General features: G+C 38.7%; 14 protein-coding genes and 1 non-coding gene across 31 annotated transcripts; 8 read left to right on the top strand and 7 right to left on the bottom strand.

Moving 5' to 3' along the window:
• Positions 1–16,314: 16,314 nt before the first annotated feature.
• On the bottom strand, positions 16,315–74,385 carry grin2ca (glutamate receptor, ionotropic, N-methyl D-aspartate 2Ca). Its single transcript, XM_026917084.3, has 14 exons — positions 73,826–74,385; positions 73,361–73,594; positions 50,669–51,110; positions 42,069–42,670; positions 38,238–38,352; positions 32,667–32,878; positions 27,274–27,442; positions 25,430–25,583; positions 25,119–25,244; positions 23,122–23,351; positions 20,707–20,867; positions 20,434–20,621; positions 19,801–20,033; positions 16,315–18,606 (listed from the first exon to the last, which is right to left on the bottom strand). Exons 3-14 carry the CDS (start codon positions 51,092–51,094, stop codon positions 16,969–16,971), a joined length of 4,254 nt encoding a protein of 1,417 aa, XP_026772885.1. The 5' UTR covers positions 51,095–51,110; positions 73,361–73,594; positions 73,826–74,385; the 3' UTR covers positions 16,315–16,968.
• Positions 74,386–83,305: 8,920 nt separating this feature from the next.
• Positions 83,306–105,876, bottom strand: rfx1a (regulatory factor X, 1a (influences HLA class II expression)). Of its 6 annotated transcripts, none has more exons than XM_053239192.1 (18): positions 105,655–105,876; positions 104,005–104,341; positions 103,621–103,730; positions 101,356–101,451; positions 100,412–100,500; positions 98,941–99,364; positions 97,882–98,081; positions 96,892–97,011; positions 95,501–95,631; positions 94,662–94,780; positions 94,366–94,475; positions 93,948–94,099; positions 92,255–92,352; positions 91,855–92,004; positions 90,316–90,524; positions 89,112–89,265; positions 88,917–88,962; positions 83,306–87,487 (listed from the first exon to the last, which is right to left on the bottom strand). In XM_053239192.1, exons 2-18 carry the CDS (start codon positions 104,318–104,320, stop codon positions 87,336–87,338), a joined length of 2,676 nt encoding a protein of 891 aa, XP_053095167.1. In that variant the 5' UTR covers positions 104,321–104,341; positions 105,655–105,876; the 3' UTR covers positions 83,306–87,335. The 6 variants fall into 6 exon arrangements, with proteins under 6 accessions (XP_053095167.1, XP_026772484.1, XP_053095168.1 ...); XM_026916683.3 differs by having other exon boundaries at positions 83,307–87,490; positions 105,655–105,875; XM_053239193.1 differs by having other exon boundaries at positions 83,307–87,490; positions 97,882–98,063; positions 105,655–105,875.
• Positions 105,877–108,389: 2,513 nt separating this feature from the next.
• Positions 108,390–109,762, top strand: rln3a (relaxin 3a). The gene is made up of 2 exons (XM_026917039.3): positions 108,390–108,674; positions 109,211–109,762. The coding sequence occupies exons 1-2, from the start codon at positions 108,515–108,517 to the stop codon at positions 109,504–109,506; spliced, it is 456 nt and encodes a 151-aa protein (XP_026772840.2). The 5' UTR covers positions 108,390–108,514; the 3' UTR covers positions 109,507–109,762.
• Positions 109,763–110,242: 480 nt separating this feature from the next.
• On the top strand, positions 110,243–126,222 carry il12rb2l (interleukin 12 receptor, beta 2a, like). 2 transcript variants are annotated; one of them, XM_053239196.1, is made up of 16 exons: positions 110,248–110,373; positions 110,469–110,595; positions 111,756–112,052; positions 113,982–114,108; positions 116,602–116,756; positions 116,867–117,009; positions 117,163–117,313; positions 119,463–119,539; positions 119,685–120,009; positions 120,826–121,020; positions 121,842–121,943; positions 122,213–122,350; positions 122,912–123,052; positions 123,408–123,486; positions 123,724–123,808; positions 125,127–126,222. In XM_053239196.1, exons 2-16 carry the CDS (start codon positions 110,520–110,522, stop codon positions 125,457–125,459), a joined length of 2,424 nt encoding a protein of 807 aa, XP_053095171.1. In that variant the 5' UTR covers positions 110,248–110,373; positions 110,469–110,519; the 3' UTR covers positions 125,460–126,222. The 2 variants fall into 2 exon arrangements, with proteins under 2 accessions (XP_026772684.3, XP_053095171.1); XM_026916883.3 differs by having other exon boundaries at positions 110,243–110,595.
• An 848-nt stretch (positions 126,223–127,070) lies between these two features.
• smarca4a (SWI/SNF related, matrix associated, actin dependent regulator of chromatin, subfamily a, member 4a) lies at positions 127,071–145,460 on the top strand. 3 transcript variants are annotated; one of them, XM_053239285.1, is made up of 34 exons: positions 127,071–127,277; positions 131,245–131,507; positions 132,160–132,292; positions 132,792–133,256; positions 133,564–133,662; positions 133,857–134,112; positions 134,191–134,317; positions 134,564–134,737; positions 134,960–135,133; positions 135,217–135,384; positions 135,474–135,524; positions 135,889–136,019; positions 136,281–136,335; positions 136,614–136,726; positions 137,123–137,270; positions 137,365–137,528; positions 138,991–139,057; positions 139,161–139,271; positions 139,468–139,710; positions 139,896–140,009; positions 140,327–140,434; positions 140,522–140,608; positions 140,880–140,926; positions 141,033–141,199; positions 141,314–141,477; positions 141,633–141,860; positions 142,067–142,144; positions 142,312–142,530; positions 142,740–143,002; positions 143,266–143,371; positions 143,692–143,793; positions 143,926–144,058; positions 144,136–144,275; positions 144,650–145,460. In XM_053239285.1, exons 2-34 carry the CDS (start codon positions 131,286–131,288, stop codon positions 144,680–144,682), a joined length of 4,890 nt encoding a protein of 1,629 aa, XP_053095260.1. In that variant the 5' UTR covers positions 127,071–127,277; positions 131,245–131,285; the 3' UTR covers positions 144,683–145,460. The 3 variants fall into 3 exon arrangements, with proteins under 3 accessions (XP_053095260.1, XP_026772681.1, XP_026772679.1); XM_026916880.2 differs by having other exon boundaries at positions 131,240–131,507; positions 143,269–143,371; XM_026916878.3 differs by having other exon boundaries at positions 131,240–131,507.
• A 5,546-nt stretch (positions 145,461–151,006) lies between these two features.
• On the top strand, positions 151,007–164,138 carry ldlra (low density lipoprotein receptor a). Its single transcript, XM_026915997.3, has 18 exons — positions 151,007–151,272; positions 155,184–155,306; positions 155,434–155,556; positions 155,651–156,028; positions 156,160–156,282; positions 156,395–156,517; positions 156,609–156,728; positions 156,821–156,946; positions 157,049–157,220; positions 157,793–158,020; positions 158,118–158,236; positions 158,342–158,481; positions 159,776–159,917; positions 160,072–160,215; positions 160,339–160,551; positions 162,011–162,085; positions 162,198–162,361; positions 162,468–164,138. The coding sequence occupies exons 1-18, from the start codon at positions 151,215–151,217 to the stop codon at positions 162,498–162,500; spliced, it is 2,604 nt and encodes an 867-aa protein (XP_026771798.3). The 5' UTR covers positions 151,007–151,214; the 3' UTR covers positions 162,501–164,138.
• Positions 164,139–172,217: 8,079 nt separating this feature from the next.
• Positions 172,218–182,957, top strand: kri1 (KRI1 homolog). Its single transcript, XM_026917283.3, has 19 exons — positions 172,218–172,442; positions 172,937–173,013; positions 173,107–173,212; positions 173,314–173,416; positions 174,066–174,123; positions 174,208–174,257; positions 174,432–174,519; positions 174,659–174,736; positions 175,849–175,955; positions 176,547–176,679; positions 176,947–177,042; positions 177,309–177,479; positions 178,133–178,208; positions 178,290–178,405; positions 178,490–178,661; positions 179,847–179,977; positions 180,242–180,306; positions 180,403–180,498; positions 182,207–182,957. The coding sequence occupies exons 1-19, from the start codon at positions 172,367–172,369 to the stop codon at positions 182,712–182,714; spliced, it is 2,307 nt and encodes a 768-aa protein (XP_026773084.3). The 5' UTR covers positions 172,218–172,366; the 3' UTR covers positions 182,715–182,957.
• LOC113528652 (Z30 small nucleolar RNA) lies at positions 180,065–180,163 on the top strand. Its single transcript, XR_003402968.1, has one exon. It is a non-coding gene; the product is annotated as a Z30 small nucleolar RNA (small nucleolar RNA).
• A 1,620-nt stretch (positions 182,958–184,577) lies between the features above and the next one.
• On the top strand, positions 184,578–191,431 carry spc24 (SPC24 component of NDC80 kinetochore complex). Of its 3 annotated transcripts, XM_034309686.2 has the most exons (7): positions 184,647–184,664; positions 185,445–185,503; positions 185,909–186,108; positions 186,335–186,479; positions 186,881–186,985; positions 188,249–188,325; positions 190,304–191,431. In XM_034309686.2, exons 3-7 carry the CDS (start codon positions 185,934–185,936, stop codon positions 190,408–190,410), a joined length of 609 nt encoding a protein of 202 aa, XP_034165577.2. In that variant the 5' UTR covers positions 184,647–184,664; positions 185,445–185,503; positions 185,909–185,933; the 3' UTR covers positions 190,411–191,431. The 3 variants fall into 3 exon arrangements, with proteins under 3 accessions (XP_026772019.3, XP_026772020.3, XP_034165577.2); XM_026916218.3 differs by lacking the exon at positions 185,445–185,503 and having other exon boundaries at positions 184,578–184,664; XM_026916219.3 differs by lacking the exon at positions 185,445–185,503 and having other exon boundaries at positions 184,602–184,685.
• Positions 191,432–192,779: 1,348 nt separating this feature from the next.
• Positions 192,780–196,244, bottom strand: s1pr5a (sphingosine-1-phosphate receptor 5a). Its single transcript, XM_026917171.3, has 2 exons — positions 196,098–196,244; positions 192,780–195,154 (listed from the first exon to the last, which is right to left on the bottom strand). The coding sequence occupies exon 2, from the start codon at positions 194,940–194,942 to the stop codon at positions 193,731–193,733; it is 1,212 nt and encodes a 403-aa protein (XP_026772972.2). The 5' UTR covers positions 194,943–195,154; positions 196,098–196,244; the 3' UTR covers positions 192,780–193,730.
• Positions 196,245–234,616: 38,372 nt separating this feature from the next.
• Positions 234,617–236,306, top strand: foxd7 (forkhead box D7). The gene has a single exon (XM_026916973.3). The coding sequence runs from the start codon at positions 234,947–234,949 to the stop codon at positions 235,901–235,903; it is 957 nt and encodes a 318-aa protein (XP_026772774.1). The 5' UTR covers positions 234,617–234,946; the 3' UTR covers positions 235,904–236,306.
• Positions 236,307–258,384: 22,078 nt separating this feature from the next.
• On the bottom strand, positions 258,385–264,101 carry si:dkeyp-69e1.8 (uncharacterized protein LOC100001340 homolog). Of its 2 annotated transcripts, XM_026916500.3 has the most exons (4): positions 263,840–264,101; positions 263,310–263,397; positions 261,008–261,174; positions 258,385–260,260 (listed from the first exon to the last, which is right to left on the bottom strand). In XM_026916500.3, the coding sequence occupies exons 2-4, from the start codon at positions 263,386–263,388 to the stop codon at positions 259,424–259,426; spliced, it is 1,083 nt and encodes a 360-aa protein (XP_026772301.1). In that variant the 5' UTR covers positions 263,389–263,397; positions 263,840–264,101; the 3' UTR covers positions 258,385–259,423. The 2 variants fall into 2 exon arrangements, with proteins under 2 accessions (XP_026772301.1, XP_053094995.1); XM_053239020.1 differs by lacking the exon at positions 263,840–264,101 and having other exon boundaries at positions 263,310–263,703.
• A 202-nt stretch (positions 264,102–264,303) lies between these two features.
• hmgxb4a (HMG box domain containing 4a) lies at positions 264,304–273,647 on the bottom strand. 5 transcript variants are annotated; one of them, XM_026916497.3, is made up of 13 exons: positions 273,541–273,647; positions 272,395–272,470; positions 272,150–272,289; positions 271,511–271,589; positions 270,738–271,391; positions 270,248–270,481; positions 269,947–270,122; positions 268,632–268,713; positions 268,332–268,396; positions 268,093–268,192; positions 267,726–267,886; positions 265,697–265,819; positions 264,304–265,390 (listed from the first exon to the last, which is right to left on the bottom strand). In XM_026916497.3, the coding sequence occupies exons 2-13, from the start codon at positions 272,429–272,431 to the stop codon at positions 265,346–265,348; spliced, it is 1,896 nt and encodes a 631-aa protein (XP_026772298.2). In that variant the 5' UTR covers positions 272,432–272,470; positions 273,541–273,647; the 3' UTR covers positions 264,304–265,345. The 5 variants fall into 5 exon arrangements, with proteins under 5 accessions (XP_026772298.2, XP_026772299.2, XP_026772300.2 ...); XM_026916498.3 differs by having other exon boundaries at positions 272,180–272,289; XM_026916499.3 differs by having other exon boundaries at positions 272,267–272,289.
• A 116-nt stretch (positions 273,648–273,763) lies between these two features.
• On the bottom strand, positions 273,764–278,366 carry ankrd54 (ankyrin repeat domain 54). Its single transcript, XM_026916026.3, has 8 exons — positions 277,692–278,366; positions 277,417–277,464; positions 277,233–277,331; positions 277,015–277,086; positions 276,214–276,261; positions 275,943–276,067; positions 274,677–274,784; positions 273,764–274,111 (listed from the first exon to the last, which is right to left on the bottom strand). The coding sequence occupies exons 1-8, from the start codon at positions 278,023–278,025 to the stop codon at positions 274,037–274,039; spliced, it is 909 nt and encodes a 302-aa protein (XP_026771827.1). The 5' UTR covers positions 278,026–278,366; the 3' UTR covers positions 273,764–274,036.
• Positions 278,367–278,739: 373 nt separating this feature from the next.
• foxred2 (FAD-dependent oxidoreductase domain containing 2) lies at positions 278,740–287,923 on the bottom strand. 2 transcript variants are annotated; one of them, XM_034310072.2, is made up of 10 exons: positions 287,673–287,923; positions 286,557–286,776; positions 285,948–286,259; positions 285,116–285,367; positions 284,423–284,749; positions 283,276–283,442; positions 282,865–283,030; positions 282,531–282,757; positions 279,662–279,832; positions 278,740–279,324 (listed from the first exon to the last, which is right to left on the bottom strand). In XM_034310072.2, the coding sequence occupies exons 2-10, from the start codon at positions 286,769–286,771 to the stop codon at positions 279,092–279,094; spliced, it is 2,070 nt and encodes a 689-aa protein (XP_034165963.2). In that variant the 5' UTR covers positions 286,772–286,776; positions 287,673–287,923; the 3' UTR covers positions 278,740–279,091. The 2 variants fall into 2 exon arrangements, with proteins under 2 accessions (XP_034165963.2, XP_026772492.3); XM_026916691.3 differs by having other exon boundaries at positions 287,779–287,923.
• Positions 287,924–288,358: the final 435 nt, after the last annotated feature.

Below are 288,358 nucleotides of genomic sequence, written 5' to 3'. Positions count from 1 at the left end.
TCAATTCCAGTAAATCAATAAGGCCTTGTGTGAGACTGTGGTGCTGTGGATTGATTTTTCAGAATGTATATTTCTATATAAACAGCTTAGTTTTTCAATTGGCAGGCTATAAACAAGTCCACCAAAATTTTATGAAATATATTTTGCACTAATAGTATTTAAGGTATTAAATACATTAAGGTATTTATTAATAGATGTAGTGGATATAAAATACTGTGAAAAGCTGTTTGGCCAGATGATAGTGTTGAGCATATAGACAGTAAATCCTTTAATAGTAAAGGAACTCAGCCTGTCTGCTCCAGCATATGTGAGTTTTATTTCCCAGATCTATACACCAATAAAATTCTTATCTGTTTCATAGTGGCTCTTTTAACATGCACATATACACCATGCATCCCATTTCAAGCAAACGTGCTTCTTCTATTTGCATAAACCAAACGGTAAGGCAGCTCTCTATCTGGGTTACTTTATCTTCATTTCCTCCAGGGTATTTTTTTTGTTTCCTCTGCTCCTAGCTCCCTACTGTCTTGGGGAACTTGTCTAACCCAGAGATGCATTATTCCTTACACATCTCTCTCATCCTCTTTATTCTAGATTAAATTTTTTCTCCTGGCTGGTTGTCCTTCTCTTTTTCCTCTCGTCTGTGTTTTTACGCAGGAGCCTATAGTCTAGCGTGGCTGGGGAGCGGCTGTACAAGGCCTGTTCATTTCTTAATCAAAGCAAGAGATGTTATTAGTGAGGAGAGGGAGGTGCAACCTGGCTTACCCCAGGGTAATCAATTTGCAGTGGCAGATGCTCAGTGGGGGAAAAATCTGCAGGCTGCACAACAGCTGCTCGCTTTCTGCCTACCACTCAGCCTGTTTTCTTTACCTTCATCAGTCAGTTGCTCTTTGAACTGGAGTCACCTGAACTATTTGCTTTTCCAATTAGAAGTCAAACACTTCCGGATGTGGTCGTGTACCAATGTCTGAAGATCGCTTCCAACTGCATCTCTTGTGCTCCATCACTGCGAGTATTTATTGTCTGTTAATTGAAATTGTTCCAGTTGAGTAATGAATAAGCTGCCAGCTATAACAGGAATATTTAGACCGCAAAGAAAGCCATTTTCTTTTCATTTCTTTCCCCCTCTCTGGCTCTGGCACAGGTCTGGCATGTGGTTTACGCAGACTGTGTTCCATGGCACCAGCAGCCATCAAGAAAAGGCAGATGGTGCGATCTTGGCAGCTGGACAAAAAAAAGTTTTCCGCAACAAGAGCGTGATGAATAGTAACTAAATTAGTCAGTTTGTAGATAAATAGAGAGCAGATGAGCAGAATGGCAAAAAGCATGAAATGTACAGATTGAACAAAGATGAAAAATAAAAGGATATCCATGTTGGACAAGGGGTACGATGGCTGGGGAATGAGGTGATATCCTTTTCTGTGCCCCTGGATGTTGAGCAGCTGCTGCCTGACTCTCTACGCCAAACTCTTTTTTTACTGACCCACCTACAGACAATATGTTCACAATCTGGCAATCTATATGTCCATCTATATGTCCATATATATATCTTAGCTTGTCTTTCTGGAAATCTCTTATTATATTGGAATGGCAGACTACTGTTTCAGTTTTACTTGTCAAGTGCAGCACAGGACTTTGAAGGATGGCAGGTAGTTTGCCCATCCATTCTGTTTAAAGAGCTAGCCTCCTGAAGTGGCCATTAAACTGGATAGGAGAGAGAGAGAGAGAGAGAGAGAGAGAGAGAGAGAGCGAGAGAGCACAGGAGCAGTGCACTTACCCAGAAAGGAGAAGGCAGGAGAAGGCAACTAGAACAGATTGCTTCCATGTTGATCAAGTTTTGTCTGTTAGAAATTGTAAAAGAACAGGATGTCTCTTCCTGCTTTTCTGTGCTATGCTGTGATTGGGTATTGTGTGAATCTACGAATAGAAGAAAAGGAGGCTGGTGGAATATAAAATGAGCTTTTACTTGAAGTTTACTTGAAGTTCACAAAATGGAAACATTCAGTTCTAATCTCATGCTTGAGTGAAAAAGGAGGAACTTTGATACAACAAGCTGAAATAAGTTCAAAACAGAGTAATATGTAAACTGTAATGAACTGTCCATTGCTACCAAACAGCTTTTAGTACACACTAAAGCATGACATACAACATAATGTTTCACTGGTGTCTTCAGTTCATACCAAGGTCATTTATGTACAGGTGGATTTATATCAGGACAGTTAGAGTTATGCCCACTTATGATGCTTATAGAAAAATGACAGCAGGCCTGTGTTATTAATCTAAACTGAGACAGATGCTATCAGGGAGTGAACGTAGTGAAGCAAGGAGCGAGGGAGTCTCAGTTCTCATGAAGGTCTTGCTGGAAATGGCCAGATTGAAGTGGACGGGAGATTTTGATCTGACCATTTCCCAGCAATAGGGAAGAATTTTAATGTCTCCATTAAAATGATCTCTACTGGGTTGAGACAGCCACAAGGACTCCTAAAACACACACACACACACACACACACTCTCTTTTTATACTCATGCCTTTATTAGCTTATTTTCAGCCGAGCATACATGCATAGGGAGATCAGAAATCAGAGACTTAAAACAATTTGTCCCACAAATAGTGAGAAAATAGTGGGATAATTGTGGAGTTTTATTTCCTGCTCTTTTCTGTCTCAGAGCAGGGAGATTAATGTGTGTCCTCTAGACCAGAGTGGGCCACTTCCTGAAGGAGTACAGCACCTTTCTCACGCCTCTCTGCAGTAGGCAGAGGCTCAAGCACCACGTAATTAGAGAGACCCTGATATCTCAAAGCTCATTTACAGAGCATCAGAGTGATAATACTACTTTCCTCACCAAGAGAAAGAAAGAGACATGGCTTGATTCATTCTTTCATTGGATTAAACACTACATTTCTGTGATGAAGTAAAAAAAAACCACCTTATTGATATATAGGATATACAGTCTTCAAATCATTGCTGGGAGTTTTAAGATAAGATAAGATGAGATAATATATACATACAAGATAATATATACATGTATACAACCACATGTTTGAGTGTTGACAATAAAATGTAGCACAGTACTGACTTTATGTTTGTCCAAATGTGCAAATTGCATAGTGATAGATGTAACAGTTACATTGTTTAATGCTGTGATGCCAGAAGCTCCGCATGATGGTTTATAGGTTCATTAACAGAAGCCACTGGATATGGTTTCATTTTTCAGTCCCAAAATCACACTGTGACCCCCATATGCATTTGTCCTGATACCCTAACATGCCATGTGAGCTTTATGATGTGGAACCAGGGCTGTATGTATCCCACTAGATTAATACGGCCATTTCTCCTGAGCTAGTCACTGGCCGGATTTGGCCTTGTGTGAGAAATCAATGGCAAAAATGATCAGGAGTCAACCATCTGCAGTGTGTGTGTGGTGTGTGTGTAGGGGGGCATCGAGCAAGGCAATGTGCTGTGAACACAGAAGAGGCTCATTAACTGTGGTGTGAAAAACAATATGTGTATCAACACTGCTGAGAGATCTTACACAAAGAGAAAGAGAAAGACAGAGAATGTCTGTGTGTGCACGTATGGGAACATGCATTTGTGCAACTCTGTGTCTGTGCTTGTTGTGTTGGCACTTTCCATATGATACACCCATTATTTGATGCATAATGAGAATTAGCTTCAATGCACTTAATAGTGAAAATTCTTTTTTTTATCTGACACTATAATTAGCGGTAAGGGGAATAAATGAATCTTGTACGTGAAGGTCAGTGTGTGTGTCAGTGCATCAGTGGTGTCTCTGTCCTTTTCTATTTCATACATGACACACACGAAACTGATAAAAAAATAGTCACACTGGTCGCAATGATTAAGATAGCAGTTTAAAGAACATGATCAACCATGAGCAAATTGTTGAAAATTTAATTAGTGTCCATGGATTTAGATTTAGAGTTATGTTTTTTCATTACTGTCTGAGTTTCATCAGTGAAATCTGAAATGTTTTCTATAAAGAAATGTGTTCTATATGTGTTCTATAAAGTACATTATACCACAGCACTACTGAATGCTCAACACATTCTGATTGGCTAGAAGGTGTTGATTAATTTTCTATCATGGAATGGCTCTGACAAGTTCCAGCTGCCAAGTTTATATTAAACTTTCTTTAATGTTATCATTTCTGTAGTAACAGAAGGGACTTGTATGGCGGATGCGTCCACATAAATGGATTAAAAAAATATTGATATGACGTTTTCTGTGAGGAGGCATTTATTTGGGATTTTTGGAACGAGTCTCCAGTGTCAGTGCTTTTTAAAAGGAAACAACTGTTTATAGCTGCTGTAATGTAAGTGATAACAGGTACTAAATTCTTTTGCTGATATTCCACGACATTAAAGGTAACTATAAATAAGTATGTGTTGTTCTTTAATAAATAATTTTTTTGCAAATTGTTGTAAGAGAAATAAAATATATCAAGAAGTATTATTAAGCCCTGTTATTTTCCCAGAACAGCACGTCCTACTTTATTTTATTCCTTACTTAATATTGAAGCCTGCTGTTAACAATCGCACGATAGCTCTTGGATCATTCAGTATACACTATATGGCCAAAAGTTTGTGGACATCTGACCATAACATTCATACAGCACGTGCTTGTTTAAACATCCCATTCCAGATTTAGTCCCAATTTGCTGTTATCCTCCACTCCTCTGGGAAGGCTTTCCACTGCATTTTGGAGCGTGGCTGTGGGGATTTGCCCATTGAGCCACAAGAGCATTAGTGAGGTCAGGTGCTGATGTTGGGTGAGGAGGCCTGGGGTGCAGTCACTGTTCCAGTTTATCCCAAAGGTGTTCAGTGGGGTTGAGGTCAGGGCTCTGTGCAGGCCACTCATGTTCTACCACTCCAACAATGGCAAAATTTGTCTTCACGTGATAATGACAGTGTGCACATGGGCACTGTCATGCTGGAACAGGTTTGCGCCCCTTAGTTCCAGTGAAGGGAAATTGTAATGTTATAGCCTAGAGAGACATTCTATACAGTTGTGTGCTTCCAAATTTGTGGCACCAGTTTGGGGAAGAACCACATACGGGTGTCGTGGTCAGGTGCCTGCAAACTTTTGGCTATATAGTGTACATTTATCTTCAAAATCAAATTAATAGTAATATATAATAATAATCACATATTTTGCATATATTATCAGGTTTAGAAGTACTTTACTTGCATAGCTGATGAAGGACCTTTGTCCAAAATGTCCTGTTTCTCTGGATACAGTATTATTGAGTTATATTATTATTATTACTCAATATTATTATTGACTAAATGACATTTTGGACATGTGTTTATTTTTGTTCTGCAAATAGATCCCAAAGAAGCTGCACACACTTTAAAGCACATTGGCTAGCTGACTAGTTAGCTCACATTGATCTGTACTTTCCCATTAAAGGTGCTTCTGGTAAAATTGGCATTCCTTCTTCCTTTTCACATTCATATTTTAAGTCAAAAGTTATATTCCTGAAAAGCTGATGATGTCACTAACACTACTGTAGTAAAGGTTTCTAACTAGGAAGTGGAATTTTATATGGTGAGCGCAGACAAGTGGACTGATACACACAGTGAAACGACCCAGTGCAGTTGCATTAAATATAAGCACTCTTGGAATGACCAATCAAATTAGTGGACTGAAACTAACTGTTGTATAATAAAAATTTTCAAATGTGTAGTGCACAATTTGAGGGCCAGGAACAAAAGGACAAAATGACATTTTGGACAAAAGCTGTGCAAGTGTTGGAGGTGAAATGAGTTGATATTCAAAATGGCTGATGATGGGGTCCAAAGTTCTGAGCATGCAGATGAACTCTTTTTCCCTTAGTCTCTATGTCTCCAGTGTACATCTCACTGCATCTTCTGCAGGAGAGACAATAAACTCCTATGGTGATACATGAGGAGTGATGGGTGACAAAAACTGATCCTTCAGGGCCTGTGATTTTAGAGTGCAATTACAGTGCTGTTAGATTCTAGTCCATCAAGTCAGAGAGCAGAAGATTATTCTTTGAAAACTCTCAGACATTTATTTAAGTATGAACATGTGCAGTGGTCTCTCCATCCCACCCTGGCACACAGCAGGAGGGAGAGAATTTAGGTCTTCCTTTGGTTTGACCTTGTCTCCATCCTGCTAATGAGACAGAGAACAGCTCTCAGGAAGGACCAAATGGTGTGTGTGTGTGTGTGTGTGTGTGTGTGTGTCCTGGAGGTAGATAGATTGATAGGAATGTAGTTTCTGACTTTACACTCCAGCCCAGTATCATCACACAGCACCATGCTCACATACACTCATACTCACACATCACAGAAGCAGTACTGCTTCCTATAACTGTTGTCTAATGGCTTCCAACAATCTCTATTAAAAAAAGCTGATCTGATCCACTGTGATGACAAAAACATGGCAAGTAGATTTTAGATTAGATTTTCTTTGGATATATACAACAAATCAATCAGTAATTTCATTCATCTTCTGTAGCTCTTTTTAAACCTTCCTTTGGAAAAGCCCATGGATCTCAGTGCAATAATTTCATTAATTCTCCCTGTCACTGTCCCTGCAGATACTACACAGAGCAGTGTGGCCCCTGCTGGGACTGTGGAAACAAGTGCTTATTTTCCCTCTGATGAGATACAGAGGAGGTAAACATAATAGTTATTATGCGCTGCACAGTGAATTATCATGGCCTTTTGGCATGAGGAATGGGGCCGATTGGATTTGGAACAGGCTTCTGTCGGCCTTCCTCCAGTCCTATGAATCATCAGCCCCCATTAGATGTGAGGCTACATTGGGTCTGTGTTTCGATCATTTTAATGGCTCTAATCAACTGGTAACATTTTGAGTTATAAATAAATGGGAAGAGTTTAATGTCCATATTTTTATATTAGCTCAGGTGAAAGCCATACCTCCCTCTGTAATGCAGGTGTGTGAATAAGGACCTCACAGGACCCTATGCTTCACTCACTTTGCTTCTCTTTTCTGTCTATTCAAATCCTTTTATTCTCTCTTTCTCCACCTGCTCCAGTGATGGCATCCAGAGCCCTATCCTCAAGGTGAATCTTAACATCTGGGTAAATTTATGGAGTGTGAGATAATTTATTCAGTGCAGTGATGTGCCCAGAATGCCCGTGTAGTTTCAGGATTCTGTGGTGGATAATATCAAGCTCTATGTGTGACTGCACTCAATGGACCCTGGCATAAATGTTTGCAAGAGAAGATGGGATCATCAGGAGCCTCTCAGATCCAACTCATTTAGATGACAGCTTCCTACCACCACACAGGTTAATTGATGAAACTGCTGGATAATTGGTAGGAGGCCATTCCAGCGAAGGGTAATGATGGAGCAATTTATCCGGTCAAAAAGTCCATTTGGTGTACCTTTGGAAAGATCAGCCTGATTAGTAGGTTATATGGAGGTCATCAGCATAAATCATCTAACTTCTTATTTCAGATGTTTCTCAGATGACAAGAATTTGAGAAGCTTAAATAGAGTATATATTTATCATCTTGGATTCATGGTGTTGCCAGACTTTACTGTTGCCTGTTCATCACTGCTCCTTCTTTTCTATTTCAGTGCTTTTCTTTCATGACTTTAAATGCCCATGTTGAGCTGTAAACAGGCGATTGAGATCTTCTTCCTCAGGGGACTTTAGCCCATCTGCAGTCCAGCAATAATGGATGAGCAGAATCAGATGCCATCATGGCTCACAATCTGCCGCCACCACAGCACCTCCACCCTCTCCGGCTTTAATGCCCTTGTGCCACACGCTGTTCCACATGCTGATGGGCTGCCCCAGATGTCAAGGCATCTGCCTGCAAGTCCAGAGCCATGCTTGTGCCCAGGAAGAAGCCAGAGCCTGCGGTCTGGTATGCTATTAAAGCCAAAAAAAGGCAGACATTGTAAAGCCATAGCTGCTCCTCTACAACAGCTCTGGGGATTTGTTCCATATGAAAGCTGCGATGGGTGTTTTTAATTATATTTCATTCATGACGCAAGCCAGACTGAGGTGCTGGGTTTTGGCCGATTGAAACTTTGTCTTTGGTGTGCATCAGCCTTAGAGTAGACTTAGAGGCTTAGATTATGAGTATATGAAAGACAATTTTAAAGACACCCCCAGAGCAGCCTCAAATTGTATGTGTTTTTGCTTTCTGGATGTAATAATAGCATATTTTAGCCATTTACAGCCATTTGGGCCTTTATTAGTGTTTTATATGCTTCATGATTGCTAAATACAGGAAGAGATTAATTGTTTTGTGTAATTTTTTTGTTCAAACTGTGCAATCAAACAACTCTTCTGGGGTTTGTAAAAGTTTGAGAAATTGTCCACACCAAAGCCAAACAAGCACAAGCTTACTGTGAGTGCCCATTTGTTAGTACAGCTGGAACTTTCTGTAGTGAAATCTAATCTTCATTTATCATATATTTGATCAATATTCAACCTTTAGTTGTCATCTTTTACCATTTTTACTGAGTCTGTGTGTTGAAAAACACTTTGTCAAAAAAAAAAAAAAACCCACCTGAGGCCATTAAGCAGCTCAAAACCAGGACTTGCATCAGGGCACTAAAAACCATAATTCATATAGATTTATGTATTTATCATTTCCTGGGCAAAACATTTATCTCTAATATGTCAAGTGTATAATAATCCTGGAGTCCTGGAGCATCTTCAGAGTCCATTTTCTTGGTGTGTCATCATCCCTTTATAGCACTAGCAGAATTTAGAATTCTTGCCAAGTGGGAGACCTGGATCCGATTCCCAAATAATTCAGTTATTAATCTCACCTTCAGCTTGTTGACCTTCAGCCCAACCCACTCTCTTCTGAGACACCATCAGAGTGAAGACTAATGAATCTGATCCATTATGGCCTAGTTATCATATGCTCACGCTCTCCCATGCACTCACACTTTGCTTATCCAGGCTTATTTAATTCTTCATACCAGCACCCACATTTATCTTGCTGCTACACAATTTTGTATGTTGTGTCTCAAAAACTGACATTGGACAGCATATATCAAAGCATGGAGATAGCAGAGAGGCATTGGAGGATGGATTATCACACGAGTGTCTGACTTCTTGCTTTCCTTCCACTTGCTGATAGTATTTTCTCTTTGAAGTGAGGAAATAAATCATGGGAAGTCAGAGGAGAAATTTGGTCCAGTAATGAGACAACACTTGTGGAAATGAACTGCACAAAACTCCACTAGGAAAATTGTTCTTCTTCAGCATATTGTCTGTATGAACAGTTTGAAAGTGTTACTGTTTAAACTTCTGGAATGGACAGAATCTCCACTTTCTTTGTTACTTCCTCTCTCTGTGTCCACCAGCAATGCCAGCACTAGGAGAGTTCAAGGATTTGCCCCATTTAAACCTGGCTGAGTCAGATCTATGTGATGACTCTGCGCCTTCTTGGAGGGCTGAACGATCGGGGCAGCGCAGGTGTTTGCAGTGTCCAGGCTGTTTGACGCAATGTCCCATCATACATCATTGTGAGTGACTGTGATTGAATAAACTGCCCTTGGGGTTAATCAGTCCATTCAGCTGCCCTTCAGCCTGCAGACCTCTGCACCTTCCTCCTCTTCCTCTTCACAGCAGTCCAGGACCAGAGCTCAAGCCGCTCCAGCCCTTTGTCAGGGGATGAGAGACTGAGTGCCATAGCAAACAAACACACGCACACACAAACACAGAGAGAGAGAGAGAGGGAGAGAGAGAGAGAGAGAGAGAGAGAGAGTGAAAGGTAAGGATGTAACAGTATGCTCCTCAACTGTGTACCCTCCATGCTTCACCAGTTATCTAAACCCATTCACCATGCCTTTGCTTCACACATGGACTACTTCAAATTGGAGGGTCAACACTTTTCTCAGCTCTCTGTGGCTAGCCTGTACTGTACATCAAAAGGACAGTTCTTTCAGCATACAGCATTCATTTTCTACACAGGATTTGGTGAAGTGCATGAGGAAATTTTCTTCATTGTATCATATTAGTGAAACAAGTCTTACGTGTAATGTATTGGTTTCATTTTTCCATAGAGTGAGAGGAAATAAGTATTCAGACACTATTGTTTTGGTTATTTAATATACTTCCAGTGCATATATCCACTTCAAATTTACAAACATAATGTCTTTTGAATTTGTACTTAGAAGTATGAACAAAAAAGTATCCATAAACATGAACAAGAGATACAGTGAGGTCCAAAAGTCTGAGACCACATTGAAAATCTGGGTTTTTTTTTTTTTTCATTTAAAATTGGAAATAAACAAAAGGTTTTAGAATTTTGAAATTTTTAAAACAAAGATATCAATATCTTGAATATTTAATATTGTAGTATTTCTAGGTCCTTATTTAATTGTAAAGCAAATGTAACTGCTTTATACAAAAGGTCAGATTTTCCTTGTGCCTAAACTATTGAATTCTTTTGACGCATGTGTTCAGATGACACAATGATGCATTTGATCTAAAATGGATCAATAGTTTTTGCACAAACTTGTGGAGCCTATGCCAACTCGAGTGCACACTGTCTTTAAACCAAAAAGGGGACATACTAAGAAACTCTGAGATTCATTTAAATATATCAAAGACTCACTCATACTTTTCACTCAAGTCGTTGTCTATAATATAATTCTTAATGAAAACTGTTGTATTGAATTAGAGAAAAGAATGCAAAATAGAAGAATTTTCACTAGTGGTCTCAGACTTTTGGACCCCACTGTATGTCTAAAAAGCAGAATTGATAGGTGTATTCAGACACTATATTAAAATATATGTAAATATTGCATAAAAAATAAAGTTCTAGATATAAATGCTTCATGGGCAAATTGTACCTGGTGTCATTATTAAAGACATTGCTATTGATTGGGAACAAGTAGCAATCATGTTGAAGGTGAAGGAGTTCTCAGGGAAAGCATTATTAAACAACACTCAAATGGAAAAAGCTACAGAGCCATAGCCATAGCAAAGACATTAAACATCTCTGTCACAATTGGTTCGATAATATCCAGGAGGAAAGTTCCTGGAATCTCTGGACAGGTACACCACCCAAGATTTCACAACCCATTCTCAGATAAATGATAAGGAAAGTAAGAGAGAAGCTAGCAGTCACTCAAAAGGAGGTGCATGACAACTTGAAAGCAGCGGGAATAACATTTACACTGAAAACAACAAGCACTAAACTGCACCGCAATCATCTCTGTTCCTACACCCCATGCAGAATTCCTCTGCTACAAAAGAAGCACACAAATGCACAACTAAAATTTGCACACAAGCATTTACACAAATCAAAACTCTTTTTGAACAATATACAATGGTCATATGAAACAAAAATACTCTTTGGCAATAATTCAGCTCATCATGTTTGGAGAAACTAGGGATGTGTATATGATCCCAAGAAAATTATACCCACAGTGAAGTATGGAGGTGGGAGCATGATGATATGGGGCTGTTTCTCTGTACACATCATCAAAGGAAATATGAATTTAATGATGGATTGGGACATATTAGAAACATTGTGAGTCCATCAGTGGGACCCTTATAACCTTGGGGAATTAAAGACTTGGGGAAATAATTTGCCTAGAGGAACGGGCCAAAATTGAACCACAATGCTGCAAAAAGCTAATTACTTCTTACTTTGTAGACATCTCAACCCTATAATTGCCAACACCAGCTTTGCAACAAAGTACTAATATTGGTCATTTGTGGTGTCCAAATACAATTTTCCCTATCAATTTAGTTTTTTTTTTTTTTTTTTAAAAATCTTTGTTTATGCTTATGTATGCATACTTTTTTGTTCATATTTATATGTTTAAATTCAAAAGACATTTTATGTGTAAATTAAAAAGTGGATATATGCATGGGAAATATATTAAAAAATAAAAACAAATGTATCCGACTACTTATTTCCCCTTACTGTAGCCCTGCAGGTGCTTAAAAGAATATAAAGTATATGTGTCCAAAACTTGCCAGTATATGGTTAGTCTTATGGTCATAACTGATACTGTATATAACTGCAATCTCATGTTTAACAGGATCTGAAAGTGAAATTCTTTCATGCAGCTCACTGACTGTGAATATTAATGCATGCAACACTATTCTGAGTGAATCAAGAGTAAAATGGTATTCATAAAATATTTCCCCTGGGTCATTTATAATCTCAGCCTACATTTCAGTTAAAATATTGGATGGAAATTTTGCAGGTATTGTTTTTTTTATACCTCAACTTTATCAAAAGGAAGTAGGAAGCAAGAGAATGAAGGAGTAGCCATCATTAATTAGAGTGTGAAATGAATGAAATTGGTTTGGAGCTGCATGTGGCACAGCCGTTTTTAAGATTCCATTTTAGGATTTGATTAACTGGGAAGTTCTCACACTTCTTAAGAGCCAAAGGCATTTATCCCTCTTTATTCTTTTGGAAATCATATTTTCAGAAATTATGGCATGGCTCTACAATCACTCATGTCTCACGGACACTATGCAGAGCTCACAACATTCTGAGCAGGAGATAAGATGGTAATTCTCTATGCGTCCATTGTCATTTGAAGACCTTTTGGAATATTGATCTGGGTTTTGTACCATATGTCTGGTCCATTGCCAAATGGTCAGGATGGTATCAAAAGATGCAGCAGGGACTGAATACATCTTCTTCATTGATGATATGTAGAAGAATATTTGGAGGGACAGGAGGAATGACAAGATAAACCTAAAGACCATGAAAGACCATGTGTGAGGATTTGCTTTAAAAAAAAAAAAAGAAGAAGAAGAAAAAGTAGAATCATTGAATATTTCAGTAAGTAAAATGCAGTAGCAGTGCAGTCATTGCTGCTCCTTTAAATTTTCTAGCACAGGGAAAGTCTTTGAGGTAGACTTGTGCTTTGTCGATGATGAATATGTGAATTACACTTCCCATAATTCCCTGTACCTCAATGAACTACAAACTATGTCACATGATCACTCACATGATCAATACCCAGACTTCTGGGTGTACTCACCTGTTCACAATCAACACACTCATTAATAATCCAGACTCACTCACAGAAGTTACACTGTCTTGCTTTTGCATGTGGTAGAGCTAATCTAATCTAATCTAATCTAATCTAGTCTCTTCTGGTTTGTTTGCCCTGATTTTTCTAATAAAACCTGCAATCGCTTCTAACCTACCTGTTGTACCAGCTGTGTTGTTATAGAACACTATACAGACATTTGGAAAAATGCAAAATATTTACTTTTGGCTCATGTGAGGCAGCACACAGTCAAATGCAATAAAGCTGAGTGGTCCTCCCTCCACATATTGCAACCTTAACCACGGAGATCTTCTCCCTTGGTGTTCTGTTCAGAATTTTTTTTCCCACATTCCTTGCCATCTACCAACTTAAGACCTGTGGTTAAGCATGCTAACATAGTGGAGTGGGTCTCCCTTCTTATACTGCACAGTCAGTTTTCCTCCATCTACTGCTCATTCTCCCTACAGGACTGGGTCAGTGTTCTGTTCAGAGTTTTTGACACTTCCTGCCATCTACCTGACTAGCAGACCTGTATCTAGCATGGCTAGGATTGTTCAAGTGTTATTTCCCCCACCATAATACACCCTGCTAAGTTAGCTGGTTTAGCTAATACACATCTTCTGCATTAAGTTACTAATAAGCCATGCTGCAAGACTCACTCAGGCAGCCACTGTCAGAACCCACTGGAGGTGAAGATGAGCACCAACTATGCGTTCACTGTTGCTGATACAGCATACAGGTTTAGATCTTGATTCAGAGATGAATCTGACCAAAGCATCACAGCTCAGTGCTCAGGCCCTGCCAATTTCATACCCCAACAAAATACCGATGCTCTAATCTGATCCAAGGTTTTCCTTCTTGGACAGAGGCTAGATCAGAAAGGTAAATTATTTATGTGTTCCACTGTTGGTCTGTGTGTTGGTCTGTGTGGATGACATGTGTTGATCTGTGTGGACAACATTCTGATTGTCAGATACATCAATCACCAGGGCAGCACAAGGTCGGCTGGCTCTCTCCTCCTTGCAACTCACCTAATGACACTGCAAAGTGGTGCAGAGGATGCACAGTCAAGACATCGCATACTCCCAGGTGAGTGACGTCTACACCCAGAAGTAGTGTCCCAGATCTGACCAAGGTTTATGTAGGCACAGTTGGACCCTTTCATCAATGCAGGATCAACTCTTTGTCAACTATGGTTCTCCCTGGCAGAGTCAGAAAGCCTGCTGGGACAAGCCTGGCCTCACCATGCTGTACAGGCAAGTCTCCGTCTATGCTAAAGGTGTATGTGGCGGCCACTGCATGTGTATGTGGATGGCGTCTCACTTAGGGTTCATAAACATATTACAACAGAAACATATTATTTCTCAAAACTTTTCTGAGTAAGGTTTGAGGAAAAGATGGCTATATGACATCTTCAAAGATTGAGTTGAGCAGTGTGTGAGTGGTAGAAAAATCACTTATCATACAGAGTAAGCCCAGCTTAAGCAATGCAATATTTAATCACATTACCATACAGTATAATAATTACTCACTCACTTCAGGTAACTGTTTTATCCTGGTCAGGCTCATGGTGGATCTGGAGCCTATCCCAGGAAGGGATGCCAGTCCATTTATCTTATCCAATCCACCCATTGGCATTTTTTGAGGGGTGGGAGGAAACCAAAGAACCCCCACGCGGAGACAGGGAACATGAACAGAAACTCCACACAGACAGTAACCCAAGCTCAGGATCAAACCACAGACCCTGGCACTAAGAGGTGGCAACATTACGCTGTGCCACCATGCTGCCCAATACAATAATCAAATAATGCATATTTTCTGAAATCATAACCTGTTATTTTGTACAAATCCATACAACTGTTCTATTTTCATGCATGTCAGACCAAGAATTTTAGTAACTGTCAACGAAAAGAAAAAATGCAATTCCAGTAGGCAAGAAATTGACCATCTATTCTAAAAATTTGCCAGATAATACATAATGTTATTCTTGTAAATGTACACTATATGGCCAAAAGTTTGTGGACACCTGACCTTGATACCATATGTGCTTGCTGAACATCCCACTCCAAAGGCATGGCATTAATATGGAGTTTGCCTTTGCTGCCATAATAGCCTCCACTCTTCTGGGAAGGATTTTCACTAGATTTTGGAATGTGGAATGTTGGGCAAGGAGGCCTGGTATACCGTCTGCATTCCAATTCATCCCACAGGTGTTCAGTGGGATTGAGGTCAGGGCTCTGTGCAGGCCACTTGACTGCTTCCAAACTAACCTTGCAAACCATGACTTCATGGAACTTTTTTTGCACTCAGGGACACTGTCATACTGTAACAGGTTTTGGCTAAGCCCCTGAGTCCCAGTAAAGGGAAACTGTAATACTACAGCATACAAAGACACTCTAGACAATCACATATCTCCAAGTTTGTGGCAAAAGTTTGGGGAAGATCCACACATGGATGTGGTCACGTACTTTTGGCCATATAGTGTATTAATTTTTTTGTGTTTCAATATTGTTTTATAATCTGTTAGAAATCATGACAATATATATTTTTGTGCTTTATTCATTTACAGTAGTTTGGGTTGTTTAAACTGTTGTATGTAGGTTATAGCTTCCTGATATTTGGTGGGGAAAAAAAAACAATTAAAAAAAAGGAGTAGGTGGAATTAATGAATTACTAATAAAGTCTCATTTCAGAAATTCTTTTACATTATATGTAGCAATAACCTTGATACTATAGCTAATGCCAAGGAGGAGGCCAATTTGGAGTCCACATATCTGCCTCCCCTTGACTTTTAAACGGATATACATATTCTGCTGGCTCTGTCTGAGGGTTGATGTATGGCTGTTTATCATCATATGCCCTCTCCATGTGATATTGTATCTGCATGCAGTGAATCATTTATCAGGAAAAGGATCACCTGCTTCAGCATCAATATTACTGTCAAAACAGAAAGATTGCTGTTTGCATGTAACAGCTTCATGGTAAGACACAGTTTGTCTTAATAGTAAAATCTCAGAAAGAAATTTTTACTAGCAACGTAAAAATCTGTAACCACTATCGAGCTGGAGGCTAATATTTTTAACTATGTGGAGTTTGATTTTGATAATATAAGTAAAGGAACATTATTTTTGTTACATCTGACTGATTTAAATTGACCTCACCAAGGTTATGCTGTGCATGTATTGTGTGTAGATACGTAATGATTTTAGAGAACAGGTATATTTTATTTATTGCTTGTCTATTATCTTGATTATCTTATAACACATTTGATCATTTAACAGATGACAACAGAGCCCATTCCAAAAGGCTCTTAAAGCCACCAGTCATTTATTAAACAGTGAAACAATTGTGGAAATACAGACGGAAAAATCAGTTGCAGTTCACCAGTCTTAAAATCTAAGTTACATCACTGGAGCAAATAAAAAGCCCCAAACAGACGGCTTTCTGCAAACTTACAAAAAATTGTTGGAAGACCTTTTTGTAGTGGTTGATTTATAAAATTTTGCAATGCCTTGCAGTTGACTCCAAAACTGTGGAATGCTGATCTGCCCAAAAATCAAAGTTAAAGGAAGATTAATTCAACCCTTGTGGACTACCCCTTGCAACCTGTTACATCTGTTTGTAGAGAATGACCGTACTTATGCAACTGCATTTAAAAATCTTTTTTTTTTTTTAATAATAATGTATAGGCTCAGTTTTAATATATAAGAATTCAATTATTCAATATTATGTTTACTTCTTTTAGTATTTTAAAGTATACTGATGTCCCAGCAGTAATCACATAATTGTGCCCTTACTCCCCTTTCTGCTGCCTTGCATATTATTGCACTGGGAATATCATTTCCAGTCCACTTCCACCTTCAGCACAGCTTTTATTTTTGCAAGATTTAAAGCCTGGAAGTTCTGGAAGTTCACACATTTCTTCCTCTAAGTTTATAATGGAACAGCCTTTTAGACTTCAGACTCCAGACTAGACACTCTGCCCCAGGGCTTTGGCACATAGGGACTGTTATGCCTCCGCGCCACCAAAACCTGTCTGCGGTCCCTGTTCTTAGATGAGGCTGGTAAACTGTGCAGTGGCTGTAGAGGAGGTTCACGTGAGCATCCAACACCCTCGTAGCCTCTAAAAGCAGTGTTTTCATACATCACAGGCCTACCACCTATCCGGGTTACCAGGGCAGCATCATTCGTGCAGTGGTTGATGCAGGGGAACATGTGACACATGTCTTTGGAGTGATCATAGAAATGTGCAGGCCCCTGTGCCAGTGGACCCATGTATACTGGCAAGTCAGTGTATGAGTTCAGGTAGGTGGAGTAATGTCTGTGCACAACTGTTGAAGAGGACCGCCGCAAAGCTGCTGCATTCTGCAGAATTGCCTCACGATACGAGGGAAGGCGGGTAGAATGAGAGTATTTGAGTTTCTGTGGCTTGTAGGGGTAGGATCCCATGTGAGCTGGATCAAGATAGGCAGGCTCAGCTGGCATATTGTAGCAAAAGTTGTTACTAGCACTGGCATACATCTTTGAAGGCTTGGGATTAGCTACCACTACACGAGGGAAGAGGTCAGGCATGTTGATTCGACTGGTAGAAGTTGCAGAGGTGGAAGGCTTCTCATCTAGATGCCGCATCCTGTCACCGCCCCATGTGGCCCTGAGGAAAGAGGCGCGACGGTTCAGTTTCTCCTTTCCCAGCAGAGGGACATCATCCATATCTGGCTCCAAGTATGGTTTCATGCAGGAGTCGCAGCTGCCACTGGGCCTTTGGTAGTGGCTTCCCATGCAGGGTGAAGTATGGGCATGGTTTTCCAGGAGCTGATTAGCTCTAAGCTCAGCCAGGCAAGAGGTTGGTTCATCATAATCATTCCTGCGCCGAGGTTCTGGTGATGGCGCCACATAGCTGTGGGACCTCTTCTTGCGGCCCAGTCCTTCAGTGTACAGTTTCCGGCTCTCAGGAGGTTTTTGGTGTTCCACATAGATGTCAGGGACATGGAACTCACGGTAAGGGAGAAAGGAGGAGGCCATTTGATGGCAGCCCTGGCTGTCCATAAATAGCCTAGCGCTGTGGTGTGGCTTTGGGGCTGTGGGAGGTGGGGGGTCCCTCATAGCAATATGGGGACTGCTCAGACTGGAAATAGGTAGGGTCCGTTCATATATATGATGGTGACTTGTCCGTGCGGGAAGAGTGTATCGTAATGGGGTAGGCCTTGTCACTACCCGAGGTTTCTCTATCAAAGTGGCACTGTCTCCATAATGCAGGGGGAAAGTGGGAGTCAGTGCCCTCTGGGTGTAAGGTGTATGGTTGTTGGTGACACTGGAGATGTAGGGCAAACGGCCATGACTGGAATCAGTGCTAATCAGACGGGTCTGAAAACTAGGTTTTGAAGCTTCTGGAGCTCGGCGGCTCCAATTCTCAATAGTCTTAGTGGCATTGTCCAAGGAGTTCTCCACTCTGGCAGAGGATACAATATCCTTGGCTGTCTTAAGCATCTTCAGCATGTTGGCCTGGGTGTAACTGCTAGTGACATCTGGGCTCTGTATACTTCCATTTTGGTCTGTATCCTCCACACCATTGAAGCAGCTGTAGATACCCTACAAGAGAAACAACAGAGAAAAAGATACAACAAAGAAAGAAAAGAGATGTTTTTACAGTTTTCTAGTGAGCAAGACTTAAAACATGCATAAAATAAGTATTGCCACTAACTTATGAAATTATAGCTCCTGTGCTAATATATTTACTTTTATTATGTCAAAATTCAAGTATTAGGTCAATGTAAACATGCAGAATAGATTTTCACATCATGAGTCAAGTCACATGCAAAAATGTTCCCTACTGTTTATTGGCATTTTAGTTTGCACTGAAAGCTTACGTGCATTATCAGCATTTAAAATGAGCCAGAAGCTGACCATGCATTTGTGGTATTATTCTTCTCCTATTTTATTCTACTTAATAGATTTTCCTTTCAAACTGGATCTTACCCCGGGATTCTTAAACTAACATCACGTCCGTCAGTATATCCAGATTTCATAATGAGCCTATTAATATTAAATTTTCAAAATGGAACAAAGTACCTATGCAGGGTAGCCTAAAGGAAATGAACATTGAGAAACATTTCAGATTTTTCATTTTAATCAAACATTATTTAGATTGTCCTTGATTTTTTTATGGTTATGTGACTGACCATTGTGCTGATTTTTACAGAAGCAGCTAAACTCTGGGATTCTGGACTGATGCTGATATTGAGTATTTGTTATGTACTTATCTGCTGAAGCCAACATGCAAATATGAGAGAAATTTGGGATTCACCTTGATTGGCATATTTGTTTGTATAACTTTTTAGTTTTGCAGACTAACTATTAAAACAATCAAATTAAATCATGATTGCATTTGACTGGATAACTGATCCTTAAATTGGCAGGCCATAGCCTTAAAAACTAACCCTTCCTCTACTTCCTGGTAATATTCTAACTGCTGACTGAAGTTCTGAATAATCTAAAGCCTTCATAGGTTCATTTATTACATAATGTAACTTCTCTAAACTTGAGAACTATTTATAAGAAACAACATTTATTTCCAAAAAAAACTTGTTTTTTTTTTTTTGTTTTTTTTTTTTTTCTCCAGTAATTATTGCAGCATTGTGTGAGTTCAAGGATTTCAAGGATTTGCAGCAAGCATGTGTTGTATCTTCTGAAATTGTCATAATGTTGGAAACTAGATTCTAGCACTAGAAACAAACATTTAAACATTAACAAAGAAGTTACAACCCAAATAGATTAAGCACTTACCCTACTGATTGCCAGTAAGAAGTCGAGGCGTTCAGACTTGCGCACAGAGTGGCGTAGTTTCCAGTAGAGCAGGTGCTCCCAAGCAAACACCAGCAGACTGAGGCCCATGGCCACCAGCAACATGTAGAACACTCCAGCCATGTTGTCAATGTCCAGCTTAGAGCTCATCACTTCTTTCTTCTCATTGCGGCAGATTCCAGTCAGCCACACTGTCTGCAGCTTCTGAGTATCACCTTAACACAAAATACACCTCTGTCAGGAAATACTAGACACTAGAACAAGGAATAAGAGGTTAAAAAAAAAAGCTCAGTGAGTCGTCAACTAAGCATATAATTGTAGCGTATTCAATTTATTGCTATGAAAATTTCCTTGGCTTATGGTCCACAACTGTTACACTAAAAGAATTCACTGAATGAAATATTCAGTACTTTATACACACTGTATTTACAATAACAGTGTACTTTGTTTTTGTGTTAAAAGAAATTGCAAACATTAGTCAGCAGACTATGATGTATGCAGACTATGACTTGTAATGGCTTGGCACTACCGCTGCTTGTAAAAGAGTCAAACTTAGAGGTTATGCCACTGTCTGCAACTTCTTTGCAAACTGCTCAGAAAATTTTATGAGGATACCATCAGCGAGGAACTGGAGGAGGGCAAGGTCAATGGGCCGTTTCCAGCGGGACTCCTTCTGTAAGGCAATGCCGTAGCCTGTAGTTGCAAAAACCTTCCCACTGCCAATGGTCACCAGTTTACAGCCCTCATCTTTACCAGCCATGTAGTTCAGCACGGCGGCATCATAAATAAAGGCATCAAGTTTGCTGTTTAGAACAAAGATTAAAAATTAAATGAAGAAACTAACAGCAAATTATAAGTTAGTGTTTGGAGAAGAGAGTCAAACTGTACCCAGTTTTGAGGCTGTTCAGGGCATCTTCCACACCCTTCTGGTTGTACTTGACCATGTGGGAGTGCATCTCAGGATAGTTGCTCCTTATATTCCTCTCTGTGCTGCCGTTAGGCACTGTACCGAAGCGAAATGGTGGATACTGCTCCTGTGGCTTCTGGAACTGTGTCAGGCAAGATGTCACAAAATTATCAAAGAGGGGCAAATGTAAGTTTAATTTGAAAGTTAATTGGCTTTAAATCCCACGATAGCCCCAGTATAATGGTTCTGTTCAAGGAAGCTGTTAGAGGAAAATTGATTTTTTGTAGTCTGAGCTGAATTTCTTTATGTGGATTATTTTAAAATATAGTCTTTGTCTTTAGTCTGAGAATCCAAGGATTCTCAGGACTTAATATGTGAAGTGTGAATCTACGTCATGAGAACTGAAATGGACTTAATGTGAAAAACATTAGAGATTAGAAAAAGTAGTGATAAACATCAGCCTCAAGGCATTTGATCTCTAATTAGTCAGCTAAGGTTACGCACTCAATAATCTCCCTTCTTGTTAATTTCAACTTCCAAATCTCTGATTAGTTGTACAATGAACTGATATTTCCACTGTCACAGAGCCATGGTTCCAAGACATTTCAATATTACTTTCTCCTTTTCAACTCCATTTAATAAATAGTGTAATATCATTTCTTCTCCTTTGCTTTTGCGCAGTTCCTACACTCATTAAAACATGGCAGTAAAGTAACACCAAGCAGTATTATCACTGAAATAATCCGAAGCATGAAAAATGTTGTGGTTGAGGATTGCCATGTATGTATGAGTGGAAGAGAAGTTTAACCTTAGTAGATAAAATTTGAGCAGAAGTTAAGGATAGCAGTGTCAACAAGTGTCACTCTTCATGTCTACAGGATTTAGAAGGCGCTGTGTGGGGCTGATCTAGTATTTTCACTTATGTTTCCATTGTGCATGACCAGCATGAGGATTGGTGTTACTTGAACAAATCTTATGAAGCTCTGTGAATGACAAAGCAGCAGAGGAAATGTGTAAAAGCCCTTGCTAGAGACGAGAGAGCCAGTCAGTGTCATTGCTCCCTCTAGGGCATTGTGCCTGTAAGCCTGTTTTGAATGTATAATGATATGCATAAAACATATCATTTCAGATATTATGTTTTTGAAGGATATGAAGTGGTCTTGTCCCAAATATTCCAATATTTTCATATTCATGTAGCCATGTAATGTAAAGTAGCTTGGAACCACATACAATTTCAAGGTGCTCCACTAAGCTGCGATGCTCCATGCACGTTTATGTGTCTAAACTATAAGGTAATGAGATACAAAATGCAAATGAAACAAACAGCCCTTGGCTGCCTTTTAATGTTGGCTCACAATACAAGCCAGTATATACAATATGCCAGAACAAATGTTGTCCAGAAGTAAACAAGTTACTAGTTTGAAATGATTTGATATTTAATCATTTTCTCTCAACCTACATGGTGGCCTTGAGCCATTTATTTTTAAGGTCATGCTCACAGGTATAGCTCATGTCCAAATACCTATCATTGTACCAATCAAATCACTTTAGTTATAGTAAAGGTCTTTGTAAAACTCAAATCTTTTAGCTATCTCCTTGGTTGCACTACACAAAATGTTCAGATACTGTTTTTAATATTCAGAATGCATAGTGAAACAAATAACATTTGCATTTTCATCACCACATATTACTACTACTGATAAAGTGTGCTTTATAAAAATAATTTTTAAATTTATATCATTGCTGGATTTAATTGAAATTTTTACTGAGAATGAATATCATTAGGGTCACTTTATGTTCCTGTGCTCATTTATATGTGAGATTTTGCACATTTAATAACTGCAATTGAATTAAATTGAATTGAATTAATCATCTCTCTTTTGGGCTAAATATTATTTCACTGAGGATAGAAGGACAATTTTCTCTCTCTGGCTAACGGGAATGTAATTCAGTAGAGAAATGCAGATGGAATTATAATGAAGATTGTTGTTTTTCTTTTGAAATGTCCTTAATTGTCAGATAGGTTCATGTTCTCCTTTGAAAGAGTTCTTATTGTTGGAGTGCCAAAGGCAAACAGTCTCAAATTTGATATGGTCCGTGATCTGCTTTTTTATTGTCAGTAATTTAGGGTCTGTAAACAATCATGCAGTTTTTAATCAAATTGTATACCCCCTCCTTTGCAGGATGTCATACATGATTTATATGCAAACATATAAATATTTTATTTTCAATCATGTAGTAATTTCATAGCTTGTGATGACGTTTTCACATCCTGAAAATGAGGCACATTTAATTACAAAATACTCAGTATCATAAAACATGTACTTTCACATCACAGGTTGTCCATGGTGTCTCTAAAACCAGTTAATAAAAAAAACAGCAGCATCATTACTTACCTTTTTGTCGCTCAGTCCAGAAACAGTGTCAATGTACTGCTCCTGGATCATGAATGCTGCCAGGTTGGCCGTGTAACTGGCCAGGAAGATGACAGCAAAGAAGGCCCATACCAGCACCATGATCTTACTTGTGGTGCCCTTTGGGTTCTCAATCGGCACAGAATTGTTGAAGACAATCCCCCAAAGCAGCCACACCGACTTCCCAATGGTAAAGGTTGGCCCACCAGGATCTAAAATGGATATTACTTTTTTAGGTTTCCATACTTGTTATTGTAGAGCTTTAAAAACTGATCAGTCCTACAGAGTATATTTATTTTGCTCCATAAAATTTCTGTTGCTGCATGCTAAATATAAATTACAAGCAACTTTCCATTGAAAACTGTATGCTCTCTATCCTTATATGAAAGTATAGTTAATGTGTAAAAATCTTATTCAGTTCAAAGTGGAATTACCTAGCCAAAAATGTACTCAAGTGCAAGTAAAAAGTAAATGTTTTTACCTGATGAAATTAAGTTATATTTGCTGATTATATGAATGAAGTAAAATATGTAAATAACAAATATTTAACATTAGCTTGCTACCAAGCCAGTTACATTAGCTCCTGGAATTGGTGATAGTATAATTTGTCATTAGAAAAGAAAACAGGCTAAAATTTAAATATAGCCAGTTAATGTTAGCAAATTAGCAAAACTTACCTAAACTGATTTTTCTAGGTAGATGAAGCAGAGACATTTTATACATGTATCTACTCCAGCATACTGAAACATTTAACTGAGGTAGGCCCTGGGCTGCTCATCATCAGATTCACCACTGCAGTGTGGTGGCTTAACCATCATCAGACGAGCACAGATAGCTATAACATTAACTACATTGTGCAGCACAAGAAGGTCAATGCAGATGATGAATTGGTATGATTCTTGGTCATTTGTTTTACACTGATGAACTTGATTGGATGCTAAACTGATCCCATTCGACTAATGTACAGAGTACAGTCATCGGCTACTGAAGAAGAAGAGACCTTCATGATTTGTAAATGTCTGAACAAAAATGTAAGGAGTAAAAAGTGAAGTATAAGTTTGCCAAAATAATGCTATAAGTAACAAAGTACAGTTGCTCAAGTATTTTCCACCCATACTGTAATCAAAGTCAACAGCTAAGAGCTGAGCTAAGGTTAACGTATCTAGCTAATAGCTACCCTCTGCTAACAACATCTAATACATTCTAATAGTTAGCCAGCAAAGTTAGCTAGCGAACTACTCTGAAAAGCTGTCAAAATTTTATTTAGGAATTAAATTTTTCATAAGGATTTTTGACCCCTTCAAACTAATTTATTAAGCAGCGATTTTTATGGCAATATATTGCTACAATGTGTCATTACTATAACCAAATGTTACAGTATTACTGGTGTAAGTATTAATTAAAGTAACTCTGCTACTAATGAGATACTGTAATAAATACTGTAAATCTACAGGGTCACTTTTATAGTCTTTTCCTGCTACATAGTTAATGTAAACTAGCAAGTTCTGTCAGATTTATACTCCTCACAGCTCATAACTACATGCCTTTCCTTTAAATTACTGAGTAATTTGTAGTAGTTATGGAATAATATGCTTTAAGATGAATAACTGAATGATAAACAGGGACTTGGAGTTATATGCTACATTTTAAACCATCATAAGATCACTGATCATTACTAATTTCATCTTTCTTAGTCCTCTGTGGCAATTTCATAATTGTCACAGAGGACTAAGTCAGTAGAGCACTAAATGATCTCCATTGAATTTCAAGTATTCTCTGACAAAAGATAAATCTAAACCATTAATCAAAGATCTCTGAAGTTGAAACAAGTTCCTGCAAAAGCAAATATCTTTTAAACCAGGTCATGATGAAACCAAACGTTTCATCAGATCAGTCATTTCAGATTTATCAGGCTGCATTAGTTTGGGACTATCTTGTACATTTGTCCTCATTTCTGCTATCAGGCCTGCTCCACTTACCTTTCGCACTGACCAGGCTACGGTTGTACCCTACAGGGCTGAAGTACTCAAACACAAACACAGTCACGGCCACCACTGTCAGGCACATCACAAACATCATCACCCACACAGCAGGGCTGTAGGGCTCTGTCACAGAGTAGGAGAACAAAAAGTGTCTAATCATGAGACTAGAGGAAATCTGTAGGGCAATTATTTACTATTTGTTCACTAGTGATGTGATTATAAAGATGTCAGCTTCCAATTTTACAGATAACTGAAGGCACATAATAGTATAACATGCCCAAAAACAATGAATAATACAAGATGTATACCCAAAAAGGCTGATGGAGACACAGTTCCATTGCTCCTGGCCACCATCACACTGATCCCCGTCTCCACAAACGGCACAGAGAAGTCAATGATCTCAGAACGCTCCTCGTTTATAGTGAGAGACCCAATGGCCATGTCTGCCCTCTTATAGACCACCTTAAAGAAACAGAAAAAACACATTTTTAAATCTAAAAAAGAACTTTAGGCTTAAACTCTACATTCAACAAAACAGATGGCTAAATGTTATTTCTATGCTTGCTTTAAGCCATTCTTCTAATAAATTGCTATGGCATTTGGTGCAGTGACAGGTCAGATCACTCCCACATGATTTCTTTTCATCACCTAAAGCAGTTGGATATGGAGAGGAAATAAAAATATATATAATTCAATAGTTTAACCCATCACACACTAGACTTTCGAGTTTCTGTTTTCTGTGTGTGTATTATGGAAGATTGACTGTGATGTATAATTTGATATTAGATACAATACAACACCCCATAACACTTATTATTTCTGTCCTTGTGTAAGAAGCCGCACCACTTACAGTATAGTGCTCATTCGGCATTTGGTGAGTGTCCAGACAGAAAAGCTTGGGCCTGTACCACTTTCTGTAATAACTTTGATTATCTCAGAAAACTCAGTTTAGTTTGTGGGAAACTAAATTGGCCCCAATCCAAATAGGCCAGGTTAAGAAAATCAATGTAATAGGTAATAACACCTACAGATAATCTATCTGTCTGCCTGCCTCCCTGCCTGCCTGCCTTCTTTCTTTCTTTCTTTCGCTAACTCAAGACAGAGTTTTTCAGTTTAGTCTAGATCCACATATAGGATGATAGAAAAGGAAGACTTAGAAAGCAGATCATATTTTGACACTGATACAATTTGCTGTGAATTTTAAAGTATTATAATGTACCAGTGCAGTAAGGACTAGAAAAAAATGGTCTAATATGATTATATGCAAGTGAGAAGGAGAAAAATATTCAAATAAACATCTAATACTAGTCAGATATGTTATGAATAGACTGAGCTTGAAAAAAAAAAAAAACGTATCCACCACCTTTGGCTGGCGCTTTCATCCAGAGCATCTTACTATTGAGACTACTGATGCTGGTGCTAACTGATGCTAAATACAACTGAGCAGTTGAGGGTTAAGGGTCATGCTCATGGACCCTTATGGTAGCTTGGTGATGCTGGGATCTGAGCTCTCAAACTTCTGATGTGTAGTTCAAAGCCTTAGTCTTTGATTCATAATTTCTTTCACATTAATTGGCCACAAAACCAGATTTTTTTAAATTATCTGCACGAAATTATGAAATTGTGAACCATGAGATAAAATAAGGTCATGAAATCATATTTAATATGCATGATACTTTTTCATGCTCTCTATTTTGTATCTCCTATTGATCAATTGTGTTCATATTCATTTGTGAGAGTTTGTGGTATTGTACCAAGCAGTAATCTCCTGTGGTTATAGCTCTGTTTAAACAAGTGTACTAATAATTTTACTGAAGTAATTAACATGCCCTTGTAGCCCTTGAGAGAAGTATTGCCTTTAATTAGGGGGAAAAACAACAACAAAGCATAACAAAGGCAAACCACTGTACATATAATGTAGCTGAAAGTTGCAGTTCTTGCTGGTCACGTCCACACAGTTTTAGTCTAAATTTAACAGGCTGGTCCTGGTCCACTGCTGTACTATGTGTCCTCAAGTGGGAACAAATAGAAAGTTTACAGTTTAAAAGTGCAATTTAAATGCGTTATTTAAAGTTGGTGTAAACCCCCTGGACCAAGTGATTCGAACACTGAAACACATGAGCAGAGCTGCACAGCCTAAATGCTATCATACCTCTCCAATCATGCCATTCCAAACGCCTCGGACGAGCTTGCCATGTTTGCCATTGGTGACTAGATAGAGGTCATAGGAGAACTTGATGTTACGGGAAAGTTTCTTTAGGATGTCGATGCAAAAGCCTTTACAGCACAGTTTGGTGTAGGGCTCAGTATCTCCAATGATCCTGTAGGTATAAGAACAGACATTACTGCCTGCTGATTTATAAAAATATAGAAACAATAGCAGAGTTTCTGATTTAATTTAGTGTTTCAAACAGGTCAACCAGAAAATGAGACAACTTTTTCTACCATCATTCACAAATGCTAGTCAGTTTGCACATGCTGGTTTCGTAATTTGTCATTTTATGCTTGCAGCTTTGTCATAACTGCTGGGGAACAAGTGAAAAAAGGACATTTTAGTGTATAAACGGGAGAAAAACTCTGGCTGTGTCTCATTAACAACACATCATTTTCTAGACTGGCTTCATGTTTTGTTGATTGTGAATCATTAGTGCAAGACAGATAGATGTTATCAATCAAATACACATTCTAGATATGAGGGCTGAATAATAAGAGACTCAATAAATCCAATCAGATGGCCTGGTAATGTCAGTGTGTGTTATTTGGAAAGGGATGGAGAATAGCATCATGCCCAATACTGTGATGGTGCAATTTCCAGTACAGTTATAGCTCAGTTTTGGCTGCATTTCTCTCTCCAACCTTCAAGTCCACACACACACACACACACACACACACACACAAATACCAGTGCCAGAAACGTAGTCAGCAGTACAGAGAAGGGGAAAGAGGAAGATCAAGCAAACGGAAAAAACTATGGTGAGATAGTGAAAGAGCACAAGAGGACAGGTGACGTCAGCAGTGGGCGGGTGGGTCCGGCTCGTCGCGGCAGGTCCTTGTGTTATGTCACAGCTATAACAGATGGAAGGACAGCCGGGTCTGGCTAAAACAAATCTGACGCAAACTAATCACTAGCAAACAAAGGAAGGAGAGCAACTCTGGATTTCTGCACTTGCTAATGGATGGCTAATACTCACTGTATAAGAGCTGCTGCCTCAGAGATTATATCCAAGTTTCTTTCTGTTTGCTCTTTTTCCCCTTCTATGCTGCTGATAGGCTACACATCAAACCACTGCAGCTGCTTCTGCTGTACTGTTTCCTCTCACAGGTGCCAGCACAGGTGTCAATCATATACCACACACATGCACAGGACCCACAATTTAAGTATTGTATAAATATTCTTTATGTATCTTGATACGTCTCATTTTTTATTTTTATTTCCTAGTATAATATCCACTTACTGCTTTTAAAACATAATACTGGAATCTGCATACATCATATATCATAATGTTTTTCTATTAGGTCTGTCAGAATGAATATCACTCATATTTATACGTATAACTCATATTTATATGTAAAAAAAAAACATTCAAAAGTTTAAGATTCCACATTATACCTTTATTCACCGAATGTAAATCTATCGAAGCTTGTTTCCTAACTTCCCGCTTAATCTCTTCATTACAGTTGACATAAACCTACATAAAATTTTAAAAGGCTTATGCCAACAGGTGTTAGCTGTCATAAAGACAGATTTTTTCAGTTCTAATGTCAAGTGACATAGATTTATCCACAGTGATATTTTCTTTTTGCTGATATTTTCAAATTTAATTTAGCCCATCTTCATGCAAGAATAATTCACATAAATTGCTCATTCTATGCTCGTTTAGTATTCCCATGTTATTTTATGTGATTAAACCAAGGGTTCTTGTACTTCTAGTGCTTGTGGTAGTATAACATTATAGGGTTTTTTATAAATTGAATACTAAGTTATTTAAGTATTTAATATTTGAAAGTTGCTTTAAAGGATTTAAACAGCCCTAACCTATAGAGTTTATTTTTCATGAGAGATATATGGTGCTGTTGACATTTTTTCAATTAAAAAAGCTATTTATGGATAATTACATAACATTTTGTGCACTGATGCAGAATCATGTAACAATGAACAGTGATGCATCAAAATGTCAATAATTTTTCTGTCTCTAGTCAGTACGTTCCCTTTTCTTTTCTCTCTTTGTTTTCCATATTTTAGTTGTGTTAATGTTCTCTCAGCCACTCTTGCTATAGCTCATTAGCAAATCAGTAGAGAAAAACAAATAGTCTTTTTCATTACAAGAGAAATAGAAACTATATGCCAGCGGGAAAAGGAATCATGTCGGTGGAAAAAATCATGAAATACTATACAAGAACTGTGTTGCTTTTCAACAGTAACATGCAGAAAACATACCACACTGAAAAAAGAAATTTTTTAACATAGTTCCTAGGTTCAAGACAGATATTAACACTTTTATCATGTTTTAGTAATAATTCTGAAAAACTTGTTGATGAAGGTCTCGACAGTCAGTGCAGCAGAAATGAAATAACAAAGTGCCAATAAGAAACTTTAAAGAGTGTTGCTTTTTATGGATGGCAAGTCCTTTCTTCACATCTCTGATTACAGCCACGCCCCTGATTACTGCTTAGGGATGTGATTAGACAGTGATTGCATTTCAGCGTGCCACTACTGCAGCATAGTGATGAAAGTGAAATGGAATAAAGTGGGGAATTACCTTCACTTCTGACATGAAGTCAGCGTTTACTCCTTAAAAAGCAATTTCTGTTGAGCAATGCATTGAAGGTTTTGCTTTTCAGTGTAGCATGTTGTCTACATGTCTGTGTTGCCTACAAATGAAAAGTTTGTGTATTGTATTTCATGTTTTTTCACTGGTGTGAGTGTTTTTCTCTCTGTCAGGGAATCTTCTAAAGAGAATCAGATACAGACTTTATACACAGTTGGCTTCAACAGAACAAGGCAAGTGAACAGCCTTGGCTTTGCATTTAAGACAGACAGAGACAGTGGGATAAGGATCAGCTCTAGAGGTTTAGTGTATGGATTACTGGGACGTGATGAGTAAAGTGTCTCCCAAAAGCAGGATTATGGGAGATCTAGCACTGAGATGGAGCAGCACTCAGATGGCACTGTGATGGCAAAAACACATCTATAGAACTTTAAATGAAGTCGCTAGCACAAGTTATACTTGACTGCCTACTGTTAGGGATTAGATATTATTGCTGGTTAGATTTGGACTGAAGATTTGTTGTGGCAAGTTTCAAGGGGAATATGTGAAGCATGTTCTACATCATACTCACATTCCCTAACTTCTTTTACTTAACTTTTCAGCTGATTTGCTTGACCTTGCCTGCAGGTGAGTGGCAGCATTGTGGTTCTGTATCTGGATCCTGGGGGAGAGGGTTCACCCTGGTGCTGGAGGTTAATTGGCTTCCAGAATAGATAGCAGATAATGAGAAGACAATGAGGTGGTGTGTGTGTGTGTGTGTGTGTGAGTGAGTGTGTGTGCAGACTTGGAGAGTTGGAGAGCAAGTGTTTTCAAATATGACACAAAGGAAAATCTGTGAGCTGTAGAGAAGCAAAACCAGAGCACTCTAATGACAAATCACCTTGTAACCTCTCTCTAAACTAATGAACCATACAACCGTAGTATGACAAAGAGGGGTTAAAGAGGTCGGCATAAACACATACACACACACACACACACACACACACACACACACATGAGTGCAAAAGATAACAAATAAACTGCTAGCTGCAAACAAGCCTCTCCCACTGATGATTCATGGTAAACACTCTGCTCCCCTGTCACACCACCTGGCAGCGTTCAGAGTTCAGCAATGATGCTTAACTCTGCTTCCAAAGGCATCTCAATGTGTTTACACACAATGTGTGTGAAAGTTTTCGCTCCAGCTCTAGGAGACCACAGACAAGGTGATTTCAGTCCCTGGCAGAAAGCCCTGAGAGATCCACTCTCTGCTCAGGCTGCACTTTAATCAACTCTGCAGATTGTCACTCCGCTCTGATCAGGCAGTGCTGTGAGTACAGTGAGCTCTCAGGAGACATCTGAGAGCTGTAAAGCACCACAAAGCTGTGAAAATAACTAAAGGAACAAATGGGGATACTTATTTAAGGAAGGACCTGGTAGTAAGGTCTGTAATGACTGACTTCACACTAGTGACTTCCAAAATTGAGGTACTTAGAGTCGCTTTTTGGGTTGTTTTTGCTAGATAAGTATAGAATAAGGTGAAAAAGACTGCTATGGAGTTGGCTTAAGTGCCATTGCAGTGTCTGGACTGGGAAAGACATTCAAGGATATACCTGATACAACTAGATAGAACTCTGGTTTCTCTTTAACATTAAGTAATGTGTAGCTGGAATAAGTGTGCACCATGCCCCAAGCCCTGGAATGATCAGTGTCAGCTATAATGTCAGTGTAAGGTTGATGATTTAGAAATAATTCAATGTAAATGCTTCAAAAATAAAAAAAAAAAAAATTCCTCAAATATATAGCCAATTCCTATTCTTTTTATCTCAAAGATGAGCTATTCTCCTCATTAGATTAATCTGAATTGGCTGAATTGTTTATGTTTATGAAACAAATAATCGACTAACATTGAATCTCCCAGGGTGTCTACTTCACACCAAAATGCGTAGATCTGTACCCAATATAACCTCTTGCCATCTGACCATCTGGCAGAGAGTAAATAAATAAATAAATAAATAAAATCTTCCATAAATTTAAGTGTTACTGATCTTTAATGCAAAGTTCCTGAGGAAACTCCTCAAGGCAAAAGTATGCTATCTAACTCTAGGCACAAGAATAACTCTGTCCTTTTTGCTGCTTATAATGTTCTATCTCCAAGATTTTCTAAATACAACTTCACCAGTCAGGACACCAGTCAAGTCCATCACAGCACAGGGATCTTTGTTAACAATCTTGCTACCAGATGATCTCACATTCACAAACCTAGGGTTTTGTCATTAAAAACACTATACACTTACTATAATGAAGCAGCCCAGGAAGCAGTTACTATTTCTAGTTCATCTGTAAATAGGAATTGCATCTGGATCTGTTAGAATCATGGAGTCAGGAAAAAAACAGTAGCACGTAATCTTAAATTAGATTAGAGTTTGCTAATACTGTATAACTCAGAAACTGTTACTCTTGTCATGTTACATTGAGCATGCTCTCTAATGACCACTCTGTAATGGCCACTAATGCTAATGACCACTACAGCTCACTCAATGTTAAAACTGAAGGCGATCAATATTACTAATTCTAAGATGTCCTTTTCCTCCAGAAGTAATTCATTCACAAATGAGATTATGCCTGAGATAGTCAACCTTCGTGTTTCGAGTTTTCTTTTGTTCAAAAGCTGCATGAGCTGGATGAGTATCGGATTAGCATGCATTTGGTTTACAACATTTTATCCACTAATCTTTAGACTGTTCACTCGAACCTGTAAGGGACTTAAAGAAGAGAGCAGTACACAGTTACTTACGCCTCCGTCTTGTTTGATTGGCGTCTGCAGGGCACAGTGTTGCTGAGGCAGGTGCCAGTGATGGGGTCTACTGCCTCCACTATCACAAATGGCCTCTCTTCAAGGGTGGCCACTGTTAGATGGCGGTTATCAGACACTGGCTCCAAGTACGTTCCATACCGAGGCCAAACGGGATATCGCATCTGCAGTATACCAGACTCATAATTTCCAACCTGGAGAACAGAGGAGAAAGACTGATCCATGTTAGAGACAGTAACTTAAATGATCCCATGCAAACCTGTATCAAAAGTCTAATGCTTTACTTAACGGTGGTGTTCATGACACCTACATAAACCCTTAATGACAACTAACATAACCTACATACACATTTATAAAGAGTTATTGCAGCAGGTGTTGCTCGACACTTTCCAGGCAAATGTAATTGCTGTTGTCTGTGCAGCTCAGTGTACTTGTACTACATCCGAGTCATAGTGTACACATACATAGTGGCAGAGAAAATATACAAAACTGTATCATTATCATGTCATGACTTTGCCATGAATGTTAATTTAAAAATGTGTAAATAGTCAGACTATACTCACTTCATTTGAGGGCCAGAAAGGAATAGATCCAACTCTGTCATTACCTAACCATAAGTATTCATATTCATAATCTAATAAGCAGAATTATGAAACTCTAGGGTCAGGTACATAATATAATAATTGCCACTGTCAAAACCTCCACTATATAACAATGCTATACAACAAAACTTAATGTCTAGTAATGTCACTCTGTGTTACCTGACTCAGGTTTTCAGTCAACGTGACATCAAAATTGATGAAAGCAGTCTTTATGAGACCACATGATACCCATTAAAAATAGAGTTAGGGTCATAAGTTTATATACGCCTTGCAGAATCTGCAAAATGTTAATAATTAAACAAAATAAGTGGGATCATAAAATTTAATTCTGTTTTTTATTTAGTACTGCCCTGAATAAGCTATTTCACATAGCAGATGATTACATGTGGTCCACTCATATCCACTCATTTTTATGATCCCACTTTTTTTTTTTAAATTATTAACATTTTACAGATTCTGCAAGGTGTATGTAAACTTATGACCCCTGTAACTGTAAAACTGAAAAACTGTAGCTTTTATAAATGTTTATGTGTTTTTGAAGTGCTTATATAGGTGCCCTTATGAAAGCTATCCTACACTGACACAAGTGTTAACCAATTTTCTAGGAATTCACACAAGCTGGTTGAAGGAAGCTGAAGGAAAAAGAGCAGGGTTAATAGTCGTACCTGTTTTTAAGTACATATGAACTCATTAGATTTCCTATGGATTTTACATGTTGCTATGTACAAAACTGGATCAGTGTGAACAAAAGCTGTCTGTCTGTAGCTCTGCAAATCACATCACATGCAACATCCCTGGATGGTTCAACTTTTTCCAAAATATATTCCCTTATTTAAAACATAATCAAATGTTTCATATAGCATTCTAGCTCCGAAGACCCATCTCTTTAACTCCGTCTGCTTCAATTATTCAGTGTTTACTCTTCAGCAGTTTGGTTTGCAGTGCTTACGTTTGAGCCTGCATGGATGGTTAATTACCTTTGACAAAGAAAATTAATGGAATGTCTTTGCAGTACATCCTTATCCTCATTTTTACTTTTTTTACATGCTCTTAGTATTGTTTACTTCCAAAATAACATTCGTACAGTACGTAATCAAGGCATTGAAATAAGACAGAGTCTTCCTGGTGTGACAGAAATTATGGAACATATTTGGACAATGGTTTCGCTAATTATTTTGAGGCTAATTAAACCATCTTTTTCTATAATTGTATTCATTATATTTTGCTGTGCTTGGTCGAGAACATAATAGCATACACTGATTTGGCTTAATGTCTTCATTAATATGTAAACCACTAGCCAGGGAAAACATGCAAGAAAAGCCTAGAGGATAAAAGTAATTAGGCAGAAACTAATCACAATTCTTTTGAGAAATGAGGACAGATATTTGAATGAATCTCATGCTTACATTTTGTTGTCTGTTAATAATATGGTTTATGAATGAACACAGGAAAACAGCAGGTTTTTAAGGTTTTATAGCACTGTAGTAGGTCATTATGCACCTGTGGACATAGAAAAAAAAAAGGTCCCACTGCAATTCCTGTTAACAACTAGCTGTCCTTAGATAACTTTAGTGTTAAAATTTCTGCTTGTGTAGAAATGAGTGCTCAGGAGCCTTAATCTTATCCAAAGGCACTCAGATGAAACAGATCTGCGCTCTGTGGCTTGTTAGCAACCAGACTGCTAGCAGAATTAAGCTGCTCAGGATTCCTAGGACAAAATTATCACAATTTCTGACTGACACACTTGTTATCTGTAGTCTGTAGAAAAGATGTGGGGAATACACAGAAGCAGGGGATTTGCAAGGCTCATGTACACTAGTCTGGTGCCTTTTGTGCTTGATATGTCAGAGAAAAGTCAAATTGAGTGACCCTTTGCCTAAGGGTATAGATATATATATATTGGAGAACAAACAAGATTTTTGCAGTGTTATCAAGCTCATTAAACTTTCTGTCAATCTGGCAGTAATTTTAAAAGACAAAACAGAGAAAAAGCACTTTTTTCTGTTAGTTTTAAACCACAATGCAGGATGTGAAGCTTAACCCAGGCTCAACTCCTGGTGCCTTATCCTTATCTGTCTGTCCCTCACTCTCTGTTTAATATTATCCCGCATGCCTAAGGTCAGTTTTCCGTCTTTTTGAAAAGAGGTCTTTCTGGAAGACGACAAGAACACCAATATGAAGAGCGAGTCATCGTCAGCTGTCAGCCAAAGAGCTTTTGAAAAGAGCGATCTGGTGATTTATCTGCCTAATAAATGACCTCTGCAGCACAACATGAGTGTAGAGTGAATAATCAGTCTGCAGCACAGCTTAGAGATGGATCTGCGCGAGCAATATCAAGGACTCAGCATCTCTCAAGAGAATGAGAGAGAAAATGAGTCAAGAGAATGGACTCTGCCCCAAGGGACACAATGGAGATGAAAACTGAGAAAGTCAGAAAAATGGAGTAGATCTCCTGGTTCAACTTAGTCCATTTTTCCAGAAGTTATTGCTTTTCATGCTACAAAAATTACTTTAGGAAGTTTCAGTATGACTAGAATGAATGTTAGCCTCTTATTAGTGTATAATAAAAAAATTTTTAAAAATTGGTGCGATTATTGGTCTAAATGAATAAGCATTCATTCCTCTATAGGGTTAATTCTAGTTCCAGCTTGATAGTGCAAATCATTTGAAAGCATAGAAGGTGTGCTGGATATTTTTGAGTAAATTGTTTGCAGCACTTTTCATAGATGACAGGAAATGGAGCCTGGAAGTCAGTTATACTTGGCAGAGTGACAGCAAGCAGAAACCCTGGTGAAAAATGTGGCTTAGACCCAAAATAAAACATTTGATGAACATCCTGTTCATCTTACATTTATCATAGCTCAGTGGTATTCGCTTTTGGTTATGCCTCTGTAAGAGAAATGATTTTATCAGTGTGCAAAATTTGATAAAATTTTGTCAGAGCTGGAGTCATCTATTACCATTTCAATAGACATTTCAAAATATCTCAGTTGAAAGCCTTTAAAAGGAGCCCTAGATTTTCTGCAACATGCCAGTCCATTTTATGACGTCTACATTTCCAGCAAATGGTATAAGCAGATGAGAAGCTTACAAGTCACAATCAGGAACTTCAGCATGAAGTGCAGGCTCAGCATTGTTTTCTGGTGAAATACAGCTCAAACTGTGAGAAGAACTATAAACATATATACCTTATATAATGTTATATATTTACACTTACTGAGCACTTTATTAGGAACACATGTACACCTACTCATTCATGCAATTATCTAATCAGCCAATCGTGTGGCAGCAGTGCAATGCATAAACAGGCCAGCAGCTTTGGGGAATTTCATATCAACTATCAGAATGGGGAAAAAATGTGATCTCAGTAATTTTGACCATGGCATGATTGTTGGTGCCAGACGGGCTGGTTTGAGTATTGAACTGATGATCTCCAGGGATTTTCATGCCCAACAGTCTCAGTTTACTCGGAATGGTGAATAGAGAATAGCCAGCCTGGTTCAAGCTAACAGAAAGGATACAGTAACTCAGATAACCACTCTACAATTGTGGTGAGCAGAAAATCATCTCAGAATGCACAACACACCAAACCTTGAGGTGGATGGGCTACAAAGGCAGAAGACCACATCAGGTTCCACTTCTGTCAGCCAAGAACAGAAAGCTGTGACTGCAGTTTGCACAGGCTCACCAAAACTGGAGAGATAAAGACTGGAAATACGTAGCCTAGTCTGATGAATCTTGATTTCTGCTGAGGCACGCAGAAGGTAGGGTCGGAATTTGGCACCAACAGCATGAATCCATAGACCCAACCTGCTTCAACAGTCCAGGCTGGTGGAGGTGGTGTAATGGTCTAGGGAAGGTTTTCTTGGCACACTTTGGGCCCATTAATACCAATTTAATTACCTATTTAAGTATTGTTGCTGACCATGTGCATCCCTTCATGGCAATGTTCAATCCCTTCATTCAGTGTTCTTCAGTGGCCTTCCCAGTCACCAGATCTGAATCCAATACAGCACCTTTGTGGTAGAACGGGAGATTCACAAAAATCTGCAGGAATTGCGTGATGCAATCATGTCAACATGGACCAGAATCTCAAAGGAATGTTTCCAAACATTTTATGGAATCCATACGACAAAGACTTGAGGCTGTTTTGAGAGCATAGAGAGACCCTACCCAGTATTAGTACAGTGTTCCTAATAAAGTGCTCTGTGAGTGTAAATGTAATGTCTCATTTTCATTTCTAACTTGTTTACTTTACTTTTACAAAATAGGCATAATATTGCATTATAAACACACACACACACAGGCTTTTATTTTTTATAGCAAGATTTAGACAGTTATGAATATTGAAGCTTAATCAACCAACTCACTCTAGCCAAAATGGCCTCTACAGTGGCCCTGAAAGATTATAGATGTTGTCAGGGGTGTGCAGACTTTTCACTCAAACAAACAACCCAATCAGAAACAGGCCAGATCTGAGTGCTGACTGACTCAGGCATCATATTATAAATCACACAGCTACATCTACAGACCTTTAAAACAACTATAGATCATGGCAAGAAATGTACCAATCTGTCTAAAGTGTCTGGAGGCAAACCTGGGGGTGGTCGATGCTCTGGTTCTGTGGTTGATGCTGAAATTATAACGTGTAGGCTATTTTATCACGTGTTGCTATTTTGAGTTGTCAAATTAATAAAATAATGCTTGATGTTTTTGTCTCAGTTCAGTGTGCTCTGGTGTAATGAAAATATGACCATAGTTTAAAGGATAAGCTGACCAAACACTCATTTGCTACTCTAACAGTTCACTCGTAGTTCATAATTTTGTGTTTTTGATTAAAATGATCCAGCGTCATCTGTGGAAAAAACACTTTCCATGAATTTACAGGGATTATACAATTAATTAATTAATATTTGTGTAATATTTATATATTTAATATTGCAAGTCTCACCTTGTCCCATTGCCTGTCCCGGTCCAGTGTGATGATAATCATGGAAGGGTTGACGAGATATCCATTACTGTTGAAGGAGAAGTCTGTGTGATCCCATGACACATTCAACATGTGCCTGTGAAAAGAAATCAGTAACATTTTGGTCTGTAATGGGATGAAGTTATGACTTACATTTTCAATGCTGCCACTAATATACCTGTGATAATGCAATAATATAAACCTATGAGTTTATCTTTGCAGCCAGCGCTATTGCAGAACCATGATTTATCAATTTATCAGCACTGTCTGACTAATCAGATTCAAGAATTCAACAGCCTTGTGGTATTACGGCACACAGATAGTGCTTCTGAGAACCCTTTGGAATAAAAAAAAAATAGAAATGGGATACCCTACACTCTTGTTCAAGGTTCAAGGTAAAAACCATAGTGAGTTAGTGTTAGTTCTTCAACATAAGGTCTAATACAGCAATAAATCCAATAATTCCAGTAAAGGTCTTTCACTCTTTGAAAAATAGCATCCTAAAAATAATTTGCATTAAATAAAGTGTTCCTTGTTTTTCCCTATGTGGAACCATAAAACACGAGGTTTCATTGTGAAAAAGGTTAAATATGTAGAACCACTTTAGAGAGCTCGAACAAATTACCATCCAAAGCATGGTGCAACAATACAAGCACCTCTAGAATGCTACAGCATGTTAGCTAGCTGTAGCAGCAAACAGGCCTGCATTGGTTACTTTAGATTGTGGCTGTTAGGCCACAATCCAAGCGAGAAAAAAAGAATCGTTCTTCCATCCTTCCCTCATGCCTGATTATCTTTTGTCATGAGACATGTGAGAGAAACAACATATTCTGAGAATGACCATAGATGAATAACTTCTGTTTTACTCTTTCAGAAACCAATGATATACCAATGATTAATCCCACCAAATAACCCTTCCAAATAGAAACTCTTTAGAAAGTTAGGACCATTAATCCTCCAATACATAAAACCAGTGTTAGATTACACAGTTAGGTTCCCACAAAAATGTAATGGGAAAGTAGTGTAATGGGAAATTTTTTGTATTGTACCAAAGTGATATATTGTCACTGGTGTGGCTAAAACTCTTTCTATAACACAGGCAAAAGTGATGTTTTTGTTTTCATTCCAGTATTTTAGAAAACCTACTTCATATAGAAGAGAAGTTAACTTCAAAATGACTGAAGAAAAGGAAAAACTGTCAGCCATATTATTAACAGAAATTGTGTTGGCCAGCAGAGCACAGAGAAAATCTTCAAGAGGACACATGATGAGAGAGGGCAACACAACACTTCAGAGCACAATTACAAAACAACACTTTTGCTATTCATTTCCATTTTTACTTATTTTTCATCTTTTTATTTAGGATTTTTAACTTTAAATCTTTAAATGAATCAAGGCCAAAAATTTGTTACTGTGAAAACACCATTACAGTTAGGGCGGGATTTGAGGGATACTGGACAAGCTGCACGCGTACGCGCACACACACACACACACACACACACACACACACACACACTGACATCAGCCTGCTGGCTACAGTATGTATGCTTATGTGTCATCTGTGTGAAAAGCCAGTGTAATCTCAATCTGCTGTAAATTCATTAACAAGTGAATTGACTTAATCACAAGCTGACAATCACTGGGCTTAATTAAAATCGATTCAGCCCATGGCCTGTTGAAGAGGGTGAACATAATGCGATTGTACTGTAAGTTCATGCTCCAATTCCATTAAAGCATAGTAAACAAACAAATAAATAAATAAATAAACAAACAAACAAATAAAACCTCAGAATATCAGTCTCCAGGTCTTAATACTTCAATTTTGAGTCATCTAATAAAACAGTTTTATACAGGAAACTAATCACGTGAAAATGGAGCTTGGAAAAATCAAAAGAGTTGCATTAGAGCTTATTTTTTATGACTTCTATTTGTTTTTGAATACCATTTAAAATCACCTCTCTCAATGGATATTTTAAAGTTATTACATAGATTTTACTCTTGTGACAGGAATGAGTATTGATTATATATTAATTACAGTATTGAAGTGCAGTGGGAAAGTGGAACTCACTGACACCGTGGAGTAAAGCTACATGTGTTGTTCAATTTAGACTTATGTAGACTCATGTCACTGTGTGTTCAGTTTCCCTACAAACAATGACCTTGACTCATTCCAAACTCTACATTCTCTCAGTCTCTGCCCTGAAGTTCAGCTTCTCTCTGGCTTATTAAGATTTTTTTTTTTTTAGACCAAATAGGATTTGTGTTACCTGCCACAGATGCTAGATGCTGAACTAGCATGACATGGTATATCTTATCATTCACTATTTCTACTTCTAATCTCTGTAACACTTTACAGTACTGTTCCATAGTTATCAGATACTGTAGCTGTGGAGGGAAGAAACAGGAACGAATAGAGCCTCATTACCACTGAAGTTAGTACTTTTACCTACTATTACTCACTTAATAAGAAGAAGACTCAGTAATTACTGCTCAGTTAATAATGAACTGCTCCACACATACTTACTGAGTAATTAAATACTATTCCTTGGTAGTTAATAGTAGTAACTTAAGTGTTAATGAAGAGCTATCCGTTCATTCCTACTTATTCCCTCCATAGTTGCTTGTTAACTATGGAATGTTTTTTTTAAAGAGTTACAGCTTTATGAGCAGAAGGTATAGTACAGCTTTTGGCTTAAAGAGAGTTTAAATGAACATTCAAGCATTTTCTTAGCTCTTTCTACTGCATTGGTAGCATACAACATACAACAGTTGGTTGACTCAACTCATAAGGTTATCATTCATACCTTTTCTTACAACTTATGAAATAAAAAAAAAAATCAACCACAGTGCCCTCTTTTGTTCAAAATTTGGACAAATGTATTATTTCATCTGGCTGGTAGCATATGTGTGATTACCAGATCAAAAAAATAAATTTGATCTCGTAAGAATTTTGTTAGATTTCCTTGTACTTAGAAAAGAATGGAAGTTGTTGTGGCAGTGAATTTTATTAGTGAATTTCAAAGATTCCTTTTTGGAGGGCCACATTGTTGTCTGTGTTAATCACCAATGCAGATCCGATGCATTACATAGAAATTAGATGTTCCAAAACTCATTAACAAACCAAAAAAAATGCAACAGCACATTCAGAAATGCAACAGCAAAAACAAAAAGAGGGAGGGAGCGTGTGAAACACAACAAATTTGGAAACACAACATTAAAACCTAAAGCACATAGTATATTCAGAAACACAACTTCAAAACTAAAAATACAACCTAAAAGAATGCAATAGCAAAACCAAACACACATATCCAATCAATATTTACTCAAAACAGAAAAAGTAGGTGCTTAGTGAACATCACATGCTCATTGCTGATTGGATGATATGACTATAACAAAGGAAAAGAGTTGGACATTTTCAGGCTGTTATCTAGTTAACCTAGTGAAAACAATTGAATGTGAACTTACTTATATGTTATTATAATGATGAGTAATCCTTTCTTCTTTAAAGCAGGTTTGCACTGTTCACATACCCTTATTAATATCTCTTGGTTTTCCTGTACCCTTTCAGACTGGCGCACACTTTGGCCAATCATTAATATTGATGTGTTTCTGAATTTGCTGTTGTGTTTTCACAGTTGCCATATTTGTTTTTGATTTGCTGTAGTATTTTTGTTCTTGCATTTTCAGATTTTTTTTTTCATGTTTTTGGTTTGTTTATGTGTTTTGCACTTAAAGGCCACTAAAGCAAAATCCTCTATTTATCCTTTTCCCCTTATCACCTCCCTCGAGCAGTCCCTCCATCTCCTGACTCACCTGAAGAGTGTGTCATTGTTTTCTGACTGCACTGGACTGGACTGGCAGTCAGCATGTCCATCAGGAATAAAACCTCTGTGCTTGCGGAAGCTCTCCACCGCTTTCACTACAATTGCCACGCCGTCCCTCACCCTGTTCCTTAGACTCATCTTCCACCTGTCTGTGATGATGCTGATAAGGCCAACAGGGAAGCTGTCAGGTGGTGGCAGGTTGGGGTTGCCCACTGCCAGGCTGGGGATGATCCAAATATACCCAGGTCCAACCAGACCCACCTCTCTGGCCATGCTGAAGAGATACTGAGCCTCTTCAAATGAGCAGTAGACCAGCAGCACCTGAGCATCGATCTGCTGTAGCAGACGCCGTGCACGCAGGTCGTTCATGCTATCAGCTGACATGTCAAATGTCAGTACATTCTGTAGCTCCCACAGAAAGTAAGAGGTGTCTGTGAAGGAGCGGATGTAGTCCACAAAGGCCTCGTAACCAGGGTACTGGCTAGTCACCACTGCAAAACTGTCCCAGTTGTACTCCTCCATCACTTTAAACATGCCATTGATCTGCTGCTCAATGGAAGCACCCAGCTGCAGGAAATTGGAGCCATCATCCTGAAAAAAGAGATTTGAGTATCGTGAGTAAAGACCACATCAAACCATTAGGTTAGCCTAAAAAAATCATGGCAGAAAAATGCCAGTTATTGTATATATATGACTATCTCACACGTTCTCATGAACTGCATCAAGGTCTTGATTGGTTTTAGCCAAATGAAGAGAAACATTACTGTCTTCCATTACTATCCTGGTCCTGTTACATGTTTTACCTTTTAGTAACACTAGAAATATAAAATAATCCAGAAATAATACTACAATATAAAAAAAATACAAGTTATTTCAAAAGCTACTTGTAGAAAGCTGAATGGAGATATTTAACCCAGTCTTGTTTTCACCTCAGTTCCACATGACATGAGGTGATTTTCATTCACCTGAGATTACAGCTGAACTTCTACCATGTCACCATTTTCACAATGCTTCAAAGCATTACACATAATGCTGTTTTACTGTCATGGTCTGGTGTCCTTCAAAGAAAATGTTTGGAGCATTGTGAAAGTAGGCTAAGCCTGCTCATGTAACTGGAAATGAGAGATGTTCTGGTTTATTCCACCCGGTATGCAATGACCCCTTTCAATGCTCTAAAAATCACAAAGCTTTTCTCACTGACTGATCTTTGGCCTAAATATGAAACCCTTTAAGGACATATTAGAAGAGGGAGTTAAAATAGCAGTTGCATTGTATGTGTAGTCATGCTCAGTTACATTTCAATTATGTGAATTATTCTCTATAGTCTTTTAATATGATAATCCTTCATTTAAATAGGCAATACAAGATTTTAAACTGATTTTAAATTATAATATATAATATGTTTTAATTGTACAAGAAAACAGTATTATGGCATTATTGCATTATTTCCAGACTTATTGCTTTGAAGCCACAATATTACTGCATTATTGCTTTGATAATGTTTACAGTATTACAATGTGATACAGAACTTACAACTGCTTTGTAATTAGTTTTATAATTTTTTTTTTTAAATAGGGTGGCCTGGTGGTATAATGGGTAACATTGCTGCCTTACTATTCCAGGGTCCCCAGTTTGATCCTGAGCTTGAGTTAGTGTCTATGTGGAGTTATATGGTTTCCTACCATCTCACGAAAAAATTCCAGTAGGTGGATTGGCGACTATAAATTGCCCCTAGCTGGGAATGTGTGTGCATAGTGATGTCCCGCCCAGGTTGTATTCCCATCTCACACCCAGTGAAAGGCTTGGGATCCACAATGTTAACAAATGTATATATATATATATATATATATATATATATATATATATATATATATATATATATATATATATATATATGAAGATGAAGGTGTGGATGTCAGACCTCTATTTCCTTTACTCACAGGCTTTCCATGACAAATGGCTGTCCTAAAGACCTGAACTTGAAGTCTGAGTGAAATCCAATGAAGTGAAAATTCAACTGGAATAGGTCAATGCTCAGAGATAATAGAATATGCAAAGGGAAATTACTCTCTTCAAAGCATCAGAAAAGTTACAGTCTGCTGCAGTTTGGTCACAGTGAATACTGAGGAGAAAGAGTGAAGCTCAAATCTATTAAGTTCTCTCCATATGGAAATGCTAAAGAATGTGAACCAGAACAATAAGTGAAAATCGGGCAAACAAAGCTGAAGGGGCAATTCAGAAAATCATAAACCAAACTAAAAAAAAAAAAAACATAAACTGGGTCTAGGTGTTTTGGGTGAGTAGGGAGAAGCAATGTTGTATAACATTTTTTGGGTTGTATTACAGTATTAAATTTATACAATTTATATAAGTAACTATATTATGTTTGTATACACACATATACGTACTCACAAGAGGCAAAGTGTAGAGTGTTTGCATTATTAGGCAATGTCCTTTGCTTATAATGTTCTGCATTTACACTGCCCCATCTTCTTTGTTGACATCCCCAGTGCCTGCTTCTCAAAAATTATTACTATCATTGATTTATTCCCTGTCAGGGCAGCCAGTGGCATGAGTAATGCATCAATGCCTGGCAATACAGAATGTGCTTTGATTTCATTCTCATTTCAGACCAGCTCCCTTCTATGGACACTTGCTCTGATTAGATCCAATAGACAGAACATAGTTCTAATGTTTCAATGTGCTAATGTTCTAATGTTTCCTCACTAAACTGGATTGCAATCTACAACTAATAAAAACATATTTTTAAGAACACTGTCTGAAGCATCATATGTTGCATTCTCTTAAGAGACAACAGATGACTTTTCTTACTTTCCCTTCAGCTAAGCATGAGATTAAACCTGGCACTGATTGCATATTGTAATTGCCCTAATCTGCATAGTAATTGAGCAAAATATCCCCAGGATAAAATGGGTTTCTAGGCTAATTTTGCTCTGGTTCTATTTACCAGGCCAGGCCTGTGGTAATCACGGGATGGTCTAAGAAATGGCAATGTTGGCAGACTAGCATGGCCTACTGCTTGCCATCTAATCAGTTATTACCTGTGATATTTTTAAAGCAAACTGAAGCAGACAGTGTGAAGACACTGAAAACATGACTTTACAGCATTCTTAAAATAACATAAATAAGACGTGATACTAAATACAGCTTCACAGTGCTAATGCTGATTAATCTGCTATTGACTGAAGCAACACCTCAAGCATCCTTAATAGTTTCATCAGGAAGATTTTAGTGGTATTTTTTTTAATTAAGTAATTGATAAATTGCAATGTAATTTGATAATTTATTCTGAATTTCATTACTGCCTTTAACAGTAAAATACTATATCATTTCTTTACATAATTTTTTGTTACATACTATACAAGGGTGAGTCAAATGAAAACCTTTTTTTAAAAACATTTTTCTACATAATCTCCATTTCCTTTAATGCAAGTGTTCCAGCACTTAATGTGTCTGGATTCCTCTTAAAAAAACATTGACTCACACCTAATTTATGTCTCACTTTTAAGGTTTTCATTTGACTCACCCTCATACAATTTAGGGTTGAGAGTGTTTACAGTAAAATACTGGAAATTGCAATGCATACTGGGATTTTAAACCACAAGGACATTTTCTATACCTAACAGTCCATTTCAGTTAGGAACAGTACAAACAGTAAGACTCTGCTTGTGCATTCAAAAGTCTTTGTCAGTAAGTTATTGAAAATAATTAAAAATGCAAAATATAAATAGTATTGTTTTTTAATGTGGGGTTCACTTCAGGATTGCTCTTCAAAATCATGTAGCTAAGTTAGCTAGCTGTCTCTTAACAGTGTTGACATTAATTGATATTTTACGGAGTTAGCTAGCTCAGCAGGCAAACTTTTTTTCTGTTAGCTAGCTAATTATTATTTTTTAAGTATTATTATATGAGTATTTTTCTATACAGAAGGCATGTATATGCATCAATGTAAATAACATTAACAATGTAGTAGAGAGTTGCCCAGAGATTGTGAGTTCGAATCCTGACTATGCCATAGCCATCCATGCCTGGAAGCCAAGGGAGAAAAACTGTCCATGTTCTCTGAGTAGGAGGGATAGCATACTTTCTCTTCTCTGTCAATCACAGTGACACTAGGCAATCCTGGGCCTCTCTGAGCTCATGTAAGTGGCAGAGGACAGATATCACTTTCCTCTGAGTGTGTTACGCTGCCCTGTGATGCAGCATGAGCAGCAGTTTGAAAAGATTCAGCTGGCTGGTTTCACCTGGTTCAGAGGAAGCATGTGTTAGCCTTCACCCTTCACGGTTAGTAGCTGTGGTATGATAGGTAGCTCTGGCTGGTAGGTGGGAAACGGCCAAAAACAATTGAGGGTTGGGGGTGGGTTAAGAAATAGTAAATTAAAACAGTAATTAAAATTAATTACTATTTTAAATTAAATTAAAATAGTGCTCACTTTAGTTGATAAGTTAGAATGGGTGGAAAAAATTGTTTTGTTTTTGTAGACATATTCATGTCTATCCTATATGAGTGTGAATTTCTCTTTTGAAGACAATACAATCTGATTTAAAGCTTTTTCAATCACTGATGTCATGCAATACAATGTGATACAGAGTGCTTTAGTTTTGTGAAAAAAAATCACTTTTATGAATAAAAGGGAACGCCTACATTACTGGGACCGGCAAGCATAGAAGCCATGCCTTTGTCACAGGGACTGACAAGCGCAGAAGAGCAGAAAAGTTGGGCAAAGAAAGATAACAACAGAGAAAACGCAGTAATAAATGTCATTAATTTGACAATATTTATAACTATTATAAATAAATAATGAGCCCTGCGCAGGGGGTGAATCACAGCTGTGCCAGTATTCAGTATAACCACAATCCTGCTTGTGCAGTATTGCTTAAATTAAAAAAGGAGATATTGCACATATGCATTGATCAAACTGATTCATCCTATATTGATTCAGTGTTTAGTTGGTGTAGCCATATCATAAATATTCAGAGTGACATTCTAGAAAGGTGTGCTAAGATATAGTAGAATCAAGATGAGTCCACACAAGTACTATGAGGACAACTAAAGTGAATTAAATTCATTTATTGGTTCATGATGTACTTATTACTTACAATTTGCTAACTAAATTATACCAATTATAGTACTAAGAGAAATTTATTTATAAGCCAAGGTTACTGTTTGTCACAAATCAGGATCGTGTTTTCTCCTCTTCCCTTGGCAGGCTGGGCAGCAGGGTGGCACTCTCTGAGAAAGGGTATTTAATCAGCCTGAACTTGAGACAGCTGTCATGGTGCCATGAGGCTCTGCCATGGTAGGCATTAATGAGGGCTGTGCCACATAAGCTGTATCTTTGAACACCGACCTTGGATGCTCAAACACTTACAAGCTCTGTCCATCTCTGGCAGCTCAATACAGTGTAAACTGTGTGCCGTCAGCACAGCATGAGTGAAGTTGTATTTCGAAGGTTTGCCAGGTCAGTCATGTGATTCATTGTTTGAATAATTATGTAATTATTATGACAATCTTTTTAACTGTCAACTTTTTAAAAATCTGTAGACTTCTCAGGCAGTGGTGGAAAAACTCAGGTTAAAAAAATGTGACATTACACTATGCCTCTGCCCTGTGTGCGTGGAGTTTGCATGTTCTCCCCGTGCTTTGGAGGTTTCCTTCAGGTACTCCGGTTTCCTCCCCCACTCCAAAGACATGCATAGTAGGGTGATTGGCATCTCTAAATTGACCGTAGGTGAATAGCTGTGTGGCGTGTGTGTGACTGTGCCCTGCGATGGGTTGGCACCCTGTCCAGGGTGTCCCCCGCCTTGTGCCCTGAGTCGCCTGGGATAGGCTCCAAACTCTCCGCAACCCTGTTTAGGATAAGCGCTACAGAAAATGGCTGGATGGACATTCCCCTAAAGTAAACTTAGTCACCCCCTTTAATACTATGATCTGCTTCTATCTCACCAAAACTACTTTTTTTGTTATAACAAAATTACAAATTCAGTAGATTACAAACTCTGTTCTGCTGTCTCATTCAGTAATCCACTGTTCTTACTAGTGACAAGAGAAACATAGAGGGCATGTGGCACAGCTGGGATTGAAACCCAGACAGCGCTTCTACTGAGGGACTGGATACAGTAGCACAAGACAATTAGAGACAATGTTCCTTTACATAACGAAGTGATAAATTGTTTATTTATAATTTGTTATGAGTTCAACTATTGTGGCTGTAAAAAAAATTGGGTAATTATAAGGCAGATGACCTCAGGGAGGGATATTATACTGCAAATGACACTTCATGACCTCAGAGAGACCACACAGACGCCCAAATTCCCTTTCAAAGCTCCAAAATCCATTTAGCTGTTGGACAGGGGAGTAAACCTGAGTAACATATGGAGGAGAGTGGGGAGAATGTTATTACCCAAGCAGATGTTAGGATCTAATGAAGTTGTGGAGATCATAATGTCCACTTTCCTCTGACTCCCATGTCTGAATATATATCAGTTATTGTCCAAAAGATCAGTTGAATAATTCCTCTCACACTCTAAACCTTTTACAAACCTTTTACACCCATTTAAATCAGTCCAGCACAATATGTATTTGTATACCACATGAGGGATTAATAAAAGTTTATCTTATCTTATCTTATCTTATCTTATCTTATCTTATCTTATCTTATCTTAATCCTATTAAGTATATTTCTCTTCTCATAAAATTGAATAAAACTCTTTTTTCTTGTGCACACATTGTATTTAACTCAGTCCCTCCATTACGTTTTGAGTGGCAATTGCCATATTGCTAATATTACACTGTTCTTGGGTTGTTTTGACCTGAAAAAAATCTAAGACACAAAAATAATATCTGGACCTTAGATTAACAGATGGACCTGAAAAACATGCTACCTTTGTGTTTGCACATTCTCATCACAGCTATGGTTCTCGTCCTCCTTCACAATTATCAGTATGGAAGCCATAAAATACTGGGCTGTGTAGACTAGCCAGCATTTTCATTTTCTGCTCCATGTGGAGCTGGTAGAGTTGCTGTGTTTCACTCTGACTGCTTATGGTCCAGGGGGACATACATTACCACTCAGAGGAATGTAATCTGTGAGTGCACTTATTTTATTGTAATTAAAATCCGGCCCTGAAGCTGAGACCTGCAAGAAAGTCATAATTTTCCATCCTGTGGGGCTCTGAAGACAATTCCACATTGGGCTGTTTTACAAATGTCTCCTTTTTATTAGCACTTTTGACATTTAAAATGGATTGTTAGCTGGAGCACAATCACTTGACGCAGAGTAGTGCTTATGTGGGAAGGAAACTGAATGTATGTAGTACTATAAAGTATGAAGGGAGCTGAAGTTCTCATTTAGAGCTCCTCCATGGCCAAGTATTAATTTTCTTTTTTTGGCATTCCTATTACCTTCAGATGTTATGAGGCTATTCTCTTATATTCATGATGTAATTTGTTGTTCTTAATTTGTCCCCATATCTGAGTTATCTGACTGATGCAAATGATAGGATTACAGTCTTGCTGTTAGCATATGATGCACCTAATTTGTGTAAATTATTTACGCAGGTACACATAGTGAGAAACAGCCGAGAGCATTTATCTGTATCCATGTGAGTCCTTATCCCAGTGCCAAAAGTCACCAAAGATGGGCCAACCAACTGAGGATGTTAACGATAATGACAGTCATGACTCTGTTAATTATCATTCTAATTACCCCAGCAATGTGCAGGATGGACGGTTTTCTCAAATTGGACATTTTGCTTGCCTCACTGGGAGCCACAGACATCTCACTATATTATGTTTATATTCTGCTTGTACTAGGGATGTAACTGAGTATGAATACATTATTAGGAATGGACAGATAATTTCTTCTAAACAGATACAAATGCAGATACAAATATTTGGGTTTTTTGTTTTTTGAAAGCTTGCCAGAAAGTTTCATAATCTGGTTGAGGCTAGAGGTGTGTATCAGGACTGGGATGCCATGGGATGCAACAAAAAAAGTAAAAGGTAAACAGCCAGATATGAAATTTGTGGGATAAAGAATGTGCAGCATGAGCATGTGGCATGTGGCCTTAGTAACAGCATGGTCAGGGTCGTGGTGGTTTGATTTAGGATACTAGTTTGTTTATATTCTGGGAAATAGCACCAACTAAAGTTGATGGAATATATCACACACAGGTACATAACTGCACTCATTGGATTAAAAAAAAAACAGTTCCACATCTGTAGCTGTGAACTCAAATGATGTAGCTGAGGTTGAGGAACTGTCAGAGTCAGAATTCACAAAACATTCAGACCGTGCTGGCATTTCTACATCTTTTTTTCCCCATTGTTTTCCAGTGTTTCCAGGGGCTTAGTTTTTTATGTTTAATAATAAAACAACACAACAGTGTTTATTCTCAGCAGGTTTCCAGCTACAGTTTAAGCTACTTTTGAAATAACCTTTGCTACAGTGGCACCATGTGAACAGTGTAGCTTCTTTCTCAGAAATTTGACTTTACTAACCCATGGCAAATATACACAGCTGACACAGTACCAAATGTACAGTGGCATCAGCACCCAACTCTGACCTTGTATGGCAAGACGACAGCAGACCCCCCACTGATGCCTACGATGGGCACGGACGTCTGCGTCGAGATGAAGTCCAGGATCTGTGCCACAGCCTCAGAGCCAATGTTGTCCTCGAAGACCACACCATGCACGCGATTAGCAGCCAGCGTGTCACAGATGCGTGTCAACAGTGCCCGAGGATTGCTGTCATTCACCAACACTGTGATGGGGTTCACCTCCAGAGGCAGGTCCAGGAAGTTCTCCCGGCTCAGGCGCCCTTTAATCTCCACCTGATAGGCAGAGCCACTGAACACCACTGCTACATTCACAGTAGGGTCAGGCATCGTGAATGGCCGGCCCCAGCAGCAGTGCCAGGCACAGAGCAACAGCAACAACAGCAGTGGCGGCCACAGAGCATCGCTCAGGAGGCCTAGACGAACGCCCATCTCACTCGCCTACTGCCTGCAGGGAAAAGAAGCAGGAAACAAGGTGGGTAAGAGAGTTTTTGCTTCAGTGGGCACAATAAGATTTCTTACCAGGGACAGTGGCTGAAAAAATGGTTTAGTGGCTAGCTAATAAATTGCTGGCTAATTGGATAATTAGCATCATATACAAGGTCCCTTAAAAGAGTACAGAAATATGACCAATTTAGCATTCCAATTTTTAATTATTTAAAGATTTAGTATACAAAGTATTTGAAAGTTTATACGAACACAGACAGAGTTAGGTATCACACTCTATATATTCCTATATAAATCACAGAAGGTGAAAACAGTATTGCATCCTTAAGAAACAGAATCACTGGTAATATTATCATTTTATCATAAACTCTAACATTTCCAACATCTCATTGATATGTTGCTAGATTTTACAGTTCTTGTGCTACCCAGGATCCATATTAAATATACCATCTTCAACTCATATTTATGCAGAAATATTTGTTTAATCTCTTTTTTTTTTTTTTTTTGGTTCTAAGCCTCCAACACACAGGTTGAATACTAAATAGCTTCCTTTTTTTTTATAAGGTTTATAGCTTCCTACAGTGTTTACTATACTGTATAATCACTATATATCCACACCAGTACATATGATCATATAATTCATCATCATAAAATCATAAATAAAATTCACATAATATCTATTTTGTTATTTTTCAGGTTAACTTGTAAAGGTCAACCTTTTTAAAATATACTGAAATATAGTACATTGACTATAGAAATATAGAAGTAAAAAAAATTAAAAAAAAGTAAAATGTTTAATAAAATATTAAATGTAACAATATACTTGAATCATTCTATATATCAGGGGTTCTCAAACTTTTTGCTGTCATGAACCCATTGAACTGTAATGCCCCTTCAGTACAGATTTATTTATTAGAATTAACATATTCCAATTCCAATATTAGCCTGATTATTATTTAATAAATAATGAATATTCTGGATACTGATCAGAGCCATAAAGCTTTTTATTTCTGAACTATCCTCCAACAGAGGACAAGGGGAAAAGTCATTGATGTGTTATAATGTTTTTTTTTTTTTTTTTTTTAAAAAAACACTTTGTAACCTTAACCTTCTTTTGTTTAATAGTCGGTTTTACTGATCAACAACCTTTCCATCTCTGTTCTTCATGCAATGAGTATATGAGAGGCCATTAGTGGCTTGGAGAGGAGATATTTTTAGACAGGCACGTGCAGACTGGGGCATTCGCCCTGTGCCCTGTCGGTGGACAGCAGCTGCACTCACAGCCGTCACTCTGTAACAGCACAGCCCAACAGATGGTGGACACCGTGAAATAAAATCTCATTTTTTACTAAACAGAGAACATGGGGTTCTATGCCTCCTCTCCTTTTTTGTCTCAATTTTATAGGGCAGTCCGACTTAATCTTCCAAATGAAAAGGTCATGGGCTGTGTTATGGTGCCAAGAAATGTGGGTTGTCAAAATTATCCAGCTGTAGTACTCATCTCTTTTAAGGCTTCTATATGTGGTGCCTTGCATAGGTATTCACAACACTTTTCCATATTTTGTAGTGATACAACCATCATTTGTATTGTACACATGCTGTCTGCTTTATTATGAAAATCTGTACCCTTGCTCATCCACGCAAATACTGACACTGAAACTGGACAGTGGAGGATTGGAAAAGTCTGTGCCCACTATAGCCTCAGATTCCTGCTCTTGGCTGACAGGAGTGGAACCCATTGTGGTCTTCTGCTGTTGTAGCCCATCTGCCTCAAGGTTCAATGTGCTGTACATTCTGAGTTACTTTTCTGCTCACCACAGTTGTAAAGAGTGGTTATTTGAGCTACCATAGCCTTCCTGTCAGTTCGAACCTGAATGTGGTGATCTCCCCTGTCATCAAGGCGTTTCCACCCACAGAACAGTCACTCACTAGATGTTTTTTTTTTTTTTTTCGCACCATTCTGTGTAAACTCTAGATGCCATGGTCAAAGTCACTAAGATCACATTTTCCCCATTCTGATGTTTGATGTGTCCCTTAAAAATGTATAGAATATGACACACCTGTGACCTAGAAGAACCCATCCACCAAAAGTCAGTGACCGGGTAACGAGCATAAGTCAGACAAGCAACCTAGAGGCCAAGGGGATGAATACTTATGCAAGCCACAATAGTTTTCACCAAGGTTTTAACATTAATCTTACAGTGGATTCAGAAAGTATTCAGGCCCCTTCATTTTTTTCACATTTTGTAATGTCGCAGCCTTATGCTAAAATGCTATCAATTATTTTTTTTTCACATCAGTCTATACTCCATACCCCATAATGATAACGCAAAAACCAGATTGTGATAACTTTACAAATTTATTAACAAGAAAAAACTGAAATATCACACTGACATAAGTATTCAGACCCTTTGCTATGACACTTGAAATTTAGCTCAGGTGCATCCCATTTCTCTGGATCATCTTTGAGATGTTTCCACACTTTGACTGAAGTCCACCTGTGGCAAATTCAACTGATTGGACATGATTTGGAAAGGCACACACCTGTCTATATAAGATCTAACAGCTGAAAATGCATATCAGAGCAAAAAACAAACCATGTGGTCAAAGGAACTGCCTGCAGATCTCAGGATTGTGTCGAGGCATAGATCTGGGTGCAATTTCTGCTGCAATGAAGGTTCCTAAGTGCACAGTGGCCTCCATAATTCTTAAATGGAAGAAGTTTGGAACAACCAGGAATCTTCCTAGAGCTGGCCGCCTGGCCGAGTAGTGTTAGGACACTTTCTGGCTGGCTTATGCTAGATTGTTATGATAACTGACTGTAGCTCAGTGCAGAATTGACATGTCAGAGCGATAATTGTTGTGATATGACATTGCTTGCCAGAGAGGTATAATTCTGCTCATACATTTTTTATGAATACTTACGTCAGTGCCATGACATTGTGATGACAGTTATGAATATTTTCTCTGTCCCTAAATTAAAATGTGGTTGTTTTGACATTTGACATATCATCACCATTATGTTATTCTGAAATAGCAGAAGTGCATTGAGCTACAGTTATTATAGTTGAAATGTCAGCTCGAAATTAGCCCCTTAAGCATCTTGGCACAACTGTATGCCAACATACAGTAAATCTGCTACATGATTCAGATGTTATGTCAGCTTCACATCAAAGTGAATTAAAGCTGATACCTGTTCAATTAAGACTTAATAAATGTTTATGCAAGCTTATGTCAGGTTTTGTGTACAAGCACTGACTTTATCTAAATGTAACTGATATTTATTTATGATTGTTTTACATTACTTTTAACATTTCTAAAGGTGTACATTGCTCTAGCAATAAGTCATGTTTAGTTGCTTGACACTTTGCAGTTAACTCTAATATAATCTTTGTAAGAGTCATGGTGGTGCAACAGGCATTGCATGGCGATCCTGGGATCCAGTTACTCTCTGTATGTCGATTACATTTTTACTAATATCAAATCTGCTTTACAGAATTCTGGATGTAGACTTAGATCCCTAGCAAGCCAGAGGTGACTGAGGCAAGGAGCAACTCCTTGAGACAACTTGAGGAAGAAACCTCTAAAGGAACCAGGCTCAAAAGGGAATTCATCCTCTTCTGGGTGATAGTAGGATTATAAATCATTACTTTTTTACAACTGTGAAAGTTCTATAAAGTCAAATAATACTAAATATGTTGAAAGGATGTTCAGTATGAGCCTATTAGGAAAAGAAAGTCTTTATAATTATGGCAGCAGGAGATTGCTGGCTAATTGGATAATTAGCATCATGTACAGGAGACCTTGAACGAGTACAGCAATACAGCCAATTTTACTCTAAATTGCCCCTGGGTGTGAATGTGTGTGTGTGCATGGTGCCCTGCCACAGACTGGTGTTCCATCCAGGGTGTATTACCTCCTCGTGATGGGCTCGGAATAGACCGTGACCCTCACGAGGAAAAGCTTAAGATGAATGAATGAATCTTTATATAGGTTGACTTTGCAAACACTGTTAATCAAGAAAAGACATAAAATCCTTGAAAGGTTCAATGCCAAACAAATAGAGGGTTCATTTCTCCCTAGCTGGTGCCATGTGCCATACATTCTCCACACATTTAATCACGAGAGAAGAGGAGATTGGAGGAGGAATTCTGAAGGTTGACTATGTGAGCGTTTACAGTACTAATGAGAAGCGGAGAATTAAACAGATTGCCTGAAAGACTCATCAATGAATTAACTGAATACTTTGTCAATGTGGCTTATTTAATGTAAGATAAACAGAAATATGAGACATACAGCAAGAGAGATTACTTTTTTTATTATAATGTCGATTCCAAAGTATATGTATATATATATATATATATATATATATATATATATATATATATATATGTGTGTGTGTGTGTGTGTGTGTGTGTGTGTGTGTGTGTGTGTGTGTACCCTAGTGAAAAAAAAGTATACTTTATTGTATTTGTAATATATTTCCTGTTTCAATAGTACGTTGCAAATATACTAACAAAAATTGTACTAACTTTAAATATATAAAAAGTGTATTACCACCATGCTTTTATCTATTTTTACAATACAACTTTTAACACACTTTAAAATAATTGTAATTTAGTATATTTTCTAAAAATATATTTTACAAAAATATACTTGAATTGAAAGTTTTGTTTATTTTTTTAAAAGTGTATTTATTTGCACTTTATGTAAATATATTTTAGTATTATTTTTAACTGTGTGCTGAAAATGACCATTGTAACAATGCACTGAAAGTATACTTTCAAAGTACATTATTAAATAACCTGAAGTTGTAGTAAACTTTAAGTTAAATTTTGGAGTAATTTTTAAGTGGACTTCTTCATGCCTGCAATTCACTTCATTACTGCTTTCAGAAAGTAATAAAACATGTGATAAATGCGTTGAAAGCCCATTTAAAACATTTTTAAATAAAGTGTATGCACTGCACAAAAGGCTACTCTTGTAATTGTGATTTAAGTATTTTAATAAATTTATACAATGCCACAGAGAGGTCCAATGTATAAACATCAATCCATGACTAATTTTATACCAACAGCACACCATACGAACACAAGAAAATGTGTTCTACAGGAAAGTAACCTTTTATCGAATGTGTTTTTGAAATGTTTCAGATGAATTTTGGGCGAAATGAGCAATTAAATTAGCATTAGCCGATGCTATTTTGCTTAGCTCGCTATCAGTGCTGTGGCTGAAGCTTACGGAGTGCTAGCAGTTAGCCTACTAGCTAATCCGATAGACTTAATATTGTTCGGGGAACTTAGTTGGCTTGGTATTGCTAATTTCATAGAGCTAGCTATTTATAAAGGCAGCGTTGCAGTTTACACACTCGGTAGTTGATGTTTAACTGTTTGTGCTCTTGTCTGAGGGGATTCGTGCATTTTTTAAAGTTGCTATTCACACTTCTTGTTTTGACAGCGAGGCTGCGAATTAGCCATCATCTCAGTCTCCAGTTAGTTTAGCCTGTTAGCTAGCTAGCTAGTCGTGTGAGTGAGAGAGAGAGACGTTGCTAAAGTTCGGCGCTGTGCCTGGAGATGCCCGCGATGTTGGAAAAGTGTACGACGGAGATTTCAGGGAAAAGAAGAGGCAGAAACTCGATGAACAACCCGACAAAAAGTTTTACTTCCAACGGCAACAGTAACAGTTGTTGGTCAGTGATGAGGAGCAGGGTAAGTGACGGGTGGTAGCAGGCCCGGGTTGGCTAATCGGGAGCAGCGGGAGGATTCTCGGTGTTGTCATGCCACTGGGTTGAAATACAGATGTCTGTTATGGAAGTTACATGTTATTTATTGTAATGACCCTGACAAGAAGTGCATTCAGCATTGGCATATTTAAATATTAAATTAGCATATTTTTACTCAAAAATAATATATTTATGGTATATTGTTTGTGTGTTTTGAAGACACTCTTAATTAATTTGTAATGTACTTGTAAATCAAAAAAGTCCACTTTAATATCACTAATCAAGCATGCAATTATCTTACACAGGCATATACTTAAAGTGTACTAAGTATACTTGAAGTTGTTCCAATTTAGCACATAAAAGTACACTAAATACACTTAAAGTTATGCTTTACTACAATTTAATTACAGCTAAAAGATACTTAGCACAAAATTAGTTGTTCCAAAATAGCACAAGTTAACTAATCATTAACACACTTAAAGTATACTGACAACTAGTCTGGCTGCAAGTATACTTAGCATATTTTTTTTTTTCACTAGGGTATATATATATATACATATATATATATATATATATATATATATATATATATATATATATATATAATTTTTTATTTATTTAGTGTATCTAGTGCTTTTTAGTAATTGTAGATGGTTTTTAGTTACCAAAAAGTAATTGTGTCAGTTCAAAAAAGTTTGCTTAAATTGACAACCAGCCAAGAAATTGTAGCTGAAGAGATTTGACCTTTAACCAAATAAGTGAGGCTGGTACCAACCAACACTAATTGTCATACAGTATTCCTGACCCTTATAATCTTCTCCTGACTTTTAAATTGCACTCACACGCAACCATCTTAAATTTATGCTCCCTAGACATGTAATCCAGTCTACAAATCTGCATGTATCCAATTCCTCTCTCTCTCTCTCTCTCTCTCTCTCTCACTCCCACACCCTCAGAGCTTAAAACTGTGTCATTCTCCCTGCCTATCCCCAGTTTCTGTCAGTAGCAATTTTCAAATGCGTGACCTCTCTCTCTCTCTCTCTGTCTCTTTCTCTCCTGCTCTTGGCTCTTTTGCAGTACGGCTTGGCCTGAGAGCACACAACCCAGATTAGATCAAAGCAGGAGTCAAAGAACCAAGCTTGGCACCCAACAATCCACAAACTGCTCTCTCTGCCATGTCTGTCTCTCCTGCTCTAATATCAGTGCATATTTAGAAGTGAAAGATAAAGATCTTTTTTGCTCTCAAATTATGAGACAGGACAGGAACATTTTCTCCTTTCAGACAGATGAATCTCAATTGCAAAGAACTACAGAGTCAGGACTCTTCCTTAAGCTTGCTGGTTTACCACCCTCTAGTGGGAGAGTTGGAGAGGAGAAGCAGACAATATGAGAAATCTCAATAAATACAGGTCCTCAGCAAAGGTGTGTGAGGTTTTTCATAAACTGGAGATGCACGTGCAGGTTAACCAGCATATAAATGCAGCGTATAAAGTTCAAATAGTCAGTGAGCCACAGTGGAAAATGTAATGAAGTTTTATACTTAATTATCATACCAAGGCAAGTTTATTAAATTAATAATTCAGTAAAATATGGGTTACATAATAACAATATCAATGCAAATAACACTTAATCCTTAATCATTGCACTATTTTCTGGAAAGCAACAGTACAATTTTGTATCACCTACAGACTGTTACTCTATTTACAGTAACTAACCTACTACACCACATAGCTGTTTTTTTTTTTTTTCTTATACCTATTTTCCTTTTCCTCATAGTATCTTTCCTTAAGCTTGGCTAGCAGAAGGGTTTTTTTAACATTACAGTTTTAATAATGTTCAATCTGTCAGATTATCTGGGTCCATAAAAATTTTTGTTTTATAGATGTTCATACACTGTTGATGCACCATTTTTAGTTGTAGTTAACATTAACACAAATGTTTCCAGGGTTTTTTTTATGTATGACTGGGGCGTTGTGTGAGTGATATTCTAAGAGCATCTTGAAGCAAACTATTATTGCAGAGGCAACAATCATAAATTGATTATTATGGATTATAATTGATTACAAATTGATTATTATTGAAAAAGGCCACAGAACTGGTATGTAAAAAATAATTCAGATTTTTAAACTGATGTGTAAATAGGCTAGCTAAGATGATTAATAACCCAAATACTTAAAATAGTCCTTCTCTGCATCATTATCATTTGTGAATCAAGCCTACCCCAGATTCTGAACAAAGTTGGTTATATATTGATCAGAGGCTACTAAATTGAATCATATACAGTAGTATCGTAGCAAATTCAGCGATATCGTCAAGCTTCAAATTGTTGCCTTAAGAATTGAAATCGGATTATGTGGAAATTTGAGGTGTACACCCCTTCAGCATACAAACATTTATAAACCTTATGCTTCGGGTGTCCTCCCACGGCCCACAAAACATGCCAGCTGGTGGATTGTTGGTAGTGGGGCAATTTTGTAGCAATGTTATTTTTGTAAGATTAAACCCTAAACTTTTTAGAACCCATCAAATACTTTGACTGAGTATATTTCTCCAATAACTTTCTCTTCTAGCTGAATTGGGTTATTGTAAACTCTCTTCTCCTTTGAATCACTTTCTCACTGTTTTGACTTAATGCTCATATCACATTTCCAGCCACATCCACACATTTCCATCCACATCCACACATTTCAGATGTAATATCAATAAAAGAAAACACACACAAAAAAAAGAAATGCAATATCTCATCAAAGCAATAATCCACTACCTCAGAAACTCTACCTATATGTCTAACATCAAATGTATTAGTTTTATTGCACAAGAATTACATCATATTAAATAAAGTTTCTGGTACCTTTCTGCATTACCAAGCATCTCAGGTTCGTATAGGCGTTTAAAGCTCTATGCATTATGAATAATACAGAATATGGACAATATCTAGTACTTGGAAAATGTCATGGCTTTGCATGTTCAGAATAAATATACTATGCCCAAACTAAACTTAAGACTCTCATACAGGAGGATAAGACGTGAGATAATAATGTTTTTAATGCTAATTACATTTTCAATCATAGATTAGGCAAGCAGAGTTTAATAGCTGGGTCTGGTCATCCGTCCAGACGTAATGTGGACAGTAATAGAACGCCAAGATGGAATTTCTTGGCTTGGCATCTGAACAAAACATCCCAAAGCAGCATTATTATTGTCACATCCTATCACATCAGATCACCTCTATTTTTGAATCTACATTGTGGTTTGTGACACAGACAAATCTTTAAACCACAAGTTTTAAGTCTACTTGTCATCAGATCACCTCTGGCAGTAGGATCCAAGGGTCCAACTGTCCATCACTGCCACTGACAAACCAGTTCAGATATGTTCCTAAAGCACTATTCTACCAGAATTAATTTTACATGGGAACGCAGCATAAGTAAATATTAGCTGTGTGTCAAGAAACAGACAGATGGACACAAGTGCAGGTTTTCTGGTTTTATTAAAACCATTGGAAGAGACAAAGCAAAGAGCTAGGCAAGACTCATATACCTGAGGCAGGTGAATAGCATAAACTAGACAAAAGTAATCAGTAAACGTAAAGCAGGCTAGAGTTAAACACTAATCAAGACAGGCAGATAACAAAACTTTGAATCATCTGAGACACAATGATGGTGCAAGACTTTGCAAAGTAACACTGAGAATCCAAGTTATTTAAATTATTGCACAGGGGTAAGTGTCATTATTAATAAGGTGACTTTGAGTGTGGATAGGATCTTGACTGTGATGTTTTGGGCTGAGGATCATGAGAGTTGCAGACCTGGACATGAAACAATGTGTCTATGATATTAGCTCTAATCAAACCTGTCGTGCCAGTGACTTTTGTAAATTTTCATGTTCTAACTGCTGTAAAATGAATACAAATACATTATTTGGATACATTATGTGGATTGTACAGATAATTAGTTCTAAACAAATGCAAATATGAATAGCGTGCTCAGTATTTTTTGTTTGTTTGTTGTTTGGCGTGTAATTGAGACTAGAGGTATGCCTTGGGACTAAGAACCCTGCAGGATGGCACAAAAAAAGTCATGTGAGCGGGAGGTTTTTAGTTTCATGCAGGCAAGCAGTCATATTATGAAGATCTTGGGTCCAAGAAAGACCACATTCACTTACATGAACGTGAACGATGCATTTACAGCAGTGCATTTACAGAGTTCTTTCATCCTTAGTAACTGCCTGGTCAGGGTCACAGTGGTTTAAATTAGGGCACTAGTTTGTTTATATTTTGGGAAATAGAAGCAATAAAAAAAAAAAAAAACTCGTTGGTTTAAATCCATGTACAGTTGTGAATATTTGGAGCACTTGACAGATACAGATACAGGTAGTATGAAGTGAACTGTAGAACTCACAGGTTATATCAGTTTATCAGTTTGTTTTATCTTTTTTTATCACACACTAATTGGCACATTGGTAAATGCTGTATGTCTCAAGCATTCTTCAGAGGATGACTTCACTTGAACATCTTTTCAGCGCGCTCAGTACTGTTTGACTTTATGGCATGCAGCTGTGGATGAGTAATGACTCATAATCGCACTTGTGTCATCCAGAAGAGGATGGGTTCCCTTTCAAGTCTGTTTCCTCTCAAAGTTTCTTCCTCATGTCATCTCTAAACATTTTTCCTGGCCACTGTTGTTATTTCTGGTTTACTCATTAGGGATCTAAATCTATATCTGGATTTCTGTAAAGCTGCTTTGTGACAATGGCCATTGTAAAAAAAATTGCAATATAAATAAAATCAAATTGAAAATTGAATTTTCCTTTTTTTTTTTTTCTTAAATATGAACGTGCTCAAGGGAGCATTATACATTCTATCATTATACTTACTCACGGAAGCATTCATTTCTCCAGTCCAAATACTTCTACACCTCAAACGAAAATGAGACATAATGTTTCCGCCCTGGTCCAGTTTTATATTTCCTTCCTTATGGTTGGCAGCATGTTTTCTACTTATGTGTTACAGAAGTTACATTTTAAACATGAAGTGTTTTTATTATAATCACTCTGGTAACATCAGTAATCTCTTATCCCATTGGTGAAATGGTCATAAACTTTGCAAACTTCTTGTGTTAGCATAACCCCAGGGACATACAGTATATCTGTCTTTCCATCCCAGTCTGTGAGACTTCTGGAATGAGAGAGTACAGGTATACAAATATTTCAGTCATGGCTGTAGAGTTTGGTTTATGTGACAGTGATAGATTTGCTCTGTAATGATACCCAGCAAATAAGGCAGACAGATTTATGAAAGTCATTAGCATGTGTCACAATATTTGCACATATACTTTCAGTGATTTGATCAATAGCTTGAACATGATAGGCATACCAACCTTTAAATGATTAGCAGCTGATTAAGTGATCATGTTTAATGTTGCAGGTAATCAAGCATTTTTGTGTCTATAAAGAATGTGGCAGAATTTTTAGTTTAGGTTTATGAGCTATGATGGAATCAGATGTTTCCATGCATCTTTCTCACATGATGCTTGAGAATACTGTAAAGAAGGGTTTGTTTCATTAGAGTTCTGTTTCATCTCTTATATCTACTATGTTGTCCTGTTGTACAGTGAGTTTCTCTGAGCCAGAATGTATTGTCATTATCGTTTTTCTGCAATTTCAGTTTGGAGAGTTGAATTTTTCTTAACCTAGCATTAATGTTATTGAAAAGACAGTGATTCTAACACTGAATGGTAAACGAAATACACAATTTCCCAGTGGTAGAGAAGGCAATATTGTCTAACAGTAAATAATATATAGAAAGTATTATATTAACGGACTGTCCTGAAAAATCCAGCTTGGTCTGACCAACTACCAGCTACCAAAACAGAGGCCAAGCAGGTCAAACTGGTAGATGGGAACTACTAATAATTCAACATTAGAGATAAGTTGTTTTTAAGAAAATAACAAAGTGAGGCAATTCTCAATCATTTATCTATCAATTTCATCATAACATAGTTGGAAGATACCAGCTGGCAAAGAAGCGCAACCTGTGTTTTGGCAGCTGGTAGCTGATCAGACCAAGCTGGATTTTTATTAGAATTTTTCATTATAGAGTTGCTATATTGTCTTCTTTAATTACTGTAGAGGCATGCAGCAAGATTGGAATCCCACAGAACCCAACTAAAAACAACAGCAGAATGAATTTTTTTTTAATTTTCATTCAAGTGGGAGCGAACAGTCAAAGATGAAGCTTATGGGACAAAGAAAGACCCATAAGTTCTTGTAAACTCATTAACATAAGAACATATTAATGGTGCTTCTACAAATTACTGAAAATGGGTCTGAGTAATTATCTAAATGAGAGATATAATGAAGTGCAAACATGTTTTCTTTTTGTAATTATGGATTTTTGTGTGTAGATTAATGGTTGAAAAAGGAAATTTAATCCATTTTTTAAATTAAATCTCTAAAAAAAAATAAAATATGCAAAAAATATACTTTTTAGGAATGCTTTCCAAATCCAGTGTATATTTTGCTCACTCAGTGCTGTGTGATGAATTTACTGCTTTTCTCATTCATACATCATCAGTGCTTAACTCTGGGCAGGATCACTGTGGTCTAAATTACTAATTTTAATATTTTGAGAAATAGAACCAGCTAGGTTCATCAGAAAATACTGTAGGAAGGTGCAAAAAGAAATAACTGTAGAAGCAGGAAAGATTGGTCAAACTTTCTACAAGAGAGGGCGCGATTGGTCAAGAGTGTCTGCAGGAGCAGGCAGTAATGAGATTTAAAAAAAAAAAAAAAAAACAGTCTAGTGCACACTTCAAGATTACTGTATCATTATGTAAAACAATCATCTTAAAAGCTCTCTGTCTATTTCATACTAAGAGTATAATCCACACTAGTCATCCTGAATTTAATAAGAATTTCCATAGGCTATTGTAGCCTCTATTTAGGAGGCATCAGGTCCCATATTATTCATCTCTTCCCCCTAAACAGTTAATCTTTTTTTAATTCAAGTAAATTACTTTTATTTTGTAATCTCTTTTTCTGTGTGTGAAAGCTGACAAAAACAAATGGTGCAGCAGTAAAGAATCCACAACCTGTCCCCAGACTTCGAACCGTCTCTGGCACTTTAGCTTTAGCTGAACTTTTCATGGTACACTGTAAGCCAGAAGAACTTCGGCAAAAGGTTTGAACTACAGCCGAGGAGTTACGTGAATATGTTACACTTGTCAGCAAGCATCTAGATAGATCTTCTGTAATTTCTGACAGGTGATGCTGTGGTCTTTTCTAACATCAACCACAACATAAAACTGGCATCCATTCCACTGTTCACCTTTATGCAAGCTAACATTATCATTATTAGTCAACTATTTGCATTATCTCTAATTTTAGCCAGGAGAGAAAATGAACACGTGGTCAAAACAAGAGGCAGTAGTCTGATAAGTGTATAAATACAGCACCTTTTTTGTGTACACTGATTTGAGTTCACTCTAAAATAGTTTTACTCCTTTATCACAATCCTGTTACTTCCCTTCCAGACAGATTTACTAGTAATGAGCTTAACTATTCTGAATACAAAGGTCAGTGTGCAATTAAGTTATATGTGGATGTTAAATATATGGGCTATTCCAAATGGGGAAAAAAGGGGGGGGGGGGGGGTTAATTTGCTGATAATGGCCGCAAATGCAGAGAGAGAGAGAGCAAAGAAACAGTACCTGGTGAGAGGTAGTCTCTCACAACCTCCATGAACAGAATTTAAAACCCCATTGACCCCCTTTCCATTGCAGTGGAGTGCCAGTGTTGTTTGTTATAATTGGAGAAACTTCCCTTGTGGGTTTTTTTCTTTGGCTAACAATAATTGATTTCTAACCTAACATAGCAGCTAACATTTTCCTAAAGGAAAGAGAGGTGATCTTCTCTATGCAAGCATGCACACACAAACACACTTGAACCCTTTTGCATTCAGCTGCAGAAGTATTTCTATTTCCTCTTTGTTTTCACATCATACATTCTTATTGACAGCTGAGTCTCCCAAAGGGTTAAACTGTAGTTTTGTCCCAGGCTGTTACTCAGTCAAACCCAATTGCTGTGTTTGTTGTTGTTCTTTTTTTCATCACATGCGTAATGATACTGCTTAAAATGCACCATAAGACTAAAGTGTCTGTTTACTTCCTGGAAGATATCCAGTGCAATCACACTTTAAACAAATACAGAGATCATGCTTAATTTAGAGTAAATTTTACACATAATTTTCAAATCAAGATTCCAAACATAATAAGAGTACAATGCTTCACCTTGGCTTCATAGGCCTTTATCTAGAGTGACTTACAGAAGTGCCTTGAAGTCTCTATCAATAAATACATCCTGACACTGGTTCACTAGGTAACAGACGAAGAATACCATCAGTCTAAAAACCCTGTTGGGGAGGTAATATAGTAAGAGAAGCATACAGATAACATAAAAATTTTTTAAGTGCTAATTTAAGTATTTCAGGAAGAGGTAAATCTTTAGACATCGTTTGAAGACTGCCAGTGACTCAGCTGTTCGGACACCTGGGGGAAGTTCATTCCACGACCTAAGTGCCAGAAAAGAGAAAGGTCTTGATGCATGCCTTCCTTGAGATGGTGGGATTAGTCGAGCAGTGCTATAGGAGCGGAGAGGGCGTGGTGCAATGCGGGTGTGATAAGTGCTTTGAGGTAAGTGGGTGCTGGACGGTTTTTGGCTTTTAGGCAAGCATCAGTGTTTTAAATCTGATGCAGGCAGCTACAGGAAGCCAGTGGAGGGAACGTAGCAATGGGGTGGTGTGGGAGAACATAGGAAAGGTTGAAAATGTGTCGCACAGCTGCATTCTGGATCATTTGCAGAGGTCGACTGGCGCTCGGAGGCAGACCTGCCAGATGCATGTTGCAGTAGTCCAGTCTCGAAATAACAAGGGACTGAACAAGCTCCTGAGTGGCCTGTGTGGATAGAAATGGACAAATCCTTCTGATGTTGTAAAGGAGAAATCGGCATGAGCGTGTCAGTTTAGCAGTGTGAGAGGAAAAGGACAGTTGATTGTCCATGATTACCCCAAGGTTGCGTGCAGCGCCTGAAGGTGAGATCAGAGAGTTGTCCAGGGAGATCACAAGATCCTGGCATGGGGATGAATCACCTGGGATGAATAGCAGTTCAGTTTTGCTGGGATTAAGTTTCAGCTGATGAGCTGCCATGATGAGATGTCTGCCAGACATGCTGAGATCTGAGCAGAAATAGGAGTGTCTGAGAGAGGGAAGGAGAGGATGAGTTGAGTGTCATCCGCATAGCAGTGGTATGAAAACCCATGTGAGGATATGACCTCACCGAGAGATGGAGTATAGAGGGAGGACAGAAGAGAACCAAGTACTGAGCCTTGTGGGACACCAGTGGAGAGTCTGCATGGAGCAAATGTGGATCCCCTCCACGTCACCTGATAAGACCGACCTTCCAGGTAGGAAGTAAACCATTGCCATGCTATGCCATGAATTCCAAGACTCATGAGGGTGGACAAGAGAGTCTTGTGGTTGACTGTGTCAAACGCTGCTGAAAGGTAAAGGAGGATGAGGACTGATGACAGTTTGGCTGATCTAGCAGCATCTAGTAGCTTCTCAGTGACAGCTAAAAGGGCAGTCTCTGTGGAATGTGCCACTTTGAAGCAAGACTGGTTAGGATCTTGGAGGTTGTTCTGTAAGAGATAGAGAGACAGTTGATGGTAGGTAGTGCGTTCAAAGATTTTAGAAAGAAAAGAGAGAAGTGATAACGGTCAGTAGTTGTTGATGTCTGAGGGATCCAGAGTGGGTTTCTTCAGGATGGGAATAACTCTTGCTCTCTTGAATGCAGTTGGTACATGACCAGATATTATGGAGCCATTGATAATAGTAGCGATGAAGGGGAGGAGGTCTTGTGAGATGGTCTGGAGCATTGTGGAAGGGATTGGATCCAATTGCAGGATCTCTTCTGTTGCTAGATTAGAAAACTGTGCCAGTGAAGGAAATGGGGAATCCTGAGTAGGAGTTGGGGTAGGAGTGAAGGTCTGGCAGATTTTTTTCAATCTTCCCATCATGAAAGGTGGCATAGTCATCAGCAGTCAGGGAGGACAGAGCAGGAGGAGCTGGCGGGTTAAGTACTGAAGAAAGATGTTGTGGAGCTTGCAAGAATCTTGTGCAGAAGTTTCCAGCTTTTAGTTGTAGAAGGCAGTCTTAGCAGAAGTCACTTCAGATGAGAATTTGGACAGGAGAGCGCAGTAAGAGGCAAGATCTGTGTCAAGTTGTGATTTCTTCCACTTTCTCCCTGCTGTTCTTAATTCTCTCTGATTGCGGGGTAACACATCCGAAAGCCAAAAAACAGGGCAAGAAATCTTCCTAGTTCTTATGTAGTGCAATGTACAACCATCTTCTTTCCTGCAGCACAATGTCTTGCTGAACGACAGAAACTAATAACCGTTAATGATCATGTAAGTCTTGTTCAATATATGCAAAGTGATAATAAAATGTGCAGTTATGGCAGTCAGTAGGTGATTTATTAGAGTCTTAAAACTTACCATAAGAATAATATGTACCTGATCTATATACTATCTGAACCTGCTGATCTGTGTAAATAGTTAGAAGAAAATGTCTTATGACTTAATTAAATAAATACAGCATATACATAAGTATAGTAGCTGTAGGCATTCAAACCATTTACCTCTCATGTTTCGTTGATATTACTTTTAATTGCTCACTGTTCGCTGTAGAAAAATGTATTATTATTATTATTATTATTATTATTATTGTCTTAACCCTCCATTTTGCCACAAAGTAGAAGATCAGGTTCATAAACCTTTCATAAAGTGTCAAGCAGATACAGTGTCAAATATGTTTTAACTGATGCCTCCAGGGCCAGTAATTTAAGGGTTAAGTCTGATTTATCAGTTTATCAAGCCCAATTTTAAAGTGTAGGTGGCAAAAAGTGTATTGTGTGTGTGTGTGTGTGTGTGTGTGTGTGTGTGTGTGTGTGTGTAGCAGAGGATCAGCATAAGACCATGGTTAAGCTGTAGTTGTGGCACCCAGTACAGAATCCCTCCTCATCCAGATGACATCAAGCTTCACCATTTGTTTTACACACGCACACACACACACACACACATACACACACACACACACACATACACAGTCTCTTGGCAATCTGTATATTAACATAATACTTTACTATTTAATCTAGTTTATAGATGTCCTTGGCACCAGATTATTGTTTCTTTGCTGTGCATAGAATAAGCAACTGAGCTGCATCTCAAACTGTATACGGCAGTACGGAAGCAAGGACAGTGTGATTGAACAAACTGATTGACATTCAGGGAATGATGAGGTTGCAGTTTACCATTTCAAAACAAATTCTTGAAGCTGTACTGTTAATTTAGGTGGTATGCAGACAAAGCACATCACATTAGCTACATATTTACATGAACCCAGATTCCCATCACTTATAAGAAGCAACAGTGCCATATTTGCAAATTTGCCATATTGCCCTATCCACTATATAGTAGCATTTGTGTAAGAAAAAGAGCATGTTTACTGGAAATTGACTTAGAATGGAGATGGAATGGAATAGAAACTCTTTCAATAAAGTTTTTTTTTTTAAATAACTACACAACATGAATCAATACACGCATTGTACTCTGACTATAAAGGTCTTAACTGTTCTTGTGTAGTTTTATCCAAATTTCCAGAACTTGAGTTTGAGTTCTTTACACTTTCCTTTTTGTGGTTTTGTGGAGTTCAATTTGCAAATGTCTTTAAAAGACATGTTTTATGACTGCCCCAACAATTGCCTTATTCATTCATCATAAGTGATTTCTGAGTTTTCCATTCTTTTTTCAGTAAAAAAATTTCTCAAAATGATTGCTTCTGGTAATCACACAGATGTTACAGCTGAAGTAGATCGAGATAAGGTTGAAAAATGCTGATGTCTCATTACAAAGTTGCCCTCCTGCATTTATGCACTGAAAATGGAATAAATGTGTAAAAAAAAATTCTATTAAAATATTTATATTTCCATTTTTGATAATCTGTCTAAAAGTATACATGGAGCAACAGCCCCAAAAGTGTAGCTACCCCAAGATTTATGTTAAACAGCCTTACTTGAGTTTAATGTTTAGCCATAGTGTCAAATTATATAATGGCAAAAGAAAGCAGAGATACTTCACATTCTATTATTTTTTAAATTAATTTTATAATAATTTTATATCACAGCACTGGTGATCTCTTGGTTCTGACTGGTATAGCAGCACAATTCTGACAGCAGTGCCGGCTACAAACCACAGGTTTATATGAATGTGCTCATTCTAATATGTTATCATTTCTATAGTGAGATCTTACATAGGGGCTTGTCTTACATTCCACATGAACAGATTTTAAACACGTATAATTGTTGATATGGTGATGTTTTCTGTGACGAGATGTTTATTTAGCATCTTTGGAAGGAGTCTCCAATGTCAGCGTTTTGTAAAGGCTGTAACTTTAAGTTTTCAGACAGGGGAAAGTCTTCAGCAAGGAAATCCTTCTGGTTTGTGAATAACATGACAAGGTGTATTTTTTTTCAAAAATGACAAAGCAACTGAGGGACCAACTCAAGTGATAATTTGTTTTGTGGATGTTCCACAGCATTAAATGTAACTATAAATGGATAAAAAAGTACAATGTGTTGTTCTTTAATAAATAAAAATTATAATAGTTGGCAAGTTCCTGCAGATGGTAACAGCTTCACAGCACATTGTCGTTGATTATTTCTCTATAACAGCATGCCCTGTAGGGTTTTATTTCTATTGGCCATTTTTCTATCACGTCATCTGTCAGAGACTGAGCTAAGCTGCTTGTTCCTAATGCTTCCTCCCTACTTTTAAGCACTTTTATTAGGAATGGGAGGGAAATAGTTCTGTCTGGTCTTCTCTTTCTTTCCTGTTTTTTTGTCAGAGTTTTTCCTGTTTTCCTCAGTGGACAGAGCGGCAGACGTCGTGCACGTCGCTTGCCAGCCTGAATACAAATGGAGGCATGTGGGACATTCCAGTCTCCGCACACACGCAAAAGGCGTGAGCTCGAGAATTAGCGCGCGAAAAGAGACGGTTTGTTGGAGCTCCTGCTTATGACGCTCTCGCACATCACACTGGAGAGACTCGGATATTCTCGCCTCTGTGGAAAGTTGCTATTTTCCCCTGTTTCACACCAGCTGATGATCAGTCAAAGAAAGAGAGAAAGAGATTCATGACGGCTGTGGAGCTGCTCACATGAGAGCAGGTTCACTCTCATGACCTTGATGCCATCTTTATTGGAGGTGGCTGTTTAGCTCTGTTTGTGTGTGTGTGTGTGTGTAGTCTAAGGGCTGTCTACCAATCTTCATCTCATCTCTCAATAAATGTGTGTTTATTAGCCCCTACAGGCTAATTAAATGCTCTCGTTCCCTTTTTGTGTCTTCTATATGATTGGATTTACTATATAGAACATTTCCTTATATAGGTGTAATATTTATATTAGCTGATTGTGTATGGAAAGTGCTCTGTGCTGGGACAGTGGCTATAAAATGTTTAAGCTTTCATTAGGCGATGGGCTCTTAGTGGCAGCTCGCTGACAAAGCATCAGCTAGAGCTGTGATGCAGAGCTGGAGGTCATTTTGTGGGAAAACAAGGAGACGGCTCTGAGGTGAGCTGGAGAGGAGTAATATGTATCAGTCATTCATCTGGAAGTCAAACACTGGCATGACAGCTTTTATAGGCAAGACCTGGAGCTCTTATCTGAGTGGCCAGTAAAGACGGCGAATCTTTAAGTGGCTGTTTGTTGCCCTGTTTGTAGACAGCAACGGAATTTTTGTGCGGTCGTATTGATGTCTCTTTGGCTTCATCACAGGCTTAACTGCTTTTACTTCCACAGCTAGAACTGTAACTCTACCACAAAAGCAGTGTGCTTTGGGCCATTTTGAATCAATATTGTTCCCCACTGTGTGTGTGTGTGTGTGTGTGTGTGTGTGTGTGTGTGTTGGCACATATATTGTTGCATGGGTATTCACATTCAAGTTGCTGGCATGATTAAACTAACATCTGCTTTTAAATGTCTGCACTTGATTGCTTATTTCGTTTACTGATTTTATTCCTTCACAGAGTTAACTGAGTTTTGGTGCTTTACTCAGAGCTGTCACTCACAAAGTAGCTTCAGAAGTAAACCTGCACTCAGTACACCATCTTCAGGTGAGAAGTGGGCTCAAATGCACGTCACTTTGTCTGTCGAGCCATTATGAGAGTACGACAAATGGAATTTGAAGTGTACTTACATTTTCAGTTTTTTTAATAAAAACCGTTGTCAAAAAACAGTGTTTATACATGCATATAGTATTTTGATGAAAAAAATCCAGTGCACTCATTGTGGATGGGATGTGTAAAGTGTAAATATTAATTAAGAGGTAAATTATACAGTTTATTTGTATAATGTATGTAATATGTAATAATATACCATATATAGCAATAAAGTGTCTTGTCATAACAAGGATAGTAATACCTGACAGTTTTGACCTCGTGGGGACATTTGGCTGGTTCCCACAAGGAAAACAGCTTTTTATTCTTTTCTTTTCTTTTTTTCCTTTTTTTTTTACACTTTATTTTGTTTTTACAAAAGCGAGGTTAGATTTAGGTGTAGGCATGGCATTAATTAGCTCCATTTATAATTCTGTCAATGGAAGGTCCTCTGTAAGATAGTAAGAAAAGTGTGTGTGTGTGTGAATGTGCATGCATGCTCATCTGTAAGCACACATTTAGCTATGTGCATGCAAGAGCGAGAGAGTAGAAAGTGTTTTCTCCAATGCGTGTGTGTGTGTGTGTGTGTGAACCCTGCTGTGTGGTGCACCATTCTTTGCCATGTAGAGCCAGCATACCCTGGGCTCAATGCATCTGTTCCATCCACACACACTGGGATGGTCAGGCCTCTCTTTTTAACTCTTTGCTGTCATGCACCATCACATGCAACACACTCAAGGAGGCCAGAATCTTCATTTACCTCTTCACTGACATTTACACTCCACACACTCCCTCCACAATGAGTGTATTGGATCGCTTTTCATCTGAATGCCTTACTGATTTAGTGCTTTGCCACGTACTTTACAACACCATCTGTAATGAAGAGCCTGGCATTATGCTTTAACTGTTAATAGTTTTACAGGTCTGCTGATCCACACAATATGGCCTTTTTTTCACTAGATGCCTTTTGTTTGAGCTGCACTGGCCACTCTGCTGGCTCAAACACACGTTACAATGCACACACTGGGCTTGCCATATCAGAAAAGGTCCATTCTATGAAGATAAAAGAAGTCTAAAGTCATTTTCATCTAATAAATTGCATTTAGAGATGAGTTAATACATGAATACTAAGCAGGTAAGTAGACTTTAATGTAGGTGAGTAAGTAGGAAATAGTTTTGATCAGCCTCATGAGAAAATTTTTCCCTAAACTTTTCCTGCTTTGTCATTCATATGACCTTGGCTGATTTCAATGCCTACCGAAATAAACCTCAAATTTTAAATTGACACCTTGAAAGGATAAAATTTTGACTGTTATAACGTGAAGATCTTGAGCCGTAAAAGCCATAAAGTTTTGACCTCAAGGTCAAAGCAGATGTGACTTTTCAACTTTTATACATTTATATTTTATAACATTTTGTTGTAAAAATTCTGACATATATTCAGTGCCATGTATCTAACATTTATAAGATTAGCTCATTTTTTTTTGTTAGGTCAGCTAGAACATTACAATTCCAATATCATGAACTTCTTAGTTCAGTAGTGTGGTACATCATCCTTTCTTGCTGTCTTTCTCACCCCCAGTGTTGTTCCTCACCTTCTATCTTATCAGTCACCTCTTTTTTCTTTGTCTCATCCCCCATCATTTGTCCTGTTCTTATTAAAAGGCAATAAAATGCTTTCACCCATGGTGCACAGCCCCCTTAGGTAAAATGTGCTATCACATTCACAATGGGCCACGTCCTAAACGCATCGGGATGCATTCCCGCCTGTGTAATAAGTGGACCAGCGGTAATTACTGCAGCTTGTCAGCACTTCAGTGTCTACGGAGCTCGGCTCACTTCACTTTGCTTTTAGTCTCATTATAGCTACTTGTACTTTATTACAGCAGGTGTGCAAGGACAAATTGTCTCTTTTTGGCTACACGCCACTACATAAATATAGAGATAAATAAGGCCATATTATGTTACACATTTAAGAGATAAAGACAAATAGGAAACCCTTTACAGTCCCAGCAAGCGTCCTACCTGTGGATGAACTCCCTCTCACACATAGCACCTGTTTAACAAATACAGCAGGGCACTTTCACGCACGTGTACACCCACCTGAATGCATGGACCTTGTCACACATTGGTTTCACACACACAGAACACACCATCTAAAAATATACATGACAGCTTTGCACGCATTACAAACACTCACACACGCCCCAGCAGTAGTTAACTATTCACTCCACACATTCCAGCAGCATGAAAAGTGATCAGTTACCTGCAATGACAAACTGCATCCAGCCCAGGCTCCTGACAACACATTCCTCCTCTGTGACTCCAATGTCCCGTTTCTTTTTCTTTTTCTCTCACTCTCGCTCCCCACTCTGTCCCTCTGTACGGCTCACTCTCCGCTTCCCGCACTTGTTTGAGTCTATTTCAGAGTGGATGGAGGAGCCTGCTGTGTCGGTGGCATGGTTTCGAGCAGTTTGGCAGAAGGTCACATCATCTTGTTCTGTGAGGGGAGGGTGGGATGAGGAGGGAGGGGAGGGATGGGAGTGAGGGAGGGAGAGGAAAGGAAAGGAGCGGAGGGAGAGCGAGGAAAGATAGAGTAAATGAATACGTATATAGAAAGATGTCTAGACAGTTGAGTACTACATAGAGTGAGCATGTATGTTTATAATAACTGTGATAAGGATCCCAATAAAAATGAGCATAATGTGTAAAAGTCAAAGGATGTTCTCACCTTCCATCTGGCTCCATGTGAAGTCCAAAGAGGTGCAAAAATGGTCCAACATATAGATCGAAGAAACAGCAAATTCTTCCAAATGAAAAAGGAGCTCATGTGTAGTCCCTCAGGCGAACACCAGAAAAGAACCCTGAAGTATCTCTGGAAGATCCTGAACCTCGATTACCTGTTCTCCAGCTGTGTGTCCACTGTGCTCTTGTCATTAAGGACAAGCTGAAATTACTCCAGATGCAGACGGGGTATGGAGGCTGGCAGACAGATGGCACAGACCAGCGGGCAGGGCTGCGACCATTTGTGTTCTTGTTGCAGGTTGTAACTTCTAAGCTGCAGTGAGCTTTCCTCTTTTCTTCTCTCGGTAAAACTCTTGTTTTTTGTCTCTCTACCGGGATAATTGCGTAGGTTAGAGGTCGCTACAGTATCTACTAAACTGATGTTTGTTTGTAGAGAATACTTGTCCTTGTAGTGGTGAGTGATGTCTTGGCCCGCGGATTACTGTGTCCGGTTGTAATCCTGCGCCCTCTTCCACTACATGTCAGAGCAAGGGCTTGTGAGCTGTAATCATTATGTCGTAAGGATTTATCCTGCATGTCCCCTCCACCCCACCCCACCCCACTCCATCCTGCTCTGTTTCTCTCTCACTTATCCTGTTCTCTCTTTTCCCACCACGTCTCCCTCCCTCGCAAAGTCCCACACTGTGGTTCTTATATTTCTCAAGCTCACACACATTCAAGGCATTGCTTTTTTTAGGGTTATCTATCATTCTATCGATATATCTGCTTTCTTTCCTCCTTCTCTTCATTCATCCTTGAGAGATGCAACTCATCAACAGGTCCAGGAGATGATGCTGTTAGATATGGATGAATGCACACACACACATACACACATACATGCACACACTCAATGCTTAAAGCATTATGGTGATTAAATGTAAAGAGAAACAGTTTGAATGATTGTGAACATTTTAATTATCACCGTCGAAAAGGTCTAATTTAATTCAACGAGCTTCCCATATCTATTCCATACACACCGTAACTGATTCTCTTCATCCTGTGGATAGGACGCTTTGCACATGGCTAAATTTGTGCAGAGAGTAATGCATACAGCAAGTGAAAATGCTTACAGCTATTGATTACATGTCAGAGATTTGGGCTAAGGAAAAAAACAGGCTGGAGTAATGACACAAAGCAAAAGAACAATTTACTTTTTCGGGAAGAGCTATAAATATCAAGCCCTTGGCAAACGTACATCATCCATGGCCAAGTTTTTTCATGTGACAGGAGCATAAAACCACAAGGTTGTTATTCAAATTCATCACCGCGACGTTGTTTAAGACAAGCACCAGATGGAGAAATGAGCTTGCGCTTTATTGTCAGGGATGTCTCAGCGCTTTTAATTGAGTTGTGTGTAAATCATATTTTGGTACAACTGAGAATCTGTAGTTATATTAAAAATATATTGTGTATCCTATATTAACTTATGTTGACTTATAACTTTTAACTTCTGTTATGCTCTTAATTGCAGTCAGCCAGGCTGCTTTTCATGTTATTTCAGAGCTTAAATCCTTTCAGACCTTTCTTGGTTCTCCACAAAAACACACCTCAGAGAAGCATTTGAAAATAAACTGTTGAGAGGACTGTCACTGGGCAGGTTAATTGAACTCTTATCTGTTTTCTGTTCCCTTCTCTCGTTTTTGTGAGCTGAATATTTGAATATCTGTGTGCTGGGTTTTGACTCTTCAGGTGTGAAAGTGGTATGATGTCAGTACAAATGGGTGTCGAGAACTCGTGACAGCCTTTCCATTTAGCTGTTTTGCAGGTCTGACTTCTTTAAGGATGTGTTACGGATGTGCAGGTGATGCAGTTTTCGAAGGAAGCTTAATCACTTTATTAAGCTTGGTGCTATAATAAGGAGTACGGATGCCGTTTTCTATATCAGTAAATACACCAGAGACAAAGGATATTTAACATATTCGCCACGTCTCACCTCATATAAGAAAGAAAAGAGTTCATTATGTAGAATAACGTCAGAAAATGGTACTAATGAAATGCATGTGGTGCTGAGCTTCTGTGCAGTAACGCAGCACTAAGGGCTTCACTTTGCTCCGTCCTCCCATCACAGGGTAGATGTATTAAAAACCTGAGGGGCCTGCAAATGATTTCAACCCTCTGCTTCCCACACTACACACACACACACACGCACACGCACACACAAGCATGAACAATCGCTCACGAACCCATTTTCTCTTCTTCACACAATGACACATGCTCACATAAATAGCCTTCACCTCACACATATTCTCACACTTGAAAATGGTACTTATGAAAAATAATTTTCTGCAATATTACTCTGAAAGCAGAAGGAAATTAAGTAGATCTCCTTCTCCTGGACTTCTTATGTGGCCAAGAGTTTAATGATCGTCCAGGTACAGAAAAATAAAAACGACCGTGCCTCTCCCATGCAATGATTACTCTCCACCTGGCGTTCGTCTGGTTTATGAATCAGATATACGCTCCTGTGATTTTGTGGTTCTTTTTTGTCTGCAATGAAAAGTCATGATGTATGTGTGCCAAGTTCTGGACAGATGTTCTCAATGACCTCATCAGTGACCACAGTGATAAATATCTATTGTACTCATTTTCATTCTTCATCAGCAGGATTTGTGGAAATCAATAAAGGGCAGGATCAATGAGAGAAACAGACAAGGCTGGAATGTAGGAGGTAATTATGTGCTGGAAGACACGTGTGGAGTTATTTAAAGGAAAAATCCACCCTTGTTGTTGTTGTTCTTCTTCATCTCAAGTTAGGGGTCGCCACAGCGGATCATTGGTCTGCATATTTGATTTGGCGCAGTTTTTTTTTTTTTTTTTTTTTTTTTTTTTTACATCAGATGCCCTTCCTGATGCCCTCTCCAGTTTTATCCAGGCTTGGGACCAGCACTCGGAGTGCACTGTCGTGTGCAACCCCAGTGGCTGGGGTCAGTTCCCTGGCCAGGAATCGATCCCAGGCCGCGGTGGTGAGTGTGCCGAGGCCTAACCACTAGTCCTCCAGGGACCCATCAAAGGAGAAATCCACCTTTACACACATTAAATATGTCTTTATTGAAATATCTGCAAGGTGTTTAGTGATTTTGGTGCTAATTTGTTTGGTTGGCGATGAATTTCGTTATTCCTGTGAGAAGTTAGCAGTAATTAATTATTATTAATTAGTGGAGACAGCAAATGTTGGACTCAAAGTTCCAGAATGCATTGCAGCTATATGACGAATTTCTGCTGAGCTATGGCAGAAACTCGACTCATCTAGTTAGCAAACTACTAGTAGACAAACATGTTGTCATTGACGATTGTTTTAGCATGAAGGCTAAAGCTTTGGACTCAAAAGCAAGTTAACTCAAAAGCTTTTGCACAATGAATGGTCACGTATGGATTTATAAATATTGATATGCTAGTCAGTTCAGGGTGGATTTTTACCTTTAATACTGTGTTTAAAAAATGACTTTTTAACATTTCAATTAACAAAATTAACAACTAATCAGGAAATGATTATTTCCTTTCCATGGCAATGTTTTGGAATAGAGGACTTTAACAGGACCTATGTAATAAGGGTCCATAAAATAACATAATTTCATACACAGTTTAATCCATAAGGAATCTGTTATTTATGAAATTAATGCATTATGAAGATTTATAAATATGAACATGTGTTACCTTTTGCAATATAATCTGATTTCTATAGGGTTCTTATAATACACTCCTGGGCAAAATATTAAGCTTTTAATGGTCTTAACAACAAATCATTGGTCAGGAACTTAGCAAGAATTAAACAAATAGATAAAGTAACTTAGCATGGGATAGCTTTTCCCTTTGATTTCTTTAAATGTTTAAGCCTTGTGGGTAAAACTGTGGACAGCTTCTTACAGAAAGAAGAGTCAATGTTCTTCCATTCAGTGTTGATGGCTTCAAGCAGTTGATGAGTAGTTAAAATGTTTCCCAGTTAGTTTGTGTTTAATATGAGACCAAATATTCTCTATAGGGTTCAAATCTGGATTTTGACCAGGCCAAAACATGACCCTGATGGACTTGTGCTCAAGCCACTTTTTGGTGGTCTTCTGCAATATTCTCCTGTATTCCAAAACGTTAACTGACTTTTCACAGTGAAGCAGCTCACCAGTACCAGCAGCTGAAAAGGCTCCCCACACTATGACACCTCTTCCTCCATGCTTAACTGTGATAGAGATGCATTCACTATTGTGATAGAGATGCATTCACAGAGAAGACACCTCTCTGGAAAATCACCATGCAACTCAAATCGTGAGTCATCACTCCGCCCAACTCTGCTGAACCGCTCTGAATCAAACTTTCATATTCTGCCAAAAACTTCATTCTGTCTTTGATGTTTTTATGAGACAGCAACGGTTTTTTACACATCTTCTAGACATAACCTGCATTATAGAACCATTAGATAACCATTTTGGACCATTTTGCATTTTTTTTTTTTTTTTTTTTTTTGCCCAGGAGTGTAGGTCAAACATTATTGACTGTGATCTTCATTCAAATCTTGAAGGAAGTTCTTATGGTGGCCGCTGAGCTCCCATTGATAAGCAGTGGATTCCAGTAGGAATCCTAGGGGAGTTTTCCATAAGCGCAATTAGACTCAGTAAGTAAAACCTGAAATTGTTACATGTTTAATCTTCTGTTAAATGAGAGGAATGATTGCAGCTCAGTTGTGCAACAAATCCAGTAGCCTGGTTGGCTGATTAGTACATCCAAGTTCATGTTCTCAGCTTCTAATAATATCACACTGTATTTTCTATTGATCTGTGCTGTAATGCAAATTTCAGCCAAAATAACTGATGTTTGTGGGAAACTCATTCTTTGCTCTGGTCCAGTTAGCCTTTATTCAGTCTCTCAGGACGGGCATATCTGTCTCCAGAGAGTGCTACAGTAGATGTTGTCAGTCATCAGCGTTGATTACAGCCGTTAGCACGTCAGCAGTAGCTGCTGGTGACTCTTAGCAGATTAGCACTAGTGTTAGTGCAAGCCTTGCGGGAACAGGTGGACACGAGGCAGAGGAAGCCACACATTTCACGATGGCAAAGAGAGAGAGCAGCAGCATATGTTCCCTCTCCACGGTGCTTCACATGCCAAAAGGCCGGACAAGCACATCAAACAGATAGCTAAAAGGAACCGAGTGGAAATGAGAGGAGAAAACAGTAAACAGAGAGCAAAAATAAGAGTGTGACAAGAAGATGGCAGGGCTGGCATGTGTGCCGAGGTGTTGATGTCTGAATACACACTCTTCCCCATGTGTGGGCTGACATTATTTTCTAGTTCTTGTGACAGAAACTGGGGAAAGGAGGGAAAAAGGCCAAACTCTGCACTAGGCAGACCTCAGGGGAGCCGCCAAATATAGCCAGACGTCTCGGTGTATTGACCAACAGCATCTCAGCTTACGTCCTCAAGCCTGTCTTTTCATCCAACTTACTCCACCTCTTCCTCTTCTTCCCTCTCCCTCACTCTCTCTCTCTCTATTTCTCTAACATCCTGCTCTTCTTAGTCTTAAAAAGATCAAATGAAAGGTTATTGCTTAAACTGAGCAATGTGGAGTACTGTTCCATAACTTATCAGCGTAGTAATAGATTTGACTTTTAGACATTCTCTGTTAGGTCAGGTCAGGTACAATATATCCCCCCACCCGTATCACGTGTATTATGACACAGAGTGGCCCAATGACTATATTTAGCTCGCTGGGAACAGGCTACTGTTCCTGTTGGCAATTACAGGCAAAGAGGTTATTGCTTGATACCAGCTTTTTGCTGGAATGTTTAGATGAGCTAACATCATTTTAAAAAAAATCAATATTCCTCTGGAGAATTTTCTTTATCACTTGCACATGCTCTCACTTATAAGGCAATTTTTTAAAAGATGAATTCAATTTTGCAATGTTTTTTATTTGTCACTGGGTAAAAGCAAAAGTCTATAATCTCAGCTTAACATTATCTGAAAAGGATTGCCACACCACATAATCACTTGATCCCATGTCAGTAACCTCTTGGAGATGATTTTGGTCAATACAGATTATATCAGGTTATTAGGTTCACCCATCATATAGTGTATGTAAGTGCACATTATACATATAAAATTACTGTTAGCCTATCTGTTGATATGACATTTATCACCCCACCTCTACTCCTCCAGTTAATGGTAAATGTTACCACTGACCAGATATTATTTGGGTGGTTCCTCATTCTCAGAAGAGCAGTGAATGACACTTACATGGTAGTGTATGTGTGTCTGGTTCTGCTATGAGTGTATCAGGTACAGCACCATTGCTGGGCTTTTTAAACTGCTGGGTAGATAAACAGTCCACCTACCAAAAATCTTCAGCCAGCAGTGACCTGTCATCAGAAACTGATCACCGATGAAGGGTTGGGGATGATCAAACTGTGCAAGAAAAATATTGAGTGGACCAACAAGCTGGATGGGTCTAATAACGTGTCCAGCAAATGCACACAGTGTTTAAAAACCCCAACAATGCTGCAGCTCCTGATATATAGTATATAGCCACAAGTCTGTGGACATCTGACCATCACACCCATATGTGCTTGTTGAACATCCCATTTCTGATTTGGTCCCTCTTTGCTGTTATAATAACTCCACTCTTCTGGGAAGGCTTTCCACTAGATTTTGGCCATGAGGATTTGCTCATTCAGCCATAAGAGCATTAGTGAGGAATGGGTGGGAATTCCTGGGGCACAGTCGGCATTCCAATTCATCCCAAAGGTGTTCAGTGTGGTTGAGGTCAGGGCTCTGTGAAGGCCACCTGAGTTCTTCCATACCAATCTTGGTAAACCATGTCTTCATGGACCTTGCTTTGTGCACAGGGGCATTGTCATGCTGGAGCAGATTTTGGCCTTTTAATTTCAATGAAGGAAAATTGTAATGCTGCAGATTACAAAGACATGATATACAATTGTGTGCTTCCAACATTTTGGCATTCAGTTTGGGGAGTGCCCAAATATGGGTTTGATGGTCAGGTGTCCACATACATTTGGTAATATAGTGTAGTCACACACTACCGTATAGAGGTATGTGTAGCACCGGTTTTTAATCCCACTCCCACTCACTCTTGCGAACATGCTTGACCAATCCTTTACATTCCTGCAGTTATCTGCAGGTACCTAATATTTTCTTGTGAACTTAGTTGGTTCACTTTCCTAAAATATAAACACATTAGTAGGGCTGTACTCAAGACCACCATTGTGAAGTCCAAGACCAGGACGAGCCGAGATCAAATCAAGAGTCTTAAGAGGGTTAAGGCCAAGTCAAGCTCGAGTCCGAATGAAAGTGAAACCGAGTCAAGGTCGAAACTGAAAACAAATAAAGCAGTCACTATAGATGAACGAATGAGTGTCGTAAACACAAGACCCAAGCATCCAATACACTCCCATGTTAATGAGGGGAAGAATCTCTTTACCCTTTATGAGCAAATCTGGTTTGTTGTGTTTAATCATTTGCACAAAAAGGAGACTTGAATTGGGACACTTTTAGAACTGAATGCTGATAGCATGTTAGATTTTAGATCATGCTTTCAGAAATGAAAGAATGCATTATTTGAATTAGTGTCTTCATGTCACCAAGAAGTGTCGCACTTAATGAGAGTTCTTTTGATTATTTGCAAGATATACCATATATAAAAAGGAAGCCCTTTTGTCAATAGAATCATACAGCTAATAGAAAGATGGGTGTAAAACAAAAATAAATAAGACACAATATCTGTAAGAATGTTACAGAATATTTGAACAGATTTAGAAGTGTCAGAAGCTGAGCTGAGTTTATAAGTGTCATGAGAATGAATGACAGTCTTTTTATCTGTTTATGATGCATTTTGCTTGAGGGTAGGAACCATTTTAAATCATTTGATGGCTGGTGTTTGGACATGCAGCACTTCCTATCATGCCCAAGAGGAAGAGAAATTTACAGCTTGTGTGTGCTGCTACTGGGAGTGGTCATGTCAGGTCGACAGACAGCAGATCCGATTCGGAGGTTTCTTTTATTGTGTCATCCATGTGAATGTATGTGGATGGCAAAATGACCCATTTTATACTGATTCAGTCATGTGCTATTTCTGGTGTTTAAACTAGCCTCAGATCAGAACTAACAGGAATAACACTCCAAAAAAAAAAAAAAAAAAAGCAGAGATATCACGGGTACTCAAAACTCCTGTGATTACCCTATGTATACATCGGCATGCATCCCCCTTAAACTTTTCCACATTTTGTAGTGTGACAACCTGGAAATGAAATGGATTTAACTGGGATTATACATCATGTATATTCACAAAATAGCCCATAATACTGAAGTCAATATTGCATAAGTATTCACCCCTGTTGCTATGAAAACCCTAAATTGTTTCTGGTGCAACCAGTTGACATCAGAGGTCCCATAATTAGCTAAATGGAGTTTAGTGAAAGTGTCATGTGATCTCAGTGTAAATACACCTGCTCCTGGAAGACCAAAGAGCTATCCAAAAAGGCCAGGCTAAACACTGAACATCCGGTGTGCCCTTTCTAAAATCCAGAGTTTCTGGGCTATCTTATCTGTCAGATTCACCTGTTTGGAGCTCAGAGAAACACCTATGAGCTAAGATCTATATCAGATTTCAGTGTGTGTGTGTGTGTGTGTGTGTGTGTGTGTGTGTGTGTGTGTGTGTGTGGGTGGGTGGGTGTGGGTGTGTGTGTGTGTTTAGGCCTACAGACGTTTCTTCTGACATCAGACTACACAAAGCCACTAGGTGGCGCTTGTACATGTAAATAATGTAAAATGTTCTGTTTGGTCTGAAAAGTATGAAAAGTGCCTGATTCAGGCTTTAAAGAATATATCAGATTGACATTTTAGCTGATTTTCAGGGATAATTCTTTTGATAAAGAACATTTAAACAGTGCTTTTGACTTATGAATGCAGTCAGAGATAAAAAAAAAAAAAGTTGTAAGCCAGGCTTAAGAAACTGTCTGTTCATTTTATGCAAATCAGTAGTGCACTATAGATGCATGCTGATTTGATTGACAGCCATGTAGTTTCACCTCGAACAATGTCTTTCTTCTTGTCTTTCTATTTTATCTGCTTCAGCGTTCCCCACATCACACAAGCAGGGTTCCACCACCTTCAGAGACTTTGGATTGTCAGGCTTCCTTTCAACATTAGTGCTATACTGCCCTCTATAGCTGCCATGTGAACATCAGCCTTTACTGAAACACTAATTTCCTAGTGTATCAAATGTAGTTGATAAGCCAATAGATATTTTGTCCCAACTAACTCACTAACAAGCTAACAAGTTGAGGAAATACTCTAAAACAGCATAGGCAAGTATATTTGAGCTTCAGAGTTCATGGTTTTAGTTTAAACTTCTTCCATGGATAAGTTTTACTATTTTCGCTTTGGCGAAACGGTTTCCTACATTACCCACAATGCCGTTCGATTTCAATCTGAAGAGAGTGCAGCAGCGCTTTAGTCCTTTAGTCTGTCCGGCTCTCTCACCTCCTCCTCTGTAGACTCGGCCCAAACAGATCAGCTCCCAAAGCTTCAAATTTCATCTCATAGAAATTTCACTAACTAGCTGAGTCAAGTCTCTGCTGTAACTCAGTGCCACTGTGGCATCCAGCTGCTTTACAGTCACAAACTTGAAGTCCAGTGTCTCCACAACTTCTACAATTTCTCATTAATACGACACTGAATGCCTGTGGAAAATGAGAAAAGACCTTCTTTCACATTTGTTTTTAGGAGTTAACAGCAAAACCAGACCTTAAATCTTTATTTTTGACATGCCTGGAAACACATTTAATGTGTTTCCTTCAACAATTAAAAGCCAGTGTGATAGTAAATCAGGCAAGGGATCATTTTTGGTATGCAGTATGTATTATGATCATTAATGGTAATATGCTTACATTATTTGTTAGCTACATTAGCCTCGTAGCTACTGTGCAAAACTGAAGATGTAATCTTTCAACAACAAACCGTACACTGGCCGATCTGTGATTTGTGCTGAACTGTATGGAAGTTGTAAAAGCTACTGTATTTATCTGGTCTTTGTGAAAGAGTCTCTCTTTCTCTCTCTCTCTCTGTGTGTGTGTGTGTGTGGTGGGGGGTGAGAGAGACAGGAAAGGGTGTTATATGACACTTCCTATTGTGGTCCACAATTACAGACGGAAGCTACTTTGGATTAAAAAACGGCACAAGAGTCTGTGTGTGTGTCTGCAAAAAAATTCTAAAGATCACATGACTTTCTTCTTTTTTTTTTCAAATATTATCCTTACTCATCTAGTTTAGCCAGCCCTGTATAAAAGTGTTCAAATTTTCTTATATGCAAACATGTATACATACACTCACTAGTCACTTTATTAGGAACACCATAGTAATACTGGGTAGGACCTCAAGGTGTTGGAAACATTTCTTTGAGATTCTGGTCCATGTTGACATGAGTGCATCACATAATTACTGCAGATTTTGTCAGTTGCACCTTCATTCTGCAAACCTCCCATTCTACCACATCTCAAAAGTTCTCTATTGGGTTCAGGTCTGGTGAGTGGGGAGGACATTACTGAGCTCAATATCATGTTAATGGACCAGTTTGAAACGACTTTTGCTTTGTGACATGGTGCATCATCATGCTGGAAGTAGCTATTAGAAGATGGGTAAATTGTGGCCATGAAGAGATGCACATGGTCAGCAACAGCACTTAGGCCGTGGCATTCATGCCATGCTTGCCTGGTATTAAGCAGCCCAGTGTGTGCAAGGAAAACATTCCCCACACCATTACACCACCACCACCAGCCTGGACTGTTGACACAAGGTTGGATCGATGGATTCATGCTGTTGCTGCCCAAAACTGTACAGACTTTTGTGCATGAAAATCACAGGAGATCAGCAGTTTCTGAAATAATCAAACCAGCCTGTGATCAGTGAGTGTATACTTTCATATACTAGCATATACATTACATATTCTAGGTTCTGCATCAGGCTCAAACACCTGTCTGAGAATGACCTACCTACTGCATGCAGGCATGGCTGCTTGGTTTTCCGGTCTGTGTTTTTCAGCCATCTTTACAAAGAACCAGTGCAGTCTTCTCATTATTGACTTCCTTAAAAGATGTAAGAGGAAACCACAAAGGCTGCGGGCACATGGTTTCTTGAAACCACGTTCAGACAGGAACTCGTTTTTGAAATCAAGCACCTTCATGGACGACCCTATTTTTTTAAAAAAAACAGGAAGCAACATGTGCCATTAAGCTAGAGTGACAAAAGTGTCTGCCACCATTTCAGATCTCAAACACTGGTACACTTTCCAAAAGTATATTAGAGACAGAACAAAAGGCTGGACACATTCACGGTTTTAGAAATTCTTAATTTATTCATATCTTAAATTAAAAACATTTGAATTCCATTTGATTACTCCAAAGGCACAATCATCCTCATAGTTTAGAAGATTAATAAAACACTGTCACTCTTTTTTTTTAATCTTCTTTTTTTTCCTTTTTTTAAAATAAGAAACTGAAATGACCTTAAAAGGGAAATTCTTGCAGTTTATGAAAATGGCTATTGTACTGAAAGGCTCTTCAGAACAGCTTGTGATATGTCTTTTTGTCTTTGTATCAGAAGATCATGAGGGAAAGAAAAGTACATGCTGGTTTGTGTTTATCAGGATAAGTAAACACGAGTGCAGCCAATGTTGCTTCAGTATCTCGCAAAATATACAGTCTAATAAATAATGCTGGACATGTAGCTGAAGAAAACAGATCTGAGATGACGACTTGTAAGATCCCACAAAGAATGAGGGACAGATTCGAATTATCATAAAGCAGTTTTCATTACACCACAAGGACAGAATCAAAAAAGTGTTAAACGAGTTGCTGAGAGTTAGTAGGAAATCTCAGAAAGTAAAATCGAGGCATTAGGGGAAAAGAGCAATGCTTTTCTAAAACAACACTGCACTTCTCCATTCATCACTGCCTGCCCACTTTGCATTGAACAGATGTTATCACACCCTTTCTCTGAGTAAAACTGTGTAGGCAGTAGGGAATCAGAAACCAGAGTGAGTTGAATACACATACCAATATACCATTAAATGTGCACAAAACAGTGCAAATCACCAGTCTAACACAGAGAAGGGCTCCACTTTGTGACTCTAGTTAGACGACACAGATACTATCAATCCTATACCAAGTCTGGAATGGTACACCAAAACCAAACAACAAAAAAGTGCAAAAACAAAAGTGTAAAAAAGGAAAGAAAACATAAGGCAGGATTCAGAGAAAGGGACTGAAGAGAATTAAAATTAATGGGAACTCTCTTTAGGTTTTAAACTGAATCTTAACTTGGTATGTAACACACGTTAGTGTACAATAAAGGCAACAAGAATGACAAAAAAAAAAAAAAGAGAATGAATGCATGAAAATATCCACCAACAAAAACAACTATTATCATTTCTTAAGAACAACATACACACATATATACACGCACGCACTCGCACACAAAAATACCACGTTCACTCAGATCAGCGCGGCAGGAAGGCCCCAGTCCACCCACAAACACACAGACGACACACAGCGGGGCTGCCGCAGGAAATACACAGCACGCACACACACACGTGCACATACATGTTTACAGTCATTCTGCTGGCACCTAATTGCGCCCGTTTTTACCCTCACGGGCTGCAGGAGTCTGACAGACAGAAGCTCACGTGGCTCAGTGGCTCCAGTATGTCCACAAACATATTTCCAGTGTCTCATTGTTCATGCTTTTGCTGTTCTCTTTGACACAGCTCTGTGGGGCAGACGCAGTGCCAGCATGAAGGTGCAAAGAAAACTCATCTCCGCTGTGTTTGCAGGTCGTTGGACTGACTGACACACCCCTTTTCAGACTGAAGTGTGTTTGTTTACTATCAGTAAAATACATCTCTCTATCATGCCCCTGTAACATTAAAATCGTGCCAGCGATTGTGTCTTACTCCAGGAGGAATACTCCAGAGTTTTTCAGTCAGATATCTACACATCTGTAGCGTACGTGTGATTACATTTTGGCATGTTTTGCTGTACTGATAAAAGAACATAAACAACTTAAAACCCACTTATATTTGAGGTCTAAGGGTAGTTTATGGGGCAGTTGATAAATGCTTATACAACGTCATGAATTTTTCCTGCCCTGAGACTTCCTTTATAAGCAAGTAAACAAGTAAAGTATCTCTTCTTTTCTCAGTACAAGGAAATGTGCCAAGGACTGTGGTAAACACACACAAGCTACAGATTTAGTCGATAAAGATTGGTTTAAAAAACATTAAGTATTTCTTTAAAGGTGTGTGTGTGTGTGTGTGTGTGTTTGTGTGTGTTTCAGTGTATATGTGTGAGTAAGTATATGTGAATAGAGTTATGTGAACTGCAGCATGTAATCACTATGTTTACATAACAAAGTGTGTGTGTGTGTATGTGTGTGTGTGTGTGGTGGTGGAATGTGCGTTCTCAGTTCTCTGTGTTGCTGAAGAGCACTCTCTGGTCGGTTCGGGCGAGCTTAGCAGGCGGCTCCAGAGACTCCTCGCCAAGAGCGGCTCCGTCAGCAGGCAGAGCCAATTCCTGACACTCATCATCACTCTCCTCTTCCTCCTCATCCTCCTCTTCTGACAAACACACACAAAGGAATGGTTACAATCACAGACGTGACAGAGAAGAAGCTGGTAGGTGTGTGTATGTGTGTGTCTCTGTGTGTGTCTCTGTGTGTGTGTGTGTGTGTGTGTGTGTTTAGCACTTCAGTTTAACTCTGACATTACAAGACTGAAACTGGAGATTCTTAACTCCAGATAAAATTCTAAAAGGTGATCAGAAAAAATGCAAAGCAGCAGTAATTCCTAAAAGTCTCTTTTTTCAGTTTACGCAAGTTTGTTAAAGAGAGGACATGAATGAATCGGTTTCCCAACAAGAGAAACTTGTCAGTGTATGAGTATAAGATCAGATGCACAAAAAAGATGATCATTCTACAGAAAATTATTCATACGGAGAAATATTACGTGAAATCATTCAATTCTTACTTCTTTGCTGTCTCAGAAAAGGTGTTTATATGGAAAAAAAATACATATTAGGGGAGAAATTAAGTTAAAGAAAAAGTAAAATAAAAACATTATTGTTCCGAATAGTGATCTGCATTACAAAGTCCCAATAAAAGTAAAAAGACTCTCTTTGGCTCTTGAAGAATATTACTTTTTTTTTTCTTTTTTTTTACTCTCTTTATTTTAATTTTCTTCAAAAACACTAACATGGACAACATCACCAAAACAGTGACTACAGTACAAATAACTCATCACACATTCAGAGCTGTGACATTGTACATGTAACTTAGAACTAGATACTAACAATGTATAAGCTAGAAACCCCCCTCCCCCCATTATATCACGGTCATTATAGAAGGTTTCTTTAAATGTTCTACAGACAAATTATTTTGTACATGAGCGAGCAACAGAGCGAAAACACACAGTCTTTTCACCTGGTGAACAGCAACAACAAAACTGAGTGTGTAAGCAGACAATATCTTTGGCTAATATATTTAAACTTGTTTAGTCCTTCTGCAGGAACAGAGAAGAATATTACATTTTATTTGATTGCATATAATATTATATTTATTTAGTTAGTTATTATTAAGCTTTTTTTTTTATTTCTTTTTTATATTTTAATTAATTACTTATGTTTATTATTTTTATTTCTTATTTTATTATTTTGTGTATATTTAAAAGTTTATTTATTTTTCTCAAAAAAAAGTATTTTTTTGCTCACTTTCATGCTTAAAGTCCCTTTAAAAAAAACAAACAAGGGTTATAAGCTACCCAATCAGAACAGTGAATTTTTCTTCCACTAACTGGCAGTGAACAAACCTTTTGCCTTCACTGCAGGTGAGCATTACAAACTACCCTAGCACTAAGATTTACAACTTTTACATTTAAAAGATTAGTTTGTGTTCTGTGTGTGTGTGTTTGTGTGTGTGTGTGTGTGTGTGTGTGTGTGTGTGTGTCAGACAGAAAGAGAGATGGTAATAGTTCTAGCAAGGCAGATTACCTTTATCAGGATCCAGTGTGTTAAGACTGCGACCAAGGCTTGCAAACTAACAGTGAAAAGAACAAAAAAGAGGATCACTCTCAAAACCAAACTGTGATAACCTTTTGCAGCACTTGACATTTTTCCTTTACAGTAAACGTGATCACGCTTTCTCATATTGTGCACGATGACACATGTATGTGTGTGCGTGTGTACCTCTCCCATGACAGCGATAGGGGTCTCCCCTTTGGCCTGGGCCACTCTGTGCTCTATTAGGTAATACATGTACTCATCATACAGCAGGCGGATGAGATGAAAGGAGCCAAAACTGGCTGCACTGCGCAGTGTCAGATCTCTGATTACCATAGAACTGGGGAGGGAGAGAGAGAGAAAGGGAAAGAAAGAAAGAAAGAAAGAAATATGTTTTGTCAGGATATTCAACAAGTACAATATTATTATTATAGTAATATTACAACATTACTGTAATAGTATTGTTATGTTGTTACATTTTTTAACCCCTTAAACTCCCAGAAACCAATAAACAGCCATCATCCATTCCTTACTCTCATAACTACACAGAGACAGGTGACTAATCAAAGGCAAAATGATATCAGGGACAATTTACTGGCATGGTTTGTGGTCCAGAAGGTATATCCAGGGGGTCCCTGACTGTATTGCCTTTTTTTTTTTTTTCTTAATCATATGTCAGTGGTGGAGATTACGATCAACTAATATCAAGGTCATTATGGCTGTTATTTAGTTATCATAGTTTTAAGACTAATTGATTCATCAATTAAACTGAAAGGGAATCTAAAAATCAATAACTAAACACAAGTTTAAATATTAATTTTTACCTTTATTTTTAATAAAACCAGCAAGTGCTGTTAATACATCTGGATGTGTGGAAGGTTCAGGACTAAAAAACTAATAGGAAAAAAGCTAATAAGAAAGCTAATAAAAATTTAATATGAAGATAAATTAAAATGAAATCTGTGCTGTGATCATAATGGACTTCTTGGAATTCTTTTACTCTGGAAGGGGTCCAGAACGCTCCAACACACATCCACAATCATCATCAAAACACCAACTGAAGGAATATCTTTTGGAAGAATGCTGCTCCATCCCTCCACTACAGCTCAAGACAAAGAGCATTGTAGCTGTGCTGACAGATCATGTTGACCCAGCAGCTTATTAAAACACTATATGTGAGAGCTTAATCGAAGATGCAACCATCAGGAAAGCACAAAATATCAAATACAGCGTCATTATGGAGATTATGCACAAAAACCTAGAATGACTTTACTTTGAACATCTAGGTCAGTTTATCTTGATTATCATGATAAAACGTTAAATGAAATGTAAAATGAAAGTTCACACTAAACTCCTTCCTTTACAGCGAGGGAGCTGAAGGATGGCTGACCTGTAGAAGCTCCATCTGAGCAGAAAGAGTTTAGCAGCTTTGGGGAAGGCCGGGCTGGCCTGGTAGGGCTTTAGGACCTGGGAGACGACACCATCCAGCCAGGCAGCCCACTGCTCCAGTGAGTTCTGCTGCTGCAGGGTGAGCTTAAAGTCCTGCTCTAACCGCTGCACCACACGGTCCTCACACCGACACACCCAAGAGGCCTGCTCCTGCACAAAGAAAGAGACAGACAGAATGTGTGTGAAATTTGTGTTTGTTCAGAAATGACACGTATCGTAAAAGAGCATCTCAGGAAATACTCACAGGACCACACACATGGTGGCTTTAGTGCGTAAAAACCCTATAGTTTTATCACACTCATAAAGGCAAACTAGTCACTTGTCATGCTGTTTTCACACTTTCCCACACATGACGACAAGATATCAAACTATAGCTGCGTGCACAGTCCTTCTTAGCTCTGGAATACAAGAGATCAAGACACCTCACACAGCCACGGAAGTTACAAGGTGTTATCTATTAGATAATGATTAGTTAGTAGCACTCTCATGGCATACACACCACGCCAATATTTCTATGTTCGGTTCTCTTGCCATTTAAAAAGGTCCCTAAACTCCCAGGACCCAGCAGCAGATCCAGATTTACATTCCTCCCTCACCCCATCACTACACACCATTCCTATTTGATTTAGTGTAGCTAATGAATAATATGTTCATTGTAAACTGATATGTAAATGTTATGTGGGAAAACATAAAGGGAGGCAAGATATTAGTGCAGACAATGTGTTGCTGTCTAAAAACAACTCATTTTACAATATTAGATTATTTTATACCACAGCACTATTGGCTGCTCAATTCTGATTTTTCAAAAGTTGTTGATTCATTTTCTTTTAAATTACAGCACAGCTCACAGAGTAGCACTGGCTACAGGGTTCATAATAATGCTCATTCTAATAGATTATCATTTCTATGATAACAACTTGCTTAGGAACTTGTATCATGCATGAACAGATATAAAAAAAAGTGTGTAATTGTTGATACCGTGAAGCTTTCTGTGAGGAGACACTTATTTAGCCTTTTGGAAGGAGTCTCCAGTGTCAGTGCTTTGTAATAGTCAGGTAAAGTTTTCAGACACTGTGGTATAAGAGGAATAAAACACTGCAGGGTGTGCTGTCATTGGAAAATAATCAACTTCAGGGTGGAAACGGCATTAACAGCATCATTGATTATCTTCCTCTAACAGCATGTGTCAAGTGTTTTATTCTTCTGATGCCACATCCACTCCCTATCGTGTTTTATTCCTCACTTATCAACAAAATATGCATACTTTGTCTAAAGCATTTTATATTTTCCAGGTTATACAGAGTTTATGTATGTATATACACATACAGTAAATGGAAAATATGCTGCATTTCACACACTGTCAGTCCCACACCAAGTTTGAAACAGCCCACAGAACCCACTGATGCTTGCGCATCCACAGCCCACTGTGCACTCTATAGTCTCTTCTTTCACAGGGGCAAGTGAGGCCCCACACACAGACCTGCACGTTTGCAAAGTCGACTCGGTTGAGGTCGCTGAGCATCTGGTTGATCTGCGCAGTGTTCTGCAGCACAGCACGAGCAGCCTGGGCCAGGTGGTTCAGAGAGGTGTACCTGCGCAGCGTCTGTGCAAATGCATTCGCACATGTCACCTACAAACACAGAGAAGAAATCATCAGCACAGTGAAGGAAAAAAAAAAGTCAACGTCTTTCTGCTGGAGCTCAAAGAAGAGGAAAAGCAGCCATTGTCAAAAATACTTTCCCTTCAATCTTTGGGTTCTCATTAGTTTAGCCTCATTTAAGGTGTACACTGTATACCCATATGTCACGTGAAGTAACTTTAAAAGTCAGCTATCGACTGCTACAGGGTTAATTCTGTTTGTAAGTATACAGCCTTCTCACTTTGATGCGGACCATCTCCTCGGGAATGTTCATCATGGCGTTAGTCAGCCAGCTCTCCAGACTCTTGGCAAAGTTTCGGATGGCTTGAGTTAAGGCACCTGGACAGAGAAGATGTGGTATGTTGAAATCGTTATTCATGAGAAGTGGATTTAATGGTTTTGTTCAGTTTGTTCTCACAGAGCCTTGAGGAAAGTGTGTTTATGGGTTGCCCAGTGTAGGTCGATACAAAGGTTTTTTTTTTTTCACTTAACAAAAGCATTTAAACAAAGCTTTTTTTTCTTTTGTTTTGTGATTCATTACATCTGTAGGGTATGTTTGAGAACAAAGGCCAATAAGTCAATATCCCTGTAGTGAGAAAACAAAAGAAAACCAGTGTACGTAAAAGTTACACAATAGAAGTCTAAGGGCGGATGTTGGGGCAATCAGTGCACATTTGCCAGTAGGTGGTTGAGGTACTTTATGCTAAATACATATTCTGTAAACACTCTGATAAATTCTTTGGTCCACATTTTTGAAATTTAAACTCTAAATCTAAATGTCATTCTTTCAGAAATGGTACTGCTTCTTCAGAGAGATGAATTTGTGGCTATGAGTTAATGAAGCCCAAAGTGATCACGGATCACATGGATCCTACGGAATCTCAGGGAAAGCTTATTAATTTTTTAATACATTTGAAAGTTGGATAAAACCATCAGTAAGACTTTCTCTTAGTGCTCCATGTGGTCCATGATAATCGAACATTACAGGTGCAGTAAAGAGAGATGAAATAACACCGGAGTATTTTCAGTATTGTCAATACATTGATGTTACACAAGATAAAGTTTAATTATGTCTTATTTTTAAATCCATTGATACCTGCTACAGAAGCTGATATTATAAAGATTGATAAAAGGATGGACTATACTTGTGATGACAGTGTAATGCACTGATATTGTTTTTTCAGACCACGTATGAATACAAGCACCTGTTTTGTTTTTTTTTTTTGGTACTCGTCCATACTAATTCTGATACTGATGCCAAAATGAGTAAACCACTTCAAAAACAATCGGCCCTCATGGAAGAGTTTATGTAGCTCTGTTTATGTAGGTTGCTGCAGCATGTTGCTAGCAATGAACTCCTATTCACTGCTTAAGATGTTACAGTGTTTAAACATGAGGATGGCTGGCCTGAGCATGCAGAGCAGCATCAGTAAGCACGATCATTAAAAAATTACCGCGAGGTACACCTTGATTTAAGAGAAGTGTGGAGAGTAATGGAAAAGGAAGTGCGCATTTCTCAGTGTTCGCAGAACTGAAGTGTTCTTATACGTGACAGTTTCTCTTCAGTAATCATATATTACATCCAGATTGCTGTAGTTTTGTATCATCTGTTCATTAGTTGGCAACGTGGTATCATGTGGGAAGTGGTAGCTTAGTGGTTAAGATGCTGGACTCCTGATCGGAAGGTTGAGAGTTCAAATCCCAGCACCACCAGGCTGCCACTGCTGGGCCCTTGAGCAAGGCCCTTAACCCTCAACTGCTCAGTTGTATAAATAAGATAATTGTAAGTCGCTCTGGATAAGGGCGTATGCAAAATGCCGTAAATGTAAATGTGATATAAGACATTGGTATTGAAGCATTTCTATGAGTACAAGTACAATTAAATAAGTATAATATTGGACGAGCGAGAGGTGAGAGTTTAAAGGCTGACTCACTGGGTATGGGTCTCAGTACGTCTGGGATGAGGATCTCCACCAGGCCCTGGTACAGTGTGTTGTCACAGTCACGGCTCCAACGCAGCGCTGGCTCATACTTGCAAAGCAGCACCAGGCATGACTTAGGCAGCCGCTTCTCTGACTCATCATGACTTAAAAAAAGAACAAAGAACAAGCTGCTTCCACCAGTTTCCTCCTAAAGCCATATCCGGTAGTCCTCTCCTACAGATTCTTTCTTTGAGAATCTGGATTGTTTGGCTTTCTACAAGTCACAATGTGTTGGTAGACTGATACTTGCCCAATAAATGTGTGTACATTTCCACATTACTCACATCAGCCACAGGACTGCTTAAATTTGCCTATATGTTTCATCTTGCTTTAAAACATGATATGATGCATCAGTGTGTGTCATACTCACACAGCCAGCGTGGCCGTGTCTCCTGCCTGGCTCTCGCTAAACCTCCAGAACGTTTTCCACAGTGTCTCCACCAGTGTGAACTGCAGGTTCACCATGACGTCCAGGATGGCCTGAGGGAAAGCAGAAAGCAGCCCACTTACACACAACATCCACAGTCTGAACTGCTTATATTTCAAATACAATCAAGAAATAAAGATCAAATTTGTTATATAAAGACTTAAAGGGCTATAAATGGTTTCATCCGGGTTTCAATCAGATACAGACGCAGACTGGAGACAGACAGATTGCTGGGTTACCTCGCAGTGCTCTCTGTAGAGTAGCTGAAAGCTCTTAATGTGTTCCAGCTCAATGCCCTCTGGCAAAGGTTTGCCCTGCAAGTCAATTTCAGGGAACTCTGGGAGAGCACGGGATGCATCTACACACACAGGAACACAGGAAATCAATCAGAAAAACTCAGTTCACTTATTTCATTTGCCCTTAAGACATGTCCTTAAATTCCACACTGTTACATATTATTTCCTGCATTCTTTACCACTTTACAAATGTTTACAAAAGCGCTTTCATATTTGCATGGCTTGCAGTGGTACAAAGTCTTCAACGTTCCACTGGGCCTTTCCAAAGTGTAACTGAGTGTGTATACATGCATATTAATGACTATTTACTACTGTTTACTACTGCTGCTAATATACTAATACTGCTAATTGGATTAAAGCCAATAATCAGGTTATTCAGAACATGCACAGTATATAATTATAATATCATCTGATATCTTTGGTCTTCCTCTAGCTGGGCCTGTGCACAAACCTAACCACAGAGAGAAGAGCTGCTCCAGAAACAGTAAAGATTAAAGACTTCATTTAACTCTACACCTGCAAAATTTGCAGCAGAAAGGTTAAAATTTACATCACATCCTTTTTTCACTAGGATTGCAATGCAACTTTAGAAGGACATACTACTTGTGTTTTATAAAAAAAAAAAATCTGATTCTTGACTGACTTACAGTATGTACACGCACGTGCATGTAAACTCTTTGATCAAAGTATCTGAATTTTTTGCCAATAGATTATTATGTATTATTTTCTAAACCTGCTCATTAATGATGGCAAATCTGCACTGAATCTAGGTGCGTTCTTACCCAGGAATTGTTGGTACTGCTGCACCTGGGCACTGATGTCAGAAAGCCCTGAAGTCTGTTGCTGCTGCTGTTGTCCCGCCCCTGACGACATCCCGTTGGTCATTCCTTCCATCTTCTGTACTGGCTTCAACCTACAGGGGTATGACATCAGGGGTAATTGACTGATATAAATATAAGACAACCATAAGACAACTGTACACCAGCTGTGAGTGAGACCCTGTTCACACCATATTTTTAGTCTTGAGTATGACGACTGTACTGTGATAAGGTTTTTTCCCCCACATGCATTTACGCTTGAAATTTATGCTTGTTGTATTTTTATTATGCACATCAACGCATTATACTCATTTCCTGTATTGTTACTAATTTCAATTTGTTTTATGCAAAATGTGGATGCTGCATGAAAAATCAGTGAGGTGGCGTTTTTAATTTCCTCAAAAGGCACCGGTTTTAGCAGATACAGACCATGAGCCTTTGGTACTATATTGGGAGGGTTTATGGTTAATAAATGCAGCTTGGAGCATAAGTCGGATATATTTACATTTCTATAACATCTAATAAAAAAAATTTATCAGGCTTCCTGAAGTGTTTTAACTTCTCTGATTTAAATCTGTTTTAAATGCATCTTGGGTGCTTTTAAGCCTGTATATTTACTGGATAATCCAAGCAGGGGTATGGTTTGGCTGCTTAACAAAATCTATTCCATTATATTGGTAAAAAGCATGTTTTCATATAGCAGCAATCAGCAGCATTATATGACCACTCTAATTTATTCCAATTGACATTTGCTATGTTTTTGTTACAGTAATTACAGTTTTGCATGAAAAAGCTTTTTTTTTTTTTGTACTGGCTCTTGTTGAGTGTAAGAGCAGATGATTTGAAATGCCACCAGCCAATAATTTCATCACTCAATCAGGGTGGGTAGCGCGTCATACCAACCGAGGACTGCCTGCCACCAGAAGTCGCAATCTCTGGAATTATAACACAGTCTCTTCCATTACATATCTGGTTCACTTCCTGACTGTAAATATGTGAAGTCCTGCCAACCATTACAGTTGTGTATTTAGTTTCTGAGTCTTTGTTTATGCTAACGTTTGAACCTTTGCCAGCATTTTTGCTGTGTTCTTTGGATATCATGTTTTCTGTGTTTTCCTGTACTGTAATTACTGCATGGTTACCAACTTTGAACTGAAATGTGAAGGGAGGTTTTGTTTAGGTTTTTTTTTGTATGTTTGGATTTGAAGAGCCTCTGCACATGGATCTTATCTCACTCTCTCACTCTGAGTCTGATATCTTACACTCCATGAATCAAAGATTGCAACATCCAAGACCTGTATTTTCTTATGGACAATGTAGAGAATAAAAAATGTAGAGAATAGAGGATAGATTACCTCTGTTTTTGGGAGAAGGGCTGCTGCCTCATTGCCAGGTGTTGTTGGTCCTCCATTAGCCGGAGCAGAGAGGAGCTAGCTTTAATCCTCAGCCCATAGTAGTGATATTTTGAGTTCCCTCTAAACACAAAGCAGATACATATCTGCCTGTGCATACATGTCTATGGATGGGGTGTGAGTACTGGCTGTTTACATTTGGGGTCATAAGTTTACATACGCCTTGCAGAATCTGCAAAATGTTAATAATTTTTAAAAAATACGAAGGATCATAAAAATTGCATTTTGTTTTTATTTAGTTCTGCCCTGAATAAGCTATTTTACATAACACATGTTTACATATAGTCCACAAGACACAATAATAACTGCATTTACACAAATGAACCAGTTCAAAAGTTTACATACGCTTGATTCTTAATACTGTGTGTTGTTACCTGGATGATCAGTGACTGTTGTTATGTTTTGTGATAGTTGTTCATAACTCTCTTGTTTGTCCCGAGCAGTTAAACTGCCCACTGTTGCTTTTCTAGCATCTTCTGCATATTTGACCCCAGCAGTCAAATATGTAGCAACAGTGGCTTTCCAACAGTGGTTATATGCTGTTGAGAGCCATCTTTTGACACTTACACACAACTCATACACTTCTGGGACTCATACACAACTATTACAAAAGGTGCAAACATTCATTGATTCTCAAGAAGGCAACATGATACACACAGATGATCAGGTGAACAGGACGATCGGTGTAAATTGATATTTATCTTGTTTTTTGGGAAACAAACAAAAAAAAAAGTCTTTAAACAAAATAATAACTATTAACACCAATCATCCTGTTCAAAAGTTTACACCCCCCTGGCTCTTAATATAGTGTGTTGTCTTCTTGAGCATCAGTTATTAACAGTTATTAACATTAAATTATTAACATTTTACAGATTCTGCAAGGTGCATGTAAACTTATGACCCCAGCTGTATGTATCATCTATGTTTTCTTACCGAGTTCCCAGGCGCCTCGTCCTCAGGCCCATGAAGACGGAGCGGATGAGTTTTCCGAAGGAGGCAGCGTTGACGGGCTCCAGCTTCTGCTCCTGGCAGTGCAGCAGGTAGTGGCAGTAGAGCGTGGAGCGCGGCAGGCTCACACCCTCCGCCGTCTCATAATTATCCAACAACCACTGCACCTGAGGGCCAGAGGACAGCTGCAAGGATGAGACACACACACAGCCACACGCACACTCAGACAGAGAGCCCAGGGTTGACCTGACGCACACACGCAGACAAGGACAGGACACACACAGAGACACATTCGCATGCACTTTCCCACTCATGCATACACATGCTGACAGAGATATGTCAGAATGACATGACGTGAAACCCATGTGATCATATATGAATTCATATGCAGATTACAACCTTAATTCATACAGTAGCACCATCCCGTGCTGTCTATGTACACCAATGCAGTTACATGACATCACATACACACACACACATGCTTATCAGTCATATCTTTCAGCGTGCCGTCGCATACAATATGGGTATGCAACAACATGTAACCAATGGGATGCCTGTGGCTTTGTGTGGGTCTCCTAACAGCCATGTTTGAAGGCCTTTTGAGTGAATATGAATATCAAAGGTGATTCTCTTCTCTCATGCAAATTATGATATGAAACGTGATGAAGTTATGATTAAATTCTATAATTGAATTCGATGGACATGACAGCACAGTGAAAGAAGAAAATCTGTGCTAGTGCTGTTGTAGAATACATTTGAATTAATGACTATTCTATGCATTCAGATACTGTTTCTCTGTGGTAAACTTAACAGGTTTGATAACTGCAGTAAATTTTATATTCCATTGCACCTAATGGCAGAGGATCAGTGGCGACTTACTGACTCCCTCTGCTCTTTGACTGTGCTCTCTGATGCGTGAAAGGGAACGATGAACACATCATCGTTCTGTTACTGGAAAGGGTGAAGGTGGCGGAGTGAGTGACAGGTGTATTCGAGCGGTTGGGCTCCGCTCTTCTCCTTTGTGAATTTTTTCCGTGGTCATACCTTTTTGTCTGCAGACGGCACGCTATTCTCCTCTCCCTCGCTAATACTCACGGTGGCCGGGGAGACGCGAGCATTTTGTGAGTAACTCTGGCCGTTTCCACTGCTGCTGCTGCTGGTGCCTCCACCACTGCTGAGCATGTAGCCTCCCTGAATCACGTAGCTGCCACTGCTCCCGTTAGCCCCGCCTCCTCCATCCCCAGAGCCGTTAGTGGCCGTCCCTGACACTGCGATTACTGCTGTGGCTCCACCCCCTGTGCCAGGCGTGGCACTGGTCACAATTTGCCCTGTCCCTGTCACAAAGCCTGTATTTACAGGAGAGGCAGCCTGGGAGGCAGAGACACTGACACTGGTGCTTTCATAATACTGAGCACCACTGGTCTGAGTGTACAAGGGACTGTCGGTGTACACAAAACTGCCGGAACGTCTAAGGAGAGGTAAAAAAAAAAAAAAAATTATTATCCACAATGTTTTTTTCAAAATCTGCAATTTGTCAAATAAACTGCCCTATACAGCTCAAAACTGCCCTGTATAGCTTATTCCAGGTACCTTCACCTGAACCACATACAAGAAGCAGTTGTAAAGAAAGTTACAATTGTAAAGAAATCACTAAGCCTTGACCCCTCCATGCAACTGACCCAAACCCCTTTTGCTGAAAATATGTACGCCTCGTGAGTTGCCTTTTAAGGTCTGATTACTACTTGCACGTCTTCGTAACATAATCCCACGTAACATGAGCGTTTCCAGTAGAGGTCAGTTTTACAATGTTAACAAACTAGAACGTACAGAAAAACAGAGATCAGTAAAGATCTGGATGTAAGAGAGTTGAAGATATTTGGTAGCTACCTAGAACATAGGGCAGTGGTAGCCCAGTGGTTAAGACGTTGGCTTACTGATTGGAAGGTCATGAGTTCAATCCCCAGCCCCACCAAGCTGCCACCGCTGGGCCCTTGAGCAAGGCCCTTAACCCTCAACTGCTCAGTTGTATAAATGAGATAAATGTAAGTCACTCTGGATAAGGGCGTCTGCCAAATGCCATAAAAAAAAAATATGTATAACATGACCTAGAAATATGTCATTTTCTGTTGGCCTATTTTTCTAAAAAAAAAAATTTGCCAAAAGTTGCACGTGCTGCATGTTTTTTGCAGGTTTGCAAAAGAGTGGTAAAAATGATGCAGACAACCAACACATGTAACTGAACAGAGGTATAAATCAAAGAAAAAAGTGCCTGAGCTGAGCAGTGCTGTTCCAGCTGGGGGCGGAGCTAATTTCTGGGATAAAACAAAATGTAAGCAAAAGCCTGAAGTAAAGAAACTACCCTGCTACATGGCATTTTTGCCAATCAGGTTTTCTGTGATGTCTTTGAAATTAGACTATAGACCCTTTATTAGACCCTTTCATTTTTTTATTTTTTTGTCTTTGATACGGTGACAATTCGAAAGAAAGTGAGTGTACAGTCAGCCCTTAAACTTACATGGTGCTGGTAGTGTAGCTTGTGTCTCCTCCCTCCACGTACTGCACCTGGTTAGTGTACACATGCTGTACGGGTACCTGCTGCAGCTGCTGCACATCCAAATGTGTAGATGAGAACACATGCACACACACACACACACACACACACACACACACAGAAACATACACAATGACATTAGCACATCCTGGCCAAAATAAGAGCATTCTCACTTCCTTCCTTGCTAATTTTCTTCCTCTTTCTAAGCATTTTCAAAACTTCAGGTTATGAGAACATCCTTACCTCGAGACTCAAACTTCTTAACAATGACTACCACATGTACTAGGTTCAGAAAGACTACGACCTATGCATCTCTTCCTATGAAAGCCACCTACTTTAGGGTCAGAGGCCACCTCAAACAAGTAGGAGTGTGCGGTGTTTGTGGGGACATCAGCGTAGAGCAGCTGCTCTGGCTCCCAGCCCAGAGCAAGGACAGGAACTGAGAAGGCACATGAGGGCATAGCCACAGGCAGGTTCAGGGCTAAGATGGGGAACGGTGTGGTGTATTCCAGCATGCAGTCTGCTCTGCTGCTGACTGACAGAGCGTGAGCATCCTCACATATCCCTATATGTCTTTCCTCTATCTCTGCTACTTCTGCCTTGTTCTCCTTCCATTCATCTATCTCTCTCTGCCATTCCTCTCTCTGTATCTCTGTCTCCCTCATTCTCTGTCTCTGAGGACTCTGGAAGTAAACATGGCAGGATTACACATTTCTCTGCCTAAGCTCAGAGAACAGTTTAGACATGTACTGTAAAGGATCATGTGTTACTAATAAAATGCTGGACATTCTATAGGCATGTAGGAAAATATGTGAGGTTGGGTGTAGAAGTATGAACATTTTCTTAATCATGTGCTCATGAGTGAGAGCCAAAGGAAAAATGAGGCTTGTGCGTGAGAGAGAGATCACCTCCTGAGTCAAGTGTACAGGCTGTAGGCTGGTGACGCTCAATTGTGTGCCCTGTTCAGTCTTGGTAGGCTGAGATGTGGCTTGGACCACAGACCTCTGTGGGTAAAATACAGAGAAACTGAACTCTCTTGAGAAACAAACAAGCCTTCGCAGGGCTGTGAAGTGTGACAATATTGTCAAAAGGCAACACAGCCGAGCCAATGTGAAAAACATTACGCTCCATTTATCAAGCTGGATACTACCGCATTTATTCATAAACTGTTCACAAGAGCGTTTACACAGGAAATGTGGTATTGATGAAAATCCATTTAGTTCAGAAAAATGTTCATAGCTTCTGAGTGTAAATTATGTATAAGGAGACTCATTAATGTGAGCCTCGATTGATAGGCTTCAAATCATATAACTGACATGAGTTACTGCACTTTTATATATTTACCAAGTTTAAACAGAGTCTTTACTTCAATTACACTCATATTAAAAAAAAAAAAAAGCAAAATTAAGTATTTAAAAAAAAGCAGTCGAAAACAAATCCATAAATTAAGACAAATAAGACCAACCATTCCATTAGCACAACTTTTGCGTGCCGACACGCTGCAGTGGCTGAGCTGCATTACTGGAAGATTTACGCATACAGTTCTGAAGAGGTGGTCTTTTACTGTTTAGTTGTTAATTTGTTGTTCCAACGCTTTGTGTGATTTTATGGACCAAATGTAAATCAGCAATGCCACGAATGCACTTGATTAAGCACTGATCAACACATGCACGAGTACAAAGAAAAACAGCTTTTGTAAATCTGCCAGAAATTTTAATTCAGTTTGGCCCACAAAAACAATTCATTAAAATATTCATTAATGAGGCCCATTGTGTGCGTGTACATGTGTGTGTACACATTCAAATATTAGGTTGTTCATTATTGTGTCTAAATCACATTAATTACAGGATAAAGACTCAGAGATTCTATCAGCGCTGTTCATCATCTTGGACTCTGTAAATCGGGTGTTTCTATGACAACTCACATAGCAGATACACTGACCATTATAATACAGTCGGAGATATAATTATTCTCACCCTTAATAAAAAAGAAAAACTTAGCATAAAAAATAAATGAACACATGCAGTGAGTGATATTTTAGATTAAACATATGGAGAAGTTGTACAGCCTTATTAAAACATTCTTTAACATAAAATGTTTTGGCAAGTGGAATGATTTCTGTGGCCTTAATTATTTATCCTAAACAAGTTTATTATTCTTATTACACAGCTTCTCTAATAGGTTGATATAATCATTGGTTTAATAGTTGTCTAATAGTTCATTCTGATACTTGACAATCCTAAGAAACATCTTAAGTGTGCAATTCCGAATCTGTAATCTTTAGGTTCTTTTCTGCCCCATTGTGACCTGCTTGGTGAGATGTATAGACAAAATATTTTTTGCATCCACTGCCTGACATGTGTACGTCAGCAAACTACATTTGTTTATTTTGTGTTGAAAGCACTTTGGGTTCTGTGGTTATTTATATATACATACATTTATATATACATGTTTGTTGTTTATGCTGATATATATGTGTGTATGTATATATACGCCAAAGAAAAGAAAAGGTGCTATGAAACTAAGACTAAGAGTGAAATATATATTCTTTTGAATATGGTTTCCGATGTCCAGCACAATGTCTGAAAGAGTTTTGTTTGGAATAACTAAGAGGGAATGTTTTAAATAGGGTAAAGTCTTTAATTCTCAAACTGGCAAGCCAACTTTTCGACTAGCGGGATCCCAGGACTCGATTGTGTTGAGTTGCTTATAAAGTGAGTACACCTACAGTTGCACTAATGACCATAATTTCAGAAAAGACAAAGAAATGCAAATATATATATATATATATATATATATATATATATATATATATATATATAATGTTTTTTTAAACCAGGCTATATGATTATCTGACATTTGCTCTGTTTGAATTGTTAGAAAATAGAAATCCTGGACATAATAGTTTCCGTGTAAACTAATAGGAACCAAGTGAAAGAACTGTGTAAATGATGCTACATTCTGTAAAGAAGTGATGACTGATTTTTTTTTAAAGATGACACAGACCAGACACTTTGTGGTTTCGCATTGTGATGAACACAAAAATCTTTATCATTTTGATTTATTGTTTTTACTAAACGATTGAACATATAGCTAGAGCAAGCTGTGGTTCATATGGTTTCTTTCACTTTAACAGTGTGTGTGTGTGTGTGTGTGTGTGTGTGTGTGTTTACCTGCTGGGCTGACTGCACCTGCTGCACCACCTGAGTGGGAACTCCGGTCTGTACCACTGCAGGTGGGGGGCTGGAATCTGAAACCGAGTCGCTGGAATGGATGGAGCCCTCTGATGGAAGAGAGAAATAAAAAAGTGAGATGTGTCAGAAAACAGAAAGCTGGATAATCAAAAATGAGAGAAAGTTGACAGACTTCCATTAAAGGCTAGTCCACAATCATTGTACAAATATTAATATATTATTAGAAAAGATTTAACGTTGTTATAACACACAGTATCTATTGTTATAATATAGCTATAATATAACAGTAAGTACATCAGTATAAGTAGTCTATATCAGTATAGATTTTTTTCTGGTTTGGCCTAAGGCAGCACTACACCTCACCTGTAACCGTAACCACGATGTACTGCGGCGTGTTTTGGGCATTGCCGGACTGCGTGGGTGAATTCTGCATCTCAGCTGGGACATACTGAGTCTGTGTGGGCGGGGCCTGTGTGGGCGGGGTCTGCGCAGGAGGGGGAGTGACCTGGCCGGAGGTTGCCGATGCTGAGACAGAGGTCACGGTATTTTGCAGCTCCGACAGGTACTGCTGAGGCGCCGCGGTCGTGACAACGACAGGCTGGCCCGGTGTTACGGTTACAGCGCCCGCTGGAGGCTGGGAGGTCTGCTGCAGCTCCCCGACATAGGCTGGAGTCGCCATCGAGATCGCCTGGCTGAAACGCTACAAAAAATCACAGACAGCATCTCAAAACATGATCTCAAAATGGAATCAATAGTGAGAATCTCAACAAGTGAGCTCGGTACAGATTTAGATTCCTACTTGTGATGTTTTTGTATATTTTTGGTTCATTTTGACAGATACAGGAATTGGCACGATGGTGCAGCGGATAGAACTGCAGTCTCACAGCTCCAGGGTCCCGGGTTCAGTGTCCGTGGGTTTCCTCCGGGTTCTCCGGTTTCCTCCCACCTCCCGAAAGCACTGGCTGTGAGTGTGTGTGTGTGTGCATGGTGCCCGCTGGTGTACCCATGGTGTATTCCTGTCTCCTCAATATATCAGAAAATTCCTGCACTCAGGTCTTCCCCTAACAAGCATTACACAGAAGCCCTGCCCAAGGAGGAAGGAATATCAGGTAGAGGATTTGGTGTCCTGTTTACTAGTAATATGATCTCTTTGTGCTCGGGCTCTGAGCTTGCACTGCTGAGAAACTGAGGGACTGAAAGCATTTCTGAAAGCTTAATACCTCTCAGGAAAATGCCAGTTCCTTATTCTGCTATTTATAGTTTCACTGTCTCCATAGACACACTTTTTAGACAGCAAACACCTTGGCAACACCACTTCCCTTTATTAACTGAAGTGAACGTCTTTCATATGTATGTATATGTGTAATGGCTGTTTAATAGAGAGGACGTTTCTGAGGTGAAAGTGAAGTGAAACCGGCTCAGTGTAACCGTTTATGACAAGAGGACTGAACCTCAGCATTACTCAATGAACAGGAAATCACCTATTCGCGATACATGTGCGTTACAGCCTTCTCTTTATATAAGCACAGCATATATTTTAGATTTGTTATAACCTTTTTCCCTTTAGCCGGAAATAGTGGCTCCGGTGTAGCTATGCCAACGGCGTTTATTTGCCGCGGCTGGCTACCTAGCAACGCTCGCGAGCCAGTGAGAGTGAGCCGAGGTTGCTATCTCGCGCTGGCTAGCTAGACTCGCGTATCCTCGCTAACAACCCGCCATTTTGTACAATCAGTGTAGCGTTTGGCATCGCCATAACAACGAGCAGCTTGTACGAGGCCGACAGCAGTTACGCGTTGTGAGCGCAGTGTTGGTTCGCATCGCCGCTAGCCTGCGCTTGTGCCCTGCGCCGAGCACCTCTCGAGCCAATCACTTAGCAGGGCAGGTGCAAATAATGGCTACTGACACATTCTATCCAGTCTAGGTTTTTTTTAAAAAAAAAAAAAACAACCCTAATCGTTTCCCTGTCGTTCCTAATGTGATTTGGAATGCAAAAATTTAAAAAAAATGATTCACCTTTTAATCCGAGTGATTTTTCCACCGCTATGTTTGATTTTTAGCGTTTCAATGAATCGGGCTGTTGTTGTTGATTCTTGTTGCTGGGCTCTTGTCGCCAGGACTACCGTGGCTATGGCGCTTCGTCCTCACCCGGGCAACTGTTGCTACCCACCCGCTCACATCCCGCCCCCTTTGTCATCACTGATAGGTCCAAATGGCTCCACGACGCTGAAGTAGTGTCTCACTTATTGGTCCAGAGAAGCTGTCAGTCTTGTCTACAGCTCCTTATTTGTCCGAATTTGCCGTCGGTCATAGTTGTGAGCAGCCTTAAAGGCGCACGAGCGTGTAGCCGGTCTTGTTCTGTTCATTTAAAATGGCAGAAGGTGCGAAAATCGATATAGTGCAGAAATATTGGCATTTTGTCCTTAACAATTCCGGGTGAATGTTTAAACACAACGTGATATTAATCAGTGGTCTTCAGAATTCTTCTTCACAACTTGCATACAATGAGCAAACAGCCAACACAGCCTATCAACTGTTCATGAAATGCTGAGAGAAAAATAGATTTATTTCCCAAGAGAATAGAATTAACTAAATTTTTTTTTAAATACTTTAATTTGTGGGCCTAAAAATGCAGACTTTTTTGTCCTGCCCTTGCCCTGTTGTCTGTCCTACGCTAACAATGTGAGGATGTGCATATTTTGGTGATTGTCCCTGAAAATGTCATGCTGTTTGTTTTATTATCAACATGCTAATAACAAATTCAATTATTCCCTTGTCATTTGGGAAATTGGAGACCTTTGGCTATGTGTTTATAAAAAGATAGGCAAAATGCGTTATCGCCTTTTGAAAATGTCAAGCTCTCTGCATCTCGTGTGGCTCTCGACCTCGTCCCCTCCCGGCCTGTGACAGTCAGCCCTGCTCACCTCTCACACACTGCTGTGGTTCAGTGAGTAAGTGTAAAGAAAAAAAACACACACACATATACACACACACACATACACACAGCACAACTTGTAGGCCCGTAGGATTACTGTCGCAAGAATGTTACTAATATACTAAGAGGTTTGATTTCTCCACATTTGTTGTCATTATTATTTGCTTCAGGTTGCAGGTTTTTAAGAGAAGGTCTGTTTAATATTTGATATTTAGTGGTTGGTTGACTGTCAAGTACAGTGGCCTATAAGTGCAAAACACACTGACAAACTAAAAACACAACAGCAAACCAAAAACATAAAAAGAACACCAAAAATACACAACAATTTACAAACATAACAGCAAAATCAGATACACATCAGCAGTAACTCAAAACTGAAATAGTAGGTCCTTTCTGAGCATTGTTACTGACTGGCTACAGTACACAATGTTCTGACAGGGAGCTGGAGGATATAAGACAATAAGAGGAAATATGAATCAACTGATTGTTTTATTTATCAAGGGTATTAATATGATGAGTACTAAATATGCTGTCAGCTTTGCACAATATTAATTTGAGTATGTGAATGCAGGAAACCCGCCTAAAAGAAGCCGGATTATTCAGAAGAAAGAATTTCTCCTCACTATAATAAGTACCTTCGTATGACATCATTTTTGCTAGGCTAAGTAGATTACGGAGTGAAAAAGTGCAGTTCTTTTTCCTCGTTGTAGTCATATCCCATGTCCAACCAGCAACAAGCATGGGATGAATAAGGACCAATGCATTAGGTTTTCTGTTAAAGTTGGTGTATTTCTGAGTTTGCTGTTTTTTGGTTTGTTAATGCATTTTGCACTTACATGCCCCCATAATAATGTCCTGTTCTTTTTCAGACAGAAATTCAAACATGTTCCACTCCTATTTCAAATGAATCAGCATATTTACGTGCAGTTCTGAATTCCCAAAAGTTACCTTCTCCATCTTGCAAATTTTTTTTTTTTTTTCTTGTTTTAAACTTTATCAGCCTGATACCAGTAACTGGAAATGAGACTTTTTGGGTTAGTCATTTCTGATTGTAGATATCAGATCAAGATAAACCATATTTGCTTTTCAAAAGTTACTTTATTCTATATAACTACATAACTGGTATTACTATGTGTAACTGGCATTACTATGTTAGAATTTGTCTTTTTACATCATATTTCTCCACAAAGTTAGAGGCAAGAATATGAATTAAGCCATACATACGTATGCCTCTCAGTTGAATTTAGTAAGTATATTTCTTTCAAAACAATGTAGTTACATAGAATAAAGAATCTTATTGAAAATGACATTATAATTTAAAGGCAATAATGTCTGTTCATTATATTCTGTATTGCAACAGACTTGGTTGTTATTAATAATAATAATAATAATAATAATAATAATATAAAAGTTTATCTTATGATAACTCGAGTACCAGTGTGTCCAACCCAAAGTTTAAATGAAACCCATGCCACTGACATAAAATAATAAATTCGATGTGTCCAGTTTAAGTGTGTTGGAGAGCGAGTGTAGTAAAAAGCCACAGACAATGTTATACACATAGAAAACAAATGCCAAGTGCGTTTACACATATAAATGTCCTTGTTAATCTGTTGCAACAGATTCTCTTGTTTTTCATTTTGGGTGCTAGTTAATTATGCCTTTTCAGGTCACTGCTTTGTCTATGGAAAGGTCTCTGGTTTTGTATCATTGGGTTATCTGTGACTCTTCAGTCAGGTGGGTCTGTGTGACGAACACTGTGTGGGTGTGTGTGCACTTTTGTATCTGTCACACTCCTTTATAAAGGAGATCTGGGATTTAGGACAATCCAAAATCTCTTCGACCAAGCCAGAGCTACAACAGCCAGCATTAGAAGACGAGAAACTTATTGCCAACCTTCTACAGTTCTAACAGCCGTAGTTTTTCTCCAACTAATCCATTATGTGGAAAGCCACAGTGCTGGCTGTGTGTCTGCTACTGGCTGGAGTGAGGGCGTATGATGGACCCTCATATGGGGTGAAACTGTGTGGTCGTGAATTTATCCGCGCAGTCATCTTCACCTGCGGAGGCTCACGCTGGAGACGCTCCATCACAAGCACAGGTAAGATAACAGCCCAACACTTTACTATACATGCATCTGTATGTACAATATTACTAGTCGGAGAAGTAAGTTCAGCTCTCAGCTGTAGACCATTTCATTATTCTCAGCTATTCTCAGCTATACTGGCCATGAGGAGTTAACATCCTCTTTTATGAATTTTTCACTAAGGAATGTCTTCTATATACCAGTTCCATTTTTCCTGTGACATTTTGCTTCAACTAGGGTTACATCCTCTTTCATTTTGAATGATTATGCATAAGTGCAAGTGCTTGCACATTTGGATCTACTTGTATCCAATTTGACCACTCTAACACATCTGATAAACCTTAACTGGTGAACTGAAACAGATAACTTTAAGCTGGGAAATCAGTAGACTGTGCTTGACTGGAAGTGACGTGATCACTCCCCACACCTGGTGAATATCAGTTATAATCATCTAAGCAATGAGTAAAACTAGTATAACTGGCAAAGCCCTTCAGAGTAATGGTGAAATGAGCAAAAACTGGTGTTGATCCTAACTCATGCTTTGTCTACAGATGACCTGAGTGTAGACCCGTTTGGCTCAGACATCAGAGATGCTGCAGAAGGCTTGGTGCTGCCCTCTCACCCAAAGTTCTCCCTCCAGCATGACACTGAGCCCATCTCTTTCGAAATGGTGCAAGGAGGGCAGGAGGCCTCTGAGTTCAGTCGGCCTGCCCGCTCCATCATCTCAGATGAAGTACTGGAAGCCCTGCGCACCTCCAGCCGGAAGGGCCGGGATGTGGTAGTAGGACTGTCCAACGCCTGCTGCAAATGGGGCTGCAGCAAGAGCGAGATCAGCTCCCTCTGCTGAGTCCAGTCAAGCTAGCTCCTGTGTGTACGTGTTTGTGTGTGTGTATGTGTTTGGGCGTTCCTTCCTCTTTTGGGAATTTGATTGTCCGTTGTCTTGATCCCCCCTAGATTAACATTGTTCCACAAAATGTTTATCTTTCTCAGTTTAACAGTGAGCTTATGCTTGTCACCAAACAGGTTACAATTCATATTCAGTTGTATTTTATTATTTTTATTAAATAAAGTTAAGTCTTGAATAAAGACCATGTTGAATCATTTTCTAGAGCTATGTGAGCATTTTTCTGCATGTTTGAGTGCTGATATCCTCATGTTAGAACTAAACAAGCACAAACACGCAGGCACAAAACTATCAGCAGTCTTTTGCTTAATTCTCTCCAAGACTGCTGTTATTTCTAAATCTGACTTACTGGAGGTTGACACGAGTACACACGTCAATTTCTGTAACAGTGCAAGGCGGACCCACTGACGGAAAGCCAACAGATCTATGCGCAGAACTTGGTTTGGTCCAAATGTGAAGGGTTTCACGTCCTACACGTAATCTTTAAAAACAGTACTTGTCGCATTTGGATTAATTTCCTTCACTTTATGAGGTGAAATATTACACCAGAAAAGAGTCCTAATATGACAAATAATATAAAGCAGTCAAAATTGCTGGATATGATTCTAACAATGAGAGTAGACATACCCCGGAAATGTGTTCACATGGTACTGGCGAAAGTAAGCGCGTGTAAACATGCGTAGCCGTGAAGAGGGAGTTTGAGCAAGGTGGCGCTGGGAGCTCGGTCTTTACAAACTCGAGTCATTCATCTTACATGAGGAAACTTTTATTTTTTTTGTTTGTTTCCTTCGGGTTCACTGTTCACTTCGGGTACAATAAGACGTCATGTAATGTCCAGAATTTGGGACTAATGAGTTGAAGTGTATTAAGCGAGGTGGTTGTTCTGTTACTTTGTTGTACCTCAGGAGGAGCAGAGTGTCAGTAATGCTGGTTATGCCAGTATCATGCTGTGAGCGATGATGGCAGTATGGCAAAGTCGAGCCCTAATTTTACCTCTCCTTACACTGCACATCATATGGCTCTCTCCACACGGTGAGTGATAGTCCCAGTTTTCTTTAGTTTTTTGTTGTAATGTTGAAATAGTTGGAAATACTATGCCTAGCTGTGTTAGTGTGAGTAGAAGCTGGGTGTTTCCCAGGTTGCGTTCTGCTTACAAGCTGTCAGTGCTTACAAGAGTGTTACAGCTATTACTAATATTTCCTTACTTCACTACACTGTATAGACATAGTTCTCTACATGGCGTGTTATAATCATTTAATAACATAAAGACAGTCGAGATAGCAACTCCTAAACTTAATAATGAGTTATTAATGATCTATTACTCTTTAAAGCCCTATTAAATAGGTTAAAGTTTATGCCTGTCTTGATCATTTCCTAATCTAAAACAAGAATAACTTTACTTCTAGTCTTGTTTTTGAGTAATAAAACACAGTAATTGTCCCCATAAATAGCTATGAAAGTGTGTTTAATCTTTTTTTGCACTATAATGGGCTATAATGGGTATAAAGAATATTATGCTAATTATAAATAAATAGATAGTGCCATATTTATTCATGAGTGAAAATGTATGCTATGAGAATAAAGAATTAGGTGATTTATCATGTATTTTCAAGCTAATGTGCAAACTGGCAGTATAAAATGCTAGGGAGTTTTTTTTTTTTAGGGTTGAAACAGTATGCCAGTCCAGATCGTTGTGGTAAATTAAATGGTGACGCCTTGTCACAAATGAACCATGTGTTTGGGTGTGTTTGCCAGTTTGTTTGCCTATTTTTGTGAATTGTCAAGACCAAACTGTCCTATATGACAGTGTATGAAAAACAGGGGGGAAAAAAGGTTTACTCTGTTTTTTTGGGACCAGCAAGACAGCCCTGACTATGTGATATGGTTTTTATCAAAAAAAAGGCACAAAAACAAACAGGGCATTTGTATATTTCAAGAATGTGTAGGCTATGAGCCAACCAAAAACCACACATATGCACACGCAACACACACACACACACACACACACACACACACACACTCACGTACATATATATATATGTGTGTGTGTGTGTGTGTGTGTGTGTGTTGCGTGTGCGTATGTGTGGTTTTTGGTTGGCTCATAGCCTACACATTCTTGAAACAGCTTTATTGCAGACATTGCTGTTCTCATCCATTTGCTTTACATGTTCCTTCATTTGTTGCTCATCCAGCCTCATTTGGATTGGCCGTCAGGTGCTGGTGGCGTAGGGTTTCATCTGTCATCCACAATGTGTCTATCGAGTGCCAAGCAGATCCTCAAGGAGCCATGCTGGAGTGTGACTTGTGTCACCTGCACGTGCTTCCACTTAACCCAGCAGCGCACGTCTCACAGACTGAGTGCAGCCACATGAGTGTGAGCTTCAGCACGCTTATTGATGCGCATGAAATGCAGAAGGCAGAGTGCATGCTGCTCTGTCCAGGACACACACCAGGACACACACATTTGCCCTGTTTGGTACAGGAAGGCTGTGAGTATTGACACTACTTTAATGAGTTTATGGCACAAACTGATAGAAAGTGGCGATATTTTCGAGTAGGTGCACAATATATTGTTTTTACTTCCTGTTGCTTTTATGAAGTACACTAAAATAAAAAGCAGATTACTGAAACTTTAAATTTCCAGGCTATACAGACTCTCATAATAGTTTTATAAGCTATAGTCACATCCAGCTTGCACACGTAGGTAAGGTCAGTATGTTATATATGGCTTGTATACAATGCTGCTAGTGCCATATGTGGGCGAGTGATTAGCACAAATGCATCTGGAATAGTGTATGGGTTAGAGGACAGGAGGTGTATAGGTTACTATTTGTAATGAAATCTAGGATGTGCTGTTAAATAAGTAGGCCACGATAACCATAACAGTTTCTGATTTAGGCCACTCTAAGATCCCACACGGATTTATTTAACAGTAATGATTCTGTGTAAAGCTTGGCCCTACACACATTACCACTGCATGACAGGTTTGAACTCTCAGTTCTCATTCATTCTTTATCCTGGTCAGATGAAGAGAAATCTTTGGTCATCTCGATAGATTCAGACTATCAGACAGAAGGAACTGGCAATGCAGACTTCAGAATATGCCAGTGGGCAAAAAAAAAAAAAAACAGCTATATGTTATGTGTAAGGAATGAAACCCTTTACAATGTGCTGTACTATGTGACATTATAGGCAAATAATCATCAATGGGATTTAATTACCACCCTGGAATTTTAATGTTCATCTGCCTAACAAGTTAGTCGCTGTTATCACTTATGTTATAGCAGTTATAAACATCTGGTCCTCAGAAAGCTTCACCGTAGTGATGGTTATATATCTTTGTAAAGTCTGTTTATTGTTAAATTATGTGAGCATCTGGCGTACAAGTCCCTAAGAATGAATGTACTGAATGTGGTAGAATGAGTCAGTTATTTATAAATATGTGATTTGAATTACAGATAGAACTACTGTCAGATCTGCTGTTATAGGAAATTAACCAAACCTTCTGACCAATCAAATTTAAGAATTCAACAGTGCTGTGGGAAAAAGTGATTGTTATTACGTATCACGAGCCTATAAGCTCGCAGTTTCATTTTAGCACTTGTAGAAGAAACTTTTCTTTTTTTTTGTAATGTTGCAAGTTAAAACATTTACTCACAGTTACAAAGGACACTGTCAGCATTCTTCAGCAGTCTGTACAGCAGTTTCCTGGGTTTCAGTGTCGTTTCTAAAGAAAATGTAACATTTAATCAACTTTTTTTCTTTTCACTTTAACTTTTAAATTTCAACTTAACTTCAGAATATTTAATCTTCATGCATGATTGTTGTAAAACATTGTGTAGAACACACAGACTGACTCAAATTGCTTATCAGAATGTGTGTGGTATGTGGCTAGGCAGATGGGTGGAAATGCTCATATCAGTGTTACACAAAATATAGTACTGAGATAGAAGTGAAGGTAGGTAAAAAAGGAAAGACTCAGGTACAGAGGACATAGAGAACAGAACAAATGACTTGTAGAGAAAGAGAGAGAGAAGAATAGAAAATAGCATTACAAAACCTGTCAGCAGAATCTATATTCTGTAATACATTAGAAAATACTGAAGCTGTAGATGTATTTAAAAATGAACTTAGAGGGCTTCAGAGGTGGTTCAGAAGTGCAACTGTTGTTCATATGTACTGAGAACACATGCACTGTGGTGGACCTGTAGTTTGCACACATACCAGAACTTCCTGTCTGACTGTATTCTGCATGCCAGTGCAGTGTTATTTAACTTTCAGGTGGGGAGGGACTTTCTTTCTTTCTTTCTCTCTTTCTTTCTTTCTTTCTCTTTCTTTCTTTCTTTCTTCTTCCACTATTATTGGAACACGCCTGTTACTTACAGCATTCCCACCATTTCCTGTCTATTTTTTTGCAGATCCTCCTCCCACCTGCTTAATTCCATTTAATGATGAAGACAGGAACATCCATTGCCGCTGGACAGGATCACTTAACCCCTTGATCCCAACCAACTTCACCCTTCACTGGAGAAATGATGACTATGGGTACAATTCTACCATATTGTCATGTTATTACTTTTCTTGCCATTGTTTTAAATTGTAAAGCTATTACAAGGCAACAAGGATATACAGCACTAGACAAATAAAAAAATCTTAAATCTAAAATATGATTAGGAAGCTATTCATATTAGCAATAGAACTCATTAATAGATATTAATGAAACACAAGTTATGTTAAAATATATATTTATTACAGTTATTACAAAACTAAGAAACTTGTGCATGTTTAAGAAACTTGTCCACTGGCTAGAAAAAGAAAAAAAACTGCATAACATATTATTTTCCTTGTTTCCTAGCAGTGTGTGAAAATTTTGTTTTATCTCAAAAGTTTGATTTATCAACTCAAAGATCTGACTTATTATCTCAAAATATTGATCTCAAGATATCACAAGATATTTTTGATTTATTATCTTAACATGTTGATTTATTATCTAAAATTTCTGACTTATATAAAAATTTCTGGCTTATTATCTCACAATTTTGATTTATTCAACTTTTTGTTTCCAAATGTTGACATATCTCAAAATTCCAATTATTTTATGGCGAACTATGTCAGTTGTTTTCTAGTTATACCAAAATAAGAATTTATCTTCAATTTTAGAAGTTCCTAAATTCCAATCATTTATGAAGTTGTAAAATTATTATAAATTATTTGGTTTTCTAAAATCCAAGCAATAAGCCCCCAGAATCCGTGGTTTAGAGTGATGTTAGAACAGCTAAGGGCCGTTGTTAGGCACGACGCAGAGCGGGGTTTCATAAAATAAACACACAGCAACTAAAAAAACAATAATTTATTGATAACAAATAATCATTCTTCCACCAAGCAACATTCATCAGCATTTAGCAGAATGGTTGCCAAACAACACACAGAAGCAGCACCTCACTGTAATTATAAATGCTTTATAACTCAGTTATACTCCAGTCCAGTAGGTGGCGTTAGTGCACTTTTCAGCTTGATGTCAGCTGTGATATTGAAAGAGGAAGAGCTTCATTATAAGTTTGTGTACCACATTTGACCATGTAACAGAATGGGTAGAGTGAGCTAGTCAAAACAAAACAGTTGGCGTTGTAGTCTGGTTTATTATTGTATGTTACCACGCTGCCAATAATGTATAATGTAATGTATATTTAAAAGAAAAGACGGCTGTTGAATAATAGACGGTTTCTTAGTTGTTGTTTTTTTTTCCAGAAACTGGTATTATTAGCATAAAAAATGCAAAATGCAGCTCTTCAGTTTCTCTCTCATTAATTTCAGCATGTCTCCTTTCTTTTTTATCTTCTTTTTATCTATCCTGTCCATTTCTTTCAACCATTCATCCACGCTGAGCCCACCCAATAAACCAAAATTCACAAAAAATCTGACATCTTGAAACAGTAATACTGATGTAGTGAGCTCACAGGTGTGTGTTTAAAGAGTAATTTACAATGGCTTTGAACGCAGCTCATTAAATCATAATCAAGGACCGGAACTATCCATGTTATCAGGAAACCTTTGTGATTGGATAATAAGAGATAGCTCCAACCCTCTGATCCCATCTTCAGACGTTGATCATTTAGCTGGACCTTCCATTCACATAAGGAATGGGAGTGATGTAGCTAGTAGCTGGGTAGTGTGTAGAAAACACGCATGCTTTTATGTACAAGGAATAGCAGGTCTTGTATACTATAAATGGATAAGTTTACCAAATGATAAATAATTTGAACATCTGTGAACAGCTGGCAAACTAGTGAGCTAATTACCAACCTACAAAACTAGCTAATTAAGCTATCCTGCTAAACAGCTTTGAACTTCACACTAGTATTAAAAAGGGCACTTTATTTGCATAGACCTATCATCATATGTCAGATTTTGAGATAATAAATTTTTGAGCTAATATGTCTAAGCCAAGAAGCTAAGAAGATAATAAGTTGACATTTTAAGATAAGTCAAAATGTTGGAATGTTAACTCATTGAGATAATAAATCAGAATTTTGAAATAATAAGTAAAAATTATGAAATAATAAGCAGAAATTCTGGGATTACAGTCACGGGAAAAAGAAATTATAGGGTATACTTTTTTCTTTAGACCTGGTTTCTGACTGTTGGTTTACTTTTTGGGGAAAAAATGACTGCATATTGAAATCCATAGTCTGTTTTTTGTTGGGTTTTTTTGTCATATGAGATCATTTAAAGAAGTTGGTGAGGACCACCCAGTTGTTACTTAGGTGCTGATAACTGAAAACATAGAATTGAAGGAGGGTGTACTTTCTTTTTTCCATGACTGTATAAGTCAAACGTTTGAGATTGTAAGTTGACATTTTGGGATAATAAGTCAGAATTTTGAGATAATAAGTAAAAGGTTTTAGATAATAATGAGAAAATAAGTCACATCATATTTTTGGTGTTTGTCATATATGATGTAAAAGTTAAATATTGAAGTTGATCTTTTTGTAGTGTGTGTGGATATGTATGTCTTAACAGTGTGTATTTTTAATGCAGGTACAATGGCTCTAAAGACATAGGGGGGCGTGACAGTGTCATTATTCTACGGGCTGATTACCAAGCTCACGACTGCATTGAAATGTGGGTTTCTGCAACAAACACATTGGAGAAAATCAATTCAGAAACCCTCAAGACCAACACACACAGTATCAGTGAGTTCCTGTACACTAACATCTCAAACTCTGCTTTCACTTCCGAAACATTTTGCAGTTAATTTGCTTGGATTTTTTGCCTTTTACTTTTCTCTCTCTATCTTTTTCAGTCCAGCCACCGCCTCCATCCATCATCAGGCATACTTCTGAACCCTTGGAGATTTTTTGGAGTGTGTCTGATGAAATAGAACACTCCGAACAATGGCAGTGTAAGGTCCAATACAAGAAGCTGTGTGACCAGGACTGGACAGAGGTGAGACCAACGGGGGTCGGAGAAGAAAAGAGGAGGGGCCCGTTTTTAAATTGATGTGACTCCTGTAACTTTCATCCACATAAAAAAAACAAATTTTTATAGATTAATTTATTGTAATGTGTATGTGTCTGTGTGTGTTTGGTGGGGATGTAGGTTGAAGACACTTATGAAGTGAGCTTTATATTAGAAGATGCTGTGCCATTCACCACATACAAGTTCCGTGTTCGCTGTAGGCACGCTTCTGACGAGAGAGCGGTGATGAGTACCTGGAGCTCAGAGTTCACTGCTGAAACTCCTGCTGCAGGTCAGTTCTTAAAAACAAACAGCAACTAAAGAGAGAAAAGTTCTTCTGTAATATTCTTGCACATCTTCTTTTTTTTTTTTTTCTGAGAATGGGCAGGATGGAATATGATGGACTTCAGTCAACAATTCTTGTATTATGTAGAAAGTTCTGGGTTCTAAGTTTTATTGGTAGATTTAAGCTGGGTTTACACTGTACGATATTTGGCCTGATTTTGCATTCGCAGGCACAGTCGCACTCCGTAAAGGATGATCTTTGGTCAGGAGATGAGATTGGTGGTCCTAGGATGAATAATGTGCTATGCTCTCTGGTGGCTGATTTAGTGCCACTGCGACCAAAGTTCTGGCAGTGTCCGAAAATTTCGCTTAAAATCGCAGCTGCAGCACTTGTCTAAAATCTACCAATAGGAGGACGGCACGAATGATTACACGAAACACACGGGACAGCTACAAACATAGTAATGGCGAAACATAAACAAACATATGGGATTTAAAAGAAGAGCAGTTTTGTGAATTGTGGCGTCAGACAGAATGTCTCTATAATGTCCCATCACAGTTATATCATGACAGGACAAAAAAGGGACGTGATATGGAAAGAAATAGAGGATGAATTATAGTTTCAAGGTGTGTGGCTGGCTAATTAGCATGCAAATGCAATGTTCATAGAGTTTATTTACTATTATGACAATGTGAAACTATTTTTATGCTTTCTAGCTGAAGAGTTACAAACCTGTGCTGTGTCTCTGTGCACCCAGTATGGCAGAAGATAGTAGCCGTCGTTATCGTTTAATATGACTTGAAGAACATGTTATTGCATAGTCTGTTACAGAATTCTTAGTGGGATCATCTCGTACAGTGTGACAAGTAATAATCGTAAAAGACCGCTGGAATCGCACAGTGTAAAACCGGCTTTAGTCTCTTGTTGTAAGACTGTTATATCATAGCAAGACACTATGAGCCTGTGTTCACAAGGGCTTTTTGGCATCTGCCATATCTCTAATTGAGACCAATGAGGTTGAGAAAATCACAAATCACAGACTGGCTGATGGTGCTGGCATTTCTACCCCTGGATTTTTCTTTAATAGCTTCCTTTCTGTTTGTCAGATAAACATGTTCCGTGTTCATGTGCCCAAACTCAGGGTCCATTTTGGCTAGCTACAATTTCTGCTATCAATCCGTCTATGCATCCATCCGTCCACGTGTCTGTTCGAGATTCTCATTAGCATGATATGTCAAGAATGAGGGGTTGAATGTTTGTAGGATGTATATAGAATCATCATTGTAACCAACAGATGAACTGATTAGATTTTGAAATTGATTCAAACAGGATCAAGGTCACAGCGAGGTCAAATGTCTGAAATAGGATTTTTTTTTAATAGCTTCCTTCCTGTTTGTCATACAAAGGTGTTACTTAAGACCCAGGAACTCAAGACCCATTTTCATCGTTATCTATGATTTTTGTCATTCGTTCATTTTGTCCATTCGTCTGTCCATCCATCAGTGTATCTGTGCGCCTGTCAGAGAGTCTCATTAGTGCGATCATTAAACAAATAGAAATACAAAGTCAAAATCAACCTTATTGGCATGAAATATAGTTTCTCCAGGACACGGTGCAACATTTAACATGAAACAGTGTCAGGCGCAGGACTACAGCACCCATCAGCCACTGCACTCCACATGTTCACATCATGCACCATGTTTATGCGCAATGAGCACCACTATTTAAGTCATGTTTTTATAGCACTCCTTGTCTAGTGTCTGTTGTGAGTAGCTTTGTTGTATGTACAAATCCATGCCATGTTCATGTATATTCCGTGCCTGTCTAGTTTGTACTTGTTGCGTAGTCCTAGTCTTTGTTCACACGTGTTTACTGTTACTCTGCACTTGCATCCGTCTCCGATCTCTCCATGACAACCAGCAGCAGACAACAGTGTAAACAGTTAGACAATAGACTACACACAGCACTATACGGTAGACTACTACATACCAGTAATGCACAGGAAAGCAGTTTTCAAAGTGCAAATTGCTGTGTGGAAAGCAAAAACTTATTGTTACAAATTATTCACTATATTTATTTAAAGTGATATGCTCGAGAATAATTTGAACTTGACACGAGTGTTCTTTTGTAACCACTTTTTTTTTTTTTTTTTTAGCTCCAGTGGGAATGCTTGATGTTTGGAGTGACTGTGATTCTATGTCAGATGAATCCAACTGCACCATCCTATGGAAGGTATACTTCTACACCGAGCATGATCAGAGCCACCCAGCAGCATATTAATGCTCAATCACATGTCAGTACACTCATTTGTCTTTCAAAATCTCACTCTTTTGGTAACTCATCATTTTATCCTGTCTTTTATGTCTCTCTTGTCTAGGAGATGCCCAAGCAGCAGGCAAGAGGCAACATCAACAGCTATGTGGTGACCATGAAACTGAGCAATGGCTCTGTGTTGAACATAAATGGATCAGTGTACACGTCTGCTGAGACATGTGCGCAATGTGGGCTGGACATCATTACAAAAGAACCATCAAACTTGGTTTCACATGCTCAGCAGAGCTATCTGACATGTCGTCAGGAGCAAAGCTGTTTTCATTACTGCCATCTCAGCGTTCCAGTTAAGGAGGTGAAGGGCATTGGAGTGACCGCTAACACAGCAGGGGGCAAGTCAAGTCCAGCACTTGTGGCGTTACCCAGAACTGGTGAGTCACTGAGAATGGAGGAAATGTGAGGATAATAGTTTCCTCTGGTTTTGTTTATAGGAAGTAAGAGAGATTTTCAGTCAGTCAATAATCATTCTGTTTGCTCTGCAGTGCATTTAAAATCATCCAAAACTTTTTTTTTCTGTATTTATTAATGAATTGCTTGACTTGTTGGTTCCACAAAAAAGTAAGCAAAAAAGAAAACACAAATCAATGCCCTCATTTTACCCACATCAAAAAAAAAAAAAAAAAAAAAACAGATTAGGTAAATATGCAAATCAGCAACGCCCCCAACTCTTCACACATACACCACACAGATGTGCTAAACTGATGTTGGACTGCCTGCTTTTGCATATAGGAACCTGATAACACTTGCTTGTAATGTGTTAAATACTAATTCAGGTAACTAATAATGTGTCAAATGACAGCAGTGTTTTTTTTTTTTTTTTATCTTTGACCAAAGACCTGAACACATTCCATAAAGACGCCCATTATAAAGTTTAGAGTGATTCAACAGTCTGTCCTGCATTGTTTTTAAATATCTTCTATGTTTGTGATTGGGTGTGCTGATCTCATATACATTTCATTTACCCTTGTCCAATTTGGAGCATATATAATCATGGCACTTGACAAATAGATTGATATAAATCATTGGACACAGAGCATGTTCACAGATTTTCTGCTACACTGAGAAATTTTTGAATCACATCATACAGGAATGTGCATGTGTGCAGGAAACACACTAACTGGTGCCATATGTGATCTGGAGAGAGTATTGCACTGGAAATATTGATAGCATATCTATTGTTTTGGTAGGTTTGCTGCAACCAACTGTGGCGTTGGAGGTCAGAGCGAAGAGTCAGGAGCTAAATGTATCGTGGTCAGTGCTCCTTCCGTTCTCTGACAGTGTACAGGAATATGTGGTGCAGCACAAACCTGTAGGACTACCCTACACCCCATGCCTGAACTGGGTCAAGGTTCACAAAAACCAGACGTTTGTTATACTCAGAGGTAGGTGTTTGTGTGTAGGTAGGCAGTTTGCCATAATTGACAATTCTAGCACCGCGACATTCTCTACTTTTCTCAATGGCAGGAAATACGGCCTTTAAATAAACTCATATCTTTTTTGTGCACGGATATGACATGTCTGACACTGCAGCAGTGCCCAGGAATCAGTGTTTACCAGATTCTAATTACACTTCACTCCACTGATAACTGAAAATGTGGCTTGAAGATAATACAAGTGTGTGAAAATTGAAACAGTGTTCAAAATACGACTTACACAAAAATTTCATTATCTTCAATTTCTCAAACAAACAGAACCCATTACATAACAAACTTGCATGGACATAACGTTCCTATTCCTATAGTTACTACATAATGCATAATAGAATAAACTGCTTTCCCGTGAATAACTGAGCAATTGTCTTAGTGTCGGTGTGGAGTTTTGCATATTCTTTCTGTGCACCTGCTAGTTTCCTCCCACTTCTCTAAAACATGCCAATAAGTGGATTGTCTACACTAAATTGCCCCTAGGTATGAATGGGCACATGGTGCTCTCAGATAGACTGAGATAGATAGTGACTTTCTCACACTCTAGGTCACTTTACAATTCAGTTAAAAGCAACAGCCAGAAAAAGGAGATGAAATGAGGTAGAAAAATCTCTGAAAGGTTTTGGAGAATTTGGATTAATTGAGCTTTGTACTGCACATTATGCTTCATGATCCATCACATAGATCTTGTCTTCAGATGACCTGCTCAGATGTCAGAGTGATGATATAGCTCATGATATAGCTGATGCCTCACATTTAGCCTTTATCTCCATCTTCAGGTCAAATGTCAAACTACACAGCCTACAACGTATCTCTGTATGCTATTGTCAGCAACCGCAGCTGTTTACTCACGTCTGCCATTGCCTACACTGTTGAAGGAGGTATAATTTACTTAATAACACCACTTCACTCATGTTTTGCAAAATAATGTATGCTAAATTTGTTGATTTGCATCAGATATTAGTAGACTTTATTCACTTGTAACCCTCAAAATTGAGCTTATAATTGCAATCACTTTTGGAGTTATATTTATAGAGTTAAATATGCATTAAGCATTGGCACATGATTTCAGAATTAGGCATCACTGTAGTTCTGTACTCTGAAATTAGTCTGAAATTTTCCTGATCTCTCTTCTTCCTTTTTGCTGCAGTGCCTCCAAAAGTCACAGACTTTCAAGCTATACCTACCTCTCCGTTTAGTGTAAACCTGACATGGACACCTATTCCACTTAATAAGAGCCAAGGACATATCATGCAATACCTAGTGGGCTTCTGTAAAGATGTAGTTGGTGAGTACATAACTGTGCAAGGCCTAGTGATCCACATCAGGGATGGACAAATCAGGAACAAACCCTTTTTCATTCACAGTTGCTTGGTGGACAAGCAGGTTCAGCAGACTGTTGATATAACTTTTTTTTTTTTTCACTTTACTCATCTAACAACCAGACCACTTCCTGTTGACTTTCACAAAATAATATTTTTCATTTATTAAATAATACTTTTCATTTTAATTAAATACAACACCAATTGGTTTATATACGCACCAGAAACTTTAGTAGGAACACCGGTTCGTCTACTCATTCATGCAATTCCCTAATCAGCCAAGCGTTTTTTGCGATGATTTAACATTGGCATCTCATCTCATAATATTTCTCATAGAGACGTTGCTTATCTAGTTGTGAAGATGTCCATGAAATATCCATGTAACCAATAGTCATGTTTACATTGTGGCACATTGCTGATCTGCTTCTGACAAATTGTTAGTGTTTTCAAGGCTGGTAGGGTTGGAACAAGGAATGGTGGGCTTAATCATTTTGAGTAGTGGTTAAAGGTTTCTGTCTTCTACACAGTGTACAACGTGAGCAGCGATAAGAGCAGTTTCCAGATCTCTAATCTGAATCCTGATCAGCAGTATGAAGTGTGGATCAGAGCTAAGACTAGTGCTGGAGAGGGAGAGAACGCAACTGCCTCTTTCACCACAACTTCCTCTGGTATCTCTTCACCCATAACAGTCTCACTTTCTATTTCTATGTATTTGTGAATGATTCTAGTCAGAACTAATGTTCTAGTAGTTTTGTTACAAACTTCAATTCTGCAGCTTCGCTTTAATTAGTCTTTCCCCCAGGAAACTGTCTGAATTTGGTTATATTCAAATAGTCCGTCTTTGGACAGGTTTCTTTAGTCCTATCATTAATTTCTAAGGACACCAGTGTAACGGTTACTTCTACCTAAGCATCAGTCCATCTCACATATTTTCCCACTATACTAATCTTGTTTATGCTGCTGTAAATTCTGTGTAGTGGATGGGGAATAATGTGTAATCCCCTTATGTCTTTTGTTCTTCAGCTAACATTATCAAAATAGTGGTGGTCATAGTTGTGTTGGTTTTTATCACCCCTCTGGTCTTAATCATTTCAATTGTGTGGTAAGTATGAAATGTATTTGTTATATTATATATTATTTTAAATATTCTATAATAAATCTATCAAATAAATCTAAATGAATAAATCTATCAATCACCTTTTTAAAGATACCTGGATTATACATAGAGTTTATTGTTCCCCCACTTGTGTTTTTTTTTTTTTTTTTTTTTTTTGACGTGTAATGAGGTCCTGTGATATCAATGTAATATCTGAACAGATATCAACTTCCAATTTTTAAGGTATTTAAGGGCCAAGGTACCCGAATGGTTCTACAAAATTCCGGACCCCATCAACAGCAGTTCATTTAAACAGATGAGCAATCAGGTCAGAGTGAATATGAGTCTGTTAAAAGTATTGTGTGTACTGTACTGAAATGGGATGTACTGCTTGTATGACTGCTCTAACCCACCTGGATCAGCTCACAAAGAGCTTGGTAATTATTTGATTAATCAAATACACTATATGGCCAAACGTTTGTGGACACCTGAACTTTACTCCCATGTGTGAGCTGCCACAAAGTTGGCAGCACACAATTGTATAGGATGTCGTTGTATGCTGTAGCATTACAATTTCCCTTCACTGGAACTAAGAGGCTCAAACCTGTTCCAGCATGAATTCCACGAAGACATGGTTTGCCAAAGTTGGAGTGGAAGAACTCGAGTGTCCTGCACAGAGCCCTGACCTCAACCCCAGTGAACACCTTTGGGATGCACTGGAACACTGACTGCACCCCAGGCATTCTCGCCTGATATCAGTGGGTGACTTCACTAACGCTCTTATGGCTGAATGAGCACAAATCCCCACAGCCATGCTCCAAAATCTGGTGGAAAGCCTTCCTAGAAGAGTGGAGGTTATTACAACAGCAAAGGGAGACTAAATCTGGAATGGGATGTTCAACAAACACAAGGGTGTCATGGTCAGCTGTCTCCAAACTTTTGGCCATATAGTGTAAGACATATTAGAGCAGGGAATGTAGTAGTGCAGTGATTCTTCTAGAACATGCAGGGGATTGACAAATGATAAAATCATTAGCTAGTTAATGATTTTAAAGTTCCAGGTGCATATTTTGGTTGCCCGGAAACCTACAGGCTAACATTTAACCCCAAAATATATGCATTAATGCTGGCTAGTGAAAAAAAAAAAGCTTCCAGGAAGGGGAAGATTGTGTGTAGTCATAGTCCTCATCTTCTCTCCTGATAGCATCTTTGATGGATGTGTCTTTATTTTTTCTGTTGTCAGAATTGTATGAGTTTTCTTCTGTTATGCATTTTGCTCAGGTTCGTCACCACATTCCACATGTTGCAGATTCTAAAAAAAAAGATAGTCTTTCACCTGTACAAGTTAATTTATTATTAAACATACAGAGCAACTTGACCACGTTTAAGCATACACATAATGTAAAAATTGACATTTTTCTTTCTCGTACAGTTACTTTCATACCTCAAGTAAATTTAAGAGTTTATACTTTAGCTTGAGTGAATAATTTTGAAACTGTATTTCAGCTTTGGACAGTGTATTAATTTAGAAGAGGAATTTGGGTCCTTTTTACCAACTCTGCTTTTAAATAAAGTTCCTTTTAGTAGTATCCAGTACATCCCAACTAACGTGTGTGGGTGTGTGTGTGTGTGTGTGTGTGTTACAGTTCTGGCACTCATGGCCTGTTTCTTCAGCCTCCATGGAGTATGGTCTAACCATTTCTCAGGTGGAGGTAGTTCCTGAGCCAGAAGTTGATCATGAACCTGAGGTGGAGCAGCCAGAGGAGCACAGGGAACACAGGGAGAGCAGAGGAAAAGAGTTGCAAGGATTCGGGGGGTTGGAGCAGAACAATTCTGTACTACGTCATCAGAAAGAATACAGCCAAATGATTGACAGCAGTGATGAGGAGGGCAGACAAGATGAAGACGAGGAGTGGAATGAGGAGCCATTTCCTTCCGACTATGAGAAACATTTTTTGCCCTGCATTGTGGATGCATGATTCTTCTTTTGTGCCTGGAACAGAGCTTATTATGGCCTGTCATTTTTTGCTGCATATTTAAAATGTGTTATGGATACACATTTGGGTTATCTTGAATGTTAATACACTGCAAAATATTTTGTGACAATCATCAGGATAATCAGCTATAATCATGACAGCATCTGCCTCAGGTATGATCAATGTGCCACTTAGGTTATAAAGGATTGAACACAACCTCGTGCACGTTGATCGACTGTATTTACTGGAAGAAGGTGCGAACAGGCATATGACTTGTCAATTTTGCACATGAGTAGCTTTCAATATGGTAGTTTATCAGAAACAACCAATTGTGGATAAAACCTCATGTGGTTTTATATCACTTTATAGATGCCTGTGAAATGTGCAAAAAAAAATTCAGGCCAAAATATTGGATTAGGAGTACTTCATGGACCACTCTGTTACAAGCCAGCAAGTAACTTTTCAACTTAGATTATTCTCTGCTTCTGTGAGAGATTTGCAGCAACTTACAGACTGATTCTTACTGACTGCCAAAATCATGTGAGCTTTTTCCAGTGCAGTTTGTGATTGAAAGTTTTGCAAAACTTTTACAGTAATTTAATTACTGCATGACTGTCATAATTTGTATTTTATTTTATTTTATTTTTTTACAAATGAATGCATCTTTTTATCAATGCATAAATCTTTTTATTTTTCTAAAAATTATGCAGTTATACCTGAAAGTCATTTAACTTGTAATAAAAATGACAAAAATGTTTTTATAAGACTTTGTGGAAAGAATAATTTTTTTCATTTTTCTTTTCTTTTCTAATGATTTACAACCTTTGATCTAGTACATCAAACGAGGAGCATAAAAGTGTCATTTTTTCCATTCGTATTTTAAGCAAATTTAAGTGAGAAACTTTTATCAACTAGTTTAGGAATATTCAACAGAGGAAGCAGCAAGATTATGTAATCAAACAACACCGGCTAAACATATAGACAGACCAGAACACATATCATAACATTAGGAACAAGGCAGGGGAATTCACCCTGAGCAACATGCACTCTTTCACACCTAGGACATTTTAGCTTAGCTAATGCACCTACCTGCATGTTTCTGGACAGCAGGAGGAAACTCACACGAACACAAGGACAGTAAGGACAGTAGGCTTGAACCCAGGACCCTGGAGCAGTGAGACAGCAATGCCACTCAGATCAAAAAAATTAGTTTTATTATATGTCTAGAATTTCCATTCTGGATTTCTTATGCTCAAATTCAGATTTCACAAACACTCATGCAGATGAAAATTCCACTTTTGTAGAATTTATTTAGACACAACTTTGAAGTTAAGATGAATGCTTTTGAGAACTAAAAGCTCAGCGACAATTAATATAGCGTAATTAATTTATGATATGACTAAAAAGCATAAACAAGTGCACTACATTGTGTTCTCTCTTTTTTTCCGCAAAAGAAATATACTTCTTCAGTAGGTTCTTATATATGGAGCGCCCATCCCCCCCTCCTCCCCCTCCCCCTCCCCCCCCTCCCCCCTCCCCCTCCCCCAACGCGCTCGCGCAGCCTGCATTCCTGTCTGCAAGGCAGCTCGCAGTGCGCATGCGCGGTGTCTTTGCGCGCGTTGGTGGGGGAAGGGGGCGCTAGTGAAGCGCAATGGCGGCTTCAGGCTGTGCCTAACCATACAATCACACAAGAACGGTGTGGGGGGAGAGAGAGAGAGAGAGGGGAAAAACGGAACAGGCTGAGCGGCTCTTTGTTTCTAGCTAACTTAGCTAGCTGAAGAAAAGTGGGGGAGTTACCGGCGAAACCTGACTTCACACAATGTAAGTTGTTTACGGCTTCTTCATAACTTCAGCACATAAAGCAACATGGCAGTGTTTTAAATGTAGTCAGTAAAACGTGGAAATGTGGAAAGTTTGTGTATTAAAAAAGCTCTCGTTTGCCTTTCGGCGCTACAACGAGACCGACATTACGTCCTAACCGACAGAGCGGCGGAGACAGAAAGGAATGAATGAATGTAGTTTTGGAGATGTAGTTTGAACGCAGGACTGAGCTGAGAGTGCTGGAGGACAAACAGCTGGACAGAAAGTAACATTTGCTCCGACTTGAGCCTCCGTGGCTCTTTAAAGCGGTTAACGCTGCGGAGGGGGGAGGACGGCATGGCCGGCTGCGCGAGCGCAAACCGGCTACATTTACTTTATACAGTGTTTCAGTTATATGCGCTGGTTAAAAGTGTATTATTTATACTCCAGAGTATTATATATCTATAATAGTACGATGAAGGTTCTGTGTAAAATCCCTACAGACAGGTTAAACACTAAACTAACCAGCTGGGTTGTTTTCGTGTCTTGTTTTCCGTACCAATGGACTCTGTTTTTTTCTCCCACGGCTAGCTGAGCTAACAGGCTACATGAACCTGCTATATGACTTCCTATGCCTTCCGATGAAGCCTGTTTTTACTCAGCTATCATTAGCTATTTCTCTCTCAGCGCAGCTTTACACGTTGATAAACTTGCTATTTGCTGTAAACTCAGTTATTTTGTCTTTATATTGAGATAGAAATGAAGTTTGGCCGAAGTGGCACTGTACAGAATTGTGAAAAACTTACCGGGTCGTTAGCTAACAGCGCTATAGCTAGCTACTAAAGAGTTTACTTAAAATAATTGATTATTTCTGTTTTAATCGTTTAAACGTCTTTTAAGCGGTAGTGCTAAAGTTAAAGTTACTCTAGTTAACTTTTGTTTCTTTAGAAAATGTTAGCACTGCAGGTTTTTTTTTAGTTTTCTATAAAGCTATCTAAACACTTGTTAGCGATTATGCTAGCTAGTCACACGAACCGACTTACTTCAGGAAATGTCGAACAATACTGCTAATAGTTATCTGTCTAAATAACATAATATCTTCGATTTTTCCAAATACCAAAACTGTATTTGTTTTTAAATCTAATATAATGTGATTTCAGGCATAGCTAGCTCATCTACTGAGTCGATTTCAGCCGAGTCTTTGTACTGAATGAGTGGATCAGCACACTGACACAAGTCAGGAGCAGAAGTGTTCCTGCAGCTCTTCCTCTGCATCCTCAGCTTCTCTCTTCTCCACTAACAGAACCATGATGAAGTCTCTGCTGTCCATTATACATGTGGTACAGCTGACAGGACAAACAACGAAATTAAATCTTACACATTTGGGGTCATAAGCTTACTTACATACGTCTTGTAGAATCTACAAAATGTTAATAATTAAAAAAATAAGAGGAATCCTTAAAATTGCTTTTATATATATATATATATATATATATATATATATATATATATATATATATATATATATATATATATATATATATATATAATTTAGTACTGCCCTGAATAAGCTATTTTACATAACACATGTTTGCATATAGTCCACAAGACACAGTAATAACTGCATTTACACAAATGAACCAATTCAAAAGTTTACACATGCTTGATTCTTAATACTGTGTGTTGTTACCTGGATGATCAACGACTGTTTTGTAGTAATTGTTCATGAGTGTCTTTTTTTAAACTGCCCACTGTTGCTTTTCCAGCATCTTCTGCATATTTGAACCCTTTCAAATATGCTATATGATGTTGAGATCCATCTTTTGAAGCTTAGGACAACTGAGGGACTCGTACACAACTATTACAAAAGGTGCAAACGTTCACTGATTCTCAAGAAGGCAACATGATACTTAAAGAGCCAGTGGGGTGTAAATTTTTTAACAGGATGATCGGTGTAAATTATTATTATTATTTTGTTTTCTGGGAAACTTGTAAATACCTTGTGTAGCTTCTGAAGGGCAGTACTAGTAAGATCTTATACAAAATAAGATCTTAAAACAAAATAACTATTTACACCAATCATTCTGTTCAAAAGTTTACACCCCCCTGGCTCTTAATATAGTGTGTTGTCTTTTTGAGAATCAATGAATGTTGAATTTTATTATTATTATTATTTTTTTTTTTTACATTATTAACATTTTGCAGATTCTGCAAGGCATAAATCTAAATCATATAAATTTATGACCCCAACTGTAAATCTCATGTTTATGCCCAATACAATAAGCTATACCACAGTGTTGTTGAATGCTCTGTTCTGATTGGTCAGAAAGTGTTAATACATTTTCTATCACAACACGACTCGGACAGTAGTGCCATTTTGTGCTATTTTGTCTACATTATTACTCAGACCTTATCAGAACGATTCAATATTTTAGGACGGAGTCTCAAGTGGCAGCCATTTGTAACGGCTAGCAAGTTTTCTGCCACAAGGAAGTCTTCAGGACAGACTTTGCTTTGTAATTGTCGATATGGTGAAGTTTTCTGTGAGGAGACATTTATTTAACATTTTTGGAAGGAGCCTCCAGTGGCAGCATTTTGGAAGCGTCAGAGATAAAGCCGTAACTTTTTATAGCTGTTACACCGGAAGAGATTTTAAGGATTAACTTTCCACAGTCATTCCACAATATTAAACGTAACAATAAAATGAATAAAAAGTATGACACATTCTTTCATTATTGAAAAAGATTTGGCAAATTGCTGTGTTATAAGAGGAATAAAATATTTTGGGATGTGCTGTTGATTTTTTTTTCCCCATAACAGCACGCCCTATTGTGGTTTATTCCATTTATTTTGAGGTCATGGTAATATCTTATTTGGTTTTTGTAATCTGCGATTTTTTTTTTGTGGAATCACTAGTTGGACAAGGCTCTGTGTGTTAAGTGTTATGTTGAGCTGGCAATACTGTCATAAACATCTGCAAAATTCTAAAGTAGCACATTTTATATGCATTTATTTTGCTTCTCAGATTTCTCAAAATAATCACATCGGTCTTTTTTTAATGGATAGACTGTATTTGTTGGCTGGGTTAACCCAGGACAATTAAATAACCTTTTCCATTTAGTCTCGAGCAAATTAATATTTTCGTAGTCATGACGTAGCAGAACACGACCAGGTGTTGAGCCTAGAAAGTGTAACATCAACGCAAAAATCATATTAATTTATGGTTGGTTTTTATTATCTAATTTACTGTTTGCTTCTTTTCTATTTAAAAAAGCCCCAAAAGCAATATGTGAGCTTTGTTGGGCAGCAGGAAAAAATGGGGGTTCACAGAAGGATCTACACACCTTTAACTCCATCAGCCCTATCTCCCGGTATCTGGATACCACACCTGTATATCATGGACAAGAATTTCAGCATGTTTCCGCATATTGAGAGAAGAACAGAAAAACACTGATTTGAATTTCTCTTATAATGGCCTAGTTATTGACAGTTAAAATCTGTCAATAAACATTTAAAATATGTTTTTATTACATTGAATGTGAATTTACAAAGGTTACACTCTAACAGTTAAAAACAGATATCAAATCAACATCTTACCAAAACTTCTTACACAGCAATAGAGTAAAAAGTTTTAATATTGTCCAAAAAAGGATACATCTCAGAAAGAGCCAATTATATAGATTTACAGAAATTTCTGGTTTAATGTAAACATTTATTGACTGCTTTAACATCTGCCCTTAGACCTTCATTATAAGTAAACTTCGGGGCACCTGGCTTTCGTTCTTTCCCTTTGCAGTCATTGCACATTTGCTACAGATGTGGTAAAAAGAGATTTGTTTTTACCAAAAAAAAGGGACTTTTTTTTTTTTTTTTTCATTTTTCCAGTGTGTTTTTTTTTTCTTTTTCTTTTTTTTTTTTTTTAAATAATCTTTTGTAGTCTTTATACTTGACTATAATGGTGTACTTTACCATTTTCTGTGCAGAACAGTGCATTTTTTCCCCTCTTGTTCCTCCTGGCTCTGCTGAGAGATGTCCACTCCGGACCCCCCCATGGGAGGGACCCCTCGGCCCGGCCCTTCTCCAGGCCCTGGTCCATCTCCAGGAGCCATGCTGGGTCCAAGCCCAGGACCTTCACCTGGCTCTGCTCATGGTATGATGGGCCCCAGCCCAGGTCCACCACCTACAGGACACAACCTACCTCCTCAGGGCCCCTCAGGATACCCGCAGGAAAATATGCATCAGATGCACAAGGTGAGTTTGTACAAGGATGATAGCAAAGAAGGTCTCTTTCTGTAAAGGTTACCGGTTGGTTTATGATCTGAAATATTATTGACGAGTGAGATGGAGACTCTGTTATGGTGTTTCCTCGCTATGTCCTTTGATATTTTTGAATGCTTCGCCAGTTGTCTTCTCATTTATACCATGGCAACAGAGGCTTTATAGACGTTTTGCTTGCACACGCTTGCTCCTCTGGCAAGCCATCTTCCTTCTCTAGTTACTGCACAATGCTACTTTTTCAATAAGATACAGAGGATTGTATTAAATCCTTTGGGAGTGGGCAGGAGTGAAATAAAAAAAAAAAAACTTTCCTGTGCACACTTCTGGATCGCATCTATCAGACAAATAGACTGGCATAATAAACTTAAACCTTTTTTAATAAATAATTCAATTTTTGTATAGGAATGAGGACTTTGCATATTTTATTCCAAGCAAATTTATTGAATGTTTTGCTATAGCCTATTATTACTTTTTCTTTTAGCTAACAGAAAACTAATGTAATTGTTTACTCTTTAGAGTGAGATACATGTCTAAACCCCAAGAGCTTTTATCATCTCACTCAAAACTTTGATAATTATGTGTAAATAAATAAACTTAAACTGCTCTTTCTGCTTCCTATCTACAGCCTATGGAGGGCATGCATGAGAAGGGCATGCCAGATGACCCTCGCTACGGCCAGATGAAGGGCATGGGCATGAGACAGGGTGCCCACGGTGGTATGGGACCACCACCCAGCCCCATGGACCAACATTCTCAAGGTACATACTTGGCAAGGTGTAGGTTTAATATTGTAATTTGCTGCATTTATTAACTGTCCACTGGTGGTGTGAAGCTTTATGCCCAAGAAGGAAGTAATAGCATGTATGCATGTAGTGGTTATAAAAGTTCTAGTGTTTGCTAGTGCTTGGCAGAATTTGTCCAACCCAAGTTTTTTTCACTGCTATTACAGTTAATGAATTACTTATTTAATCACATGTGAAAGAGAAGCAACGAAATTGAGCCATGCAAAGGTTGCAATTCCATGTTATGGCTACAAGAATCCACAAGACAAGAGACAAGAGACAATAAGAGACAATTTGCCTGGTACATTCCCAGGTCTAGCAGATGTGTTAAAGCAGGAAAATTACCAATTTTTGCCCTGACTTTGACCTTTCAGGACTGAAGTTATGTATTCTAAGCCTGAAGTTGTGTATTGAAAGCCTGTTTTTTATGTTTTCCCCTACTTTCCTTTCACCTCCTGTGTTTAATCTTTTTCAGGTTATCCCTCTCCTCTTGGTAGCTCTGAACATGCTCCCAGTCCCGTGCCTGCTAATGGCCCTCCCTCTGGCCCGATGATGCCATCTGGCCCTGGTGGTGTGCCCATGGAGGGCGGTGACCCTCAGGCTATGAGCCAGCAAAATCGAGGTGGAGGTGCTGCACCGGGTCCAGGCACAGGGCCTAACGGTGGACCTGCAGGTCCTAGTGGCCCGGGCGGCACTGGAGGACCCACACCATTCAACCAGAACCAGCTCCACCAGCTTCGCGCACAGATCATGGCATACAAGATGCTGGCTCGTGGGCAGCCTTTGCCTGACCACCTGCAGATGGCCGTGCAGGGAAAACGGCCAATGCCAGGAATGCAGCCAGGGATGCCCAATATGCCCCCTGCTTCAGGACCTGGAGCTGGGCCTCCTGGACCTGGAGGCCCTGGCCCAGCTGGCCCCAATTACAACAGACCACATGGTAATGCTGGTGTCCTCCTCCCCCACCCCCTTGACTCCTTTACCACACAGATATATGGAGGCAATGTTTCGCAAGGCTTTTTTTTTTTTTTTTAATAAAGCCTTCTGGTGGGTTTTTCATGTAATATTGGGAGTAAAGGTTGAGATAATTGGAACTGAACCAAGTTAGACAAGCAAAAAGACAAAACTACATGTTTATACCAACATTTGGATTTATTACATGGAACTTGAATAACCTCTTGTGTATTGTGTTGGATGTAATGAGTTACACCCATAAAACCAGATGGATTTACTGTGTCCTTTTGCAGGAATGGTAGGACCGAATATGCCTCCTCCAGGACCATCTGGAGTTCCCCCAGGTATGCAGGGACAGCCCCCCAATGGACCACCCAAATCATGGCCTGAAGGTGAGAGCTGAAAAGCAGTTCACATTATTTTTCAGTGGATTCTTGTAGATTTTTAAGCAACTTTATTTCCAGGTGGAAATAAAGGAATAAAGACCCCGAATATTTTGGCTTAGATTTCAGTAAGCAGTGTGGGTGATTTTTACTGTTATGCTAAACTCTGTGTGTGTGTGTGTCTGTGTCTGTGTGTGTCATAGGGCCCATGGTGAATGCTGCTGCTCCAGCCAGTGCTCCTCAGAAGTTAATTCCAACCCAGCCTACCGGTCGCCCCTCTCCTGCCCCACCCTCTGTACCTCCAGCTGCTTCTCCTGTCATGCCCCCTCAGACCCAGTCTCCAGGCCAACCAGCCCAGCCACCTCCCATGATGCTCCATCCAAAACAGAACCGAATCACGCCTATCCAGAAACCACGTGGCCTTGATCCTGTGGAGATTCTCCAGGAGAGAGAGTACAGGTGAGAGAGAGAGTCATGGAGGAAATGGCTGTGTGTGCATTGTAACAATTTATTAATTTAACTCTTCTTCCATGTCAGACTGCAAGCTCGTATAGCCCATCGTATCCAAGAGCTGGAGAATCTTCCTGGCTCTCTAGCAGGAGACCTGAGGACCAAAGCCAACATTGAGCTGAAGGCCCTGAGGCTTCTTAACTTTCAGAGACAGGTAGGTTGTTACGTTTGTCACAGTGAGCTCAGAAATACATGGATAGTTTTGCCGTATTCCCTGCTTCTAATCTCTATTGTGTCAAATGATTGTTATTCTTGCTAACGTGTCAGCATTGCCAGAGCCATAGAAACAGGGCTATAAAAATAGATAGCTATATGCTAAAAAAAGAGAAATACAGCATGTGCCTAGCAGTGTGAAGAGTATGTAGATCTTTGTAAAGCCTCATGATTGTCTCTCTCACAGCTGCGGCAGGAGGTGGTAGTGTGTATGCGGCGTGACACAGCCTTAGAGACAGCACTCAATGCCAAAGCCTACAAACGCAGCAAGAGACAGTCCCTGCGTGAGGCTCGTATCACAGAGAAACTGGAGAAGCAGCAGAAGATCGAGCAAGAGCGCAAACGTCGTCAAAAGCACCAGGTACTGGGGTCCATTCTCTTAGGCTTATGCTACAGCTAAATGTATAAATCAGTTTAGCCTAGAGCTTTTTATACTAGTCAGTCTCATGTTGTACGGGTTGTGGGTTTTTATGAACATATTTTAGTTTTCATTCAGTTTTTTTTCACTATAGGTAACTGAATTAGAAATCTGACATTCTCTAGAAAACATACAGCATGATCTTTCCTTTCTTTTTTTCTTCAGGAATATCTCAACAGTATCCTCCAGCATGCTAAAGACTTTAAAGAGTACCATCGCTCCATCACAGGAAAGATCCAGAAGCTTACCAAAGCTGTGGCCACCTACCATGCCAACACAGAGCGTGAGCAGAAAAAAGAGAATGAGCGCATTGAGAAGGAGAGAATGCGGAGGCTGATGGTGAGGAATCACGTACACACTCGAACTGAAACGTGGTCCAGTTTAATATCCAACCCTAAGCATATTTCCTATCTATCCCCTAGGCAGAAGATGAGGAGGGTTACAGGAAGCTGATTGATCAGAAGAAAGACAAGCGTCTGGCCTACCTGCTACAGCAGACAGATGAGTATGTGGCCAATCTCACAGAGCTTGTGCGTGCCCATAAGGCTGTTCAGGCCCTCAAGGAGAAAAAGAAGAAGAAGAAAAAGAAGGTAGGACATTTTAATGCTATTGCATGGTTATGCTCCTGGTAATAATGTCTTACTTTTGCATAAAAATTATAATTTTTTATTTGTTATAGAAGGCAGACAATGGTGAGGGTGGCGCTCCAGCACTGGGCCCAGATGGAGAGGTAAACAGCATTCCTTTAATATTTCTTATTGGTATATAGCGGGGTGAAACTGTAAATTAAATTGGTGTAGCAGCAAATTAACTTGAATGTAGTTAATTTGGAGTTAATAAGGAGAAACATGAAACATCATTGCTTCATATAAAATCTTTCCCTGCCTTCTCCAACTCTGCAATAAATATAGTGAGGCAAAAGTCCAGTGACCACTACTTAAAGCATTAATAATTAATATCCTGTAGTTTTTGTTCTAATTAAAGATTTTAGATCTACTGTGCTCTTTTCAGTGCTCACCAGTGTAGCCACTGCCTTTTATTTGCATGACATGATATACTGGCTATAACATTTTAGACATTTCCTTGTGCTGTAGCCTCTGGATGAGACCAGTCAGATGAGTGATCTCCCAGTGAAAGTCATTCATGTGGACAGTGGCAAGATTCTAACTGGTGTGGATGCTCCTAAAGCAAACCAGCTGGAGGCCTGGCTGGAGATGAACCCTGGGTAAGCATGTGTGCATGTTTGTGAGATGGCAGTTTACTTTAAACATGAACACTAAGTGCAGATTTTGTCAAGTACTTAAATGTATATTTATTGAGGTACAAATATTCTTTAAAAAATTATTTAAAGCACAGGAGGTTGAAATAATGGATCTTTGTTAAAGGTCTTTGTATCAAATATAGTATAGTGGTTCTGTATTGCAGCATTCTCAATGTTAATTTTAAAAATAAAACGTGAAAATGAACTTGTACGTCTTATCTGTAGGTATGAAGTGGCACCACGGTCTGATAGTGAAGACAGTGGCTCAGATGAAGAAGAGGTAATCATGTTCTGCCTCCATATTCCTGTGTGTGTGTGTGTGTATGTACACTGATAAATAGTGTCTGTGCCTGTACCCTTAGTCGTGTGTGCTGGAGACAATGTGTCTGACAGTATCGGCTCTGCCTCAGATTCTACAGTTTAGCCTTGAGCTGTCTCTAGCAGAAGCATCTAATTGCGCTATGTATTAGCTGATAACATGAGATAAGATTTTATTAAGAGATTGTTATATGGTTACTGTGTGTGCTATATTATTCACACCTCCTTGTTCGCCTGCAGGAAGAGGAAGAAGAGCAGCCGCATCCATCCCAGCTCCCAGCAGAAGAGAAGAAGAAAATTCCAGATCCTGACAGTGAGGACGTGTCTGAGGTTGATGCCCGTCACATTATTGAGTGAGTATACAGATGTTTTCATGCTATGTCATCTTGATAGTCTACATTTTGTGATGATGTGTTTAGAATATAGTCTCATAATTAACGGACTTCACTATTTTTATACTTTATTCAAAGGAATTTTATAGTAAAAATGAATATAAAATAGAATATTGGTTTTGCACTAGAGCTACATTACTTGTTAGTTACATTAGCCTGGCAGCTCCAGTACAAAACTAATGAAGGAAATTTTGGACAATAAACATGTCCTGACAAAGACATTTGAGGTATGGTAAAATTCCTTTAAGGGTTTTTTTTCCCCCAGTTCTTAGTATTATGATGTTCACATACTGGCTTCACCTAATCTATGAAGTTGGGCTGAAATGCTAAGCATTTTTCTGTCACATTATCTTGCAGTCATGCTAAGCAGGATGTGGACGATGAGTATGGCCATGCTCAGTTTGCTGTGGGCCTGCAGTCCTACTACGCTGTGGCACACGCTGTCACTGAGAAAGTGGAGAGACAGTCCTCTCTCCTGGTTAATGGGACACTCAAACAGTACCAGGTACAGGCATGCAGAGTAAATAGATGCTAAAATATTGAGACTATGTTATAATGTTAACCAGGATATTTTTTTTCTTGATCTTTGTGTGTGACAGATTAAAGGTCTGGAGTGGCTTGTGTCTCTGTTTAATAATAATCTAAATGGCATTCTTGCGGATGAGATGGGCTTGGGAAAGACTATCCAGACCATCGCACTCATTACCTACCTCATGGAGTACAAACGTCTTAATGGCCCCTTCCTCATAATCGTACCCCTCTCGTAAGTTTGCCTCAGTTTTTATCTTGTCTTGTAATTATTTTAAAAATATTTTTAAACATGCATTTGAATATACAGTTAAGTGTTGATTCCAGGACAGTCCATTCAGTTTCTTAGTTTATATTAACCCAGGGGTTCCAAAACATCTTGGGTAAATGACCCTGTGACAAATTACAGCTGTCAGCAGAAGAACTCGGGTAGCTGTTGTATGTGTGCTTTTAATTTTTAAAACAAAAAATAACAGAACAAAAAGAGCTGAGGCTTGGCTACTTTCCAGTGGCTCTCTGTGGCTCGGTCATCTGCGTGCGCGCATATGCACACACACAAAGCACTCGGGCTCAGCTCACTCATATATATATATATACATAGTCTGTGTGTGTGTGTGTGTGTGTGTGTATATATATATATATATATATATATATATATATATATATATATATATAATGTGAATTCCAGTTTTATAATTTAAGGCTACTGTAATATTTGAACATTTTATTATGGTAGTAATGTACGTATGTGTGACGTAAGTGACTAAAAACCAAAGGAATATTTCTTGTGCTGAGCTCCTTGCAGTCTAGTGGGATGTGTGGTTATAGGAAAATAATCCACACCAGGGGGGGTGTGATACGGCCGACACAAAGCAGAGGTGTCTGGTTTATACTTGCCGCATGATGTGTGCCTGTGCAGAAGCAGCTGCAACGAAAGCAGCTGTGTATCTTGTGCACATCTAGGCGACATTCACTAGATGGCATGTCAGAACCAAAACATCCCTGTCCTTCAGGTTTTCGCGTTGAACTGTAAAGCTGTTTCAGCTATAAAGCAATTTCACGCACAGTGACATTAAACAGACTGTCAAGCTCTGTTTCTCTTTAAAACTTTCTGCTCACGTCGTGATTGTCATGAGCTGCGTCTCAAATCATTAACTCTGATCTTACATTTGAAAGTATTTACTAATCTAGAAAATCCAGAAGACTGGCATGCAATACAGATATTTTGGTAGGTTTGAAGGTGACATGAGGGGTTTTTAAGTTCAGACAGTAACTGTAGTAGGAAAACCACCTAGTGTTATTACTCATTAACAGTCTAGAACAGTACATTAGTTTGCGATTTGAGACACAACACTAATTTGTTTTGCTGAGTTAGACGGACAGGAATATTTGTCCATTTCCATTGCTGAATTCGTAGACCTAGTGTAGCGTGTCAGGGGAGTGAAAAAGACTAAAATAACATATGCACTCTTAATTTAAGTGTAGCTTGTGTGAATGCAAGCAAATAAATAAAACAAAAGAGGAGATTGTGAGTTTCTCTTGCGACCCCATTTGTAAGTCATGAGACCACACATGAAGTTGCGACCCCTAGTTTGAGAACCCCTGTATTGACCCATTGTTACAGTAGAAAGGGATCCTAAGTAAACTAAACACTTAACAGTTTCTGTTGTTCTAACATCTGTGTTGTCTTTTCACAGGACTCTGTCCAACTGGGTGTATGAGTTTGATAAATGGGCTCCATCTGTGGTCAAAGTCTCCTATAAGGTGAATAAGACTATTTATTGTTTTCCAAAATAAAGAGAGCCTTGTATCCCACCCACCCTCTCTCTGTGGTTCAGTAATACACTGTTTCTTCTTGTCTTCTCAGGGCTCTCCTGCTGCTCGCCGGTCCTTTGTTCCCATTCTACGCAGTGGCAAATTCAATGTGCTTCTTACTACCTATGAGTACATCATCAAAGATAAGCAAGTGCTGGCCAAGGTAGATCAGGCATACCCAGTACACGTGTACCATTGTTTACTCCTTTCTGTTTGGATCGAACTATAATGCAGGATATGTTGTGCTTATAGCATTCTCAAATTCAAATGATTTTAGTTAGCCATTCAATTCAAGCTTTTTTTCCCTTATTCTACCAAGAGAATAGAATAGAAATAGAAAGCTGTATCTCTCTCTTCAGATCCGCTGGAAGTACATGATTGTAGATGAGGGTCACCGTATGAAGAATCACCACTGTAAGCTGACTCAGGTTCTAAACACACACTACCTGGCTCCCAGGCGCCTGCTACTCACAGGCACGCCACTGCAGAACAAACTGCCTGAGCTCTGGGCCCTGCTCAACTTCCTGCTGCCCACAATCTTCAAAAGCTGCAGCACCTTTGAGCAGTGGTTCAATGCACCATTTGCCATGACTGGTGAAAAGGTAACATTATGCAGTGCACATCTGAAATATGGTTATGACTTGAGTGTTAGTTAATGTTGGGTCAGGTTTTACCATATATGGTTTTACAAATGTACTTTGATTAATAACCAACAGCGAAAAACATTCTGCCTCTTTGAAATAGTTCTTAATTAGTCATTAATAATACCTGTGTCCCCATTCTGCAGGTCGACCTCAATGAGGAAGAGACCATTCTGATCATTCGGCGTCTGCACAAAGTGCTTCGCCCATTCCTGCTCAGGAGGCTCAAGAAAGAAGTCGAGGCCCAGCTGCCTGAGAAGGTCTGTTACATTTTTCATACATCTGTGTGTACATTTTCCCACTGCATACTCAACTCTGACCCAAATAGGAACCAGTGGAACTTGCTTCTTGTGGGTTTGGGGCTTGAAAGATGCATAAAGTTGTCAGAATTATTTCATTTAAAGCAGCTACATTATAAAATGCAGGCTCCATGGTTAATACAGCATGGAAAAAAATGTTTGTGTTACCATTTTTTTTAATCAGTCTTGAAGTGTTTTGTCAGCAGCAAAAAAAAAAAAAAAAAAACTACTATCACATTACAACTACTTTCTTCCCTTTCCTCCCCCTCTCTGTGTAGGTTGAGTATGTGATCAAGTGTGACATGTCAGCACTGCAGAGAGTACTGTACAGGCACATGCAAGCTAAAGGAGTCCTGCTTACTGATGGCTCTGAGAAAGACAAGAAGGTAATGATGAAAATATCCACACACTTGTTCTACAGATTAAAGAAGTGTATATATGAGGGTGAGTAATAACTTTATTATGTATTACAGGGTAAAGGTGGAACTAAGACACTGATGAACACAATCATGCAGCTGCGGAAGATCTGTAATCACCCATACATGTTTCAGCATATTGAGGTATGCTCAAACAACATAGGCCTCTATTTTCAATGTATTTCACCATATAAGCCAGTTTTTTGTGCTATATAATGATGGTGAGTTGAGACTTGTAGAAAGGAAATACAATCACAGTGAATGTGTCCCCTTCTGTATTAAAATATTTTTGTCATTTCTTGTAGTGTCTCATTTGTAGCTGTATACAGCCAACCACTAAATCCTTTCTATATAGCAGTATATTATTGCTATGTAAAGTTTAATATGCTTGCTGATGTCATGTTTTGGTTTTTAGGAGTCCTTCTCTGAGCACCTGGGCTTTACCGGAGGCATTGTTCAAGGGTAAGTGCTCTTATGAGCAGACAGATATAAAGGTATACTTCTCATGTTCTTCCTTCTGCTATTGTATTTGACTTCCTTTGCGTCTTTTGCATCACCTTCTCTCCAGGCCAGACTTGTATCGAGCCTCCGGAAAGTTTGAGCTTCTGGACCGCATTCTTCCCAAGCTGCGTGCAACCAACCACAAAGTGCTGCTCTTCTGTCAGATGACTTCGCTCATGACCATCATGGAGGACTATTTTGCCTACCGTAATTTTAAGTACTTGCGTCTGGATGGTGAGTTCATTTTTCTCTGTACTTATATTAGTGCGTTGGACTATGCATTTGGATAAGCTGCTGTTTATGCTGTAATAATTGAAATTATTAACTAATTTTTAAATCTGTGTGTAGGAACCACTAAGGCTGAGGACCGTGGCATGCTGCTTAAGAACTTTAATGACCCTGCCTTTCAATACTTTGTGTTCCTGCTGAGTACCAGAGCTGGTGGCCTGGGACTAAACCTGCAATCTGCTGACACTGTCATCATTTTTGATAGTGACTGGAATCCTCATCAGGTATGAGGGCAGCCAGGAGAGAGATTCACGTTTTCCATTTTCGTTCAACAAAATCCTCTTTCTGTACTGGTTTTATCCTGCACACATCTTCACAACAAAATTCACAGCACCACTCAACCCCGTTTTCCTTTTTCCGGCGCTCTCATTTCCTGCAGGACTTGCAAGCTCAGGATCGTGCTCATCGCATTGGGCAGCAGAACGAGGTGCGTGTGCTGCGTCTCTGCACTGTCAACAGCGTTGAAGAGAAGATCCTGGCCGCTGCCAAGTACAAATTAAACGTGGACCAGAAGGTCATCCAGGCCGGTATGTTCGACCAGAAATCCTCCAGCCACGAGCGCAGAGCATTCCTGCAGGCCATCCTGGAGCATGAGGAACAGGATGAGGTAGAGCCTCTATACTGATTCTGTACTTTTTGAAGCACAGTTGTGTGACTCTAACTGCTTTTCCAGAACGTAATCTAACTACTATGCAGAAAACTTGTGCATGCTTAAAGAAGAGACATTTTATGGTGCTTCCCCTAATCCAAATTAAAGTAAGAATATTAAATCTCTTTATTTGTTGATTTGATTTCTCTCTTGTCCTATTTCAGGAAGAGGATGAGGTACCTGACGATGAGACTGTCAATCAAATGATTGCCAGGAGCGAGGAGGAGTTTGATCACTTTATGGTAAGTACTGCAACTTATTAATGCTGAGATCTGTGAACACAGACCGCACCAATGTGTTTTAATTTTATCTAACTACATCCTCTATTTTCCATTGTTTTTGCTCTTTCCCTGTTTCACCCATTCTATCTTTCAATGTCCCGCTCTGTCCATGTCCTGCTTCTCTTCAGCGCATGGATCTAGACCGGCGCCGTGAAGAGGCCCGGAACCCTAAGCGCAAGCCTCGTCTGATGGAGGAAGATGAGCTCCCCACCTGGATTATGAAGGACGATGCAGAGGTAGAAAGACTCACCTGTGAGGAAGAAGAGGAGAAGATGTTTGGCCGTGGATCACGGCAAAGAAAAGAGGTGGACTACAGTGACTCGCTTACTGAGAAACAATGGCTCAAGGTGAGACAGAAGGACACAAACTTGTTTGATTCTTGTAGCAATCATATATTCATCCTTAGTTAATTTTATTTATCCTTACTTACTTTAATTAATACATTGTTAATGCATTTTTAATGTATTGTTTTTTTGCATTTGCAAGTTTTAGACCACTTATATTTTAGTTTATCAAATGCTTGGTGAATTCATGGTATATATCAATCACTCCTCAGGCTATAGAGGAAGGCACACTGGAGGAGATTGAAGAAGAAGTACGGCATAAGAAGACGACCCGGAAGAGGAAGCGAGACCGTGACCTAGACCTCCCAGGCCCAGCCACGCCCAGCTCCAGTGGGCGAGGCAGAGATAAGGATGACGACAGTAAGAAGCAAAAGAAGAGGGGCCGTCCCCCTGCTGAGAAACTCTCTCCCAACCCACCATCCCTCACCAAGAAGATGAAGAAAATTGTTGATGCTGTCATCAAGTATAAGGACAAGTAAGCTATTTAATTTTAATCATTAGTGCCATCTACTGTAAACTATTAACCTCTACTAGACTCATATTCATGTGTGACTTTGTGGGAAAGGCATGACGAAATTCCAGCTGAATAAATTAGTGTGCTGCCTTTGAGATCTTTAAAACTGCATGTCTGACAATATATTAAAGTTTTGTTTAAACATGGGGAAATCAAAAAAATGTAGTTGTATATTTTTGTTTGCATTACATTTGGTCTTGTGTTTCTTCCTTGTTTCACGTTAGCAGTGGTAGGCAGCTGAGCGAGGTCTTTATCCAGCTTCCTTCTCGCAAGGAGCTGCCCGAGTATTATGAGCTTATCCGCAAACCTGTGGACTTCCGCAAGATCAAGGTACCTTACTAAAAAGTCTATAATAATTCTTTGGTAAATATTCTTTCTGTTCTTATGCGTGTCCATTAAAATGGGATTGTACACATATCTAAATTTGAAATTCTATAAGAATTTTTTTTTTTTTTTTTTTTTTTTTTTTTTTTATAATTTTCCTAAATACATGGAGGTTATGTACAATTCAGGTGGCTTGATAGCAGTGTGAAGTTCTTAACACTGTGAACTTTTCAGTCAGTTTCAATGTGACATTAATTTTCAGGATGTGTGAACTTAATTCCCATCAAGGCAGTGTAATTAGATGTGGATTGTCTGTTGGTGTGCAGGAACGCATAAGGATCCATAAATACCGCAGTCTGAATGACTTGGAGAAAGATGTCATGCTGCTCTGCCAGAACGCTCAGACCTTCAACCTGGAGGGGTCACTGGTAAGATCCTTCACTGCTGTGTGAAATCTGTGAATCAAATGTAGTAGTTTTGACTCTTAAAATGCCTCATATGTGTTTACCACAAAAATTAGTTTGTCAGCCCGGTCACTTTTCTCTGTCTGTGTGTATCAGATCTATGAGGACTCCATTGTGCTCCAGTCTGTGTTCACAAGCGTGCGGCAGAAGATTGAAAAGGAGGAGGACAGTGACGGAGAGGAGAGTGAGGAAGAGGAAGAGGAGGCAGATGAAGGCTCAGAGTCTGAATGTGAGTATTCGGTGACTGTTGGTGTTAACAGGATTCTGTGTAGAAAAGAGGGGAAGTAACGTGTGTTTGTGTTCTAGCGCGCTCTGTAAAAGTGAAGATCAAGCTGAGCCGTAAAGAGAAAGCTCTTGAGAGAGGGAAAGGCAGACGGCGCACTGGACGAGGCTCACGACCTAAACCGGTAGTAAGCGATGATGACAGCGAAGAGGAGCAGGAAGAGGTAACACACTCTGCAGTGACATCATTGCTGAAATTACACATACTCCCAAAGACCATATGAACTGCTTATTAAAAAGGGATGCACTGATTGTATTTATACATTTTTGCTATGATACCATATCCAATCCAGCCTTTTTTTAGCTCAGTGTTGCCTGAGATAACGATCGGATCTGTGTATCAGTAATTTTAAATGATATATTCAAGATGAATCTACTGTTCTTTTAATTAGAAATCTTAAGTGTTAGTATTTGCATAGCTAATGTATGAATTTCCTACCAAATCTTTCCTGATTTTTTTTTTTTTTTTTTTTTTTTTTTTTTTTTTTTTTTCTTTCTTTCTTCCCTCCCCCCCTCTCCCTTGCTTTCAATTTGACAGGAGCACTCTGCTAGTGGAAGTGAGGAAGATTAAGCCTTCAACCGGACCAAACCATCCTTTCTCTCTGATCTGATCTAGACATCATTTTTCACTTTAGCGTTACAGGACCAACTCCATGTGAAGGACCTAGTTATACCTTAGATGAATTTTGAGTGACACATCAAATCCAAACAGATTAACTGAAACATTGTGCAGGTTTGTGCAGACAGTCCACAATTAAGTGTTTTTAATGGATGGTCCATGTAAACAAAGTGATGCAGTGCAGCTTTAATGGTGCTGGCTCAGACGATTAAAACCAAGAAAAAAAAAACACTTTAATATTTAAACAGGCATTCCCGGTTTATATATAGTAGGAATGTATTTGTCTCTTTCCTTTATATTGGTTTTTTTTCTTCTTTATGAAAGTGATGTGAACAGTAGCGTGGCTAGCTGACAGACTGTGGACTATCAGGAAAATTTACTTGACCATTTTTAGGTGAAATTATTGTTTTCCTGTAATTTCATGTCTTTGTGAGCAGTGTACAGTAGTCACTGGCTTTTGTGGATTTTTTTTTAAGCCTCTCCAGAGTGCATGTTGTGAGTCTGTTAAGGAACAAGGTGTATGGGTTGTTTTGCCATTATTCTCTTTTACTTTGATTTTTCCTGTCTTGCAATTTCTTTCCTATGGTTAATTTAAGAATATTAGCAGGATTATGGTACTTCCTCCCTTGTTGAGCTCCAGTTGGCTAAAAGGAGGAGTAGCGCTTAGGACTCAGTACTGTGTCAGTGTCACTGGATTCCCAAGACTATAATAAAGGCATCTTACAACTAATCTCTCTGGCCACACGTGGGTTTCTTTTGTCATAAGTTCAGTACAAAGAATAAGTCTCTTTCAAAGCACTTAATCTTGCTTGTGGAGTTCTGATTTTCTTAGAAATTTCCTGCAATGGGTAATAATGCAAACAAAAGTTTAAATGCCAATTCATGAAAATTCACATCATTCCTAAGAAGATCTTGACCTGTGTACGGTTTTGTACTGCACATATCAGACGGCAAAACCAAACATTTGGTCAGGACTCTGACCAGGATAAAGCTTATGCTGTAGATGAACGAATGGACACTGTAAATGTGTTGCTTGCAGTATACTCCCCAACGTGGCCCTTCTGTGTACAGCGAGCTTCATATCTTAGAATAAAAATCGACTTGTTGGGTCCTGCGGGATCCCAGTCCCAGTGGTTACCTCGAGTAGGGGAGAGTCTACAACTGTAATTTTTTTTGGATTGAGTGATTTCAATTACAGTGTTCATACTTCCCATATATCATCATGCATGTTTGCATTCTTTTATCAAGTGCAAGTTTACCCAAATAGTCAGTGACATGTGATCAGACGATCTTTTAATGCTGCAAGTGCAACTTTTGCTTTTCCCATCTTTCTGCATCTAATATCACTGTATTAAATTTGACTGATACAGTGTTTCTCTGACGAGCATAATAAACCCTTCAGAGTGAGCTTGATTAATGAAGATTCAGGTAGCACCCTAGCTTTCAGTGTGGGTAAGTTACAGTTCACAGTAATGTGTACATATAAGAGATGAAAAGGAGTATTGACCTTCATGTGAAAGTGGAACAGCTGGTGTAAGCTGGATAAGGCTACTTTAGAAGACCTTAGATAAAAATTAGTGTGTTCTGTCATCTCCACATGTGTGTTAGCAGTTCTACATGGCTGGGCAAAAATGATCAGATCCCTACATTTTCACTGAAACCAAAAGGAGTCCTGTGTTACAACTGCACTGGCAAAGCAGCCCAATAATAACTAACACTACACAAAAATGCTGTCAGCTTACATATATATCAGGATAAATCCATGTTACATCGTCATGCATTCATTACTCTGTGTGTACCTCTGAGGATAACTTGGAAAATATTAAGTAATTACAAAACATCACTGGACGGCCATTCAGCACATGCAGAGAACCGTTTCATAGCGTTCTGGGAATGTACTGTTCTGGTTGCTGTTTGTTCCCTAAACCTTCTGGGAACTTTAACACAGTGTTCACTTATGGTTTGCATAACAACCGACAAGGAACGTTTACCAAATGTTGCTTTTTGGTACTGCTTTGTAACTGCAATCTAACCATTCCCATAACGTTCTCAAAGTACGACAAAGCTTGCTTTTAGGTTCAGTAATTTTCAGGATCAACAAATATTCTGTATTTCAGACGTGACTGTCTATTCTGCAGTTCCAACAATGAATAAATAGGCTAGAGATTTCCGTGATTATATTTAAATATAAAATAAAATGGCAGTGTTGCCTACCTGTAGGCGCGCGCCTGTCGTCTCGCGACTATTCAAATTTAAAGAGAACGTTGTTGTTATGGTTGTTGTTGTTGTGGTTGTGGTTGTTGTTGTTGTTGTGGTTGTTGTTGTTGTTGTGGTGGTAGTTGTGGTGGTTGTTGTTCCAGCTGGTTTAGCTTTTTTGGCGTTTGTGAATAACAGCGATAATTTTCTATTTTACTGCATCTTAGCTGGTTTCGTTGATAGTGGTTTAATAGTAATTAGAATTCGGTTATTCATAATTTATATTAGTGTGAAATAGTATTTTAATCGAATTTAGTCTTGGTTATTAGTGAGTTATTGTTCATTTGAAAGTATGCGGTTCTCTGAACCATCCCTGGTTAATGTTTAAAGTTTACCAGAACGTTAAAGGAACATTCTCTAAACCTGCTCACGAAATGCTAACATTAGCCTGTGTAAATGCGTTACCGCTGTACCGGCTCTACTCTTTAACCTGAATTTGAAATAAACCATTTTAAAAAATGGCTGAAATGGTTTACAAATTTTGGCTGAATGTGTAACTATATTATCATCCCTATGATGTGGAATTTATTTATTTATTTATGTATTTATTTGTTTATCAAGATTACAGGCGAGACTACATTTGCCTGACTTTACGACACTTCCTCAGAAGTGGATGTGGTCTGAGGCAGATTTTATAGAAAACATCTCGGGTGGTTACCTGGAGCTACGTTATCCTCGTGGCTTTGCCCTGTTTCTGTTATGCCTTTCTTTTCTAAATGATTGTTCTCTCATTTGACACTAGATGGTGCTCTGAGCCAAAAGGAAATTGAGAAAGCAGCTGTGTAAAGCATGGGGCTTTAAATGTTTGCCAGTCAGAGATCCCTTTACCTGTAAAATAAATTCCACAGAGCCTATCAGCTTTATAGCATGAACATGATGAATCCATTAAAATATTAGGCTCCTTAGTCAAATTTGTACAATAAAATTCTGGATATTTATTGGATACTGAACCTTCCGCCAACAGAGCACATTATCGAGTAACTGAGATTTGGATTAAACCTATTGTTTCAAGTGACCAGTAGTAGTACTTTGATACTGATGATCTGTGATATCTTACACACACACAAAAAAAAGGATGGTAGCAGTGCAATCTGATAATTTTTCCCCGCCATGTAGAACTGCTAACACACATGTGGAGATGACAGAACACACTAATTTTTATCTAAGGTCCTCTAAAGTAGCCTTATCCAGCTTACACCAGCTGTTCCACTTTCACATGAAGGTCAATACTCCTTTTCATCTCTTATATGTACACATTACTGTGAACTGTAACTTACCCACACTGAAAGCTAGTGTGCTACCTGAATCTTCATTAATCAAGCTCACTCTGAAGGGTTTATTATGCTCGTCAGAGAAACACTGTATCAGTCAAATTTAATACAGTGATATTAGATGCAGAAAGATGGGAAAAGCAAAAGTTGCACTTGCAGCATTAAAAGATCATCTGATCACATGTCACACAAAAGATCATTGTAAAAGCTTGATGCTGTTTGCCATCTAAGTATTAATGACAAACCGTGTCGCATAGGAGGCCTTTTGCATGTAAACCGTGTTTGGTTTTCTTTGAAGAAATATAATTCATATTAGATTAGCTCCAGCTTTAAATTTCATTGTGCCAGGTATATTTTCAGGCCTACAATCAGGACAGTCAGCCTACATCTAAACCAGCTTGTCTTTTGCGCCCTATGTTTACTCAAACAATTTATTCAGAGAATTTTTTTATTTCATTCATTCATTTATTGAATCAGTGAAGTCAAACCGAACAGGAATTTTATTAGTTAGGGTTTCCGATATGGTTAGTACTCTACCACAGAGAGTGCTTTATATTTTCTCTTTTTATATATAGGTTTCCTAGGCAGATATTCATCACTAAAATCACTGCAGATTAGGACACTGAAGAAATTATGAAGGTTTTCTTTTATACAGACAAAAAATAACCAGTTTATTCAACTCAGTGGTATGGTCACATCTGCCATCATGTGTTTAAAGGAAACCATGTTAACTTTTTAACCTACAAAGAAGTGCCTCAGTTTCACAACTGAAATAAAACACCTGCTGGCTAATCATATATTAACTGTACCAAGTAAACACATTAGGAATAAGAGTTGTTAGATTTAATGAGTCTCTGAAACCTTTGCTCCGGTACAGTAGAAGTGGTAATTACACTCAAATTTATTAATAAGTGCAATCAAGATACTGGTCACAAGCAGCATCTGTCATTATCGCTTTAAACTAATCCATGTTAACCTCCTGACCTACAATTACAATCCTTCAAAAGTGTAATAAAACTGGCTCTGTCTCCAAACTGCTTTCAGTGGAGGACAAAGACATACACATGTCCTGTAAATTGTGCTAAAGAAACGTAACTCTGTGGATCACCAGCAAGAAATCCTGATAAAGGAAGAGCTACTCTACTTGATCCATGCCATGCTTCTGTTTTTGCTCTTCAGAGCAGGAAGGTGACAGTTTAATCCGTTTCAATCTACATCAAATAGGATTCACTGATAGGTGCATCTTCTAGAAGACCATCAATCAGGCTTCACTCCAAGCCTTCACAGTGGAATGGATCTTCTGCTGTCTACATATGATTTCTGTGTGCTGAGACAACAGGAATTGCTAAAAAATGTCTTTTTTTCTTGTTTTGCCTTAGTCTTAGATATTAAGATGATCAGCACTAGTGTCTTGTAATAAAATGCAGACATGATATAAAAGGATATGAAAGTGTGTATTTTCCTGTTTCCCAGTAGCTCACCATGGTGTGTTAGATCACTCTGGAATTCTTCAGGGGATTATATTATTTCCTATGTTGGTGGTGTTGCATATCACATACATGTTTTTTCTTTTTTTTGAGTTTTGAGCTCTTTTTACTGGCATTTTAAGAATATTTCACTGAAAGACCAAATGAAAATATGAGACCGAATCTGTTATTCATTTATTTAGCTCCAGTCATTGCTTTGCATGGTAAATGTTACAAAAAATACAAAAATGCTGAAATGAGCAATGTGTGGAAGTAATATACAACCAAACATGATACAGCATCTTAATAATGAGTGGGGATGGTGAAATCCTCATGTCTAATTTTCTATTTATAGTGACTTTTTTTTTTTTTAGAGAGAGATTTTGAAGGCTGCGCACTCTTTCCAACATTTTCCTTCTCCATTTCAAAACCTCTTAAGCCATGATCAATGAACCAGTGAGCTCTGGGGAAAAAAAAAAAAAAAAAGACAAAAAATAAAATGTTTGGACACTAAACCACAGGAAGCATTCTCTTGCTGTGTTAAGGGAAAAGTGTTAGATTCATTGTGTTCTGTACTGTGCCAGCTCATGTATATACTGGAAATTTTGGAAGCACTGAGCTGCTCAGACCCTTTTGATCTTAAAAAATACAGTCTGCAGACAACTGCAACAGATAGCATGATGCAATATGTGATGATGGTGCCTTTGTGACTTTGCGCTTCCGGTTACCTTTGCTCATCTTATTTGCACACACCTTACTAGTCAAGGCCACATGGCTTTAATGCCACTAAGTGTCTCATCTCAGTGTTTATGAGTAGAAGACATTGCAGTGCTAAAACATAAATAAAATAAAATAAAATAAATCAATATTTACTGTAAGGAAATGTGGTATACAGGTGTCATTGCTGATCCATGCATTATGTGAGACACAGATACAGATATTTTACAATCAATATATGTTTAATTTTGTTTTCTAAATTGAATTTTTAAATATTTTTTCAGCATAGTTTAAAACATGCAAATGTGTGTAGGCCCTCTGTTATATTATATTATATTATATTATATTATATTATATTATATTAGATTAGATTATCAGTAGTACTGATAGAATTCTTGTCTGCTATGTTAAACTGGGTGGGTCTACGCTGTTGGGGTGGCCGCTCAGGACACGCCCCCTCCAAATGAAAACAGTGCACCTCAAAAATCACACCACCCAACCCCGCCTCTCCGTGGTGAAGCCCCGCCCACTCTACAACCCCATTCAAATTTAACTGATTTCAGCATAACACAAAATCTAGTACCGGCACTGGCGAGTAAAAGCGCACTATATTTTGTCGTACTAATAATTGTGAGTTTAGTAGCTACTTTTAAAAATTAAAATACTTAAAAATAACCCACAGAACATAGGTCTACGAAAAACTATTTTTAATAATTATCGTAAACATAACGTGGAGCAAGCGCGGAGAGGCTGCTGACACTTTATTAGGAAACTATGGAAAAGACTTTATTTTTGTTCTTCCTGATATATTTAACATGCCCAGTTCAAACAGGTAAGACCATTATTTTATTGTTAGTGTAAGCAACATTTATAATTTATTACACTCTGTAGAAAATATGCTCTTTCCTAAACAATAAATAATTTCCAGTTTTTCTTTAAATACTCTTTGCAGTCTTTGTTTCCCTGAAATGTAAGTTATATCTGTAAGTAATCAGTCTCTAACACAGTGGCAAGTGGCAGTTATCCTTGGCAAAATCTCCTGTATAGGTTAATAGCTCGTATAACAGGTTTATTAATGTTGCATCACTCTGCAGAGCTCTACACACACACACCCACACACACAGACAAATCCCAGACCCTCGACACACATAACGCGCATGCGCCATTTTTTAGCATGCAGAATAATGACTGTGACCGCCCATGTGTCTGTTCAGTAAACAGTTATTCTGTGACAAATTGCTAATGATAGATAGTATAAAATTAAAATGGGCAGTGCTAAAAAATCTTATCAGTGTGAACATATATAGAATAAAGTCTAAAAAAAAAAAAAAAGCCTAAAAACTCTGCAGAGTATCTGCCCACTTATTCAGCTCAATCCCACATCCCTTTGTTCAGTTCCAGGAGCTGGAGTTCTGTGTATCTGGGCTGTGCCTGTAGAGGCTGCCTAAAGAGCAGCACTCCATAGTATGTTCGCCCCCTACCACTTTTCCAGGAATTCCCTCTTTATTATGTTTCTGAAAATGCATGGAGAATGCCAGGAACATTTTACGAACATGTCATGACCTGCCCACTTTTCCAGATTTATGGTGCACAATAGAGGGGCCTTTTTCCTGTGGGGTCTCCAAATCTGGATGGCTGAGATGACCACTGTTTAGTTTCCCAGTAGTTTTGCTTCTACTGTACTGCTCCACACTGTGTACTGCTGGACACTGTATGTTGCATTATTACAATGTTGACTCAGACCCGTTTTTCTTGTGGAATCTAGTACAGTAGCCATTTTTTTAGTTTTGAGCAGACGTCTAAGGATTTGGATTACCTTTAATTTAAATATCTGGTTTCTCAAAGCTTGAACATGCCTATATGTAAACCACCAGTTTTCAGTAATTTGATTTGTCCTGCACTATCATTCTGATGTGCATTAAATCATATTTTCATTTTAACAGAACTCAGTTATGATTCATGGGCACCATTATTGTTCCTATGCAGTCTTTGTTGGTACAGATGAAAGATTTTGTGTGGTGCCATAATAAATATTCTCAAATACTTAAAAAATGGCAGCAACATATTTAATTGTGTCCTAGCTCCTTAAGACTACTTAAGCAATTCTCCATGAGAATATAGACATGTCTGTACACTGCTGAATCCAGTACAGATGGAGCAATTAAACAAATTGAACACTAAAAGGAACATTTACTGACGTCAGACTGACTGTGGCTCTCATTCACAGCGTCTTATCAAATGGATGAGTTCCAGAATAATATCAGTTTAACAAGTTATCACAGAGAATGTGTTGGCAGAAAATCCATACTAGAACAGTGTGTCAGGTGTGAAGCTTTCCCCTATGTCGTGAGGTGAAATGCAAAGGGCGGATTTTAGCCAGTTCTAAATACACAGGATTCCACTTTGCATGACAAAAAGAGTAACCTATGTGCATACATAATCCTCTAAACCCCTTCTGTCTTTGGTGTGCAAGAGATTAGAGGAATTAATGATCAGATTGGTTTACCATTGATTGTATACGAGGCTTAGTGAGTGAGTGATACTCTGTATAGTACTTGAATTTTGTTTGTCAGTAGGCAAATTGTCAATGTTATACAGGCATAATAAATTATGAATGGCTCTTTTTACTCTCTTTTTCCTTTTGTATCCATAACATACTTTTGTGTGCACTTAACCAAGTCGGCCAACAGTGGTGTGATCTGTTATATCCCTCCCCTTTGGGTCATGTCACAAACAGGTGACCATGCTGTCAAATGTGCATTGGCACTAGAAAGAAATTCCCAAAGTGTCATCCATCCACTGACATCCTATTGGATGCAGGACTGTGCGTAACTAACTCAGCTTAGTTAAAAGTTGGGGGTTGGGAAGAAATGTCACATTGTGACTTTTTTTTTTTTTTGGTTTGAACAAGCAGACTGAGATCATTAGAGTAGATCTGAGAGTAATGACAGTTAATCATTCAGCTTCATATTTTGTTGGCTATGGTTCAAACTATCACTATTGTCCAATCACTATTCTTCACTGTATAAAGACCCTGATGTATTCTTTTTACTTCTAATGGCAGTAATACGCGTGGGATCATCTTTCATTGATTTTTGGTAATCCGGAGCCTATCCCAGGAACACTAGGCGTAAACTAGGAGTACACCCTGAATGAGATGCTTGTCCGTTGTAGAGCACCTTGCACACACATATTCACACACTTATTCACACCTAGGGGAAATTTAGGATTTTTCTGGACAGTGAGAGGAAGCCAGAGAATATGGAGAAAACTCATAGGGAGAATATGGGAAAAAAGTAATGGGGATAAAGTAACACCACTGACAATATGGAAACAGGATCTAAAAAAACACTTCAAACCAGTTGTACTCAAACTAGTTTAACCAGATCTTGATTCTAAATCTTTGATTACAACTGGTTTGATCACACCAGTTGCACAGAATGAAACTGGACTGAAAGAACACACACACACACACACAACTGTGCATCCTCCATCCTCTTTGCAAATTTTTGCACATTACATTATGCTGCTACAATATTTATTATACTGTACATAGGCTGCTACTTGTTATGTTTACACCTATTTCAGCAACTTATATTGTACTCTTTTTGCACTATTGTCACTGGATTCACTTTCTAATAGTACTGTGTACTGGTCAGCGCTGCACTGGGACTTACTGTGCCCATTGTCTATCCCAGTAGTCATTGTACTGTCTTCTGCTGTCTGCACATGTTTGCACTTGTGCACTTTATGTATAAATTTATATAGTCTCTTGTAGTTCTGTGTTGTTCTGTGTATGTCTTATGTAGCACATTGGTCCTGAAGGAACGTTGTTTCGTTTCACTATGTACTAACTGGCTGTATATGGTTGAAATGACAATAAACTCCACTTGACTTGACTTGATATGAAATACAATAAGGTGTGTCATAATCATGCAAAACTGGTTTTATAAAGGCATTGACTTTAACAGTTGCTTGTGGCGGTCAGAATTGAATCTGTTGGCTGTCGGCACACAAAAAAGTTATGAAGTTCTTTTTGTGTTTGTTTCTTTGCTTGTTTATGAACAAATACTTGCTGGATGTGTGCTAAAAGCTAATGAAATCTGTCTTTCTCCTGACCTTAGGTAATGTTAATAGTATAGTTTTCATCAAGTTAAAAGGATCTGTGTCAAGCGATGGTTTTAAAAATACTTTGCCAGACAACACAGTTCATATTGTAACTCTTACACTTGTGAATTACTTTCTGTTGTTGTGGATGGTCCCACATAGATATCCTCAAGTTTGCAAATACAGTTTATGCCCATGTCTCACCCTTGCTTCAGTGAAAAGCTAACATGGATACTGTAGACCTAATAACTACTGCTGTAATCATAAAGACTGCTGTGCTCATCTCATTTATTCCTACTCACCATATTCTCATACTGACCATCCTTTGAACACACTTCATACTATTTGCCTTTATAGGATATAATTGTGGAAGAGTAATTATTTTTAATCCCACTATCTGGTGTCACAGAAGAGGATGGGTTCCCTTTTGAGTCCGATTCCTCTCAAGGTTTCTCCCTCATGTTGTCTCAATGAGATTCTCCTTGCCATGGTCACCTCTGGCTTACTCACTAGGGATCAAAGCCTGCCATCTGGATTTCTGTAAACCTGCTTTGTGACAATGTCCATTGTTAAAAAAAATAAAACGTAAATTGAAACTGAATTAAAAATCGTATTAAATATCTTCTTGTTTTGCAGAGGTTGGACCCTGCGGCTCAAGGAATTTCCAGTGCGGCAATGGGAAGTGTATTACGATGAGATGGATATGTGATGGTACAGATGACTGCGGTGATGGCACTGATGAGCTCCCTGCTTCCTGCAGTGAGTAGCTCATTAACATGCAGATACTCACAAATTTGTAATTTGTCAGAGCAACAAAGTTTGGTGGTATAGGATACAAAAGACATTTGTGTTAACACTAATCTCGCATTCTGTTCATTGCTCTCAGTGGCAAAGACATGCAAACCCAGTGAGTTCCGCTGTGGTGGACGGTTAAACCAGTGTGTGCCTAACAGCTGGAAATGTGATGGCAAGGCAGACTGTGAGAACGGAGCCGATGAAGCCGGCTGCAGTGAGTGATGCTTCATGTTAACCTGTAATAATAACATTGTGATAGACTAAATATGTCTAAAACGTCTTTATTCTCTTCTTCGCTTCTTTTACAGGTCCCAGACAGTGTCTGAATGGTGAATTCCGCTGCAGCAATGGTCAGTGTGTGTCTCAGGCTTTCGTCTGTGATGAAGATGCTGACTGTGATGACGGCAGTGATGAAGCGCAGTGTCAGCCCACTACCTGCAGCTCGACTGCTTTTCGCTGCAACAACTCAGTGTGCCTGCCGCGCCTGTGGGCCTGTGACGGAGATACTGATTGTGCAGATGGTTCAGACGAGTGGCCTCAGAACTGCGGCCACCGACCTTCTCCATCTCCCAGTAGGCCCTGCTCCAATATGGAGTTCCATTGTGGCATTGGGGAATGTATTCCAAACCCCTGGAGATGTGACGGAGATCCCGACTGCCCCGATCAATCAGATGAGAAAGACTGCGGTAAGTCAAAAACCTTTTTTTTGTCCTGCCAAATAACAGTTGGAAAAGCTATATGATGATATGTTGTTGTAGATGTTCATGTGTGGAAGGAGTTTTAAGTAGAGTAGCTTGAAGGTTTTGTATTTGCACAGCCGTATCCACATGCCGGCCAGATGAGTTCCGCTGTGGTGATGGATCATGTATCCACGGGAGCCGCCAGTGTAACCAGGTGTATGACTGTCAGGATATGAGTGATGAACTGGGCTGTGTCAATTGTGAGTCTTTACTCTTGGAAAAAATGCTCTATTTCTGAAAAAAGCTCTGAAGCTATAGCTGCAATATGAGTACAGTGTGTTAAGATGGCTGTATCATGACGACTTTTTTCAGCAACCCATTGTGAAGCACCATCCAGGTTTCAGTGTCGCAGCGGTGAATGCATCAGCATGGACAAAGTTTGCGACAAGCGGCGTGATTGTAGGGATTGGTCCGATGAGCCACTGCGTGAGTGTGGTGAGTAACAACCCTCTAATAAATCCACACCTGAAACTGTTGTGTGGTTACTTACTGTGTGTTTTGGTAACAATGTCTTTCATCCTGACAGATTCTAACGAGTGTCTGTACAACAATGGTGGCTGCTCTCATATCTGTAATGACCTAAAGATTGGCTACGAGTGCTTGTGCCCCAGTGGATTCCTCTTGGTAGACAAGAAACGCTGTGAAGGTAAGACAGTGAAGATTTGGGAATTGCTCTGTTCAAACCACCCGCACATGAATATTAGGTTCTACCCTCTGGCCCGCTTTTTCATCACACAGATATTGATGAGTGTGCCAATGGGGACACATGCAGTCAAATCTGTGTGAATCAGGTGGGCAGCTACAAGTGTGAGTGTGCTGAAGGTTACCAAGTAGATCCAGCAACCAAAGCCTGCAAAGCTATTGGTACGTGTTCAAGCTCTAGGCTGCACCGTGTATCACTCATTTCAGCCTGTTTTGTTGTTTGTTAAAGTCTTGGTCTAAGATGGCTTTCTCAATCTTGCTCAGGAACTGTAGCCTATCTATTTTTCACTAACCGCCACGAGGTGAGGAAGATGACTCTGGATAAGAGTGAGTACACGCAAGTCATCTCACGTCAGAAAAACATAGTAGCACTGGACATGGACATCGCCAACAAGGAGATCTTCTGGTCTGATCTGTCCCTCAAGAAAATTTATAGGTAATAATCTAATAAATTGGGGGTTCATTCATGTAACTCTGATCTTCTATTGACTGATCCAGTAGGACAAGAGGTTCTTTCATTAAGAAAGCAAAAGTGAGTGCAAAAGTTTGTGCATAACGACAGAATGAAGACCAATTTGAAGAAAAATTGACATTACAAAATGAAGACCATTTTTTGTTTAGCTAAGTATAAGTATGTTATGTTTCGCAGATAGTTTCTCATTATCAAATGTAACAAAAATAATAGTCAAGTAACGAATAGATCACATAGTGTATGCTATGCTAAGTGATAAAGGTTAAATGTTTGCATTTCCCTTTATGAATGTGATATAAATATTATCTAATGATTTATATACACACCCTTTGGCTTCAACCTTCTTTGTATCATCTCATGTTCAGATTTTGGATCTTCTCATTTTAATATCTGTGACCAATTCTTTCTGATATTTTTGTTCTAAGTATATCAGATTGATTGGTCACTATTTGCCTTCACTCCTTGTCAGGTGTTACAGAGAGACAAAGCAACACAAGATTTGCCTCATTATGTATAGACTGCTCTGTATTTTCTAGAGCTCCCATGGATGCAGCGTTAGACTCATCTCAGCATAGCACTGTGATTGACTCTGGCTTGGGTGCACCCGAGGGGCTTGCAGTGGACTGGATCCATGGTAATATCTACTGGACAGATAGTGTACGTGGTGCCATCTCTGTAGCCACAGCAGATGGAAAGAAGCGCAAGACGCTCTTTGGAAAAGACCTGACCAAGCCAAGAGCTATTGTGGTTGACCCAATTAAGAAGTGAGTCACAAACTTGAAGCTTAAAGTACATGTTTCATTTTACTAACTATGCTGGTTTAGTCTAATCTTGTATGTCTAAATTTGTTATACTGCCTAGTTTTGTGTACTGGACTGACTGGGGTACGCCTGCTAAAATTGAGAGGGGCGGCCTGAATGGAGTTGATCGCAGCACTTTGGTGTCTGATAACATTGTCTGGCCCAATGGGATAACTCTTGGTAAGAACTTTTTCCTCACGTAGTCCTGCGCACCTTGATAGCATGGGCATGGATGTATTTGATGAATGTGGTTTGACCTGTTTCTTTTCCTTCCCCTGTGTTTAGATCTGTTGAACCAGCGTCTGTACTGGGTGGACTCTAAACTGCATACCCTCGCCAGTATTGATGTGCAGGGAGGTGGCCGTCGTACACTCATTCTAGACCAGGGCCGACTGGCACATCCACTTAGTGTCACAGTGTTTGAGGTGAGTTTAATTGAATTTTAGATGACATTAATAATAGCATAGCCTCAAACAAAGGCTACAAATAGGCTACCCTGTAGAAGACAGCATACAGTCATCCAGCATACAGTCTAGAAGCTCACTTTTAGCAGATTTCCCATGTGCAAGATGAACATAGTAGGGCTAATATCATTAACCAGGGTTTCCAGGTTTTACCTAAATTTCCAACATAGCTACGTCTCAAAATCCACACAAAAGACTTGAAACTAGCTAAAAAAAAAAGCATTGGAAAAAGGAGACACGTTAGACACACTGTATGAACGTACACTTTCACTTGTATTCGATTTAATTCTGATTATTTGTTATTAAAAAATAAGATCTTGTCACCTGTGGAATATTTTTAAACTAGCCCAATCCAATCAATCCTAGTAACTCCCCATCCTGCTCCAAAGGGCCTCTGTTATCACTAGCTGCAGTTCACATTTTGACCACTAGAGACAATAATTCTACGGAGCTAAGTGGGGCAATGACCACGCTGCCCCACAATCTAGAAAGGTGACCAAATCAATGAAACATCAGCTTATACCATCAAACAACATTTTTAAAAAATCGTTGGTCACTCAAAAGAGGTAATTAGCATTTCTATGTAATTTAAAATGCATGGAGTTGTGAATGAGGACTTTAACATTTGATGAATGGCTGATAGGCAGTATACAGTGGGGCACTTGCCCACCTGCCCCTGCAGACGAGCTACCACAGATGCTTGGCTAAATCTCTCTAATGAACATGGACTATCATTTAAAATCCTATTTATAGTCTATTTAAATTATGCCATATTTTAGAAATACTAGTAAAAACTCATAGTTATATTACAGAGATTATTTATATGTTATGTTGAAAGTAAAAATTATTGAAATTACAGTTTAAACAGTTTTTTAAATTGTACTCTATATATATATATATATATATATATATATATATATATATATATATATATATATATATGGTTATATTTACAATTATGTCACTTTGTCCAAATACCTTTGAGCCCCTGAAAATGGAAGTACTTTGCTTAAAATGGCTGTAATTCCTAAATGGTAAATGCCATATTTTTGTGGAACCTCTTAAAATAAAGCTGAAAGTCTACACTTCGATCACATCTTGATTGTTTTATTTCAAATCCATTGTGGTGGTGTATGTCACTGCCCAGATACATCCGGGCCTGACTGTAAATGTGTTTTTTTCTGGGGTTCAAAGGAATAAGGAGTTATTAAGAGGATATATTAATAGGCATATTAACTTCATTTGCTGTCTTCAGGAGCGAGTATTCTGGACTGATGTTAGCAACAATGCTATTCTGAGTGCTAACCGTGTGACAGGGGGAGACATCACAAACGTAGCAGAACACCTCACATCTCCAGAGGACATTGTGCTGTATCACAACTTGAAGCAGCCCAGTGGTGCGTCAGCTAATTTATATGACATGAACAAAACCCTACACCTCTGCATCATCCAGTGCAGGGTTACAGTACCATACAAAAGTAGTAGAAATTAGTCCACCTATTTTTGTGGTTTTGCTCAGCATTCATATTGGATAATGTTGTCTTTTTCCAGCTGTGAATTGGTGCAAGTTCAACAATGGTGGCTGCGAGTTCCTGTGCTTGGCTGCACCACAGGTCAGCGTCTTCTCACCCAAGTACACATGTGCTTGCCCTGATGACATGATGCTGGACAAAGATATGAGGAAATGTGTCCCTGGTAAGATCATTGTTTTGAAGAAAAGTCTTGAGAGAGTATGTAAGACACAAAAAGATGAAAACAATCATATAAGTACATCTAATGTTATTTCGAGTCATGACTCTGAATTTTTCTTTTGGACAGCTGTTCCAACAACAGCACCACCAGTCCAGCCCAAAGTTCCCACCACAGGCCGCCCTCATATAACCCCACATACTACACCAAAAACATCTGCCCCAAGAACCACCAAAACTTCAGTTCCAATCGTCACCACTGCGGCGAAGACACAACCCACAGATGCAGCCAGAGCCAAAACCCCCACAGTCAACACTCATTATGAAGTGACCACACAGACAAGTAAGAGATGATTTCTGAACATCATTTTTTCACTTTTTTGGTGAATGAAAGACATGCAGTTGATGAAACACAAAACATATGAACTTCACACTGCAAGTTTGTGATTATAATATTAGTGTCATTTTGTACAAAAATGCATTCTGTAAATACCTGTACTGCTTGAATGATGGGAGACTCATCATTAGAAACTGGGGTTGATTTGCATTTAAATGTAACTGAATGTCAGCAGCATGAGAGTGAAAGCTACAACCATGACTATGGATAGATTGTCCAACAGGTAGCGTGTATATGGTAAAAGGATGGGACTAAGAACTGAACCTTGAGGTACACGTTGAGTGGCAAGGGCAGGGGATTATATTTGTTTTCCTAAAGTAACAAACTATATTCTATCAGACAGGTATGGTCTAAACCTGTAATGTCTGTAGAGCAAGGACGGAAAAGAAATATATCATATTGTCTATTATAAAAAGCTGCAGTGAGGTGAAGGAGTTATCCAAAATCAGCAGACAGCAGGAGGTCACTGATCACTCTCAGCAGAGCAGATTCAGTACTATGATCTGCACCAAAGCCGGACTGAAAGAACTCATAAAGGTCATGAGAAATACTTTTTAATTGTATAATCACCACTTTTTCTATTCCTTTAGTCAAAAAGGGAGGTCTATAATTGGCAAGAGAAATGGATGGAAGGAATGCATTCAATTGTTTAATTGAAACTCTTTAGACTTTTAGAAAAAAAAGTGTTAATCAAGGAATTCTTTAAGGCTTCATCGAATAACTAAGTGTTCTTAGACTGGTAAACAGGTTCTACTTGTAATGATTTCCACCAGAGGGATGAGTTCCACCAGAGGGATCTCCAAAGAACCCTTAAGGGTTTAGAGTCTAACTACGGTGAGGTTGTTTAGGCAGTACCTGGTGTGATAGAAAATAATAGAAGACATTTGTCCACTTGATGGATAAACACCTTGTTATAGTAAGCAGGAACCCTTCCATAGTTATTAGACAGATTATGGACAGATAGACGGGTCAACATGGGATATTACATAGTAAAACATCATAGTCATCAGCATATAAACTGATTGTATGTGGATGGCATTTTACACATTTGTTAATATAACATGACTGATTTGACTTTGACTGGTTCCAAAAAAAAAAAAACTATTGCTATACCTAACAGAGTTTAAAAAAAATGCAAACAATAACAGAGAGAATAATGATAATCCTTGTCAGACATATTGGTTTTAATTGTTTTAATACGCATTTATTAGTTACAGTATAGACAGGAATGACATTTTCTAGATTTCTGTCAAGCTTGCATTGTCAAATCTGAAAAACGGAGTAAACTTTAGCACCTTTGGTAAGATGGGGAAAGAGAAATTTTATGAATTGAGCATTGATTCTGCATATTTCTTGGTCAGTTCATAGGTGAACTTCTCTCATGTTACTTTTGGTATTTTTATAGACAGTCACAGTGCTGTTGCAACAGTCAGAGAAGAATCTTCTACACTGCTGGCTCTTTACATTGCATTGCCCTTCGGTCAGTATGACTAAATACATCATAATATATTGGAGATTATAAAGAGACTGAATTGTATGTGCAGTATTCTTTACATAATTTAATATGGCCAATAACTTTCCTTCTTCTAAAGTGGTTTTATGCCTCCTGGGATTTGGTGGCTTGTTGCTGTGGAGGAACTGGAAGCTGAAAAACACCAACACCATTCATTTTGAAAATCCAGTCTACCAGAAGACCACAGAGGATAAAGTTCACATCTGCAAGAACTACAGCTCTGATGGCTACTCCTACCCACCGGTACGACCCAAAACCTCTTTATTGTGATTTATCAGTATAACATTAGTATTAGCATCTCTAGCATATTTCTTTTGGAAAGTCTAATATTTTCTTTTTTTTTTTTCAGAGGCAAGTTGTCAGTCTTGATGATGAATTATGAACTTTACCATCTATGCTAATACTGACTACACAATCTGAAGGTGCTGCAGTAACAAGCTGGAACAAGCTCAATGAATGGATGTTTAGAGATTGTTGTTGTGTCCAAGGACACTAAATCACTTTTTTAGAGGCAATTCCTGGGGCAGGCTCATCCAGGCTCATCCACTGCAGGCTTCTATGAAACACAGGGAAACAAAGCAACCTCAAAAATCATTGACCTCTCATATGTGGTATGTGTATGTAAGACAAGACTGCAGTATTGTTAAATAGAGTATTCTCACTGAAGAAATGTTGTAAATATTGTGTATGTGGAGTTTTACATTTTTGAATGCATTGTAAATACTAGTTCACACACCACTATATGGTATACACTATATGGCCATAAGACCTTTGCTGATTTAGTCCCCCTTTGCTATTATAATAATGTCCACTCTTCTGGGAAGGCTTTCCACTGGATATTGGAGTGTGGCTGTGGGGATTTGCTCATTCAGCTACAAGAGCATTTGTCAGGTCAGGCACTGATGTTGAGTGAGGAGACCTGGTGCGCAGTCGGTGTTCCAGTGCATCCCAAAAGTGTTCGGTGGTGTTGAGGTCAGGGCTGTGAAGGCCACTCGAGTTCTTCCACTCCAACCTTGGGAAACCATGTCTTCATAGACCTCACTTTGTGGACAGGGGCACTATCATGCTTGGGCCCCTTAATTCCATTGAAGGGAAAATGTAATGCTACAGCAAACAAAGACATCCTATACAATTGTGTGCTTCCAACTCTGTGGCAATAGTTTGAGGAAGACCCACATATGGGTGTGAAGGTCAGGTGTCCACAAACCTTTGGCTATATAGTGTAAGTACCAAAACCTCAGGTCATACACATATATTTATGGCTAATTCTTAAAAGGCTTTTGTCAATACTGAATGAAGTAGCAACACCTCCTGTTCCATGTAAAACATCAGTTCAGCACCTCAAAATGGTGCTCTTGTCACTCAGATGAACCGTTCACCAGCAGTGGTTTGATAAACCAAAGTCTATGAAAACTGTAAAACTGATGAGGCCGTGTAGTTGATTACGTTTTTTAAATAGAAACACTGTTGAATACAAATCGGTAACCCAGCAATATCTCATTGCTTGTTCTGTTATGGATTATTTTTATGCTTGTGTTTTTGCTGTTCGTTCTTTTTGTTCGCCTCTGCAGATTAGTCATCAATGTTGTTTCGTTTTGTTGTTTTGTTCAGTGATCCCTGTGATTAAGATGAGAGACCAGTGCATGTATGTAATTCATCCATGAGGATGTGTAAATATTTTACTTGTATATGTAAATACAATTTTTTGTCACCCTAGTTTGGACATTTTTAAAGCCCTCAGATGTACATAAACAAATTTCTTTATTTATTGTAGAATTCACATGCCTTAATTGACATTTTGAATGACCTTATCTGTATCATCCCCTCTTTCTAAATCTAAAGACCATTACGTATGATGCTGTTTGCTCTGATCAGCTGACGTAGTTGTACACAGAATGATCTGATTGCATTTCACATTTCTCAACATGGTATGAACTGTGATTTGTATTTTTTAGGAAGAAGTTCTGAAAATTTCTTGGGCTTACACTGATTTTGAAAAAAAGGAAATAAACATATACAATACTTTTTTAAAATTTGTTTGCAATATTTGAGGGTAAATCATCTAAGCAGCTTTGTCCTGAGATAGAACCAAATAATTGTCTCTTTTGTCTATTTGTTTTGAATCAGTGCATTGACTGTAAAAAAAAAAAAAAAAAAACGACATACCACAGACTGCGCAAATACTCACTAATATATCAAAAAATTAATTTATGTTTGCGCTGAGGTTTCTGAATGTAGACTGTTGAAGCTAAACAAAAATAGCCAAATAAGATTTGCAGAATTTGGTAATAAATCCAAAAAGTATATAATAGAATACCTTTATTTCTGTCGTGAAATTAAGTTTATGTTTCTTGCTGTTATATGAATAGAGTATATGAACAGTATGCAGTAGGACAGGCAGAAATTTGCAATATACAGCTGTATATGCCATTATCTTCCCTTCATAATCCACATATGTGGTGGCCTGGGAAAACCCTTCTTCTGGTGATAATTCTGACATTTTCTACGATATCTAGTTCTGATATAAGTTCCTCTTTGGCATGTATTTCAACCATGTGTAAGGTTTTAGCATATAAAATTCTGATTACTCCCAAAAGTAAAAAGGGAGGAAATTGCATTTAAAAATTACATACTCACTACAGAGTATCACAGACATTTTGACAGCCGTTATCTGATTACAAACTGAATTGATTAGATTTACTGTGTGTCCATTTTGCTGTGGCGTGTAACTATCCAACAGCTTGACCAAAACATGACATTCACTTGTGTGAGGAAATCACTCTTAGCTAGCAAGGTTTTAGACATCTTTAAGCAGACTGACAGTTTTTCAAAATCATTTCCACACCATTTTGGTGAAATATATTTATGGTTTCTTGAACTAGAGGTGCCAAAGTATGTTATACGCAAAAAAACCCTATTTTGGCCAAACTCAGATTTTTTTTTTTTTTTTTTTTTGGCTGTTAAAGATGTTTTTCCATGATGGCCACGCATATGCATTAAGCTGTTAACATTAAAAGTACACTTGCAAAGTAGATTCTACCAGTGATGGCTGGTCATGATATTAGAGGGGAGGGCTAAAATCTAACATCTATCAATAGCTTGACAAAGAAACAAGACCTCACTGACAGCATAAAAAGAAACTATTTCACACACACACACATTTAAATGCAGATAGGCAGTTGCATTTGCTTCATGTTTCAAGTTTGTAGTGCCCTACTGGGTTCATACCATGTGAACCAATACCATATATGGTAAACAGAAAAGCTGTAACCCTGTCATTCAAAAAAAAAACTTATGGTTGGTCTTCTGTCCTTTGGTGTAATTTGTATTTTGATTGGACAGTGTGTCTGTCTACTTCTAGTTATACCTTCAAATACATTTTGGGGGAAAAAGGCTCAAATCACTGCTGATGATGTGTTACGGATGCGTCAGCAATGCAGACGACCGACACTGATGGGCTGCATGAATCTACAGTATGGGCTAAAAAGAAATCAGCCCCAGCTTCACTTCATCTTACCATTCTGTGTCAGAATAAATAATCAACCTTAAGACATTTGTTAACAGCAAATAATCTGATGTGGATGCCAAAAATGAAACATACGTACTGTATATTGTCTTTTTTTATCTATAAAAGACAGGGTAGCTTAGCCCTGCTAGCCATTTTATACCAGCCTTCCCTGAGTTCTACAAATTTTTCTATTCACTCATCTAGCATAATATTAGCTTAGTCATTTTACCTTGTGGCCTGTTTAGATCCTGGGTAATAAATGTTTCGGTTTATAAATATAAAATACAATAAGCGGCTAATGCTATTCTGTTTCGTTATCTGGTAGACATTATATGTTTGATTTTAGTCATGTCTCATGAGATTGTGTATATACAGTAATCCACATTGATCCAGCAAACAGGTAACTAACACTAGGAAAACAAAACATGAAAGGTCAATGAACAGTCCAAACAGCAGTTGTTGTCACTCATTTATCCTAGCTGACCCTCAGATACCTTGAGTACTTATGTACATATAGCAGAGATGTATTTAAACTTTAAGATATGATTATAACAATCTGCAACACTAAAATTCACAGGTAATAACAGTATTCCGTGTTTTCCAAATATTCAAGCAGAATATCAGGAGTCACCTTTAACATGAAATAAATATTACAGGACTCACCTTCAGGTCGTTAAGTCTGCAGTTTTTCCTGTGGAATTTGGCTGCTTTTGTTGCCACAATCTGATGTTTTTGCCTGAGGGATTAGGGTTGCACATTATGCTTTCATTATAGTAAGAGTAACTATATCATTGCTTTAAATGATAAAGTACTGTAACTACAGTCAATATATACAAAGTAGAAATATTAGACAATTTCTCTAGAATTGAAGTGCTTGTTTTGTGTGTCAGTAAATTAGTCAACTCATTGACACACTCATGTGTGTTCTGTATTTATTACAATACACTGTATGTAATAATATGAGCCCATTTTACAACACTGAAGAACTGTTTAGGAAAACTGTGTGGTTTGATGTTACTTTATAAATATTACAATATATTTGGCAATGGTAGTCATGTTTTTGGAGTTAAAATATAAGGTTTAATCAGACTGGATTTATCAATGAGTAGTAAATACATAGTTTTGATTGGCCATTTGGCTGGTTTTGTCACACAGACCTGGCATTTTCAGGTTTACTATCCACTTTCACATGCACTGGAGAGTCCACATGGGTCTGTAATACTAATTCCTCTTGAGCAGTGGCTGAAACGATCATTTGCAAGGCCCCCATCAGCTGCACTGTTCAAAACTAGAGCTTACCAAGAATTTTTATGGCATCTTTACCTCTCAGACAGCAAGGAAAAAGCATGGCAAGCCATGAATTAATTTATATTGGCCTCTATCAATTCCTATACTGCACTTTAATGCTCTTTATTGTCTCATTGCATATATCTTACATTCTCAAACATGCCCAGTAGGTCAGTTAGTGACACAGCAGGATATCCCTCAGCCATGTGTGTTTTTCTCCAGTCTGATTGGACAGGCAGCTCCGCCTCCTATGGGTTAGTTATCTCTGCCTCACTTTTCCGTAACACGTATTATATTGCTGAGAGCGCCCTGAAATTCCTAAAAACATATCTCCTTCACAGTAAGAGTTAATGATGGCATGGGAGTTTACTGTAGCTGCTTCTGACAAGCAGTGAGACCTTAGGAGAAATATCAGAGACAGTAAAAAGACATATTTAACCTACATCTACATATATATATATATATATATATATATATATATATATATATATATATATATGTAGTATATATATATGTAGATATTAATATAATATCTCAATTGAGTAGTTCTTGCCACAGCCATACCCAAGTGTATTTATATCCTATAGAAAGCCTTTAGTTTGATTTTTTTTTTAAACCCCAAAACTGTGAATTTTGCCTCATCATGTTTGTCAGGGATTTTTCTCTTCAAAAGATACTTAGTGTACTTGTTAGGTTACTTAAGCCATGTATGTAATGCATCTATTTACAAACGTGATTTATGTGATCATTGTGCTGGTACAATTTGTTATTCCTAAATGTAAGAGAAACTTCTTTTCCAGAAAGTCAAAGTTAATAATTAACTAAAGCTAAAGTTGAAAAAGATATTATTCCCCCTCAAAAGGGATTTTGGCCAAATAAATTCAACACTTATACCATGTAAACTGTCTAAATTCCAATATTCAACAAAATAATAGATTTAGAACATTTCATGATTTTGAACTCTACTTAGGGTTCATTCTCCATTCCGTCACTTGCCTTTAAACTGAGCCAAAATCAAGCATTAGGCAACAGGGTTCTGATAACTGATGTGATGGCAGTATTTCTATAAGTGCCAAGTGGACAATAGTGTGAGCTGACATCTTTCATAGCTCTGATTTTGTATATTCAAATGCAAGTATGTCATGTTCGAGTTCTTTAGTATTTTTGAACTTGCCACTGAGTTCAAACATGAGATAATGTTAACACTGCTGATCTATCAGTTTTATGAATTACAGCTGTTTCCAGGAATAAACAGGAATAGGTGTGGAGAAAAAGGAAGGAAAATAGAAATGCAGGTCTGGATTGACTTTGGATCCTTGACAGGTCTTTTTAAATTACTGAAGACATATTGAGATCTGTGACAAATCCACCTCATATAACAGAGTGATCCAGTGTTCTTAGCCTCCTGGCCAAAAGATAAAAGATTTCCACAATTCAGACATATAATGACACATCTGTGCTAGTAAACTAGTTACAGCCTATTAAACCTCCATGTGTAAAGCAGGACACGTGCTCCCACATTCCTAGCTTTCCTCTTCTTTTGTAGTCACTTCCTTGATAGAAAAACCTCAGAGCCATATCAACTCCAAATGTTGTTGGTAAGCCATGAGCAGGACTTTGCACTCTGAACAGATCCTTATGTTTTATATGTACCTTGGCTGTCTGCCAGGCTTATAAATCAAGAATGGAAACATTTACATTTCCAAGAGTCGAGGATCAGTTCAGAGAAAAGGGAATCCACGGATAGGAAAACTCCTCCAGATGTTTGTGAATTTTTGTAGAATAGTCTTCAAGAGTTAAGAGCATGTTCACAGAGGCTTAATACTACTCTGTGCACCATGTTAAAGGTCTCTAGGTCAACATTCTTTGTACTGCCTATTTATAGAATATATAAAATAAAAAATATTGGCTGTGTGCACCACTGGGGTTTTCTCCAGAGTTCATCCCAACAGATATTTCAGATATACACACGCATCTATATTCTCTCCTAGCTAACTAGAGTTAAAGGTCTAGGTGTGTAAAAGTGCAATGGCTATAAGGTGAATGTTTACATGAGTGGTTTCACCTTCAATCTCAAAGAATGCCTAATGCCTAATGCCTAAAGTTCCTATAACAGAGCCCCTGACTTTCCCCCCATCTGTCTATAAGCAAAATGGGAAAATTCTTCTAAGAATAAAGAAGGAGGACGAAAAAAGATTAAGTTCTTCGAAGTCCCTCCTTTGGCCAGAACCAGGGGCGCAGACAGAGAAAGAGATAAAGTATCTTTGTGTTGAGTGGTACTAATACACAACAAAGAAGAAGACTGGGAAGAATTTTTACTTCTGAGAAAAAATACTGACATCCAAACATGAACTTGTAAATACAGATGGTATCTGGTTTTGGTGAAATCTGTCAGCAATATAGATAGTGGGATACTTGGGGTTATAAAAAATATGAGACTCTTCAAGGATTTGTGTGTCTCGGTGTGAGTCTTTATCACTTTCAGATAAGACAGAACAGATCCTGACTTTCAAGCAAATCATGGATACTAAAGATCCTCTGGAAACAAATCTGTTAAAATCAGTTAGAATACTATTTCATGCAAAGCAATTCATGAGGTGACAACTAATAACCAGGTGAAACATACACTGGCCACTTTAATAGGAACACCTGTACACCTGCCCTTCTTTGAAATTATCCAATTAGCCAATCATGCAAATATGGTCCAAGAGCTTCCGTTAATGTTTAGATCAAACATCAGAATGAGGGGAAAAAATCTGGTGATAGCGGGGTTGTTGGTGCCAGATGGGCTGCTTTTTGTATTTTTAGAAAAACCAAAAAACATCCAGTGAGCTGCAGGTCTGTAGTCGGAAACCCCTTGCTGGTGAGACTGGCTATACTGGACCAAAACTGCCAGTTCAAAACAATTGAAAAGAGATAAAAAGCAACATCTGTGCCCACTGTAGCCTCTGATCCCTGTTCTAGGCTGACAGGAATTTAAGTTGATGTGGTTTTCTGTTGTTGTAGCCCATCTGCCTGAAGGTTTGATGTGTTGTGTCTTTTGCGATGCTTTTCAGCTCACCGTGGTTGTGAAGGGTGATTATTTGAGTTACTCTAGCCTTCCTGGCAGCTTGAAACAATCAGGACATTCTCCTCTGACCTCTCTCATCCACAGAACAGCAGCTCACTGGATTTTTTTTTTTTTTTTTAATTCTGTGTAAACTGAACTGAATTTCTCAAACCAGCCTATCTGGCACCCACAACCATGCCACTGTCAAAGTCACTGAGATCTGAGATCACATTTCCCCACATTGTGATTACTGATGGGAACGTTAAGTCTTGACCTGTAACTATATGATTTTATGTAATATGCTGCTGCTGAATGACTGGTTGACTGGATAATTGCATGAACAATGGTGTACAGATTTTCCTATTTAAGTGGCTGGTGATTGTATAGACATATGTCATGCATGCTGTACAATAAGACTTGTTCTAATTATGCATGAAGGAGTGAGTAGTGGGATGAACACAAAATGTGGAAAAACAGAGTGAGAGAAAATGATCATCTAGACCATAATGCATAACTTACTGAAATTACTGCATCTCAAATAAAATGGTTATAGTTTGATATAAAGGGATGACTGGTGAAAATAAAACTGAAGCAAAAGAAACACAGCACAGATATGGGTAATGCTGTGCTGCACTACCACCTGGTGGGGCTTGAATGTGTGTCACCTATAAGGCATGAGCTCATGTAAAGCAGCAGGACGTGCAGTTTGTAGAGGCAGAGATTAATATTTATCATGTTAGTCCCAGGCAGTCAAACAACTTCCAATCCCTCTGGCTAATTCAGCGTCCCAGGTGATGCCACTGTGGGTCAAAAATCTAAAAATATAAGAGTTTCTCACTGTGATGAGCCATTTGACCTGTATGTCTGTCTGGACTGATCTCTTGTGATTGCAGCACGAGTAGGCAGCTGTATGGATTTTGTTGTAGGCAAACACACACACACACACACACAAACACTAGGATTTATTCATCAAAGTTGCACAGAAACAAACTCAGATGTGAGCACATGATTCATGCTTCATGAAACTGTCCTACAATATCAGAACGTAAATCATGAAATCAGCTTCAGCAGCATGATAAAGTTCCTTATTTACATGTTCTGTGCATACAACATGCCCCAATTTACCCTGAGACAGTGTAGTTTACAATTACCCTGAGACAGTGTTGTTTACATGTTACACTTTACTGTCATGGTAAACTGTTGTTTATGCAGGTTCTGAGCCAATAAAAGGAAAGCATTCAGCCGATTAACCAGATCCAAGGAAAAAAGTCATCTAAATACTCTATATAGCCGAAAGTTTGTGGACGGTTTCCCAAACTGTTGCCTCAAAGCTGGAAGCACACAGTTGTATAGGATGTCTTTGTATGCTGTTCACTGGCACGAAGGGGCCCAAACCTGTTCCAGCAGGACAATACTCCTGAACAGCAAAGGGGGAACTAAATCTGGAATGGGATGTTCATACCCTTCTCTTATTGATTTATTTTACTTATTCATTTATCCATTATTATTATTATTATTATTATTATTATTATTATTATTATTATTATTATTTAATTGTTTTTTTTGTTTTTTTTACTTTTTTTTACCTTCTTTTTCTCTGGGTTTTGTATTATCAAATACACATGGATGTTTTCATTTATTGTATAATGCACCTGATATACCTAAAACTGAATCTCTGTGGACGCAGCTGGAATATGAACAACTAATATGCGAAAAAGTAAAATTGTACTGTATTGAATGCAGTGTTGATGTTGAAAATAAAAAAAAATCACTGAAGGTATAATAACTTAATCTTCAGTATAAACAAACAAACAAACACAAATAAATAAATAAATAAATAAAATAAATATATGTCTTCACAGACTGCAATGTGAGCAGCCTGCATTGGTGTTTGCTTTTAAAAATATAGATAATATAGCCCAATCGAAATAACAAAAATATCTTTTGTAATTAATTTAATTATTATACTGATACGTTATTATATATGCCTAAATACAGTTCTGACTTCCTCATTATATATCAACATTATCAACATTAAATAAACACCTGAAAGCTGTGTGGTCTTCAACTTTGTTTAATTTGATTCATTTTTTCATAATTTGTTTTAATTTTGCATTATGTACCCGTGACGCTGTTCAAGTCACATGCACTCTTGCTTGTATTGTACTCTTCGTTGTTGTTAATATTCAAAAAAAAAGAAGAAAAAGAAAAGCAGCCCACGTGCGTTTACAGCCCAGCACATTCCATTCGCTGATTGGTTGATTCTGTTGCCCCTTGACCTGTGTGACGCAGAGGTCACGTGGCCGTGCTTCAGCCCAGCCTGACCATGCTTGTACTGAACAGTCCGTTTTTAAAAAAGTTAGTGGTGTAAAATCTCCCGGTATTGCCTTTACACCAAGTGATCATGTCGGACCTAAAGATTAACAAAAAATTCGCGGAAAAATACGACAAGTATAGACAAAAGGAAGAGCTGCAGAAATGTAAGTGTTCCTGCTCGGGCTAACTTTGCTAATAAGCTAGCTAGTTGCTAGCCAGAGGCTTTTACACGTTTAAGTTAGCAGAACGCAGCTGGTGTTAGCCGGATTAGTTTGCATTGTGAGAATAATTAGAAAACGATCATTTAACATGGAATGATGCTGAGGACAGCTTTATAATGTAATCTGGCATATTTGTGTATTCACTGTTTATGTAGTTGTTGATTTCATCATGTAGTCATTTAATGGCATCCTAACTGTTAAAGATTTGGGAGCAGTGGTTATGAAAAAAACACCACCACCACCACCTCACTGCTACATTTGTATGCAGTTTACAGTCAGACAGCTCACCTTTCTACACCCACTGTCCAGATTGTTCCTTACCACTTAAAAAGTGATTCAGTGTAAATGTACAACATGTAACACTGGGTGAACTTGTTTTTAATTTAAAAAAAAAAAAAAAAAAAACAGCTTGCATGCTTCTCCTCTTGTCCTTGCAGTAAAGGATCGCTTTGGAGATCAGGATGACGAAGGTTCCTCAGGCTCCTCAGATTCAGAGTCTGATGAGAGTGAAGTGGTAAGAACCCCTGACAACAAATACAGATCTGTATTTCTCATCTGTCTGTCTGCGGAATTGCTCCATGACATCCATCCTAAAATATCTTTTCAGGAATTTGATCCCAAACTTGAGAGAGCTTTTTACTTGACTCTGTCTCTGTTGAAGAAGAAAGACCCAAAGATTTATCAGAAGGATGCACAGTTCTACACAGAGGAGGGTACGCGAAGCAGCATATCTATAACTAATACAATGTAAAACATAATAATTGGGATTTTCAGAGTCTGTTTCAGTGTCTGTCGTCTTGCTCCTTACTAACAGCGTCCAGCTCAGGCAGCGATGAGAAACCCTCCACTTCTAAAAAGTCTGTAAAGCCAATGTTCCTAAAGGACTACGAGCGCAAAGTCATCTTGGAGAGAGGAGGGTAGGTTAACTTCTGTTTATGAGACCAGCAGCTGAGTGTTGCACGGAAGACAGCTTGCACTTGCACAGGGCGTGTGTGTGTGTGTGTGTGTGTGTGTGTGTGTGTCGCAAAAAAATCTTAATTTGGCGTTTGCCCTGCCATCTGGAGATCATGATTCTGAATCCTGGCGATGCCACAGCCATCCAGAGTCCAAGAGAGTAAACCTGGCCGTGCTGTCCGGGTGAGTGGGGTGGCCTACTGTCGCACCCCTGTCAATCACAGTGACACTAGCCAATCATAGGCGTCTGTGAGCTCATGGCAGCAGCAAGGGGCGGATCTCACTTTCCTCTGAGTGTGTTACGCTACCCCACGGCACAGCATGAGCAGCAGTTCAGAAAGAAGTGTTTGGCTGGCTTCATGTGTGTTAGAGGAAGCACATGATAGCCTTCACTCTCCCAGATTGGTAGCTGACATGTGATAAGTGAGACCTAATTGGTGGGTGGGAATTAAAAATAGGGGGGAAAAGTCTTAATTTGTCTCATATTGTGTTTTCCAATTTTTAAAAATTAAATTGATGTAAATTTTAGTTTTGTTGCTTTAAATTTTAGCTTACAAACCAGTTGTTTGCTTTTAGCAGCTCCAGCAACTTAATCATTTTTGCTCCTTTTAGAAAATATGATGATGACGATGATAGCGCTGATGAAGAGGCTGTCAGGAAGATGCAGGAGGTACAGGACATTATCAGAAAATCATATGTTCGGACTGTGCTGCTGTAAATGATTCCTGCTGACACTAACGCTTTTCTCTCACAGAGAGCTGCATCTCCCAGCTACATCCAAGAGCAGAAGGAACTAAAAGAGAGGTAGGAACATGAGGATAGACTCTGGTATTGGAGTATTAATGCACCTTAGTTACATATTTATTGTATTTTAATTATAATACAGCTCTCATTTTTGACACTGCAAGTTTTGTATTTTATTCCTTAAACGGTTAGGCTGGTTGTTTTAATCTATACTTGCTGTTGCTCTGTTTTCAGCTTTCGGCAGTTTGTTCAGGACAGCGGCGACGAGGCCAGTGATGAGGAAGCGCTGCTGAAACGCAGGAACAAAACACAAGAGGAGAAGGTAGCTCAGCCACAACCGGCTTTATACTGCACATCTTTCCATTGATAATTGATGGATCAGCCTAGAATCTATGATCCAATGTTGTTTTTTGTTTTTTTTTGTTTGTTTGAAATGAGTTTAATTCTTCTCCTCGTCCCAGGACAAAGAGGAGGCAGACTATGTGGAGTGGCTGAAAGGACAGAAAGAGTTGGAGGGAAAGGACGAGATTCAGGACATGGTAAGTAAAGTGCAGGTCTCATCTGATTTGTGACAAGTCTTAACGGTGAATTGAATAATGCTGGAATTAAGAACGCAGGATTTTGATCGTCTTGGTCATCACCTTACCAAACAGGATGGCTTAGTACGGTTAGGCGATGTGCTGATATTATATCAATATATTGAGATAAATTATGTCACAAAACACTTTTCTAAGATATTATGATATTTTTTTTGTACTGGAAGTAGCTGGTTTATATGAACATACCATTCCAGATTTAATAATAATAATAATTTTGCCCATTTAGCCACAAAAGCATCAGTGAGGTCAGGCAGTGATATCAGACGAGAAGGTCTAGGGTGCAGTCGGCATTACAGTTCATCTTAAAAGTGTTCAGTGGGGTTGAGGTCAGGGCTCTGTGCAGACCACTCGAGTTCTTCCACTCCAACCTTAGCAAACCCTGTCCTCATCAAGCTCGCCTTGTGCACAGTGGCATTGTCGTGCAGGAACAGGTTTGAGCCTCTTAGTTCCAGTGAAGGAAATAGTAATGTGTACTTTGAACGTTGTGGCAACAGTTTGGGGACGATCAGCACATGGGTGTGAAGGTCAGGTGTCCACATACTTTTGGCCATATAGGGTATGCAACATGACATGCTACACGGTGAAAAAGACTAGTCTTGTGAGGAAACAAAGTTCATGTTACGAATGTAAAAGGTAAAAAATAATGGTGACTGGTGTCTGCTCACAACGATTGTAAAAAGTGATTATAGCTCGAACCAATCTGGCCATTTTCCTCTGACCTCTCTTATCAACAAGCCGTTTCCGCCCACAGAACTGTAACTCACTCAGTGTTTTTTGGTTTTCGCGCCATTCTGTGTGAACTCTAGAGACTGCTGTGTGTGAACACTCATGCCATGATTAAAGTCACAGCGATCACACTTTCTCCATTCTGATGATTGATGTGAACATTACCTGAAGCTCTTGACCTGTATCTGCATGATTTTAATGCATTGCGCTGCTGCCACATGATTGGCTGATTGGATAACTGCAGGAATGTACAGGTGTTCCTAATAAAGTGGACGGTGAGTGTATATGATATAACTATGATATAAATTCTGACTGTATTGCTGCAGAAATACCTGAGAGATTACTGGAACGACCCACAGCTGGATGATAAGGAGACTTTTTTACGAGACTACATCCTCAACAAAGGGTACCTGGAGGAAGATGAGGAGGACAGGTGAGTCGTAGAGATGTCCTGTTTAAAACATCGTCTGTTTAACATTCAGTCCAGTTGAAATTCTGCCTTTAATTAGATGTTCAAGCTAAGAGGGATGCTGATGTTATTAAGACATAGTGCTACAGAAAAATCTCTTACAATGGCCTTTATTCATCAGTCTTTTATTAAAGGTGTGTGTAAATGGTTTTGTAGGATACACCGAATGAAAATTCCCACCCGATTTACAAAAGCAGATTTTCTTCGTACTCGTGTGCTTATGCTGATAAATACCAATCATACGTAAAGTGCTACAACAGATTTGCATGTAGTTGCGCCCACAAAACTCCATAAAAGGAAAACCTCGTAGAGAGCGGAAGAAAATGAGGAGAAAACAGTGAGAGAAAAGGAATTTCTCTGAGACAGAAGTGGAGGTTATTTTGATTCATGTCTGTAGCATTAAAAAGCATTATGTAGCATGATTTAAACTGGTTTGCGTCCAAGCTGAAAAATGAGGCCTATTGAGCTGCTTTCTCTTGGCGTTGGAGGTTTATTGGAGGGGTGTGTGTGTGTGTGTGTGTGTGTGTGTGTGTGTGTGTGTGTGTGTGAGTTCAGAATTCCCACCTACAATGAGCTCATGCAGGAAGATGTAGAAGACTCTGACGAGGAAGGAGAATCGTTCCTGCAGAAGCAAGAGGACTTTGAGAGGCACTATAATTTCCGCTTTGAGGAGCCCGGCGCTCATCAGGCATGCTTTTCTCTTGATAATTCCTGAAAACTAATTGCTAGCTTTAACCAACAGCACTTTTGAATAACAGCAGAAGAACAATTTTGGCTTTACCATGCCCAAATAATACTCAGTAATTCTTAAATCCATCCACTTATGATGTGTTCATGTTTCATTCATGGTGTTTTAAATGAAACTAAAGAATGGTATTCTAAAAAAAATTTTTTTGAAGCAAAGTAGCAGTCTTGATTATGTAATTCAGTAGTTCTATACATCGTTAATCCACAGGTCAAGACGTACCCCCGCAGCATTGCCACCTCCGTCCGAAGCAAAGACGACAGGAGAAAGAAAAAGAGGGAAGAGGTGAAGGAGAGAAAGAAAAAAGTAAGTATCTCTCTCTCCTGTTTCCTGAATCAGAAGCTGTATCTGGCTGATGCACAGTTTAAGCACCGCTTGATACTCTTACCACTTGTTTACACCTGAGTTCACATCAGACTGGTTTAATGCCATCAAAACCCTTCTGGGTAGTTAAATCCCTTCGAAGCCCTGAATCAGCATGATTAGTTCTATGTTTCTCCACCTGATACAGAAAGATCATTGTGTCAGCTATTTGTCTCAGCGTGTGACTGTTTATGTGTTGGATTGAGTAGGAGAAAGAACAGAAGCAGCAGCAGTTAAAGGAGCTGAAGAACCTGAAGCGAGCAGAGATCATGGACAAGCTGAAAACATTGCAGGAGCTGACAGGAAACCAGGAGCTGGCCTTCAGCGAGGTGGACCTGGAAGGTGACTTTGACCCTCAGCACCACGACCAGCTCATGCAGGTGAGACTGCTAAAGGATAGAGGGGTTAAGTGATTTTTTTTTTTTTTTTTTTTTTTTGAGTGCATTTCCCAGATCAGGTTTGTGTTGATCCGTCAGAGAAAGTCCAAATAAATCTTCTTGAATTCACAAAAGCCAAATACTAATCTCAGCCTAACTGGGTTGATTTAGTGTAATTTCCTGATCTAATCCACTAAGGGCTGGGCCATTTCATTCATTCATTCATTCATCAGCAGCTTTATCCTGGTCATGCTTGCGGTGTATCCAGAGCCTATCCCGGGAACCCTGCATGTTAAGCAGGACAATCCACCCTGGAGTTAGTTTTCTCCCAATCCTGTTCTTTATTTCAGTTACATTTTGCCTTTTTTTTTTTTTTTTTTTTTTTTTAATAACGGCATGGGATGATTGACAATTTCTTCATCTTATGCAGTGTCAAGAAACTTAGTTAAAGTCATTATTCCCCTTCTTAAGCTTCTTAAGCACACTATTAGCTAAAAGAAATGAATGAAAACAGGATGTTCTCAGCAATACCTTTTAAATGTGGAAAATAAAATCAATATCAGAGCATCATATTACCAGTAAAAACGGGATGGGATCAGTGCATCTTTAATTAGCAGACTACTGGAAACAAAGGCATTCTTTTTTACTTTTTATAGAAATTTTTCGGAGATGAATACTACAAAGAGAACGATGAGGAGAAACCTCAGTTTGACGATGATGATGAGTTGGAAGGTAAGTTCTTGTCTCTGAATGACTTTCGTTTGGAAGAGCTGCGGTTCTCATGCTACTAAGTGTTAAACTTTTTTTTCTCAGGACATTGGAATTGGGACACATGGACAGGTGAAGACGAGGAAGGCTATGAAGAGGAGGAAGAGTATGAAGGTGAAGAGGAGAGCTACGAGCTTAACTGTGAAGATCCTGACTTCATTGTAAGAACACTACTGTGCATGTATAGTTACTAATTTACGTAATTGTTTTTATCTGAACTAAATTTGTATCTCTGATTGTGACAGATGGATGCAGATTATGACCCCAATCAGCAGGCTCTGTCTAAGAAGAAAAAAAAGAAACAGAAGGAGTTGAAGAAGAAAAAGAGTGGAGATGATGCCCCGCTCATGGGCAAAAAGCGAAAGAAGTCTCACTTTGCTGAAATCGTCCAGCAAAACAAACCAGTGTTTGATCCACGTAAGATAACCGAGACGTGTTTGTCACTGAGTGTGTTTGCCTGCAAGAAATCAGACTTCGCCAGTAATCTGATCCCTGTGTTTACAAGCACTAAAGTAATTCAATTACATGAAAACTTCATAGCATCTGCAAAAAAAAGACAAGCTAATTTAATAACAATTCACATCCATTCTGCATGCATTTAAACAGAGCCTTTGAAAAGGTTTTCATTCACATGAACTCATGCTCATGACTACTCTCTTTTAATTTATGTTCATATTGTATTTTGGACAGTTTTTCAATTTCATTGCCTATAATTAGCATTATACTGAAGTCTCAGCTTCTTTACAGAAGTAATCTTCCAGAAGTCTACTTACTAATTGATCAGATTTCACACGCAAATCACCAGTTACTAGTGATCTCAACAAATCAGGGCTTGAGTATCAGGTTTCTTTCTGTGACATTGCCTCTAATGATGCACAGAAAGCTTAACTCAAGTATATGAGGAAGAAAACATGATGAGGAATGCTCTTATTGGAAAATAATCAGTGTCGGGTTGGTGTGATATAGCCTGATATGAAGCAGAGTTAATATCACTGAATTTAGTTTCTGTCATCACTTGTGTTATAGCAGCTGCTAAAGAGTCTTTCCCTCACTAGCCTTTCTCTTTACTCTCTCTCTCTCTCATGAAGTTAATAAGGCAAAAAAAAAAAAACTGCAACTTGTCATTGGCTAAGTTTACATGCATATCAGATTCTGTTTAAGCTCTATATATTGCCATTCCTCAGTACCTATCCTACAGCTAAGCACCTGTTAGCACCCACAATTCCTTGCGGACTGAGCATGCACATATATCTCCTTTCAGTGGATTTTCTGAATAAGATGTTTACATGCAAAACAATTCTGATTAAAACAGGAATATTCCAGGGATGGGAATCAGAATTTGGGAAATCAGAATGTTGTCTTAATCTGAATCGGATTGCAGTGTTTACATGACTCAGTACTAATTAGAATATTGCCAAATTCCGATTAATATTCCAATATTAGTGTGCATGTAAACATAGTCATTGTTTCTGAGAAACTAGGTATATAAGAATTACAGACATTTCAGCATTGTAGCTATAGAAGAGTGATAAGATGTATTTTGGAGAATTTAGGCTGCTGGGCTTGTATAATTCTGAACAAATTTTTGTGCTTGTATTTCAGAGGAAAAGACGTTTGAACAGTACCTCGATGAATACTACAAACTAGACTATGAGGACATCATAGATGACCTGCCCTGCAGATTCCGCTACCGACAAGTCGTCCCTAATGACTTCGGCCTGACAACTGAAGAGGTAATGAATGCTTTATAAACATGATACATACAGCATGTAATCATTAAGCATATGAGCACAACTATAGACTTGAATGGACAAAGCCCATTGCACTGATGAGCTGTGATTGTGTTCTGACCTGGTATTGCTGTTCCTCCGGGAATAACTCTGACCAGGGCCTGAGGACTTAATCTTCTCTCTGAGCACATGTCTGAATGACATAACTACAAAAAACTGCAGCTGATCTCATGATTGGATTTTGCTAATTTTTTTCCTATTTTGTAGATCCTGGGAGCAGATGAAAAAGAGTTGAATCACTGGTGCTCGCTGAAGAAGACCTGCATGTACAGGTAAAGGTTTTACAGCAATGCACAGTATGAGTGTGGAGGAAATGTCCTGAAAGCAAAGACCACGTTATTGAACATTTCTCTGGACTTCTGCGGCAGGTCCGAGAGGCAAGAGCTCTGTGACGTGAAGAATTATCAAATCAAAGCGCAGAACATCAATAAGAAGAAACGAGTGTTGGCTTCTCTGTATGCTGAGTGAGTAATCAAGCTTATGGGATTTCTATGACAATGAAACAAATTTCACAACAAAGTGGAAACTACTAGAATGTCACAATACAACGTAAATGTGTTAACAAAAACATATCTTGATAAACATGCCATTTAGGTTAGGACTATACAGTATGGTGTTGCATAGTGCTGCACATGAATGGTTAAATGATGGTAATTTTGCTCAATATTGAAATCATGATTATTTATTATAATGATTCAGGAACAAAATTTTTACTGCACTTTAACATTTTAGATTTAACATTAAAATAAAAATTAGACCGCTCCTTCATCACGTTCATATTATAATGTTATATAAAAGCCAAATCAAGAAGCAGCACCATTTGCCACCACACTGACACTCACCATCCACTTTATTAGGTACACCTGTACATTCATGCAGTTCTCTAACCAGCCAGTCGTGGCAGGAACACAATGCAAAAATCATGCAGCTACAGGTCAAGAGCTATAGTTAATATTCACATCATACATCAGAATGAAGAAAAAATGTGGTCTCTGTGACTTGGCATGGGTGTTGGTACCAGATGGGCTGGTTTGAGTATTTCAGAAACTGCAGATCTCCTGGGAATTTCACACACGACTGTCTCTAGAGTTTACACAGAATGGTGCAGAAAAACAAAAACATTGAATGAGCAACAGTTCTGTGAGTGGAAATGCCTTGTTGATAAGAGAGGACAGAGGAAAATGGGCAGATTAGTTCTAGCTGCCAGGAAGGATATAGTAACTCATATAATCACTCTTTACAGCTGTGGTGAGCGGAAAACCATCAGCATGCACAAAATATTGAAGTCTGAGGAAGTCTTTTTTTGTTTTGTTTTTTTGCACCATTCTGTGTAAACTCTAGAGACTGTTCTGTGTGAAATTCACAGGAGAACAGCAGTTTCTGAAATACTCAAACCAGCCCATCTGGTACCAACAGCCATGCCATGGTTAAAGTCACAGAGATCACATTTTTTTCTTCATTCTGATGTATGATGTGAACATTAACTGAAGCTCTTGACTTATATCTGCATGATTTTTTTCTGCCACATGATTGGCTGAATAGATAACTGCATGAATGTGCTGGTGTACATGTGTTCCTAATAAAGTGGATGGTGAGCGTATATGAGGAACTCACGATTATTTTTTCTTAACATTTTGGTTTTTATCAAAATAGCAAGTGCCAATAGATAATCATTACTCTTACTTTCATCTTATTCATAGCTAATGTTTTTTATTAGAAGTAACCTAAATAACCTAAAGAAGAAGGTAAATTGAGCAGAACAGAAAAAAGCCTGTGGCAAATGTGTGTTTTACAGAATGTGTTTCACAGGAACTCATGATTCAGTGCAGTCAGTAATAAACTATATGTGGCATCCTGGGAAAACCCTTCACATAGTCAACATTTTCTTCACTATATAGTTCTTTAAACTGACAAACATTTCTGAAGTGAAATATGTTTCTGTTTTGCATGTATCTCAACCACAAGTAAAGTTTTAGTATTTTGAGGTTACCCCCAAAGATGAAAATTGCATGAGGCACAGGTGCACGCTGACATTTTCAACGGTTCAGGAATAACCGATGAACACTTTGTTCAATTTTTATGCTGAATAAAAAAAAATGGCCACAGCACAGAAAACTGCTAGAACTATGTTTTATTGTTATTTGAATAATCATACATAATTCTGACTTGCAGGAATGATGAGGAACTTGGGGAGTCGAACGCTAAGGTGAAAGTGGGTAAGAAGAGGAGAGATCGCATAAAGAAGACAGAGCTGGAGAGAGAAAGGATATCTGAGAAGAAGGCAGAAGAGGAACAAGCAGCAGAGTGCGATCAGGACGCATCAGCATCCAACTCAGCAGAGAATCTAGCAGCTCAGGCTCTCAGAGACACGGCTGTGGAGGAGGAGGACGATACAGCGTTCCTGGTGCCTAAGAAAAAGATGAAAGTCGAAAAGACCACAGAAGCCCAGAGGACTGAAAAGCCTAAATGGCCAAAGAAGAATAACCGCCGCCCAGGCGGACGAGTGCTTTCTGGTGCTTTGAAGGTGAAGATGGGAGGCCGGGAGTTCAGCAGACAGAGACTGAGAGCCTACGGCCTGAATCCCAAGAGGCTGCATTTCAGGGAATTTTACAGGCAGAAAAGAAAAGAGAGAGAACAGAAAGAAAAGAAGGAAAAGCTGAAAAACAAAGGGAAAGAGTAATACATCTTAGACTGTAACACGTGAACAATTTATTGTCTTGGATGCCATCAGGGGAGCACTTGCTTAAGTTAGGCAAGGAAGGATCACTGAATATCAATGTACAGGATTTTATAAGAAGCAAGGCTGTAAAGTTAGGATAGTGTCCATTAGCTGTGTGCCCCTTGGTTTAATATATTAAAATCACTTTTTTTATGAAACAACTTGTTTCAATTTTCAATTTGATCATTAAACAATGGGCTTGAATATTGTATCCTCATAATTTATATACATTTCCATATTGTGCTGCCTTTAAACATCACATGCAAAAGATGAACAGAATAAAAGTGTGTGAAAATGAATGTGTGTGTGGGAGAATGTGTGTGTGTATGAGATCACAAATGTGAGAGTGTGGGTGGTGGTTACACAAATGTTCACAAAGGCATATATCACACATGCTTTCATACTACATGGTATAAACAGTAATTAACCACAGGTACTGTTTTGACAGTATTATAAGAAGTATCTGGTAGGCGTTGGTGGATTGATTCATATTTTCCAGACTTTTCCTTTTGACATTTGATCCTCAAATATTACTGATAAAAGAAAATGTGCAATTTATTTCAATAAAATTGAAAAACAATGGAGTAATTGTACAATATAGGAGCTACACTGGTATACAGAACAACACGGTTATAATGAGATAGAACATGTGCACCAACTTTTCAGTTAAAATAGCAAAAAATAGCAGCAATACAGTGCTTGGCAATACCACAATGCAGCAGATCCCTGAAAATCATTTCTAAAAATGTCAGAGGAGGCAGTGTAGACAAAAACATAGTGTGGCAGAAATAACCAGTAGTATGCATTGAGAAATGTGACATACCAGTTATTTTAAACCGACTGCAGGCAAACCTTTGCTTTTTGTCTGATTACAATCCACAATTGCAATAGCAGTTCCACTAATTACTGTAGTTCAGGTTGCATTTTGTATAATGCTCTCAGAAAGAGCTGTTTTTTTTTTTTTGTTTTTCCTCCCCTCTCTCTTCCAAACAGCTTGTTGTTATGGAGGTAGCAACTAATAGCTGATTTTGGATCTTCAGAAACCTCCAAGTACTTGCCAGTAGATGGAAGTAAATTGCAGTAGGTTTGAAAGAGTGTATATGGTGCTCTGTGATGGACAAACCTCCGATTCAGGCTGTATTTCCATCTTCTCACAAGTGTTCCTGTGCTAGACACCAGATCCACTTCAACCTTGACCAGGATATGTGGTTAATGAAATTGAATGAATAATGAAGGTTTTCCCCAGTACTGATAGATGGCAAACTGATTTTTTAATGTGTGCAACCTGTTTGTCAAAGGTAACAACAGAATTTCTAATATAAGAAAACAACAGAAACCTTTTTTCCGCACATTTTGTATGGGTTCTTTAAGAGTGTCAGTATTTTTGTTTCCTAGTTGAGAGAGAGAGAGAGAGAGAGAGAGAGAGAATGCTATTATTTAAGAAAAAAAGTATTTTTTTATATTTTCTTTAGTAAATTATTATTTAAGAAAATCATTTATTTTTCTTTATTTATTCTTTTTCTTATTTCGCGTGTGTAATGCTTATCTCAGGCAATATTTTACAGTATATCAGCCCTGTAATACTTCCTTTCCACCACATTACTGTCCAAATCTAGGTGTAGCATTGAGGGTCCTTCCGCTGTTTTCACAGGGCGACTCCAACAGTTTTGAGGTGTCCAAGTCATTTGCCAGATAACAAAAACTAAACGAAAACCATTCCCTTAAAAGAAGTACTGCTTTTTCACACATAGTTGTTCATAGATGTATTATTGTAATTTTTAAGCGTTTACTTAGAAAATCAGACGTGATAATGTGTGTTTGTATAATATATTTGACTAAGCCGCCGTTCAGGCGCGACTGCGTAAAGCGCGGCAATGAGCGGCTCAGTTTGAAAACAAAACGGCAGTTCAGGTTGGTGTAATGCTTTTGCTGGTAAAGAGAAAATTTGACTTATTAAAATACAACTCGGTATATCTGTGTCGTAAATACATACTAATATGGCATTGTTGTCGAGCTTTTTAGATGTAAACTTAGCTAACACAGAACAAATAAGTTTCCAGAGCTAGCCTAGTGACTGAATGCTAACTTGAGAGTCATGTATGTGGTGTATTGAAGCGAATCCGAATTAAATTTCCGTGCAGTCAAAATAGTAACCCCTTTAATCCGATATATATAGTAAAATAAACAGCATGACACTTAGTGGCCTACGTGTACCTGTCCCTTAGTGTTATAGATACCAAAATAACAGTACATCTACAAAAAATATATAGTTTTAAAGATATTCTTGTTTTAATGTTATAGTTCATCACCTCAGGGAAGACATTACAATTTTTTGATGACTCATCAGGTACTAGTCACATTTTTGTCCAATTAAATGCTCTGTAGCATTGATATGTCCCACCCCCAGGGGTGCTTCTTGCTCTACAGTATCAGCTCATTAGCAGCAAATATGGTTCTTCAGTGTGCTTTTGACTGTGTGTCTTCCCACACATTATTTTCTTTGCCAACTAAAGTGATTTGGAGTTTATTCATTTCAAAAATTGTGGAAGTTGTGCAAGATGGTGGTTAGGTGTTGGGCACTTTTTGGAGTTGTATCTTGCTATCTCAGACAACACAATTCTGCCTTTATACACCGTCAGGGCTTCTATATCAGTAAGAATAAGTAAGATAAATTTATCTTTATCTATTCAGGCATTTTAGATACCTCCCAGTGACGACCCTGTGACTTTCCATCACCACTGGAGCCACTGGTGGTTGACTTCAACACGCCACACTGACTTCCTGTTTCAAAAGAAATACATTAGCATGTGGAATCAAATCATGGCTCTTGAGCCATTTCATGGGGACTTTAAACAAGGAGGCACCACGTCTTAGTTATCATTCATATTGCCTGTTAAATTGCCTGCATATGAAGTAAAACACAATGCACAAGGGTTTTATTTGATTCTGCTGCTATCACTATAAAAGCAGCCCTTTTGACTGATATCAATAACATTTTGTAAGGGCTGACAGTCAGATTTTGCTGTTAGCTCCTAAAAACAAAAGTCCAAGAGCTTCTTTTGTCACTCACCATTTTCCTGAGATGTTCAAGGTCATGATTGAGACATTAATACAAATATTATAATACAATAATATTTGTATTATTTACCTTGTAGGAAGTTGTAATTCAACCGGACAAGGATGTTACAGAACGATGCATTGCATTATGTTGACCTGGAGAACACAGGGGAGGCTCTTATCGGGCTCATTGAGAGCAGTAAAGCTGAAGATGCCCTGAGGGCAGCACGGAAGAAACAGCAGGCACTTTTTGACCACCACACGGAGGCTAAGAAAACAGTCACTGAGCTCTTAAACAGTAAGTGATGATCAGCTACCATGATCCACCTATCTGGCTGTGATCATTCTAAACGTGAAGCTGTAAAAAGCATTGATTTTATAATGTATTGCCCAGTGACTTAACCTTGTCTATATCTTAAGTTCAGCTTCTCTTTTCTGCTGAAACATAGAAATACATTAAACTGTATGAATCTTTAACACAAAAAAAAGTGGTCACATCCCATCCTCTCATTCTGTGCACACAGGCTTGGTGCACTCTGAGGAAGTTGTTGGACAGAAGCTTTTGGACCTGGAGGGTCAGAAGAGCCAGATGATGCGGGAGCTGGAGAAGGTGGAGCAGGAGGTGCAGCAGAGCCTGGCCAAGAGCCACACTTTGGACTCAGAGATACAGTATCCTTCAGTCACATGCTCTTTCTGCATAGACAACACTATGTACAATTTTGCTACGATGTAATTTGTGTACACCAAAATAAGGAACAGCATACACCAGTAACGATCTGCATTTCTCATCGTTTTAAATTCAAGAGTGACGGAACAACAGTGTGTAGCTGTTTTAACATAAATTATAACAGAACGTAGCTTGCTTTACAGAAAATATTAAATGTTGCTATGAATTAATACAAAAATGTAAATGTTGGCAAATTGCTGTGGTATGAAAGGAATAAAAGACTTCAGGGTGTGCTGTTATAGGAAAATAATCAACCTTAGGGTGGTAGTCATTATTTTCCTATAACCTAGTGTTTTATTCCTTACATACATTTTTGTTTTGTTTCTTTGACTACATGTGTCAGATTCCTACAGAGAGAGCTGGAACGACTCAAAGACAGTGAGAAGGAAATTCAGGCTCTGCAGCAGGAAGTAGATGAAGACACAACTGAAGTAATTCCCTCAGCCATGTAAGAAAATCCAGCTGATAGACTCCAACAAACTAATCAGCTGTCAGCTAGAATTTTACATGGCACAGATTTGAGCTGTATGGTAGTGAATCCCTGTCCTTTGACAGTTTTGTGTCCTTTTTTTCTTATTAAATTGACTTATGACTGGTTAGTTTGTCGTGTGCACAAAATGTCAGGGACAATTGTACATTGAAATTCTTGTTGTAAGGCTCAGGTACTCTACAGCTGTGCAATACAAAACATATACCTAAGAAGATAAGGGGAAGGAGAAGAAGAATAAAGTGCAGATCCTAACTGTAGACACTGGAATATGTGCAGTCAGAGTATGTTAACAAGAGTGCAAAAGATAGTAAAATAAATAGTAGTTGTGTGCAAAGTGTAGTGTCTGAACAATCATCTATAGACATAGGAGAGAATAATAAGCAGATGAAGCAGCAGTATGAAGTAGCATGTAAAAAATTTACAATTAATCAGACGTAGTAGTATATGTAGTGTGTAATAAATATGGTCAGTATATTACACAGAGACTGGACTGAGTCCTTAGTGGCAGTAAAGTGGTAATAGTGCCCTTTGAAATATTGCAACATTCCCAGAAGTGACAGAAATATGTGAAGAGATTGTCCAGGAGTCCAGGAGTGTCTGTGAGCTGTTAGTAAAGTGACCAGTGTGTGGGAGTAAGGATGTGGGTGGTAGTGGAGGCATGAGTGAAAGAGTGGGAGAAGGAGTAATGTTAAAAAAAATAAATAAATAAAAATTTTTAAGACAACAATTCAGTAATAAGGGAAAACCATGAAACAGTGAGTTTCTAGGACTGAAAGTACTGAACGTGCACAACTTGTTTTCAACCTTCTCCCACACCCCCGCATTGCTACGCTCCCTCCACAGTTTTCCCGTTACTGCCCCAGATTTAAAACACTGTTGCTTGCCTACAAAGCCTCCCCTAGCACTGCTCGACTAATCCCACCATCTCTCAGCGTACAAGGAACGCATGCATCAAGACTCTTCCCTGTTCTGGCACCTCGGTGGTGGAATAAACTTCCCTAGATGTCTGAACAGCTGGATCACTGGCAGTCTGCAGACAAGACTAAGACTTACCTCTTCATGGAGTACTTAAATTAGCTCTTTATTTATAACAAAAAAAATAATTCTTGTGTTGTCTTCATACTATATTACCTTATCAAAGGTGCTGATGTAAATGCTGTTATATTATGTCCATAATTAATGTACCTAAGTTACACTGACCATGTTGTTTATGTGTTGCAGATATTTAGCACAGCTCTACTGTAAGGTTACCAGAATTAAACTAGAGTTGGGTACCGAGCCTCATATATTGCGTGGAGGTAAGCATCTCCATCCACATTGTGCTGTGTCATATTCCCTTTCATTACATTTAGCCTAATACTCTATTATAAGTAATATAGTATAAGTAACCCTATATAGAGTTTTTCTACATGTATGGTAGTTATATACAGTAAATAGATCTCTATATGAGGTTAATCAGATTCAATAAATTGTGGTGAATATTTCAGACATTAGTGCATTGAGTTGATGGCATTAAGGATGGCTTTAGCCCTTGTAGAAAAGGCTCGTTCTCACAATCTGAGTCTGTAGTGTGAGAGTAGTCTGTCTCCTCAGTCTAGGAAGGTGAAACTTAGCATGTTTTCTCTAAGCACCTGAAGGCAAACACTGTGTTTTCTCAGTATTTTATTTTAAAAATTATAGACATGAACACTGAAGAAGAAGTGGGATGCAGCATCAGCTACCAGAGATACCAGAATGCTGTAACTGCCTCACAAACTGTCTATAAGTAGATTGAATATACTTTACTTAATTATTACATTTATTTTAAATGTAATAATTCATTTATTTAAGCAGTAGGCTTAAAAAGTAAAACAATTTTAAGCTTTGGCTGGGTATTTGTGTCCAGTCGGCTCTCGCCTTCTGAACGAAGTAGGTTTCAGAGAACTCCTTTCTTCAGGGGAAAATGTACTGCAGTGCCAATGATCTGGCTCGGATAATTTAGAACTGTTTAAAAATAAGTCTGAAGTGCAGGACAAATGAGTGTTTTGCAGAAAGTGATTCAAGAAACAGCTAAATTTTGCTTACACTACATGAATGCTTGCTGCAATTGTTTTTCATTTTCTATTTATTTCATCTTTTCTTAATTACAAGTTTTTTGAATTGACTGAAAATAGATCTAATTATTGAATACTTTCAGCCATATCAGGTGTCATTGCTGCAGCTTGTTCTTAACATTGGCATATTAACTGTTTTCATTCGAAACTCTGTTACTAGATGGCGCTGTGAATTCAGATAAAGGGTTATGAAACGCTGCTTGTGAGGACCAGACCAGCAGCACTAAACTGAGCATTAAAAAGTGGAGTAGATGTTATTAAAGGTGTGAGATCTGAAGTTAAACACTGCAGCAGCAGAAGTAAACTCCTTTGACTTCAGGCTTTATTGTGTCAGTTCCTCGGAGTCAGTAGAGCAGAGTGAATTATGACAAAGCATGTGCAAATATACAGTATGCATTTTTGGCTTTTTTTTGTATCATCACTCATGCACAGTCGAAGTTGAATATTTGCATGATAGTGTGACAGTAATATAATTCATACTGCAGCACTGTGGAATTCTTGAATCTGGTTGATCAGAAGGTGATTAATTTTCTATTACAGCAGCTCTTCTATAATGGACAGTAAATCCATCTGCAATTCCACTTTCAGTTTATCCAAACTAAAGTTTATATTAATGTGCTCCTTCTAATATGTTGTTCTTTCTATAGTAACAGCTCATTTGCAAATGGACAGGGACTTGTATGGTGGATTTATGGGTGTCAGCGCTTTGTAATAGTCAGTAAGTTTTCAGTCACAGAAAAGTCCTCAGGATAGAGGACTTTGTACTTTCCACTTTCTCAGCTGCGTGTTTTGTCTGTCTGATTAACTTCAGAAGAGCAAAAGGGCAGGCTGATGAGGGGACTGCTGTTTATAGCTGCTTTGACGCAAATAGTCACAGGAACTGATTGTTTCTGGACAATCCACAACAATAAATATATCTATAAATGTATATAAAAACATGTCATTCTTTAATAAATAAAAATCTTCAGCATTAGCAAACTGCTGTGGTACAAGAGCAACAAAACACTTTGGGATGTTGTGCTATTGGAAAATAATCAACTTCTGGGTAGCAACTGTAACTCTACATTGTGTTACACATTACACCAGCTTGTTTTTGATTATTTTCCTATAACAACACGTCCTGACACATTTTATTCCTTGCTTAAATAATTATAATAATATTATAATGTTTTTGTTTCCCCAGTTCACTATGGTCGAGATCTGGCAGCTCCTATCAACATCGACACATCGAGCTGCTCCCCCTGTGAGGTCAGTGATGAGCTCTGGAGCCTCGTCAGCACAGACTGGTAGAATTCTATTGGGCCATGTTGGAGTTTAACCTAATCTTCCATTATCGTTTATTTTTCGTATCTTTTCATGTCTTTATATCTTTATTAATAAAAAAGTCCTACAGAATGAACTGAAATCAAGTGTCCTGCATACATCATACTAAGTAAGCACAGTACGTATATCTTTATATACATAATGTACCAGTACCACTTTCACTTTGCATTTTGGCCAAGTAAATGTAATCTCTCAAACAGGACCTCTACATTCTATTTTCCATATATTTTACACCGTTTTAAAATTACAAGTACATTTTATGATTTTGTTATATTTTGACAGAATAAATTGTTAAATATTTGAAAGTCAGGAGTGTTGCAGATGGTACATGTCAGATGGTACAAGTAAGTAGTAAAACAACAGGGCATGATGTTATATGAAAATAATCGACAACAAGCTGGTGTGATGCATTACCACTGATACTGCAGGTAATTATTTTCCAATAACAGCATGTTGCAAAGTGTTTTATTGTTCTTATACCACAGCAATTCTATAAATAGTCATTCCCTTACCAGCCTCATTTTTTCTTGCCTTGAAGTCAATCATACAAAATAAACACAGCTTGTCATGTTACAAAGATATAACAGGTACAGCTGTAGTGCTGGGATTTTAGGCTGGACCAATAACAGTCCATCCACTTTAAATCTCCATCCAGCAGCAGCCAAGTGGTCAGAAAGTAACCACAGAGAAAGGGCAAGAGGATGATTAGCACTTTGTGAATGGAAAAACTAAGTTATACATACAAGGTGTTCGGCAAGTGTGGCTTGTATAATCAAATGTCCAGTAAGTGTGTTGTTTTAAAATTTACTTCATGTTGCAGCACTGTACCTGACTAATGCATGAAGCTTACTACAGTGTCCAAAATGTCATGAACCAATGGGAATATACAGTATGTCAGCAAATATGAGCTATTATGTCAATTCTATTGAGCAAAATCCGCAAAAACATGATGCAGTGGCTGGAAAAAAAAAAACGTAGCATGTAAGGATGAACATGTAGAGCACATGTTGTAATTAATAACAAAACGTGGTTTTATGCTCATTGGTTCCTGACTTTTCTGACTCCCTGTAGTATGATCTTAGAATGCTCCATGTCCCCCCCCCTTAGTCTTCCTTCAGTGTTCTGGTTTCTTCCTGTACATCAGAAGAATACTGCTCCCTTCAGTGGAATTTTCTCTGTGGTGCTGATTTTCAAATCTTGCAAAATTTAAACAGACGTACTTGTTTGCTCCTTTTATTCTATTAAATGTTTTGCTTTTTTCCTCAGTAGAATTGGTTTCTGGTTAAATACAAATATTGGTTTTATGTATGTAAAAGGTTATTATAGTAGAAAATTTCTCACGGTCGTAAATAATTTTAATTGCGTGACTATATGATGTTTGTTTGTTGCTCATTGTCACTTAACAAATGACTCAAGCTGCAGTTGTGCAGTTTCTGTGGTGAGGTGGGAGAGTAACTGAGCAGTGCGCATCTACGCTTCGGGGCGATTGTACCCTAACACGAGCCTGTGACCTTGTTTTTAAATTTCTTGCCAAGGCGGTGGCAAAGTTGGCACACGTCTTGCGCTGAGGTTAAACCACACTGACGCTAGTGCAGCTCCGGATAATGCAAAGGCATAATGAAAAATTTTCTCATGAAAAATCTAACTTACAGCCAAGTTCACATAAAGCCTATTAATTTAAAAAAAAAAAAAAAAACAGGAAGTAATTATAAAACTGTGTGAAGTGATCTGAATTCCATTCTTAAACCTTTAACTGTTCATTAATACATAAGTAATTAATGCCAAATGTTAAGGAAAATCTGACTGTCATTTTAATTAAGACAAGTCTTAAGTGGGAAATTAGTGATTATTCAGTCAAGTGCAAAGTTAACAGGCTTCATACACATGCCTGATATTTTAAACTTATTTGCTTTATTGCCATCCTACATCATACATCAGTATTTAAAAACAATTTAAAGACAATTTTCTGACCACCTATTTAAATTTTTTTCTTTTTTTTTTTTTTGACAAATAACTGACTAAAGGCCAATTAATCAACAATGAACAGGATTTTATATATAAACAAAACAGACATGGCGCTAGCTGAACGCTGTTGTTATCCCCTAAGTCACAAGACCCTGCTTTGTGGTTAGTTTGTGACCCGAAAATGCAAAAAAAAACCTCAAACCTTGCTGTCTGTTCCTGTAAGTCTGTTGATCACGTGATACTCTAGAACAGCTGGTTTGCCTTCTGACACATCAGGTCAGTGTAGCAAACACAATATAGCAAGCAACTGAATTCTATACCACCTTTGACGTAGGTGAAAAAACAGGAAAGAAAAGTAACACAGCAAAAAATAATAATAATAATATAAAAACATCTTTATTATAAATGTACATATATACATTTGAGTATCATAATTTAGCAAAAGTTCAAACCATTTAAAAAATGATCGAAACTACTTTCATTTTATCTACAAGACATAAAGATATAAATATTTTTTCATACACTCATTTGCACATAAAGTTACATTAACGCTGGACTAATCACTTTATAATCAGCTACAAAACATGTCGACATCCCATAAAGTTTGTTTTGTTTTCACTGCACCTGCTACAAAAATGTTTTAATTGTGTACGATTTGGAGGTACTCTAGAAATGGAAGGATTGAACACATTTGTTGGTAAGATAATGAAACTGGCATTAATTCCCATAAGCGCACTCCCATTAAAATGAAGGCTGAGGGGGATATTAGCAACAAACCTTCAGTCTGTCTTGCTTTCTGTCCACGTATCAATGAAATGTTCATTTTGCATGTCTCGTTCAGCAGATCTCAGTGAACACTGCATGGTGTAGAAAAATATTACCAGAAGCGTAATATCTTAGACCATATGGTAGGTGCACACTGACAAATCTCATGTAACATGTAACATCATAGACACAATCCTAGTTATGGTACTATCTACCAAAATGTCATACTTGCATTTTGTTTGCTCTTAAGTGCATGTTGCTTCTCACCATATTGGATTTAAAGAGAACACAGCTTTTTTAAATCCGCAATTTCAGCTTGATCATCTCACAGTAAATTAGTAAACAAGAAAGTTCTCAAATGTTGGTTAGGCCCATAATGAAAGTTGTAATGCTTTCTGAAGCAGTCTGTCTCTGATGCTTTCCTTGATATAAAATTATTACAGCTATGTAATCATTTCTTTAATAAGGAAGCTCTTTTCGGTACACTCTGAACAACTGGCTCATTCTCTCAAGATTCCCTTCATTATACCAGACCACAGTAAAAGTCAGCCTGAACATTATTGTCCCAAAACTACACTCTTTGTTATTTTGGGAAAAATAGCTTTGATAGTAGATGGTGTAAAATTCCCGGTGGAGACCGTCTCCAGGCCCTCTAGCCTGTGTGATGGCATCTCTGGTTTGCTCGTGCTGCCGTCCAGGAATGTTATTCCGAACTTCCTCACCTGTCCATCTTTTGCGATCAAGCAGTAGCTGCAGAGCAGTCTCAGTATGGCCTTACGCATGTCCTTACTGGTTAATGTGTAGATTATGGGATTAAGTAATGAGTTAATCATAGCAAGTCCCAGAAAGTACTCTGCCTTAAAGAGTACTGGACAGCTTCGGGCTGCACAAAAAAAGTCCAACACAAGGAGAAGAAAGAGTGGAAGCCAGCAGGCGATAAAAACACCCAGCACTATGGTGACTGTCTTCAACAGGGCCATGTATTTCTGGGACTTCTTTGCGATACCTTTACGTTGTGGCGCACCAGCCAGCCGCTGTGTGTTGGACTTTACAACACGGAAGATGCGGACGTAGAGGACCACAATAGCCAGTAATACAACAGAGAAGACCGTAATGCAGAAGAGAATGAAGCTCTTGGAGTACAGTGGCAGGACGGTTGAGCACTGGTTCAGGATGCCCATGCAGTTCCAGCCCATAATGGGTAGCAGACCCAGAATGATTGAGAGCACCCAACTTATGCCAATCAGTGCAAACATGCGCCCACGCTTGGCCCCCTGGTATGGCTTCATCCGCACCATAGTAACATGCCGTTCGATAGCAATGGCCAGGAGGCTAATGATGGAAGCAGCTAATGTGATGAAAACTCCACCTTCTCTAATGAACCACTGGACAGGTGTCATTTTGAGCGTGTTGGCCCCTGATGTTATGATATTCACCATGTAGGTAAATCCTGCCAACAAGTCAGAGAAAGTCAGGTTGCCCAGAAGGTAGTACATGGGCAGGTGGAACTTTTTATTCTTCCAAATCGCAACAAGAACCACTGCATTCTCCAGCACAATTAGCAGACAGATAATAAGGAAGGCAATATTTACAGGTTTCATGCCTTCCGTGTACCTGTTCCCATTCAGCTTTCCTGTGTAGTTGTAGTGGTCTACAATGACCGCATTGCTTTGGTACTCCTTGAACATTCTGATCAGGTATGTTGTAGCGGAGGTCTTCGTGATCACTGTTGGACCTGCATCTACAGAAACAACATGCGATGCTTCCATTGCTCCTGTAAAAATCCCTTTATTAGAATTCTCTTGTCACCATCTAGTCCTTCGGGAGTTCATGATTCCACTATGAAAATGATAACTAATCCAAAAAGTGTTGAGGTTTAGTCAGCTCTGCGGTGGGAGTGCAACTTTATTCTTCACCTCTTGCTTAAATCAGTTCTGTCAGGAATCCATATGTCTGGAGGGCTGTTTGTTTTTGGAAGAACCTAAAGGAACACCAATCGGACATTTTTTTTAATCAACAAACCTTGAATGAATAATCAAATCAAATTAATAGAAACAATTTTGATTCTTTTGGCATAATAACAAAACAGTCCTGGCAAAAGAGGGAACAAAAAACATCACTAGCCAGGTTTTGATGATATAGAATTATGGAATAATGAACTAGGCAAGATTTCTCACATTAATCATTAAGAGGATTATAAATTGAAGGAAAAAAAAATAGAGCAGATGTCAAGCTGCTGGACAGGCAGTTTAGACGAACCAGAAAATCAGTTTGATTAAGAGGTGTGTTCAACATCTCAGCACATAAAAAGCCTCCAGGCAAAACAATAAAAACGTTTACAAAACTGTTCTCATGGTAGAAACAAGTGGTTAGGGCGGTGTGGTGACTTCATCAGAAAGACCTGTTTATCAGACGGTATTTTCGATGGTTATGGAGATGGAAATATGAGGTGTATTTAAATTCCTGTACGCCTACAAACAGCTTGTAAGTAAATGTAACGGCTCTCAGCTCTGCACTCACACACACACGCAGTCAAATAATAGCGTCGATAAGGGTCTGTTCAAGTGCGCCAAAACATTAATCAGCTAACCAACAACAACAAAAAAAAACTAAGGAGAAAGAATTTCAAATTAGCAAAAGTTGAATACATTATTCTGTTTTACACAAAACGGGAATTTTCACTTTACACTGAAAAAAACAGTCGCTTTTTACTAATATTTACTAGAAACCAGTATAGCACTTTTTCATGTTTAAAAGTTTACATAAAGCCTGAGAGAGAGTGTAGAGATTGTGCAGAGGGTAAAGCATGCACAAAACACAGACTTTTAAAACAAGGGTTACATTTTTCTGCCTATTAAAACTTACACTAATAGAAGAAGTAAATATATAAAATAGCCTATATAAAACAGAGAAAATATACGCACCCTGGGAGTTTTCAGCAGGCAGATGTGAGCCTCTGTGCTCTCACCTTACCAACTGAGCAGTGAAGTGAAAGGAGCAGCGCACGAGACAGGATTAGACTTGTAATGGAACTGCTCCTCCTTTCTTCCCGCTCGTCTCTCTCTCTCTCTCTCTCTCTCTCTCTCTCTCCCTCTCTCTCTGGATGTACACAACGAGGTGAAAATGAAAAAAAAAAAAACCCACACCCCTCTAGGTAAGCATACGGCAAAGTAAAGGTAAGCTTTTCACATGGCCTCGTTTGTGTGGAAATTAGGTGACAACATGACTAATGTTTGATCAAACTGCTGCACAGAGCCTTCTGTGAAAACCTGTTAATCAAAGTGGTTTGTTATGTAGAAGTGCTTCTGGAGACAACTGGACAAGAAACCTGGTGTAAGTTTTGCTTTGAGTAATTGCACACCTATGTGTTTTCACGCCAAATCTCACACACACACACACACACACGCACACACGAAGGCAAAAGGCATTGAAAGATCAAGTTCACAATTAAATAGGAGAGTCTCTATCACTGTGGCTCTGCAATAGGATTCCAGCTGGACTGCAGAGTTTATTCCCAGCTTTCTGCTTTAACATCTGCATCATCACCATCAGCTCTGTATCTATTCATTAGTTCAATAAGTCTCCAGGGAGAAAAAACCCCTACATTTCTGTGGCTCTTAGATTGACACCACTGACGCAGCTTATGGTTTGCAGCCTCTGTTTTTATATTTCTGAAAATGCCACAGAAGCACAGCAGTCAGTTGCTTGTAGATATGATATGTGATATGCAAGCCATTCTTTTTTTGTTTGTTTGTTTGTTTTTTGTTGTGGCGGGGCAGTTTTCTAGGGCACTGCACACATCCTATCTCAAAAAAGGAAAGAAAAATTTGAGTGTTTATCATGAGTAAAGGCAAATATGGGAATTACGTAAGTAAAAGGCCAGGCTATGGTGTTTACTAGGTGGATGGCTTTTTTTAAACAGGAATTTCGGTCATTGTGACTGGGAGGAGAGGGATTTCCTTAAGAAACACCTATGAGGTCATTCCGGGCTGCGCCCGTCAGTGCGCTTGCTCCATGGGGAACACACTGTCCTCTCAGTCAGACTGACCACCACCCTTTTTCTCCAGAGCACAGCACACAGAACAATAGAAATACACATCAGCTTTTTTTTTTTTAGTGTTGGAGCAAAGCATGGCAGCTGCATTCTGAGCATATGCAGCCATTTTGGAAATGAAGTTTTTTTTTTTTTAACATAAAATGCTTCTGCTAAAATTGCATTTTGCTACTGTCCCATGACTTGTGTGTCCTGTTCACCTGTCAAAGGGTCACACTTTTTAACAATCTGCACATTCTCATGATTTTCAGTTGGTGGTCAAACTGCCACTAGTAAGCTGAGATCTGTCCTTTGGTCCTATCAGTCCCCTGCCCCCAGGCCCACCCACGGACTCGCAGTCTACAGACATCCCCCCTCCCCGTGTGAGTGCAGACCCAGCATGTTACCTGAATTAACACACAAAATAGCCTGACACTTCTGTCTCAGGTGCCTCCTACAGACAAAAACAAAAACCCTCTTTCAAAAGTCCTCTTTCACTTCTAGAGCTTGGTACTTCGTACTTTTTCGTTTATCACCTCAAGTTTGCACAGATTGTCTTCTAGAGACTTGCTGCCATGACGTGAAAGCTCTTGAAAGCAGGAAGTTGGTAAAGGCTCCTATTAAAGATGGCCTTTTCTAAGTGTTTTTTCTGTTTATAATAATGCATCCGGCAGACTCTTGCTGACGTGGGACTTTACAGAAATAAAACCGCAGACTCTGTTTGGAAATAATCTTCCCAGCAAAATGATACTATCAGACAGAGCTTTTTTTTTTTTAATTCCAGTGGTTAATTAGTATGCAGACACTTTGTCACCATTAGGCTGATGTTGTTAAGGGTTTGTATGTCTAGTCACACTGATTAAGCAGATGATTCTTTTGTTTTTATTGATCACCTATTCATTTTCATGCACGATGGTAGACCACCCTTCAATGCAACGGCTGAACGACTCACCACTTCTTCTGTATTGAGTTAATTATACTTGACTCAAAGACACAGCATGTGATCACAAGCTGTAACATTATTAACCCAAACAACCATTAATTTGCTTTGCATTGAATGGAGAAGGTAGGCTCATAATGTTAATCCAGGTTCTTGTTAAACCATTTTCTTACCTTGCCATGGTAATGTACTGCAGACCTTTTACATAATCTTGGAATAAAATCTAAATTTCTAATCTCACTTATTTTATTTTTTTTTTATTTAATTGTGATAGAAACAAAGGCCTTTAATTAAACTCTAGTTAAAACACACTACACTTGTATGTGTAAAAATACACACAAAAAAAAAGTTTCAGAAGTTAACTGTTATACAGAGGAATTGACCACTGGAATTATTAAAATGGCGAATTATTAATCTGACTCACGATCAAGGTTCCTTTAAAAGAAACGTTACAGTCCAGTTGCACAGACCCTATTTCTTTCTTCCTTCAGGCTTTTTTTTCACTGGCATTTGCCATGATTTCAGTGCATGTATCCCACCAGCCTTGCTATAAACCATCTTTCTGCTTTCTGGGAAAGTCAAATACGATCTATGTTTCCTCACTATTTCCTACCACTTGTTTTGATGCAATCATCATGATGCAGATTTTTCCAGAAATGGTGGTGTGTTATTTTAGGTGTCCAGCCTGAAATTAAAAGAGCAACTACCCTCATATTCCTGGCTGTTGTTCCTGAGTTGAGTGGAAAGCCTGGACCCTGAGGTCATGAGATTTCCTCCTTCATATGAGGTGGCTGGCCATGACCCTGCCTTTCTGTCACAAGCCCTCAGCTACCTAAATGTAACGAGAGCATTCACACACCGACTCGACTCCAGGGTGACATTTTCACTCGTTCCTGTAAGTCAGGGTACACAAGGTGTGACCTTACAGATGAATAGAGGCTGTGAAAGGAAACTGACTAGGTAGAGATCAGATGTGACAATGTTGATGCATTGTATGTAAATAAGTTGGGCTGTATAAGTAGGGTTTAAATTACTTTATGACACTGTATGTTAAGAGGTTCGAATGAAGTTTTTTGACATTTGTATCTGACATCTGGAAATGATTTTAGTACACACATATTAGCGAAAGGAACTTCTCATTGCATGTCTGTCTTCTGTCCCAATAAGCGTCCTAGCATTTGTCAACACCCTCTGGGCAGAATGCCGCTTTAACATAATACACCTATAATCACCACAACAAAGCTTTCATTTGATTGATGAATACACTGTTATCCTGACAAGCATTCACTCCGTCACACTCGACTACCCTTTTCAGGGGTTAATTCTATTAAATCTATAATTACATTAAACAGAGCAAGTCTTGTATGTATGGAAATTCTCTAATTTCCTTCCCATCCCTTTTTTCCCTCTTAATATGTGCAGAGTCACATAACCTCGTGTTGCTCAGCTAAAGAGTGATTCATTTAATGAGGAAACTTTCTCTTGAAGTTTGTTTTTTGTGTGAAAGCCAGACAGCATTTATTGAAAGAAGGCAAGCTATAAAATGCAGATTATAGAGGAATGTGTCCATGTTCTGGATAAAACACTGTTGCTGTTTTAATCTCCCTCCAAATCGGTATTTCCTTTATTTTTTTTTCTTTGCAAGAGAGAGAGGGAGGGAGGGGCAGAGAAAAGAGGCAGTGCTTTGTCTATTTGTTGTAGTCAGTAGGGATTTCTGGAACAAATAAACACAGGAAAAGCCTGCCTTTTGGGACGACTTGATTATAACTGAAACTCACCATATATGAAGGCATACGTGTATAATATTGTGAACGTCCTTGTCTCTTGCATAAAATTTTCAACCAGCTGTCAACCTGATTCCAATCTGAATTTCCTGTAAATGAATGTTTAAGTCTAATTTTTCAACATGGAAAGGAATATAACTCTTGGGTTGGCTTTCTCAGGAACCCTTAAAGGTTCTAGGTAGAAACCTATGGGAGTGTTTCCCCATCAGACCTCTGTTTAGGAAGCTAAGAAGCATTGAAGAACCACTGAAGGGTTCTTTTGTCTAAGAGTATATGTTTTCTTTAATGGAGTTTTACTTATTAAGCCCCTGGAGGTTCCTTATGTTAAAGCTTTATTTTGCAGATTGGTAAGATGAACCTTTTTAATTTTTAATTTTATAACTTTTTTTTTTACTTAAAGATTTAATTGTAATAGTCTTGTACGTCACAACTTTCTCAGCAGTTCATCCCATCCTTGCTAACTTCTAAGGCATCTCAATCATTTTGTAACCGTTTTTCCCCCCACTAACTTAAAGTCTCACGCCCCAACAGTTAACCCCTTCCCCCTTGACTCACTTATGCTTTCCCGCTCCCGCAGTCCCCTCTCTTATCTCTCCACCCACATGCTTTTTGATAAGCCCTCAGGCTTTTTGGAAGTCTCTGTAAAAAGATTCCTTTCCAAAGTGTTAGTGATGATGTACCGCCTACAAGTCTCATTTCGTGTACTCCACTTCATTGCCATCACTTCTGGTCCTCTCACTCCCATGGTGCCATAGTAAATGACGTCACATGCTTGTGTGGTGTGCTGTAGTGAGAGCCACCTATTTTCCTACCTTTTCCTGATAAATGACAAAAGATGACTTTCAGATACATCAAGTCACTTTGTTATTAGGCTTTGAAATGATTCTGGTTTGGGATGGATTCCTTCTTATGAAGGATGAACGACGGGAAACTTTGCTTTCCCACATTAAAGCAGAGGGAGTCACAGAAAAGGAGCACACTGGTCATGAATCATGAGAAGAAATAGCTTCAGCCCATCTGAATAATCATGCTGAAAAAGTCCCTCATGTAGCTGCACTCTCTCACACACACTCCAGCGTCTTATTTGGGGGAAGTGGAGAGAAGGGTAGTGATGTGTGCAAGCTTTCAGAATGAGAAACTGCATGCAGTATATGTACAGCTGTGTGGGAAAACTCTCTCTCTGAGATGTTTTTTAAGTGTTTACTAGTTATACATCTGTCTTTTTCTCCACATTCTTAAATTCAAACGTTCATAACTAGATTCAGCCGGTAACTTCTGTGATTGTAGTTGTTTTGTAAGATGTAGCAGCTCTGAGAACACCTGCTATTAAGTGAAATTTTAGATATTAAAGTAATCCAGGAAAGATGTAGAAATAGAACTGCAGGAAGGTTGGAATGTCTCTGTAGAGCACAAAAAAGAGCAGGAAACAGTAGGTATTTATTATTCAGTTTGGGAAAGAAAGCAAGATATGAAGCAAAGAGTTGCCAGGTTTATTTTAAAAATGGTGGAACTAACAGAAAGAGCTATGTATTCTCATAAAATGCTGGCTTGTTACATTTACACAGACAAATCGCTGGATTGAGAGGATTGGGCAATTTTGCTGGGTTGCTCTGGTAGCTCTGCTTGTTTCAGTTCATCCACATGCATAGAATAAAATTAAATAACATTTACTAAAATATAATGCATAATAAATTGTAAATATATAAATAAGTTGTTAAATATATAAATGTATTCACAAAATATATATACACCCATATACACTGAACAGGCATAACATTAAAACCACCTGTCTAATATTGTGTAGATCTCCCTTGTGTTGCCAGAACAGCTCTGACCCATCGAGGCATGGATTTCACAAGACCTCTGAAGGTGTGCTGTGGTATCTGGCACCAAGATGTTAGCAGCAGATCCTTTAATCCATGGATCAGACATGTTTGTCCAGCACATCCCACAGATCCTCAATCGGATTGAGATCTGGGGAATTTGGAGGCCAAGTCAACACCTTGAACTTTTTGTCATGTTCCTCAAACCATTCCTGAACAATTTTTGCAGTGTGGCAGGGCGCATTATCCTGCTGAAAGAAGCCACTGCCATTAGGGAATACCAACAATGTGTAGGATGTATGTGTCAAAGTAACATCCACATGAATGCCAGGACCCAAGGTTTCCGAGCAGAACATTGCCCAGAGCATCACACTGCCTCTGCCAGCTTGCCTTCTTCCCATAGTGCATCCTGGTTCCATTTTTCCCCAGTTAAATGACGCACATGCACCCGGCCATCCACATGATTCATCAGACCAGACCACCTTCTTTCATTGCTTGGCACTCTGACAGGTCTGTGGCTATGCAACCCCATACACAGCAAGCTGCGATGCACTGTGTGTTCTGACACCTTTCTATCATAGCCAGCATTAACCTTTTCAACAATTTGTGCTACAGTAGCTCTTCTGTGGGATCAAACCAGATGGGATAGCCTTCACTCCCCACACGAATCAGTGAGCCTTGGTTGCCCATGACCCTGTCACTGGTTCACCAGTTGTTTTTCTTTGGACCACTTTTGGTAGGTACTAACCACTGCATACCGGGAATACCCCACAAGCCCTGTGGTTTTAGAGATGCTCTGACTCAGTCGTCTAGCCATCACAATTTGGCCACTGTCAAAGTTGCTCAGATTCTTATGCTTGCCCATTTTTCCTGCTTCCAACACATCAATTTTGAGAACTGACTGTTCACTTGTTGCCTAATATATCGCACCCCTCAACAGGTGCCATTGTAACAAGATAATCAATATTATTCACTTCACCTGTCAGTGGTTTTAATGATATGGTGTGTGTGTGTGTATATATATATATATATATATATATATATATATATATATATATATATATATATATATATATATATATATATATATATAGTTATGTAAAATTTAGTATTATAATGAGGCTTGTAGCAAATTAGTTGTCAGAAGGGTTCTACATAAAACCTTTAAGTGTTTGAAACAACCAAATAACCTTTAAGAATTTTACATTTTCTAGTGAAAAAAAAAAAATCCTGAAACTAGGTCACGATAACCAATATTTGAAATGACTCAAATTATGTTCCAATTAACCTGATCTTTTTTTAGCATGGTAAAATCACACTGGTACAATACGCCCTCATACAATACACCATCCACCACAGGGCACTATGCACACACATTCACACCTCAGGACATTAGTGTAGCTAATCCACCTACTGGTGTGTTTTTCTGAAGTGGACACCACAAAACCTTGAGGACACCCACGCGTACATGGAGTGAAACTCTGCACAGATATTAACACAATTAACACACATTCAAATCAACACAGAAATGGTTGTAGGGCAGAAAAAATCACTGTTTTGCAATGGTTATCTCAGTCTCCAGATTTGAACTTTAAATTCGTCTCCAATCTTGTTATACCTTACAGAAAAAGCTGTTATTATCAGTGCTGTTATTCTCTCCAAGGGAGGGTTAATCATTAAAGGGGTGCCAAAGATTTTGAAACTGCCCTTCAAGTCTTGATGTTTGAAAATGTATTGTGTTATCAAACCATATAGCATTCTTAAATTTTAAGCTTTAAAAATTAATCATTGTGGGTACTTAAACTTTTTGCTCATTTTCATGGGGGTGCCAATATTTCTGGAGTTGACTGTATGCTAAACATTTACTCAGGTCAAGAATCTTGTGTACCAAATGTGAATGTTTTTATTATTACAATTAATGACACAAAAACAGTGATTAAACAGGTCAGTCCAGTGTTCTCGCTGGCTCTCACGCTGTTGTTTTTGGACATAGTTGTTTCAAACTATCGAGAAGGTTGATCTTGGCCAGCTGAGGCTAAAGTTGCATGACAGATGTTAACTTTCCACACAAGGCTATTTCATTATTTTCATATCTCCCCTTGTTCATGCCTTTGATGAGTTCATATACACTTAGATGAGACTATAATGGTGGATATCACAGGTGTAATGTTTACATTCAGGATTCAAAGGAAACATTTGAATCTTCTTTATTCATGACCACATGGGTTTTCTGCTGTTTTTCCCTTCCTCAAACAGTAGTTACGTGTTGCAGCTTCATTGCTCCTTCAAACACAGCATATTAGTGCCAAATCACAAACATGCACTTTTAGCATGTTGTTAGCTATGCAGGAGCTGCTGGCCTCGTTCATTCCTTTCTGGTACCATTGTGGGTTTCAGGCACGTACACACTGCTGTTTATGTAGTTACTCAAAACTTAAAGAATTGTTTTCCTTTCTGGTGCTTTCCTGAAGGCTGTCTCGCATATAAAAGATGAATTTTGGCCCTCCACTCTTAAAATTCTGGAAAGTGGCTTTGTTTGGATTTATAGAGCCAAGATATTTACTTTTTTTCCCCCTCATACTTGCATGAATGTTTTTCTTCCATATTTTCCACACTAGATTGTGATGCTGAGCATCTGCTCTAGTGTCGCATGTTTCTCTGTAAATGATAAATGTGCACTTATCACTAATTTCCTTTAAGAACAAAGTTAGGCTTAGAAATATTTTCTATCTGGAGTGAAAAATCCTGATCTTGACGTTGCATTTGTATGTGCAGTATAACATTTGCCCTTTTAAAAAAAAAAATATATATATATATATATATATATGTGCCATGCTGTAAGGGGCAAAACCTGACTGTACATGAGAGCTGATTGTGGTTACAGCAGGCTGCTCTAACAGGAACTGAACTACATTTGCCTTTTGTGGCTTTGTTGTTGTTGGCAGACTTTCGTGTCCAGTCTTTGCATCTCTGGAACTCATTAAAGTTGTTGCAGTCTGGAGCTTTAGCATTAAAAAAAAACTTTCTCATCCATGGATAGAATGTTTAAGCTCAGTGGTTAACCAGTGGGACTTGCACTTGAATCCATAGTGCTCTTTTTAAATGTAACACCCGGTCAACCATTAGTCCTTCTCTCTTGCAACTTTTTTTTGTCAAACTATTTTTGTGTTAACACAGTCACTGAACACAGTCAGCATGTTAACAATAGAAAGATTTGTTCTGATAAGGTCCTGGTGAAGCAGTAGTGATGGTGAGCTTGGTTGCTTGTACAAAATAATCTGACAAGAAGAACAAACAACAGGTTGAAACACGTGATAAACACATTGCATTGAAACATGTTGAAAATAAGTTGGTAGCTTCTTAATATTGTAAGTTAGGTAGCCTATAGATGCAGTATTTTTTTAAAAATGAAAAAAAAAAAATCATTATTGAGTTATGGAGAAAAATATTGGAGAAAAATATTCTAAAATATGGTGCTGCTGAGCTGCTGAGATTTGCATGCATGTAATAGTACTTCACTGTCAGAGCTGGTCAGGTCAAATTTGGCAGGTTTTGAATGCATTCTTCATGCACCATCTTCCTGCCTTAGAGAGTTCTGACTACACAGTCTGGACAACAGCAAGCAAGCAGGCTAACATTAGCTCAGATAATAAAATTACCAAAAGTGATCATATGCACTTTGCTGCATATGATATTAGTTTTAAATTAATCTTGTTTATTTTAGTTCAGGACTCCATAGTCCAGGTGTTAGCAACCAGTACTTAATCTGTGTTTCAGAAAGCCATTTTTTAAGCCATTTTGATTAACTATTCTAGATTAAGGCCTACTCCTGGCTTAATTTAAACCCTGTCCAGGAAACCACCCTTCTGTGTTTTAGCTAGCTAGTTTTAGTCATCTAGTTGTCTACGCTTGGCCTTGTATCAGGTCTCATGAAGCACCAAAGGGATTGAGTAAACACAAACAGAGTGAGATCAGAGTAATGCTAGACAAATAGCTTGATGCGTTGGCTTTTCTGATACCTAGAGTGAAGAGAGTTACACTGTGGTGTCAGGAACACATGATTGAGTTCACCTTGAGTTCAAATGTGCATTGACTTGCTACTTGCAGCTGTCAGATTAAGCCATACTTTTGGCAAGTCCCAAAGTGTTTTATTCCTCTTTTTCCACCACAACAATTTGCCAATGAATTCTTTAAAAAAAAAAAAAATCCATTAATGAATGGCAAATTGTACTTCTTGTCCGTTTGTAGTTAATATAGTATATTTAATGTTATGGACCATCCACAAAACAAGTTCAGTGGTCTTTTTTGTTACAGCAGCCACAAACAGTGTTTCTGTCACTTTCTCTTGCCGTAACTGAGAAATGACATTCACCATCCTGAAGACTCTTGATCACTAGAGGCTCCTTCCATAAAAAAAAAAAAAATTTAAATCTTCACTTTATCAACAGTTATACATTTTTCTTAGTTAAATAACATGTTTTTCTTTGGTATATTATTAGACAGAATATGTGGAGCTTCCACTATATAAGTCTCTGTGAATTAATCATTATGATCGAATGAGCACTGTGATTTGCCTTGCAGCTGACACTAATGTCAGAGCTATTATATATTAAAAAAACCTTCTGACCAATCAAATTTGAAAATTCACCAACACTGTGGTAATTGCTATTAACCATTCTATTATGCTATTAATCCATAACAATTCTTTTTGGTTGATTTAAAACATAATTGACTCAAGGTTACTGGCTACTAATGTAAGTAAGAGTACGCTCTCAATTTGTTAATTGTTTTATATATTAATTTGATTTTATGGTTGCAGTCTTTTTTCTCTCCTTTGTTTTGTTTCAGGTAGATAAGCACAATGATGCATTTTGACAGCTTGTCAAGTAAATTAGCCATATATTTCTAGTATATGTGGACCACATGGCATCTGGATTAAATCCAACATCAACCCACAACTTTTTTTTGGAGATATGCTAGTTACAGAACAGTATTTTTGTAACTCATATATGATCAAAAATAATAACTATTCCAGCCATGATTTTGTTATGTCTTTATATCTTTATATCCAATATTTTCACTGGTGTTGCTCTTAAAACTTCGTAAAAGCACACTTTGAGGCCTAGATGAGCCAGGTCTTCTCGCCAACCTACATCTGGGCAACCATGTCTCTGCTGGCAGCAAATGGCTGTCATCGCTCAATCATATAAGGTGTCATTGCACACAAAAGCTCAACACAAGCAAGCTTCAAAGATGAGAAACAGCTGTGGGGGCCCAGTTTAGCAGCCGGTGAGGGTCTGTCCTGTAAATCTGAACACAGTGATGTTGACAAGCTCCAGCACATGGCCACAAAGGAACCTCTGCTCCTGTTGTTTTAGCATTTCAGTGGACAAACTATGTGACCCAAAGTTATGTGAAGCATTTTTCTGTAAAATATACTCAAGAGACAAGACCTATATTCTTTCCAAACTGTCTGGACTCCTCTCGCAAGCCTATTCCCTGAAAAGAGCCCCATGTCCCTGTGGGATGTCAAATGGTTTAGGTATGTACAGAGACGTCCTCAGATTTCTCAACTTCTACAGAAATTGGTTTACTGAACTTGTCATGACGTTTGTTTTTGCTTTTAAATTCCAGTCTAATTCAGGAGCTCTGTGCTTGTGGCTATAAAAGGTATACATCTTATTGAGGGAAGTTGGAGTGTTGACACAAATTGTATGTTTTCATAAAAACAGAAAACGTGTTCACCCGCTCTGATTTATTTACAGCATAGCTTGTGACGTGTATCATCCAGACTTCCCGTTTCACGTTTCATGAACTTTCTTGTTAATAAATATATTCAAAGAGGACTTGTATTGAACACATCTGGAAGTTCTCAAGTTAGCACCATTTTGCATCACAGGCCCTTACATAATTGATGTTAACGCTAATGTATCACAAAAAATAGAGTATGTGTTTTTCCCTGAAATCTACACTTTCCTGCGCATTCCTTTCCTGTTCATAGCACATTATAGTTTTGCAACATCATGCGTTAAAATAATCTCCCCATAGGCAAAAAAGCATGTGCAGTCCAGTAGTGCATTACATAAAACACAGACACTGGCTGAAAGTGACATTTACATTGAAGCAATTGCTTAAACATTTACTTTAAGCAATATTGTTCATTTACTCATGGTGCCATTATGTATTGGAATTCATCTAATAATACCATTCAATCTTAATTCTAATAGAACTTTATAATACTACAGTCAAGATCTGACAAGATTACATTAATATATGAGAGCCAGGTGCAATTTTTGGATGCTGTCCCAAAGCATTTACCAAATTGTGTTTAGGAATCTTATCATATTAGTCATTCTAGGAAAAGCACACATATCCGGTACTGTTTCCAGAGTTTATTTCTGTTCATAAGCACTGGCTCCTACTTTGTGCTCCTAAAATTTTGGCCTTGTAGGACTTCCTGAGGAAATATAGAGAGATAGTCACTGTGTTCGTAGCCTTGAGCCTCTGGCAGCTTTTGGAAGGAAGAAAATGATGATAGATGGATATGTTAAGAGCTGCTTTTGTTGTATAAAATGTTGGTTACCTGATTTTTTTTATTATTCACATATTTGTCATTTGTGTGGTTACTTAGTATTACGCTATAATCTTTCTCCCACACAATAAATATGTGAAAATATGCAACACTGTGATAGTCACTGTGGGATATGACTCACTGATATGTTTAGTGGGAGTTTGTCTCACAAACACACACACACACACTCTTTAATGGCTTTCACATCCCTTATCCTGAAAAACCACAGACAAGCAATTTCTGACTCATTCACCTGAGATTTATGAGCAACAATGATGCAGCAATAGTAACAATCCTTAAATAAAGATGCCTACTGTATCTGTGCACTGAAAAACACATACACTATTTCAGTATTTGGTGGCATTGCCTTTTAATTGCTGAACTTGAACCAAACACTTGGGGTAGCCTTCCATAAGTTTCTCACAATACTTTGCCAAAACGTTTGTTCATTTCTCCTGACCTGCACTAAATTGCCAAATTGCCAAATTGTACACCTGCCCAAACACACCCATATGTGCTTGTTGAACATGGCGTTATAGATTCTGTCCCCCTTTGCTGTTATAATAATCACCACTCTTCTAGGAATGCTTTCCACTAGTTTTTGGAGCGCGGCTGTGGGGATTTACCCATTCAGCCACAAGCAAATTAGGGAGTTCAGGCACTGATGTTGTATGAGAAGGCCTGGCTGTCCAGTTCATCCAAAAGTGTTCAGTAGGGTTGAGATCTTTCTGATGGCCACTCCAATACTTCCAATTAAGCCATTTTGTTAAAACTCTGGAAGTATGCTGACCTCCTGGAAGACCCAGTTTGGAAGATCAAGTTTTAACATTCTGGCTGATGTCTTGAGATTTTGCTTTAGTATTTCTAGGATTATTTCTATAATCCTCCTATTTTCTGAAGTGCACCAGTCCCTTTTCCAGCAAAACAGAGTCACGACACAATGCTGCAACCCCCCATGCTTTACACTTGGGATGGTGTTCTTCGGATTAAAATTCTCACCCTTCTTCCTCCATACACCCTTCTTCCTCCATAAAAGTTTTTGTTCACCAGGAAACACTCCTTCAAACGGCTGGTGATCACCTTCAAACTTCAGTCTGACTTTTTTTTTTATGCTGGTCTTAGAATTGTAGCGTCTTCCATGCACAAGAACCATTCAGTCCATGGCGATGTAGAACTGTCTTAATGGTGGATGTACATCCTTTGGTACCTGATGCCTCCAGCTTCACCAGTTCCTTTGTTGTTGTCTTGGTTCTCGGTTAAACTTTTTGGACCAAAGTTCATTCATCTCTGGGAGTTAATTTATGCCTCCTTACTGAATGATGCAGTGTCTATGTGGTCCCAAGGTTTTTATATTTGCATACAATTATTTATACAGATGCTTGGGGTACTGTCAGTTGTTTGGAAATTGCTCATAAGGAAGACCTGAGTTGGAACTTGGCTGAGTTCCTTGGATTTTCTCATGCTTCTAAAGGTAGGCCCTTTTATAGCCACAGGTGTACTCCCACTTATGACAATGTATGGAAGTGTATGGTAACGTGAAATGTGTGGAGTTGTAACAAACTTAGTTTGAATGTCTTTAGCCTAGGTGTATGTAAACTTTTGGCCTCAACTGTAAATATTTACAAAGGCCATTGAGTTAACATGTAGAATGATGTAGTAGCTTGTGTATCTCATAAACACTTGTTTTGAGGACCCCCAAGTTTTTATAACTTAACCATAAATATATTTAAATAAAAACAAGATATTTCCTGCAAAGATCATGTTGGGTAAGGAGCCACTTTAACAAATGCAGTGGTGAAAACGGTCAGCGCGTCTAAAGATGTCTAAGACCTTGGACTTCCAAGTGGTGCAACAGAAAACTGTTGGCCCTATTGTTGGGAGATCATGAGTTCCAATCCTGACGATGCCACAGCCATCCATGGCCAGGAGCCAAGGGAGCAAACCTGGCTGTGCTCTATAGGTGGGATGGATAACATACTCTCTCGCCTCGTTGTCACAGCTACACTAGCTAATCATGGTCATCTGTGATTGGATGTATTCAGAAGAGGTTAGATAGCACTTTCCTCTGCGTGTGTTATGTGATACAGCATGAGCGGCAGATTGAAAAGATGCAGTTGGCTGGCTTTATGTGTGGCTACAATGTGCCAAAGTAAAACAAACATAAGCATCATCAATTCAGTTTGTAATCAGATACCAGTTGTCTCAGTATCTCTTATTCACAGAAAGTACTTGGAATGTAAACGCAATTTTCTCCTTTTTCACTTTTGGAGGTAACTAGATAGAGATGTTATATCTTTGCTTCTTGTTGAGCTAAAAAGCAAAACATATTTCACTTGAGGAAAGTGTGTGATATTCAGAACTATACAGTATATTAAAATGTTAAAATTTTGCCATATGACAGATTTTTCCAGACTGCAACACATCTGTTGCCAGTGGTCACCATTCTGCTAGCCTTTATTACCCAGCGTATGTACTGAATATGAGAACTGAAATTGTGAACTGGTTGTTGTTAGGAGAATACGTGGGCAAAACAGTTTTACAGGCTGACCTGTAAGGTCTCAAAAGACTCACAACATACTGATCATTGGATTAAATTTTAGTGTCATTGCACTGAGTACAAATACTAATACAACAAAATTCTGTATGATGAAATGATAGTAAGAATAAAATGTTAAAAAAATGAAATGTTTTGAGTCGTAATTGTTTAGACTTATATCAGATGTGCAGCAAATAAACCACAACTGCAGTTCTCCATTTTCAGCCCTTCAGCTTCACATGACATGCCTTTCATTGTTCTGATGGCTGTCTCAGTGACCATCAAGATGTTAAAAAGGTGTTAGTGGGTTGAGTAAATTTGGACTAGAGTAAAAGTTTTTATGAGAAGTTTAAGTGAGGCCAGGCCAGCCCACTGACGGTCAGTCTGTTCTCACAGGGAGATTACACATAATTACAGTTAGTCATAATGTGAGTGGAGTGTTATATGTTTTTTACAAGCAGAGTTGTATGTTCCTTTTTTGGTTTTCTGTGAAATTATATCATTTTACATAATATCTGATAATAGCTGATATAAAATAGCATTGACAGGTAGTAGCATCTTTTTCTTAGTGGCTTTTTCTGCTTCATTTACCCTTGTGGTTATGAGGGTGGAGCAGCTGTGAATTTATTTTTTTTTTTAACGTATTATAGAATATGTATGAAGTTAAAGTATAATGAAGTCACTATGTACAGACAGAGACTATACTAAAGTAGTGCAACGAAGCATTCAGCATTTTATCAGATATACAAACAGCAACAATACAGTCACCAGCCACTTTAATAGGAACACCCGTACCCCTGCTCATTCATACAATTATCAGATCAGCCAGTTGTGGCAGCATAAACATAATGTGAAGCTCCTGACCTGTATCTGCATTAGTTTCTGCATTGCGCTGCTGCCAGATGATTAGCTGATTGGATAATTGCATGAATGTTCAGGGGTACAGGTGTTACAGTGGGTACATATTACCATCTATTTATCCACCGCAAATGCTTTGTTGTTATTTATATCTGATCAGACAGATCAGAAACACTTAAAGTAAACTAGGCTCAGCTTTGGCTTCTATAAGATTCCTGAGAAAATTCCTAGCAGGACAATGAAATATATATATTTTTAGGAAGGACAATAGGAAAGCAGGAGCTTAAATCTCAAATTTCCTGTTATTTGTCTTAGTGCAAAGGGAAAAGTGCAAATATCTCACTTTTTTAATTTGAAAATACAATGTTTGTATTTAATAGAGATAACCATCATTAAATCATCTGAGGGGAAAAACAACATACTATGCCAGTAAGCCATACACATTGGCATTTTTAATCATAATTAGTGCTGATGTGTACTACCAAAGCAATTACAATTAACCATATTATGTCATACATGTTAATTCATTCAATACAGTGAGATAAACCATTACTGAAAAATAACCTAAGTTATACCTTATAACCTTAAGTACATAATTAGCACTATAGCATAATTTTCTTTTTTTGCAAAAAACTCCCTAGCACCTATTTTAGCTTCACTTTGCAGAATAAGCTACTGTATTAGAAATGCAATCAGTGGAAAGACAAAGTAATGACTTGACACAACCTCACACTTCAATGTGTCATCACTTTCTCATATGATACAGTATTAATTTCTTTCCAAACTGTGCTCATCACTCAGCAATGCCTCTTACAAATACATAGAGGCATACAAAAGTATCCCTTGATATTTTTTCAGCTGCATTCTGTCGTAATCAAAGTTTTTCATTCTACAGGAAAAGACACTAAACATAGATTATAACACAAAGTTGAAGTGATGAGCAGACCATGGTTTGGTTTGTTTGGTTTATGAGGTTGCATGCACATTTATGAGAATGCAATAATTTTTTCAGCTGCTGGTTTTCACACCTCTGCAGGGGAAAGTTGCAGTTCTTATAAACATGCTCACTTCTTTATAATGCTACTTAGTCTAAATGCATTTCATAAGCTAGAGAGGATATTGTGCATAGTCGGGTTATAGAACTGCCTCTGTTATGCATCAACTCTTCTAAATAAAGGAGGTCAAAATGAGTTCACACCCTTTCAGAATTGCCCGCTACAGTCCTGGAGTCAGGTGTAGCCTGATAAGAAGCCCCATGTAGTCAATAATCTCCTGCGCCAAAGGCTTCACCACCTACATTTTAATGTTCATGGGACTAGTTCCCACCCATATGAACCTACCCATCCTCCTTTTTACCTCTTCACATTTGGCTTCTGCCCTGTGGGTTTGGGTGTTGGAGGGTGAGACCTGTCATTATAGGACACGGTGTCTAAAAAAAAATGCTCCCCCGCTAAGTCTGTAATGCTGGGGGAGCCCTGAATGGCATACATGAGAAGAGGGAAAAACCAGTGAGAGTCTAGCAAGAAGTGCTACTTTTTTGCATTTCAGCTTCGCTCACTCTTTCTAGCAAAAGTCACCACACATTTTTTCCATCAAACACTTTTGCATTTTCAGTGGCTTCTCTGAAATTCATTCAACAGCCACAGTCATTTTCACTAAAAGCCTGCCAAGAAGATCATATCTGTGCTAATTCTATTCTATTTTAACACAAACTGCCTTGATTTTCCATTTCTGCCCCTGCTTGGATTTCTATTCTGTCTCTTCCTCCTCTGTCCCACCAAATTCTTTCCGTGTCTCCACAGCAGATTGAGCTGCTTTTCACCACCACATCTGAGATGCAGCTCATCAGCTCTCCAGATGGTGGGCCTGTTAGGCATTCCTTGCCTCAAATGCATATTTTCTCGCCTTCATCTCTGCAGTCCTGTATAAACCGAACTCTCTTCAAACACCTTCAACATCTGTCTTCAAAGCTTGTTCACAAACAAACAGAATTCCACCATCAACTGCAGTTCTTCTTAGTTACCTGGAAACGACAGGAATCAAAGGCCTAATAGGGCTGCACTGTTTCAGCGCGTGACATTGTCAGGCCATCAGCTTTGCCTGTGTGTCTAGACATCGAGATATGGTTATCTAAATTGCTTGCTAATCCTCCATAGACAAAGCAGGAATCCAGAGCCTATTGTCCAGTAGGACAGATAAAAAACATTGATGAGGCCTTCAAGAACTGATAAAATGCTCAGAGATACATGCGAGATGCTTACACTGTCTTAGGAAACAGAGCGCAATGGACAGATGATTGATTTCCACTGGCCTTAGGCTACCATTAAACAGCTATTACCTCATCAATCTGTCCTGCTGCTGGATGAATGAAAACTGTGATGATCTACCAAACAATGTTTTTCATTTCCATTATATTAAGGTTCCCTGATAAACCAGTTGCTGTGTAACTGCTGTTAAGATAGAATTACTTAGAGAAATCTAAGGACATTGCTTGAATAAACCTGCTATGGAGATATCAGCTGTCATATGTCATGACAGAGAATTAAAGCGTACATAAATAGTTTGCTTCAAGTTTTATTTGGTGGGCGAAAGGCACCATCTGAGAGTAGATTCCTTTTGAACCTTCAAAAAAAGGAGTACTTTTCCATATCAGCTCTGGAGAACAAGAAAAGTATATGTTAATGGCACATATCTGGACTCAAAGACTTACGTATACTGACAAAACTGACCTCATGGGCACAACAGTCACAGCCACTCAGGTTTTATGTGTACTTTTTGTCATGTTTCTGTGGAAGAAATGACTGTCAGTGAAAAAATAGGTCCTTGTTGGACTCTAGGCTTCTTTCTGTTCCTCTATCCCCCCTTCCCCCTCCCTCTCCCATGTGTCTTATCAGAGCTCGTCATTAAACAGTCATATCCTCACATTGTCCCTAAGGAGAGCTGACCTCCCAGCTGGAGATCCAAACCAAATCCAGCCCACTAGTTTCTCTCTTTTCCTTTTTATCCAGGCCAAGGCTGAGGTTGAAAGAGCAACTGATGTATAAGCATTTTCTATTTATACAGGTTTAAGAAAGTTTATCTCCTCATTTCTTTGTGTACTCCATGTCCTCAATAATTTTCACATTGAAGGGCTGAGGTGGAAGGTTATTACTGCCACTCTGCATCGTCACGCTATCCCACTGCTCATTGGGAAGCAGCTGGGACTAGCAAGCAATGAAACCAAGCTGTGTATATGTCACAGAGTCAGAGGTCGTGGGGTTAAAGGCGAGGTGCAGGGGTGTTTGGGTAGGCATGGTGCCAGTGTAGTGGAACGTGCAGTTCAGCAGTGGGCTTGGAGCATTTGGACCAACAGTGTTGTCCACAGCTGTTGACTGGAAAAATCCTGTAGTCCCACTTGGGAGGTCAGATCTTCACTCAGTAGTGTGCTTACCTGATATACCTTAAAATACACTGCAGACATTGCAGATTTACAGTATATACCATTTATATTATAACAAGCATGCACACACAAACTTTGTGTGTTTTACAGTAACCTGTTTGTTACCATTAAAATATGTGTTAAAAAAAATAAATGCCATTAAAACATAATATACCCTCACCACTTTAATAGGAACACCTGCTCATTCATGCAGTTATCCAGTCAGCCAATCATGTAGCAGCAGCAGGCAACAGGTCAAGACCTCCAGTTAATGTTCACATTAAACATCAGAATGAGAAAGTGTGATCTTTTTGACTTTAACTGTTTTTTTTTGTTTTTTTTTATTTTAACTAGATTTTTCTTTGTTTAAATCTTATCTTGTCTCTTGAGCAGTAACTGAAAGAGGCCTATCTATCAATGGTGTCTGTCAACAATTATGATAGTCATTTATGCACATAAAAATACTATGAAGTGTTATATTATATTTTGTTATTTATTCAACTGTATGTATTAAACAGCCATATGTAGGGATTTGATCAGTAAAACACCAGACCAGTCTATGATATCATAGTATTATTATAAGGCCTGGAGCACTGATAAGCTTTAGGTCTGTTCTGGCTCACACCACACATTCACAGACTCTTTCAGAGGAGGCCAGATATCTCTGTTCTTTAAAAAGAAAGATAACAGACAATTCAAATAATTTCTGATCTTTTAACCCAGCTAATAAGGGGCATCTCCACATCTTTGGTGTACGGTCATTTTCTTTTTGCTGCACAAACTTATACTGAATACAACTAGTTCCTGTATATGTTTTGGAAATTATGTTGCAGTTAAGAGGCTAGAGGCTATCTAGAGGCTATTTAACAATGTCAATTTTTTGGTCCTGTGATGGTCTTATGTATTGTTAACATTTCTGTAGTAGCAGGAGGACTAAGGTGACTAAACAGAGGGACTCCACCATACGTGTAGCAGGAATGGGACTGTGTGTGGTTAGGAGTGTGAGTGTGGAAATGCTGACTACTGTGAAAGACACATATAGAATTGTGTGTGGTGTTTGGGGAGGGCAGTGTTGGGAGGTTTGGCTACAAAGCTGGAGTAAATTTAGCTCAGTCTGTAGACAGCTAGGTATAGTACTGGCATTTGTCTCTCCTAGTTGTTTTACTAAACAGAACTTCATAGCCAGGGCCAGATTGTATAAATGGGCTAACAGGACTAAGCTCTCCCTCTTTCAGAGGAAAAGTACATTAAAAATAATCCTCAATTTTTGGCATCCTCATTGTATTTGTTTCAACAAATTACTTGTAGTAAATTATTTCATTTCATTCATTTCAATTCCTAGATTTCATGTGCATGGGGATAATTTATTAATTTATTTAACCCCACTATCATACAACAGCTATCAAGCAAGAAGGGTGAAGGCTAACATGTGCTTCTTCCGAGACATGTGAAGCCAGCCAACTGCATCTTTACGAACTGCTGCTCATGTTGTCTCACAGAGCACCATAACACACTCAGAGAAAAGTGCTATATGCTCTAGGGTTAGGGTTGTGGTTTTCTCCTCCAGGCCTACCACGGCATCTTGTCGTAGTCATCATGGTATTGTGGTCATCAGCTATATGTGACGACATTCAGCGCTAACATATTACAGGAAGTGCTTGTAGCACTGTTATGCCTATACATTAAAGGACCTTTTTGCTCCATTTCCACTTGCTGGATCACCTAATGTTTTACTAATTAATCCCTGCATTGCAGGTGTAATAAAAATAAATGAAGTGGATTACTTTCTTGATCGCTGATTTTTCAAAGTGCTTTTGTAGGAACTAGAAATAAATAGACTAAGCAAACATTAGATACAGATGTAACAGATTACATGAAAGAACAAATGACAGAACAGAAAGTTTTTTCTGGTTTGAACGAAAGCTCTGGCTAACAGCAAGTGCAGCTTTTCTGTTTACCCTGTATGCTATTTGGAAGAGATACAGCATGATTACTGACTTGAAACAACCAAAAGTGGTGTTTTCTATCTGTCTTTAACAATGCATGTGTAATACGCATAAAACTATGATGAGACCTGGTGTTATAAAGCTCAACTCTACTAGAATCTTTTAGCCCTCCCATTCAATATTGTAACCAGCTGTCACTGTTTATAGCCATAAAGCAATTTAAAGTCAGATAAACTGTACTTACTATACATTTTTGGCTTTGAGTTCTAGTTCTTCTTAATTAAAGGTTTTTAAATCTAAACAGTGTTAGAAAGTTTCCTTTAGTTGCTCCTGCCACATCAGATACCTGGTCTGCAGCGGGGTTTCCATATCCTGACTTAGTGTAAAGTCCCTCCTATCATACCAGTATTATTGCAGCTCTTTACTTGAAATGGTCCTGAACCTCAAACTTTCAGCATGCTGGAATCCACATGAAGGTCTCTGAGGTAGTTCCTTGTTTGTTATTTTAATTCCTTTCGTTCAACATGATTGCTGTCCCACAGGCAGAGCTTTGAGCTGTTTAGTTTAAGGTGGAGGCATTTCACTGAGGCCAGTCAGTGAGTCAGTGGAACAATCTGTGGGCTGGTGGAAAGAGAAGGAGAATGAAATGGAGAGAAAGAGAGACAGAATCCAAGAAAATGAGAATGGGGTTTCCAAACCCATTCTTCCATCACTGTTTGCCCTCAAGCTTTATTTTAGAGCCTTTACTGTAATTCATCCATTATTTCCAGGTTTTAGTAAATGAGCCCAGATCTGCATGAATCAGACCTGACTGTGTAGAACAGTCAGTAGTCTGCAAAATATTTCAAGCCCTAGATCTATGAAGAGTCCTTCTGCTCTCACACTACTGGGTGGTAGAGAGTTTCTATGAGTTGAGTGGTACATTAACACCCATTTGTGCTCTTTTGCAATGTGTGTGTGAATTTGGCTGGTGAAGGCTGGTACTACATTAAAATTCAGCTATGTAAGCAAATTCTAGAGCCGTGGTTCTCAAAGTATGGGCTGGGGACCAACAGTGGTGCATGATAGATGTCCAAGGGATCCCCTGACTGTATTGCTTTTTTAATCACATGATGATGGTGGAGATTAATTAGTGTTAAGGTTGTTATGGTTATTCAGTAATCATAGTTGTAAGCCTAACTGACTGGTCACTGTCAAATTAATGTTCCATCTTCGAATATTCGTCGAATTTAAGATAAAAATGCACATTGGAATGCAAAAATTGTGGTCATTTGAATTTAAGATGTGTAGCAAACACTAGCACCAATTTTAATTAAAACATACTCTTGAAAAAATGACATGCAAGATATTAACAATGCACTAACAATGTTATTCCAAGAAGAAAACTCTAGAAAAAATTATTCTAGTGTTTCAAATAATCCATTTGTAGTCAATAATGTCTGGGATTGATGTGCTTAAGCTGCGTGAGCTGAAGCTGGACAGTGAATGAACACCAGTAAAGTACTAGCGGGTTAATTAACTCACCCAAATGCATCCTATACACATATGAGATTAATCAGACATACACACAACATTAGGGTGTGTCAATTTTGGGGTGAAAATCAATTTTTACTATTACCTCTGTGGAAGGGTAGTAAAAACATGTTATTTGGTAAACAAATACCAGAACAACTTTTGATTTTGAAATTGGACTGCCTTTAGCTTGGTAAATTTTAATATTTTGTGCACTATATGACAGGTGAAAAATAGAAGTTTAACATTTTTCAACATTTATTCCCCAAAACATGCAAACAATATTAGAACAATACCATTAGGAACTGTCAATTTAGAAACTATCAGATTAGTGAGCTTAAGCCACAAGTCTTGCTAAACTAATTTATAAAATATCCAATATAATAAAATGTTCTTTAAAAGTCACTTAAAAGGCAAACGATAGAGCATAAGCTTTAATTTCATTAAAGATATTCCTTTGAAAACAAATATAGGCGTTAATGAAATATTGGGCTAAAATTTTAAAATATTTATTATTTTCAAGTATTGATTTACCAAGCAATACATAATGGAATTTTAAAACTTAAAATAAATTGATTTTGAGTTTCTCATGTCAAAATGCATGTTTTTAGCACCCCTCATATTGTATAGTTGCAGGGTGTAAAAACTAAAAAGAGTGGAAATAGCGTTATTTTACATCATTGGTGGTATTTGAATAAACTACTGTTTCATTGCTGATAGGTGTGTAGCTTCTGTCTTTTGGTAATGGATAATTTGTAGGTGGCAAATTGCCTGCCTTCTCACACCCTGCTGTGTGGACCTTTGAAAAAAAACCTGTAGGTTGTGCATGTGCAACTAATGCCTGACAAATGTAGAACAGAAGGTTTACTTATAATCAATCACTAGCTTGTTGCTCAAATTAATTAAACATCAGTTTCAAGCACCATAGTTTTTGGCCAACGTCAACAATCGGGCTTCATTAATCAAAAAAAGGGATATCTAATGAATTCAGAACTCCCACATTTAATATCATGCGCAAGGAATTTGAGTGCCGTATGAAGAGCATCAATATGCCAAGCCTAGTTCCAGTTCCAAATTCACTCATCTTTCTGAGGAAAGTATTTTCATAGGAAATGGAATGGACCTAGACTTTTGCACCGACCTTAAACTTTGCGATAAATTTGCTGCTTGTGGTCAAATCATAAGTAAACCAATTGAGTCGGGTCTAGACATATGACCGGGTCAGTAGTATGGTGTGAAGGGGAGGATTTCTTGTAGATGAAGAATATGTTCAGACTGGAGAAAGTCCAGGGTTTGGTCATTATTTTCTCAAATTCTTTTTGTCCTTTGGGGAATAATTATTTAGCTCCTGGTGTGCTTTGCTTTCAAGAGACTACAGAAAGATTTAAATGCTAAAGATAAGTGTGTGAGAGATGTCATAGCAGAGCCTATTTTTTTAGGGGCAGGCAAGTTTTAAGTTTACATGGCTGTGTGTGTTCCGTTAGACTGCATGACCAATTTCCTCTTATGACTTCTATGGAAGACATGAAGAATCACCCCAATAACTTTAGCTACCCAGAATCACTCAGCATGTTTCCCGAACAATGAACACATTGAGTCTTACACACATCCCGTTCCCCCCGTGCACATATAAATCTGTCTTCTGTCTCAACACATGGTGATTGTGGACCATTTGTGCTGCTGAGTCTCAACAACCATCACTGTCTTAAGAGAGACTCTCTCTCTCTCTCTCTCTCTCTCTCTCTCTCTGTCTGGCTATTCCAGACATTTTAGCCACTTTTATCCTGTAGCTGCTTAATTTCACTGAGTATGAGGTGAATCTGAGGCTGTCTACATTGAAAAAATGCAGCATAGAGAAACACTGATTACTCGTGGGAAAGTATGATCTTGTTAATATGCCATGCAGGCTTTGTCTTAATTAAAACTTTGACAAAGACATTGCTGTGAAACCATAGTCTGTCTCTGTCCTGCTCTATGCTTAGATTAAACAAGTGAAAAATATGTGCATCCACTCTCCGATAAATTTTTTTTTTTATTAGCAGCCTTCTCTTGCACTTTAGAGATAAGATTTTCCTGTAATGTTCTGTGGTAAAACACCAAAAGTTGCCAGATTTCGTCACAGATGGAAGATATTGGCTTAGATACCGACACAGATTAGACTTTTGTTTCGTTTCTACGCATCTCGCCAAAAGGTGATTGTGCTAAACCCTCAGAGGAAGCTGTGAACAAATATGCTTTTCTCAAAGGCACAAATGAGACGAGTCTCTGTTCATCTGCACGGGCCATGTGTGTTGCCAGTTTCCCACATGCATCACTTCAGACCCTGCTTTCAATTAGCAAGCTCAACCTGCAGTGAGGAGGCGGGTTGTGTCATAAGTAAGCTTGCGGGCAGAGCTGTGTGAGTGTTATGAGTTTTTGAAGGCCAAACTGGTTAAAAAAAAAAAAAAAGACTCCGAGTGTGAATGTGGTAGCGTCAGATGTATGGTAGCATAGTCTGAATGTGGTAGCATGTTATAACCTGTCTGATTCCTTTCTCTGACTGACAATAGACAAGCCCTGTTATAAGACATCAGTGCAAAAGATCCCAGAAATTACAGAGAAAATATGACATGCGTGGACACATCATCATGAAGTATGAAGGTGTTTTTCAGGTTTTGGCATGCTGGTTCTGAAATGACACTAGTATCATTTTCTCCCAAATACTGTGTACTATGGATTCAGTCACAGTGTATATTTAGTACAATATATTTGCTAGTTTACTATTCTGGAAAAGTCATATTTAAATGAAATAAAGTATGACTTCAATAGAGAGATAAATGAAAGTGAGATTTCTTCAACAGACAAAATGTCAGATACAAAGCTAGTAAACTACTTTTAGTTTAAATTTTATTTTTATTCAGTATCTTTCTTTGATATTTTTACTTGGTGTTTTTTTTAAACCAGTAGCTTTTCAGTGGATCTCAAGTTAAATGATCTAACTTGGTCACTGCAAGCTCAATGTGTACTGTCGGGGGCAGAGATGATTGCAGGTGCATGTTTGTGCAGGTGCAGGTTTCTTAAAGTTCCGCAAACAATCCAAAACGTTAGCCAAGAGCAATATCAGAAACAGGCAGGGGATCAGCTGATCAAAAAGCAACAGGAACTAGACAAATCCAAACAGGAACAAGCAAAGTCAGAAACCAGAATAATGTGAGCAATAAACAAAGGCTTGGTAAGTCAGGCAATGATACACTGAGTGTTACTTTGCGGTGAGTGAGTGGTTTCTGTGATAGTCTAGTGTTTTTGTGTTTTTATAGCTTATTTTATAGCTTAGTGTGGTGGAGATTGAGTCCAAGTGTGTGCAATCAGTAATCGGGATGACTGTGAATGTGAGAGTGCTGGTGAGTGCTGGAAATTGTAGTCCATGGTAGCCATGTTTGTAGGCCACAAGGTGTTCTGAGAATTGGAGTTCGCTGCTGAGTTCCTGATGCCCTTGGTACATAGCCATACTCAATCACTTGGTTCATACTGTGGCATTTCTCCTCTACACTGGTCTGCAAACTCTTTTGTGGTTTGTGCTACTTGTTCGAGGCAATGCTGGCATTTGGTGTGCAGGGGAGAATGTGATCTCCCTCTCAATGTCCCTCGTCATAGTACCCATGAAGTATGATGGCAGTAGAATGAGCTCATCATTGCGTGCTTTGGGGGGTGCAGGGTACATATGTGACAGGGAGTCAGCCTAAGTGTTCTTTGATCCAGGTCGATATGACAATGTGAACTGAAAGTGAGCGAAGAACAGTGCCCATCTGGCTTGGTGAGAATTCAGTTGAATGTGTATATGGTATACTTGATATACTCTGGGTTCTTGTGGTCAGTAAAGATTATGCTGAAAGCCTCATCAGCAACTGAGTTCCACTTGAGTCATTTAGGTTCCTTCTTTAACAGGGACATGAAGGGAGCTGCTATGGAGCTGAAACCTTGAATGAACCTTCTGTAGAAATTCTCAAATCCGAGAAACCTCTTTGATGGTGCTTAGCACCGGCCAGTTGGTGACAACGGACACCTTACATTTTTAGCTCCCTCGGGGCTGATGATGTATCCTAAGAAGGAGATCTTAGACTCATGAAACTCTCACTTCTTTGCTTTGACGTAGAGCTTGTGTTGAAGAAGGAATGTGAGAACCTGCTTGACATGGTCAGCATGGGATTACTTGGAAGGTCAGTAGATCAGGACGTTGTCACTGTGAGCGATATAGTGTGGTGGTGATTGAGTCTAAGTGTGTGCAATCAGTAAGTGGGTGACCATGAAAGTGAGAGTGCTGGTGAGTGCTGGGAATGGTAGTCTGTGCCGACCATGTTTGTAGACTGCAAGGTGTTCTGGGAATTGGAGTTCGGCGCTGAACCTGGCACTGACATGACATGTACCAGGTTTGCGTGACAAAACTCAATAGCCATTCAAAACCAGTTTGTTGGTCAGTGAAACCAGTCAGCTACCAAATCTCAATATAATATATTTAATGGATCAGTATTAAAGCCAAACAGTTTCCCTAACAAGTTCTTTAATGAACCTCATAAAAAGTGATATTGTCATAACAATCGAATAGGCCAACTCACTAATGCGCATCCATTCAGGCCGGGAATCTCTCTCCCATGCAGGCCAGCCCATACACCGACAACTAATTTAGAGACCACTGACCCCCTACTGTAATGTACAGTCACTGACCAATTTATTAGGAACCCCTGTACATCTGCTTAGTCATGGCTGACACAGTTCAAGAGCTTCAGTTAATATTCACATCAAAAAACAGAATTGGGGAAAAAGTGAACACGGTAACTTTGACCATGGCATGGTTGTTGTTGCCAGTTGGGCCGGTTTGAGTATTTTAGAAAATGCTGACCTCTGGGATTTTTCACACACACACAGTCTCCAGAGTTTGCAAAGAATGGTGTGAACAACAAACAAAAACTGACACCTAGTGAGTGGCAGTTCTGCAGGTGAAAACGCCTTGTTAAAGATAGAGGTCAGCGGGGAATGGTCAGACTGGTTCAAGCTGATAGGAAGAGTATGGTCACTCAAATCACCACTCTTTACAGCCATGGTGAGCAGTAGAGCATCTCAGGATGCACAGTTTTACCCACTTTTAGAATGGGTTTCCTAATAATTTGAAAAATGTTGTGAAAATGATACATTTGTTCCTTTTGTGTGCATTTCTACTGCTATTCTACACCTTTAAATAAATCTCAGTTCCCTTCCTCTATCTGATCCATCAGTACTGAGGTTTACAGAAACCACAGCAAGACACATATAATGTTACAATACTAAATAAGTTACAGTACTAAATCAGATAATAGCATTTTGATTGCAGATTGCTAATTCTACACCAAAAATGACATCTTCTCATCTTCTTAGCATCTTATTAAGGAAAAAGATATTCAAAAAAATGGGGTGTGGCACATCATGAAGCGCGTCTGGGCCAAATTTCGAAATGGACACAGTGAAAGTTGACTACACAAATTTTGTGGGTTTTTTGAAAAATCCTCTGCAAGTGGTTGAGTTGACATGGAATCACCCTGAAATAAAAATGAAATTGAAGAAACAAGGAGCTATATATTGTGCGAGGGGTAAGCAACGTCTAACGGTGACTACAAATGTAGACATAATTCTCTCTAAATGCTGGAGATCTCTGAAATAGACACTTACAACCTATACACATTCCTTTTACTGTCTGCATCTCTCTTTATCTCTCTCTTTCTGTCTACCTCTTCATCATTACGGAAACTATAAGAATAACAGTCAAGGCTTAGGCAAGCTATACCCAAGCATCGTGAAATTAGGCTGTATACCTTGTTTTCACTTAAAGTCCTTACTTAATTACTGTCAACCTCTCTCTCTCTCTCTTTCTCTGTTTCCCTCACGGTTTTCCTTTTCTATTTTTTTCTACAGCTTCTATCTGTTTTCTCTGGCCCTGTACCCAGAGCCTTGCGTGTCACTCAGAAGTTTAAATGCATGAATGCAAGCTGAAATGGGCCTTTGCGCTGTCTGGGGACATTGTACAGCAATAAGTCTGGGCCTTTTGCGTGGTGATGCATTTCCCATGCAAATACAAACCACTTGGCCATCCGTTCCAAAATTGCATGCAGGACAGGGAGAAGTTTGGCCAGTGGGTAATGGAAAGTGCTTTTATCTCCAAATATATAAAAATATGGCCAGCTTTCAAAACAAGCACTGTGCACCCATCAGTGTCCAGTGTTCTAAGTTGTATGTGGTGTCATGTGTCATGATAATATTCATAAGCTATAGTGTAGTTGTAAATTCTACCAAATGATAAATGGTGACAGATCATATAACCACCAAATAATTATTTCTGGCAGTTATTTTGAAGTCAATACATATAATTAAGTGATTAATTGGCACAGAGGGTTCATAAGGGAAATTCTGGTGAGTCAGGCCTTCTTCCATGGCACAACCACAGAACAGTTCACTCGTTTCCACAGTGCAGTCGTATCTTATTTACTCTGCTGTGGCTTTTATTCAAAGTCGAATGTCAAAAGCACATGTTGTTCACAGTGTCATCCCCTCCTGATGATTTAATCAAATAAATTATTAGTTAAATTAGTAAAATCAACTAATTTAGAGTCCATATAGAGCTTGTGAGAACACATTACACTCCCTGTACTGAAGGACCCCAACATAGCAAAACTTAGTGTTTTCCCTTCCCCTACACACTGATTCAGCTCATCAGCTAATTATGGAGTCCTCTGGGAGCCGAGAAAAACAATCAGCCTGATCGTGATTAACGCTTCCGCAACCCACCCAACGCAAGACTCAACCAGCTGTTTGGGCCTGACAGAGTGCTCACTAACTCAGCACAATTGCCATCGCAGGTGGGCGAACAGAAGGCTCACAGGAAATGTTGACTGATACCCAGGTGGACGTGTGGAATGTTGCTGAATGGCATTTCTCTGCCCTTTTCCTAAACACATTTGGATGATAGGAATAGACTTAGGAATGCAGCTGAGTAACACAGCAGAGGGAAGGAAAGAGTCCAAGAGAGCAGAGTTTTATTCACACTGTGACAGCTGGACATGACCTCTACACACCCAAACTACTCCAAGGTCAGGACCTTCAAACTGATCAGAGAACAGATGCTATTATTTTTTGCATGGGATCCGAGGCTCTTGCAGGAAACAGGTGAAAGTAAAGAAGTTAAGTGATATGCACACATGCAGGGACGGATTAGAGACCATTCATCTGGACACGTGCCCAAGGACCATCAAAAAGCACAGATTTGAAGTGAATGATTAGGTCATTGCACACACACAATACATATGGATCATTCAGCTTACCTTGTAAGTGGTAACCTTGATTTTGTATTTGACATACAAAATGGGAGAAAACACATGGACTCCTTCATGCTTGCCTTTTGTTAGCAATAAGCTTGCCAGTAAACTGTGGTGAGAGATGTATATTTCCCTCCCTAAACAGAGCACTGTATAGTCAGTGTTACAGATTTAAGAAGCAAATATGTTTGCACGTTGGTTGATCTAAAGCAAATACTTGTACACAGAGCATAACTGATTTAAAGATAAGAACTGCTACTTTGTTTACATCTGAAGTTGTGTGCAGCCATGTTGATTTGAAGTCATTCCATGAAATGGGAAGGAACTCGTAGTTGAGAAGACTACTCAAAGTTAACCAGTAGGAATTTGAAGTTGAAGGGGTGTTTTCTTTTACTTTTCCTGGTTGGTGGTTGGGAATTACAAGTTGCAACCTTGAGTTGAATGCAGCAATAGAATGAATGTAAAGTCACAAAATCTGAAATGAATTAGGAATGTGTGGGTCTAAATTAGTCACAAATGAGCAGTCAGTTAGGGCCTGTTTTTAACTGGAGCTAGATAAGCAGATGAAAAAACATGGATAACTATAAGCCCACACTAAGTGTGTCGATGAAAAAACATGAATGGGAAAGAAAAGCCTGAGAACATTCATTTCCCTCAATGGATCAGATTAAAAATGAAGTCTGAACTAAAATCAACCAAAAGAAGTCTCAGCGTCTGTTGCTGCTGGCCATTGAGTCAGAGATGTTAAAGAGCTGGACAGGTTTGCGAGGCGAAAAAGAAAAAAAAGCCAGTCACCTAAGATAAGACTGCCTTCCGTGCATCACTGAAACTACTCAAATACTCATAATAGATGTGTAATGTGATAATGTATGTGTTTTTTTCACATGTTGGGTGGGTGGTCAGGGCTTCATGCATTGGTTCATGCTTAGTGCAGTGGGGAGGGGGCCCTGCTTAGGTTCCTGCCCAGTGACCCAGTTCACAGGTACTTGTACGATGAATATAAATTGATAAATAAATGGAATTTTTAATGTGTTATTTAACAAGATAAAACAAATAATAATTGATCAGGTGAAGCATTCTGAAAAAAGACATTTATTTAACATTTAAGGAAGGATTCTCAATAAGGGTCAATAATAATAATTTCCACCATGGGAAAGTGTTCAGAACAGAGGAGTTTGCACTTTATGGTTTCTCAGTAACATGATAAGCTGTGTTTTGTTGTCTTATTACTTTCAAGAGAGAGAAAAAGAGAGGCCGTTATCATTATAAACTAAGTGATAACAGGAACTAACTTGTCTCATGGATATTACACCACAATAAATGTAACTATACACAGTTACAAGTATGACATGTCATTCATTAATAAATGTTTATAAACATTTTGCTGTGGTATAAAAGGAATAAACCATTTTGGGGGAAAACATTTTCCCATCATGTTTTATTCTTGTCTTAATGTGTTCCTTCACTGTTTGGTTATTGGTCAAGGAGCAGGGTCAGGTGTGTTATAGAACTAAAAAATGCAGAAGATGGAGTAGAATTTGGAAACACTGTTATACCTAATTTGTAGATCTAGTAAAAGGTTTTGCTAACATCATCTTTGCATTCTACTCTAGATGTAGAAACATTGTGGTTTGTCTGTTGCTGGGCTCAGGGCCAGCTGTGATGTTGGAACACACAGACCATCAATTAAAAACCAAGAGGTCCTAGGGTTGATTCCAGGTGATAGCATCATCCATCATCACCCTGAGAAAAAAATGGCTTTGTACTACTAAAGTAAATTAAGTCTGTGTTACTCTATGTATTTATTATCCTCAGCACAGGGAAAATAATTTGTTCAGAGTAAGGAGCATGCTTTTACCTGCAGTCTGAATAAGGCAGCAAGGCAGAATGCATTTCCTGTCATTTAGCTGTTAAATAATGCTACAAACCAAACATGGGCTGAAGTTTCTGTCTGTTGACAGGAAACAAGTTTAAAATAGTTGTGGTAAGAGCAGAAAGAGCCACAGCAAATTAGAAATTCATCACACTGTTGTACATTTACATTCACAGAAAGGCACAACTACACACACACATACAAATGCAGATGCTAGACAGTTTTATAAATACACCTAAAATAGTAAAGAGACAGAAACTGAAGCTGTCCCTGTAAAAAATTCAACTAATACTGGAAATCTGATGGACTTTTAAAGTGCCACAAAATGATTTTGAAGTGAACTGTGGCTCCCCCTGTTGATGAAGGGGCCATGGGCCCTATGCGTACACACTGCAGTGGGCATGTTACAGAGAAAAACATGAAAAATAAATAAAAATTAAAAAAATCTCACAGACGGAAGATGATACACTATATTATCAAAAGTATTCGGTCACCCATCCAAATGATCAGAATCAGGTGTCCTAATCACTTGGCCTGGTCACAGGTGTATAAAATCAAGCACTTAGGCATGCAGACTGTTTTTACAAACATTTGTGAAAGAATGGGCCGCTCTCAGGAGCTCAGTGAGTTCCAGCGTGGAACTGTCATAGGATGCCACCTGTGCAACAAATCCAGTCGTGAAATTTCCTCGCTCCGAAATATTCCACAGTCAACTGTCAGCTTTATCATAACAAAATGGAAGAGTTTGGGAACAACAGCAACTCAGCCACGAAGTGGTAGGCCACGTAAACTGACGGAGAGGGGTCAGCGGATGCTGAAGCGCATAGTGCAAAGAGGTCATCGACTTTCTTCACAGTCAATTGCTACAGAGCTCCAAACTTCATGTGACCTTCAGATTAGCCCAAGTACAGTACGCAGAGAGCTTCATGGAATGGGTTTCCATGGCCGAGCAGCTGCATCCAAGCCACACATCACCAAGTGCAATGCAAAGCGTCGGATGCAGTGGTGTAAAGCACGCCGCCACTGGACTCTAGAGCAGTGGAGACGCGTTCTCTGGAGTGATGAATCACGCTTTTCCATCTGGCAATCTGATGGACGAGTCTGGGTTTGGAGGTTGCCAGGAGAACGGTACATTTCGGACTGCATTGTGCCGAGTGTGAAATTTGGTGGAGGAGGAATTATGGTGTGGGGTTGTTTTTCAGGAGTTGGGCTTGGCCCCTTAGTTCCAGTGAAAGGAACTTTGAATGCTTCAGGATACCAAAACATTTTGGACAATTCCATGCTCCCAACCTTGTGGGAACAGTTTGGAGCGGGCCCCTTCCTCTTCCAACATGACTGTGCACCAGTGCACAAAGCAAGGTCCATAAAGACATGGATGACAGAGTCTGGTGTGGAGGAACTTGACTGCACCTGACCTGAACCCGATAGAACACCTTTGGGATGAATTAGAGCGGAGACTGAGAGCCAGGCCTTCTCGACCAACATCAGCGTGTGACCTCACCAATGCGCTTTTGGAAGAGTGGTCAAAAATTCCTATAAACACACTCCTCAACCTTGTGGACAGCCTTCCCAGAAGAGTTGAAGCTGTAATAGCTGCAAAAGGTGGACCGACATCATATTGAACCCTATGGGTTAGGATGGCACTTAAGTTCATATGTGAGTCAAGGCAGGTGACCGAATACTTTTGGTAATATAGTGTATCTAGGTGATTTTGATAACCTGTCAGCTTGTTAGTAAACCAAGAAACTCTTTAGGATAGAGGCTTTGTGTCTTTAGGATAGAGGCTTTGTGTCTTTAGGATAGAGGCTTTGTGTAGTTGCTACAGTTTTTCTCTCATTAACTTAAAAAAGAGCCTAATGAGAGAATGGCTGTTTAGAGCTGTTTATCGTTGATTGTTTTACTATATCAGCATGCCCTGTTGTGTTTTATTGCTTACATATACCTCACCAGAGTACGCCTGTTCAACATCTAAGTATTCAGCAGCAGGATAGCTGAAAATACTTCAAAATGAATTAGAAAAACCTGCATTCAAGATTTCACTTTCAGTTTGACTGCACTCATTAATTTATTGACCCTACACTATTTACTGTTTACATCCTTTCTTCATTGGCAACTAAATTAAATCTTGATTGTATGATAATAAATCAGTTAAAGATGCTGTTTCACACATCCACTGAATTTCAGGTTTGACATACCAAGTCCATCAGTAAAATCTCTGTCAAGTGGAAATGCTTTGAGACTGAAAGAACTTAAGACTGGATTAGAACTGTACAGCTGACCATAGGTGAATACCCACATATTTATTCTCATTTTTCCAGTTATATTTATTCACAGCATTTTATCCAGGCAGTCTACAGTGTCTGATTAGTCTGATTTTTTATTTTATTTTATTTTATTTTATTTATTTATTTATTTATTTTGAACCCACAGATTTATAACGCCTAGCACTAAAACTGACGGAAATGTAGTTCTTTGGTGTCGAGTTTGGAGGTGATCAGCTGTTATTGTTTTTATATATTTACAGTTTCAACACCGGCAGGTGGCGCAGGTGACTGAAACTGACACGAGCAGAAGAGATTTCACACTTATATCATTGCGCCCTCTAGTGGCCAACTTAGCTTACAACAGAATGAGGAAAAACCAAATCCTCCAAACCCCGTATACATGGTTATGTAAAGCTTTAACAAGTTCCACACTAAAGTAGTTTGAATTCAATACACACACACATATATGTATGTATGTGTATATATATATATATATATATATATATATATATATATATATATATGTGTGTGTGTGTGTGTGTATATATATATATATATATATATATATATATATATAGATAGATAGATAGATAGATAGATTTTTATTGTGCTCATCTCTCGTTCTTTGTTGAAAATTTAAGCAATAAAAGAAGACATAATTTAATAATAATAATAATAATAATAATAAATCAATTTTTAAGGCCTACATCATATTAAGTGCCAGTGTCCCCCTTCTGGACAATGCACAACCATGATCATGTAAAATGAGCCACTTGTTCACTGGGCCAGTGACACTGGAGAGCAAAACCACAGCATTAATACACAACACAACAGGGGGCCCCAGTTTCCCCACAAGGAGAGAAATATCTGACAATTGTGACCTTTAACTGGGGACATTTGGCGGATCCCCACGAGGAAAACTGCTTAAAAATGGTGAAAGAGCCAAAAGGTGTCCTTTTGGTTACTGAAATTAAGTTTAGAATTATATTTATGTGTAAGTTATTTAGCTGCTTTAATAATTTAAAGAAAGTCTGTCTTCACAAGGGTAGTGAAACGAATGTGTGTGTGTGTGTGTGTGTGTGTGTGTGTGCGCGCATACACTTATGCAATAAATATGAATATTTCAAATCCAGACTTTCATTTGCAGTCTTTCTAGAATATTTGTTTAAATAGCCATCATCAGATCCTTGATTAGTCAGTTCAGAATGTGACCAGTTTGAAAAGGATGGCATACAATGGGCCAGAAAATAAGATTTTTTTAAAGCCTAAAACAGATTCTCTGTTGCATATGTCGGCTTTGTATTATAAAGACCACACATGTATTAATCATATAATTCCTTGAATCATTACTTCTCGATGTTTTTTTTTTTTTTTTTTTTTTTTTTTTTTTAGTAATATATCCACCTTATCATAGAAAAGTCACGTTTAGCATATCAGGACACTGATCATGCGCTTTTCTTCTCTAGTCTCTAAAAAAGACACTGACACGCCCACCATAGTAATCTTATCTGTCCATGTCTCCTCTCTTCATCTTAGTAATAAAGATTTACTGATAAAAGCAAAGCAAAAAAAAAAATCATGGATAATGGTGAAAGAGTTATGAAATAATAGGAATGAGAATTTCTAATCACTTTTGGATAAATTAGCTCCTAAATGAATGTCTGTTTGCAGCAAACGAGTTCAGAGTCTTTGCATCCCTTGTTATGATTTTTCTCAAAGCAGTTAATGCAATACAAATGTTTTATATTCTTTTATATTTTAATTCTGTCTGTCAAAATTCTGTAATTATCATATATGCCATTTATACTTGGCCTAATTATGCCTAATTCATAGAATAATTTATACTATGTCTATTGTGTCTGTAAGGTTTTTAGTTTTTAGTTGCATGTTTATCTAGCAAAAGTCCAAGCTGTAAAGATAGAGATCAGGACAAATAGCTGTTTTGGGCTTTCCTGGCTAAAGTTCGTTCATATGCCTCCACAAAACAGCCTGAGAAATGACCTGCTTTTTATTCAGTGTGCTACAGGGTGGCGGGGTTGGAAAGGATTTATAGTTTCCATATTGCAGAAGTGTGTGGATGGTCTGTAGGAGTTAACAGGCTGCAGTAAGGCTCTACTGTTAGAGTGGCTTTCTGTCGGGTTAGTTTGTAAAGCAGCAGTGAGTTTTCATGTCCTGCATGACAATGAGCACAGTGGCCACAAAACACTGAACGTGCTGGACACTGGTACACACACAATACCACAAAAACTAGATATTCAGGAACGTCGAGTGTCTTGTAAAATGGTGTGGCTTAGAGGATGCATTAAAAAAGGCTGAGTAAGAAAACTTAGAGAAATACTAAAATAACACACTTTGTGAATTCGGTTTTATTGTGCTTTTGCATCCTTTTTATCTTTTTTTTATGTTCCCTTAAAAATAGCTAGCCTACTAAATTACATACTTCTTACTTCCTGGTGGTACTTTTTTCCAAAAATACGATTTTCTGCTTTATTGCTTCCAAATGTTATTATTTTTCTGTTATACAAATGTATTGTTTTCATTCGCAGTAAATGATTGAAGGGAAGACGAAGTCTGTACAGAACCTTGCTGTAGTGTTCATCTGATTTATTTCCCTAATTAGAGTGTAGCATCTGATGGCATTCGTTAAAATCCGACTTGATTTCAGCCCCAGTGTGTTTGTATTTCGGTTAGAATCATTATATTCTAATGGCTCTAAATATGCCTTTATTAATTCTTGTAAACATTATTTTGTCTCATGTGTTAATTAAGATAGATCCCCAGCTCTGAGATTTCTCCTGCTTGCGCGCCACAGTATAGAAATGTAGCTCTGCATGGATTCGCTTATTTTCCGTCTCTCTCGGTGATTGAAACCACTCTCGCGCGTATTTCCGCCGCGTCGGACCTGTTTCTAATATCAGCACATGCGTGATGCATTTGGGAAATGCAGTGCAGCTTTCCTGCACTATTGTAGGCCACCCGGGCCAGTGTCCGGGACCGACAACGATTACGGGCAGGAAATGTGAGCATCCCAAACACAAGAGGGGAAAAAACTTAGCAGCATTAAACACAATCAACCAGAGGCCTGTTCAATTGGGAACACACGCACACACACACGCACACACACACACGCGCACACACACGCACACTGCACGAGCTCCGACTGGTTTTTATCGCCGAAAAGATCTTTTCGCTTTCATCCCACCTGCTGACGGGATTAGTCTATATGATGGACTTCATTTTAGCCGAGTCATTAAATTCTGTACATGAAGGGGAGGAAGAGAGAGAGAGAGAGAAACACCGGGATCAGGTGAAAGTGCACCGGAGTTACCTCGCTGTAAATTCTCTTTATTGCACATTAAATGATCTTATATCAATGCCAGATTTAATCCAATATTTATACTGCTGGAATAGATAGCACTTCTGATGGTGCCAAGCCTCTGAACTTCCTTTCATTCTTCTTCTTCTTCGTGTTATTATTATTAACCTTTTGTTGTTGTTGTTGTTGTTGTTATTATTATTATTATTATTATTATTGTTGTTGTTGTTGTTGTTGTTGTTGTTACATAACAACATAATTACGTCATAATAGATCTTCTGATTATTGATATAATAATAATAATAATAATAATAATAATAAATACATTAATAGCTTAAATAAATATAAGCACTGTTTTATTATTATTATTATTATTATTATTATTATTATTATTATTATTATTCGGCTATCTGATCGCACATTTGAAGGTTTTCGTGTAGACTGTGTGTCCTTTAAATCAGAGTGAGACCCGTGGTGTCAGACTCCAGACCTGGAGGTTCACATCAGCACAGAGTTTAGCACTTCACCCCTCATAACACACACACTTCAGTTCATAAACACCTCAGGCAGTTTTCAGCGTCTTCACCTGCTGAATGTCCAGTACAGAAGGCTAAAAACAGAGCTGTGCGGCTGAGTGTAACACTCCTGACTTACAGCAAAAAGCAAACCTTATTTTCGTTCTTTTAAAACCCGAGATATGATGTTATTCCTGCTACTGCTGCTCATTAATACAGTTTTAATATTCTATTTTTAATTGCGTTAAATTGCTTCCTCTCCTATAAACCTACTTATAAAAATAAGGACACATTTCACGCGTTTAAAGAACGATCCAAAAAAATATTTCAGCAGGACATTACGGCAAAACAGTAAAAGCTTTAAACCATATGCTTTATTAATCAGCTTAATACCGATTCTATTAACTGCTGTCATAAAAGATGAATTTATTAATCTATTACGCACGCATACTCGTGAATATTTTCGTAGAGTTATATGAGTGTATAATTTAAAAAAGGAAAACCTGCCATGGCTCTGAATTGCCTCTCTGATGCTAGATATGATCGCAAGACTGTTATAATATAATTGCTGGTTTATGCTGCAGTAAAATGCGCGCGCACTTGACTCCACTGCTTATTGCTTGAGGTATGATTATGGTTATGATTTTGTAAAGATTGTCGAGGTTGTTAGAGTGTTGTGCTTCCGCTCTGCTGAAGTGGATCTTCTTTGCCCACACTTCATCATGACATCATGGTCACCTGATCCGAGCGCAGAGGAAATCCTGCTGCTTTGGAGAGGATGCTGGACATTGCAGAGGAGCGTAGCTCGTAGCGTCACCAGCTTTTTTCCCTCCTGCTTCCAATGTTGTGAAACGGCTTTGTTTTGAAGAGAGTCTGCAAGTTTGGGTAAAGCGAACCAAGGCACTTTTTGTGGTCAGTCTGACTGGTACTGGTCAGTTTAAGGTACTTTACTGGTGTTTAAAAGAAGCTTCTTTGGGGAGCACAGTGCGAACACACTCTCGGACCCGCTCATGTCTCTCACCTGTTGAGGCAGGTGAAATCGGACCAGTTTGTGGATTTGCTACTATGACTTTGGATACGGATTTAATGGACGACCTGGTTATCGACGTGGTGGGAGAAGGGAGCAAGGATTCGGCAGAAGAGAGTTGCTCCACCTCACCTCCAGTCGTGTCCGAGGCTGAGTTCAGCTCGGCGTCTCTTTCTGCCAGGCATTATGAAGGCGATGGAAAAGACATAGCGTCTTCCAGATGCCTTCCAGCTCCGAGCAAAGGCGCCTCGGTAAAGCCTCCGTATTCCTACATCGCCCTGATCACCATGGCCATCCTGCAGAGCCCGAAGAAGCGGCTCACTCTCAGCGAGATCTGCGACTTCATCAGCCAGCGCTTCTCTTACTATCGCGAGAAGTTCCCCGCGTGGCAGAACTCCATTCGCCACAACCTGTCCCTCAATGACTGCTTCGTGAAGATGCCGCGGGAGCCGGGCAACCCGGGGAAGGGCAACTACTGGACCCTAGACCCGAACTCGGCGGACATGTTTGAGAATGGCAGCTTCCTGCGGCGGAGGAAGCGTTTCAAGCGGCAGCACTTCCGATTCGGTGTGTTGAAGGATCACTCGTTAGAACCCGCAGCCTTTCCGAACCTGTCGTACGGCGCATACGGGCTCGGGGCGTCGTGTGTGCCTTTACCGAGCATGGACGTCTATCCGTTTGGATTCCGCCATGCCAGTCAGGCGTCCTGTGTGCCAGGCGCTCCACCTGGTACCGTCCTTCCGGCTCTGTCCACCTTCTTCTCGCGGAGTTCTCTACATACTAAAGCTTTCCCTCCGAGCCAGGCGCTCACAGTGGAGTCATTAAGCTCAGCTCCGCTTCCCTCCAGCTCTCCGTATGCGCCCTCCGCTCTTCTCCATCCCATCGCCTTTCCTCCGTTTCTCAGCCTGCAGTACGAGTATCAGAAGCTGCAAAGCCTGACAGGCGGCTCCGAGGCGCCGAGTAAACACGCGTACCTGGGCAGGGTGGCTGATTAGCAGCGCTGCGGCTGTCTTTTTTTTTTATTTTTTTTTTTTTCTCAGGAAATAAGATTTTTGGCATGTTGATGTGCTTTCAGAGTGAGAGAGCAGAATATCTCTGATGGCATTTAATGGACACTGAACTTTTGACATTTATTCCCCACTGAATTTTATTGGGATTTGTTGTTGTTGTTGTTGTTGTTTTTGCTGTTGTTGTTGTTGTTGTTGTTGTTGAAGGAAGACTCATTTGTGCTTAAAATATTTTCTTATAGTAATTTCATACTACAAAATTGCGTTGAGTGATTTGAAAAATATTTAACTGACGAATTTCCTCTTGGTTGTTTGGAAAAAAAATAATAAAACGAATTTGTTAAAATCAGTCGTGATTATTAATTTGTTAATGGACATGAGAACTTTTTATACCCCATTTAATTATGTTAAACTAAATTAATTATTAAAAAAAAAAAAATCAATCGTATTAGGTTAGAAATTAAAATAGGGAGCATTTCAGAAATTTACTCTTCTAGTATAAAATGTTTTATTATTCTTTGACTAGCTGTACTGATCAGTTTGTGCTTTTAGGCGCTTACTCCGCTTATTCTGAACTTTCTGTAACGATGCGCCTACAGTGCTCCTGACTTATTATAATTAATAATCACCTCTGCTAAATGCGTGGCAAACGATCCACAATGATCAGCAATTATAAACAGAATTCTTAATAAAACAGGTTTAATTTGCAGAATGAATATTTTACAACTGTGTAAGATGATACAGAAAAACTTTCCCTTCTGATATTCACTGGGATTCATAAAACTCAAATAAAAATAATTTCGTGCTGTAACAGCATATTAAAATATATAACTCACATGAACATACAGTGTATAGAGGCTAATGATTCTGCCTCCAGGGATTGTTCCTTTCTTTGCAGAAGCGCAATGGCCATTTAAACGAGTGAGTTCACCGTGCTGAAATGTAGTTTATTAGACACTCAGGTCTTATAGGCCATGTCTGTGTGTGTTTATTTTAGTGCGATCAGTGGAATCATGGAATTGGCCCGCTATGAATGCTCTTTAAAAATATACAATATGACACGTATCACACATAACCAGGACCATATTTTCCGCAAAGCGCACATTATGAATAATCATTTCAAGCCCCGGCGGAGCTGTGTGTGTGTGTGTGTGTGTGTGTGTGTGTGTGCAGCTGTAGGCCTGACACATGCATAAAGAGTATGAAAATCACTTGATTGTCTGGTTTTAGGCCTCCAGCACACACAGCGTCTGAAGCAGCTAATCTGCATTAAACAGCCAGTTCAAAGAGCAAGAAAAATGGGGGGAAGATAATAATAATAATATAATAATAATAATGAACGGCTACATTCTTACCTTATTATTTTTACTGATTACCAAATAAAAAACAATCGAATACCGCTTAACTTACTGATTATGACTGATGTGTGCATTTTTCATAGAAATGGTTTCACAAGAGAGACGACTGTGACTGTGATTTTCCTCTATACCGCATTTAGTAAATTTTAAAGCGGTTTTTTTTCCACAAATGATATTTGATTGGCGCAAGATAACCAGCCTACGTTATTAACTAGTCGTTTTTATTAATCCAATTTAGTCACTAGAATAAAACAACCTATAAACACACACACACACACATACACACACACGCACGCACGCACACACACTTCTATATATTTTTTTAAATATTATTTTTTAATAACCTTCTGCAACCCCTGCTTGATTGATTGCATGACCAATGGCCGCTGACAGCACTGAGGTTTATTACACAGCGACTTTATTTATTATCCTAAAGCACACTTTACCTCCAGTCAAATAAATACAAAAAATTTGGTACCGACTGACAGGATATTCGGTTGAATAATTTTGGATGATTTTTTCCTAAATTTATTTCAGAAAATTTATTTTCAAACTTCTTAATAGCGAAGTCAGTGAAAAGGGATAGTCTGTAGCCTACAAACCAGTAATCCTAATTACACTCAGTAAGCAAATAAAGTTTAATGGGATAGTCTTGTATATAGAGTATAACAGCTTGCAGACAAAATAATTTTTGGAAAGGACCAAATGCAGGATACAGGGTTTATTCCCTCAGTCTCACTGACATTTTAGCACAAAGAAACAAGATCAATATAAAATATCATTATATAATGCATAGAGATACAAAAAATAAATGTGAATGCAATAGATCAGTAATGTCTCCATTCTTGATTAACTATACATATTGATTTAAAAAAAAAAAAAAAAAAAAAAGCTCAACTTCTCCTTTATGGTAACAATAATTGCACTTCTTCAGAGTTTTTGGAATCTGGTAGTTGGTTTCCTGTCTCTTGACTTAGCATGGAAACTCATCCTCATTTTCCATTTGATAAACTTTTCAAAACATGATGTGCTTAACTCATGATGTGTTTGCATTTATACATTTATACACCATGAGGCTTGATCCTTAAAAAAAATAAGCAAAGAGAAAGTCACCCAGTCAGAGAGAGTCTGTACAGCAGTTATTTAGACAGTCAGAGACTTGGTTACGGAGCTTACAGAGGAACGAAACTTTTGCACCTGACAAAATAAAGGGAGTATTACAGCAGAAGAGAGAAGGGAGAGATCTGCTGGAAGGTTACAGCTGTCTTTGGATCACACACAGCTTTTCACTCCTACTGCATGGAATAGTAATGGAAAGATTCCTCTGTCATTTGCTCTGAATAACTCCCTGTATTTAACCTGGTCTCAACAGAATAATAAAATCCCAGTCTATCTCTGACCTCACGCTCACATCACGCATGCTTTGAATCCCCTCTGCTCTGTGTTCTGCCATGTATGAACTTCACGTCTTCTCCACCATCAAAGCTCTCAAGTAACTCATATGCACACTCTCAAATGATGTGTAAAGGAATGTCTAGGAAGACCCATAACTCCACAGGAAATCAGTCAATTCTTGTAAAAAAGGCAGTTATCATAATAAGTCCGAAATATGTGGTCTCAAATTGAATATGTCATCCCTTAAAACCCCACTGTATGCTCAATCAAAGTCACATTAGGCATGTTAATGACATTATGAATATGATGTATAGCTATTTGTGTGACACCTTAACAGCAGGATTGCCAGTGAAAACGCTGCACATCTCTTTGTGGTTCCCCACGGTTTATCAGCTATGACTTATCATAACTCATATCTTCGCTCTGATGCAGGCGGCCAGGTTTGGGTTTCAAAGTCCATACATGCCTGACTTGAAGAAGTGACCACTCGTTCCTGTTTGGTGATGCCAAGCTAAACAGTTAAAGTAAAAGTATCCCTCAGACACTGTGGTGAGTCTCCTCCTCCAGACAACAGACTAAATCAAAGAGCTGAGAGAGAGAGGTGCTCCATGGGATGTTGTACTCCTGCCATGGTTACTTGCTGAAAGGACAAACTCTGCACCGCAGGATGTTTTTGTGTGTTTGAGTTGGATCTGTTTGAGTTGAGTCATAGACGACATAAACAGAGTAATTCAGAAGCTTAAGGCCCAGTAATATGCATTTAAGGATTAAGCCTCAGTTATGTGCATTCTTATTTGGCTGCTGAGGTTGTCACAGCTATGCATTTTTGCTGAAAATCATAGATAATGACGAAGAGCTGATCTTTGGGGGTTTTTTTGGTCTGAAACAGAATGTTGTATCTACTTTATTGTGTAAAGTTAATTATAATCGGTTGAGAGGAGTTGGTAAGGTAATTGGAAATTCTTGATCACCAAATACTCTTTTTTGGTCAAATGTTAACATCCTTTACACAAATGTCACGTGTACCTTCATGTGTGAGTAATTATATGATTTACACATGGTTTTGAAACACTTCTCATGTTTTACAGATTTTTTCATATGTGCATGTAGAAGAAGGTTTTTTTATTTTCCACAGGTGATCACATGGTATTCACATAATGTCACATGGGTGTGCAATTTTAGGGCACTACATGAAAATGAAAGGCCCTGTTAAAATGCACTTTCACTTGCTTTTCACACATCCTCACATATTACTCGCTTAATCGCATGTGGAAAAACATATGATCACATGTGAAATGTGTGTGTTTTTCTGTAAGGGATTGATAGGATTGAAAATTTGACTTGTGAGTTGCGTTTGACTTGTTAGGTTTGTTACGTTGTACTTAAGATATGTGGCAATCTATTATTTACAAAATAGGAGTAATGTGTAGGAATCTGTGAAAATAGCGAAAGCAGAGGCAATTGAAGAACAATGTGCAGTGTTTGAGAGCTCAAATAAGAGGGATGATGGTGTCGTCACTGCAGCAGCTGCCAAGGTGGCCCAAATGATCAAAAGCTCACAGCTCTCACCCAGCGCTTTAATGAGTAACTTAGACACACTAGCACATACACACTCACACCATCTTTCCTATTCCCAGTTTAACCAGTCTCTACAAATGTATTCCTGCCACAAAATATAATGACTAGCTTACATACACACTCACACATGGAGTTGAATTTTGCTTTTTCTGGCAGAAGTTATCTCTCTCTTTTCTCTTTTCCAATTTCATCTGAACTCTGTTCAATTATAAATCATCACTCCTTTCTTTTATCTCTATTTTCACTGCTTGTTTCATTGGTTTTTCTTTGTTTCCCAACACCAGTAAGGACAAGGTGACTCCATTCTATGCACCACCTATGGGGTTTAGTACCCAAGTGCTTGTCTGGCATGTTAAAGCTGAGTGAATGTGTGTGTGCGCGCGCGTGTGTGTGTGCGCGTGCATGTGTGTGTCCCTTATAGAAAAATCACTTACATTTCACATGGGCTCATGAGAATAATATGTGATCATGTATGAAAAATCTGTGAAAATGTATTTCAACATATTATGCCCTGAAGTAAACACATTTGAACAATACATTCTCCAGCAACTTTATTGGACACACCATACTAATATTGTGTAGGACCCCTCTTTGCTCTCAGAACAGCCTCAGTTCTTCACAGCATGGATTCCACAAGGTGTTAGAAACATTCCTTTGAGATTCTGGTCCATGTTGAAATGATTGCATCACATAATCCCAAAAAAGATTTGTCAGCTGCACACTCAGGCTGTGAATCTGACCCTACCATCTGCATCTTGCAGCAGAAATTCAGAGATTCATCAGACCAAGTGTCATTTTTCCAATATTCAGTTGTCCAGTTTTGGTGAGTCTGTGCCCACTGTAGACTCAGATTCATGTTCATGACAGGATTAGAACCCAATGTTCTCTTCTGCTGTTGTAGCCCATTCACCTCAAGGTTTGGTGTGTTGTGCATTCTGAGATGCTTTTCTGCTCTCCAAAGAAATATATAGTGGGGTCCAAAAGTCTGAGACCACATTGAAAATCTGTTTGTTTGTTTGTTTGTTTTTTCATTTAAAATTGGAAATAAACAGAAGGTTTTAGAATTTGAAACAAAGAAAATAAATATTCAATATCTTGAATATTTAATATTCAAGATTCTGCACTATCTCTAGGTCCTTATTTTAATGTAAGCAAATTTGTGATATTGATCATGTTAACTGCTTTGTATAAAAGGTCAGATTTTCCTCATGCCTAATCTCTTCTATTCAAGCATGTGTTCAGAAGACACTCTGATGGATTGGATCTAAAATGGATCATAAGGTTTTTTCACACCATTCTGTGTAAACTCTAGAGATTTTTGTGTGCAAAAATCCCATGAGATCAGCAGTTTCTGAAATACTCAAACCAGCCTGTCTGGCAACAACAATAATACCACCGTCAAAGTCGAAGAAATCACTTTTTTTAATGCGAACATTAACTGATGCTCTTGGCATGTAGCTGCATGGTTTTATACATTGCACTGCTGCCATATGATTGGCTGATTGGATAATCACCTGAATGAGCAGGTGTGCAGGTGTTCCTAATAAAGTGGACAGTGAGTGTTTATGATTACATGTGAAAAATTAAAATGTGAAAATAAAGTATGTGAAAAATAAATGCATCTTGTAAAAAAAACTAAATGCACTGCATGTGAAAAATTAAAATGAGAAAATGAACAAATCATGTTAAAAATTCACGTGTGAAAATCAACAAAAAAATTGCAAGTGAAAAATGTGAAAAAAAAATTGCGTGTGAAAATAAAAACATGCACTATATATGAAAAGCTCAAGTGTGGAAAAATTTGTCAACTATAACATGTTCCAAACGTAAATTTTAAAGATTATTCACATGTGAAGCTTGTGTAAATTTTCTATACAGGATGTGTGTGTGTGTGTGTGTGTGTGAAATGGGGATCACCCACATCTCTCATTACCCCTCACAGCCCTCAATCTTTGAAAAAAAAAAAGCCGTGTGTGCCAGCACATGACAGTGACATACAGCAGGAAAGCCACCCAGTAGGAACATGAGCTCACACCTCAGTTACAGTTGCCACCAACAGCTACAAGAGAGGAAGAAATAAATAAATAAATAGAGCAGTCACAGTAATCAACATTACAGAAAGGTCTGAGATAAGGAAAGAACAACTGTGCCTAAGATTACCCCTATTTAGAAGATTTTTTGTTTGCTTTTCCAGAACAGCACATTTTCCTGTTCTGTTTAGTCATTCATTGTATGGGAGTTGAATTGACTTCTGCTGCACAGAAAGGCCCCAATTTTTGCCACCTGTTCCCAGCCTCCCGGAGGAGAGAGGCCTAGCAAACATCAAAATATACCTCCTTTGTTCCATTTGGGTTTAATTCCATTCCAATCAGCCTCATTATAACATCTGCGAGACCAAAAAGGCAAGCTGTATTTTACAGCGTGTCCGGATATGATGTATTCCAAAGAGTGGCGTGTGGTTCTGACCCCCCCACCTTTGCCCCTCCACAATCTTGGCCCCAACAAAGTCTCCCCACTAACCTCTATGGTACCCTGCTGCTCTCCTGCAGATGGTGCCCTGATGCCCATGTCTTGTGCTCCCTCTCTTTCTTTCTTTCTTTCTTTTTATTAATTGATAAAAGGAGGATTAGAAGTCACGATTTCCTCTGAGGTAGTGCAGATAAACTTTTACCGCAAGTTTAAAATAAAGTAAATCCAAAAATAAAAATAACTTCTTTCCTGACTAATTCTTGACTATGTAATCAAAGTGACAGAAACAGATGACGTGACCCGAAGCAGCCCCCCTCTCTTTACCTCAGGCCCAGGCCATGTCAACCCTAAATGAGTTCCATTAACCAAGTCCTGTCATGACTAAAAAACGGCTGTCATTTGATCAGAAAGCAAACAGGAAGTGTAATTAACAAAAAGGCAGGAAGGTGTCATAGCTAGGTCATTGTGTCCTGGTCTTTGATTAGAGCTACAGTATTCTTAATGGGTCTAGCTCTGTTACACTGACCTGCCTATAGTCATGCTACTTCTAACAGATCTCAGGGTAAGACAGAGTACTCTCCCTCATCTACTGGGCATTGCCATGGTAATGGACTGGGGTTTGGAAAGGGCAACAGTAAAAATGTAATAGAGTACAAGATTGGTAATTTTTCCTGCTTCTAATAAGCCAATGCTCCGGTATGGTTTTTCCTCTCTCCTTTTTTTTTTTCCCCCTGAACGTTTGAAATGGTGGATAAAAATTTGGACCTGAATTTTTAAAGGGCATTGGAAAGAGCACCAGGGAGGAAAAATCATAGGCTGGACCGGATTGGCATAGATCACAGCCAACCCTTAGTCTTTGCATCAGGCAAAAGTAAAGAAAAAAATCCCATTTATTCCTTTCTGGTGCTTAATCCAATAGACCAACCTCAAAGAGTGCTGGCACACATCTCTTCATGTAAAATCCATTCTACTCGGTTCAGTCATGACCTCAAATCTGCTTAATAAAATGCTTGCCACCCATTCAGCTGTGATATTAATATGCCAGCCTTGCTTTGGTTCTCTATGTGGTGGGCCTATCAATGAGGTGGGGAAGGATAAAGGCCCATTTGGGAGAACATAAACACTACAGCGCCTGTGCCTAGCCATCGAATGGCTGAGCTGCGCAGAGCCAAAACGTTCCCCTGTCTTTAACTGCATTGATTACTGTGTGGATCAGTGAGTGTTTGTAGCACCACCCTGCCACCCAAACCGACGGCAGGCGAACATGCTCGTCATCTCACTGCTGCCTGCCTTGGTGGTCTCTAGTGCAAGCTATATTTTTCCCTCATCTTTCTTTTTCCCGTTTCTTTCTTTTTTTTATAGCAAACAGAAAATTGTTCCTAATTCGCTGCTGCTAGAGGGGGGTAATTTGTGGCTTTTGGCAGAGCATTGTAAGCCCCAAATTTGAAAAAGCTGTTGTGGGGAAGTTATTTTTTATGGGCGTGCACTACGGGTTTCGACAGCAGGAGAGACAAAATCCAATCACTTTAATGCATCAAGGGGAAAAAATACAATTAAGGAGAGGAAGCACTTGAATATCAACAGTAGAGATGATGAAATACTTGTCTAACACAGTTAACCGTGACGTTCTGCATGCAGCTCCAGCACACAGGTTCTAGCAATCCTCTATCTGCTATCTCTTAAAATGTATTTGAGTTGAAAGAATTTTTGAAAATGGCCAGAGCCAACTGCGGGCTAAATAGATTCAAGCTTAGGTTGTGGTAAATAGAGGACAGAATGTAAAAGAGATTTGGACAAACAAATGTCAACTGACTACAGTCAACCATAAGGTGATCAGATATCTGTACATTTTGGAAACATATGTTTTATTGTATCTGTTCTCTGTAACACTTATCTTTTATAAAAATCTATTTTTATACCATTTTTATTTCCCATGCATCACTCACTTTCCTTCCCATGCATTAATCTCTTTTTCTCCTTGCTCAGGATATTGCTGAAGTGTTTTGGTTTCTCTAACTCCAGCGTGGTTTTTCGCTTCCACGATGCTGCGTCAGTACCTCGGGTGTTTAAACACTTAAGGAAGGTTTAAGGAGCAGTAATACATTAACTTCGCATCACCCGAGGGCAATGTAAAAACTACCCTCAGAGTGAAATGAAGTCAATAAATAAAATGAGGCCTTGTCAGATGTCTGGAACAGCTTTAGAGGATGTGAACAACAGGGAAAGCCACTGTGTTGAAATTAGCGCAACTAAGCTGGGAGGGTGTCTGCTGCAGGGCTCAGAGACATTCGAGCAGTTGTTGTGTGCCAGTAACTAATGACAGTGGGGTGTGCTGCAGCTAGAGCCAAAAGTAGCAGAGTGTTTGAGTTTTAATAAGCCATTTCGTTGAATGACACAATACAGTTGCTATTTGAAATGGGAACACCATCATAGATCGTGTTGGTCTCTGTGCCCATTTACACTGGTGGTCTCCAAGCTTATGAGGAATGGAAAACAGCCATTTGCACGTAATACCAGTGAGTCATAAATTAGGAAATTAAAACTATTACTAAGTTATTAATTGCACAATCATTCAAGCGCAAGAATAAATTTTGTTTCAACTACTGATAAGGAACTCTTTGTTGCACATTATAGCCCTTCAAACATCTGCTCTAGGATAACAACTCTACAGTAAAGCTAAAGTGCTATCAAATTTGGACCCCTGGGCCAGAGTGGCCCTCAGATAAACCCACAACACAAACAATGACACCGCTTAAGTCAGTCTCTTTCATGGACACAGCAGTGTTGCACTAGGTGGGGGGCAGTTCTTGGCTCACTCCAAAGCCCTGGTGATTGATGGAACCCCTGTAGGACATTGCAGGTGTTGCACAGGCCAAACACTATCACATGCCAAGTCAAGCCAGTGTTGTTCTTCCCTCAATGAGATGGATGGAGATGAACATTCCGCAAGTTCACATGAAAGTGAGCGAGCTAAAGGCTGTGCTTGTCAGCCGTAACACTGGACTGGACTGCTAACCTGCCCAGCTGGAGAGAGCTACACAGAGGTGAAAGTGCACCTCTTATCTGATTGTCAGGATCATCGAAGAGGTCCAGAGGTCACCTGGAGAGATGGGCACCAGGGCAAGGTCAAATATGTGTAGAAAGTGGTAGTGTTAAATGTATCACATTTTTAAGATGGTGAAAATGGTGTTCTAGGAATCAAGCTAAATGTCTGTAGGACTTTGGAACTGAGGTGCAGATTTTACTCTGAAAATACATTTGCAGCTGTATTATTTGGCATTGTGAATAAAAATGACCCACTATTTAACACAATTTTAAAATGAATATTTACAGCAGTTTAAAAACCTGATAATCCTAATTCACAATTCTGTAAAAAATCAGTTCTATAATGCATTACTGATGCTTTTTTGAATTTTGCATCTAGTCTGCTTACTTTGGACTACATCCTGCCGTGCCTATTTTGTAAGGGCTTTTCAAATGACAGTCTCTGGAACTGCATAAGTTACAAGAGCTAAAAGTGGCTTTGGTCTCTAAGCGATATCAATGCTTACACTTCCTTCCAGTCTGTTGGCACTGCTGTGTGTAGGTTATAGAGTAACCACTTCCTCCATAGTTCAACTCTCCTGTTTCTTCCAGTACAATCCTCCCTTCTACTCTTTATCTTTCTCTGTGACACTTAGGGAGCTCCAGCCTGCACCTGAACCATACTTCTCTCCTTATATAAGGGGGGCCTGTCCCACAGCTCGACCTCAGGACCTCCATAAAGTGGCCTGCCTTGTGTTATCTCAGCACGCCTCATGACGAGCGTAAAGGGACTGCTCTGAGGGCATAGTGAGGTCTTGCTCGCTGTAAAAGTGAGAGCAGAACAGTGATAGGAAAATATAGACTTCTGCATGTGGAAACGCCTAAGGAGCATTTGATCCTGGTGGACGTGTGCCGTTCCAGGAGGACATGCTCAGTATATTTCCTCGCTCCGGTGCACTGTGTTCTCGGTTAAGCTGCGATCTGAAGTTATAAACAATGAACACAGACACGGTGCACACAAGGATGACAGGTGCCAGGATGAGGACTATGGAAAAAGAAGATGATGAAATATTGGTGTGTGTTGGTGTATTCCTGAGGGATATGTAGGAGGATATTTATTTGAACTGATGTCAATTTATAATTAATGTTGTAACTTGGTAAAACTAGGTATGATATACCTCAGTGAGCACAAAAACATTCAAAAGACAAGACAAATGACATCTTTGCTGATGTCAGAGGGCTTTCTAGATTTTGGCCAGATTTTCAAATACATAGAAAAGATAATTGGAGACATGACATCAAAGTCAATATATAAAAAACAGTAAAAGGCAGCCCAGGACCGACCAAAAGTAGACCAGTAACAATATCATTTTATGGGTCAGTTTAAGTCATACATGACTGAACCAGTAATGAATGTCTCTGGTCAGTTGATGCTCACTGGGACCTCTACAAGTCTTAGTGCTATATAAAGAAATTCTGTATAAAATGAAGGTAATTTCAGAAACAATGAAATGAAATGCCTTCAAAGGGAAAAAAGAGAAAACAGTTAAAAAAAAAAACTAAACCCAATCAATATTTGATGTGACCACCCAGTTCTCTCAGATACATTGTCATGCAATTTTATTAGGAAATTGGCTGGCTGGTTGATTGTTTCCAGCATCTTGGAGAACTTGCTAGCTCTTCTGCATAATTTGGCTCTCACATGCTTCTGTCTTTGCAAGTAAAATCTCTCACAGCCTCGATGATGTCAAATTCACATTCAAAGTTTCTTTTGTACTGAGGTAATATTTCAGAAGAAAAAAAGCATGCAAGGCTTTTACACATTATTGTAAGTAATGCCTTATAATTCAACTGAAACTGTAATTGTTTAATTGCCAATTTGAATACATATATTTATTCATCTGGGTGGGAATGGGAAAATACAGGTAATGCTTTAGGAGACTTGTGGAGGATGCCTGCTGAGTTCATATACACAAAGCTGTAAAGAACAGAAATTTATGTGGCGAAGAGAGAAAGTGAAGAAAGAGGGAGGTCAACTGCAGAAAGAGCGATGGAGGGGTTTACTGCTGAGGAAAAAGGGGGTTTAAGCTGCGTGGAATGGGAGACAGTGAATGTTTGGATAGAAGAGGGGGAAAGCCACGCTAATTTATACTCCACTAATTTGAACCAGCACACCCCTTGCACCTGAGACGCATTCCACCAAGCTTAGACATGGGAGGTTGACGAGGAGAAGAAGGATCTGTGTCTCTCTCTCTCTCGCTCTCTGTACGTATTAGCAATTACGTGTAAAGTGTGTTAGAAAGAGAGAAAGTGTGTGCGTGGGGGGTGGGGGGGTGGGGTTGTAAGACAGTGAGAAAAAGTAATGGTTTTGTGTGTGCAGTGTCTCGGTGTATGTGTAGGGTGTGTATGCATAGAGCACGTGTGTAAAGGTCAGAGGCGAGTGAGGGTCACTGTCAATGCTGCCTTTGTTAACGCCGCTAATGCCACACATGGAACGGGGTGGTCTGTGTGTGTCAGGGACTTAGTCGTCGTGACAGTCCCATGTAATTGTCGGAGCAGGACCACCCTGTCTGTCACACAAACACAGCTACGCTTGTCAGTATGAAATGTATAAATGTGTGTCATCAGCACTGCTGTTTATAAAGCTAGGAGCAGATGGGCATCATGCTACAACTCACCATAATTCAAATGATCAAGATTGCTGCCAGTGAAGTCATAAGGCCTGAAATAATAATCAGAATGATCTTATTACCTTAAATGGCAGCTACCCACCCGTGATAATCTTTTTGGGGATGTAATTAATACGCCTACAGTAATAATTAGACAAATATACTAGTATTATCATCATAATCTTCCCACCTTTTATGTTTTAAAAAAAATACAAATACCAAAGAAACAAAGAAAGTATCCAAAAAATAACAGTGACTAACACAACGATGTAGCAAGTCAAATATGAGAGAGAGAGAACTGTTGTTTTGTGATGTGATATACCTGAAAAACTTTTAATTTTTATTTCTGCTGCATGTCTAAGTGATCTGTAAGGAGGATGAGCAGATGCTTTATGGGAATTTTGGTTCTGTCAGACCAGTCAAACCTCATGTCTATGGTCTATGGCTTATTCGTGGTTAACATTATTAAACAACACATTATTTGAAATACAGTTACACTGGCATTTATCAGCGTTGCATAAATCTTTTATAAAGTGATGCTGGATGTTTTAGGAATGTCTAAACTCAAGAAGTAACATTACAGAGTTTAAGACTTTGTCCTTACATGAGAGACAGAAGAACTTTATGGTTAGACTCGACTTATAGTTAGTGCTTATAACTGAGTTGTAAATGCCAAATTTATTATTACTGTTATGCCATGAAAATCATTCAATCAGCTAACAGCTGGGCTTCTTAAAAGTGTAATTATAACGGTTGTTCATGTAATGCTTCATAAATACAAAACTGATTGTTATTTTCTTTTAAGGGCTGCACATTCATGCAATTGACATATGCAGTGCATCATAGTACTTTTGATTGCAAATAGAGCACCACCAGTTCTTTCATACAGTATCATTCAGTATTCAGATGTTATGAGTTATATATATATATATATATATATATATATATATATATATATATATATATATATATATATATATATTATAACATTTCTGAGGCTTAACATAGTGAAGGTGTAAGTAGAGCGTGAGATATTGCAGGTGAAAATTTATGCTCTCACCCAATCTATTTGTTGGATATACTGGAAGTAGCAGTGATGCTGTGTTTTGTATTATGGTGCCAGGTACCTTCGCTCTGGCTCTATGATGAGATGGAGATTATTTCATAATGGTGATTAAATGGTGGGGAAAAACTAAGATAGATGACTTAATAGCAGAAAAAGCAGAATTTGGGAAGGATATTTATTTTGTTTGCAGATATTCTGGCAAATAAAAATAAGAGTAGTTTATTCCATCTTTCCAGATGCCTGTTATTTCGTTCGGCAAGTGGACATAAGTGAGTTAATTCATTTAATTCATCTAGGTTTGTGAAATGTGGATTCCACAATATTTCACTCTTAAAAGGTCGATCTCAACTTTGGTTTCTCAACTAAATTTGATCAGAGACAGGTTTGACATGGGTATGATTTTGGTGATTGTTGAGTATTTTTGTGGAGTTTAAATGTTTCTGATACATGTCTATTGATTATAGCAGACGTGCTATTGTATTTTTATCTAATTGCTGACATATTGTCCAATCAGAAGTGATTAAGTGAAGAGAAACTGATGGGACCATTCTGTTCTATCCAATACCTTAGTGTTAATGGAGGCTTTTTTGGGAAGAGGTTGTTATAGAAGTGGATTATTTTAAATAGTCTGTGTTTGTTTTCAGTATTTTCTGAAGAATGTCTCTAATAATGAAATCAGTTTCATGTACATTTTTGAGTGCTTAGATTACAGATTCTAGCCTATTAAGCTTTGCTTATTATTTTTATATCTGAGTTGATTAATGATGTATGACAGTAGTTGAAATGTGAGTAGGATTTCAAACGACTTGCCTTATTTGGTTACAGAATAAGTGTGATGACATCAGAGCTCTTTATACAATTCGGCTGTATACTTCTGTAATTCTCTGGGTCATCTGTCGTCGGGCATGAGAGGAAGATCTTTAATAATTTCTTCTGAAAAAAGATGTTCGTATATGGATTCTGAGTTTTGTTTTGTTTAAATGGAAAGACACTCCTTAGAAATAGGTGGACTTGTGAGGAAATGTTCTTATCTAGAGATTGAAATGGAAAAATCTAGAGCATCATTAATCATGGCAGGCTCTTGAAGGATTTTCCCGGACAGATGTGTGATTAATGTAATAAATCAGCTTCTCTGCTTTTATTGTCTAATTAGGTTGTTGGAATTTTTGTTTTTAGGTTTTGATCAATTCGGAATTGTGCTTTAGACAACAGAATATGGTTCAGTTTTCTTTTTCAGTATAGTATTCATTCCATGTTTGGCTTTAAGAAGGTTTGTGATGGGTGAATCAGTAGACATTGATGGTTAGGAAGTCTAATCGTCTTGTTGGTTTGTATATTTTGTTCTGTTGCAGATTCTTTTTTCTTTTTTGAAGGTTAAAGCATACAATGTACTTCATGTTTGAAGTAACTGAGAAATTATTTATCACTGAGTAATGATCAGTATTAAACTAATGTCTGGGGGAGGGTGGGATTAGTAAGAGTATGCGGCTGTGGTCTGACACACTCCATGTAAGTGGGTTAATTATTGAATGAATAATAAGGTTATTAGTAATATAAAAGTAAGATGTTTATATGGGAGTATATTATTTACTGTTGAGGTTGGGCAGTTTTCAGATATCCATCAATTTATAAAGAATATATGTTTGAGGGAAAATCTTGCTTGAAAGGAAAAAAGACAAAAAATCTACTTGTGCAATTTATATTTAAATTGATTTCAAGAAGAAAGTTAAAAATGAAATGTGGGTTTATTCCGCAACAAGTCAATAATCCAAACCATAAGGCCAAAATAAAACATCCTCTTAGATCTGATCTGAAGAAGGCAGTGTATGACATCTGGCAGAGTTACAACAGATATGTAAAACTAAACTAAACTAAAATAAACTAAAATAAACTAAAATAAAAGGGGCAAAGATTTGCCAGACAATCTGGCAGAGTTACAACAGATATATAAAAATGAACTAAACTAAACTAAATTAAATAAATTAAAATAAAATAAAAGGGGCAAAGATTTGCCAGACAATCTGGCAGAGTTACAATAAAGTTATCAGAGGGACACAAGGGGCTGAATATTACAACTGAGGAGATCCAAAAGCTGTTTAGAAGATATGAAAGAACATCTGTGAGTATCTGTGGAAACGAATGAACTAAGTATCTTGACATTAATGAAATTTCTTTGTTTAAGTATATGCACATTTTTGCACTTGACTGTATATTGTTTGAGTAACAAAGCCAAGTTTTGTTGGAGTATATTAATGATGACTGGGGCTCATACAGATCCAGGACTGTGTTAAAATAACTACCTTAAGTCATGTATGAATTAACTTTATAATTACATTGAGCAAGTATAATTTAATCACGTTCCCTATGAACACAATAAGAAAAAACTACATCCACATAAGCCACTCCTCATTCTAACTTTAACTTTTCATTGATGGCCTGTTAAAATTTGTCCAAATTTGCGATTGTGAGACACAACCGCATTTAGTTACACACAGTAGAGCTTTGCTTGTTCCTATATTTTCAGTTATTTGAGGACATAAGAGATTTGCATTTACTACAATCTGCTAGTAATTTGAGTCACCACACAGACACTGCTTTTGATGAGTCTCATACTAAGTCCTGGATGAAGTTAGACTTCTCTCCATGAGGTTTACAGCCTTCCATTCCTCCTTCAGACTCACTTAATACCTTCCTCTTCTCTGGGGTGTGTAGACTATAAATAAATTAAATCATAGAATCCCTGCTGTTGATGTGATGGGCCGTCATTATCAACCCATGTGTCTATTAATGTTGAGGATACATGTATAAATCCCAGGAGAGATGGAGGGGAAGGCGGGAAGCTCGGGAAAATAGATGAGTGGAGAAAAGCCAAAGCTGTGAAAAACAAAAACACAAGCTGGGTTGAAAGATGGCAACAGACATAGGACACATGATCAGCATATTGGTCAGAGGGTCAATTACACTAATGCTACTTATTCATTATTTTTCCTACATATCTCTTTTGCTTTTCTAAATTAGGACAATGTAACCTAACCTTACAATATAACCCTAACCTTACTTTAACCTTATTGTGGTGAAGGGTGTTTTGTTCCCACAATAGAGGGCTGTGTCACTTATAAAGAATATTATTTTTGTGCTTTTTGCAGCTCTCTTATTCAATTCCTTTACAGGCCTTGATGGACAGCTTGATAGTCTGCACACATGAATGATTTTGAGCCTGAGGGGGGGATTGGCAGGACAATATACATACACACATACACACACACAAACTGGTAGTTGCTAGACAGACGCTCGCCCGCTTCAATTTTTTACATTTTTTGCCCAGTGTCTATTCTAAGCACCCGACTCAAAGCACTTCAAAGTGGCCACAGTATGTCTGTTTCTCCCTCATTTGTCTCACGCATGTGCGTAGACACACACACACACACACAGTTTTCCCCTGTCCCACAATGATGGCCTGGAGACCACAACGCAAAACCATGAACATCTGCATGATGCATATGTAAAATGATTAAGCAGATAATAATCCTTTCATTTTGTGTTCAGTAATGTTTATGATTCTCTCTAGGCATAGCATTAATCTAGATATGCATCTGTAGATCAGGCAATGAAAAGGAAGTACCAGATTTTAAAAGATCATAGAATCAGTTTTTCATAGATGAGAATAAATGCTAGCCTTGAGATACTGTACATCTAGAGTATTGGTGTAGTATTAGTGGAAAACCGAAACCCTGCTGCTTTGTAAATCTTCACTCTTCAAATGCACTTATTTTACTCTCCCTCCCTCCCTCCCTCCCTCCCTCCCGTGTTGAATCCTTTCTTTCAAAGGAACCACAGTGCAAATCAGAGGTCTGGTGTTTGGGACTGAGCACTGTCTTTAGATTGTCTCTCTCTGTCTCTCATTTTCTGTGTTGGAGCAGTGTTCAGGGCCTCTGTTTCTACTGTGCTGGAGCTGGACTGTGTCGGACTGAAACAGGATTCGAGTGGAACTGTTGCTGAGTGCTGTGGCGCAGTACTGCATGGCCTCCCTCAATCCTGCGGCACTCATTAGCTCAAGGCTCTGCGCGCACATGTTTCGTGTTTCCCTTTTTGAAGTGACGTGACAAGATAATACCCTCACGCAAATGATGAAACATCAAGCCACGCCTGATTTATCTTTTTGTGCACTTACTGATTTTGGGATCTAGTCTTAGGTTTGGTTAGGGCTTAGTCACTTATTTTGGGGACTTATTCATATTTAGGTGGTAGGTGTGGGACAAACTGTCTTCCTGATTTAACCCTAATATTGTTCCCCTCAGAATTCTACTTGGCTTTGATGTGGTCGCTTTATTGTCTTTTGACTTCCTAGCAAGTCCATGCAGCTGAGTTATGACCCAGATGATACAGGCCATGAACTGCATGACTACACTCTGAACAAGCTGACATTGGATGTTAAGAAGTAGGACATGTCACTTTTCTCTTCTGTCTCCCATTAATGTGGTTGGGTTTAAGATTAAGTTCTGATCCCTGCTAGAGCTATGCCATATTAGTTCAGCTTTATGGCAAGATACAGAACCTTCTCCCAGTGTAGAGAAAAGTGTGCTTGCTTTGGCCTGACCCTTAGCCATGCTCAAACCGCAGGACAGGGTCCGTTACAGAGAGCGGGGGTCTCTCTGCTGTATGTTCAAACACAGTCTACAGCCCCTGACTTCAAACGAGCGTCTCACCGCACCAGCAGCACTTGTCAGTTAGCAAGGCCCGCGTGATTAATCAGGCAAAGCTCTACTCAGAGCAGGGCTAAGCTCCCGTCCTGTAGTGATTTAGAGGAAAGGCTTGTTAGTCCTCACATTAGTCTGTCTTTAAGATCTCTCAAGGCCACATTCATGGGACGTGTGTGGTAGAACCACAACGGTCTTTAAAACTACAGCACGCCGAGCCTTTTTTTCACCTTGTCTTCTATGTTTTTAAAACTTTACTGCACTTCAGACATGATGATCCTCACAACTACTTTCACTCACTTTGAGTCCCTAGATGTGCTTTTCTGTATGACTGGGGCAACTCTTTTCATGTAATTGCTTTTTGTCCATCAGTGGTCTTCTCGTCTGGACTGCATTCATCAGTTGATACCAGTATAAATATCCCTGGGCCTTTTTCATGAGGCTTCCTGACATCTGGAGGAACACATCTGGCTCGTCTTCCAAATGGCAACCCACTAAAAGAGATAGTCTTCTTGGCTAACTGAACAAGTAATTTCCCTGTGTACCAGTTATACTCTAACTGCCAGTACAGCTGTTTTTGCATAAAGTCTATGTCGTGCCATGAATCACTGCTGTATCGCAAATTCCATGGCAGTCGAATGTGTCTGTAAAATGTTGTTGACTGTTGTGGTTTTCTTCTGGAGAGCTCTGTACCTTTTCACCTATTATATTTAACCCAGTCCTGATTGTGGAAGCTGTGGTTTCTCTGTGTAATTGCTAAGCTTTTGCTTTGTTTCTCACAATAGTTGTAAACCTGTCTGTTATTCCAGGTGAGATTACATGCAAACTGCCAATTTCTTTTTTTATTCAAAACTCCTCTTGATTCAATGCGAGTTGGTCAATGTTTTTGCTGTTCTCAGCCTTTATAACTATTTATTTTACTACCTGGATAAACAAGAATTTGATTGCCACTGATTACCAAATCGGGTTACAGTGCAGCTCTTTTAAAAATCAACAGCACATTGTTTCAGCAGCACACCTCACAGGCTTGGCAATGTTTCGGGCTCTTGGCAAAACTCACAAACCGAAAAGCAATAAATGAACATCGCCATTTTCCTCGGCGAGCTTTAGTCTCATAAATGTTAGGTAACGGCAGGTGTGTGTACATAAATAAGCTCTCAGTGTGCTGTTACCAAGGGGATCATTTTTTTGGGTGTTCTTTAGGATTTGCTTTACTTTTATTCATGGTTTATTGACTATTTAAAAGACACACACATGCACATACACATAGTATGGATATAAGCATTTAACTATTAACATTTAGCCAGACACAGACACATGCTATAGTTTGAGGAAAGTGGTCAGTTGCAAAATAATAATAATAATGATAATGATAATAATAATAATAATAAATCCCAAACTAATATATATATTCAAATTCAAATTTGTGTTTTTCCAATAAAACAATTGGGTATCACAGTTGTTCTTTCAGAAAAACTTCATAAAGGACATCGCCATTCATAGTGAAAAAATCTAAATTATATCAGTTTAAACATTTCCTCTCTCTTTTTTAGTGTGATAAATATTCACTAATAGTGTGGATGCCGACCCTTTGCATTGATAACTGCCTCGATTCTCTTCTGAATCCTCTGATTTTCCTCTCAGTTGTAATATTTACCCACAATCCTCCTTGACGTATGTGTTATAACCCTGCCAGATATGTTTGCCCAATCTTTGTCCATTCTTCTTGAAATATCAGTTAGAACTCTGCCCCATATTGCTTGGCCACTATTTCTCTATTCTTCTTGGCACATCTGTTGTAACTCTGCCAGATGTTATACATTTTCTTCTCCAAGTCATGTCTGAAAGATTTGTAACAAAACTTTCCAAACTATTTTTCTGTTGTTTTTTTTTTCTTTCTGTATTGGACTGTTGTCATATTGCAGAATGCACCCACATTTCATTTGGAATTTATCTGTACAGCCACATTTTCCTTTCTTCACCCAGAAACCATGGGGGGCACAACATTTTGCACTCAACTGTAACTTGTGGCTAGCGCATAGCAATTAAGACAACAGGAGATAGAGATAACTGATTACTGATGTATTGAATGATTTGGATGACTCTAAATGTATAACTCTCAATACAAAATGTGATAATTAAACTTGTGAAAATTATCACGTAGTTTAGGATATTTGTTATAGATCTGCTGAGTCTATGTTCTACGAAAGGCAAAATTATCATTCCAATAAATATATATATGCTGCACTCCAGATGGGTGGAGCATAACCCATCCGTCCCTCCTTCTCTCTCTCTCTCTCTTCCTGAGTTGGCCACTGGACACTGGTGTGTTTTAGAAGAATAACATGGTTTATAGTGAATCACCAGCAGTGTGTTTTGGCTAGAGCTTGTGTAGCTGCGCAGGCCAGTAACAGCAACTCACTGATTTATGTGGCATGGATAAAACACAGACAGGTTACTCTTTAATATATAACTTGGAGACCAACAGACCTGACATTATGCAAATAATTTTCCACGTGGGAGCCTCGGTCTCCTCCGGGTGTAGATTACAATTTACAGGCGATCGTTACCTTCATATCTAACTATCATCACCTCATAGGTTCAGCCAAGTTATTTTTCTTCTGCTCCAAAAGTGCTTGCAGTTACTTAACTCTTGCTTCCATGTATAAATCAACTTTATGATAACACCATATTCCTGCTAAAAGAGGAATTTTTATTGTTCTATTTGAATATTGTGATATTGAATCATAACCTGCTGTTATGATTCACAGAGTCTTCTGTGTGTGTCAGAGCTTTTGTGGTTTGAAAAGGTATGTAGGCCGTGGATGTAAATAAGCTTGGATGGAAGCTTCGGGGGAAAGAGTGTGTCATTCTGTTTATTTCCTTTTGGTTTTTCAGCATTTTTATAACCCACAGGGACTGATGATAACAGAAATATTGTGGAATGCACAGTTGGACTGTTCTTCACCAGCGAGAGCAACACAAGGCCCTTGCCACATTTCAGCTGACAGCCAAAGCAGCAAAACTCAGAGTTTCTAAGTTAATGATGGAGCACTGATGAGTATGTGAGCACAAATCAGTTCCATGTCAGCCTCTGAGGGCCGTTGCACGCATGTCCATTTTCAGCACCTTTACATGTGCAGCACATATGAGTGTTGAAAAATGATTCGGATGTAAAGATTTTATTTGTATGTAAGAATGAAACTGCATAAAATTTGAAAAAAATTCTGAGTGTTTTGTTTTATCTTCCTCCTTTCTCCACTCTGCATTTTTTGCCAGATTAATACACAATCTCCTTTTCATTCTTTCCATAGCTTCTCCTGCACCCATCCAATGTCTCTCCTTCATTCTGTCATCTCTCCCTCTCTCCGCGTCCTCCCCAAAAGGACAGAATAATATTTGGACAGGTGTTCCTTTTTAAACACGCAGGGGACCACACTACATCATTCCCGTACCCTTTCTTTCATAGAGGAGCATCCAGAGGAACACGCCTGTAGTTCAGACTGACTATAATCTGTATTGTAGTGCATCCGAAATCCCAGACAATAAAGATCTGTTTAGCACCAATTTTCCCTTTTTAAAAAGGGTTTTTTTTTTCTGATTCAAGCAACGGCAGAGGGCACATCTGCAAGACAGATGTGTGTCCAAGAGCAAGCTGCCTTCTTCCCCTCCTTCCCTCCCTCCCGCTCTCAAACTCTCTCTCTCCTCGCTCTTCCATTCTCCCTTCAGAAAAGAGCAAGCCTCCCTCTTTCCCTCTCTGGACCACCCACATACGGACATGCCTTGCTGTAGTGAAGGCAGAAATAAAGAGATGAGTCTTTTGACTGATGGGTTTTGCAGACTATCACTTATATCTTACATACCATCAAAACCATAAACCTGCCCTTACAAAAGAAAAGAGCAAGCAAGTGATCAAGTGTGAGGGCAGAGGGGTTAGAGGAGAAGAGGAGTACGTAAATCTACATCTCCATCTGCCTGCTGTCTTTTTCCAGCCGCATTAACGCCCTCCCCATGCTTATCTACAGGTCTCACACACTTGTAGATAAAGCCACTATCATATGAGAAAGCTTGTTAGAGAACAACCTTAAAATGGATTCCAATTTTTTTTCTCTATAATGCTTGTAGTGTTTTATTCTCAATTTATTCTTAATTTCTTCACAAACCATTTCATACAAATTTGGACAAGAGACTCATTAATCACTCAGACAACATATTTGGATTATTTAGTTTTACTTGTACATTTTCAGTTGCTCAAAATACATAAGCTACACAGCAAAGCACTCCTGCCAAGTGTGTAATAAACCAGATTTTTTTTTTTTCCTCTGTGAATCAAAAAGCTGTCTAAACAGCATGAGTAACGTAGCACTTGAGCTGTGTCTAATAATATACTGTTATCTGCAATTGGTAACAGCTTTACAAAAACCATGTAACCTACATGAACATAAAGTAGAAGCACTACTAATGTGGATGGGAATTTTTATTTAGATTAAAAAATTTTTAAATGAATTTGTGCTATGAAAATGCATGATGTGAGCTGGTGAATACATAAGAAACAAACGCACTGTAAGTTTAGCGCATACCGTGCTACAGTGGATAAGCAAATTATTATTCAGCACTTAAATCATTCTTCAGAACTCCCTAAATAATCAACAAGGCAAAGTAACTGACTAACTCTCTGATGTTTGGACAGCTTCAAATCATGTAAATAAATGAGCAGAGTAAAACCCATGTGGTAAACAACTTTCACTTGGGAGCAATTCCACTTAGTAATTTGACTCTCTATCATTACAGATACAACACCACAGACTTTTCTACCTTCGTAAACTACCTTCATGCCCTGACGAGTATAACAATAAAAATATTATGGTATTATAGAAATACGTTCTGTTATTCTAGTCTATAAATAATAGACATTGATGCTTATTCTGAAGAACAGGATTAGGGGTAATTTAGCATCAAGAAGCAAAAATGCCTTAAAGTATAGATTCATTGTATAGTTTTACGTGCTTATAAATCTGTACCGAGAACCTTTCCTTAAACCTAGTTTTAAAGACCAAGATCTCAGAAAGGCTTAAATTAATATTTATCATTTAACATTAGCTCAAAAGTAGTTACTTTTGGTTGGCATTAATGATACAGTATTGCAACTTTAATGTTTTTGTCTTGCTCACCTGAGCCCAGGAGATTTTTTTTCTGTAGCAAATTTTATACATTTTCAGTTTCAAAAAGTGTTCTGATGCATACAAAGAGTGTTATTTTGTTTTTACTTTTGTTTTGTTTTTTCTTCTGCCCACCTCGGTGGCAACAGAGCCCACAGTAGCCCCCATGGCACCCCCGAAAAACAACCCCACAATAGAGCCAAGTAAAGTGGTACCCCTCACCAGGCTGGGCAGCCACAGCACCCATCCAACCACTGTGTCCCAAACCCAGCGCAAGAACGAGGGAGGAGGTGCAGGAGGAGATAAAGCAATGTCCTCCTCTGCCTCCAGACCATCTCCACTCTCCTCCGTTTTCTCTGTGCTCACTTCTGGCTCCACACCTGAGTCTTCGTCGACCTCATCTTTCCACTTGCTCACGATTTCATTGGATGAGCTTTCCTCAATACTTGCTTCCATCCTTCTCTCTTCCTCTTCTATGTGAAAGAGAGGAGGGCAGGTATAGAATTCCTCCCCACTCTCTTTTACCATCTTCTCCACCTTCTCCAACAACTCCTCCACACTCTTTCTGCCTTTCTCCTCCTCCTTTCCTTCATCTACTTTTATGACATGATAACGGTCTCCACACCTCTGCACCAATTCCAGCAAATCCTTCTGCTCGGGGTTAAGGACCTCCTTCAGTGTTTGACCCTCTGACAGCTGGTCCGTATCAGTAAACAGGACAACAGTGTGTTTGGTGATGGCTTCGAGACCAAACACTTTCTCTAAGGCATCCAGAGCCTGGAGGTTCTCACATGGGCGATGGATAGAGATGCAGAGCAGGAAGGCATGGGGTCCTGGAGCAGCCAGGGATTCGCAGAGAGCCAGCTGGTGGTGCACTTCCTCTTCGGGCCTCTCCGAGTAGAACCAGTCTGGAGTGTCCACCACAACCACCTGACATGAAGACAACATTAGTGAAGTCCGTTTTATTGTCATGCTATTCATACACTCACTGGTCAGTTTAACAGGAACACCTGTACATCTGCTTATTCATGCAATTTTCCAATCAGCCAGTCATGTGGCACCACAATGCATAAAATCATCTGGATACTGGTAAAGAGCATCCAACATCAGAATGGGGAAAAAGGTGGTCTCAGTGACTATGGCGTGGTTGTTGGTGGCAGGCTGGTTTGAGTATTTAAGGAAATGCTGATCTCCGAATTTTCATTCACAGCAGAATTTTCCAATCTTTAACTGCCCCGTTTTGGTGAGTCTGTGCTAGTCTGTGGTCTTGGTAAGGCAGGTTGGATAATTGATGAATGAGCAAAGTGCACAGGTGTTCCTATTAAAGTGGCCAGTGAGCACACAGACAATTGTGCAACATTTAAGATTATATAGTAGCTCTGTACACATGAATATATAAGATATATATAAAACATAAGAATATATAATGTAAATTATATGACTATGAAAAGTGCAGCACAATACAACAAACACACAACAAAAATTACACATGGGTTCTCTCTTCATACATTTTAACACACTTGCATTTGCTCTTAATGGAAGTCTCATGTGGATTAATTTCTGCTTGTACTATTTATAGCTGACGATTATTAAAACTGTTCATTCAAAATGCATGCACAATAAAAATCTCAAACGCATTCATTGCTGCAAATGTAATGGGTCTTGGAAAAGACTAACCTGCCTTCCAGCCACACTTGCACACCCCTTCTCACAATTCATGGTTACTGGCTTCTGAGAGGTGGAACCATGGCGTGTATCAAACACCGGACTGCCGAGGATGGCGTTACCCAAACTGCTTTTCCCCGTGCCTGCCCAGCCCAGCAACACCAGCCTCAGCTCACACTCTAAATGCACACATATAGCGTTAGCATAGAGGCATTTGTATTTTTGTATTTTATTTAGTACCTGTTTCCTGTTTCCACAAAAAGTAAAATTTGTGCAACAAAAAGCAAGACTTGCACTGTACAGGTATAATTTGCTAAAATTTACTTCAGCCTCACCTGTGGGCAAATGCATTTAAAATTATTATTGATTATGTTAATTTTAATTTTTAATTCTTTAGTTCTATGTACTTAAAACTACTTAAAAAGCAGTATTTTACAGAGTGTTCTATTTTAATGAATGTTAATATTAAAGCAGGGAATTTAATGTATGAAAATGTACTAATGTTTTAACTGTTGTTTTCTTTTAAATATGCAATACCCAGTCATTAGACATTTTCCTCTTAGCTCTGCAGTGACATAAAGAAAGTGCCAGGAGATCAGTTTCATGTGAAGTAATGCAATCCTAGAGTATTATACTATAACAAGGGCTATATCGGAAATAATGCTTAAAAAAAAAAAAAGTATGTCTTTATCCAGGCAACATCTAGTATGATTGCATTTTTTTTTTACTTCTAAGTCTAAATGTAAGTCTTAATTTGAAAGTGAATACTAATACCCATGTGCATTTATAAAGAAGATTGAAAAAGAAATTTATCTTATTGTTACCCAAGTGCTATAATACATCTCATCCAACTGATTAGCTTTATCAAGCCCGTTGGTTCAGGTGTACTGGTAATAGAGAAAGTTTTACACTCTAAAGAACGGTCAAACTGTACAACTGGTGTTGAGAAATGTAGTTACCTACCTAGAAGATGTTTAAACAATTCACAGTATAATATTCACAGTATAACCATGTTTAAACAATTCACAGTATAATAACCATACAGTCCATTTTGGTACATTCACATTCAAGTGCACCACCCCAACAAAAAGATAATAAAAATAAACTCAGCTCAGTTATCCCCTATTCTATTAGGAAAGGCAAGTAGCTAAACTGCACTAATGTTTATTTTAGAGACAGTATTCTATGTACAGCACAACAAGCAAAATTATATAAAATCAACATCAAATTCATCTGCCTTGAAAACTGATTTGTGTATTTAGATGGTCTTCAGCATGATATAAAATGTAGAAATGCAATTTTCTCTGAATAAAAATCTGGCAGCATGTTTGGATGAGATGTGGAATGTAAGTATGCAGAAATGACATTGTTCGCTACATCACCAGCCAAAGATATAACATGAAATATCAGTATACATAATCAGCCATTACCATCATACTGGTATCTACCCTAGTTTACACAAATCTGTTGATTCAAATCACCATTAAACAAGTGATTTTTGCACCTAACAAGTTATTTATTTAGTTATCATCTTTGCAGAAGTTATACTTGTTTCGTCTTTTACATGCAGGTTGTTTTTTGTTTTTTTTTGCTACAAACATCATATAGATAAGACACTAAAAGAGTGAAAAGATTGTTGGGTTACTGACAACTAAAAGATTTTTGTCAAAGCCGAGTCTAGTAAGGCTCGGGCTTTGCCTCAGAGAATGATGAAGCAACAGCCCCATCTACTGCCAACTGATATGTAGCACATCAATGAATTATAAAAGTAATTTTTTTTTTATCTCTAGCAAATACCATTTAAGGACAGCTATGCTTATATATTTCAAGTATCAGGACACTACATAATGAGGCTGCTTTGTTTAGGAGCAAAGAAAAGCTCACACAGTTAAACACATACTCATGAGTATCTCCTGAGTAACAAGACAGGTTTTAGCCCTGGGCTAAGGCACAATGTGAATCAACTTGTTTAAAGTTTCAATGGGCGTGTGTTTAAAAATGCAGAGTGGTTGCTTTAACATACTGAATTTCACAACTGTCTACAGTTTCTCAGAATGTTTCCAACCTTTATCCTATTCTTTGTAACACACAAAAACCAGGGCCAAACAAGCTAACATGAAATATTGACAGGTTCCTATAAGAGCAGTACATAATTTGGATCATTGTAGGCTTTTCAGGCCATGTTCTCAAACATAGCCATATATCTGTTGGCAGATTAAACAATATATATATATATGATGTAGTTGTTCCACATGACATCATATTTGACAGTTAAAGTGTGTGGTTTGTGTGTGTATGGATAGCAAACTCCAACCTGGTTTAGCAGAATCTCTCAGCTCCTTAGGCTCTCCATCCAGGTCATGAGTTGTGCCTTGTGTTGTTTTCTCTTCCATTATCTGCAGCTGAAGCAATAAGTATATCTTATAAAATGACTATTAACAGAGTAGTAAAATATTTTTTATTTAGTCATCATCTGTTGTTGTCACTGCAGGAGCCTTCTTGTGTGGGACGAGTGGAGAGTGTGTTTGCAGGAGAAAGGGCGGGGACAAAGATCTGATGTTTGACAGAGGAATGGAGGATGGGCTCAAATGACTCAGCACAAGAGAATTTGTACACAAAAGTCACATTTATCACACTTCAACATCAGTGTTTCTAGATAACACCCATTCATGTTTCTGCTCTTTCCCTTCACGCTATTAAGTGAGAAACAAAATGTATCCAGACTCATATTTTGTACATGTTGTTACACCCTGGTTATCATTTTCCTTCTAACAGCTCTTGTAAAACCCAACCAGTGAACTCTGTACACTTATAATGTACTCTACACACATATTTAAAGCTTACCTCTGATCCTTGAGTGCCCTAGAGCTGTAGTGTGCTAGTCAGCTCTCCGTCTCGCAGCACTTCCTCCTTTTCCTGCAACTTGAAAGCTGTTCTGCCAAAAAAAGAAAAACAAACACACAAAAGGGAAGCCACTGATTTTCTCCCTAGACATACAAGTCTTTTAGGTCACACTTAGTCTCATTGTCCTTTTACACTCCCTCTCTCTCTCTTCTGACTATCCTCTTCTGTCTGGTGTGTTTCCAATCACATGGCTGAGAAATGGCTTTAGCCTATAAGGATGTGTGCATGCGCGCGCACACAGACACACACACACACACACACACACACACACAGCGAGAGAGAGAGGAAGTCTTGCACATTAGTGCACACAAAGCTGAAACACAGTGTCTTTCAAACTATTCATTCCCTTTTAAGGCACTTTTTTTTTTTTTTTAAGAACAGGAGCTAAAATGCCAGGGGTTACAAGAAGACTGCCAGACTAGCAAAGATAGAAAGTCATTGTACAAGCAGCAACATGTCATTATTACATGCTTAGGCTGCCTCTCCTACATTAATTAAAGCTGATGCCTATGGCTGTGCAAGTACACAGATGTAATTAAAGACTACAGGGAAAAAAAAAAACCTTTCTCTGTTCTGTGGGGGTTTTTTCTTCATAATATGGAGCACAAAAACTTTGTAAAAACCTAAACAAGCAGAACATCTGAACATTTTTGATCAAATATTTGAAAGGGATTTAAAATATGTATTGCAACTAAAATTCCAAAAAGAATAAACATGCTCAAAAAAGGTAACTTGAAATCTAATAAAATCCACCCTGCATCTTCGTAACAGTTTGGGGAAAAATATTAGTAATAATGAACTGTACAGCTTTGTGCTTCTAAATCTATGCATTACAGCAACTTGCTCGGTCACACTTCCAAAATTATTCCATACATGCTTTTACTATAAACAAATTAAAACATATTACATTTTACAAGTATAAAAACAGTTTGGCTGTAAAAGGACTACTGCAGTTAAACTACTGTTTGTTTCTATTAATTTAACTTTAAATAAAATAAAAAAAAAAAACAGCCTTGGGCCCAGACATAAAACTGTACACATCTTCATAAAAATAAATTGCTCTTTACATAATAAAAGTATGTTTTCACACAACACACTCACATAAACATACACACATGCATACGTTCACTGGGACACGCTAAAACAATAAAACAATAAAATCTAATAACCTGACATAGACATGTTCCCTCGAATAAGATTTCTGATCCCTTTTTTAAAAATATTAAAGAATTACAGTTTTAAAAATATTAAACATTTTAAGATTTAAAAACAGTTCTACGTCTACAAAAGTCCAATGCTTTTGTCCCAGACCTGATTGGTGCATTGTTAACAAAAATAAACTGTCAGAAATTGTCATTTGTTTCATGCTCCTAAAAATTAGGTTGTTTTTTATGAGTCCTGTTTCTTATGAAGTGCAATTGGAGTAAGGTCATCTGTTCTCCAGTCTCATAGTCCTGGCATGATGTATGCTATGTTGTCCAGCGTGTTTGACTGCAAAATAAAAGAAAAACAGTTAGATTTCATAGTCAGTGCCATAAAGCATATATATATACACTCACTGCCCCCTTTATTAGGAACACGTGTTCAACTGCACATTCATGCAGTTATCTAATCAACCAATCATGTGGCAGCAGCGCAGTGCTGCTGAAAAATTATGCAGATACAGGTCAAGAGCTTCAGGTAATGTTCACATGATTGGTTGATTAGATAACTGCATGAATGTGCAGTTGAACACATGTTCCTAATAAAGTGGACATTGAGTGTATATGGATGTGGGTGTGTGTACGTGTGTCCCACCAAGACGCTGCGGGGACAGCCATTAAGCTGAGGGACCTGAGCAGTGAGGCAGGTTAATGGCCCGAGAGCACACAAAATGGAGTCTAGCAGGACAGAGAGACTGCCAGACACTGCTACCATTCCCTGCAAGAGAAGAGGACAAGCCTTAGTTTAAGGATTATGCAGAGTAGGCCTGGAGTTCAAACATACAGGGAAATTGTATAGCTTTTTTACACATTTTTTCCAAACACAAAAAATTTTTTACTACTACAAAATATTAGTTTCAAAATTATCTACACCCTTACAATTAATATTTTGAGCTGCCTGATAGCATTTGTTTCCTTACCTGAAGACTAATATGATTATAAAAAAACATCTAATAGAAATGTAATATACTGCTGCATGAATGCCACTCAATCAAACCAATATCAAGCAAGAAAAATGTGCTTAAGTCTGGAATCATTCGCAACTGAGACACGCCTCTTTAAGGCAAACTCCGTCCCATCCGCAAATCCTCCACATTGCTTGGAGGAGTGCTTCAGTCCATGGTTATCTCTGAGGTCTAAACACCACACAATTTCATTATTAACTCCTCATCACATGTGAGTAACTAAACTCTGAATATGATCCTGAGTCTCTTCCTGTAATGTCTAACACGATTGGAGGGTAGAGGGTAAAGCTTCTTTATATTTTAATGTTTGTGTATGTGGACTTCCCTCTTTAACAAGTTTTCTGTAGGATTCGAATCCTGAGAGACCGAGAAGGTTATTGTATGTTAGGCTCGTTGTCTTGCTGAAAGCTTTATCTGTGGCCAGGTCTGAACCTCCTGGCAGAGGCAACCAGGTTTTGGGATGAAATATCCTGGTACATAGCAGAATTCATGATGCCATCAATCTTCACAAGAGCCCTGAACCACCAGCCACAAAACAGCCCCAAACATCAATGATTCACCTCCATATTTTTTTTTACAGTGGCTATCGGGTGCTTTTCAGGTGACCAACACATTGATGGTGTGTCTCACCAAAAGGTTTGACATTTTGGTCTGATCTGACCACAACACATGATGCCAATTGTTGTTCTAATGACACTTGGTGAAGTTCAGGCTTCATCACAATGCTATCAAACAAATGCTTGTTATGTGTTAGTAAGCTGTGTTTAATAGTTGATTTTGAAACTTGTCTCTTATGTGTTGAAAGTTATTTGGTTTTCCCATGGTAATAAATAACAAAGGGATTTTACTTGTGTGCAAACTCATATATACACTATATGGCCAAAAGTTTGTGGACACCTGACCATCACACCCATATGTGGTTTCTGAACATCCCAAACATGAACATCCAAAAAAATCACACCCATACGTGCTTTCTGACCATGTTATAATAACCTTCACTGTTCTAGAAAGGCCACTAGATTTTGGAACATGGCTGTGGGGATTTGTCCATTTAACCACAAGAGCATTAGTGAGGTGAGGCACTGATGTCAGGCAAGAAAATCTGGAGCACAATCTGCATTACAGTTCATCTCAAAGGTGTTCAGTGGTGTTGAAGTCAGGGCTTTGGTAGGCCACTCAAGTTCTTCCACTCAAACCTTGGCAAACCATGTCTTCATGCATATCGCTTTGGGCACAGGGGCACTGTCATGCTGGAACAGGTTTGAGCCCCTTAATTCCAGTGAAGGGAAAACTTTAATGCCACAGCAAACAAAGACATCCTATACAATTGTGTGCTTACTAACTTTGTGGCAACTGTTTGGGGAAGACCCACATATGGGTGTGATGGTCAGATGTCCACATACTTTTGGCCATATAGTGTACATTTTCCTGTATATTTATGAGAGGAAATACTACTACCTAAAAAAAGGAGCTCTAATGAGAATGATTTTTGTTAGAACAAAGATAAATAGTTTCTCCTATTGTCTTTTTTATCTTACATATTCATTTTTGTTAAGGCTGTCAATAAATCTGGAGGGCACGGTATTGAATAATACAAATAGTACAGAAAAGCATCGAATTTCAGAAGCTTCAGAGATACTGTTTTCACTGTGCACTCACTTCTGTCTCTTGTAGCCTGTGTCCAATGAGAGAGAGGGACTCCCCAAGGAGTTGCAGATGGGCAGCAGCATCTATGGGGTCAACCTCTGGTACCCGGATGGTCAGAGAAGAGCGGCTTGGAGAGGTCAACCCCGCCCCCATACTCACAACCTTACTGGAGCCTTAGAAAGAGAAGGAAAGGGGTAGCAAAACTGAATTAAAAAAAATATATATAACTTTCAGGTTGTCTTTTTCAAGTGGAGTCATAAATAATAAACAAACTCAGTACAGTCCTTTTTCAGGTGCAGAATAAAAAGTCCTGGCTTGTTTTTGATGTAAAATGACTGAGACAATGTTATGGGAAAAACCATAGAAATGAAGATTTTACTTTTGATTTTGTTATCTGTTGAGGAAGTCTTCTGTTTGACTGTAGTGGCCTCAGCTTTAATCTGCTTATGCTGCAGATACTGAGCTTTTTGCTTCCAGATCTGCAGGCAGAGGCAAGCAATCATTTAAACATTAATGACACTAATAATTCAACTTGCAGTTATGAAGAAATAATAACAGAGAAGCTAACATGTTTGAGCACAATTAATTGCCACAACGAAGTAGAAACAGATTACTGACCTGCTTATCTTTTTCAGGTAGACGTTTCCAAACCTCTGCAAGCTTCTTGCTCAGTTCCCCAAACACTGCAGAACCATGGGCATAGACTTAGTGATTACCTTATGCACTGTATATTTACAAGTAGTGGTATTAATGTAATGTACCCATGTATACAACCAACCATGTATAAAAAAATATCATCTCATTAAAATAAGCAATTACATTAAAAAAAAAAACACACACACAACAAACAACACAACATAAATATGGCATAAGAGTAATGTAATGAAAGGTCTGTATTTGATTTAATGCAGCACTCACCAAGTCCAGGCTGTTCTGCATTTATATTGGCCCTGTACTCTTTACAGAACACCTGATAAGCTGTCGTACTCTTCTTCTTTTTCTGAAAGAATCAAGTACCGTCCTGTTAAACAATGTGATCAGGATGAGTGCGTGCTGCTGGTGCTTGAATGTGGCTTTTTGGAAAAGTAGTCCAGTCATAATCAGTAAAGTTTATACCCGCAATATGTAAATTTGTGTAAAAAATTCCTAAATAACATTACTGATTCAGAAAGAAAATACTTGTGCTGATACGAGTTACCCCTCGAAGCTTAAATAGCAATTCAAAGTATTGTATACAAGCTTTTTGGTCTCACATGTCATCACTTCAGGTCCCATGGCACAAAAGAAGGTTACCTTCAGTGGCAGAGATGTGAAGCCACTATTGAACCACAGATATTATAAGAGCAGGTCAAAAATGGAGAACACAAACACCAATTGTGCTGCCCGAAACAACATCTCTGGTGGATGCCACTAGCCAAAAACAATGGACCTCAATTATCAAGCTAGATATGAACAGACTTGTGCATAAACAGCTCATATGGGCATTTACACAATCATTTTGGTATTCATGAAAATCCTGTAAATTTGGAAAAGGTTTATATCCTACTATTAGTAACACTGTAATAATACTGGGTAGGGCCTCCTTTTGCTCTCAGAACAGCCTCAATTCTTTGTGGCATGGATTCCACAAGATGTTGGAAACATTCCTTTGAGATTCTGGTCCATGTTGATACGATTGCATCATGCAGTTCCTGCACATTTTTCAGGTGCACTTTCATGCTGCAAATCTCCCATTCTACCACATCCCAAAGGTGTTCTGTTTTATTCAGATCTGGTGAATCAGAAGGCCACTGAAGAACACTGAACTCACTGTCATGTTCAGGAAACCAGTTTGAGATGACTTTTGGTTGGTGACATGGTGCAGTATCATGCAAGCTGATGGCCCATATCTGCATGATTTTATGCACTGCGATGCTGCCACACCATTGGCTGATTAGATAATTGCATGAATGAGTAGATGTACAGGTAGATGTTAGATGTTCCTAATAAAGTGCTCGGTAAGTCGGGTCCATTTGCCACAGCATCTAGTAAATTTTAGAAAGCCTGTCATGGTTTGGCCTCCCCCAGTAGCAGAGAAACTCTGTCAATTAGCAGTAATACCTTTTTTACTCAGTTTTGTGTCAACCCATTTTCTTTTGACCTCACTTATATCACACTGGATGGATGACACCAAATTCACCTCTGTAATTTCTCTCTATATTTTGGCCTTTTCAGGTGTGTAGGGAAGCATCACCTTGTCTTTGTCATGCTTGTCCCTCTCCTTCTCCTCCTTCTTTTTCTTCTTCACCATCATCACGTCAGCACCCTGATGATGATGCAAGGGGATTGCTGGAGCCATAGTGTATGTCCCTAATGAGGTACTGTGATTGGACGAGCTGTGGGAATGGGAGTGGCTTCTGGATGAGTCCCCTATGAAAACAGAAGAAAACAAACAGGCACATAAAATTCAACTCAGCTTTGTTTAGCAATACAGGACTGTCACTTACAATCATAAATCAGCAGAAAAGGATTAACTGTTTTACCTTAACGCTTACCTTTAAATCCTTTCTTTTCTGCATTTCCTCCTTTGCTGTGCTTCTTCTCTTTTGAGCTTTTATCCTTGTCCCTGTCCTTCTCTTTGTCCTTTTTCTTTTTGCTTTTTTTGCTTTTTTTCTTCTTTTTAGATGAAAGGTGCGTGTAAGAGTCATCAATGATCAGTTCACCTGCCTCTAGCTCCCCTCCTGAGGATGAACAATCTCCCACCTGTGCCACAGATCCACCATACTGTCCTAGAAGGCAAATTATTGCAATAAGCCTGGAGAAATCAAACATATGCTACAGATGCAGTGGATAGAGATTAGGTTGAAATAATTGTAGTATTCTTTCAAGTACAAACCTGCAAAACAGTATCAGAAAAAATCATACAGAAATTCTTTAACTTTGTCACTACAACAATGTTGATAGTATGTACATATAGTTACACAGTAATGGTGATCCATCTACTATTCTTAAGCTGGTATAAAGATGAGCAAAAACTTCTCCTACCCTCCACTTCTACTTCTTTCCCCACCATAGGCAGAGGCTCTCGGCTGTGCTGTTTCTTCTTTGGTGGTTTAGATGTTGTCATTCGGTCCCTGTCCTTCTCCTTCTTCATCCCACTTTTTTTGATGCCAGAGGAGGAATGATGTCCCATACTCCCTGAAGATGGGTGTGCAGGGAAAGGGAATCCTTCAATTGACTCTCCTCCCTCGTTCCTCTCCTTGGGCGAAAGGATGAGCTTCATTTTCAGCCCCTCACCATCTCGCAGTGTAAGTGGCTCACCCCTCCCAGCTCCGGCATGGAACAAGGAAGACTTAGAAGAAGACGAGGTGGACGAAGAATGCTTCTTAGACAACGACGACGAACTCGGATGGCGGGAATGAGAGAAAGAGTGGGAGAAAGAGTGGCCACTCTTGGAGCTGCCTTCACGCTTACGATCTTTGGAGGAGGAATGTGAGGAGTGAGGAGGGTAAGAGGGTTTTTTATGAATGTTGGGGACAGGCTCAGAGCCTGTGGCCATTGGGGAGGTGATAGCCTGCAAGAGGCCCATAGCAGTATCTGTAGAGTGGGCCGGCTGAGAGGAGCATGATGACGAGCGCGAGGGTGAGCGTTCAGAGGACTTACGCTTCTTCTTATGAGGAGGGCCTGAGCCATGGTGGTCTGAGGAAAGATGGAATGAATATTGTGACCTTGGTATTATACATACCTGTCTGACCATGTACCCACCGCCTTGGGGTAAACCAGTATTTGTCCTGGTTTATAGTCTCGATTACACTTACCTCTATAATGGTACTCATCACTTGAGTGCTTCTTCTTCTTTTTATGTAAATCTCCACCCATCACTATCAACTCAGAGTCCTAATTATTGACAGAATAAACAGGAATCAATAAAATATCACAGAAGCAAAATCTTATGAGGAAAAAACATATTTTCTACTTCAGTTACGAACAACACCTACTCTACTTTGTAAACGCCAAGTGGAAAAGGGGACAGAAAGTCAAGATGAAATCAAGACTCATTCATCTCAAATGTCACCTCTACCTAAGATGTAACCTTACATTATGTTACCTATAACCCTACTGAAGTTCAGGGACGGATTTAGTGATTTGGGGGCCCCAGGCAAAATATAGGAATATATATATAATTTGTATTTTTAAGGGGCCATTGGCTTCTGGGGGCGCAAGACAGTTGCCTACCTTTGCCTAGTGCTAAGTCCGCCCCGCTGAAGTTACCAAAAACCTCTTATTAGTAGCTTGTAATCAATGATGTACTGATATAATGAACTACATTATATGCAGTGGCATCGTGGTTTTGAAAAGACAAAGACAAGACCTACCCAAACTACTTCTGAATGACAGGACTGGAAAAGTCCTCAACCTAATGTATACTGTTCCTGTCTCTATCTCCCTGCTGTTACCTCACTGTTTCTCTCAGAGGTTTTGCACACCTGTGCAGCTATTTCTTCCTCTTCTCTCAATAAATCTTTGTATGAGCGCCTTTTCTCCCTCTGACTGCGACCAGCCACCAGACCTACCTCTCCCTCTATACCCGACATCTCTGAAAAGATAAGAGACAAATAAAAACAGCATTTAACACTTCATTTGTCTATTTCTCATCAGTTTTAATAATAAGGAATCGGGTCAGATAATAAGGATTTCTCACCCATTACACCTTTCCGTTTTATCTCGTCAAATTCCATGATCAGCCTTCAGTCACTGACTAGGTTTCACCAATCAGTCTGTTTGGACAGAAAAAAAACCTGTTAGCATCTCAGTCAAGCAGCTTAAAAGATACAAATTGTCTGTGTACAGGAAACTTTAAAATGGCTCAAGGGTTACCCAGTCACTGCACTATTTGAATAGAAAAGTTTGTAGTTGTTCTTTCTGGGGAAATCTTAAAGATTATTTGTAGAATTCAACAAAAGAAGGCACCAAAATATCACTCACAAGGCTAGAGCCATGGAAAGGTGGAAATTATTCCAAGGACAGGGGGCCCAAGGGAATCTTAAGAAACAAAAACTACCCCAGAGAACAAACTTGTTCATGGCAGGTGACCCAGCTGAGACCCCTGGGTTTTGTTTTTTTTTTTTTTTACCCCTCTAGAAAAGTGTATAGACTTATATTAACAAAATATGCACGTTCTAATAATTTCCTAAGTCCTAGCAGTTTTAGTTACATGTAAGAGTAATATTCGTGGTGTGTAGAGAAGTTAGGCAGGACACAAAACTTAAAGAACTGTCACAGGGTTTTTCCTCCCCAGTGCATGTCTGCTGTATGATAACAGTATGCCAGTCTAACTTTGCTAATTAAACAGATTAATACTGAGAGAGTGCTGCCACTGTATGTGTCAGAGGACATGGCGGAGACGGGGAGGATGGTAATAATGCTACTGTGTGGTTTTTACCGCGCTGTGAAAATCGCCCGGCGCTTTGCGTCTCATCACACGGAAACTGTTTCCGCTAAAATTAAAAGGCGAGCTGATGTTCGTCGTTAATCGAGTGGCCATTTCCCGCCTCCTTTCGAAAGGATACACAAACACACCCCCTTGGCTCCGCCGGGGTCCGACTCTCCCTTGTTTGAAGTGCACAGAATCCGACAGCCCAGGATGGGCTACATACAGCGGGCTGTTTTAGCGACGAAAGCCCGCGGTTTGCACTTCATACAGGCCGAAAAACCGTTAGGATTCAATAAGCGACCATTGCGCCGTGCATTTTACCTCTTTACCACAGCGCCTTAAAAAACATGCAAGGCGCAAGGGTTTTATGAGAAGCAAAAACATGACGTAGGTGTAAATAAATGTTAAAATTACCTTCGCTGATGGCCGGATTTAAACGGCGCCAGCCGCCATCTTTGATTTGAGTCCACAACAAAGCAGGAGCTGAGAGGAGGGTCTACAATGAACAGCGGCTCCAGTGTGACAGGAAAACAAGCACTCAGCCTCACACATGCTCACCTTCAGGCTATGCATTCATGCCATGCTATTGTACACTGCTACTATAATTGTTTATAGAATACAACGGACTATGAACAAATATTTGGACATCATTTTTTATTGTCATTGTCTGATACATGTTCAACATAAAACAAAAAAGGTTTACAGTGAACAATAATGACTGAACAAATATACAGACAACGCAAAATAAAAAGATATTAAAAAAAAGGCATTTGAAGGCCATTGACTTAGTCATACACTTTGTACAACTGACCAAATTGTTAAAATTATACAACATATGTCATGTGTAAATAAATATCTCAGGTACTTTTTCCCCATCCAGCCTTCTGTAAGCCTCCATGGCCATTCTTCTCTACCTGTCTCCCATATTCTGCATTTGTATACTTAGAGATGTGAAGCTGGCCAGTAAGTCAGTCACCTCATCCACCTGTGTACAGTGCAGAGAGATGAGCAGAGTTACATAAAAATCAGCTTTTTAAAATAAAAATAAATAAATAAATATGCAACTGAGATCATCCATTCTAGTATCAGGCCTTAACGATAATGATAACAATCAAACTATTAATGAAAATGACTAGTTTGTCAAACTATACACTGAAGCAATGGATTAGAATGGAAACTATGGTTTGCCACCTGCTCTCATGTAAGCATTTATTGTATTTGCTTGCAAGTATTGTATATGTACTAAATAAACTATTTCCCACACAAAAAAACAAGAGTTGAAGAGATGTCAGAAGAACTCTAGTGCAGTATCAATATGAAAGATTTTAAAGCGTGGAATTTTCCTCATTCTCCTGTGATAGATGTGATGGACTGAAGAAGATATTATTATGAAATGTGGACATGATCAGCGCTGATACAAACAAACAACTGCAAGACTTCAAACTTATTCAGATATCATATTCTATCAGATTGCACGATAGACAAAAACTGATTTCCCACAATTTCTGTGGAGTGTGTGCCCACTTCTGAACTCTAGTAGTGATTATAACCTGTTCTTTAGTGCGGGTGTGTTGTAGTTGGGTAGAAATATGCTCCAGCTTCTCTCGCTCCTCACTGTGGCCCATCACGTTCAGGTATTCACGCAGCATCTGAATGATCTGCAAGGAACACAGTATTTCAGTAAAAGTGAAGGGAGATGTTAGTCTCACAACCAAAAAGAAATGGATGAATTATAGTTTAAACTATTTTAAATGACTTTTGATTTATGCTTCCATGGGGAAGTTTCACATAAAATTGAACTCCAAATTATCATCCTTTTCATTATAACAAATTTGTCTGTGCTAGCTCTATGATTAAGGTTGTGTGTTATAAATGTTAATGATGATTGTAGGTTCAAATCCCAGGCCTGTCATGAGAACTATTGTTGGGCCCTTGCCTTGTGAGCTGCTCTATTTATTAAAACATAAATGCACTTTTTAAATGCTAGTACACCACCTGTACTCCGATGCTGTGTAGCAATTTATCTGAAATCTACACACACTGATCACTTTATTAGGAACACTATACTAATACTGGGTAGGGCCTCCTTTTCCTCGCAAAACAGCATCAATTCTTCGTGGCGTGGATTTCACAAGATGTTGGAAACATTCCTTTGAGATTCTGATTGCAACATGCAACTCCTGCAGGTTTTTCAGGTGCACTTTCATGCTGTGAATCTCCCATTCCACAACATCCCAAAGGTGTTCTATTGGATTCAGATCCGGTGACTCGGAAGGCCACCGAAGAATATAGCTCACTGTATGTTTTTCTTTACCGCACCATTCCCAGTGAACTCTAGAGACTGTTGTGCTTGTAAATACCAGGAGATCAACAGTTATAGAAATACTCAAACAAGCCTGTCTGGCACCAACAACCATGCCACATTCAAAATCACTGAGATCACATTTTTTCCCCCATTCTGGTGGTTGATGTGAACATTACCCAAAACTGCTGGCCCATATCTGTATGATTTTATGCAGTGCACTGCTGCGAAACGATTGGCTGACTAGATAATTGCATGAATAAGTAGGTGTGCAGGTGTTCCTAAAAAGGGCTCCGTGAGTGTATATCACCTAAATCCAGCTAGACCAGTAGACTGGCTAAAAACAACAGATTTCTTTTCATTTGCTTTTCTTAACTAATAACAATTCATAACTATTTAAAACTAAATGCCAGTGAAAGTGAAAGCCTGGACTAGTAGGGCCCAGGACAGGTGCAGCATGACTAATAAAATGTGATCTCTGAAGCAGTGCATTAGCATATTAAGACTTAATAACCTGAGTGACTTCTCCTCGTAAGGTTTCCAAGCTACGGGACTCTCCTTCCTGTAAAATGTTGAGCTTCGAGCGTGCAAGATGCAGAGGGGTTCTTCCTGCACGGTCCAATGCATCTACACGAGCACCTAAAATACACTTGTAATTTTAGAATTTGCTTAGTCCTCTAGTGTGTGTGTAATTAATGAGAAAAATAGTTTGAGTTTAGGTACATGAAAAGGTTTAATTTGCTTGCTGTTCACATCAAAACCTTTTTATTACAATTATATCTTACCTCCTCTCAGTAAAGTAGTGATGACAGGCACATGGTTGGTACAGGCAGCTGCAGAGGCAATTTAAACCAGAATACATTCAAACTGCACACATTATATTAACAGAATGCAGGGTTCATACAAGTGCCTTACCCAAGAGAACAGATTGTCAAAGCACGACAAAGGCTGTCATGTATGCGTTTGGTTTGGGTGGATCCTAGTGCCGATCAACGGCTTCCTTGTTGTCTGTGATTTTTTTTTCCCCAAAAAAATCCAATTAACATATAAACACACTTTTAAATTATTTTATGACATGTATGAAAGTTCTTTCTTTAATTAAATAAGCACTTTCAAGCTGCTTGCATGAGCCTTAAGGATGTAAAATTACTTGCAACTGCATTCAAAATGAAAGTCAGAAATACAAGTCTGCAGCCCCATGACTGTAAATACTGCTGACATTTTCACTGTTGTTTAATCCCTTTTTTCAGCCTTTTTGAAAATTTTTTTTGCCAAAGAATTTTCGATGGACAAAATTACAGTCCATCCCTAATAAATATAGTTAACAGATGTAAACGATATACTTGTCTAACGATAGCCAAGTCAAACATACACTGATTATTTATCAGTGTTGAATTTATTTCACTGGCAAAAAGATTGCTAATGTGTGATAGAGAAGGCCAGGGCCTCCAGAGGGGATCAGACCTGCACAACTGCTGGCATATTTTTTGAGTGATAACTCATACTGACATATGTTAAAATGCAGAACTCATGTACAAATTTTGTGAAGATCTGCAGGTCTGAATATCATTATGGGACTTCCTTACCAAGATGAAGAGGAGTGTTCCCAAGGCTGTCTCGCTGGTTTGGATCGGCACCATGGCTTAGCAACAGCTGAACTATATTGATGCAGAGAGCAGAGCAGGAAACACCAGAGGACAAAGGAACATCAACAATATGGTAGTGAATTGTGTATTGAGAGCAAAATCTCTCATTAACTTCTGGGAGTATTTGAAGACCATCTCTCAAACCACCAGTGGCTTACCAATACTCTCATTGCCATTGCAGGAGGAGAAATGTAAAGCAGTTCTTCCCTTGTCATCTGCCGCGCATGGGTCAATGCCATCCTGCAATAACCTACGAACTGAAAAGAAACCCAAATTCAAATATGCTTCATATATTTAAATGGTTGCTAGAGGAGGGGTCTGTTTACTGTCTGTACTTCCTACCAGTGTCAATATCGTTGCTATTGGCTGCTTCTCTGAGCCTCTTCACAGCTGAAAGGAGAGCAGAGGGAGTTAAAGGAAACAATAATAGGACTACTGTGCTGGAGATACACATCAGTGATTAGGGAAAGATGTTTTGCATAACCAACAGGGTTTCTCTAATAGGACTGCATGTTATAGCAGCCTGTTCCAGTTCAAACAGCTCAAACACACCATTAGGTACAGAAGATACTATTCATTTCTGACAAAGCAGATCATTACAGTATACCAAACCCTACCGTAAAGGTCTTTGCCTATAGGTCCCAGGTTTCTCCGGACTCTCCCCAGTCTTCTGGTTCTGCTCACCGTCATTTTGCCTCCAGCCGGTTCGGCCTGAAGTAACGCGCCCGGGCTCCATAAAGAGTGCAGGTAGCGGAGGCTTTTCTCCGCCGAATGGCTGCTGCGGTGGAGCTTCAGGGCGCTCAAGGTGTCAATACCCGAGAAGCCAAACGAAGAAGCAGCTCCCACGGCTGCCCCATCCTCCCTTTTTTCTCCCTTTACTTCTTTCTGCGGCGAGTTCCTCAGCATGTACTCGCCCTCACAACTGGACCGCTCGTCGTCGGACCCCTCCATACTCACCGAGTCATTTAACACATACAAGTTTGTTTCTCTGCATTACGCAAACTAACAGTAGCGCATTCACATATGCACACAGCCTATTAGCTCGATAGTGGAGTTGGAAAAAAAACTGCTGCGGTGCCTAAGAATCTGCTTAGGAGCTACATTACTTGTTCCGGTTGTCAGAGAAACAACTCAGCTACAATTCCACTGTGGTTCAAAATAGATATGTTAATCAACCGGTCGTTAGTGTGTTACAGAGCCAAAATGTCGCCTGTTTCATGTTAGCTCTTCAACCCAGTAAGAAACACGGCGATTGCTCAAGCAATGAGACAGCACAGCCAATCAAATTGGTCGTTGGTGTTCCTTTAGCCAATCACAATGTTGTAGTCTTCGAGGAAGCGCTACAGTTTCAGTGAAACTTAGCTTGCAACTTTTAAACATTTCTAACTGCTAACTTTGTTAAAATATTTTAACACGTTATACACACATATACCTACTGCACTATTCTTAAATATAATATTTCAAAAGCAGATATTATTTAATAATAAAATATTGTTGCAATGTTCTTAATCCCAATGTTAATGCACTATTGTGTTATATTCTTTCATTCAAAACATTGGTACAGCTCGACTGTCTTTCAGCTAACAGCTTTTGTTTACAGATACATGTGTAGTTGTAAAAGTCTCAATGGCACTTTCACTTTGAAACTGAAAAAGAAAGAAGTAAAAGTGGGAACACTCAGTTTTAGTTGAATTCCAGGTTTTACCAACATCTTTGTACAGGATCTCACTCAGTAGTGGCATGTATTTGTGTGTGTTAAACACATACAGGTAACAGGACTCATTAAGTTTGAAAAATAAATTAAGTATCCAACACAAACCACAAGCTCAGCACATACAACACTGTATTATTAAAAACCATCTGACAAATTATAGTGTCATAACGATTTTGGAAAAATATGAGGCATTTGGTTAAGTAAATATCATTAAGAGGTACAGGTAAATACTGATATTTCATAATTAAATATATTTCATAATAACTTTATGAGAGAATCAGTCTTTGGCTTGTTTTACTCGCTTTAGAGATCAGAGTTGATTGTTGAAGTCACCGCAGCTCCAGTTTGTGACAGGTATTCAGAAAATGACCCATCATTAGCACGAAGAACTGATCTATGATGATTTGGCATGAGCCCTGCCTCACGGGCATGCTGCCACAGGTGGCTATTACCCACAATGCCTGCTTTGTTTAAGTAGCCTTGACGGCAGAAGATGGGGGGCTTGAGATTGGTGAGGGAAAGTTGGAAGCAGGATTCTTAAGAGGAAAAAAAAAATAAATAAATAAATAATAGTAGTTTATTGTAAATATTTACACACAGTGAGACACGGTGATATATATATATATATATATATATATATATATATATATATAGATGTATAGCATTGTATAGTGATATATTTTCCATTAAATTTATTATCTAACTCAAATATTTTGCCCTAAATTTGGCTGCAAATATTGGTATGCACAATTTCTTTCTTTCAACACTTTTAATATAAGACAACAATAATGCCAACAATAAGCTGCCTCATGTCTAGATATTTCAAAATGACCTGAAAACAGTACAAAAACTCTTCCTAGACAATCTACACACCTGCATAGAACGCCCTGAGGTCTGTCCGAAGGCAGTGCTCGAGGAAGCGACGCAGGGGCTGACTGTGAGACACGGGCTGGTCCCACTCAGTCAGGAAGTCTTCGACCATGTGATGCACAGCATCAGGACGTGGCAGAGGCCATCCAACTGGACGCTGCCTCATATCTCTCTCTGTGGAAGATTAGATTAAAGGCAGTAATGTATCAATACAGATTAGCACAACAACATGCTTGTGCAAGGCATAATACATTAAAACTACTTGAAGTGTCAAAATGACCCAGATGATTGAAAGCCATGATGGAAATTACACCTAAATTACAAGTAACATACTTCAATAGGTTTTTTTACATACTGTAGGTGTCTATCAGTATATCATAGCAATAAATTGTGTCAGTCTGCTTTTCTGAGAATACCATCATCAGTATTACCAAACCACTGACCAACTCCTTTGTTATGAAAAACAAGTAAATGACTGGGTGCCAAAACATACATTTCTCTCTTGTACCTTCCAAAAGTGTTCAGCCCCCCTGGAATTTATCGGATTTGTCTGAATAACAAACATTATATACATATTTATTTATTTATTTTTTGCAAACTCATGTTCTTACACTGAATTTCAAAGTCAAAATTAATTATTGGTCAGCAAGTGTTTCAAAGAAAATCAAAAACTGAAAAATGCTGCTTGCATAAGTATTCAACCCGCCAGTTCCAGAAGCTCCAGATGAAAGAAACTGAAGAATAATGGATAGAGAGTCGGACTTGCAACCTGAAGGTTGTGGGTTCGAGTCTCGGGTCCGGCAGGGATTGTAGGTGGGGGGAGTGAATGACCAGCGCTCTCTTCCACTCTCAATACCACGACTGAGGTGAGACCCTTGAGCAAGGCACCGAACCCCCAACTGCTCCCCGGGCGCCGCAGCAAAAAAAAGGCTGCCCACTGCTCCGGGTGTGTGTTCACGGTGTGTGTGTGTTCACTACTGTGTGTGCACTTGGATGGGTTAAATGCAGAGCACAAATTCCGAGTATGGGTCACCATACTTGGCCACAAGTACCTTCACCTTCACCCTTATCGATCACATAATTGACTTATAATTGGCCTACACCTGTGAAATATTAAAAGAGCTCCCATTTTTCTGGACAAAAATAATTTCACTGAAGAGACTGTCAGTCTGAAGGAAAGTGAATGTGAGTGAAAATGATGACTAAGAAGCATTCTATAGAAGTTAAAGGATAGAATAGAATAACTTAAAAATAGGGTGTACAATTATATCTAAGAGGTAAACCCTGGATCAATATCAATAGTGAGAAAGTGGAAGTTGCATCACACCACCCAAGCACTACCTAGACGAGGCCCTCCCTCAAAACTGCAAAAACGAGACAGAGATCGGTGAGGAAAGCTACAGTAAGGCCAACAGTCACTCTGAAGGAGTTACAGAGTACAGTGGCCGAGAGTGGACTGAAGGTCCCCCATTTCAAGAGCTCTGCGTAATTGAGGACTGTACGGAGAGGGTGGCTAGAAAGAAAGCATTGCACAAGAAGAGCCATATGAAAGCACAAGAGTGATCCAGTGAAGATATGTTTTTGGTGTGATAAGACCAAGATCAAGATCAAAATACTGTATTTGGGCAAGTTTCAAAGCGCTATGTGTGGTGCAAACTAACGCAGGCCATACCTCAATTAACACCATCCATTACAAGAGAAACTGCTTCAGTCTGATTTTAAAAAAAAAAAAAAAAAAAAAAAAAAAAAAACTTAAGCTTGGGAGAAACCTCACCTTTTGGGATGACAATGAGCCCAAACACATGGCCAAAGTAATGCAAGAGTGGTTAAAAACAAAAAGGTGAATGTTATACAACGGCCAAGTCAAAGTCCAGATCTGAATCCCATTAAGAATCTGTGGTGCTGTTTGAAGACTGCAGCCAACAAACAACATCCAACCAACCCGAAAAACCTGGAGCAAATCTGCCAAGAAGAATGGGTGAAAAATCACTCTCAAACAGTGTGCAAAGCCGGAAAGAACTTACCCCAATAGACTTAAAGCTGTTATTGCAGCAAAAAGTGGTTCTACCAAGTACTAGTCGGAAGGGGTTGAATGCTTACGCAAGCAGCATTTTTCTGTTTGTAATTTTTTTAAAGATCTGCTGACAAAAAATGAAAAAAAAAAAATTTACTTTAAGAGCATATTGTAAATTATGCCTGGAATCTGTGTAAGTATAATTTGTAATCCAGAGGAACCGGATGACTTTTCAAGGGTTTGAATACTTTTGAAGGCACTGTATATACAGGCAGGTGACAAAATAAAGGAAAAACTTCCCTTATACTCTCAGGTGCATTTTCCTGGCATGGTTTGATTCCACTTGTCCTCTCTATCCTCAGGATGACCCCGCCTGAATCCAAACAGCATGAGGGCTCACTATTCTTACATGTATCTAACCATTTAATGTAAATCATATTCTGTGGCCTTTAGTCACCAGATCTCAACCCAGCTGAACATCATTGGGAGATTGTAGTCCAACATGTTAGACAGTGCTGTCCAACGTCTTCATCCAAACACCAGGGAGGGAATATCTTTTGTAAGAATGATGTTCATTCCTCCAGTACAGTTCCAAAGACTTGTCAAATCTATGCTAAGAAGCTGTTGTAGTGGCTCATGGTGACCCAATGCTATACTAACAAACTTTATTCTGGTTTTTCCTTTAATTTGTCATCTGTCTTCATATGACATTATACATATCACCATATCATCAACTCCTATTTGACATCAAAAGTGACTCCCATAGCCTGCCTGTTAAGACATAACCTGTTTTATATTCCTGAGCTTTGCCAAATCTGAATTTACTTTTAGCATCATTTCCATTTATTTTAGTCTAACCTGTAGGCAGTGTACTGTAGTAGTAGATGACAGGGTGAAGGAAATTAGACTTCCAGGCTTTGGTCCACTCTGACTCAGCACGGCCTGGCCCAAGTGTGTCTGTGTGGTTCAGTCCATACTGCATGATCACAACCAGAAGGCCATGCTCAGAGACATTCCGACCAGTCAGAGCAGCAAAATGAGGTAGCGCCTGCACAGGAAACTCCTCCAGATACTCACAGTGAGGTCTGATAGACAGAGACATCTGTTAGTGATCATTCTGATTTCAACACACTAATAAGATGGAAGGTCTAACTGATTCCATTCCTGACAAGGAAACAGAATCTGTCCTTACCCTTGCAGTAGTACAATGTCCCCCAAAACCCCAAACATTTGGTATGGTCCAGATGCTTCATTCACTCTCTTCAAAATCCAGGACAGCAAGTGACTGGTGTGCAGTTTGGTAGCTGGCCAAGCATTGTTATGGTAACGTTGCTCCAAGACCTTATGCACAGCACGCACTACAATATCAAAGTGACAAAGTTATTAAAGTGTTATCAATAGTGATCCTAAATCTAACACATAAAAGTCAACCATCCCTTACATATCCAGTCATATTTTTATTGTAATAGTGCACAGAGATAGATTGTCCAAGAGCTTCACTCACCAAGACATTTTAACAGTAAATATGCCTTGCTCAACGTGATTTCCATACACATAACTGTCATACAAGCTGCAAGCAAGATTCCCAACATGGAAAGCGAACCTGTGTAGCGGAATCCATGAATAAATCCTCCAGCAGACATTCGGTAGTCTCTGGAGTGGGCTGAGGTTCCTAAGATGAACATATTGGGCGTCCCCCTGGCCTCGTACCATGCTGTCACTGCTGGCAGACGGCCACGAGCAACACTGCTGCGTGGTGGACGGGCAGAGCTGGAGGAACAACAAAAAACAAATATCACACACATCAACAGCATGTAGACCTGCATCTCACCAAACTCATTTAAGTGGTACAAAGATTATATAACATCCTTATTACTAATGATGCCCAATACTGATACTGGGTATCTGTCCAGTACCGTGCTCATTTACTCACCCTTTACTCATACTCCTAAAAAACACTCAGATACCAACATGTGATATTACATAATAGTATGTGATGTAAGCCAAGTGTACACTGTCATGCTATCAAACAGATGACACTAAATGACAGCAATCTGGATGTATTACCCTATTGATGGTGATTACAGCAAAGCAGTCTGCAAACTGTGCTCTGTGAAGATATTAAGAGAAACTACTACAGCATCTTCCTACAATACCTGATAAGTAACCTGATAAAACATCTTATAGTGTTTAAACATCATCTTTAATAGAGAGCATGAAGGAGGCTGCTCTAAGTGTGCAGAGCGGTATCAGCAAGCATGGTTATTAAAAATAAGTGCAATGTCCATGAATTGTGCGAGCACTGAGCTACAAACATTTCCTCCCCCCCACTCCCCAGGGTCTACACTTTTCTTGTGAGTCAAGGTGCAATTCACGGCACCCTACAATCAGTTTTTTAAGAACACACTTGGCTGCATTATCAGGGAACCCGCCCTCTCACACTTTTTTTTAAAGATACAGCTTAAATGGCATCTTAAACATAACATTCAGCACTTCATTGCTAGCAACACACAACAGCAACCAACATAAACAGAGCTAAATAAAATCTTCCGGTGACATCCTTGATTACTTAATACTAATTTGGTTACTCATTTTGGTATCAGTATTGAGAAGTACCAAAAAAACATGTACCCATACTCGGTCTGAAAAAAAAAAGGTGTTGATGACTCTCTACTTATTAGGCTCAACAGGTTGCTCTAAAATAGTACAACATGACTGCTTTGGCAAAGGCAGCTGTAAAATGCTCATACACGTTAAAGATGGTGAAGTTGAAGCGGAATCCCAGGCAGCGGATTACACGGTCATACGGCTGTCTCAGCGAGAAGTTGTCGTCATGGTAACCAGGCAGGTTTTCTGCAGTAATATTAGTGCTCTGGTTGACACTACGGCTATCCAAAAGTTCCGACAGAGTAAGATAGAGGTGCTCTTTCTTCTCTGAAGACTTCTCCGTCTTATTTTTTCCAGCTCTTCTTTTCATTCTTCCTCCACGGACAATAGCAATGTCCTCCAGTCTTCCCTCCACTAAGCCATCCAAAGACTTTAGCTGGTACGTGTCTAACAACTCATTATTCACCGCCCTACAAGACAAACAAAAGCAAAGCTTAAGTCCCAAAAAACAGGCTTGCATTAATACTGAGATTCAGGCAGTGCCAATATATTTGGACAATAACGCTTTTTTAAAAGGAATTTTAAGTTGAAAGTATTTTCAAGCAAATATTTTCACCCATATGAGATAAATCATTTAGTAGTTATAGCTTTTTCCACACATTTCTCAAAAACATAATGCCAAAGTAAGTCTTGGCACAAAGGGTTATGGACAGATGGACATAAAAATTAAGCTGTAAAAACAGTTGTGAATTACTGAGTGTCAAGAAAAACAAATTCACCTAAAACCAATCATGAAGCATGTAAAGCTGTTTAAAGTGAGACAAAAAATACTGCACCTGAGGTCTCCGACATAGTGTGTCTGCCATGCTAGTCGTACCGGGCTCGGGCTATACAAGTGGATCCGGCTAGCTCTTCCCAGAATGCTCTGTGCTGTTTCAAAGGCAGAGTTTCCCTTGCCCAGGATCAGCACAGCTTGATCTCTGTACTCCTCAGGATCAGTGGAGATGGACTCGTATCCTTCTACTAAATTAGAGCCCACAAAATTGACCTCCTCTGGGACCCAGAGCCCAGTGGCCGCTAACAGAACTCTACAGAGAACAGGAGAAGAGACAATAACACAGGAATAAAGTATGGCCTTCGTTACCACAGTGTCACTGATTTCTCGATTCTGATTGGTCAGAAGGTGTTGATAACTGCAGGCTGCTTAGTTATATTTTAATGTGTTCATTCAAACACAGTATTGTTTCTATAGTAACAGCTAATTCACATGGACTTGTATGGCAAACACTCTGAATAAATGGATTTAAATAGTGTACAACTGTTGATCTGGTGAAGCTTTCTTTGCAAGGACTCTCCAGTGTCGGCCTTTTAAAAATAATCAGCTTTGGGTTGGTAATTGCATCACCGACCCCATCAGTTGATTATTGTCCTGTATCAGCACACCCCATTGTGTTTTATACCTTACTTAACAACTTGATACTAATATAGTTAAACAAAACAGAGTTATAAAATATAGTTACACAAAAAACATAAAAAACATGGAATGAATCTAGCTATGAGGGAGTATGCCACTGACCTGTGGAATTAGGCTACGATTCTACATAACATACAAGCCAGATTAGAGAATAGTTTGATGGTTCATAAGGAACAGAACTACTGCCACAATACCTGCATTTATAATCCACCCCATGCTGATCAGTCAGTATGTAGCCTTTATGTCCACTTTCTCCAAACTGCAAAGCTCGAATGCTCCCTATATCAGTGTTATATTTAACCTGCAGCCCCAGTTCTTTCTCAAACACAGAGAGGTAGCGAAGAAAGGCGTCAGCTTCAGGGTACAGGTCCCGGCTGAATCTCTGAAACAGCAGGTCCGGCCTGTGACTCAGCAGGGAGTTCCAATCATGGCGCAGGTTAAACTCCTTGTTCCGCCTCCCTGTGTAGATTTTGTTGATGCTGATGAGTTTTCGATGCCGAGGATACCTAAGAAAAAGACAGCGGATAAATGTCTGAATAGTAAAGAAGCACACCAGGGACTGGTCTGAATCCCAGATGCCTGGATATCACCATTGTGATAAAATGCAAAGTGGTTGCATACTTTTGTAAAGCTCTTCACTAATATATATATATATATATATATATATATATATATATATATATATATATATATATATATATATATATATATATATGTAGGATGCTGCACAGGCCCTTGATATAAAGAGTATAAGACTGTCCTATGCACTTTCTTTCCTAAGGTCAGGGTTTGACCTTACTCACTTCTGGAAGAAACTTCCTGGTCCAGCATTGCGCTCCAGTATTATGTAATCTCTCTGACTCTGGGACAGGAAGTAGCCCATCTGTAGGCCTGCAGGCCCCGCCCCAAGCACACAGTAGTCATGGTGATGGATACTGATATCACTGGGATCACCAAGGACACTTAGAACCAGAGAAATGAGTGACAGGAAGCAGCTGACGGACAGGCTCAGCCCCATGAGCACTAGGTAAAGAAACAACAGAAAATACACAACAGACTACATTACATCATGAAGTCCAAATAAATAAATATTGCAAACAGATCAACAAACAAACAAACACACACCACCAATACGCCTTGCTACCCCAACTCTAAAATCACATCTCTGAGAGGTTTATTATACGTTCATGCAATCTTATCGAATAATATGAAACTAGTGTTGATTTCAATCATAACTGTGGAGTTGTAGGTCAATCAAATGCTTTCAGTATGAGGAACTATAAAGCAAACAATAATGCCATTATGTGGCCATTCATTTTGCACAAAGAAACATATCAGATAATCTGTAAATGCAACTTTATCCTATAACTATCATATAATAATAATAATAATAATAATAATAATTATTATTATTATTATTATTATTATTATTATTATTATTACCCTTTAAATACACAATGTAACTTTACAAGCATTCATACAAGTACTAAATAAATAAATAGATAGATAGATAGATAGATAGATAGATAGATAGATAGATAGATAAACAAATGAAGGGTAGAATTGTTATACAAAACTATGAAATGACTATAAAACAACTAAAAATGTCTCACAGTAGTGGTTTCTCAGTACCAGCGAATGTTTTTTAGCTGAAGAACTCCTGAAAGTATTTAGTTTCTCATGTTTGTTTTCATTCAGTTAAAATTCTGCAGCTAACTGAAGCCAAAGAGCTCCATGCAAAACTCCTGCTACCTCCTCTGCTACCCCCTCGCTCTTCTGTACTCCTTACACAGCTCACAGCAGCATGTGATGATTTCCGCTACACTTCCAGCCAGTGCACAATTACAGAAATACAGAAGGCATGACATTTGAACAGTAAAGGCCCGGCTAATCTTTCCGCACTGATCCTGAATCCTCACCCGGCCGCAGAGCTCAGATTCCGGGAGATGCCACTACTCTCAGCGGCGCTAAACACAGAATCAATACCCTGTGAAATGCCGTGATTTTTCAGCTGAAACCACATACCTTTCACCAAAATCGACCACTCTGTCCCTCAAAAGTCTGTGCAAGACAATCTGATGTCCTGAATTGGATCAGCATCTTTCCACATAGCTTTCATAACATATTTTTCGCACGCCGTAGCTACACAATACACGTCACTATATGGATCACGACACGACGTTTGAGTCCTAGCCAATGAGGAGACAGAAAGGCGTGGCTAGTTATTCTTACTAAACACTAACGTACTAAATAGTATGAAGTGCGCATGGCAGTGATGGCGTAGTACTAGGTAGCTAGCCCTGCTGTGATCACAGTCAGAATCAGAATGAGCTTTATTGCCAGGTATGTTTACACATACGAGGAATTTGTTTTAGTGACAGAAGCTCCACAGTGCAACAGAATGACAGTGACAAGAATAATATACAATATACAAATAGACAATGTACAAAATAGCAAAAACACAATATACAAAATAGACAATTATGTATGTACAGGTATGTTGTGCAAAGTTGGAAAGTAAATAAGTATGTGTGTTAAGTAAATAAATGTATGATAGTGTTGTGTGTTCCACGTTTTATCGAGCTGCACCTCCATAAAATGACTT

Source organism: Pangasianodon hypophthalmus, chromosome 13 (assembly GCF_027358585.1).
Source record: "Pangasianodon hypophthalmus isolate fPanHyp1 chromosome 13, fPanHyp1.pri, whole genome shotgun sequence".
Classification (NCBI taxonomy): Eukaryota; Metazoa; Chordata; class Actinopteri; order Siluriformes; family Pangasiidae; genus Pangasianodon; species Pangasianodon hypophthalmus.
Note: the sequence above shows the minus strand (reverse complement) of the source record. Positions and strands in the feature narration are given on the sequence as shown.

What these genes read in the sequence shown, in the direction of transcription:
- grin2ca (XM_026917084.3), bottom strand. Translation starts at nt 51,094, where the DNA reads ATGGGCGTTCGTCTAGGCCTCCTGAGCGATGCTCTGTGGCCGCCACTG. An exon ending in CTGGACTGAGCGACAAAAAG is followed by an intron (nt 20,868 to 23,121) that starts GTAAGTAATGAT and finishes TGCCTGACACAG; the next exon opens with TTCCAGAAGCCACAGGAGCA. An exon ending in TCTTACTGGCAATCAGTAGG is followed by an intron (nt 18,607 to 19,800) that starts GTAAGTGCTTAA and finishes TTTCTCTTGTAG; the next exon opens with GGTATCTACAGCTGCTTCAA.
- rfx1a (XM_026916683.3), bottom strand. Translation starts at nt 104,320, where the DNA reads ATGGCGACTCCAGCCTATGTCGGGGAGCTGCAGCAGACCTCCCAGCCT. An exon ending in CCCTTCTCCCAAAAACAGAG is followed by an intron (nt 95,632 to 96,891) that starts GTAATCTATCCT and finishes ATACCCCTGTAG; the next exon opens with GTTGAAGCCAGTACAGAAGA. An exon ending in GACACGGCCACGCTGGCTGT is followed by an intron (nt 94,100 to 94,365) that starts GTGAGTATGACA and finishes TCTTTTTTTAAG; the next exon opens with TCATGATGAGTCAGAGAAGC.
- rln3a (XM_026917039.3), top strand. Translation starts at nt 108,515, where the DNA reads ATGTGGAAAGCCACAGTGCTGGCTGTGTGTCTGCTACTGGCTGGAGTG. An exon ending in ACGCTCCATCACAAGCACAG is followed by an intron (nt 108,675 to 109,210) that starts GTAAGATAACAG and finishes CTTTGTCTACAG; the next exon opens with ATGACCTGAGTGTAGACCCG.
- il12rb2l (XM_026916883.3), top strand. Translation starts at nt 110,520, where the DNA reads ATGATGGCAGTATGGCAAAGTCGAGCCCTAATTTTACCTCTCCTTACA. An exon ending in GACCAACACACACAGTATCA is followed by an intron (nt 116,757 to 116,866) that starts GTGAGTTCCTGT and finishes TATCTTTTTCAG; the next exon opens with TCCAGCCACCGCCTCCATCC. An exon ending in TGCCTACACTGTTGAAGGAG is followed by an intron (nt 121,944 to 122,212) that starts GTATAATTTACT and finishes TTTTTGCTGCAG; the next exon opens with TGCCTCCAAAAGTCACAGAC.
- smarca4a (XM_053239285.1), top strand. Translation starts at nt 131,286, where the DNA reads ATGTCCACTCCGGACCCCCCCATGGGAGGGACCCCTCGGCCCGGCCCT. An exon ending in CTCCAGGAGAGAGAGTACAG is followed by an intron (nt 134,113 to 134,190) that starts GTGAGAGAGAGA and finishes CTTCCATGTCAG; the next exon opens with ACTGCAAGCTCGTATAGCCC. An exon ending in AGAGAATGCGGAGGCTGATG is followed by an intron (nt 135,134 to 135,216) that starts GTGAGGAATCAC and finishes TCTATCCCCTAG; the next exon opens with GCAGAAGATGAGGAGGGTTA.
- ldlra (XM_026915997.3), top strand. Translation starts at nt 151,215, where the DNA reads ATGGAAAAGACTTTATTTTTGTTCTTCCTGATATATTTAACATGCCCA. An exon ending in GCCCAATGGGATAACTCTTG is followed by an intron (nt 158,237 to 158,341) that starts GTAAGAACTTTT and finishes CCCTGTGTTTAG; the next exon opens with ATCTGTTGAACCAGCGTCTG. An exon ending in ATGGCTACTCCTACCCACCG is followed by an intron (nt 162,362 to 162,467) that starts GTACGACCCAAA and finishes TTTTTTTTTCAG; the next exon opens with AGGCAAGTTGTCAGTCTTGA.
- kri1 (XM_026917283.3), top strand. Translation starts at nt 172,367, where the DNA reads ATGTCGGACCTAAAGATTAACAAAAAATTCGCGGAAAAATACGACAAG. An exon ending in CAAACCAGTGTTTGATCCAC is followed by an intron (nt 178,662 to 179,846) that starts GTAAGATAACCG and finishes CTTGTATTTCAG; the next exon opens with AGGAAAAGACGTTTGAACAG. An exon ending in AAGAAGACCTGCATGTACAG is followed by an intron (nt 180,307 to 180,402) that starts GTAAAGGTTTTA and finishes CTTCTGCGGCAG; the next exon opens with GTCCGAGAGGCAAGAGCTCT.
- spc24 (XM_026916218.3), top strand. Translation starts at nt 185,934, where the DNA reads ATGTTACAGAACGATGCATTGCATTATGTTGACCTGGAGAACACAGGG. An exon ending in AGTCACTGAGCTCTTAAACA is followed by an intron (nt 186,109 to 186,334) that starts GTAAGTGATGAT and finishes CTGTGCACACAG; the next exon opens with GCTTGGTGCACTCTGAGGAA. An exon ending in GCCTCATATATTGCGTGGAG is followed by an intron (nt 188,326 to 190,303) that starts GTAAGCATCTCC and finishes TTGTTTCCCCAG; the next exon opens with TTCACTATGGTCGAGATCTG.
- s1pr5a (XM_026917171.3), bottom strand. Translation starts at nt 194,942, where the DNA reads ATGGAAGCATCGCATGTTGTTTCTGTAGATGCAGGTCCAACAGTGATC.
- foxd7 (XM_026916973.3), top strand. Translation starts at nt 234,947, where the DNA reads ATGACTTTGGATACGGATTTAATGGACGACCTGGTTATCGACGTGGTG.
- si:dkeyp-69e1.8 (XM_026916500.3), bottom strand. Translation starts at nt 263,388, where the DNA reads ATGGAAGAGAAAACAACACAAGGCACAACTCATGACCTGGATGGAGAG. An exon ending in GAGAGATTCTGCTAAACCAG is followed by an intron (nt 261,175 to 263,309) that starts GTTGGAGTTTGC and finishes GTGTGCATTTAG; the next exon opens with AGTGTGAGCTGAGGCTGGTG. An exon ending in CAAGTGTGGCTGGAAGGCAG is followed by an intron (nt 260,261 to 261,007) that starts GTTAGTCTTTTC and finishes TCTTCATGTCAG; the next exon opens with GTGGTTGTGGTGGACACTCC.
- hmgxb4a (XM_026916497.3), bottom strand. Translation starts at nt 272,431, where the DNA reads ATGGAATTTGACGAGATAAAACGGAAAGGTGTAATGG. An exon ending in TGATGAGTACCATTATAGAG is followed by an intron (nt 271,392 to 271,510) that starts GTAAGTGTAATC and finishes ATCTTTCCTCAG; the next exon opens with ACCACCATGGCTCAGGCCCT. An exon ending in GAAAGAAGTAGAAGTGGAGG is followed by an intron (nt 270,482 to 270,737) that starts GTAGGAGAAGTT and finishes TTTGCCTTCTAG; the next exon opens with GACAGTATGGTGGATCTGTG.
- ankrd54 (XM_026916026.3), bottom strand. Translation starts at nt 278,025, where the DNA reads ATGGAGGGGTCCGACGACGAGCGGTCCAGTTGTGAGGGCGAGTACATG. An exon ending in TATAGGCAAAGACCTTTACG is followed by an intron (nt 277,465 to 277,691) that starts GTAGGGTTTGGT and finishes CTCTCCTTTCAG; the next exon opens with CTGTGAAGAGGCTCAGAGAA. An exon ending in ACACCCGCACTAAAGAACAG is followed by an intron (nt 274,112 to 274,676) that starts GTTATAATCACT and finishes CACTGTACACAG; the next exon opens with GTGGATGAGGTGACTGACTT.
- foxred2 (XM_034310072.2), bottom strand. Translation starts at nt 286,771, where the DNA reads ATGGGGCTGAGCCTGTCCGTCAGCTGCTTCCTGTCACTCATTTCTCTG. An exon ending in CACTATGTCGGAGACCTCAG is followed by an intron (nt 284,750 to 285,115) that starts GTGCAGTATTTT and finishes TTTGTCTTGTAG; the next exon opens with GGCGGTGAATAATGAGTTGT. An exon ending in CCTCAGGGCGTTCTATGCAG is followed by an intron (nt 279,325 to 279,661) that starts GTGTGTAGATTG and finishes TTTCCTCTTAAG; the next exon opens with AATCCTGCTTCCAACTTTCC.